General features: G+C 40.3%; 2 protein-coding genes and 2 long non-coding RNA genes across 14 annotated transcripts; 3 read left to right on the forward strand and 1 right to left on the reverse strand.

Moving 5' to 3' along the window:
- The first annotated feature begins 17,355 nt into the window (after nucleotides 1-17,355).
- Nucleotides 17,356-82,915, forward strand: LOC102412960. 7 transcript variants are annotated; one of them, XR_006543275.1, is made up of 10 exons: nucleotides 17,356-18,056; nucleotides 18,574-18,660; nucleotides 26,971-27,064; nucleotides 49,531-49,802; nucleotides 52,285-52,468; nucleotides 53,025-53,164; nucleotides 54,212-54,343; nucleotides 70,660-70,714; nucleotides 79,850-80,071; nucleotides 82,229-82,914. It is a non-coding gene; the product is annotated as an uncharacterized LOC102412960 (long non-coding RNA). The 7 variants fall into 7 exon arrangements; XR_006543273.1 differs by lacking the exon at nucleotides 17,356-18,056 and having other exon boundaries at nucleotides 18,066-18,660; nucleotides 52,285-52,480; nucleotides 82,229-82,915; XR_006543276.1 differs by lacking the exon at nucleotides 17,356-18,056 and having other exon boundaries at nucleotides 18,068-18,660; nucleotides 54,212-54,319; nucleotides 82,229-82,913.
- Nucleotides 82,916-85,971: 3,056 nt separating this feature from the next.
- Nucleotides 85,972-241,095, forward strand: EML4 (EMAP like 4). Of its 5 annotated transcripts, none has more exons than XM_044925853.2 (24): nucleotides 85,972-86,323; nucleotides 149,725-149,907; nucleotides 171,010-171,139; nucleotides 173,984-174,157; nucleotides 176,013-176,141; nucleotides 176,616-176,641; nucleotides 176,835-176,867; nucleotides 190,761-190,884; nucleotides 192,263-192,412; nucleotides 195,135-195,204; nucleotides 196,611-196,721; nucleotides 198,551-198,646; nucleotides 203,820-203,954; nucleotides 204,061-204,196; nucleotides 214,439-214,590; nucleotides 215,682-215,807; nucleotides 215,892-216,023; nucleotides 216,752-216,819; nucleotides 225,537-225,625; nucleotides 227,019-227,116; nucleotides 233,617-233,704; nucleotides 234,345-234,443; nucleotides 237,264-237,394; nucleotides 238,289-241,095. In XM_044925853.2, the coding sequence occupies exons 1-24, from the start codon at nucleotides 86,299-86,301 to the stop codon at nucleotides 238,760-238,762; spliced, it is 2,979 nt and encodes a 992-aa protein (XP_044781788.2). In that variant the 5' UTR covers nucleotides 85,972-86,298; the 3' UTR covers nucleotides 238,763-241,095. The 5 variants fall into 5 exon arrangements, with proteins under 5 accessions (XP_044781788.2, XP_025116707.3, XP_025116708.3 ...); XM_025260918.3 differs by lacking the exon at nucleotides 85,972-86,323 and adding an exon at nucleotides 139,700-140,047; XM_025260922.3 differs by lacking the exons at nucleotides 85,972-86,323; nucleotides 173,984-174,157 and adding an exon at nucleotides 139,697-140,047.
- Nucleotides 218,096-222,193, forward strand: LOC123328448. Its single transcript, XR_006543277.2, has 2 exons — nucleotides 218,096-218,396; nucleotides 218,904-222,193. It is a non-coding gene; the product is annotated as an uncharacterized LOC123328448 (long non-coding RNA).
- A 15,957-nt stretch (nucleotides 241,096-257,052) lies between the features above and the next one.
- On the reverse strand, nucleotides 257,053-269,272 carry LOC102404294 (cytochrome c oxidase subunit 7A-related protein, mitochondrial). Its single transcript, XM_006056791.4, has 3 exons — nucleotides 268,908-269,272; nucleotides 259,111-259,242; nucleotides 257,053-257,868 (listed from the first exon to the last, which is right to left on the reverse strand). Exons 1-3 carry the CDS (start codon nucleotides 268,977-268,979, stop codon nucleotides 257,728-257,730), a joined length of 345 nt encoding a protein of 114 aa, XP_006056853.1. The 5' UTR covers nucleotides 268,980-269,272; the 3' UTR covers nucleotides 257,053-257,727.
- Between the last annotated feature and the right edge of the window lie 19,086 nt (nucleotides 269,273-288,358).

Consider the following 288,358-nt stretch of genomic DNA (forward strand, 5'->3'; position numbering starts at 1 on the left):
TTCTGCCAATTTCTGCCTACGCAAATTCTCCTCATCTTTCAAGACCCGCCCCAAACCCCTCTTCTTCATAGTCTCAGCTGGTCCCCAACAGTCAGACGTGAGCTCTTCCTCCCTTTCACACTCGAAGCACCTTGTTTGTTCTTCTCCTGAGACACGCCTCTCAAGCTCCCTTAAACAAACCAAGAATCCTAGGAAAAATGTGAACTATTCTCATTCATCTCTGCCTAAGCCACAGTTCCTTAACCTTTAGTTGAAATAAATTGTAGACACAAGTAATCAGATTGATGGGGGCAGAAGGGCAGATTATGAGGGAGTTACTGTTCTCTGGCGAAACCAATGAGTCCAGACAGCTGGGCTGGAGGCTACAGGAGCTGCCTTGGCCAGTCAGCCTCTCCTGCTGTGTGAGAGGGGGGGTGCTACTTACCCTTCTTTCAGTTGGAAATGGAAGAATAGCAACCCTTAAACAAAATAGAAAGAACTTGTTGGGTGGAGAAGCAGCCCTCAGCCTCACTGCCTGCCTCCTGGCTCCATTGTCAGACAGGGATCATGTGACCCCTGTGGAGGCAAGATGGCGGCAACAATTTAGCGGTCAGCTGTACTCCCCAATCATCTCAAACGCAAGTCGAGAAAAAGGGCATCTGCCTCCCTTCTAGCAGCCCCAGCAAAGTTCCCACTACCTTCCTCTGTCTCTGAATGGGTTAGATGTCCACCTTTGAGCCAATCACTGTGACCACAGGAAAGCATTGCTTTAATAGGACCTGAGCACATATCTACTTTCAGATATGGATTGGGTGGATTCTATGAGTATCAAGACACAGCATACAGCTTAAAATACTTCCCCAGAAGGAAACTGACATACTGTGACCAAAAGAAGGAAGAATAGATGCTGTTGACCAAACCAACCAAATAATGACCGCACAGAATACAGGAACACGGCTGCCCTCCTAGAAGACAGGGGTGGGTCAGTGATATTTCTCTCCTGCCTACCACTCTCCCTGGCCCTGGAGGCAATGGTTCTAGCTTCCAAACACAACACAGTCCCCCAAGGTTTGTGGCTGAGCCACAGGACCAGTGCGAACAGATCCTAACCAAACCCCAGACCAGGCAATGGCTGGCGTGGTCCAGCCGGCTCCAAGTTATTAGAACCAGGAGTCCCAGCCCCAGTCCCAAGAGTTGTAGGATTGTTTATCTTTGTTGGGGAAAAACTGCAGCCAGAGCCATAAATCACTGCCCAGCTGGATGGCTTCGCTGAAATGTTTGTTTAAACAGTGAAATCTCCTGACGGACTGAAAATATAGGATGGATCACTCTGTCCTTCTTGGGCCTAGTTGTGCAGGCTGGAGCCTGAGGCCTGTGAGGGGGTCCCAAAATTGGCTCCCCACCCCCAACTCCTCATCCCTCCCACCCCCCAATATCAGCACTAAAGTATGAAGCCAGAGCATAGCTAATCTGAAACAGCAGATAATGCAAAAGCCGTGTCTATCAATCTTTGAAATGCAATCTCTAGAGTGGTTTGCATTGGACGTGCCTTCCTAATGGAAGTAGCATTTCTGGGCTAATGTGCACAAAGAGGGTGGTCTCTGGAAGGACACGTGCGCAGAGCTTAAGTGGTGAGGGCAAGTGAGCTCCGCTCTCTGGGCCTCGATTTCCTCACTTGTTATGTAAGGGAATTAGACTTGGTCTTTACATTTTCTTCCATCTCTTGCCTGCCAAGTAAGGCTGCCGAATGTTTACATTCCCCAGAGAAAGACTAGATAAACAGGACGAGAGGAGCAGGAGAAAGAAGGGCGCTGATAATTCCCTGAGGTCCCTTTCAACCCTGGGGTGCGCCCTCCAGGGCTCTCTGACCCTTCAGAGGAGAGAAGAGGCAGCCGCGGACTAAGGGTGTGGTCGGCAGACACAGAACCGGGAGTCGGATGCGCTCCAAGGAGGAGGGAAAAGGGTAGCCACTGATGGATGTGGGTGACATAAAGCAAGTCAGACTGCAAGACTGGGACCTGGGCCCAGGCGGGTCAAAGCTTGTGAAGGAAGGGAGGAAGGACACCCATCTGGGCTGAGGAGGCTTGGTTGGGGCTGGGCAGCAACCAGAGATGAGCAACCTTCTCAGTCCTTTTCTGAAGGAAGAAGGCAGCAGAGGCCTGAGTCTTTCCAGTCTGGGGGCTGTCTCCCCGTCTCTGTGATGGGAGCCATGACAAGCCTGTGATAGAGTATGTGACGTGGGGCATTGAGCCATCTTGTCATTGATTTGCCAAGTATTTTCAAGAATATATTGCCTGTCTGGTACTGTGGGAGGCTTTGGGAATGTAACGATGAATAAGACCAGGGTTCTTTAAGAGTTCGTGATGGGCTATCCCAAAAGGGTGAGCGATGGGATTTACAACAAGGATGTGGGAGGAGATTGGGAAAGAATTGCAAGGGGATTTGTTAATGGTTATGTGAGGAAGGTGTGGGGGGCTGGAATAGGGTCTGTTATTAAGGTCTGCAGTGGAGTCTGTGACGAATGGTCCAGAGGATGGGATGGGTTTTGTGGGGGCAGGATGGGATTCATTAGCTATAAAATGGGAATATAATGGGGTGTATGATGGTAGGTGTAACAGGGTATGTGAAGGGGTAAGAACTGTTGAGACCCATGATGGTTCATTAATAGAGCTGCCTTTCTTGACAGTCCAGAGGAAATCAATTCTTCCTTTTAATAGGGTCTCAATATGGCACCCCACTCCAGTACTCTTGCCTGGAAAATCCCATGGACGTAAGAGCCTGGTAGGCTGCAGTCCATGGGGTCGCTCAGAGTCGGACACGACTGAGTGACTTCACTTTCACTTTTCACTTTCATGCATTGGAGAAGGAAATGGCAACCCACTCCAGTGTTCTTGCCTGGAGAATCCCAGGGACGGTGGAGCCTGGTGGGCTGCTGTCTATGGGGTCGCACAGAGTCGGACACGACTGGAGCGACTTAGCAGCAGCAATAACATTTTATATCTATCACTGCTAATGCTTTTGAAATTAGTTCATTGGACAACTGAGATGAGTTCATTATTTTGTAATTATTTGTCTAATTTCTGTCTCCCTTACTAGGCTGTAAGAGCTGTGGAAAGAGTAGTCTTAGTGGATCTTGCAGGATCCTGTTCACAGCTGCACCCCCACTTTCCACCCACTCAACAGGGCTGGGCACATAGAAAGCGTTCAGTAAAGTCTGATTGAACAGATAGCTCCCTGGTAGCCAGGGCGCCAAGACCCTCCCCTAAATAATGCCAGCAACTGGATGTCTTCAAAATAAGTAAATTTCTGTCACGATGAGGCAGGGCTCTGGTTCTGTTTGAAGGGACATGGTGCCATCTGGTGGTGAAAGGGAAGAACTGCATTGAGAAGAAGCACTCATCCTGCCAGGTGTTAACAGCCTCCACTACCTTAGGGGGCCAGCAGCTACCCACCTTCCACCCTCCCAACCCCCCAGCCCCAGCTTTCAGCCCAGTCCCCAGCCTCAAAGAAATCAGCGCCAGCTTTCCTTGCTGTCTCAGGAGTGGAGCAAGAAGAGTAAGAAAATGGAGACCATGTGAGCCTTGTGCTGAACCGCCCTTTCCTCCATCTGCATTAGGGCCACCAGCCCCACCTGCCTCTGGCTGGGCTCAGCCTCCTTCTCCTTGACTTGGAATTCAGCCCCTCATCCTAGGAAGTGGCCAGTCCAGGGGAGGGGGCATGATACAAACAAAGCTTAGATTCAGTGTCTTCCATATGAAAATTTCTCATCATTTGAGGCTTCACTGTCCAGAGCGGATCAACCCAGTTTCACACACACAGACCCATGCACATGATATCTCTGTTCTACATAATGGTGAGTGCGTTCTGATTAAAACTGACCCCTCCCATCCCATTTCTGTACATGATGTGGTCAAGTAAGTGAAAGTCTCTCAGTCATGTCTGACTCTTGGCAACCCCATGGATTGGGGGACCTCTCAGGCTCCTCTGTCCATGGGATTCTCCAGGTGAGAATACTGGAGTGGGTTGCCATTCTCTTCTCCAGGGGATCTTCCCAATCCAGGGATTGATGGTATGGTCAAAGGTCCTGAACAAAACACTAGGCAAAAAGCCCCCTCCTAGGGAGAACAGGTGGAACATCTTTAATTACACAGCTTTCACTGTGGACCTCCTCATCCTCAGCTATAAAGTGGCCTATGGAATAGTAATGAGAGAATTGAACCCTGAAATGATTGGTTCACTGGAACACAGCTGCCCTGTACATTGAATTACCAGTAATACTTGTATGTGTTTTGTACTTGTTTTCTTTTATTCCCATGTAACATGTTTTATTTTCATTATTGCAATTGGATGAGGGACAGCGGCATTGCCCCCCAAAGCATGCCATATAAACACACACACGCCAGCTCAACACAAAGTGCATTCACAAAGCACACCCATTGCCACTCTGCACTCAGGCCCCTAATCCCTTCTGTATGGGGATTCTGAAGTTGTCCTGGCCAGCAGAGTTCCCCTAAGGACATAGGAACATCTCTGAATGTCCTCTGTCAAAATGCGGCTTTCCAGTGAACAGGCAGCATCCCAGGTAGCTCACAAGTAATGGAAGATTTCCTTCTGCTCCCACAGTACCACTTTCTGCTGGGACCCAGGCACCCACGTCAGCCTTGCTTCCAATGCTGCAGTTCTCACCGAGAAGGGAAAAAGTCTCCCCAGTATGAATGGCTCTTTTCATTACTTTTCCAAAAGGTGGCCTGATTCTTTCCATTTCATTGCAGCCTCCTCTTTTTCATAACTTTTTAAATGGTCCCTCAGGGCAAAGCTGAAGGACACAGAATACTATCCACTGATGCCACCTTACAGCATCCTTGGGGCAAAGCATCCCCAAAGCAGTATCCTGCACCTCAGGCCTTTCCTACCTCAGGGTGAGTCCCCACTCTACCGCAAGAGCAGTCAATCCCAAGTCCTCAGCATCGTCCTCCATCTTCTTCATACATTGTGGTCCTAACCATTGGTCCCAAATTTTCCTTCACTGTTCCTCGAAGGAGGCCCATAATATTCCATCCTTATGACCTACAATTCTTACCACAGGAGCCTCTCCAGGAGACACTCACTGTAAATAGGCTAGATACATGGAAAGGATCTTAAATTAATAAAGATAAAATAAACCAGAGTAAAAGAAAACAGCTCTGCCAGGTTGAAACATATACAGCCGTTTCTCCAGCAAAAAACACTGAAAACATCAAAGCTGATGTCCTGTTTATTTGAAGGTGACAAAGTTAGGATGGAGCAAGAACACACATGAAGGACTAAAGGAGAAGGTAAGAAAGCCATCGAGCAATCCTGGCTGGAGTGTGGTGGGCAGGCACCCCTCAGATCCCATCACGGGGTCCACCTGAGGCCGAGGCCACATTTTTCTGCACATGTGTGACAGAATGGAACACTCCAGAAGCTGCGTGAACAGGGGTAGCAGGAGTCAGACCACCAAGGGCAGCAACATATGCTCAAGTAACAAAGGATGGAGATCCAACTGCGCAGCTGTGCTCCAAGGAGGCAGGCTGTGGTTTAAGTGGCGGGATGTGTGCGATCACTCGGGACAGTCAAGAGGAGGCTGACACTGCCAGGAGAGGCCACTGAAGAGAGAGAGCTTTACAAACAGAGAAACAAAAGTGAGAACGATGGCAGCAGTCTCATCAGAGACCAGGCGAGCCAGAAGGTTTGTTTCAAATGCTGAAAGGAAAAAAAAAACAAACCCTCTCATTCCTCAAAATCTGTACACAGTGAAATAGTGTTCAAAAATGGAGAAATAAAAGCTTTTCAGACAAACAGAAGCTGAGAGAATCAAATATCAGTCGGTCTCTTTTATAAGAAATATAAAAGTAAGTTCTCCAAGGAGAGAGACACCGAACTGAAACTGGGGTCCACACAGAACATTAAGACCTCCAGGACAAGTCAAAATCAAAGTAAATATAAAAGGTTTCTTTTTAATTGTGAATCATTGTAAAAGATAATTGACTAAGTCAAAAATAGTAGTTTTGTGGGGTTTTAGCATAACGTAAAACAATTGCTAATAGCCTAAAAGTTGGAAGGGGGAAAAAATGGGGTGGTAACATTGTAAGGTTCTTTCATTCTGGATGAAGAAGTATAATATTACATGGAGATAGTTGTGATTAATTGCAATGTATATTTTAAATTCTGGACTGCAGCCTACCAGGCTCCTCTGTCCATGGGATTTTCCAGGCAAGAGTACTGGAGTGGGGTGCCATTGCCTTCTCCGAATCTAAAATTAAGATTAATTAAATACATACAATTTAAACCCAGTGGCAACATGAACATTTTTAAGATGTAAATAAAGATGCCACAGTGGATACAAGAAGAAAAAAGAAGAAGTTCTCAATCGAAAACCAGGCAGAAAAAGAGGAAAAATTGAACAAATAACAGATAAATAGAAACCATCTAGCTAAATGTCTGAGTTTGATCCATGTTAACGATCTAAATAATATTAAAAGACAGATCATACTGCATAACATAGCAAAATCTAATTATATGCTGTATACAAGAAATTTATTTTAAATAAAAAGATGTATATTGGTTAAAAGGAAAAGAATGGTAAATGATACACCATGCAAACACTAATCAACGAAATAGGTAGTGGTTACATTAATACCAGGCAAAATAAATTTCAATGCAATAAATATTACCAATATAGAGAAAGATGTATTTAATGATAAATGAATCAATTCACCAAGAAGATATAATAATCCTAAATTTTTAAGCCCTTAACAAATACATGACGAAAAAACGGATAGAACTGAAAGAAGTAGGTAAATTCACAATTATAGTTGGAGCCTATAAATAAGTTATTAAAAAGCAGGTAGAAAATCATTAAGAATATAAAAGACCTACGCATCACCATCAATGAACTTGACCTAATGGAACGTATAGAACACCCCACCCAACAAGGGCAGAATCCACATTTTTTCAGGTACTTATGAAACAGAAGTCAGACTATTTGTGGGGCACAGAAGCAAAGCTCAACAATTTTTAAAGACTTTAAATTATACAAAGGATGCTCTCTGACCAAAATGGTGTTAAATTGGAAATTAACAACAAAAAGATAACTGGAAAACCCTCAAATATTTGAAAATTTAATGTCTGATATGATTATGATTAGGTGGTTGCTGTTTGGTGTGAGATACATCCGTCTTCTCAACTGCTTCACAAAAACCCTTAGTAAAACCTTCACGGCTGACTCATGCTTTAGCCCAAGAGTACGTGCTCAGTCATGTCTGACTCTTTGTGACCCCATGGACTGTAGTCCGCCAGGTTTCTCTGTCCACGGGATTTCCCAGGCAAGAATCCTGGAACAGGTTGCCATTTCCTTCTCCAGGGGATCTTCTCGACTCAGTGATCAAACCCTCATCTCCTACATTCCTGGCAGATTCTTTACCACTGAGCCACCTGGGAGGACTAACGCTTTAGCTCTGTGGGTGGCAAACTAGGGCCTTTGGCCAGTTGTCTTTGGGCCTGCAAGCTAAGAATGGCTTTTCCAATTGGAAAGATTGTGAAGGTGGGGTTGGAGGAGAAGGAAAAGGAAGAGCAGCAGTAGCCACCTAAAACCGCCTAAAATACTTGCAAACCTCTCCTTTAATAAATGAGATAGTGTTTCCTCTTCTATTTTCCAAAAGTTTCGTGACATATTGTGTGTGTGTGTGTGTGTGTGTGTTTTAAATGTTCAACAGAGAAGCCTGGTGTTTTGGAGTTTCCTTTGGGGAATGGTTTCTAATTATATATACAATTTCTGTAATAGCTATAGAGCTACTCAGATTTTTTAATTTCCTCTTTTGTCAGCTTTGGTTGAGTCACTGCTTTGTGTTAATTAACTTTTCCTTCTGGTGTCATTCTTCATTTTGAAGGATTTTCTTCAGCATTCCATGTAGTGCATTTCACCGCTGTTAAGTTTCCTCATCCTTTGTCTTTGTTTTTAAGTACCTTTATTTCACTTTCATTTTGAAGGATATCTCCTGCAGGATACAGAATTCTAGGTTGACGTTTTTCTTCTAGAATTTTAAAAATACCATTATCCTATCTTCTGGGTTTTGTTGTTTCTGAGAAGAAAATTCAGTGTGGATTCTTACTTTCGTTTTCTGTTTGTAATGTACCCTTTTCTTCTGATGCTTTTACGATTTTTGTCTTCATTATTAAAGTTTAACAATTTGATAGACTTGGTGTGGTTTTCTTTGTATTTATCCAGTTTGGGGTTTGTTGAGATTCTTTGGTATTTGACTGTATACCTTTATCAAATTTGGAAAATTTCCAGACACTGTTTTTTTCCAAGTCTTCTATATTCAGTCTTTGCTCTCTTTTTGGAACTCTAATTACATGTTTATTGAACAGATGATATTGTCCCGTAGGTCACTGAGTCTAGGAGCTCCAGTTTGGATGGTTGCTATCTTTGCACATTCATAGGTATTTTCTTCTACAATTCCTAATTAGTGTTCTGTTGAGCCTATTCAGTGCATTTTTCACTCTAGATACTGTATTTTTCAATTCTAGAAAAAAATAATACTTTGGTTCTTTTTTTTTTTAATTTCTCTTCTCATTATTATCTTGTTTCCTCTAAATGCCTGAACATCTTTTTTTTTATTATTATTGGAGTATAGTTGCTTTTCTGAATATCTTTGTAATATATCTTATAAAGTTCTTGTATGCTAATTCAATAATCGCTGTCATTTATGGTTCTGGTTTTCAGATTTGATTTTATCCTGGTTATGGGTCATCTTTTTCTACTTCTTAGTATGTCTAATAATTTGGATGCTGCTGGACATTGTAAATGTTAAATTGTTGAGTGTCTGAATTTTGTTGTCTTTCTTTGAAGAATGTTGAGATGGGAGCTGGGGAGGTCAGGTAGTTGAGTTACTTATAGATACAATAAATGCTTTCAAGTCCTGTTCTGGTGCTTTTTTTAGGGTGAGTCTAAAGCAGTGGTTCTATATCAGCTTCCCTACTAGCTCAGATGGTAAAGAATCTGTCTGCAGTGCAGGAGACCTGAGTTCGATCCCTGGGTTGGGAAGATCCCCCAGAGAAGGAAATGGCAACCCACTCCAGTATTCTTGCCTGGAGAATTCCATGGACAGAGGAGCCTGGTCGGCTACATACAGTTCATGGGGTTGCAAGAATTGGACACAACCTAGCGATTAAACCACAAAGCAGTGGTTCTATATCAGATAGAGTTTTCCCTCAATTCCCAACCCCAGGATATTAGTATTGTCTGAAAACATTTTTAGTTGCTAAAACCAGGAAGGTGCCAGGGTCATCTAGTGATTAGAGGTCAGGAATGATGTTCAGTATCCTACAATGCACAGGAAAACTCCCCCAAAAGAAGAATTATTCTTCTCCCCAAATGTCATAGTATCAAGGTTGAAAACACCATTCTAGAGTACTTTTACAGTGGGGCCAGTTAGCCTACTACTGGGATATCTGCTGGATGCCTAGATATTCAAGAATGCTTGTCTCTTCTCCAGTTTGGCTAGTTGGAGTTCTAACATGTAGACCAGTGTAAGCTCTGGAAGTTGTTCAGCTTACAGCTTCCTGGTAGTTATAGGAAGAGCCTGGGGGGAGTCTTACCCTACATGTACACAGCTTAGTATTTAGCCAAAACTCAAGGGAATGCATGCAAATTGCTGAGGCTCTTATCTGCGTAGCTGCCTCCTCTCCAGTACTCTGTCTGTGCCACAAATTCCAGTTGCCTGAGTCTTCCGGATCTCTAACCTCTGACATTTCAACTAAATGAGACCTTCAGGCTCTGTTGGGGTTGCCCTTTCTCTGTGCTTGTCTGTAAAGAGCCTCCAGGCAGAAAGCCTGGGTGATGAAAGGCTTCTTCGTGTGTCTCTCCTATTTCTCCAGGTCTTGCAGGATAAGACACTAATTCCCTTTGCTTCTTACTTTCCTTTCAAGGATGCTGGCATAGTGAAGAGCCTTGAAAGAGAGAGATAGTGCTTCCCTTTAGAGCAAAGGGCAGGTTCCTGTACAGTGTTATCAAGGTGATATCTCTCTGCAAGGCAAAGGTGAAGAGGCTTACTCCTCATTGAAAATGATTCTGGTTTCCTAAGCTCAGGGTGCCTCTTCTGTAATGCAAACCAGGACATGTGCATGTGTCAGTGGGACCTCTCCACATTGCCCCTCGGGAACTGGGATGAGGAACCAATGCAAATGCTGATACTCTAGCTCCTGCTGTTGCTTTAAGTAATAACATCCTTTGTATCTGACCTGGGAGTCTTGTGTCCTCTGCCAGCACCTGTGAAACAGCATGAAGCTAACTTGTTAACTAGCAAGGAGGGTAAGTTCTCCTTCACATTTCATTTATCTATTTACTTAATCGCCTGCTCTAGGTCTTGGTTGCAGCACACGGGAGCTTCAATCTTCATTAAGACTTTTAGTTGTGGTATGCAAATTCTCAGTTTCTGCATGTGGGATCTAGTTCCCTGACCAGGGATGGAACCCAGGTCCCCTGCATTGGGAGCAAGGAGACCTAGGCAAGCCACTGGACCACCAAGGAAGTCCCTCTCCTGCATTTTTTTTTTTGACACACCTGTTACATATTAGGCACTGTGCTCAGCTCTGAATATAGGAAGTAAATGCAGTCTACAGTCCAGTGGGAGAGGCAAAGATTTTAAAAGACAAACACATAAAAATTTTAAATGGCAGCAATTAGTAAGAAAGAAACAAGAAAATTATAAGAGAATGACAAGGAGGACAATAGACTGGATTAGAGGAGGTCAGTAATGGGAGCAAGGAGATAACCCCACTCCAGTACTCTTGCCTGGCAAATCCCATGGACAGAGGAGCCTGGTAGGCTGCAGTCCATGGGGTCGCTAGGAGTGGGACACGACTGAGTGACTTTACTTTCACTTTTTACTTTCATGCACTGGAGAAGGAAATAACAACCCACTCCAGTACTCTTGCCTGGAGAATCCCAGGGACGGGGGAGCCTAGTGGGCTGCAGTCTATGGGGTCACACAAAGTCGGACACGACTGAAGCGACTTAGTAGCAGCAGCAGCAGCAGCAGCAGGCAAGAAATGATGGAGGCCTGGGCTAAGGTGTGGCCATGAAGAGAATATTGGGAACACTGGGAATAAAAGCTGGATGAGTAAAGTCTGGCCAGGCCATGAATGCTCTGCCACAGGACCTTTGTAAATGTTGCTTCATCTGCCTGGGAAACTCTTTCCCTTCCTTGTCCTGTGTCTGCTTTTTCTTGTCCTTCAGGTTCAATTTTTTAAATCCCAGGTCAAGAAAATTAGACTTTACCCAGTAGGTGTTGGAGGAAGAGTGATATTTGAGAATCTTGAGTTAGGATTATGTTCAGATGCACATAAAATAAAAGCATGACTTTCAGTGTCTTAAACAAATATAGGTTTGTTCTCCTCATATAAACAAGGAATCTAGAAGGAGTGGCATTTGCTCAGCTGCTCAGAGAGACCAGGAACAACATTTGATCTTTCCCTCATGGTTGCAAAATGGCTGTTGCAGCTCCTTTAACCACATGTAATGCAGTAAGGAAGGAGAACAGGTGGCACCATTCAGAACGGCCTATTTTAACAAGCCATGACAAACTTCCCCCAAAAGAAACCACTTCTACTTACTTCTCAGTGGTTATAACTATTTCCTTTCCCTTTAGAAAACAAAGCATTTAACTTTTTCCAGTTAAATCATGCAAGAACTTCTGGAATTCTTGAGCTAAGGAATAACATCATCAAAGAGGTGCTTTAGGAAGGGACAGGCTGAGGGCAATGTAGTGGTAGAATGGGAAGAACTAGGAACAGAGATGAGTTAAGAGGCTATTGCTGTCAGTCAGTGAGAAGAAGGTCTGAATTAGAATAAAAACAGAAAAAACAAACTGCTTAACTTAGGGGAGGTGTCTACTCACAGCTTTAGTCACAGATATGTGAGTTTCTATGCTGTCATGGAAATGTGTCCTTTTTGCAAGGAGAGAGAAATGTATGCAAGTAGATGTGCATTTCTGTGTATTAGCTTTTTCACTGTGTCTGTGACTGTATCATTTATTCATTCATTCAGCAAACACTTGCTAAGCCCCTATGTTGTGCAAAGCAATGTGGCAGGTACTATGGGGGAACTTGAACACGAATCAAATAGAAATCCGACCCATGAGGAGCTCACAGACTAGAAAGAGCAAGCACATTCCTCAAATAGCTAAAATGCAAATTAGTAAAGTGATAAACATCATAAAGTTATGAAAGTTCAGAAGAGGAAGTCATTACCTTCACGGGAGGGATAAGGGAGAATATGGCATTTGAATTTGGTTTTAAGGAATTAACAGGATGATGGAATCACCATACGATCTGGGCACATATCCAGAGAAAACTCAAAAAGACACACACACCCCAGTGTTCATAGCAGCACTATTCACAATCGCCAAGGCATGGAAGTAACCTAAATGTCCACTGACAGATGAATGAATAAAGAAGATGCGGCACACACATACCACAAATACCCACACATATAATGGAATGTTACTCAGCCATAAAAAGAATGAAATAATGCTGATTGCAACAACACGGATGGACCTAGAGATTGTCACACCAAGTGAGCTAAGTAGGACACAGAAAGACAAATGTCTCATGCTGTCACTGATATGTGGAATTTTTTTAATGATTACAAATAAACCTATTTACAAAACAGAAATAGACTCACAGACACAGAAAACAAATGTATGGCTATCAAAGTGGAAAGGGGGGAGGGATAAACTTGGAATTCAAAGTTAACAGATACATACTACTATCTGTAAGATGGATAAACAAAAAGGACCTACTGGAGACTTCCCTGGTGGTCCAGTGGCTAGAACTTCACACTCCCAATGCAGGGGACCCAGGTTCAATCCCACATGCCACTGCTAAATGTTCCACTTGCCACAACTAAGGCCCAGCATGGCCAAGTACATAAACATTAATAAACAAATAATTTCTTTTTATAAACAAGGACCTACTGTATAGCACCGGGAACTATTTTCAGTACCTTACAATAATCTATAACGGAAAAGAATAAGAATATAGATGATGTATAACTGAATCATTTTGCTGTACACCTTAAACATTGTAAATCAACTACAATAAAAATTTTACATTTAAAAACAAAAGAATAGGAGAAAGGGAAGGAATGTAGGCAGGGGACAAGTGACAGTGGAGCATTCTTAGCAAATAAGCTTGAAAAGGTGGTGAAAAATAAGCCTGAAAGAAAGCTGATCTAAAGAATTGGGACTTTATTTTGTAGACCAGCAAATACTTATTGGACTCCTACCAAGGACACGGTACTGTGCAAGATCTTGAATCTCCATATACGATTGTGTGTCTGTGTTTCCATGTATGGCTGCCTGTTTTCCAAAGTGTGTATGTTTCACAGTGTGTGTGTACTTCTGTTGTGTCTCCCTCTATGTTGTAATATCAGTAGTCAATTTCTTTGGGTGTACTCTTACACATAACCGTGTCCATGTGTTTATACATGGCCAGCAGATGGCGCCACAAAATCATAACTGGCAAGGACAATTCCGCCTGTTCCCAGCCGACTACTACAGCCATCTCAGGCTCGATGAGGCCATGGAGAGATCTTGAGGCCCTTGTAGGGGCTGGGGAGTCGTTTATTTCAATCACCAGCATTATTCACCACCGCATTCCCATGCCAAGCACAAAATCTGGCAAACCGAAATCCTCCATAATTGTGTATTGATGAAATGCTAACACGCCCTGTGGGAGAAGTGGGAGATGGAGACAGCCAGGGAAAGGAGAGAAGTACAGAGAAGGTGGCCCGCCAGTGAAGACCCCACAGGAAGTGGGCGGTCAGTCGCACTCACGGAAGTCACAGAGGGACACAGAGGGGGACAAACAGGAAACTCACCCATTGCTGTCACCCAGAGGACTTCCCCTCCTTATACTGTGGCGTCTGATCCTGATCCTTTTATTTCGTGCTTAGTAAGCAGTAGGACTTGTGGGAAATACCACCTCTGATCTCTCAGAGCTTACAATCTAGGAAGAGAAATACAGTTGTTGTTGTTGAATTTATTATACGTATGATCTTGGATTTGGATCCTGAACTAGAAGGGAAAAGGAGACGTTGGAGAGTGGAAGAAATGTGAGTGGATTTCAAATTTGTGAACTAGACAGTAGTTATTTTAATTTTTTAAAATAATAATAATTACAACCAATAAATCCTCTCTGCCTATTGCTAAGAAAGTTCCTTCCTGCCCAGAGTGAGAAGTGCTCTATTAGGGACAGGGGCTTCCTTGGTGGCCCACCTGCCAATGCAGGAGAGGAAAGAGATGCGGGTTCGATCTCTGAGTGGAGGAGATCCAATGGAGAAGGAAATGGCAACCCACTCCAGTATTCTTGCCTGGAAAATTCCATGGATAGAGGAGTCTGGTGGGCTACCATCCATGGGGTGGAAAAGAGTCAGACATGGCTGAGCGTACACCCACGCACACATGCGGGAACAGGGGCACAGATCTGGGAGAGGGTCCAACTGGGTGTGTTTAACAGACCCTCTGGCTCCTGGAACCTCCTCCCCAGCCCCTTCCCACCCCAGGAGACTGACTGATCAGGAGACTGGCTGCTCTCTCTCCCCTATGTGGGCTACCCCCAGGTCTCACCCTTCTCAGAGCCCACACCTGTGATCTCTCCCAACAGAGTGCAGGCGCCACCCCCTCCCGCAATCAGCCTGTTCGGAGAGGGAGGCTATGATTGCTTGCAGGAGCTACCGCTCTGGTCATTACACACAAGAACACAGGAAGGGATCACCTTCCATACCGCTTCTGCTCCCATACGGGCAGTGAGGCTCAGATTTTTGCAGCAAAAACCTTGAACAAACGAAGATCTACGCAGTGGGACCAATTTCAGGTCAGCTGCATATATCGGGGGCCGGAACTATAAAACACGTTAACGGCCTGGCTGAGCTAGCACGGCCGCGTCTGGCTGCTTCCCCGTGCCTGCGCCATCCTCCGCATTGCCTCACTCCTTTCTCTGAGCTGCCAGCAGCACGTGGCTGCGCGTGTCACGCCACTTGCCGGTCAAGGCCTCCGCGGGGCCCTCTGAGGAGTCCCACGTACCTCCGTCTGGCACTCAGAGTCCTCTGCAAAGTGGCCCCACTTCCTGCACCAGCTGTTTCTCCCATCACTCCTCTGTACCCACTTTTGCCCAACACTCTCGGCGTCCTGGCTATGCTCGCACTTTCCCTCTCCTGCACCTTTGTGGATGCAGTTCCTCCGCCGGAAGGGCCTCCCTCCCCATCTCCGCCTGGCAAGCGCCCATCTGCCTTTCAAGAAAGTTGCTCAGTCATGTCCGACTGTTTTCGACCCCATGGACTGGAGCCCACCAGGCTTTTCTGTCGATGGAATTCTCCAGGCTAGAATACTGTAGTGGGTTGCCATGTCCTCCTCCAGGGGATCTTCCTGACCCAGGGAACCTGGGTTTCCTGCATTGCTGGTGGCTCAGAGGGTAAAGCATCTGCCCACAATGTGGGAGACTCGGGTTTGATCCCTGAGTCAGGAAGATCCCCTGGAGAAGGAAACGGCAACCCGCTCCATTATTCTTGCCTGGAGAATCCCATGGATGGCGGAGCCTGGTAGGTGACAGTCCACAGGGTTGCAAAGAGTGATTTCACTTTCTTTTCCTTCATTGCAGGCAGATTCTTTACCATCTGACCCTTCAAACATGTGTCTTTCTATAGGCCTTTCATACTCCACCCCAGCCTGGTTTGGCCTCTTTCTCCTCTCTTGGCAATTATTTTCAGTTTCATTACCTTAATGCTTTATTTTTGGAATGCTAATTCCTTCTGTCCAACTCTAAGCTCTTCAAGGGAAAAGCCTGTCTCTTATTCATTCAGTACCTAGCAACTTGTTGGACATACAGTAGGTGCTCAATAAATGCACAGGAGGTAATATGGCTAAGAGTGTTTGCTATACTTCAATGCTATGAGACACAGGCTCACATAACCATGAGCTCTGAGGAACACAGAATGTGGGTGCTCTTTCCAGAAGGAGCTGGAAACAACAGCTACACTGAGCATCCGTTAGGTGCCCTCTGGCCCCAACCCCCTCCCCATCTGGCTCCCAGCTTCCTCAGTCCTCAAGAACACATTTTAAAAATAACTCTCTTCTTTCCCAATGCGGTGGGTCTGGAATCAATCCCTGGTCACAGACCTAGATATCACTTGCCACAACTAAGAATTCACATGCTGCAAGGGAAAACTGAAGATCCCACATGCAGCAATGAAGATCCAGTGCAGCCAAATAAATAAATATGTAACGTATCTATATATCTCCCCTCCTTGCCTCCTTCTTCTCTTCTATGCCTTTCTCCTTTCTCTTCCTTTCTCTCTGCTAAAGCCCTCAGGTTCCTGCCCACAGAACACTGGGGACAAAAATAGAAGGGCTGGGGGAACCCACCAGCTTCTGAGCACTGAGATGAGGAAGTGATTATCAGAGGTCACTGTCCTGGTCAGTTCCTGTTTCTGGAGCAAAGATGCCAAAATCTGTTCCTTTTTCTTTTGAAAAATGTAGGAGTTTTGATTTCCAAAATTCCCAGAACCAAGACTGTCACTGTGAGCTGTCTGTGTTTCTGTCTGCCTGCATCTGTATGAAGGGTCTGCCAAGGCCTCCTGGACGCGCTCCTCATGGGCAAGCATCCAGGGGCAGCCTTGGAAATGACACCTTATTCCCTGCCCCTTCTCAGTTCCACCACCCCCAACTGGGCCTGACTGAGGAGAGATAAGTGCCTGAGGACAGGCCTGCCTCTGGCCTAATGCCTCCTGGGGCATCCCCAGGATTAGGTCTGGCTACTGAGGAACCCTAGAGAGAGTAGAAATTTAAACTGATAACCTGGACTCAGAGGCGGACCAATTTGGGAAACCCTGTCCATGCTTTGCTCCCTTGCTTGAAACTATCCCATGGGGGTGGGGGGAGGAGGGGGATAGGGGGAGGAGGGGGATGGGAGGAGCAGACACAGCCACCACTGTCTCTGCCCCTAGGCTTGGCACAGCGCCCCACCTTCTGTGCCCCAGTCCAGACAGCCCACTTCATGTAGAATCAGACTCTCTTGAACCTTCTGCAGAGAAAAGAGGAGGTCCAGAAACGAAAAAAAAAAACAAGGATTTCCCCAGCAGTCCTCCAGGTTCCATCCCTGGGTTTAGGTTTGATCCCTGGTCTGGGAACTAAGATCCCACGTGTCATGGGGTATGCGCAAAAAAAGAAGAAAGGAGGAGAGCCAGCATGGGAAGTATTGTAGGTGGAGATGTGGAAAGGTGAGCTAGGAAAAGGAGGCACTTATCGCTAAACCAAGCTCAGAGCTTACAGCAAGGGGAAGAGAGTGAAAATGGGCCTTAGCGTTAAGACCAGGCTCAAGGTGTGAAGGTCAAAGCAGTCTTGGTGCCAGGCCCTCTGGGTTGGGTTTGCCTCGCAGTGGCAGGTTCTTTGCGTGTGCAGGAAGGAAAACTGAGCGCTTTCTAGCAGAATCTACATTTGGCCTGTTTTTCCTTTGGTCTTTGCTTTTGTTTGTACTGTGCCTGCCCAATTCTCATTCATTCACTCATTTAACAAACACTTCAATAGCCTAGAACATTTGCAAGATAGCAGTGGCCAGGGCTTTCCAAGAGGGTAGGCTGGGGCTTGCAGAGGCCTCCCTGCCTGGAGCTTCAGCATCACGCTCTGCTGAGGCCCTGGCGTGCAGTGCGCCCGGTTTGCACCATCCCAGAAGTGGGGCCCGAGGCCTGAACGGCAGGGAGGCCCGAGGGGACTGAGCAGGGGACGCAGAACCGCTTCCCAGATGGCCGGCCCAGAAAACCAGGGACAGGTTAAGGGGCCAGAAGACTGGGCAGGGCCGTGGAGTCTCTGTGGGGGCCGAGCCCGTGCCCGGGGAGCGCGGATGCTGGCAGTGAGAGACGGCAGCGCTCCCAGGAAAGGGGTCCCCCCTCGGTGCCGCGGGCTGGGAGCCGCGCAGCCCTCGCCAGCGCCCCGCCCGCCCCGAGGCCCGAGCGCGAGGCGCCGCGGGAGGAATTCCAGCCATTTCCTCTGCGCCGAGCGGTATGCGGCCTGCTCGCTGCCCGACCGCAGCGCGGCCGGGAGGTGGGGGCCGGCGGCGCAGGCCAGTCACCAGCCGTGTCTGGCAGCTGCCCGGGCCTCGCAGTCCCGCTCCGGATTCCCGGAGGGCCTCCTCTAGTCCCTGCGACCCCAGCGGCTCTCGAGCGGCCCCAGACCCGTGCGGCCCCCCCGGCCCCGGCTCCTCCCCGCGAGGCCGCCGCCTGCTGAACCGCCCCCGCCCCTCGCCTGCCCTCCCGCCTCCTCGGTCCCGCCGCGCCACCCCCCACACACCCCCCCGGCTGCCGCCGACCCCCGCAGGCCTCTGGAATCTGAGTTTGAAACAGAAGGTGGCCCTTGCTACGTCCCTTTTGGGGCCCGTCCCTTGGCCTTTCTAAGCCTCAGTTTCTCCACCTGTGAAATGGTCACCCTAACAACGGCGCTACCACGTTTGTGCCGCCCCGAGGTTCAGTGAGAAAAGGAACATGCCGGATCAACATCGACGATGTTCTCGTTTCTCTAGGTACCTCTGCTGTCCTTAACCTCCCGGGATCTTCCGCCCACCCTGCCCAGGGCCTCTTCTGATGGAGCAGACAGGGCGGCTTTACAGGTAGGCACTCTAGACGGCCGCCTTAGGGACTGGCGGAAGACGCGGAAGACTCTTCCTCGGGTTTATTTGCCCTCCAGGTTCTTTAAAAGCCTAAAGAGCAGTTATTTTCATTTTTTAAAATGATGTCATCGCAGTCTGAGAACAACCCGGCACGTAGTGATTAGGAGAAGTTGAGGGTGCAGACCCGGATGGCCTGGACTCTACAAATGGGTCTGAATAGAGAATGGCCACCCCGTGCCCTCTGGGCTCCTCTTTCCAAATGCAGATACCTTCCACCACCCCACCACCACCCCCATCCCCCTTCGGAGAGTGGACAGTCGTTCAGGCTTTAACCCTTTGGAGGAGAAAGAAAGGGAAAGCCAGAGCCCCCAGGCGACGAGGAAGGTGGGAGCCACTTCCCCCGCTGCCCACACCCGCCTCACCCACGCCCACGGCTGCGGTCAACAGAACACGAGGTGGGGTTGGAAAGCCCCGGGTTTCACCGGGCCTAACCGCCCAGTTCTTTGCAAACGCGGCACGGTAAGAGCCGCTCTGCCTCGAGGTTCCCCGATATGGCCCTTCGTTTGGATACTGGAACTCCCTTTCCAGCCAGAGCCCCGAGGCCGAGAATCAGCCGCAGGAGGTGCGCTCCTTCATCCCCACTACACACGCTGCAGCCACAGACCGCAGAAATCCAGGTGGAGATAGGTCGAGAAAAACAGGTGCTATAAACATCCCAGTCCAGCGAGTTGGGAGACGCGGCTCGCAGGCAGCCCCTCCCCGCGCACCCTCTTCGGAGCCGGGCACTTCCGGCCATCGTTGCGCTGCAGGCGGCTCTCGGAGTCGGGAGGGGCGGACTGCATCTGTTTCTGAGGCCTGGCTTCCCTTTCCTGTCCCCAGACCCCGTAACTGCCTAACCTGAGGGTTTTCTCTGTACTCAGGATACACCTCCCTAACGGCCATTCGCAGACGGCTCCCTTCCTGCGCTGATATTTTTTTAAAGGCTTCTCCCAGGGACCCCAGGCTGTGTGGCCAGTCTTCCGGAAATGCTGGCTCCTCTTACAAAGATGCATGAGGGGATGCTGCCCTAGGTTGGAAGGCAACCAACTAAATCTTAAAATGTAAAGTTTGATTCTGAATTTTTGATAGCACTTTTTGTTTTGGGGGAGGGGGTGATGGTGGGGAACAGGCTGGAGGCAGACTGTATTTAAAAGAGGAGGAAAAGGAAGGGGGGGAGTTAAGTATATGCAAAGAGTGGGTATTAGAAAAGAATTGCCGCATTAGAAAAGAGAATTGCTTTCCCAGCACTCTGGTTCCCAGTTTAGTGGGACTTTCTGAACCAGTCTCCTGAGCCTGGGACTTGTTGAGGTGCATGCAGCTCGTTGAGAAAGAGCCTGTTGGACAGAAAAAGACTCCACTGGGGAAAAGGCAAATGAAGTTCCACTGCCTGGGGCTAAGGGATTCAGACACAAAAATTGTCCCCAGAATCTCAGAGAATCTCATGGCTCCAGGAGAGAGTGGCAAAGAGCAAGGCAGGTTTGGAGATGATGAGTGAAACAGATCTGAACCACCAGTTTTCAAATGTGACTATAAAAATAAGCTCTCACTAAATACTAAATAGAGCCCTGGTTTAAAAATGAAGTCACACCCCTTTTCCAGTGTGGGTGCTTACTCTTCAGTGGCTGTGCAAGGGAAACACTTGCCCAGCTCATTACACGGAACCCTACTTAGAACCTACTGTTAATTCCCTGTTATTACACATGAGAAAACTGAGGTCAGAGAGACTAATTAACTAGCAGAGGAGAGCTTCAAGCCCAGGGATCTGACTCTGGCGGCTACCTGTGGAACCTCTGCGGTAGGGTAATTGACTCTGATGCTCTTTCTGACCAGAGATTGAAATGACTCCACTTCAGCCTTCAGTTGCCTTTCACAGTGAGGAAGAATTGCTGTAACACCCACCAGGCTCTAGCAGGCCCCAGTGATTGCAGCTTCATTGAAATTGATGGTTTTCCTGAGGGGGCCATGCAACGTATTCCAAGACTCCGGAGTACAGAGGAACAGACTGCCCATAGGAGGAGGACTCTGAGTGGCCTGGATACAGTCATCAAGGTCAGGCCTTCCTGTGTGATTTCAGGACTACAAGGAGCCCCAAGTGGCCTTCTAACTAAAAATCAACCATAAAAGAACCATTGTGCTCAACACAGAATCAGATGTGTGCTTAGAGGTCACTGCTGTCTCATCTTGGGCCATGCGCCAAGGCAACCCAAAGATATTTGTCTAGCTTTCCTAGTGTTTTTTAAAAGTTGAGTTAATTACCAAGCATTTAAAATTGGAAGATGGTACAAAAATATCTGGGTTTTCCTTCTTTTTCTTTTAGCTTCTCCCCCTAAATCTTAAGAGCTGGCCACACTGATGAGTTCTTCGTGGTCCACCCCAATCCCAGCCATCGCATCCTGGTTTTCACTCCCATCCTCCTGTTGGCCCATTAACATTTGAATTTGCTGACCCCCATCTCTCTCACTAAAATGCAGGTATTCACTGAAGAGGTAACTGTTGAGTCTAACTAGTCACATTCTGGTTTGGATATCTTTTCTGGAGAGCTGGTTATGATAGAACAGTTGAGGTAAGTTAAAGTGAGGGTAGGAGAGAAAGTAGGGCTCCCCTGGACAAGGTGCCCAGCCATACCAGAGCAGAGCAGATTGCTGAGATCCTGGAAGACCGCAAGATGAGAAATTAGTGTTTGAACAACTGACTTGGATGTCAGAACATCAGCTGCTTCCCAGAAGCTCGTCCTTTCATGTATCTTTGCAAACACCACACTTTCATTAGCATCTTGGGCTGCCTTTCCCAAACCTCCTTCTGGAAGTGCCTTGGGGAGCGTCCAGAAGCACACCCTGGAGGTGATTAGAGGGCTGCCGGCTCAGGCTATGAGCAAGCCCAAAGGAATAGGTCTGGCTTTCAGCCAGGACAGAACTGAGCCTGGAAGAGGAGCTGAATGAAGATGAGGACCAAGTGATTAACTGGGGTTTGAGCAGCCAGGAACTGAAGCACGGTCTCATTCACCAAGATGGTGAGCAGCTGTGCGCTCTAAAATGTGGACCACAGGAGGGAAAACCATCTTCCCCGAACTTGGAAGCTTTCCTGCCAAAGCAGTTTACTGTGCCAGCAGAGAGGAGAGAAGGTTTTGTGTGAAGGCGGATGAGATGGCCTTAGACAGACTACCTGATAGACCTTGGGACATCAGCCTCCCCCAGATGTCCATGGGGGAGAGTTTCAGCCCTGAATATTTGAACTTGGACCTTCTTGGCAGCAGTCCATAGGACAAGTGTGTCAACAGAGCCCCGGATGTGTACTCTGGGGTGTGGAGGGCGTGAATGTGATGAAGTACTTTTAGGGCTTTCAGAGAAACAGGAAATTCAGTTACCAGAGACAGGAAAGTCTGTCCACCTGCTTTCAAACCCAGTGGATAGCGTGGCTCTCAGACTTGTCACAACTGCCTTTGGAAAAGGCGACAAATTAAGAGAGCAGGAAAAGAGTAGGAAAGACCCCTTCAGGGAGTTGACTGGCTGGGTCAAGGCATGTTCTCTTCAGAGAGCCTCCTCTCACCTCCCACATTAGTGGGAGCCCCTGAAATCCCAGTGTTCAGCCTTGCCACCATCATCTGCTTTGTGTCTGATGGGACTAATCTCACGGTGAACTCGCTCCTGTTATGTCAGCCCTGAAATCCCCCTGGCTCCCAGGGGCCCTGTCTTTCTCCTATTCTGTGGCCTCTCCCACCCTCCTCACTCTTGAAACTCTTCATTCATGACATCTGGAGTTCATAATCCATGATTAGCAAACTTTCCTTTATCCTCATCTATTCTTTGAGCATCCTCTCCACTTCTTTCCCTATGGGACCCCCAGCTCTCCCCTGAGTGCATTGCTGACCCCACAGCCTTCTCCAGTGGGGCCTGAGTTTTTTCTCCCAGCCTTCCCTAGGCCTAGAGGGGAGATAGGTGTCCTCCTTAATCCTGATTGTCACCTTTACAAGTACTGTCTTGCATACCACATTCAGTTGCATCTTATCAGATTTTACCAATCACTGCTATCTTCTCCTGACCCCCGGCCATATTTTGTTTGCAGTTTTTCTAGATCTTGGTTCCCCATCACTCTTTCCAACACTGTCTTAACTCTTGGTGATTTGGTATACATGTCAGTGACCCTTCCAATACCCAAACCTTTCAATCTCTTGAATTTCTGTCCTGCAGTGATTTTTCCCTCCCCTCACACATGACTGCAGTCCCTCCATAATCTCAATTTTATGCATCCTCCTATCTTTCCAAGTTATCCCCTTGCTTGATCTCAGTTATCCTCTGACCCAACGAGAACCTTCAATCAATTGATCCCACCACCCTTCACTGTTGCCCACCCCTTTGATGTTCTTACTCCCCTCCTGACCCAGTGTAAAATTTCATGACCATATCAGCCGGAGAAATACACCCAGCCAGGCTGCTTGACCTCATTTGAAGTTCATACTGATGAAACTTAAGTGGGCCCTTAGTGCTTCCCAACTGTAATACTTAGGTTTCCCTGGTCCACTCACTCATCTAGGCTCCTGGATGACAGTTTCATACTTTCTTTTCTCTTCTCAAACCCTTCATATTCCCTCCACACTCTCTATCACCTGAATTCTAAAAGAATCTATTGGGATTCTTTTTCCCCTGGGAAAATGGAAGGAGCCAAAGGAGAAAGCTGCAGATCCCTACCATCACATTTATCCCCTGTCCAGCAGTTTCATCTTCCTACTTTGCCTTTCCACCTACTATTTCAGTGCTGACTCATCCATCAAAAGCAAATTCCTCCACTTGTGTAGGCAATCCAGTCCCTCTCACCTACTCATGGACATTACTCAGTAATTCTTTCTTTCCTCTCCTACACCAAGTTATTACTCTGCTGGATTTTTTCCATCGGCATACAAACATGCTATTATTTCCTGTATCTTTAAAAAAAAGAAAAGTCTTTTAATGACTGTACTTCCCTTGGCAGCCTCTGTCGCATTTGTATGCTCCAATTTAGAGCAGATCCCTCAGAAAACTCATCTGTACTTGCTATGCCCAGTTCCTCTCCTCTAGTCCTCTCTTACACCAACCCCACAATCAGGTCTGTGTCCCTCAGAGTTCCACAGAGATTATTCTGGTCCGAGTCACCATGACTTAACTAAATCCAGTGGTCAATTCTCCATTCTCATCTTATTAATAGCATCTGATATAATGGACCACATCTTCCTCCTCCATATATGTTTTTACCTAGGCTTCCAGAGCATCTCACTCTCTTGGTTTCTGTCCTCTCTCACTGCACCCACCTTCTTGGTCTCTTTCCATGGCTCCCCCTCTTTTCCCTGACCCCTAAATGTTGACTTGCCCAGGACTCAGACTTCAATCCTCTGCTCTTCTTTATCCACCTCTTTTGATGATCTCATCCAGATATTTGATTTTAAATATAATCAATACACCCATGACCCACATTTATATATCTAGTCCAAACCTCTGAGTTATCCTTGACTCTTGTCTTCTTCTCACATGCACATCAGATCTGGTAGGAATTAACTCTATCAACAGAATACACCCAGAATCCAAGCACTTCTCACCTCCTTCCTGGCTGCCATCCTAGTCAAAGACACCATCGTCTCTCTCCTGGATTACCACTGTGCCCACCTGTACAGTCTCCCCACTTCTACTCTGGCCTTCAGCAAAGAAGCCAGAGTGATCCTTTTAGAATGTACTTTAGACCATATCACTCTCTAATCAAAACTTCAAAAGCTCCCTGTCCTCTAATTCTTTTAGGGTTACACTTTAATAAGTTCCTATTCCTCTCAGTATAAAAACTAGTCTTTATAATGGCCAAAACAGGTCCTGCAGTAATTATCTACCCACCTCTCCCAGCACTCACCTCTTTCTTCTTTGCAGTATTTTATTTTATTCTTTTTTTTTTTTTTTTGGCCAAGCTCCATGACTTGCAGGATCTTAGTCCCCAACTAGGAATTGAACTCAGGTCTCTGGCAGTGGAAGCACAGAGTTCTAATCACTGGACCACCAAGGAATTCCCTGTCTTCCTCTCTGGATATTCTATTCCTCACTCATTCTGAGAGCCCAGCCTCCTTGATGTAGATGTACCCTCTACCGAAACACTCTTGCCCAGAGTCTACTTCCAACTTTCTCATTTCTGCAGTCTTTAGATTCTCAACTTTTCAGTAACACCCATTTGACCACCCTGTGTAATACCGAAACTTCCCTTTCCCTCTTGATCACCCTTAACCTGCACAACCTTGTTTTTCTTGTCCCCAAAGCATTTCTTATCTAACATACTATATGATTTATATATTTATGTTTATTGCTTATTGTTAGCTATCTTCCCCTCAACTCCACCCCCACAGGGATCTCTCTCTATATTGTTCACAAATATATCTGAGATGGCCAGAACAATGCCTGACACATGGTAGAGAAACCAATGCATGTTTTTTGGAATGAGTGAAAATAATCCAGATACAGAGGGACTTATTCCCTTGCCCATCCAAAATTTCTGTGCCAAGAGCAAAGGGGAAAATGGAACCAGAAAGAGCAGCTGGAGCTGACCATAAACACATGATTCATGGACAAAGTCAGGTCAAGTTGGAATGAGCAAACCTAGTGCTCATAATCACTAGATAGATAGATAGATAGGTGATAGATAGAATCCCCCACATTGACTGCAGAAATGAGAAAGTTGGAAGTAGAGTCTGGGCAAGAGTGTTCCGGTAGAGGGTACATCTACATCAAGGAGGCTGGGCTCCCAGAATGAGTGAGGAAGGGAATATCCAGAGAGGAAGACAGGTAGGTAATAAAGTGACCTTATTTACCACATCAGTTCAGTTCAGTCGTGCAGTTGTGTCCGACTCTTTGCGACCCCATGAATCGCAGCACGCCAGGCCTCCTGTTCATCACCAACTCCCGGAGTTCACTCAGACTCAGATCCATCAAGTCAGTGATGCCATCCAGCCATCTTCATCTGTTGTCCCCTTTTCCTCCTGCCCCCAATCCCTCCCAGCATCAGAGTCTTTTCCAATGAGTCAATTCTTCGCATGAGGTGGCCAAAGTACTGGAGTTTCAGCTTCAGCATCATTCCCTCCAAAGAAATCCCAGGGCTGATCTTCTTCAGAATGGACTAGTTGGATCTCCTTGCACATATAGAGTAATAAAAGCCTGGGCCAATGACACTGACTTACCCAAGTTCTCATCATTGTCAGTTGCTTCTTAGCTGTTCTCACAGCCCTAAGTGGGCCAGTTACAGTTGACACTTGAACAACGTGGGTGTGAACTGCCTGGGTCTACTTGTATGTGGGTGATTTTTAATAAATGTAAAATCAGTACTCCCTGTCTGCAGGTTTCTCATTAAGGGGTTCAATCAACCACAGATTGTTTAATCCATGGATATGGAGGGTCAACTGTATTCAGTAGACTATACCATCTTTCGTGAAGCATTTGAGCATCCACGGATTTTAGTATTTGCAGAGACTCCTGGAACCAGTGCCCTGTGGATACAGAGAGACAACTGTACAGGTTGACAGAGCCACCAGAGACAGTAAAGGCCAAAGGACAGGATCCTACAAGTGGAGACTTTGAAAAAGAAACTCCTGTCTCTTCACCTCTTCCTTTAAGTGCCTTCTCAGTGAAGGATGCTGTGGTACCAGATGTCTGGGGCAGTACCCAGGCCATTTCATCAGATTTCTGCCATTATTGGATGCAGATGGTTAATAGTTCTGCTTGCCTGGCCCCCACATGTCCACTGTCAGCTGCACCTTCATCTTAAGCAACATATGTGCATTGATGGAGCTTACCTGGTGCCAAGAGAGTGGTGAAAGGCATGGAAATAAGGTAAGCTGGTGTAAGAGGCCTTCTGGAGGCCTTGCCTTCCTTTCCCATAGGGATTACACCCTCCAGGTTGACTGCCAATGTATTCCTTCTTGAAAGATGCCAGTGTTATGCAAGGAGCCTCTACACTAAAGATAAACCAGTTAAATGAGGCTCCTGAGGCCCTCCATACATTTTAGATGGAGACTCTGTGGTGTCAGCCGTGTGGCTGCACCAGGAGTTTGAGGCCAGAATAAGGTCTGGGGCAGGAGGCTTTACAGGTCCTGAGGCGAAGTAGAATCTCAGAGCCTTTACAGAGTTGAGGCTTCAGCTCATGACAGGCCTAAATAACTGCAGGCAGAACTTCCAAAGAACTCTAGGCAGAAGATCCCCCTTGACTAGACATGAAGACAAGACCCCAGTTTAGAAGACAGACTCAAACCAACTTGCCTTTTTTCCAAAACAGGGGCCTCTTCAGCTGCACCTTCATCTTAAGCAACATATGTGCATTGATGGAGCTTACCTGGTGCCAAGAGAGTGGTGAAAGGCATGGAAATAAGGTAAGCTGGTGTCATCTTCTCCATAGGAAACGTTCATTCATAAGGAAGGCATTCGTCTTTGACATGAATAGGAATGCCCTCTGTGGTTCGGATTAGACACTAAACACAGCAGAAGAAACAGTACTCCTGTATAACAATGTAATTTAAATTAGTTAAAAATATTTACCCAGTCCCATGAGACAGGTCAAAGGGCTTAAAGTATATTCTCAACGCTCAATCTAACATCTCTTTCCTCCACTCACCATTGCCCCATTTTGGTCCTCTTCACTCTCCCCAAAGTCAGCTAACAATCCTCCCCCACCCTCTGTACCTCCATCACACACACACACACACACACACACACACACAGAGGTTCTTGATGCCCTTCCTCGATTCTGTCTCCTTGGACCTTTTCTTTTCTTCATTTCCAGTGTAACGATTCCTGGCCTCTCAGGCCCCTTTCAAGTCTTACTTCTTCCCCAATTCTTACTCTGATCAGCACAGTAGCAGATCAGCTGAGCCGGAATTTTTCTTAGGCAGTAGTTGGGTAAAGTTGCACATATTCATGGGGCGATATTGTATAATCCTATGCCTTTCCTCCATATCTCTTTTAAGGATGTGGTTTTAATATCCACATCCATTAGCATTTTCTTCCCGGCAGAAAGGAGAGTAAGGGAAGGAAAACAGTGAGGGGAGTCAGAGTGTGTCTGGGGAAGGGACAAGGCAGAGGTCCTTTTGATCTGCTCCTTACATTCAGCTCAGATGCCTACACTGGACAGTGCCCAGGTTATTGGTAGATTCTGGGACATCCCTATGTTAGCATAATCAAAAAGAAAACTGAACAAAACCAACAAGAGGTTAATGCACAAAGTCAAAGTAGAGAGGAATCTCTGGGCCTCTGAATTTGACTTGAAACATTCCGAATGAAGGCAGGAGCTGGGAGAAGAAAAAAAAAATAGAAAACTGTGTTTTTATTATTTTTTTTCTGATTACAAAAGTAATATATGTTCAATGTAGAAAACCAGAAAAATACAGAAAAGTATAAGAAGGGATTGGAAAAACAAAAGAAGTAACACTTGTGTTCCCGCCACCCAGATATAATCAATATGAACTTATTTGTTTACATTTACAATGCATGCATATTTTTAATCAAATTATAAACATAGTATATACGCTCTTTTAGAAATTTTTTCTCATTTAACAATGTATCATAATTTCCCCAAGTCATTAAATATTCTTACATACAATATGATTTGTTAAAGCTGTTTATGATTTTATGCTGTGGATTTACTGTCATGGATTTGGCCGGTTTTATATGGGAGAGTAGGTTGTTTCCAAGCATAGAATTTTAACTGTGGCAAGGTTGTCTGCACCACCTGTGTTTTTGGACAATCTAACCTTCTTCCCTTACCAGCAAGTAAGGATCCCTTCAAAGTTCTAGACCAAGAGAACCCTGCATTGGCAGAAGTAACTCCTCCCAAGCATTCAGCTATCTCTGTGTCCTTCAGAGAAAGCCTGGCATTAGGCTTACTCTGAGCATCAGAGTCGGAGAAGGCAATGGCAACCCACTCCAGTACTCTTGCCTGGAAAATCCCATGGACGGGGGAGCCTGGTGGGCTACAGCCCATGGGGTCACTGAGGGTCGGACACGACTGAGTGACTTCACTTTCACTTTTCACTTTCATGCACTGGAAAAGGAAATGGCAACCCACTCCAGTGTTCTTGCCTGGAGAATCCCAGGGACGGGGGAGCCTGGTGGGCTGCTGTCTATGGGGTCGCACAGAGTTGGACACGACTGAAGCGACTTAGCAGCAGCAGCAGCACCAGAGCATTAGAGTAAGGATACTTACTCTTATGGCCAGGCCATTCTTGAGCAGATAGAGGGAAAATATTTGTCATTCTAAATCAGGGAGTCCACCCAACTCATTCAGTGCAATCATCTTCAAAAATATTTTTTTGTGCTAGTCCTGAGCTAGATATTATAGAAGAAAAGATATGGTTTCCATGTGACATAAACCTGCACTCTTTGTGTGTCAACAAACATAGAGGTGTGAAAGAGTCAGATAGAAACAGATTATGTGTGAATGACTACGTGCTAACTCTGTGGTTCGAATCACAAGTGCTTTAGGAGGTGAGAAAACTATAAGCACAAGGTAGACTTGAGTGGTCTGGGAAGAGAAGGTGGAGCTTGGAGGCAGGGTGGGCAAGGAGCATTCCATGTGGAGGGGACATAGAGGCCAGAAAGCACAGGAGGCAAGAAGGAGGTGCATGTGGCTGCAGTCTGCGGTTGAGGGGGAAGTGGTCCGTCTAACTGGATAAGTCATATATGGGGCACACGCAGAGAGGGTCAAAAAGATGTTTGGCCCTAATTCTGTAGCCGTTTCCCCTTGTACCAGAACTGTCACATCAAGAGAGGAAATGTCTAGTCAAATTCAGGCTGAGTTGTTTTTGTTTTTTGGTGTGTGTAGGGTAGCAGGGTGGGGCCAGGGGAATGGTTTATAAATAGAACTTCTCGAAGCCTTTAATATTGTTTATGTATGTGGCAAGGTCAAGAGAGGAGGGAATCCAACTTCCCAAGAGTCTTTGACCACAGAACTCTTGTTACCATGGACCATCTCCTTGGGTGTTCCAGGAGACACAATTAGGGGCTAGTGAGGACTTCCCTGGTGGTGCAGTGGATAAGAATTTGCTTGCCAATGCAAGGGACACCAGCCTGATTCCTGGGCCAGGAAGATCCCACATACCACAGGGCAGCTAAGCCCATGCACCACAACTACTGAGCCTGCACTCCGCAAGAGAAGACACCACAGCGAGAAGCCTCTGCCGCACAACCAGAGAGCAGCCGTCACTCGCCACAACTGGAGAAAGCCGGTGCACAGTGACAGATTTTCCAACTGGAGAGTAACACGTGAGGGAAAACAAAGTTTTGGAAGGTTAATCTCATAGTTAGAATGTAAGGTGAACAAGGATCTAATTGCCTGGATTCAGGCAATACAATTAGATGATTGAATAAAGACTCCAGATAAGTGGGCAGGGTTGGAGCATACTGGAGCCGAGAATGAAGAACAAAGCATTGATTGAATGCCGAGTCTGCTATTGGGCTCTGGAGAGATTCAAAAGTGTCAGAGTTCCTAGGTCTTTTAGGAGTTTGAATCCATTCATTAGGATTTTCATTGCAACGCACAGAAATCAACTTGAAGCAACTTAATCAAAAAAGAGTGTTTTTAAGGAAATAGGGATACTTGAGGAGCTGAAGCCATGTACTGGAAAGTTGGCAAAAAGTCCCCTGTCCATCTGGTCTCAGCTACTCTGTGTCTGCTTCATCGTCCTCATATTATTTCTCTCTCCTCTTCTGTCCTCTAACAACCCCTCCCCTCTCCCCTCTCCCCTCTCCATCCCTCACCCGTCTCCCCTCTCCCTGCTCTCATTTGTGGAAGAAAATGGCTTCTCTACAGCTCCTGAGTTTGCATGTTACACTGTTTGCATGACAGAGTTCCAGGTATATCAGAGGCTAAATCTCCATCTCTTCTTCCCAATTTCAGATTTCCAGTGGAAAGAATCTCGTCGACCAGCTTGGGACACATCCTACTCTAACTAAGGGGACAGGTTTTAAAATTGAAACATGGCTTCAGGAGGCTTACCCTATGAATAGTGTGGGGGACCACTACCAGGAACAGGTGTCTGCTATTGAGTGATGCTGGGCTTCCCTGGTTGCACAGTGGTAGAAAACCCACCTGCCAATGCAGGAGACTTGAGTTCAATCCCCTAGAGAAGGAAATGACACCCCACTGCTGTATTCTTGCCTGGGAAATCCCATGGACAGAGGAGCCTGTCTCTGTCCAAGAGGGCTACAGTCCAGGGGTTGGCAAAGACTCGGACATGACTTAGTGACTAAATAACAACAACATAGAGTGATGCTATGACCTTTCATTGGAAGCATGCTTCTGTTAGAGTTGAGCATGAGCACACTATTGTTGAATGAACGGATAACTAGGAAGCTTTAAGGCAACTTCGTTAGAGCCCGTACTCTTGTCCCTTTCCCAAACTCCTTCAGTCTCCCAGTTCTATAAAAACCTGCAGATGAAGGAAGCAGGATACACAATGGTTATTAGCACACGTCTGGGTTAAATTGTCTTATTTTGGATCCTGTCCTGGAGGACTTGAGCAAGTGATGGAACCTACCTGAGCTTCAGGTTTCTCACCTCTAGAATGGGGATCATGAGGATTAACTAAGATAACATGAGTAAAGTGCTCAGCACAATGCACCTAATTATGTTGAAAAAGTGAAAGTGCAGTCACTCAGTTGTGTCCAACTCTTTTCAAACCCATGGACTGTAGCCATGTGTCTCCTGCATTGTAGGTGGTTTCTTTACTGCTAAACCATTGGGGAAGCCCTGCAGATTGGGTCAAAGGAAAGAGAAGCAGAAAGTGGAGTGGGTTCAGATATCAAACTCAAATACCAGGCTTCTCTGTCTATGGGATTCTGCAAGCAAGAATACTGGAGTGGGTTGCCATTCCCTTCTCCAGGAGATCTTCCCAATGCAGGGATTGAACCCAGGTCTCCCACATTACAGGCAGATTCTTTACCATCTGAGCCACCAAGGAAGTCCAGTTATGTTAAGAACGAAAGTTTTAAACAAAAATTAACCAATGGAGGGGGCTTCCTGGTGGCCCAGTGGCTAAGACTCTGTGTTCCTGATACAGGGGGCTCGGGGTCAATCCCTGTTCTGGGAACTAGATCCCGCATGCCACAACAAAGACCTGTTGCAGCCAAATAAATAAATAAAATAATTTTTTAAAAGAATTAGAAAAAGAAAGAAAATTAACTGATGGAGCTGAAGTTGACAGGAGTGGATCCAAATGTCTTTGATAAACAGGGCAAAAAAAAGATGAATTGTCAGATGGGCAAGTGGTCAGCTTGGTTCTCCAGATATCTCCAGGAACGTGGCCTTTGGAATAAGAGGTTTGGGGAGAAAAATAAGCCACGAAGATCTTATGGCGCCAACAGGGACTTTAGAGATCACAGGTCATATGTGCCAGTCACACTCCCTTTTGTTCCTAGAGATTTAATATCTACCAGCCTATTAAATGGTCATGATTTGGAGGAGAGAAGACAAGAAGAGGAATTACTTTCAGCTGGCCCCGGTCTTTAAATAACCCGGGGTACAGCATCTTTCAAACACAAAGGAGACCATGTGTAAAACATTAGTTAAATTCCGATATAAATCTAGTCTTTGACCAGTCCAAAGCTAATCAATATGCTTTTCTACTCTCTTTGAACTTTGAGTTTTCTGGCAACAACGAAAACCCCAAACCCTATCCAAAACCATCGTGCAGACAGCCCAACTCCTATGCTTCCCTCTCTCGTGTCACATATTGTTGACAGAACTCCTCTCATTACCACATTCATTCCAGTGGTGATTCAAATTCTTCTGCAGAAATGAACTTGAAAGACAGAAAATTGCTCTTGTAATCACTTAATAAGGAACCCTGGACAAGGAATACAGGACTATGAATATAGATTTACTCTTAGCTTTTATGGACGCATTTCCCTCGGTTATTTTCATTGAAAATCACGATGAACTAATTTAAATACCAAGGTAAACTGAGATGGAAAATGATCCATAATAAGAATTTCGATGGAAAATATAGATTGCCCTGGTCTTCAGCACATCAAGGATTCTCTTGGTTTCAATTGCAAATTCGGAGAGATTTGAAATGTGTTTGTTTGAATGTGTCAGTTTTAGGCAGAACTAAACTACGCTGTCCCTTTCCAAAAATCAAGAATCTGCCCTGGAAAAAAATCATGCAGTATGATGTGCAAAGCAGAGGGGGAGGAAAGAAAGTAGTGGGTGAGAAAGACCCACCCAAGGACTGCAGCCAGCTTCCCCAGGAAGATTCATGACCACGCTTCAATCCTGTCCTGTGATTCTTTCCAAGGGATTTTACTATAAATCACTAAAAGCAACCGCTGCTGTTACCAGAGCTATCTTTGCCTCAAAAAGAAGAAAATTCAGGACATGCAATATAATCCTCTCACTATCTAAGAGAGAAACCAGCCCATTTGTCATAAGAACTGAAAACACCAGCTATGTAGTATATTAAACATTAGTGTTTCATCTTTCATAAAAGGGGGGCACGCATAGGACGTGATTGGATGCAACCATGATAAAGGGACTTAAATTGGATTGACTAACTGTAACCTACAAAAACCATTCTAGTATAAATCCTTTTCAGTAAAAGGTAAGAAAATTCTATCAATACTTTTTTTTAACCACTCTGAGCTATTCACAACCAATAGATCCTTACTCTTAGCAGATGTATAAGCATTTATGTAATGCAGGGGTTTCATAACTTCAAGAGTGTCATCAAAGTCAGAGCTGATACAATGTTCCTCCCTTTGACTTGAATGCCTTCTTCCCTATATAGGGTGATTATTGCTTCACAGTGTCCCCGGTATGAAAAGACTTTGAAAGGTCATTTGCCTTGCAACCCAACTAGCAGCATTAGCATTACCAAGGAGAGGCTGGTTAGAAATGCACAGTCTTGGGGTCCACCCCAGTCTTACTGGCTCAGCTTCTGCATTTCGACAGGATCCCCAGGTGATTCATAGGCATAGTGAAGGTGAAACTGTGCCACCCTAAGCCATCCTGCTGCCTCTGAGCAAAGCGTGCACATCGGAATGGACAGACTGGTCTGCTTCAGCCAATTTCAGGTCCTTTATAGTTTATCCTGTGTGAGTCATTGAGAGGAAAGAGGAAATACACTCATTTAAGGAGGTCTTGCTTAGCCTAACAAAGCTAGCAACTTCTTCAATACATTCAGGTTCCTATTCTTGGAAGAACTGCTGCTCTGTGTCCTGTTGCTTGATCATGTTGACTCTTTACGACCCTTTGGACTGTAGCCCACCAGACTCCTCTGTCCATGGGATTTTTCAGGCAAGAATAATGGAGCGGGTTGCCATATCATTCTCCAAGGATCTTCCTGACTCAGAGATCGAACCTGAGTCTCCTGTGTCTCCTGCATTGCAGGCGGTTTCTTTACCGCTGAACCATTTGGGAAGCCCTGCAGGTTGGGTCAAAGGAAAGAGAAGCAGAAAGTGGAGTAGGTTCAAATACCAAACTCTAATAAAGTAAGGGTAGCACAGAAGCTGAGACTGTGAGGGATGGGGAGAACAGTTTCACCAAATTACCAGTTCCAAAATTGTCTCTGCACTGTGGGTGATTTATAGCCCTGGAAGCTTAAAGGCTTGAGTCTCTTGCTGTATTTTATTTCAGATTAGGAATTTTTATCTAGTACTTCCCTGCAGTTTAAAATGAAGGCCCTGGAACTACAAAAATGAATTTATCTGGTGGGCTGTGTTCATTTTGTAGTTATCCTGTAGGTTTCAGATTTGTTACAGAACTGGAATCTGGACAATAGAAAAACTCTCTGTTGGTTAATGGCAGCCAACTTCTAAACCAAAACTGAAGGACATAGGATAATTATGTATATGTTTCAGTGTCCTCAAATTTAGCTGCACATTAGAGTCCCCTAGATAAAAGGTTTTTACACAGCTTTCTTGAGATATAACTGACATATAATAAGCTGTATATATTTTAGGTGTATAGTAGGAAGAATTTTGATATGTTATACATCTGTGAAACTATCACCATGATCAAGCTAATCACCCCTAAAGTTTCCTTGTGCCCCTTGGCAACTCCTCCACCCATTCTGCAACAACTAATTGCTTTCTGCCACCATAGGTTAGTTTCCATTTTCTAGAATTTTAATTTAATGGAACCATACTCTTTTTTTTTTTTTTTTGAGGGGGGAGACCTGATTTCTCTTACTCAACATAATTATTCTGAGATTCATCCACATTGTTGTCTGTATTACTACTAGTTTGTCCTTTTTATTGCTGAGTAATATTCCATTGTATGAATATACCACAATTTATCTTAACCATTTACCAGTGAAAGACATTTGGGTTGTTTCCAGTTTTAAACAACTATGAATAGCACTGCTATAAACCTCCATGAACAAGTATGAGCATATGAGTTTTCATTTCTCTAGGTAAATACCTAAAAGTGGGTATGGTAAGTATACATTTAACTTTAAAAGAAACTGCCAAATTGTTACCCAAAGTGACTGTACAATACCATTTTGCTTGCTTGCCAGAAATATATGAGTTCCAGTTGCTCCACATCCTCTCTAGGAATTGGATTGGTATTGTCAGTATTTCTAACTTTAGCTGTTTTAATAGATGTATAATAGTATCTCCATTCTGGTATTAGTTTACATGTTCCTAGTGACTGCTGTGGAGAAGGAAATGGCAACCCACTCCAGTGTTCTTGCCTGGAGAATCCCAGGGACGGCGGAGCCTGGTGGGCTGCCGTCTATGCGGTCACACAGAGTCGGACACGACTGAAGCGACTTAGCAGCAGCAGCAATCATTATTTATTGAAATGACTGACCTTTCTCTATTGAATTGCCTTTGTATCTTTGTGCAAAAGCCAATTGACCATATATTTGTGGGTCTTTTCTAAAGTCTCCATTCTGTTGCATTGATCTATCTTTATACCAATATCACATTGCCTTGATTACTATAGCTTTATTATTAGTCTTGAAATCCAACTTTATTCTTTCTCTAAATAAGAATTTTAGAATTAACTTAAATTTTACAATATTTGTTAATTTCTGGGTTTAAAAAGTCTAATGGGATTTTGATTGGGATTTGATTTTATAGATCTATTTGGGGAGAACTTACAGCTTAACAATTTTAAATATCCCAATCCAAGAACACAGTATATCTCTCATATATGTGGTCATCTTTTAATCTCTTTTCAGCAATGTTTTTTCAGTGTACAGGTCTTATACTGCATTTTTGAGATTTAATTTTAAGTAGTTGATACTGTTATGCCCTTGTAAATGTTTATATAAGTTCAGTTTCCAACTGTTTGTTGTAACTATTTAGAAATACAGTTGATTTTTAAAAATACTGATCTTATGTCCTGCAGCCTCACTAAACTCATTTATTAGTCTTATAGCTTTTTTAGGTTCCATAGAATTTTCCACATAGATAATTATGTTTTCAAGAGTAAAGACAGCTTTACTTCTTCTTGTCCAGAGTGGCTTCCTTTTATATATTTTTTCTTGCCTTATTGTACTTGCTAGAAGCAGTAAATTGCTAAATAGAAATAGTGACAGTGGACAACCTTGCTTTGTACTTGGTCTTAGAGGAAAGAGAGCCAGTCTTTTCCATTAAGTATGATGTTATCATTAGGTTTTTCATAGATGCCCTTTCTCAAGTTGAGAAGTTCCCTACTTTGCTAAGAGTTGCTTTTTTAAAAAATCAGAAATGGATCTTGAATTTTGTCAAATCTGCATCTATTGAGCTATTCTTATGGTTTTTCTTTTAAGCCTGTTAACATGGTGAATTACATTGATTTTCAAATATCAAACTAACCTTGAAATCTTGAGGTAAATCTATTTGTTTACTATTTATTATCATATATATATATATAGTTAGATTCCATTTGCTAAAACTGACTTAAGAATTTTTACATCTATACTCATAAGAGATATCAGTCTCTGCTTTTCTTTTATTGTAATGTTTTTGTCTAGTTTTGGTATCAGAGTAATTCTGGTCTTATAGAATGAGTTGGGATATGTTCCATCCCCATCCCCTTCAAGTTACTTGAAGTGTTTGTATATAGAATTAATATTATTTCTTCCTTAAATATTGAGAATTCATCTTGGACTGAAATTTTCTTTGTGGGAAGATTTTTAACCACTAATTCAATTTATTTAACAGATGTAGAGCTATACTGGTTATCTATTTTTTTTGTTTGAATAATAAATTCTATCAAAAAATGTTATATTTCCTCTAAGTTGGTCATATTTATTGGCACAAAGCTATTCTTGATATTATCTTATAGTAATTTTAATATCTGTAGAATACATAGTGATATCACCTCTCTCAATCCTGATATTAGTAATTTGTGTCTTCTTTCTCTTTTTTTCTTGATCAGTCTGGCTAGAGGTCTATCAATTTTACTAATCTTCTCAAAGAACCAGCTTTTAATTTCATGTATTTTTCTCCATTGCTTTTGTTTTCTGTTTCACTAATATCTTCTCTAATCTTGATAATTTACATTTTTATGCTTAGTTGAGGTTTAATTTGCTCTTTTTCTAGTTGCTTATGGTGGTATCTAAAGTCATTGGTTTAAGGCCTTTCTTCTTCTGTACTATGTTTAGTGGTATAACTTGCCTATAAATATGTTTTGGCTAAACTTCAGAAATTTTGATATACTGTGTTTTCATTTAGTTCCAGATTATTTCTTAATTGCCCTTTTGATTTCTTCTTTGACCTATAGGTTATGTAGAAGTGTGCAAATTCATTCCCAAACAATTGGCTACTTTCCAGATATCTTTCTGTTATTAACATTTAGCTTAATTCCTCTGTAACAAAAAAACATTCTTCTGATTTGGATATTTTAAAATTTCTTAAGACTTATTTTGTAGTTAGACTATGGTCTATCTTGGAAATTTTTCTGTGTGCTCTTGAAAAGAATAAGTACACTGTTAAGTGGAATGTTCTTAAAAATGTTAAGTTAAATTAGTTGATAGCATTGCTCAAGTCCTCTATATCTTTACTGATTTTCTATTGTACATGTTCCATCAGTTAGTAAGAGAAAGGTTTTGAAATCTTCAACTATAATTATAGATTTGTTTTTTTCTCTTCTACAGTTCTAAATATCCCACCACCAAAGCCACACATGATAAAAATCAACTCAGAATCTCTGGGGGCATGACCCCAGCCATCATTATGTTTTTAACTCCCCAGAGTGATTTGGGCTTCCCTGGTGGCTCAAATGGTAAAGCGTCTGCCTGTAATGCAGGAGACCTGGGTTCGATTCCTGGGTCTGGAAGATCCCCTCGAGAAGGAAATGGCAACCCACTCCAGTACTCTTGCCTGGAAAATTCCATGGATGGAGGAGCCTGGTAGGCTACAGTCCATGGGGTCTCAAAGAGTGAGACACAACTGAGCGACTTCACTGGTAGAGTTTTTCTAGCGTGCAGCCAGGTTTGAGAAACATCGCCTCATGCAGTCACATTGTGGATTCAACAGATTCTCAAATGCATTATCTTATTTAATCCTCATGCCTGCCTTTGAGTTAGGCATTATTCATTTCTATTTTACCTAAAATGAAATTAAGTCCTAGACATTTGTCTAAGATCACACAGTTGACCAGAAAGCCTAGCTGGGGTTTGAACCCAAGTGACCTAATTCATAGTTTATTCCTTTGAGGTACTTACATTTTGTTCTGTGAGGTATGTTTATTGACTACAATTCTATCTGTATTTCTATTCTATCCCCCTAACACACTCTTTTGGGTTGTGGGCAGAAGTTGTGTCTAACCCAAAACTTATAATTTTCACTGGACCTACCACAGTGTCTGTCCCCTGGAGACGATTCTAAGGTTTTTCTTTTTCCTGTTGAGAGATCTAAGTATCTGGGTTCATGTCACCACATAGTCATCCATCTGCCTTTTTCATAGTCCATCCACAATCTAAGGTTTAAGTCAAGCTGTAATTAACACTGGCACACAAACTCTTCTCCAAAAACCTTCTCGGGCTGCAGACTGTCAGCCTGCTTCACTCCACTAATACACAACATTGGCAGCCTGGGCCCAGAATTAGCCCTGAGCTACCCATAAAAGTTTGGGGCAAGATTATGAGAGAAGAGCAGCCGGGGATGGATGTTTTGTTTGAGTGCTTCCAACAGGAGAAGTAATGATGAAAGAAGTCCTGCCCATGCCAACCCCTCGTTTGTACTTGGCTGTCAGGGGTTTCTGGCTGGTCTTTTTTGATTTGTCATTATTTTTCTCCAGAGGTTCTGGGTTTGCCTGCATGTGTCTGCTGCTATGTGGATGCTATGATTAATTAAGTTGGTCAAGGATTAATATTTAAAGATCAGGAGTGATTTGAATCATTCCTCCAGAGGAGTTGCTCAACTGCCTCCAGGGAAAGGGATTAGCCCCCCAAAGTGGATCATTAATGTTTTTGAGATAGTGTGCCTTTCAAAGAGACAGATACCTCATAATTTGTTTCACCATTCCTCTGCTACCGTCCATTGTTCATTCTTTCCAGTTTTCACAGCTATCAGTGATTCTCCCATAAATATCTATATTCATATAAAGATTTCCTTCCCCCTTCTTTTGAATTATTTTCTTTGTAGAAATTTCCAGGAGTGCTGTTACTATACAGAAGGGCTGGAATGATTTTAAGGGATTATGAGCTCTTAAAAAGGCAGTACCACAGAGTTCATAGCCCATGTCACATCTTGATTAGTTGAATTAATTATGACAAGGAAGAGCCAAGTTATTTCCTAAAGCATCACTCACTGTCCAGTCTTATCCCACAGACTGGTGTGAGCAGTACTAGATAAAGGCGTCTCCATCACCTCATTCTTTATTCCACCGAAACTCACCTAAAAAAAAAAAAATCTAGGTTGCTTCCATGTCCTGGCTATTATAAACAGTGCTGCGATGAACAATGGGGTACACGTGTCTCTTTCAATTCTGGTTTCCTCAGTGTGTATGCCCAGCAGTGGGATTGCTGGGTCATAAGGCAGTTCTATTTCCAGTTTTTTAAGGAATCTCCACACTGTTCTCCATAGTGGCTGTACCAGTTTGCATTCCCACCAACAGTGTAAGAGGGTTCCCTTTTCTCCACACCCTCTCCAGCATTTATTGCTTGTAGCCTTTTGGATCGCAGCCATTCTGACTGGCGTGAAATGGTACCTCATAGTGGTTTTGATTTGCATTTCTCTGATAATGAGTGATGTTGAGCATCTTGTCATGTGTTTGTTAGCCATCTGTATGTCTTCTTTGGAGAAATGTCTATTTAGTTCTTTGGCCCATTTTTTGATTGGGTCATTTGTTTTTCTGGAATTGAGCTGCAGGAGTTGCTTGTATATTTTTGAGATTAGTTGTTTGTCTGTTGCTTCATTTGCTATTATTTTCTCCCATTCTGAAGGCTGTCTTTTCACCTTGCTTATAGTTTCCTTTAGCATATATATGGAATTTAGAAAGATGGTAACAATAACCCTGTATACGAGACAGCAAAAGAGACACTGATGTATAGAACAGTCTTTTGGACTCTGTGGGAGAGGGAGAGGGTGGGATGATTTGGGAGAATGGCATTGAAATATGTATAATATCATATATGAAACGAGTCGCCAGTCCAGGTTCGATGCACGATACTGGATGCTTGGGGCTGATGCACTGGGACGACCCAGAGGGATGGTATGGGGAGGGAGGAGGGAGGAGGGTTCAGGATGGGGAACACATGTATACCTGTGGCAGATTCATTTTGATATTTGGCAAAACCAGTACAATATTGTCAAGTTAAATAAAATAAAATAAAAAAATCCTCACACATTTTAAGCGATGAGCTTTTGAAATAAATTTAAGAAACTCCAGAATGAAACCATGGGACAAATCAGTGATGCACCTCCTGAGATAAATCCTGTGTTAGAAATGAAAGGCGTGCATGCAGTGTGCGTGGCAGGGGGCACAGCAGGGCGAGGGTGCAGGTCACTTATGACTGGAACGTTGGTGTCACAGTTGTCCCCTGCAAACTGGTTTCTGGGAGCTGGGTGCAGACAGCCTGAGTTGAAAGCCAAACACAGACAGCAGCTGTTGAGGATGTAAAGTCTCTGGCCAGAGTGGATAGGGAGATGGGTGTGGTCACCCACAGACCAATTTCCACCCCACCCTATGAGCCCAGTGACAGAGGCTGAGAAGAAGGAACTTCCCGTGTTGCATTCCAGTGTTCCTTTCTGGGCTTAGTGGGAATCTTCGAGAATGCAAGAGACTGGTTGCCAGGCCTGATTGCCCTGCACACACTCCCTCAACTGGGTTCCCCTGACAGTCACCGAGACTCCGGAGAACACCACGACCAGCCACGCCGGCCCTGGATGGCTGCACTGCGTTGGCCATAGCCCCGGGTATAAAGTACAAGTAAAGCCTACAGCCATCCTCACGGAACTGCGGGGAAAGGGCAGGGAGCGTGAGGATCTTTCCTGCATTGCACAAGGAAGCGCTGATCCACCGGATCACCACCGGCCCCTTCTGCAATTTCTCAGAACCTCTGACAAGAGCCCTCAGGCTGCATCATTGAGCAAGGAATCTTCATTATTCATTTCAACATCACTCTTCTTGGAAACCCTGACTGCTCCACTCTCCAGAAATAATCCATCAGACTTCTCCCTTTGTTGAAGTCACACTGTGAAAACTCCCATAATCAAATTCCCCATGTTCGGATCTCTGCTGCTGTTATTATGTAACAGCGGAGTCCAGAGCAAAAAGAGTGGGGCAGACTGACATCTCTCTTTTTTTTTTTTCTTTCTCAGCCTTTTAACTTTTTATCATGAAATGTTTTAAACATACACAAAGTGAGACAGAATGGCATACTGAACCCCATGTCCCTCCAACCTAGTTGGAACAATCTCTACAGGCGCTGATCTTGTTTCAAGGAGCACCCCTATCCTACTTCCATCCCCTCCCCCACAAATATGCCCATTTTCTTAACTGGAAAATTTTTTTTTTTGATGTGGACTATTTTTAATGCCTTTCTGAATTAGTTACAATATAGCTTGTTTTATGTTTTGGTTTTTTGGCCTCCAATATCGGATCTTAGCTCCCTGAGCAGGGATTAAACCTGCACTTCCTTGCACTGGACAGCAAAGTCTTAACCATTGGACCTCCAGGGAAGTCCCTAACTGGAATTTTTAAAAGCAAGTCCCAGACACAATGTCATTTCATTTGTAAATACTCCGGTATGCCTCTGTATCTAAAAAGAACTTTCTTTTTTGATGTAACTTCTATAGGCACTAGTATTTATTTAGCAACTATTGGTATTTGTTTGGGATTGATATTTAGGTTAAGCATAGCATCACTGACTCAATGGACATGAATTTGATCAAACTCCAGGAGACAGTGAAGGGTAGGGAAGCCTGGCATACCACAGTCCTGGGGTCGCAAACAGTTGAACATGACTTATTGACTGAACAACAGATGACAATAAGACCCTTTACATAATTTAGTTAATGAAATCTCAGCCCAGCAGAGAAACACCTTAGAAATTCATAACCCCCCCAGTGGAAAGAAATGCTCTGGCCTTGAGAACTTTGCTGTTTGCATTTTACTCATGAAGAAAAACTGCTCAGCCAACTCAGGGTAAGCTGTGGAGAGGCTGCAATCCAAGAGACCGCAGAGCTTGGAACAAGAGGCAACGAGTCAGAGCCTGACTTGCTCCATCCCCCCTGGATATTCAGGTTATTAAAGGGACAAAGCTTCCTCATATGAAAAATTCCTTTTAAAAATGAAACAAAAAACCTTACTTATACCTTTAAATTACATTATCAAGATAGCAACACCCAGACTTCTTAAAAAGGTAGTGCCTTAAAAAAAAAAAACTATTCATAAAAAGAGTTTTGAAAAATCTGATTCCTATTTCTAGTCTCATCAGGTGTGTGTGCAGAGAGAGCCCTGGAGGAATGTTGCTTCAAGCCTAAGCAATCTCCGTGTATTTCTGTTTGCTCTGTGTTCTTCCTTGCAATCTCTGCACCTCATCTACATACCCGCACTCTGGAGATGGAAGCAGAGGAGCAGCACTGGACTGACCTGCCCGAAGAAATGTTGGACTGCACAAGCATAGCCTTGGGGGGAGTCTCTGCCTCAAGGACAGGCTGATAAACTCACTCTCAGTCACACAGGCTTTGGGCCTTCTAACTCCAGCCTCCGAGACTCAAAACCCCAGGTCAGCCCTGGAGACAGTCACAGCATACTGCTGATTCTCCCTTATGCTTGCCATTACTTCATGCAAGAGTGCCCAGTGTGAATGGATGCCCTCCTGAGGCCCAGTCCACCATGGCTGGAGATTGGGATGTGATACACAAAGGAGCTGCCACCCACTGTTGTGGGTGAGGACTGTGCATGAGGAAGGAGATACTGTCACCCTGGTTGGCAGTGTGCATAGCACTCATTGAAAACTGGGCTACTTTATTTAATTTTTGTCTGCGCTGGGCTTCACTGCTGTGCGCTGGGCTTCTCTGCTGTGCGCTGGCTTTCTCTAGTTGCGGTGAGGCAGGGCTTCTCTTTGTTGTAGTGCATGGGTTTCTTGTTGCGATGGCTTCTTTTGTTGTGAAACACAGGCTCCAGGGGCTTCCCTGGCTCACTGGTAAAAAGTCTGCCTGCAATGAAGGAGATGTGGGTTTGATCCCTGGGTCAGGAAGATCCCCTGGAGGAGGAAATGGTAACCCACTTCAGTATTCTTGCCTGGAGCATCCCATGGACAGAAGAGCCTGGCGGGCTCCAATCCATGGGGTCACAAAAGAGTCAGACACGACTTAGCCACTAAAGGACAATGGGCTCTAGAGCATGGGCTTCAGTACTGGTGGTGCACAGGCAGCCTGTGGAATCTTCCTGGGCCAGGGAAGGCAGACTCTCAACCACCGCAGCTCCAGGGAAGTCCCCGAGCTACTTCCACAGGCTTCGATAGGTGTTCCCTCCATCCGGGCCGACCCCTCCGATGTCTGTGTGACCTGCCATCTTGCCGCTTTCACTTCTTTCGCATCTCTGCACAAGTACCCCATTATCAGGGAGGCCTTCTCCCCCCACCCCAACACACACCCAGCCTTTTCTTCTCCTTGCTCGCTCTCTACCACTATCACAACCTGATACTGCTACTGCTGCTGCTGCTAAGTCGCTTCAGTCGTGTCCGACTCTGTGCGACCCCATAGACGGCAGCCCACCAGGCCCCGCCGTCCCTGGGATTCTCCAGGCAAGAACACTGGAGTGGGTTGCCATTTCCCTCTCCAATGCAGGAAAGTGAAAAGTGAAAGTGAAGTCACTCAGTTGTGTCCGACTCCCAGCGACCCCATGGACTGCAGCCTACCAGGCTCCTCTGTCCATGGGATTTTCCAGGCAAGAGCACTGGAGTGGGGTGCCATTGCCTTCTCCTATCACAACCTGATACATAGTTATAATTTGTCGTCTGTTTTGGTCCCTACCCTATGCCTTGAACCTGGATCAGTGCCTAGAACGTCCAGCAAGTGTTCATCACATTTGTCCGGGGTGAATGATCTCCTTAAGAACAAGGCCATGTCCCCTTTTCCTGCCATACCTGACTGATCAGAGCAGGCAGTAAAAACAGATGCTCTTTGCCAAGCAGGGGCTCTGTAGGAAATCCAAGGGGAAATACAAAGGAGCTTTCCAGATCCAACAATCACCCCAAAAACCTAGCTGTTCTAGTAGGAATGCCACTTTCTTAAAGCTATATCTTCCGTGACCACCTTTTGAGCTTGGGACCACCAGCTTGTCCTGTGTTCTTACCCTTCAGGGTATACATGAAGCTTCCCAGTGCCCCGACTAACAAACTTTCAGGCAATTACACTTTCATAATAATATATCCCTCTCAGAGCTATACCACTGAAAGGTGTTCCTTCAACAACAGAAAGATTTATTACTTTCTTCCCCTACAGAAAAACCACAAAAATATTTTCTTCTTGACTACAGCAGTGAGTTCCAAGTTTCATTAAAGAACTGGCCAGATGCTTCCTCCTAGCTTGTGTGGGAAGAAGTTAAGATAAAGGGCACTTGGAACTCTACCTCTGAACACCTGCCTCATACCTTATTCCCTCATGACAGGTCTTCTTCCTGTTTTCCTGGGGTTGGTGATATTGAGCTGTATGTGACCTGCTTCTCCCAGCAGCTGGGGCTCTGGAACACCCCTCCCCACCCTCTCCTTCTGGGTATTAATAATAGATGGCTTTTATTGAACTGTGCACCTGCCATAAACCAGACATGGCATTCACAAATTGTTTCAAATTCTTAATCTCCAAACTGGAAAAAGCTGTAACCTGAGTGTCTGCTGCTTGGACAGCCCCTCTCTCTGTAACAGCAGAGTCTGTCTTTCTGTCTCTGTCACTGAGAACTACTCTCCTCCAGTAGATTTGCAGAGAAGAATGGGTCTCTCATCTCCAAAGCCAGTCCAGGCTGTGGCCAGCTCCACTGCTTTCTCCTGCCCCCAGCTCCACCCTCAGCCAGGTTCCTGCTCGCCGGAGTGTGGGGCTGCCATCTTCCCCGGGCATGACACTCATGGTGGCCTTGGGGGTGACATTGACAGAATAACGGCCCCCAGAACGTCCACATTCTGGAACCTGTGAATATGTTACCTTACATGGTAAAAGGACTTTGCAGATGCAATTAAGTTAAGGACCTTGAGTTGGGGAGATTGTCCTGAAATATCCGGGTGAACACGATGTAATCACAAGGGTCCTTATAAGGGAAAGAGAGTAAAAGTCAGAGAGGGAGATATGACGATGGGAGCAGAGGTCAGAGGGATATGAGGAATAGGCCAAGGAATGCAGGCTGTCTTTAGAAGCTGAAAAGGGCAAGAAAACAGATTCTCGCTTGGTGGATTCAGAAGGAATGCAGCCCTGTAGACATCTTGATTTTAGGTCTTCTAACCTGCAGACAGTAAGACACTGCATTTGTGGTGTTGGTGACAGTTCGTTATACCAGCCATAGAAAACTAATACAAGGGACAGTGCAGGGAAGTCACATTCGCTATTGTTGTTTCTCTCTTAATTCTACACATCTAACATGAATGTGTAGGCCACTTCATTAAAAATTTGGGATATGTATAGGGGAAAAAATGAAAATTAAACATAATTGTTCCCAGAGCCCCAAGTGAAGAAGGAAAAGCCCTTAGCAGTGTGTCTTCATAGGCCTGGTCCATTTCCTAACCTTGCTGACCAGTCCCAAGGCCAAACCTATTTCTTCTTTTCCTCTGTGAGCCCACTGCTCTCCATGGTGCCATTCATTCATTCAACAAGTGTTTACTAATTGCATGTGGTGTCCAAGGCACCATTCTAGGTGCTGGGAGTAGAGCTCACAAAAGACAAAGAATACAAGCTATCACTATATTTACCATTTACTACAACACCCCCCACCAAGCCCCATAATATCCCCACTCAACAAAATCCATCCAACCCTTACCCTCTACCACAAATAGGATCATCTATAGTATAAGGATAGTCCACAGCCAAACATTTTTCAAAGTCTAAGTTACTCAGAAATCATACCGTTGTTAGATGACTCCCAGAATAATCTATGAGAGGTTTCATTTCTCCAGCTCTTGTTCTCTTTAGGGTCCCTCCGCCAGAGTGTAATCAAGGTACCCCTCTTCATTCTTCCTGTGGTCTTCTGATCACCAATGATTAATTCTTAGATATCACACACACACACACACACATACACATACACCAAAGAAAAACCATCAGTGTTAGTCCAAATCCATACTAAGGAAGTGAGGGGAGAATCATCCTACATGAATTTCATTCTTCCAACACATTCTGCCCAACTAAATGGGGACATGCCTCACTTTTGTTATGCAAAGCAGCTCCAATTCCCCCTTTCTCAGTTCCTACCTGTAGACTACGCCCAGGACCTGCCCTAGCAATACTGCCTATTACGATGCCCTTCCGAACAGAAAGACCTCTAGTCATTACATCATCCCTTTCCACCCAGAAGCTTGGTAGATGTGCATTTTAGATTCATTGAGCCGCATCACATTCCTATCCAGGGCTTCTTCGACTAACAGACTCCACGAGGGCATGAATCTGCACCCTCTTTCCCCAATCCCTACCAAGTGCTCCAGAGTTATGGGACTTTTCTAGCTATAGGAAGGAACTCCCAAGGGAAAATACCTCCTTTTCATCACTTGTAAATGATTCTCTCCTTCTTCTTCTCCTCCTCTCCTATGGTCTTTTTCTAACAAAGGATAAATGGGCACCATCCAGCAGATACTTCTTAAAAAAAAATTGTATTGGAGTATAGTTGATTTACAGTGTTGACAGGTGTCCATCAAAGTAATTCAGTTATACATATACATACATCTACTCTTTCTCAGATTCTTTTCCCAGATTCTTATCCCAATTACAGAATATTGAGTAGAGTTCCCGTCCTATATCATAGGTCCTTATTGATTATTTTATATAGAGTAGTTCCTATATCATAGGTCCTTGTTGATTATTTTATATAGAGTAGTTGCTGCTGCTGCTGCTAAGTCACTTCAGTCGTGTCCGACCTGTCCCCCATAGAGGGCAGCCCACTAGGCTTCCCCATCCCTGGGATTCTCCAGGCAAGAACACTGGAATGGGTTGCTATTTCCTTCTCCAATATAGAGTAGTGTGTATATGCTAATCCCAAACTCTTAATTTACCCCCTGCCCCACATCCTGGCCTTTCCCCTTTGATAACCATAAGTTTGTTTTCAAAGTCTGAGTCTGTTTCTGTTTTATACATAAGTTCATTTGTATCCTTTTTTTTTTTTTAGATCCCACAGATAAGTGCTATCACATGATATTTGTCTTTCTCAAGCAAGTACTTTTGATTAAAGCAAATATTAGCTCTCTGGGCACTGAGAAATTTCAGAAGGAAAAAAATGTTAGCAGTAGAATCCAATGAAGCTTACTACCATTAGCTACACAGTGCTGGTTGAAGGGTGGTTACTGTAATAGAAATAAAAATGCATTGATTATGTGTTTACTGAGTGCCGGGGCTTTACTAAATGTTTTTCTTGCCGTTAGCTCATTTAGTCCTCCTCAGTGAAGCTGCTGCTGCTGCTGAGTCACTTTAGTCGTTTCCGACTCTGTGTGACCCCCATAGACGGCAGCCCACCAGGCTCCCCCGTCCCTGGGATTCTCCAGGCAAGAACACTGGAGTGGGTTGCCATTTCCTTCTCCAATGCATGAAAGTGAAAAGTGAAAGTGAAGTCGCTCAGTCGTGTCCAACTCTTCGTGACCCCATGGACTGCAGCCCACCAGGCTCCTCCATCCATGGGATTTTCCAGGCAAGAGCACTGGAGTGGGGTGCCATTGCCTTCTCCGCCTCAATGAAGTTAGGATGATTTTTATCCACATTTCACAGATGAGGAATTTGAGGCTGTGAGGGGTTAAGAAAATTGCTCCAAGATTACATTGGGACTTGGTGGCAGAGTTGGGGTTCAACCAGCTTCACCTAATGATCAGACCTTAACCTCTGCTGCACTGTGCTTTAGTGACTGGGATCCTCTCCAGGCTGGTACCTCCCATCTCCAGTTCCATTCTTAACTGAAAATGATAAAGGCAGGAAAGAAGGAAAAGACAGGTTTCCTGAGCAAGTTTGAGCACCCTGAGAATTATAGATAGGTGAGAAGAAACCTGAAGCCAGGAATAAGAAATTTTAAATTACAACTAATTGAGCAATAATAAGGTTGGAAATTCATGGTTTAGAGTCAAGCATGGTGTCGGGACCAGTGGCAACATTTATTTTGAAAAGTGTCAAGGACTGCCACCTCCATTTAGATGCTTTTAATAAATGACAGTCTAAAATACTCTAAAGAGAATCCCAGCAGAGACTACAAGCCAAGAGTCTTTGGCTTACAAAATCATGGGGGCTGCTACTTCCTAAGTTACCATGCACGGAAGCAAAACTTGGCAGAATCAGAGACAAAGGATTTTGATCTTGTTCCCACCATTGCAAAACAAACCGCTGGGTTACCTCCGTTGCTGCTCCTGAGTACCAAGATCCTGCTAGGCACTGTTTGGAAGAGAATCCCATTTAGGTCTATGCCCCGGGAAGTCAGCCCCTCTAGAGGTAGTCCCCCAAAGACCTAAGTTCAGGGTCTTTTCGACACCTTTTTGTTTTCTGCGGAGTTCTATTTCTTAAGGAAATTTTCCACATGTAATTGAGCTGCTACTCTGACACCATTTTCATTGAGTAACTCATGGTGATGTCACACCAGCCAGGCACTAGGGGAAGCCCTGCTTTTATGGGTTGGCTCTTAATTTAGGAATTTTTATTTTCTGACTTCCCTCTCCCCCCCCCCCCTTTTTTTTTTTTTTTTTGCTGGACTCCACTGCATTTGAGCAAGATGCCTGAGTGGTGAAGTGTTGCCTGCTTTTGAGAAAAGGAATTCCTGCTCGTTGAGAGGCAAATGGTTGAGTGAAAGCAAGATGTGAGTCCTGTAATAGTACATCTTAATTGGAGAGTTGGCAAGAGAGGAAAGATGTGTAGGCTTGGTGTGGGCTCCATTGCCCCTAATGGGGTTCGTGGAGCTGAGCTGAAGAGGTAGGCCACAGACAGCAGGACTCACAATCCCTCCCGCTGCCAGTGTCCTGTGTACCTAGGGAGCCAACTGCCTCCTCCCTGGCACCTGGGCAACCACATCTAACCCATATCCCAGCTTCCTCCCTCGCCTCTCGGCTGCTCTGTGCAAGCTTGGCAAACCTCGCCTGTAAAAGCCTAATCCAAACAGCATGTCCGCTGAGCTCAGTGGGGTGACTCATGTGCAGTGATGCGTGAGGCCAGCAAGTGGAGATTAGGATCTGGCCCGCCCGCCAGCCTACCCTGCACTTCCTTTGATCAACTCTGATGGTTTTTAATTCTGCAGAAGCAGCTTCCTGCCAGGGACAAGTACCTCTTCTTGGTGGAGGCTGGAGCCATGTCGATGCTGACCTACTTGTCAGTCAAGGCCTGCATGTGCTGATGGCAGGCAGACTGACACTCTGGGCTCACAGCCCACACGGAGCCAAGAGGGGAGCCTCTTTCGCTGAGGTGCCCGTGGTAACATCAGAAGCTTGCTTCGAAGCCAACACCAGCAAGGCCATGCGTGTGAGCAGCCCGGTTTCTGAACCTGATCCTGGCATTGGTTAGACTCACTAGGTAATAAAGAAAAATGGGACTCTCTCTAGGGGACTTTTTTTGGTAAGCTGGAACACCCCTAAGGACAGTGTTTGGCACAAAATGAAACACTCACTGGGCTCTTCAGAAGTGCCTTTTCACATCTGTTTTGCTCAAAATGGAACACATTCGAAGTATATTACTTTCTTGAACTTTTTTTCCCCTGCTTGAGTGGAATGTGTTTGCCTCTTGCTTCTTCCAAATCCCCTCAATGACCAACACCAAGCAGAGCCCCTGAGACCAGGTCTTATTCTCTGTGTTTCTCTCTCATCCTTTATCATGCTCTCTCCTTTCTCTCACTTTTCTCAGGAAGTGAAGGAGTGATTCTCAACCTCAGTTGCAAGTTAGGGAGACCCTGGGGTCAGGCTCGGGCTTTAAAAAAATCCCCAGTTCCAGGCTCCACCCTAGCATAATTCATCAATAGTGCGTGCCTGTGTGTGTGCTAATCACTCAGTGGTGTCTGACTCTTTACGACTCCAGGCTCCTTTGTCCATGAGATTCTCCAGACCAGAATACTGGAGTAGGTTGCCATGTCCCCTTCCAGGGGGTCTTCCAGACCCAGGGATCAAACCCAAATCTCATGTCTGCTATATTGGCAGGCGGGTTCTTTACCATTAGCACCACCTGGGAAGCCCTCAACAGTGTGTGAAGTTCCCCATTGTGCAGGCAAAATTGAGACTCATTGAAATTTAGGGTCACATGGCATAAGCTGTCAGCCCTAGAAATGCTTCCTGTTTCCCTGTCTGTCCTTCCCACCACCATTTGATCTGAGAGCCTTCTAGAGACTGGTGTATATTGATACTTTAACCAGGTTAAGGTAAGATGTTACCTAGATAGGGTAATTAGACTACCTATTAAAAGAATTTGTTCCTCTGATTTCAAGTATTTACCCTCCCCTTGTGATTTAGCCGAGATTGAACATGAAGAACTGAAATACAGAATAGGTGGATCTCGCAGGGAAGAAGTAGAGGATAGCTCAGTACACAGCAGAGGGACCAACCCAAAGGGAATTTCTGGGAGACAGGTTTGTATATGGTGGTAATGAGCTGTGGGTAGGGCTTCCAGATCAAATAAGGACCACTAGCTTAATTTGAATTCCAATAAACAACAAGTAGTGCAATATTTGGAACATACTTATACTAAAAAATTATTCATTGTTTATTTGAAATTCAAATTTAATTGGATGTTCTATAGTTTGTTTGCTAAATCTGGAAATCCAGTTGTAGATGGCAGAACTGCGAGGAGAATTTTGGGCATCTGAGGTAGTGGTCGGTCTCACCTGCGTGCATCACTGTCCTCCAGGGTGTGTTGAGGACAACGGGTAGAATTTGGGGCCGTCCCAGTGACTAGGGATTGTTAAGAGCATCTAGTAGGTGTGAAGCAGGATGCCAAGGATACTGCAGTATGTAGAATAGTTCCAATGAAGAATTATCCCATCTAAAATGCCAATATAGTGCCCCGACCTGTCCCACCCACTTCACCATTTTACTGAGGACTCACCTGATTGCCTTCACATAATTGCTCCCTAGACAGTAATGCACTGGCTTCTCAGACTAAGTTCAGAAACTATCCCCAGAAAAGAGCCAGTTGGATAAATTCCAAGGTACATGCTTCATGTAGTCCAGCCAAACTATATAAATGATCCAATGAAATGAACCCTTGAAATTAACCCCAAGCCTTCAAAGTTTACAATAAGTACTGCCGCCTTCGGGAAGCCTTCCTTGACTGCTCCAGTCTTCACTGATACGTTTCCTCAATCCCTAGAATCTTTGTTCTTCTCATTTAATGCTTGAACATATTCTAATCGTTGCATGTGTCTAGCCTGTGAGTCTCACTAACCACCTGGGAGATATTGGGGAAGTGAGACCAAGTTCTGGGTGACCTTGGTCATGTTACTAATTTGATGGTTAGTTTTGTTGTTTGTTGCACTTTCCAGGTTTTTTAAAAACTCTGGTGTAGCTGAAATTAAATGTACAACTAGGTGAAGCAGTTAAAGTAAAGATGAAAGGGGGGGTTGAGAAACCACATAGAGGAAGGGGAAGATCAGGAACTGGAGATAAGATAATTTTGTAAATGGGTATTAAACTTAAGTTCAGGCTCCCTGACAGTCAAAGCAAAAAGGGAAACACAATTGGTTACTGTCTGGAAAAAAAGGAAGCAATATTAGCTCATGAGGAAACATAATCTTTTTCTTGTGAATTCTAAGTGAAATTTATCACATAGATCCTAAAAGACAAGAGGCTGAGAAACATAATGGAAAATGTCTTCCACTGTGTTTTCGGAAGATATCAAAATGTGGGTGGGCTTTTTTTTTCTTTTGGTTTTTGTTTTTCTATTTCTTCTGTTTACTTTCTAAGAAATATGGGACTGTAGTATTAACTTTGACTCAGTGAAGGCCGTCTTGTAAGGTGTTAAAAATATTCTTTTCTTTTTTTTTGTTTGTTTTGTTTTGTTTCATTTCTAGTGATCTGATTAATCAGGGGGAACTCAGAAGTTTTCACTGCCCGGAGCTTTCCCATGGACAGAGGAGCCTAGCGAGCTACAGCCCGTGGGGTTGAAGAGTCAGGACTGAGCGACTACACAACAACAGCTTTCATGAAGGCTTCATGTGTGGCTCTCCCAGGAGCTCTGACAGCCTTCAGGAAAAGGTAGGGATGCTTGTAAGTATCTAGGGTTGTGGTGAGAGGTAGCAGAAGGATGGCTGGAAACAGCCACATTCTACCTCGCACCCAGCCTCCCCGCCATCCTCTCCGCACCCCGCCTTTCCCCCCAAGTTAGAAGCAGATAGCTGGAGTTATCCAACTATCTTTCTAGCCACATCCTCAGGAAAGGGATAAAGGAAAACAGAGTGTCACCAAGGGCCCACCCCAGGGCAGGATCCTGAGAATGGCTTGAGGGACTGCCTAATCCCATGTATCATCCTTCAGTAAAGTGCTACAATTTGGGGTTATTTTGCCTCTCTTCTAAAGTCAGGGAACAAATAATCAGATGACTCAAAAAAAAAGAGTTTCCTTTTTTGGTTTTATTTGGGGCTTTTTTTGTTTTGTTTCTAGACCAACTTACTAAATGGGTGGGGGACTAAAACAAACGGAAAATAAGCCACAGATGAACCCCCCACCCTGGGCTGGGCAACATCCGTAAGAGAAAACTGTGGCCTGGGACTTTGAAGGGTGGCTGCTGAGCACACGTGTCCCTTCTCCCTAGCCACCCACCCCCATCTCGGAGGCCAACCCTTCTGCGTGGTGGCTAGCAGTGACAAAACCAAGATGAATCACCATATGTCAGGATCCATAAATTGTGAAAAGTCTAAGCAGCAGGTCTGGGATGAGAGATCAAGGCCAAAGGTAAATATTTCTGACATAGGCTTTTGTTTTCCGATGGTGGCAGCTTGGATTTCCTTCCTGTTGGTGAGAAAAGGATGGAGGGGCTAGGCGGGGCTGATCCAGCTGCAGAAGGAAAGGCTGCTAGAGCGGGCGGGGACTGCACTCCTCACTCCCAGGGAGCCTTCCCACAGCTCCCCCGCTTCTCCTTGCTGAGGCTGGAGGTAGGGGGCACCCAGGGAGAAGTCTCTACCTCCTTCTCTTAGGAAAATTCAACCTGGTTGTGCTGACCTTACTGGCCTAGGGGCCTTGCTTCTGGGTCAGAGGACACCAGCCTCAGTGCTGAAATGTGTCTCCTGGACTTATTTCTAATCCTCTGGCAGGTCAGTGTTGACTCACGCTCTCCCTTCACATGGGATTAGAGGAAGGGGGCTTAGGGTCATTTTTGGCTACTGAGCATCTGAACCCCCTTCCCATGTTTGGGATGCTATCACTTCATGAATTTCAATGCCCTAAAAAAGACTGTTCTAGTCTTCTAGAAGTCTCTAGAAAAGTCTAGTCCACTTTGCAGCTAGGACATGGACATACAACCAAGACTTGGCCAATCAGGTGCTCTTGCTCCGGAAGGAATCAGAAGTTATTAGCATCAACAAAGTGGGACATTGGAGAATCCTTTCTGGGGGAGGCTGCAGGGTGACAAAAATATCCAGGCTCCCACTGCCCATGGTGGTATCAAGTGTCGAGGGCTGAAGACAGTGATGGAGGAAGCGGTGGTGCAGCACTCAGCAGTGGCAGCAGGGGTACCCTCATCTCACTCTTTCTAGGCTGTGATTCTACCTGTGGCCTCACATATGATCCTGAGTTCTCAGTTCTTACGTTTTCTGATCCTGTTTTTCAGCCTTCTCAGGGATTATTCGATAGCTTTTTGAGAAATTCCTTTTCTTAAATCCGTCAGAGTTAGTTTCTGTTGCTTGCAGCTGAAAACCCTGATTCTGCCCAGCTACAACTGGTTTCAGTCAATCATTTACAGATGCTCCTTTTTTTTTTTCTTTCCTGCTTGCATTCTTCAAGCCTCTGTCCTCCTGGCAATTCCACAAGTAATCCAGAAAAGGAGGAACGAGCATGCAGAGAATTTGACCACAGCTGGGAAGTGCGCCAAGAGAACTCTGAAGAACTTGAGTATTAGCTCCTTCACTTTGTTAGGTGGGGTGGATGTGGGGCTGTGGGATGTTCCTCTTATGTTGTTCTTCTCATCTCTAATTTGGTTATACAGTGATTCCCTATGGCACTTACAGAGCCCATGAGGGCATGGACTGAGTCGCCTTGTTTTCCCCAGTATCCAGGCCATACAGGATGCTCAGTAAATAGTAGTAAATCGTGACAGAGAAAGTTTGAGAAAGAATTCAGGGGAAAGAAGGTACATATATCCTTAGTGTCTCTGTAAAAAAAGAACTGTCTCAACTACGTGGGCTGGTGAGTCGAGCCAACACTGCAGGCATTTGGTGGTGTTGATTAAAGAGCAGGAACCTGGAGCTTTAGCCATCAGACTGTCAAAGACAGAGACACACTCCCAGGCAGGCAGAGCCTAACCTGAGTCTAGTCCAGGGAGAATGTCAGTCCATTCTTTCTTGGAAGGGAACCCCAACAGTGCCTGCAAGTTCAACTGAGATGGCTCTCCAGAAAGCATTTTGAATCAATTTCAAATGCATTGACAGTACTTGGTTGAAACCCCAGACAGAGGTTGAGGGTGGGTGGAGTTAGTTTGAATCTAGAAGACCAAGAGCAGGTTACCTTAACCATAAAAGAACCTCAGTGCATCTATTGTATGGGCTTCCCAGGTGGTACAGTTTAGGTAAGGAATCTACCTGCTGATGCAGGAGACTCAGGTTACATCCCTGGGTTGGAAAGGATCCCTGGAGAAGGAATGGCAACCCACTCCAGTATTCTTGCCTGGAAAATTCCATAGGGTTGTAAAGAGTTGGACACGAGTGAGCATACACACACGCACACACGCATCTTGTTTTGAGTAACATTTATTCAGATTTGAGTCCACAAGGAAGTGTTTGCTACAAACTGACTCTGGTTCTAATAATTGTTTGTGGGATTAACCAAGGAAACATTTACCTTAGGCAGCTCTCTTAACTAACCTAAGTTTTCATTTCTTGATTTTAAAATCTCTAGTTATAGAGAGTTTGGGCTATCTTGCTCACTAATTTCCTAGCTAAAATTCGATGTTTCTGTTAATTTTCTTAAGGACAAGAATCATGTGTTGTTTTCCAAATACCCTTGCATCCAAGTACAAAGCTGGACCCAGGAGGCACAGACAGCCCATGGTGTGGCCATGTTCTGAAAAGACTAGGCTGCTGCTGCTGCTGCTAAGTCGCTTTAGTCATGTCCGACTCTGTGCGACCCCATAGACGGCAGCTCACCAGGCTCCCCCATCCCTGGGATTCTCCAGGCAAGAACACTGGAGTGGGTTGCCATTTCCTTCTCCAATGCATGAAAGTAAAAAGTGAAAGTGAAGTCGCTCAGTCGTGTCCTACTCGTAGCGACCCCATGGACTGCAGCCTACCAGGCTCCTCCATCCATGGGATTTTCCAAGCAAGAGTACTGGAGTGGGGTGCCATTGCCTTCTCCAAAGACTAGGCTAGACCCTTCTAAGACCTTTCTCAAGCCAGGACCTAAGGCTAGCAATGAGAACGTTAGAAGGGGGAAAACACTGTAACTAGGATCTGTAACCAGTTACAGGTCCTTCTGAACTGTTTGTGGTGCTTAGTTCGGCTAGTGAAGCTGAATTTCCAAGATATCTACTTCTAGCCTATGCTTGTCCCTTGGACTGCAAGGAGATCCAACCAGACCATGCTACAGGAAATCAGTCCTGAATATTCACTGGAAGGACTGATGCTGAAGCTGAAACGCCAATATTTTGGCCACCTGATGCAAAGAACTGACTCATTTGAAAAGACCCTGATGCTGGGAAAGATTGAGGGTGGGAGGAGAAGGGGACAACAGAGGATGAGGTGGTTGGATGGCATCACCAACTTGATGGACTTGAGTTTGAGTAGGCTCCAGGAGTTGGTGATAGACAGAGAGACCTGGTATGCTGCAGTCCGTGGGGTTGCAAAGAGTTGAACATGACTGAGAGATTGAACTGAGCCTATGCTTATCTTTAAATTCACATCGAACAGTAGAAGATAGTTAAAGCTGCTCATACATCCAATACTGTCTGGGGTTAGTGAAGGAGAGAATTGTGAAACATCATGTGTGTGTTAGTCACTCAGTTGTATCTGACTCTTTGCGACCCCATGGACTGTAGCCTGCCAGCCTCCTCCATCCATGGGCATTTCCAGGCAAGAATACTGGAGTGGATTGCCATTTCTTCTCCAGGGATCTTCCAGACCCAGGGATTGAACCCAGGTCTCCTGCATTGCCATCTGAGTCGTCATACACATGCACGTATATTTCAAACCTGTGCTGTGCATCTTGGTTTCAGCCCGTGAAATTCTGTGGTGACTGTTTTTGCTCCGAGAAGGTGCTGTGCCTCTTTCCGTCCTGGGCTTAGAATGATAAGCAGATTAGAAGGTCATGAGTGACAGCGGCCAGGATGGTCCTCTTACTTCCTCCGCTTCCTCTCTCGGGAGAGGCCGGAGGACTCTGGAGAAAACAGAGATGGGAAGGAAAACAAGTCAATCCCAGCGTGGGGAGCAGGGAGGGGAGAGAATGGTGACAGACTGTGGGAGCTGCCAGCAAACATCTGATTCCCTGCATTGCTCGGAGGAGAGGAGGCAAGTCTTCCCAAATCCGGGCGCCCCAACACGATTGCGAAAGCCACGCCCATCGGCCCACAGACGGCCAACACTGCTGCAGAACCAGTGAGACACCTTGGGAAACCGCCCGAGTTTCTGGAGACTCTGTAAAAGCTGCCTTTCGCCCTGGTGGATGCTGGAATCCCAGCACTGGGTGACCCAGAGCCGCCTTTTGTTCACGGCAAAGTTAATTTCAGAAATGTCGTTCTCGGTTGGATGCGGTCCCGGGGCCAAGAGTCAATGCCTTCTCCCACCGGCGGCACGGGGTGGGCTGAGCACGCGCGCAGAGGCGCTCCTCGAGCTTTGAAGTCAACAGAGGTAGGCAGGGCAGGCCACGGTGGAAAACTGTGAAGTCAGCAGAGTTATCGCGGGCACTCCTCCCTTCCCCCTTGCTTCCCCTTTCTCCACCCATTTCCCCCCTCTCAGCTTGCAGCTTCTCATTTCCCAGGGGATCGTGCAACAGAAGAAAAGCCGTCCAGAGATACGAGGGGCCAGCCCACGGCTCCAGCTATCGAAGTATGCTCCCCCCACCCCCCACCAAGTCTAAAACAAACACAGGAACGCATTCCATACATTTCCAAAGACTAGAGAGCGCACACAGAAATCCTGGCCTTTGTGCCTTCTCCCTTAAACCCCACGAGTTTGGGGCCTCAAGTTTGAAGCCGGCTTCCTGCCTCCCCGGGGTTTTTTGAAAGATTCAAAAGTGCCTCAGACCAAGACAGCTGCTTGGTTGATGGCTCACATTGAAACCACAAATTATAAAATGATAAATCGCTGCTCAAAGCTCTTCCAGGAAAGACTATGTTGTCAAGATTAAGTTACAACCTCATGGACCTATGAGTGAGTCGAGCTGCTGACTAACTCTCACACTTCTTTTCCTGCCGAAGATGTTTTTGCTTCGTGAACTTTCACTGTTTCTGAATACTTGAAACAAATGACTGAAGGCAGGAAAAACATCAGGGGACTTCTTAACCCATGGAGCTTTTTACAGGCTTTATTATGTAACGGCTGCTTTCGTTTTGTGAGACCCAAAGGAAGTTGAAGAAATCTCTTTCTTCTTGAGCACTTAACTGCCAGCGATCTGTGAGAAATGGCTTCGTGTGGGCAGCTCCACTCACTTGAAACTCTAGTTGGAACGTGTAGTGTGTGCTAAATCAAAGCTGGTTTTAAGGAATTTGGGTCTTAAAGTATCTGTTCAGTGATTTGGGCAGGATTGCAACATGAATTACTGTATTTGGTTCCCATGAAATGAATTCTTTGGACTACTCTTAACGGGTCTGGTCTAGTGATAGAGTGTGACAAATAATTAGGCCACATGCATTCTCTCATGTAATGATGCTCCTCTCTGCCAGGGTTTTGGCAGGCAGAAGGAGGTAAGATGAAATGCTTGTTTGACGCCCGTACATTGCCTTGCTGAGGGGTCTGGCACACTGACCTCATTGAGATCACCTGGGGCTGCAGGAAGAAAATCATCCATCCATTATGTGTCTCCAGCACAGGGCCTTGGTTACACAACTCTGATCCGGTTTCTCCAAGGCCACTCAAGTCTTGAGGACCATCAGACTGTGAGTCATAATCACTTTAGCATTGACTCCTAAGTTCCCTCTTGTTGACTTGACACCTCAAGCCCTTCAGTTTCCCTCTTTCTTGGAGGCCTTGGGTTGTGTGTGGCAGTTTTTGTTTTCTGATGTCATCTTGTGTTATCACCCACGCCAGCCACTGCAGGGCCTGCCGCAGCTACTCTTGTCTCTGCTTTTCTTGAAGGCAGGCCTGCTGTCATTACTGCTGCTTTTTCTGGGCTACTTCAAGTTGTGGAGAGAGTTCTTTTCCTGTGATTATAGCTCTTTCTTCCAATTTTGACTGGTCTGGCGTCTCTGTGATTATAGCTCATTAGGACTCCTGAGGCTAGGAGGCACTATTTTTTTATGCTACCTTGTTTTTATTTTTTTTTAAATAACATATACTGTAACTTACTTTTTGCAGGGAAGTATAAATATGAAAACAATAATAGTCATTAATCCCACAGTCCAGTAACGCTTCACAGTATTTTTTTAAAAATAAAAGTAATAAACCCAAGGGAAAAAAATTAAAGCAATAAAAATGGTATCAGAGAAAAATAAAAGCTCCTCTTCTGCCCCTAAATCCCTCCCCAAAATATAACTACGATTGCTAATTTTTGTGTATCCTTGTTACTGCACATATATGTACGTCCTTTAACAAAATTTTACATAAAAATAATCTTTCTGTACTCATCATCATTCTACATTTTGCTTTTTTCACCTAAAAGGCTATCTTAAGAGATTTTTCCATCTATGCACTGCAGGGATACTCCCTATTTTTAATGTCTGCATAGTCTTTGTTAGAAGAGAATGTGCCTTCCAAATGAAATGCATTCAAATAAAATAATTCCAGGTCATTTCTGTCCCTTACTTCCTCCACTCCCTGAATCCAAAGTGAATTATCTGACTTACAAGTTTGGAAGAATAACCTAGGCATATTAGTTTCAACCCTGGCCTCCCTGAGACTCTCATTTTCACAGTGGTGGAAAAACTAGTACCTTCCTTGTATAGAGATTAGATGAGTTAATATATGTAAAGCTCTGATGCATAGAAATTATTCAGTAAGTGCTAGTTCTCATAATTAATTTTGCATATGCTGTACTGGGACTTGCTCTCTCCCTTAACAATATATCTTAGGGATTATTCCACAGCAGTATATATGCACGCATGCTTAGTCACTCAGTCGTGTCCAGCTCTTTGTGACCCCATGGACTGTAGCCCGCCGGGCTCCTCTATCCATGGGATTTTTTCAGGTAAAAATGCTGGAGTGGGTTGCCATTACCTCCTCCAGGAGATCTTCCCTGCCCAGGAATTGAACCCATATCTCCTGTGTCTCCTACATTGACAGGCAGATTCTTTACCTGCTGAGCCATTGAGAAAACCCACTTATAGACATACTTCATTTTAAAAGTGGCTAGTATGGTGTTTCATAGTATAACCTCACTGTAGTATATTTAGATATGTTCCACTTTGGGTTGTTTCTAACATTCAACCCTTTCTTATCTGAGGATACAGAGTTCTGGAGTCAGTCATTGTAAGGTTCACCTGCCATAAGTATATTTCCCTTTATTTAACAAACATGTATATCATTTACTACCTGTCATACAATGTCCTAATCACCTTTAAAACTTTATTATTAACTCATTAATACTCATAATGATGCTTTTGAAATAGGAGCAGTTTAATCTCCATATTACACATTGGGAAACTGAGGCACAGAGAGGTTAAATAACTTACCTGAGATTACATGGCTGGGAAAAGGAGGACTGAAAAAGCCAGGCCAGGCAGTCTGGCTCCCAAATTCACACATTTGACCTCCCTGTCCACATTCTTCACCTCTCTTTATTCTAAACCCTGTGGCATCACTTCAATAAGACCCTGAGACTCATCTTGTCACATTTCACACCCCTATTGTGGATGGGAATTCAGCCTTTTTGGAATATACTTAGGGATGTATAGGTGATTTAAAAGAGAACATGATCGGGACTTTGCTGGTGGTCCAATGATTAGGACTGTGCTCGCCAACGCAAGGGGCACGAGTTCAATCTCTGGTCAGGGAACTAAGATCCCATGTACTATGTGGTGGGGCCAAAAGGAAAAAAAATAAGACAAAACATGTTTGCTGAATCAGTCTGACTCAAATTACCAAGAGCCAGCTTTTCTAAGGACTGTCCCGACTATAGCCAGCCAGCATGGAGAAAGCTTTTCAAGTGATGATACCAGCATTTGCCTTCAGAGGTCCCAGGTCTGGGCTCTCAACTCTGCCACAGTGGCCCGCTGAGCAAACTCACAATGCAGGTCAGCAGACAGCCTTAAAATAAACAAACATGTTTGTGCTGTGCCCGGTTATGAAACAGTGCGTATCCAATTTGGTAGTGCAAAACTCATGCAAATAATCTTTGCTTTTTCCTATTCCTGCTGTGTATGAGTCTTTGACTTGGCCAACTCAAATTCCTAAAATACTAAGGTTCAGAAAGTCTGGTCAAAGTTTACTAGTTAAATATGAAACCCTGCCTCCTCTATCCATCATCACTGCCCCCATCCCTACCCTCAAGCCACTTTAGCTTTTAGACATGTGTACACTAAATGCCTTTTTCTTTAAAGATATGAGTGAGATATTTCTTTTGGAGTATATCCAGATAATCTGGCAAATCCACACTTGATGTTAGCCACAGGGAAGAATATTTATCAAAAAAAAAAAAAAAGAAAGAGGAACAAAATATAAAATTAGGGCAGACCATGGACTCACCCTCTTAGAAATCAGAAAAATGGAAGACCTTACCAAACTGAAGGGCTTAATTTTTTTTTTTTGCTTTGTTAATGGAAAAATATGTACACATACATAATTTAATATTCTGGAAAATCTTAATGATTAGCATTTACATTTTCATTTCAAAAGTTATTGCTTATTCTAATGTACTAAAACCTGTACTTTTTCCTTTTGTACATAAACTTCTATCTCTGGGTTCTGTCTTTTAGGAAGAAAGTTACTTAAGGCCAGTTTTTTACCCATCCTGAAGCTTAAATTTTGGCTCAAGGAGCTTCCTGTCCTACTCCAGCTGTGACATGTTGAAAATAAACCTGGCAATTGAGACAATTTGTTATACTTTCTGAGCTTTTGCTGTGGCTGTAGCCCTTTATGTCTTAGGAAATAGGGTGGGAGATAGGGAGAGAAGTGGGGGAGAGGGAAGGAGAAGGGGAGGAGATCTGATGGGAACAGGAAATAGGGTCTTCCGGTTTTCCCAGGCCTTCTTTCTGCTCCTTTTACCTTTGCATCCTCCAAGGGGATGAACTGCCTCTGCACATACAGGCGCACCTCACTTTATTGTGCTTCACTTTTTTGTGCGCTTTGCAAATATTGTGCTTTTTACAAATGGAAGGTTTACGGCCATCCTGCATCAAGGAAGTCTATCAGCACCATTTTTCCAGTAACATTTGCTCATTTCATAACTCTGTGTCACACTTTGGTAATTCTAGCAATGAACGTGAAAAAAGAGTCACTCAATTGTGTCCGACTCTTTGTGACCCAATGGCCTGTAGCTCAGTATGCTTCTCTGTCCATGGAATTTTCCAGGCAAGAATACTGGAGTGGGTAGCCATGTCCTCCTCCAGGGGATCTTTGTGACCTAGGGATCAAACCCAGGTCTCCCGTTGTGCAGGCATATTCTATGCTATCTGAGCCACCAGAGAAGCCCTTTTTCAATATTGTACTTGCTACGGTGACATGATCAGTAATATTTCATTTTAGTACTACTACTCGCTGAAGGCTCAGATGACAGCCTTTTTTAGCAATAAATTGTATTTAAATTGGGCTTTTTCTATGGCTCAGTGGGTGAAGAATCTGCCTGCATAGGAGACATAGGAGACACGGGTCCCATTCCTTGGTCAGGAAGATCCCCTGGAGGAGGAAATGGCAACCCACTCCAGAATTCTTGCCTGGAAAATCCCATGGACAAAGGAGCCTGGTAGGCTACAGTCCATGGGGTCACAAAGGGTTGGACATGACTGAGTGACTGAGTACACATGCATGTATTTAAATTAAGGTATGTTGTTTTTTCAGACATAATGCCATTGCACACTTGATGGGCTACAGAATAGCCTAAGCATAAATTTTCTGTGCACTAGGAAACCAGAAACTTCATGTGACTTGCTTTACTGCAGTCTTCACTTTATTGCTGTGGTCTGGAACCAAACCCACAGTATCTCCGAGGTCTGCCTGTGCGTCTAATCCAACTCTTCTCACAGGGAGGTAGTTGAGCAAGAAGGGATTGTGTTGGGATGGGAGCAGGAATTTGTCTTACCCTTAATTATAATGCACAGTGCCGGAGATTGAACACAGGAAACTAGATTCTGGCAGAATTGCTAAGAACAAAGACAGAAATTGATTTAAAAAGGAGTGATCCATTTTTCATTAAAAATACCAACCACACACTCACAAAATTAATCACCATATCCTCCCACCCCAGTATCATCTACTGGAAACTGCTCTAAACCCTTGTCCCTACTGAAGAAGTAGGCCCAACAGCCATGTTTTGTAGCTTGTTATCCAGCTCTCCATTCTCATGGCTGATTGGACAAGAGGTGAATACCCGATTCAAGGGCAGTTAATCCGTAAATTCACTAGATTCCCATGACCTGTAGCCAGATATGAAAAGAGAAAGAGATCCTGGGCTAATCAGAGTCATTTTCAGAGGAGTGGCATGAAAGCAAAGAGAGAAGTTATTAGCAGTGCAGAAAGGAGGAAGGGCGAACTGTATTTATAATGATGAAATCCCACAGACACCGATGAATGTCTGTTAGTGAGGTCTGTCAGGCCACCTCAAATTGAGAACTAGCTTTTAGCACTAGTTTCTCTGAGGCCAGCCCGTTACAGTTTCTGTTCTTGCATTTCTGAAAGCTTCCATTATCTTATCTTGTATTTTTCTTAAAGTTCTTATACTCGAGCTAGCTGGAATGAGTGCCTGGTGGTTGTAGCCAAGAAAAAGCCAAACTAAAGCATTATTAAATAGGCAGGCAAAAATAGAGCCAAAATAAAGAGGACTGAGAAGTCAGGAGAGTCAAAGCCAAAAGCGATGGGAGTAGGTGACTTTTGTTAAGGTTCTTGAGGTTGCCGATAATGTTGTTGAAACTAGTTCAAATTGATTAAAGAAGAAAAAAGAAAAGGAATTCACATATTTATGTGAAGGATGCTTAAGTAGAGCAAGGGCAGCCAGGACTCTTAAGAACTAGTGACAGTTCCTCAAAATGTTAATCATAGTGTTATTACCATATGACCCAGTGATTCAACTCCTATGAAGACTTAAGTGCACACTAGAACTTGTGTGCCAGTGTTCATAGCAGCATTATTCAGAATAGACAAAGAGCGGAAACAACTCCAATGTCCACCAACTGACGAAGGATAAAGCAATTAGCATACCCCTATAATGGAATATTATTTTATCGTATAAAAGAAACGAAATGCTGATACATACTACAACATGAATGAACCTTGAATAAGTGAAAGAAACTAGACACAAAAGGTCACTTATTATGTGGTCCCAGTTGGCTACTGGGGGCTGGGCAGAGTGGGGAATGGAAAATGATTGCTAATGGGCCTGGAGTTTCTTCTGGGGGAGATAAAAATGGTCTGGAATTAGATAGTGATAGTTGCTGTACAATTCTGAATATAATTTAAAAAAAACCCAACTCAATTGCATACTTCATTTTTTGAAATATTTATTTTTATTTATTTGGTTACATCAGGTCTTAGTTGAGGCACATAGAGTCTTCGATCTCCGTTGTGGAATATGGGAGCTTTAGTTGCAGCATGTGGGACCCAGTTCTCTGACCAGGGATGGAACCCAGGTCCCCAGCATTGGAAGCTCAGAGTCTTAGCCACTGGACCACCGGGGAACTCCCTCACTTGTATACTTTTAAAAGAGTGAATTTTCTCAACATGTGAATTATATCTAAAGCTATTATTACAAAAATTATATACATATGAAAACAGAACAAAGCCAAACAAAACAACAATATTGTGTCTCAAAGTGGAAAGCCAGGAAGAGAAAACCACATGACTCTCTCTGTCTCTCTCCACCCTCTACCTCCCCAGGCTGTCATCTCTGCTTCCCTATGGACATCTACTTCATTCTTCCCTCTCTACAAATCAGCTTTCTTTGCTGCTTCATGCACAGAGCAGCCTATAAACCCCACGGTTCACACTTATGTGTTGTGACAGAGACTAACCAGGTGGTCACCTGTCCACTTGTTCTTCATTCTGAGCATATAATGAAATGACATTTTTCAGCATCCTTTGCAGTTCAGTTCAGTTCAGTCAGTCAGTCGTGTCCGACTCTTTGAGACCCCATGGACTGCAGCACACCAGGCTTTCCTGTCTATCACCAACTTCTGTAGCTTGCTCAAACTCACATCCATCGAGTCAGTGATGCCATCCAACCATCTCATCCTCTGTCGTCCCCTTCTCCTCCTGCCTTCAATCTTTCCAAGCATCAGGGTCTTTTCTAACAAGTCAGTTCTTCACATCAAGTGGCCAAAGTATTGAATATTCAGCTTCAGCATCAGTCATTCTGATGAATATTCAGGACTGATTTCCTTTAGGATGGACTGGTTTGATCTCCTTGCAGTCCAAGGGACTCTGCAGTCAAGTGCAGTCATATGATGAATTACGGCCAGGAAAATGTGGGCAGAAGTGATACATACTATTCTCAGGCCTGGTCAATTAAAAAACCTACTCTGTACCTCACCATCCTCTTCCTCTTCCTTTGACTGCTGTTGCTGCTGCTGTTCAGTCGCTTCAGTTGTGTCCGACTCTGTGCGACCCCATAGACGGCAGCCCACCAGGCTTCCACGTCCCTGGGATTCTCCAGGCAAGAACACTGGAGTGGGTTGCCATTTCCTTCTCCAATGCATGAAAGTGAAAAGTGAAAGTGAAGTCGCTCAGTCGTGTCCGACTCTTAGCGACCCCATGGACTGCAGCCTACCAGGCTCCTCCGTCCATGGGATTTTACAGGCAAAAGTACTGGAGTGGGGTGCCATTGCCTTCTCCGCTTCCTTTGACTAGGACCTTAGAAAATAGTTGAACTGCTAGATGAAAAACGAGCCTGGATATTTGATAAAATTTATTGGAGCACAGCATTTCCCCATTGACCTATTTGAACTGGATATGATTGAGAAATAAGCTACTGAAATTTGGGGGTTGGTTGTTGCAGTAGCTAACTTACTCTGACCATATATGTCCTCTGTACAAGAGACTAACCCAGATTGACTGGTTGGGCTCTCAGATCCAGTGTAAAATCTTCAGATAAGAAAATTGCATTGGTCCTAAGTGAGTCAGGAAGTCTCCTAGTTCACTTGTCTGAAGCTGAGGCATGAGGTCACAGGGCATAAACATAGTTCCCTGGGGGCTACTTACATAAGCAAGAGGCATTTCTTAGAGAAAAGATGTCCACTCTAATGGTTAAATAGGAGGGGTCACTGTGAATTAGGGAAATGAAGATGCAATGCCCAGAGCAACTCTATGTTTCTCCCCCTAATACATTCATAGATAGAAATATAGGTATGGGTATAGATATATTATAGATATGGATGTAATATATTCTGGTTCCTAATTTTAAAGGTAAAATGCTTTTTAGGAAATTTGAAAAAAGAAAAAAAGATTGAGTCACCATTTTGCTGTAACTCCTCCCCTCCTTTCCATTCCATTCCTTCTCCTCCCCCCATCCTAGGGGACAGTACAATGCAATGTGTGCCTGCTAAGTCGCTTCAGTCGTGTCCGACTCTGTGCAACCCCATAGACGGCAGCTCACCAGGCTCCCCTGTCCCTGGGATTCTCCAGGCAAGAACACTGGAGTGGGTTGCCATTTCCTTCTCCAATGCGTGAAAGTGAAAAGTGAAAGTGAAGTCGCTCAGTCGTGTCCGACTCCTAGCGACCCCATGGACTGCAGCCTACCAGGCTCCTCCGCCCATGGGATTTTCCAGGCAAGAGTACTGGAGTGGGGTGCCATCGCCTTTTCTGGTACAATGCAATGTGTGCCTGCTAAGTCACTTCAGTTGTGTCCGACTCTTTGCAACCCTATGGACTGTACCCCACCAGGCTCTTCTATCTATGGGGTTCTCTAGGCAAGAACACTGGAGTGGGTTGCCATGCCCTCCTCCAGGGACTCTTCCTGACCTGGGGATTGAGCCTCTGTCTCCTGCAGCTCTTGCATTGCAGGCAGATTCTTCACCACTGAGTCACCAGTGTAGCTAAGAGTAGTTAACTCTCTAGAATGAGATTACCTGGCAATAGCTTTGTTTCACTGTTTCCTGGCTCTGGGATGTTGGACAAATTATTTAACTTCTCTCTGTTCTAATTTCTCCATCCATATGGGAATATTAATAATAGCACTTACCATAAAAGAGTCTCATGAAGATCAATTAGTTAATTTGTTCAGGGTATAGGAATGTGCCTGGTTCATAGAATTTATTTGCTGTTTGTTGTTATTATGTATTTGAGACTGCATTGCAAATTTAAAAATTTTTTTCTAGAATCTTCTAAAGATTAAAGGTGGACTGTGTCTTTAGTGACAACTCTTTTTATCTTCTTGAAGATCCCAAAGAAGTGGCAATCAGTTGTTCTTGGGGATGCTCTGAACTGGTGGAGTTATCCAAATGCAGATATTTACATGGAGATTAAAAAGCAGAGACTTTACTTCATTGACAAAGGTCCCCATAGTCAAAACTATGGTTTTTCCAATAGTCATGTAGGGATGTGAGAGTTGGATCATAAAGGAAGCTGAGCATCAAAGAATTGACGTTTCTGAGCTGTGGCATTGGAGAAGACTCTTGAGAGTCCCTCAGACTGCAAGATCAAACCAGTCAGTCCCAAAGGAAGTCAGTCCTGAATACTAATTGGAAGGACTGAGGCTGAAGCTGAAGCTCCAATACTTTGGCCACCTGATGTGAAGAACTGACTCATTAGAAAAGACCCCGATGCTGGGAAAGATTGAAGGCTGGAGGAGAAGGGGCCTACAGAGGATGAGAGGGTTGGATGGCATCACCAACTCAATGGACATGAGTTTGAGCAAGCTCCAGGAGCTGGTGATGGACAGGGAAGCCTGGCATGCTGCAGTCCATGGGGTCTCAAAGAGTCGGACACGACTGAGCGACTGAACTGTACTGAGATGAAGATACTGAGGTTTTTGTTTAAAGAACACAAAGAGCCATTTTTATTGGCAGGAGGTGTACCTCTCCCAGATTATTGTAATGTCTCATTTCCTCTGTTAACGGTCTGAATCAAGAAGTTGGGGCCTCAGGACTTGGGTCAAGAGGATTAGAGGAGACTCCCCATCCAGGACATAGAAAGAGCTCCTGCACCACACTGGCAGCTGAAAGCAAAGGAGCAGGATGCTAGGCAGGAGCCCCTGGAAAGAGTCTAATGGGGGAAATTTAGGAGCAGTGATATCCAATATCCACTTTTACAGGTTTTTTTTCCTGCACTGTAATTCCCCTCTGTAATCATTAAGACTTCATGAAGTTTGTTAAAATTGTAGCCTTATGTTAGCAGCATCCTGGGAAATAGAAAGAAGGTTTTCACATTTCATGGTAAGGTAGATATTAGAGAGTGACAGCCAGCTGGAAAAGCTGTTATGAGATGACTAGAGGTGACTGGGGAAGAATTCTGGAACAGAGCTGCTCAGTGTAAGGTGACCAGTGGAAACCAGCATGGATTGGGGAATATGTAAATACCTGGAAAGAGGCAAGGAAGGTAATCCAATAAAGCTGGAAAAATCTGGATCATCTCTCTCTCCATATGTGTTTAAATGTGTGTTTGTGTGTCTGCATACATGTATAGAATTTATATCCACTTTGGATTTATGGCATATACTTTTCCCCATTATGTTGTGAGCTTTCTTAGTGTCTTTAAATATTGTTCAAGTACATAACAAGTATATAATGAATAATGATCTCTTAATACTCTATGATTTTATTCTCTTATTTATTTAACTACTTCCAATTATTAGACTTTTTTTCAGTTTTTCACTTTTGTAAGTAACACTGCAGTGGACATTCTTACATATTCTTCTGTGCATATTAAAAAATTATTTCTCAAGATAAGTTCTCAAAAGTCTGTTTTCTGTGCTAAATTGTATGACCAGTCTTAGGCTTTTAATATATATTGACAAATTGCCTGTTGGAAAGCTCATAGCCTAAAGGACTCCATAACCACTACACCACATCTTCATGTTAGATTAGCTGTGCTCATTTAAAGAGGCTGAACATGATAAATATGGGACAGTCTTGGCTTGTTACCATGAGATTTCACCAAGGAAATATGTCTCAATTTCCTTGTCAAAAACTTGGCTTTCATTACCTCCAGGATTGCTGGATAACATTGAGTTCCCTGTTCTATACAGTAGGACCCTGTTGGTTATCCATTTTAAATATAGCAATGCATACATGTCAATCCAAACTCCCTATCACTTCGCCCAATTCCCCCCCCACCCTATTGGAAACTGTAAGTTAGGTCTCTGAGTCTGTGAGTCTGTTTCTGTTTCCTAAATAAGTTCATTTGTATCATTTCTTTTTAGATCCCACATATAAGAAATGTCATATAATATTTCTCCTTCCCTATCTGATTTACTTCACTCGGCATGACAATCTCTAGGTCCATCCATGTTACTGCAAATGGCATTATTTCATTCTTTTTAATGGCTGAGTAGTATTCCATGCATATATGTACCACATCTTCTTTATCCATCCCCCTGCCAATGGACGTTTAGGTTGCTTCAATGCTTTAGCTATTGTAAACAGTGCTTCAGTGAACATTGGGGTGCATGTATCCTTTTGGGCCATGTTTTTCTCTGGGTATATGCCCAGGAGTAAGATTGCTGGATCATGTGGCAACTCTATTTTTAGTTTTATTAAGGAACCTCCTGGAGAAGGCGATGGCACCCCACTCCAGTACTCTTGCCTGGAAAATCCCATGGATGGAGGAGCCTGGTAGGCTGCAGTCCATGGGGTTGCTAAGAGTCAGACACAACTGAGTGACTTCACTTTCACTTTTCACTTCCATGCATTGGAGAAGGAAATGGCAACCCACTTCAGTGTTCTTGCCTGGAGAATCCCAGGGACGGGGGAGCCTGGTGGGCTGCCGTCTATGGGGTTGCACAGAGTTGGACACGACTGAAGCGGCTTAGCAGCAGCAGCAGCAGCAGCAAAGAACCTCCATACTATTCTCCATAGTGGCTGTACCAATTTACATTCCCCCTAACAGTGTAGGAGGATTCAAAGGGAGCTTATTCTTAATTCTCCTCCGTCTACTTTGAAAGCAAGGTGAAATAATCCATCTGCTGTGGCATGACTGAGGGAAAACCTTGTCTATGACTCTCAAGTTTACCCCCACAGCAGGTATTTTGACTCTAGATAAATGCCCACTAGTTCTTACACAACATACTTAGAGTGATTGTAACTTTACACATTACTATAGAGAATATTGATGGCAAAATATGATAGGGATGTAGAGACCATTTACAAGACCAGACTGACGTATGTAACATCGTGCACTACAACATGCCGGGTGTTAGGATGGAGTTAGTGGCATCAGCATGAGAGGAACAATACAAGTGATGTGCTCACACCAGCTGTCCTGGCTCTCTCTTAATTGCATACTTTAATCCAAAGATAACCATGGGCATCTCTGAGCCCTCAGCTCAGAGGGAGCAAGCCATTCAATTTCTTTGACTTTATTAATTCAAGGGAGGTAGTTCTTGAGAAGTCCCTAGAACTCTGTTCTACACTTTCAACACTTGACAGCACAAATCCTCCACTGAGAAGTTGTGGAAACTAAGCAAGAAGTTTAATTGCATTTCCTGAATCATAACTAAATAGTGCAAGAACCTGGACTAGCGCTGTGCATTTCCTTTTATTTATTTGTTCTTAACAGTACTGTTGCTGACTGCCAAAGTAATGCACGTGCATAGGAGGGAGAAATGGAAGTACAGAGAGTAGAATAAAAATCACCCACAATTCCAGAACAGTAGAGATTTCTGCTGTTAACATTTTGGTAGATTATTTTCCCACGTTTTATCCATAGATCTAGAAACATACTGTCATCTCTTTTGTAATTCTGAGATCATACAGTATTATTTTGTAATCTCCTTTTTTCTTATTGTAGGTTGTTTCTGATTTTGCACCATCAAAAGTAATTCCATGAGGGCATTTCTTGGTAGGTAAGTCTTTGTATGTAGCTCTGATTATTTTCTTTGGGCTGATTCCTCAAAGTGAAGTTGCTGAGTTAAAGGTAATCACAGTTTAGAGATTTTGATAAACAGAGCTAGCAGGCCCTCCAGAAATATGGGCCATTTTCCACACCTGTTAGTAGTATCTGAGGCTACCTGTTTGCCTGTCTCCTCATCTACAGCAAGGAGAATTTTTTTTTTTGAAAAATAAATTTTCCAAGTTGATTTCTGGCAAATGATGTCTCTTCATCTTAATTTGTACTTAAAAAAATAAAACTCTTCTCTGATACAGAGTTATTTATGCTCTGTATTTCTTCCTTGGTGAATGCCAGCTTCTGTCCTTCGCCGTGCTGACACTTCCTAACCTGCCTTGTGGCCAGCTTGGTGAGCCTCGTTTTGTGCAGGATCCTGGATGACTGAGAGTGACACCAGTGAGAAGATGCCTTGCTCATACCGTGTCCCCAAGGAATGGCTTCTCACTCTGGGGCAAGAATAGCCGATTTTACACCATGGCCTGTCTGTACCTCAGTCATGTCTCACTGCACAGGCTGGTGCCAAAATGCCACCGTTTTGGAAAGAAGGTTGCAGGTCTGAGGTGATCTCATATTTATTTTAGTTCATAGACTGACCGATTTATAGATCTTCTCCAAGCTACAGCTGTCACAGTTCCACTGAAGTGACAGCGGCCAGGGGGACCTTATCTGAAAAGGATCATTCAGTTGAGTGCAAGTCCCCAGGACCCGAGGATGAAAATCTCCTATTGTGAATGGAAGGACTTTGATGATGAGCACCACTGACCTGTGCCAACTGGAAATGTTCTGCATCACAGACCATTCCCACCTCCATCAGGCACTCAGTGTGGGCAAAACCAAGTTTTTGATTAGGAGGAGGGTGAGGAATGATACACAAATTTCTTGATCTGGCGACACATATACTTATGTGCTCACAAATGCATTCTGTTTGCACATACGCATACAATTACTAGGAAAACAATAAATGCTGGAAAGGGTGTGGAGAAAAGGGCAAAAAGTTTTTGTACTGTTGGTGGGAATGTAAATGGATGCAGCGTCTATGAAAGACAGTATGGAGATTCCTTAAAAAACTAGGACTAAAACCACCATATGACCCAGCAATCCCACTCCTAGGCATATACCCTGAGGAAACCAGGGTTGAAAAAGACACATGTAACCCATTGTTCATTGCAGCACTGTTTACAACAGCTAGAACATGAAAGCAACCTAGATGTCCATCGACAGATGAATGGCTAAAGAAGTTGTGGTACATATACACAATAGAATATTACTCAGCCATAAAAAGGAACACATTTATGTCAGCTCTGATGAGGTGGATGAACCTAGAACCTATTATACAGAGTGAAGTGAATCAGAAAGAGAAAGAGAAATACCATATTCTAACACATATATACGGGATCTAGAAAAATGGTACTGAAGAATTTATTTACAGGGCAACAGTGGAGAAACAGACATAGAGAATAGACTTATGGACATGGGGAGAGGGGAGGAGAGGGTGAGATGTATGGAAAGAGTAACATGGAAACTTACATTACCATATGTAAAATAGATAGCCAACGGGAATTTGCTGTATGGCTCAGGAACTCAAACAGGGGCTCTGTGTCAACCTTGAGGTATGGGTGGGGAGAGAAATGGGAGAGAGTTTCAAAAGGGAGGGCATATATGTATGCCTATGACTGATTCAGGGGTGGATGGAGAGGGAGATGGGATGGAGTTTCAAAAGGAAGGGGATATATGTATACCTATGATTGATTCATGCTGAGGTTTGACAGAAAACAGCAAAATTCTGTAAAGCAATTATCCTTCAATTAAAAAATAAATAAATTTTAAAAATTACTAGGAAAAGAAACTAAAGGAAATGATGTGATCAAAAGCAAATTATTCATTTTGTATTTCTTTTTGCAAAAATAATTTCAGACTGTCTAAAGGCAAAATAATACAGTAATATCCATACAACTTACTCCTCTGATGAACCTTTGATAGGCACTCAGACTGCCTCCCTAAAGTGTGCAGACAAAAAAGGAAACTCCTTCTTAAATTCACTGGAAAAGCTTTATGTGCTTTACTTACATTCATGAAGAACCATAAACCAGGGGTGGGAAATCTTTCCAGGTCTTTAATCTTATTATTATAATCCAAGTGTTTCATCACACTAAAGAACCACTTAGGACTTCTTACATTTCTAGTTACAGTTTATCTCTTAAATGCCTGTTCTTTACTCACAGACTTCTGACATTTGGAGAAAGACTGAAAATAAAATAAATCTTCTATCTTTTATTACTTAAAGGCCATTTTAACTTTATGCTCTTATAAGATTTTGTTACAAGGTTTTGATCCTGTGTTTGGTCATTTAGTTATTGGATTTAAAATTTGGCGTTTCAGTGGACCTCAGAGCAGTGAATTTCTAGAAATGTACAATCAAGCTATCACCTAATGGTTTACCTGAAAGTTTTTAGTTAATCAGACTTGGTTTTATCAGGTCATCCCACAGTAGTTTGCTGAGGTTTTACTGACATATGAGACAAAATAAATATGGATAAGGAATATTTGATTTAACTCTGTAGGGGATATGAATTAGTGGAAGAATGGATTTTCTGAGGAAAATAAGAAATTAGTAAGGACAAGAAATTGTGATCTAGACAATGGCTGCTGTATTAGCTTATAGTGCAGACTGAATAGTGGAGGAAGGACAGCAGTAGAGAATGGGGGAAAAGCATCTACTCAGTAACTAACGAGAGGCTAGGAAATCAGCTTCTACAGCCCAAGGAGGAAGTGGGAGAGAAGAATTGGTAACCCTGGCTGGCAAGCATACTTGGGTACCCTGAATACTAAAAATTTGTGCCTTTATCATACCCCAAGTCAAGTTAATTTTCTGCTTCTGCTCTTCTCCATTCATTCATTAAGCAAATATTTATTAAGCACTTGCCATATGCCAGGTGCTTGTCCAGGGACTGGGAATACAATAGTGAACAAAATAAAGTCCTGCCAAAGTTCTTTCAACTCTAGCCTATATTTTCTTCTTCAGCTCTCACGCTAGCCCCTCAGTCTTCACCTCCTTTCCCCCCACTGCAACCTGATTTCTTTTCCCACCATCATGATAAAAGAGCTCTCTAAAGACCAGTGACAACTTAATCGGTGTATCTAGTGCCCCTTTGTCATTCCCCATCTTCCTCAGACTCTGTAGCATTTAAGAGCATCTGATTTCCATCAGTTTTTAAAACTCTTGGCTTCTCTGGGTTTTGTGACGTGACACTAGCTTGACTCGCCTTCTATAACTGTTATGCTCTTTCTCTGACTTGTTCTCTTACCTCCTAAATTGTGGTGGTCTGTTCATTTCTACACATTGCTCACGTCAATTTTCTCTTTCTCAAATCTTTCTCCTTGATCCTTCTCATGACTTAAGTCATTGGCTCTATTTAGAAGTATCCTAAATCTATATCCCTGGACCCAGCTCACTCCTAAACTTGAATCTCACATTTTAGACTTTGTGCTGGAGGCTTCCATCTGGGCATCTGCTCGTGATGCCAGTGCAATCTGTTTAAAACTGAAGGCAGCATGTTTACCACCTAGGGTTCAAAACTGCAAACAACAGAAACCCACTCTGGCTAATTCAAGCAGAAAATGAATTCACTGGGAGGATATCAGGTGGCTCACTGGGTCGACAGGGAAGCCAGAGGACCAAGCATGGAAAATGGGCAGGAACCCAGGCAGTCTAGGGCACAGAGAGCACGGCCAAGTTCACTCCATAGGAGGAATCTGTTGAGGACGCTGCCCTGGAGCTGGCTTTCCCCGCACAATCAACGCTGGTCTTCAGTGTCTCAGTCACCTTCCAGTGTGGTCCTTGATGGCTAGATTTTTATATTATTCCCCCCAGAGTCAAAGACTTGGGTTGGGGCTTCCGATTGGTCTAGGTCATGTGGTGGGTCCCAGCTGCCCAGGATGACAGCTGATTCCCTTCAGCTTCCCACAAAAGGAAAGGGATCTGACACAGGCCAACCAGAAAATGGCAACTAACCACTATCTTTTCCCCTCCTCACCTCACTTCCTTATGTCCCCTTTGGCATTTAATGCTGCCATCCTTCTCTCCATTACTGGGAGTTGAATCTGGATGATTTCTTTTACTCCTTCCTCTCCCTCAGCTTCTGAGGCAGTCAGTCATCCAGGTTTGCAAGGATTTATTTGTCGTTCATTCATTTGTTGTTTTCCTTCACAGTATTTTCTTCTTGGACCTTTCTGTAGCTACTCCTCCAAATTGCATTCTCCACTTCCAGGGCCTCCTCCATTTTATCCACCCACAGGTTCATTGTTTTCTGTAGCAACACTTTGATCTTATCACTTGCATTGTAGATGTCTCAGCCTGGCATTCAAGAATCTCCACAATAGAATTCTAATGAGACTAAGAGGTAAACTGGTGCAGTGAGAAGGGCTTGGCCTTCAGATACAGATTAATGTGGGTTCAAACTCTGATTTTCCCACTTTCTAGTTGTAAGACTCTTGAGGTTCACTTTCCTGATCTGAAAAATGGGAATAATAAAACCTATCTCCTAGGGTGTTTATAAGTCAGCTCTTTGAAGGTTAGAATGGCGTTATGAGTTGTCTTTAGGTTACAACATCAACTCACAGATGCTTATATGAACAATATTCAATTACAGACCTGTCTGTTTCAAAACTTAAATAAGATTGTCATCAGTGTGGTTTTGACAAAGGCAGGTTAGGATCAGTATGCTACATGCTTTGAGAGCTAAGTGGAAATCTAACCACCATTTATAGCATTGTTCCTAATTTCAAACAGCTGACTTGCAAATGACCTTTTGGAAATATTTTATTTGCAAGTAGAGAACTTCCTGTGTTATTAATTTTGGGAGTTGAATTTCCCTGATTGGCTGCTTTCCACTATAACACTGCTATTTTAAAGTATTTCCCTGCAGAATTTCAATTTTGTGAGAGGCTGCTATGAATTCCTTATGGGGAAAAAAACATATAGTTATGGTGGACAGATGAAAATTATTAGCTATTATTTCTCAGGCTCACCCAGCATTCTGTAAACATGGTGAAGCTCTAGCACATAGAAAGAAAGCTCTAAAGTTTGTTCCACAGTCTCAACAAGCCCTGTTTCATGGCATAAGTTCTGGGTTGGCCCTGGGAAAACCGAGCTCTGCAGCCCAGGCTGGAGCTTCTCTGGGCTCGACATGAATGGCACCATCAGAGCTACCCTAATTAACCTCAGTCAGCATTCATTCACTTATTCGTGCATCCACGCAGCAAATCCCCCTCAGTCAGGCGCGTTTGGTGAACGTCACAGTATAGGTTTCAGTCTCATCAGCTCCTGCCAAGAATTTACAGCACTGCTGATTGCTTGATTTTTTTCCCCTGAGGTCAGTAAGACTTTAGGTGAAAGATGGTAATCATGCCAAGATTGGTAAAAGTTGTTTAATTAGCATGATATTTTAAACTAGTCTCTACACATATAGTTTGTGGGTGAATTAATATGCACTGCAATGTATTTTTTTGTCTCTCTAATGGTTTTTAAAGTGAACACATGTTAACAATATGATTAAAATAATACTTATGATTATTAAATATTATTTTTGATTAATAGTATGATATGATATACTTAAAAGTGAAATCACCTGTATTTCTCTCCACATATTTCTTCCCCCACTCAATATCACTTCCCGAAGGCAACTACTTTTTAACACATTGGGGGTACATGCTCCCACACTTCTTTTTATTTTGGTATAATTTTATTTTTTTTAATTTATTTATTTTAATTGGAGGCTAATTACTTTACAATATTGTAGTGGTTTTTGCCATACATTGACATGAATCAGCCATGGGTGTACATGTGTTCCCCATCCTGAACCCCTCTCCCACCACCCTCCTCATCCCATCCCTCTGGGTCATCCCAGTGCACCAGCCCTGAGCACCCTGTCCCATGCATCGAACCTGGACTGGCAATCTCTTTCACATATGATAATATACATGTTTCAATGCTATTCTCTCAAATCATCCCGCCCTCGCTTTCTCCCATAGAGTCCAAAAGACTGTTCTATACACCTGTGTCTCTTTTGCTGTCTCACATATAGGGTTATTGTTACTATCTTTTTAAATTCCATATATATGCATTAGTATACTGTATTGGTGTTTTTCTTTCTGACTTACTTCACTCTGTATAATAGGCTCCAGTTTCATCCACCTCATTAGAATTGATTCAAATGTATTCTTTTTAATGGCTGAGTAATTTTCCATTGTGTATATATACCACAGCTTTCTTATCCATTCATCTGCAGATGGACATCTAGGTTGCTTCCATGTCCTGGCTATTGTAAACAGTGCTGCGATGAACATTGGGGTACATGTATCTCTTTCAATTCTGGTTTCCTCGGTGTGTATGCCCAGCAGTGGGATTGCTGGGTCATATGGCAGTTCTGTTTCCAGTTTTTTAAGGAATCTCCACACTGTTCTCCATAGTGGCTGTACTAGTTTGCATTCCCACCAACAGTGTAAGAGGGTTCCCTTTTCTCCACACTCTCTCCAGCATTTATTGTTTGTAGACTTTTGGATAGCAGCCATTCTGACAGGCGTGCGATGATATCTCATTGTGATTTTGATTTGCATTTCTCTGATAATGAATGATGTTGAGCAGCTTTTCATGTGTTTGTTAGCCATCTGTATGTCTTCTTTGGAGAAATGTCTATTTAGTTCTTTGGCCCATTTTTTGATTGGGTCGTTTATTTTTCTGGAATTGAGCTGCAGGAGTTGCTTGTATATTTTTATGATTAATTCTTTGTCAGTTGCTTCATTTGCTATTATTTTCTCCCATTCTGAAGGCTGTCTTTTCACCTTGCTTATAGTTTCTGTCGTTGTGCAAAAGCTTTTAAGTTTAATTAGGTCCCATTTGTTTATTTTTGCTTTTATTTCCATTACTCTGGGAGGTGGGTCATAGAGGGTCCTGCTGTGATTTATGTCGGAGAGTGTTTTGCCTATGTTTTCCTTTAGGAGTTTTATAGTTTCTGGTCTTACAATTAGATCTTTAATCCATTTTGAGTTTATTTTTATGTGTGGTGTTAGAAAGTGTTCTAGTTTCATTCTTTTACAAGTGGTTGACCAGTTTTCCCAGCACCACTTGTTAAAGAGACTGTCTTTTCTCCATTGTATATTCTTGCCTCTTGTCAAAGATAAGGTGTCCATAGGTGTGTGGATTTATCTCTGGGCTTTCTATTTTGTTCTTTTGGAATAATTTTAAAGTTATCCCTAGGCATTCTTTATGGTTAGAAGCTAGAACAACATCGCCATTTAGCCTCTGACAGATCTTGGAACTCTTCCATACACTGCTTATGTTAAACATATTATAGAAACAAAGAACTAAAAGAACTCTTTTTCCCTCCACTCAGATATTGTTAATTTCTGATTCTGAAAGCCAAAGAAAAAAGCCCTGGTTTTTTTTGTACTTATGCTTATGTGGACTATAGATTTATATAATCTACACAATTCCATGACCATAGCATTTATTTAAAAAAAAAAAAACATTAAGACAATGAAATAAAAGGAGAGAAAAGCCCAGAAAACTTAAAAAGCAAACAAACAAACTTAATTGCTCTTGAGGTCACTTAAAAAATGTCTGAAGGAGACAATGTCAAGAAACCAAAGTTTCTAGTTGCCTTTCAAGGCCATCTAGCTAATGAGAGCATAACAAAGAAACCATTATAGGAATGTTTTATTTTTCTTCAAATCTTAGGTCAGGGCATTGACAATAGGTGTTGTGTGGCTTCACAAGTATTCAGAATCCCCTCCCACAGTAACCTCATTTTGATGGAGAAGGGAAGGTAATAAACAGAGTCAAGGTTCTGTGTATGAAGAAAATGTTTTTAATTTTTATTATTTGATAACTGTGTTTAGGCTTTTGCCATAATTGAGCTCCTGAAAAATGCTGCATATTTTTACTTCTGCTATTGAATTAAATTACACTTAAAGTGCTCAAAGTGAGGGGTCAGGGGAGCTCTGTATTGAAAATAATTGAAAGATAAATCTTTTGTTAGAGTTGTTTTTACCCACTCAGTTGTGTCCAACTCTTTTTTGACCCTGTGGACTGTAGACCGCCAGACTTCTCTGTCTACAGGAATTCCCAGGCAGGACTACTGGAGTGGGTTGCTATATCCTTTTCCAGGGGATCTTCCCAACCCAGGGATGGAACCCTAGTCTCTTGCATTGGCAAGCAGATTCTTTAACACTGAGCTACCTGGGAAGCCCTCTGTTAGAGTTCAGGGTCCAAATAACCACCCAATAATTGGTAACTGTTTAGTATATTTGAATTTTTATGTGTGTTGGATGATAATGTACAGCTATATTTTCATTTTGAGGAATTTACATTAAATCATCTATTTTATTATGGTAGTTTTAGACTGTTTGCAAGATCTAATTTGATAAATATAAAACAGACAAATTAATACTTGCTGCTTTAAAACAATTAGGCAGTGGTTGTTGAAACAATGTTTTCAGATTGACTAGTTTTCAGAGTTCTATGTTTGTTTAATATTCAGTAAATATTTATTGAACAGCTAGTCTGTAATAGGCACTCGATATATAATGGTGAGTAAAAGCAGACACAGTGCAAGCCCATTTTTAATAATAGCAGCAGCTAATGCTTACCAAGTTCTTGCAACATATGGGGCCCTGTTCTGAGGGTTCTTAATGTACTATCTCATTGCATCCCCTCAACAATTCCAGGAGTAGAAATAGTATTATCCTCACTTTACAGATGAAAAACCTGAGGGACAGAGAGGTTAAGTAATTTGTCCAATGTTATATAGCTAGTAAGTGGTGGAGCTGGGATTTCAATCTAGGCAGTGTCACTCCAGGGTCTGTACTCTTAAGCACTGGGATACACTCTCTCCTATTTTCTAAAAGCCTTTCTTGTAGTGTACAACCTAATGGGTAAGATACTGATTGAATAGTCATTTAAGGAAATGAAAACTTCTAACTCTGATAAGTGATATGAAAAGGAATATGGGAGAAACTATTTGGGTCATTGTTACCAAAATGTTTCTGTTTTCCTTCTGGTTACATGAACAATATTTCCTGGTCTTCCTTACAGTTAACTGTGGTCATGCAACTAATTCCGGACTATGGAGTGTGGATGAACGTGAGGTTCATACTTCCATGTCTGGACCGTAAATTTTCCTGATTGACTCTCCCTGTTCTTCCACCACTACCCCTATTTGGTGGCTGAAAAGATGGACTTAACATAGAAGAAACCTGGATCCTTGAATGGCTTCGTGGAGCAGAGTCCCTGATGATCTGTACTGGATAGTGATAAGTAAACAAAAAATATTATTTTAAGCCAACTGAAATTTTGGAATTGTTTTTAATAGCAGTCAGCCTATCTTGACTAATACCTTGAAGATGAAACCTTGAAGTTGCATGCTGCTATAAGGGAAAAAAAATCTAAAATATATGATTTTGAATTTGTAGCTGGGTAGGGATGGTGTGGAAACAGATATCAGAGGGCAGAATACTTGAGAGTTTATTATGTCATCACAAAAGATTTGCTACAACTGTTGCTTGTGACAACTTAAAAGGTGGCACATGACTTGCCTAGTCAGCCTATACAGCTCTACAAGAAGTTTTTGGAAAGAGAGTAGGTAGTGGGTATTGTCTACTATTTGCTGACTTTAGTAAAGCATTTGAACAAAGAGAAAAGCTCAAGCAAGAACTGGCCATTTTTTAAGCAGGAAAGTACTCTTGCCTGGAAAATCCCATGGATGGAGGAGCCTGGTGGGCTACAGTCCATGGGGTCACTAAGAGTCAGACACGACTGAGCGACTTCACTTTCACTTTTCACTTTCATGCATTGGAGAAGGAAATGGCAGCCCACTCCAGTGTTCTTGCCTGGAGAATCCCAGGGACGTGGAAGCCTGGTGGGCTGCCGTCTATGGGGTCACATAGAGTCCGACACGACTGAAGCAACTTAGCAGCAGCAGCAGCAAAGGAGTCAGAAGTCCAGAAATTTGGGGGATGAAAGATTATAAAGCTGACTACTTCTTGACACTAAAATAGGAAACAAAATATTAAAAACCTGTGAGTAACAAAGGCCCAGTTAGACCCAGACTTCAATGGCAAAGATCTGATTAAGAGTGTGGTCTTCCCATCCAAGTCTAATGGCCTAAAGATAGCCCCCATTAAACAGAGAGAGGAACCAAGGAAGGAAAACAAAGACAGAAATCATGCTTGAAAATTATGTATAGGAAAGAACTTTGGGTGTGGTTACTGGCACACATTGCTGACTGGAAGCAAACAGATCAAAAGCCTACCAAGTTTTTGAGGGAATCATGTTCTCAAAGAAATCCTTTGATTATTTGAGTTGAAAGTAACCTTTGGATTTCATACTAGAACCAGTAGGCAGTAAGCTGAGCAGACTCTAAGGAAGGTGTATTCCCCAGCACCCTTTTTCTGTAGAGTAGCAAAGCCAGGACCCATGGAGTAGATAAGGGAATTCCTTGGAAAGATGAGTAAGATTTAAACAAAGAACTTTCCTTACCCTTCATAGTAACTATCCCAGCAGAATTCTGGAATTGCTGTGGATAAGTGAACTATAAGTGACTACTGTATTTCTCCTATTTGTTCTTTTTCTGAATAAGCATTTATTTCATTTTTCTGTCCTTTTTGTTTGCTTTTAATAAACTTATGGTTGACTTTACTAATTAGGATGAGCATGAATTTCTTTTGTAAAAATGTAAGGAACTAAAACAGAAGCAGGGGAATTCCCTGCTTGTTCAGTGGTTAGGGTTCTGCACTCTCACTGCCAAGGGTTCGGGTTCAGTCCCTCCTTGGTAGGGGAATAACAACAACAACAACAGAACAAAAAGCAGAGACAGATTTATCAAGAAATTAATGAAACTTAAGCTCTAAGGGTCTCTGCCAAGGCTCCACAAAGTGTCTTTCCACTGCACCCTCCCCTTCATCACATTTCCCTTCATGTCAGTTTGTGTTGGAGTGACCCTGGATATTCTGGGTATCTGGCTAAGAGAAAGCTGAATTGGGGATACATTTAATTTTGGGCTTAATGAAACATACTTACATGCATTACAGTCCCATTTAATTCAGTTATTGCTGGCTTTCCTTGTTTAGCAACAGATTCCAGGATGGAATCTATGGCCCTTTGCACTGATTCACTTGGCATCCTGTCATGGAGGTTACAGGGCTAGAGGTCATAATGTGGTATTAACACATGGCTGGCACTGGCAGTATGTGGGTAGTGTGGCAGAAACAAGGTTTGAAACATAAAGAGCCAGAAGCTAGTCCAGGGGAAATTCTTCTAATCATCAGACATGTACAAACTGTAAGTGGAAAATCTGGTTCTCATTGATGTCAAACCAAAATGGAAGTTCTCTTCTGTTAGAAATACACTCAATAATGCAGTGTTTTATTTTTAATTCATCATACATTTTATTTCTTTTCTTGTTTTTTTTTAAAGGGTAATCACATGAAATGGGATCAATCAGAATTCCTTCAGCAGTATTACAGCCTGTTCAATATGTGTCAGATGGTTTTTTATGCATCCCAGCTGTCCATAATAAAGACTGATTGATGAACAATGATGCCAGAGGAAAAACTACATTTCTTTTGTCCTCTCTATTAAAAAGTTATTTAAAAATCACTGTCATATTCATAACACTGATCTTATAGGCTTACTGTGACATTGAAATGAGGTCAGGCATACAAATACAAAGTACTTGGGTACAAAACCTATATAGCAGGTTCCCATATAGCAGGATCATGTAACAGGCTCATATGACAGGATCCCAGTAAATAACACCTCTTAAGGAAAAAAAATAATTGTCATATGAAGATCAAAGAATATACAACCAAGAAATTTAGTAAACGTGCATTGGACATTTAATTAGATGTCACATTTCTCAATTTTATAATGTTTATGGTATTTGCAGTCTTCTTAACATGTATAATCTATTGTGATTACTTTTCTTAGTCTAAATAAATACTTGATTTAACCTAATTTTGTATCTGTATGGTTTGTATTAGCTTTTTTTTTTTTTAGCTCCATCACATGGCATGAGGGATCTTAGTTCTCCGATCAGGGACTGTACTTGCATCCCTTGTATTGGAAGTGCAGAGTCTTAACCACTGGACCACCAGGGAAGTCCCTATATTACTTTTTCTTAAAGGGGCCCCATAAACAGTAAATGTGTCAGGCCCCCACAAAACATGGATCCTTCTCTGAATTAAAAATATACATTTACTTGCTGTATATCAATTATATCTCAATAAAACTGGGAGAAAAAATGATTATTATTTTTTTAATTTAGCAGTTTGTTTTTTTTTAATGGAATGCACAGCTACCATTCAACCAAATAATCCAATTCCTGGGTATTTATCCCAGAGAAATGAAAAATATGTTCACAAAAAAATACGTGTACAAGAACATTAATAGCAACTCTCTATATATAACAGCCCCAAATTGGAAGCATCCCAAATGCCTTCAACGGATGAATGGTCAAACAGTGACAATCCCAACCATGGAATTCTCAGCAATAAAAACAGCAAACTCTTAATACTCACAACGACCTGGATAAATCCCCAGAGAATTATACTGAGTGAGAAAAGCCAATCCCAAATCATTACATATTACATGATTCCATTGAAATGACCTCTTTATAGAAATGGATTACAGATTAGTGGCTGCCAGGAGTGAAGGAGCAGATGGTATCAGGAGGAAAATGGGTATGTTTTTAGACAGTTTGGATCCTCATGCTCATGGAAATGATACAAATGTTTTGTATCTCCACTGTATCAGTATCAATATCTTGGTTGTAATATTGTACTATAGTTTTGTAAGATTCGGAGAAAACAATGGCACCCCACTCCAGTACTCTTGCCTGAAAAATCTCATGGACGGAGGAGCCTGGTGGGCTGCAGTCCATGGGGTCGCTAAGAGTCAGACACGACTGAGCGACTTCACTTTCACCTTTCACTTTCATGTATTGGAGAAGGAAATGGCAACCCACTCCAGCGTTCTTGCCTGGAGAATCCCAGAGACGGGGGAGCCTGGTGGGCTGCCATCTATGGGGTCACACAGAGTCGGACACGACTGAAGCAACTTAGCACAGCATAGCATTTGTAAGATTATCACTATTGCAAGGAACCTGGGTAAAGGATATTCTAACAAGTACATATGAATCTACAGTTATTTAAAAATAAAAAGTTTTTTTTAATGTGTATATATACCAGTATACAAGTTCTTATTCTTTTAATTGACTTAAAGCAGAAAGTTTTGCATACAGGCACAGAAGAGCAGCTGTCAGAGGCAAGCATGTCTCAAATATTAAGCAATTAAGACTTAACAGAATCATACAGATATGAAAATGCCCACAGCAAAGGAAACACTGGGTAAATAATTTCGAAGAAAGAGGAAACCTCAGACACCATTTTGTCTGTAACCTGAATTTATCTTGGCTGCTTTATGGCCCTTTCCCCCATAGCATTCAGAAGACACACAGGTCTGATATCCAAAAAAGAAATTTAAAGTAATTTAGACTTTCAGGGAAGAATTTTAAAGAGACATCAAAGGTGAAAAATATACTATAAGACTTTGGCAAAATGTTTAAACAGTCCTTTCAACCATCCAGGTCCTCCAAGTTCCTCTCCTTATGACAGTTGCTATTTTTCTCATCTTCTTATCTTCCTCTCTCCTGCAACTGACTAAAAGGACTGGTTGTTGTTTAGTCGTTAAGTCCCGTCTGACTCTTGCCATCCTGTGGACTGTAGCCCTTCATGCTCTTCTGTCCATGGTGTTTCCCAGGCAAGAATACTAGAGTGGGTTGCTATTTCCTTCTGCAGGGGATCTTCCAGACCCAGGGATGGAACCCGAGTCTCCTACATTGGCAAGCAGATTCTTTACCTCTGAGGCATCAGGAAGGGCTGTAAAATCACTCTTAATCTCTTCTGAGCCAGCTCTTTATTATTGTACAGATCAGTTTAGTTCCTGGATACCTTATATTTCTCCTCTGTAACTAGTCCCCTGATCCACACAACGTAGTCCCAAGAGGGACTTGGGAAACCACTGGAAGGTCTTTAGAAGGATGGAGAATACAGGTGTGTGGGAGTAAGGATGAAAAAGAAGGTTTAGATGTTTTGCTTACCTGTCCAGTCTTCCATTTACAATTGAATAAAATGAGGCCCAAGTGAGTTTAGTGACTTGATAACTCACCTCTTGAGTCACATGGAATTGGGGCTCCAACCCTTTGTTAAAGTTCCCTAGTAGGCAATCCTATGATTTGTCCTGTCAGGGGTGGCTTTGCATCCCTGGTGGAAAACAACAGGTGGGGGGAATTAATGCTAGTTCTGCTCTTACCAGGTTCCATGACCTCGCGCTGCTGCTGCTGCTGCTAAGTCGCTTCAGTCGTGTCTGACTCTGTGCGATCCCATAGACGGCAGCCCACCAGGCCCCTCTGTCCCTGGGATTCTCCAGGCAAGAATACTGGAGTGGGTTGCCATTTCCTTCTCCAGTGCATGCATGCATGCTAAGTCGCTTCAGTCGTGTCTGACTCTGTGCGACCCTATGGACAGCAGCCCACCAGGCTCGTCTGTCTACGGGATTCTCTAGGCAAGAATACTGGAATGGGTTGCCATTTCCTTCTCCTGACCTTGCACAGGTTATGTCTTTTCTAAGGCTCAGTGAAGCGGAGGCAAGATGAACGCTTGGGTCCTGTCCAGTACTAACATTCCTTGCTTCTGGAACATCCTGGGCCCTGCCCTGCTGTGGACCTTGGGCTGTGTAGTGATGGCCTTCAGCTAGTCAAGAAGACTCACACTCATCTCTGTCCCTCACCCTACTGGGGCAAAGGAAGAACCCGCGAAGACTGGATTCCTCCCCCCACTTGGTTGCCTCTTTAGTGTGCTAAGATACTCGGGGTGGCCATCTCCTGTCAGAGGAGCTCCAGACGTGAGCTCTGAAGGGTCTCTCCGGACTCCCTAGGAAGGAAGGAATCCTTGGAAGTTCCTGAGTATCCCAGGCTGGAGGTCTCCCTTTACCCCACTTCCTCGGAACCAGTTTCAAGACCCAAATCCTAGGCCCTTAGGAAGCCCACCGCGCAAGCGCAGACACACGTTCCCCGCGAGGGGGGCGGAATCCGAGGCTAAGGCAAGGTGAGAGGGAAGGGTCCGCGAGACCCCGCCTCCGGATCGTCACGTGGGAGGCGGGGTCGGAAGCGTGACAGCGTGCGCGGGGGCGGTGCTACCACTGCGCGCGGGCGCGGGGGCGGGACGCGGCGCGGCGCTCACGGCTGCTGTCTGGGACGGAGACAGGGCAGGCGGCGGAGCGGCGCGGCTCTCAACCTGACGGGGAAGTGGTCCCGGCGGCCGCGGCTGAGTGCCCCGGGGCGCACGGGCCGACGGACTACGGAGGCGGGAGCCGAGCAGCGCGTCCGAGAGAGCGAGCGGGTCAGCCTCAGCGTCGGCCACCCTAGTCGGTCCGCTGAATGAAGTGCCCGCCCCGCTGAGCCCGGAGCCCGGCGCTTTCCCCGCAAGATGGACGGTTTCGCCGGCAGCCTCGGTGAGTGCGGCTGGGAGCCCTTCCTCTCCTGCGCAGGGTGGGAACCTTGTTCCCTGCACACGCAGCCCGGGCCTGCTCTCCACCCTGCCCCTCGGGATGGCAGCAGTTCCACTGCACATGTTCCCCTCGAGCCTGCCGCCCCTCTCCGGGCTCTGGTGAACTCAGAACCCCTCCCCCATGCCAGCCCTCCTCAGCAAGACCCTCCTTTCCTCCCAGCGTTCCCGTCAGTGCGGGGCGCTTCTTCCCCGAAGTGGGAACCCCTTCTTTCATAGAGGCCGCCCTAAAGCTGCTGCGCCCCCCCCCGCCATACATTCATGGCTCCCCCCACCTTCAAGGTTAGGACACCTCTTTCTCAAACCTGAATCTCTTCTGGGTACAACGCTCCTCCCCCGTCTTACATACCGAGCTCTCTTTCAGGGTGGGGACATCCCTTATCCACGCACAGGCTCCCTTTTAGGGAAGGGACCCCCATTCCCTCCCTCCTCCTCAAGACTTCACTTTAAATTTGGAGTCGTCTTTTAAGTATCTTTCCGAGTAACTGACAACTTCCCCTCACTCCCTCCACTTCTCTGAACGTTTTGTAGTGGTGGAGAGATCCAGTAGCACTGAAGCATCATTTGCCTAATAGAGGAAAGGAAGAGGCGCATTTGTGTTGGGGGACCCTCTTTAAGAGAGGAGTGAAAGCAGAAGTCTGCGTGCTGGCTCTGCAGGCATGCTGGGGAGAAGTAGTCCTGCCCCATGAATCCATAGGAAAGGGGGCCTCTGTCAGGGAAAGAAAGGATTCTCCATTTTTGGAATATGTTGTCTTTGTGGAATGGAGAAAGGGAAGTAGGCTGAAGTATTGTTTCAGTGTTCCCTTTCACCCGAATAAAGGTAGTAAATTTTGTAACTGGGTAAGAGAATCAGAACTCGTGGCTGGTACTCAAAGCCATATAATCTGTGTCTGGAATTACTATTCTTTGAGGCTGTTGGAATTTGGTTACTGTAAAGATTGAGCTCAACTGTTATGATGGTGAGAGAAACAGTTTCTGCTTTGGCTGATACTGCAGTTATGTGATACCTGCTGCTGGGTTGGTATATTGAGTATTTGACGCCTTTCTTTGCATTTCTTGATAATAAATTCCTAGTTGGTTAATGTTCATGGATGAATGCATGATCTGGCCATAGGCCATAGTTTATTCATACATGTTGAGATCAACTTTTTTTTTTTAATGTAAAAAAGTATATTTAAGAACAGTGGACCCACTATAGGTATTAAATAGTAAAAACCGTAATTTTGGCTATGACTTTATTTGGGAAAAACACATACACTTTCTTTGGGAAACACACACTAGAGAGTGGAAATCCTAAAATAGGAGGCAACTGAGTGTTACTCTTTCCTCCCCAAAGGCACCTGTTGTCCATTATCTAACCTTTGATGTCTTATAATTCCTTTCATAGTGAAGTTGTTTCATTCTTGGGCTCCTTTTAAAGAGGTATCAGCTTTTCACTACCTTTTTTTTTTAAGCCATATGCCTGTGTCTGGATTTATTCCCTAATCATATTGGACTGAAAGACTTGTCCTTTATGTTCACAAAGAGGTGATCATATACTTGGGCAAGAAACTGAGTGTTGGGGGATGTTGTGCGGCTGAGGTGTCTGCACTGCTGGCTTCTCAGCTGTAGGAATGGTGGGATCACTGCTCAAATTAAAATCAGCTTTTACTTCTGGCTGTTGGTTTGTGGACTTCGAAGGCTTGCCAAAACTTCATCTTCTGTAAGCGTTTTGTGGGAGTCGTTCTCACTAATTGGGTGTACTTAAGTTTATTTTGAAAGTGGATATGCATTTTTAAACAACTGTTCCTTCTTACCCTGTTCATAAGGTAACTGGTAGTAGAGAATGAAAGAGAAATTTTAGTCGGGGCTCCCACTTTTCATAAAGAATGTTATAACTGACTGTGATGTTGAATTTTTGTATTGATTTAATAGTTATTTTTATTCATTTGGTACCACCGTTGGGTCTCACCTTGAGACTTTTCCATTCTTTAAGTATGATGTTGATCAGGAGCAGAAGAGATGCTTATATTTAAAGAGGGGAACCTGTGTCAGCTGGGAGGGAAAGAAATGGTTCCTGGCAGTATTTTTGGAGCTGCTCCTGATGAAGATACTTCTCAGCAGGAGATGTGTGCTTTCTCTTTCTGTCCCCCTTTGAAAGAGTAAAACTAGGCCCCATTTTAATTGAAACCTTAAAGGATTGGGAGTGGGGGAAGGGTAAAGCTGGTATATTTTACTGGTAGTCTTTAAACATAGTTTTGCCCAACTCTAGCCAAATTGCTTGTTTCTATTCCCTTCACTTAGAGTTACGTTGATCTTTATTTTACCTTCAAGAGAGCCATGAATGTAAAGGCAAGCTCTTGTATTCTAGTAGATGTTTAAAAACTTTTTTTAACCAAACAAGAATTCAAAACACGTGAAGTTCTTCTGGGGTCATGAGTATTAAAGTATTTATTCTCAAGGAAGTGTATGTGTGTCATTTTATGTACTGTATGGCTTCCTGAAAATAAAGAAAACTACGTTTTTATAAGCAGAAAAACTGAGTGCTTTGTAAACAGTGATTCTAGAGAAGCTGATTATTTAAGGGAATGTTATGATGCATCATTTTGTTAAGTGAAAAACTTTAAAAATTCAGACTGTACCATTGATGAGTGTTTACATAAGGAAAACACTTAAGTGCATTTTCTGAGATGTCTAATGGCAATTAAAACTGTGTAATGATTTTGAAATCTTGAGAGGAATATTAGGTGCTGGTCTGTGTTATATTTGCCATTTTGAAATTGTATACCTGTTATATTTCTTTTGTTTTGTCCATACGTTTAAAACAATGAAAGGATGCTTTTATTCTCTGCAGCTGATGAATTTCCGGCAGTTGGACTGGCAGGTGTTTGTACTTTTTCCTTTAAGCATAGTATCTTTTAGTTCACAAATTATTGTAATACAAAAAAGCAGCACTTTAGAAGCAGTTTTTTTTTTTTAATTAGTGAGGGGGAAATACTCACTCATTAATTGTCTTAATGTCCTGCCTCCAAATCAGTATATATGAATATACACACATACCTGTACAAAACATGTATATAGTAAAACATTTTAAATTTCAGGTCTATGTGCAGAAGTGGAAAACTGTTGACAGAGCTTTTCTTGTTGATTTTCATAAGGCATAGGTTAGGTGCGTTTCATGCCTAGTTTCTTTAGCATCTCTTTTTCACAGTAAAGGTTTTAATTTTAAAACTTGTCTTGGAAATAGCCTCAGGTTTAGTCAGTGTTTATGCCTTAAAGAAAGCATATTGTTAACCACGTCAGTTTTAACTTTTTCTGCTCCAAAGATTAAAAACAAAACTCCCAAACTTCTTTTTAAAGAAAAATTGTAATGAATTAAATTATAGGGTTAGTATAAGAAATGTAACATTCTTCAGTGCAGTAATAATATGCTTCAGTTTATCAGATACATGAAAAAAATGATTTTTTAACATAATATTAGAACTTATCATTTCTCATCTCATATATACTCTTGCTTTCTTAAAGGAACAGTGTAGTGTAAGATTTTTAAATAAATTTTTAATCAAGTAAAAATTTTTTCTTGAATTTAAAAGTAAATTTAATCAAGTAAAATTTTTAATCAAGTATTCTTTATTCATATAAAAGTGTTTCTCATGTAGTAACATTACTTGTGGAATTTTTCCTTAGCTTTTAATTTCTTAATGGCTGTCTTTTGAAGGGCTCGAGGCAGGTTTACATTATAATATGACATGAGTGGGTAACTCTTAAATGGTTACTACAGCATCTGTAACATGAGTTAGAGTATTTCTTAACATGTACCCCTTTTATGACATTCTTCTTGCCCTTCAGGAGCTTACTATCTGGTTTTAAATAGGTATCTAGAGGTGTTTAATCCTAAGTAAAGGACCAGAAGTGGGAGTTGAAGGGGAAGGCATCATTTAGAAGGCAGTGCTGTGTATCAAGCACATAACTTCTAAGAGATGACATTTGGAGATTACTGAAATTATCCTCAATAGACTGTGGCTTTTTAAAACCGTGAAATAACTTACTTAGAAGTCCAAATATTAGGGAATGATAACTACTAGCTCTTTTTTTGCTTTGTATTTAAGTTTGAATAGCATGTAGGACAAGTACTGTATTAATTATATATGTATGATATTTATATATATATATATTGCATGTAAAACCTCAGTGTCTGTTTATAAGAAATATTACAGTAACCTTTTGATTTAAAAATAGATGGATTCTAAAACTTTTTAAAAGTGAAAGGAGATAATCTGCTTCCCAAATCTGTAGTATATTTTTATGTCTGCGTGATATCTTGTCCTATAGTTGTAGCTGTCATAGACGGTTAAAATGCTTTACTTTTGCATATTGCTGTATAGTTTACAAAACTTTATCTCATTTAATCTGCACACTGACCTTGAGAGAGAAGAAATTATTTCCCCATTTTTAGATGAAGAAACTAAAGTTCAAGGAGTTTGCAGTTTTTTGACAAGACTTCAAATCCAGGTTTTTCTTTTCCCTTTCTTCTTTTTCTGGGGTGGGGGTGCGGAGCCTGATTTGTAAGGTTTGTATCCAATGAGAACACAATACAAAAGAAGGGAAAAAAATCTTTTATTCCTAGTTTATTTGTAGTCAGCTGACGTTAACATGTTGATGTACACGTTTTTAGTCTTTTCCTGTGCTTTTTATACACAGTTAAAATTATACTATAGATATAATTTTGCGTTCTGGTTTTCTCATTAGAGCCTAACCATTTTTTTCACTTGAACTCAGATTTTTCTGATGGGACCCAGTGTTCTTTTCCTTATCCTATTACTGACTCTTCATAACCCACTTGCATGTCGATTCTAATGTACTTGGATGTGAACTGTTCTTCCTCTAAATCAACTTCTTGATTTTTCACTGTAAGTATCACCCAGCCTTAAAATGTTTGACTCTTGGCCATTTTTGCCTACCACGTTAAAATCTCTTCTGAGACTTATCAATTCTTGTCACCTTTTCACATTCCTTACTTTCCTTTTCTGACACCACAGTTGAAGGCCTTATTTTTCTGTGTTTGCATTATTGCATAGCCTCAAGAATCTCTACTTGTCCATAATTTGTTTTGTAAGGGGTGGGAGAGGGGGGGCCTTTTCCAGATTGCTGCATTGCCTTAATGACTAAATTTAAGCACCTTAGCCTTGCTGTCAAGATCCTCCATAATCTGTTTCTACTGTCTTAACATGATCTGGCCTAAATGACCTATTTCTTTTTTCCCATATTTGATTGGCAGTTTTTCATCCCTGTGTCTCTTCTGTCTTGAAGTACCCTTCAAGGCCCAACTCAGATATTGTTTCTTTTCTGAACACTCTCTTTGTTCTCTTTCATTCCCAACTCATAGTATCCATCCACCCTTGAACTTTTAACACAGGAACGTTTTTAGGGCACTTACCACAGAATATTTCTTCTCAAAAGGTAGAAGTGATTATTACAAGTCCTAAAATTACTGTCAGTCTTATTTCTACAGCCAGATTATAAACCCGCTGAAAGGCTGACACTCATGTGTGTTTGAAATCTCATAGCAGAGCAGGGGCGGTTTCATGATCCTGTGAAATTGGGGGGAAATTACTAGGGAACCAGTATATAACTGGCAACGTACAACCTTTGCTCCTACCATCATTTCTTAAAAAAATGATAACTTGAAGACGAAAAAATTACCATACACAATGTCAGAGTAGAATCCTTAAAAAAATTAAATAACTCTTTATGTTCTTGTTTTTTTCTGTTCTTATTTCACCTGAAATAAATGAAAATTGTCTCCCAACTTTGTTGAAAATTTAATAAAGAACTCTATCTCAGGTTCTAGGGTAGTTTATCAAGTGGAGGTTTTGTGAATCACTTACTAAGAATTTAGAAGTCAGTTTATTGAGGGTCAAAATGAATTTTTTAAAAAAATGAGAGAGACGGAAAGGAAAAAAAAAGATGATAAAATATTTGTGCTTTGCATGATGTTGCTTCAAGAAACTCTCAATTTCATGTAAATATGTTTGCCTTAGATTGCAGAATAAAATTTATTTTACGGGGGGGTCACAATTCAGATGAAAGATACGTTTTTAATGGCTGTTACTCCCTATCTTTGAAAGACTAGGCGGGATGGCTGACATATATGAAAATGTGGATGAACAATCAGAAGTAGGAGTTATAATGAATTGTGCTGTTTTTGAAAAGTTTTTCAATTCAGTCACTCAGTCGCGTCCAACTTTTGATTCTAAATATAATGATTATACCATAGTTATCATCAGTAGCAGCAGAAGTGTATCTGTAGTTCTAGAATCAGTTCAGGCAAACTCCATATGTAGAAATGTGGTTTTATAAAACTGATAAGCTAGGGTATTATACTTACTTTGCAGAAGGATTCACCATATTGGTTTTTTTTCAGCTTTCCTGATGGATTTCTTTGTGTCTTGACTATCTCTCCATTTTATTAGCTTTTCAGAATCTATCCAATCTTTAAGGCGTGGCTCAGGTACACTTGTGGAGAAGGAAATGGCAACCCACTACAGTGTTCTTGCCTGGAGAATGCCATGGACAGAGAAGCCTGGTAGGCTACAGTCCATGGGGTCGCACAGAGTCGGACACGACTGAAGCAACTTGGCAGGCAGCAGGTATACTTGTCTTTTTCTGGAAGCTGTACCTGATTATTCTAGTCTTGCACTCAAACCATTGCCCTGTAGAGCTCCTAAGGTCAAGGAGACCAAGTGCGTATACCTTAGGGATCTAGGAGTATAGCCAGAAGTTATCTACTTAAACATTCATGTGATTATTTTGCAACCATTTTAATAAAGATTAGTTGAGACAAGAATCATTGATACATGCTAAATCTATGGGATATTTTTGATGAGGAGCAGAATGTTTCCGTTCAATTCAGTTGCTCAGTCATGTCTGACTCTTTGTGACCCCATGGACTGCAGCACACCAGGCTTCCCTGTCCATCACCAACTCCCAGAGCTTACTCAAACTCATGTCCATAGAGTCGGTGATGCCATCCAACCATCTCATCCTCTGTCGTCCCCTTCTCCTTCCAGCTTCAATCTTTCCCAGCATTAGGGTCTTTTCCAATGAGTCAGTCCTTCGCATCATGTGGCCAAAGTATTGAAGTTTCAGCTTCAGCATCAGCCCTTCCAATGAATATTCAGGACTGATTGCCTTTAGGATGGACTGGTTTGGTCTCTTTGCAGTCCAAGGGACTCAAGAGTCTTCTCCAACACCACAGTTCAAAAGCATCAATTCTTCGGCGCTTAGCTTTCTTTGTAGTCCAACTCTCACATCCATACATGACTACTGGAAAAACCATAGTTTTAATTAGACAGATCTTTGTTGGCAGAGTAGTCTCTGCTTTTTAATATGCTGTCTAGGCTGGTCATGGCTTTTCTTCCAAGCAGCAAGTGTTTTTTAATTTGTGGCTGCAGTCACCATCTGCAGTGATTTTGGAGCCCCCCAAAATAAAGTCTCTCACTGTTTCCATTGTTTTCCCATCTATTTGCCATGAAGTGATGGGACTGGATGCCATGATCTTAGTTTTCTGAATGTTGAGTTTTAAGAGTACTTTTTCACTCTCCTTTCACTTTCATCAAGAGGCTTTTTAGTTCTTCTTCACTTTCTGCCATAAGGGTAGTGTCATCTGCATATCTGAGGTTATTGATATTTCTCCTGGCAATCTTGATTCCAGCTTGTGCTTCATCCAGCCCAGCATTTTGCATGATGTACTCTGCATATAAGTTAAATAAACAGGGTGATGTGTACAGCCTTGATGTACTCCTTTCCGTATTTGGAACCAGTCTGTTGTTCCATGTCCAGTTCTAACTGTTGCTTCTTGACCTGCATACAGATTTCTCAAGTGGCAGGTAAGGTGGTCTGGTATTCACATCTCTTTAAGAATTTTCCACAGAATGTTTGCTTGGTCTTAAATATCTCCCCTTACATTGCATATTAGTTAGAAGGGGAAAAAATAGTAACTTTATACAGTGATGAAATCAGACAGCACCTTGAGTGCATGATCAAAATAAATAGCATCAGTGGACGTTGTGTGCCTCTGAATATGATGCCCTGCAAAGAGCACATCACTTAGGTAGTTCTCCAGCGAGGAATGCATAACCTGGATGTAATCATGAGGCCATATTGGACTTCAATTGGGGAACATCCTATTTTATAAAAGGGTAGGGGGGAGACTGTACTCTTTAATGTTAATGTTACAAAGACAAAGAAAGACTGTGGAAGTGTTTCAGATTAAAGGATACTGAAGAGACATGACATCTCTTCATGGTACCTGATCCTAGAATAGATCTTGTATTAGAGAGGAAGATGCAGTAAAGGATATTATTGGGTCACTTGGCAAAATTGGAATATAGATGGTAGATAACATAAAGGTATGGCATCAGTGTTGAACTTTCTAAAGTTGGTAACCTAAGGTTATATAAAATAATATTTTTATTCTTAGGAAATACACGCTGAACTTTTAGGAATAAAAGGCCATGATACATAACTACTCTCAAATGGTTCAGGAAAAATTATGTATATATGTTTTATATATATATACACACACACATACACATATACAGCTGTATTTGTGTGTGTATGTATTTGTGTTTGTACTAGAGAGGAGGAGGGAGGGTGGAAGGATGCTCCTGTGCAATAATGCAAATGAGTAAAATGTTAACAGTAGATGAACTTGGTTAAAACTGTACAGGGGTTTTGTACTGTTCTTGTTCTTACAGCTTTTCTGTAAGCTTGAAATTATTTTTAAATGAAAAGTTTTTTAAAAAAATCATACGACTTTGCATTAAACTCCATAATGTAGGATTTTAAAAGTAAAGAAATATCTCCTCTCCCAGAAAATTCCAGGCTAACTCTTGGGATAAAACTGTGGCTCCAAGAATGTATTCATGTATATCATGTGGTTTCCCTTTATCCCTCGGCCTCGGTTTGAGAAGCATGCCTCTGGGCCAGAGGCAGCTGCGGTTCAAATTTAGTCAGCAGACATGTTTTGTTTGGCCTTTTTGAGTGTGTTAAAAATTGGGAAATTTCACATAAAAATCTGTATCTTTGGTTTCTCTTGAAAAAATGGGATGATGTTGCCGCTGTCGACTTGCATTCCAGATGCTCTGTATACTCACTGAGTGATGTGTCAGGTAACTAGCCTCAGCCCTGCCTTACGCCTAGGCTTGTTTCAAGTGTTTACCTCATCGCCTGGCCCCTGTAGGCTGTGTTCACAGCCTTTCTCTCAGGGATCCCCAAGCTCTGGGCCACTCACTGGTACCTTCTGTCACATCAGCGACAACATTTGACTAGAAATAAAGTGCAAGGACTTCCCTGGCGGTCCATGGGTAACACTCTGCACGCCCAGTGCAGTGGGAACTAGATCCCGCGTGCCGCAGCTGAGACCTGGTGTGGCCAAATAAGTAATTTAAAAAAATGTAATAAAGTGCACAGTAAATGTAAGTATGCTTGAATCATCCCCAAATCATCTCTCGCACCCCAGGTCCATGGAAAAATTGTCTTCCAGAAAATTGGTCCCCCCAGAAAGTTGGGGACTGCTGCAGCTTGCCCAGGAGATGCTGGGGTATCTTCTATGTGCTTGTAGTAATTTGAGAATTAAGTTGTTAAAATGATGCCCTGAGACTTGCTAACATTCAGGTGTGTGTCTCCTATAAACAAGGCCATTCTCCTACATAACTGTACTACAGTGAGGAGAATCAGGAAATGAATATTGATACGTTACTACTGTGTCACCCTCAAACCCATTCATGTTTTGCTAATTGTTTCAATAATGTCTTTTTTAGTAAATAACCAATTCAGAATCAAATGTTGTATTTACCGATAGTTGTCATGTCTCTTTAGTCTTTTTGAATCCGGAGCAGTTAGTCTTTCCTTGGCTTTCATGAACTGGATGCTCTGCAAGATAATAGGCCATTTGTTTTGTAGAATGTCCTTAAATTTGATGTTTCCTCCTGATTGGATTCAAGTTATGTATCGTTGGTACAGAAGTCCCAGAGGTGAGCTGTGTTTTGTCTCATTTCACCCTATCAGGTGGCACACACTTGATTTGTCCCATAACTGATGATGTCCATTTTGACCCTTTGATTAGGGTGGGGTCTGCCAGGCCTTTCCATTGTAAAATTAATTTTTCTAAAAACTTTGTAATTAGTATTCAGTAGGTTCTTTGAAATTTTGTAAATATTCTGTTTCTCATCAAACCTTCACATTACTGGTTTACTTAATATATCTGTATGGAATCAGCTGTCTTATTTTTTTTCCAATGGGTTATAATCCATTATTGTTTATATATTGATAAACGTTCTTTATTGTTCTTGTAATTTTGTAACCGTGTAGTAGTATATCTTACACTTAAAATTATGTTGAACACATGGACTAGACCATTCATATAAGTTAGTTTGAAGGAATTTGCTGTAAGTGGGAAGCCATACAGGGTGTTTGTTACTGTTATGTTTCTGTATTTAAATAATCAGCAATTATTGAGAGCGAGATACTGTTATGTGGTGTGTGTGTTCGGGGTAAAAGAGAATATAGTTAAGCAGCAAAGTCAACCATTTTTTTCCCCTTTAAATATTGTGGTCATCTTTCCTTTTCAGAGAGTATAAATATAAACTTTAATGGATCATATTCCATTATTTGGGCATCTGATCTGCTTAGGCTGTGTATATAGAACATAATTTAACATATTCTAGATGACTGATGCTGTGCTGTGGTACGGTGGTGCTTCTGAGAGCTGTTTGTGTAGAACTGTTTCCTCCATACACTAAATGACGCTAAACAGTTATATCTGCCCTCCTTGCTGTTGTCATTCAGTGTCAGGGTGCTTTACCCTTTCCTCTGTTTTTATATATTATTTAAAGAGTCTCACCCATAATATTTGAGTTTATATATCTTGAAAGATGACTCTTCTCTTATTATTAGACCTACAGTTTGACAGTAATTTCTTCTGGGGATGGGAATTGCACTGTGAGGCGTATGGGATCTTAGTTCCCCAACCAGGGATCCAACCTGTGCCCCCTGCGTTGGAAGCTCAGAGTCTTGACACCAGGAAAGTCCTAACAATAGTATCTTAATGTCAAATATCCCTGATGGTCTCTTTAAGTGTCATTTTTCAGTGGTTTGTTTAAACAGGATCATACATTGCATTTGGTTGCTTTGTCTCTTTTAATCTATAATGTATATTTTCCTTTCCTTTTTTCTCCCCTAGTTTACTAAAGAACTAGACCTTTCTTCCTGTAAAGTTAAATTAACATGAGTACTGATTGTTTTTTTTTGTTTTTTTAAAGCATGTTTCTTTGTTTTGTCTGTCCTTTAAATAGAAACTTACAGATTTTTATTTATTTGATGTATTTTGATCTGCTGCCATTACTCTTCTAAATTTGGGCACTTAGATTTTCTGTTTTGACCTGTCAGAGCATCCTCACATTGCTCCTTGAGTCCCGATCCTGGTGCTTTGTCAGCTTCATTGCTTTCTGATAAGATGTTCAGACTTTACACTTACACTTCCTGCTCCATTTTTACAGTCAACTGTTCTTCTAAGAAGTTGTGGTTCCTTTTGGTAGAAAATGGTACTCTAGGCTCTAGAGGTGCTTGTTGTTACTAGATTGGTTATTGTTTCTAATCCAGCCTTTCTTCTGATTTCCAATTTTAAATTTGCTGTAGACTAGGAAGCCAGATAACAAAGCTGTTTTGACTTATATAAGGGTTGTTTCGGGTCTCAAAAAAGAACCCGGGAATCACGACCTATGCCTTTTGAAGTTATATGGTATAGCACTTACAGGGACAGAATCATACCTAATAAATATTACTAATATTGGTAATGTGTGACTAACATTATGTCAGATGTTCCTCAGGATAAAATGATAAACTTCATTTTCTCACCCTAAGGATCCATCTTTTATTTTTCCCCTAATAATTTTATTTATTTATTTATTAATTTTTGGTTGTGCTGAATCCTTATTGCTGCACAGGCTTTTCTCTAGTTGCAGTGTGTGGGCTACTCACTGTTGTGGCTTCTCTCGTTGCGGAGCATGGGCTCTAGGCGTGTGGGCTTCAGTTGTGGCTTCCCGGCTCTGGAGCACAGGCTTAATAGTTGCGGCTTGCGAGTTTAGTTGCCTCGGCATGTGGGATCTCTGGATCTCAGATCAAACCTGTGTCTCCTGCATTGGCAGGCTGATTCTTTACCACTGAGCCACCAGTGAAGCCTTCTGAATGAGGCCTTTAATAAAATACCTGAGCTTTTAGTTTATAAACTTGATGATATGTACATGTTTTAAATTATAGACCACTTATGTTTCCTATATCTTCATTTTTAAGGTTATCTTTTGTTTCTTTTGTTTTTCTTTTAGGATAAATCTCTGAATTAATGAGCTGTTAGTATCTTGAGAGTCAAGTTATGCTATATTAATATTTGTCATATTCCATAATAAGAATGTACTTCTTTTCCTTTTCAAAAATTTTTTCCAGAGAATGTACCTTTTCTGACTTTTCAAAATGGATGAGTTCCTAAAGTTGAGATGACTTGCTGTTGTAAAGCAAAACTGTTTAGTTTTGATACCTGACATTTTTTTTCCTTAAGTCATTTTTCACTCTTGTATGTAACTTCTTAGGCTGATTTTTAAGTGACATGTCAGAGAAAATGACAAAATTTGTTTGTGTTTTTCTTTGAGGCATTTGTTCCAGAAAAGTGCCATAACTGACTTCTGTTGATGAGTGGGAGATTTTTTTTTTTTTTTTAAACTTTGGAGGATATCCTGTTTTCAGTTTAGTTGGGGCATAGCCTTTGACTTTCTTTGACTGCTTTGAGTACCTCTTGGCATTCATCTTATTTTTTTAATCCTCTCCAATTATAATTAGTGAGGTTTTTTTTTTTGGCACAAACAATATTTTCTTGATTTTTAGGATCTATTATTGTGGATCATATAAGATGTAACATATTGGGGAACAAAGTTTAGAATAAAGAGAATGGCCAGGAAAGTAATCAGTTTTTGACTTCTTTTCTTGAAATCTTTGTTAGTACTTGTGAGTGAAATTTAATGATTATACACACACTGAAACATGCGCACTGTGAAACTCCGTATCTTGGTCCATTAGTGCATACTGTAATTGGGCGAAGGTTATAGGTTTGAGTCTCATATAGGCCACTTATTTGCGTGTGTTTCCTGGTCATAAACACAGTCATTAAGTAAATAGCTTTTGATTAGCTTCTTTGGATCACACTCTGTGCTAAGTGCAGTGGGAAATTGGTGAATGAGACTCTCGAAATCCCTGCTCTCATGAAGCTTATAATTCTGTGGGGGATTCAGGCAGTATTTATTCAGGAAATATTTATTGAATGCTTGGTATGTGCTCAGCACTCTTCCAGCTATAAACATAGTTCTTATGGAGCTTATGATGTTGGCTTTTAAAATACAGAGTAATAAGAATTGTGATGGTGAAGTATGGGAAGCTTTGGAAACAAAGGAGGGCTACCTTAAACTTCCGCCATCCAGACTTTTCTCTTTTATTCAAATGTGTGTCTTAGTTTTGGGTGTAAGCAGAAAAGTAGAGATCCGGTCACAGTAGCCTTCCCAGCTCGTGAAGATGGCTTAAAGGGATGACATTTACTTTTTTCTTCTTCCTGCTCCCATATACCTGAGAAGATGATGAACTACCAGTAGCGCTCACTTTGGTTGCAGTTTTCACCCCACGCAGAGACCGTTGTCAGCTTTGCTCTCCTGGTGTCGTCCTAACTTAAGTCAGTGAATTCAGTAACTTCCATCCTCTCTGTTACCTGTGTAAGTGGTGCTTTTCTGAGATATTTGCTTTTTCTATGTCTTTGTTGGAGTATGAGTCCTGTGATTAAGTCTGTGGTCTTTGATATACTTGCTTTAGGAAATAATCATTGAGGCAGTAGTTTATGGACTACATCTCAAGAAATTTGGTTCACGTGGCTAACTGTTTGAAAGGGAGCAGCAGAGCAGAGGCACTAGCATTTATTCAGCTGTGAATCCAGGAAGCATGTCAGATGCTTTCCATAAACTGTAATAACTAAATGGCAAAGAAGGTTGTTAAAGTCAGTAAAAAAAAAAAATACCCTCGGGTAACTTTTTAACTAGATTGGGTAAAACTGAACTTGTTATTACAACCCTACATATGAGGGCGATGATTCTAATAGTATCTGTGTTAGACTTTTGGTCACTGAAATGAACTATTGCTGCTAGTATGAGAATCTAATAATTGAGCAAATATTTATTCACTAAGTGCCATGTGCCAGGAATTGTTTTCATACTGGGAATATATCAGTCAAGAAAAGAAACAAAAATTCCTACTAAAGCATATACTATAGTGAAGGGAGATAGTGAACAGTTTTCATTTAATTATTCACTCTTAGGATGTGATTCCTGCATTATCTATTATAAACATACTGTCCTTTTTTTTCATATAATAGATGGTGATACAGCCTGTGTGGTCTTTGGTTTTGTGAGATAAGCTTAGAGAAAAGTAATCTTGGGGAATGCAAAAACAGATAGGTAAAATATTGACTGTGCTGTGGCTACTATCACTGAGCATCTTAGTCACTGTATCTGATCATATGACAGTTTTGAAATAGTATATGTACTTCTTAGATGTCCATACTCAGACTTTTAAAAGTCTTTTTGTTTCATATTTAAAGTTTTATTGTTTACTATAGTACTTTTATATGTTTGAATATATATTCCCTTGAATTGTAGTACTTTTTTCTTGTGGAAAAATTTGATCATATTTCTCTAAAATCTCTTGTTTCCTCTAGGTCAGTTACTGTAGATTTGTCAACCTGGATTCGGGACCCCTATTCAATTACTAAGGAGAATTCCCAGGATGCTGTGGAGCTCTCCAGACAGCTGTCTGTGGGTGGTGGTGAGAGTGGAGGCGAACAGTGGGTTGTGTGACCAGGGTGAGGTCACCTCTTTCACCTTCTGGCCGTCCTTCTTTCCGGACTTTTAACGCCTGCTTGGGTACTTTAAGCAGTTTGGGTCCTATGCTGTGTTCTGAACAGTTGTGTAGTGGTAGTACCCATAAGGTGATGCGAGATGTGTTTTGGATGGAGCTCACGGGGTGTGACTGTGTCACAGCAACAACAAAGAAGTTGTTCCAGTAGTTTGAAAACCATGGTATAGTTTTAAGTGTTCTGACCCACTATAGGCAGTTGTTTTCATGTCTGGAAATTAGTGACTTCACATTTGATCTTTCCTGCTCTCATTTAACTTGCATGTGGCCACCAGAATGTTTTATTGTCACTTTCTGGCCTAAAAGCTTTTTATCATTTTCAGCTTCTATGAGATGAACTCTTGGCTTGGGCCACCTGGCTCCAACTTACTTTGCCATTCTTAGCTCTTTTTGGGGAATCTTAGGTGGATTCATTCTCTCACTATCCCTTTTCTTGCCTCATTTCTTGCTACCTTGTTTCTTATGCCATAATTTATTATATATTACATATATAATATGTTGATGGGGTTGGCATATACCCTTGGGAAAATTAGGGAATTTGAAAAGCAACAGATAATGACACATTCCTAAGAGTTGCATGAGAAAGTGTCTTTAGAGTAAGGTTTTATTAATTGTTTTCTTTTCCTACTTATTAACTTGTTCCTGCTTCTCAGCATTGGTATTTTGTGTAACCCTGGATAAGCCAATCTTCTTTTTTGCCAGACTTCATTGGACTTCTTTAAAACTGAGTGTATTCTGTTCCTTTAGGAATTTGTCTGGTATTTTTGCTATCAAATACAATGCATTCTTGATAGCAAATTCTAAGTCATTTGTTTTAAAAACATCACCAAACACCTCATTATCATATCTTGATTTTAGTGAAAAAGAGTAGAACTACAGAGTAGTTTTGAGAATTCAAATTTTTAAAATCAGCTTTATTCAGCTGTGTGCACGCTAAATTGTTTCAGTCATGTCTGAATCTTTGCAGCCCTATGGACTGTGGCCTCCTAGGCTCCTCTGTCCATGGGATTCCCCAGGCAGGAATAGTGGAGAGGGTTTCCATGCCCTCCTCCGGGGATCTTCCTGACCTTGGGATCAAACCTGGTCTCTTATGTCTCCTGCATTGGCAGGCAGGTTCTTTAGCACTAGCGCCACCTGGGAGCTGTGCTTTACCTGTGATAAATTATGCCAATTTCAAGTGTATAGTGGGTCTTCCAAAATTCATATAGTTGTGTATCCACTACCACGATCAAGGTATAAACCATCTCTGTTACACCAAAAAGTTCCCCCCAAAGTTCCTATACCACCTTTCAGTCAGTCCTTTCCCTCCACCCTGTTTCTGGCAACCACTGATTTGCTTTCTTTCCCTATATTCTGCCTTTCCTAAAATGTCATATAACTGGGATCTTAAAATCTGTGGTCTTTTGTGCTTTTCACGTAGTGTACTTTTGAGATTCATTTGTGTTGCATGTTTCAGTAATTTATTCCTTTTTATTGCTGAAGAGCATTTCATTGTATGAATATACCACAGGTAGTTTATCCATTCACCAGATGATGGACGTTTCAGTTGTTACCAGTTTTTGGCTATTATGAATACAGACAGCTGCTGTGAACATTGGAACTTTGGCTCCTCATAGCCCTGCAGCCACTAATCTGCCTTCTGACTATAGATTTGCCTGTCTGGTGCTCATTTTTTAAAAAAATGGGTTGATTGTCTTATTAGATTTTGAGAGTTCTCTGTATACTATGGATGCAAGTCCTTTATCAGTTATGTGTTTTGCAAATGTTTTCTTCCACTTTGTGACTTAACTTTTCATTTTCTTAACAGTGCCTTTTGAAGAGTGGAAGTTTATTTTGATGAAATCCAATTTATCAATTTACTAGGATAAAGTTTGTCTTTTATAGTACATTTTGTGTCCCATTAAGAAATCTTTACCTAACCCAAGATCACAGATTCTAAAAGAAAACTTTGCTCACGACACACCAAATGTGTGGGTGGGTTTTCCACACCACTAACTTCCTGAAATTAGTGCAGATCCTATAGATTAAGGTTTCAGTCCCCCATGACTGCTTTCCTTCTCCAGGTATCAACTACAAGTTCAGACCTCAGATACTTCTGACTGACCACTTATAAATGGGAGATTCCTATGCCCCTTCTTGGATCTGATAATATGTTAGAATGCCTTATAGAACTCAGGAAAGCACTTTACTTCCTGTTACTGGTTTATTATAAAGGATACAATGCAGAAGTACCCAGATGGAAGAGATGCATTGGACAAGGTTCTTAGGAAGGAGTGTGGAGCTTCAGTGCCCTCTCTGGGCATGTCACTCTCCCAGCAACCACCTTGAAGTGTTCATGTACCTGGAAGCTCTCTGAACCCCATCATTTAGGGTTTTAATGAAGGCTCCGGTATATAGGCGTGATTGATTAAATCATTGACCAGTGTGGCTGAGCTCAAATTTTCAGTCCTTACCTCCCCGGAGGTCAAGGGGTGGAGCTGAAAGTTCAAACTGTCTAATCAAGAAGTTGGTTCCTCTGGCAACCAGCCTCCATCTTCCAAAAGTTACCTCTTTAACATAAACTCAGATATGGTTGAAAGGGGCTCTTCACATCTCTATTACTCAGAAAATTCCAAGGATTTTAGAAATTCTATGCCAGGAACTGGGGGCAAAAATCAGTTATATATATTGCATGTTATGTCACAATTTCTCTCCTATTTTCTTGAATAAGTTCATAGTTTTTACTTTTATTTTAGGTTTGTGATCCTTTTAGAATTAGTTTTTACATATGGTATGAGGTACGAATCAAGGTTCATTTATTTGCACACTGATACCCCTTTGTTCCAGCAACATTTGTTGAAAAGATTAGCCCTTTTCCTTTGAATTGCCTTGGCACCTTTGCTGAAAATCAATAGACTGCATATGTGTCAGTCTATTTTTGGACTCTGTATTCTGTTCCATAGATGGCTATGTTTATCATTAAGTAAATACCACACTGTCTGATTACTATAGCTGTAAAGGCTTCAATTAAATTTTTTATATTTGAAAAATAATTTAGAGGAAATAAATTTAACTTTAAAACTTTGTAGACTGACATAAAATTACATAATTCAATGATTGTTAACATTTTATATTTATATTTCAGAGTTTACTTTTTAAAATTACTTTTAAGAACACAATCTCTTGATTCACTAATGATTTTAAGAATTAGAGCAGGGATTGATATTCATATTTTATAAATGAGGAAGCTGTACTATTTAAGAGGGATAGTTTAAGATCAAGCTGTAATATTTAAGAGGGATCGTTTGAGTGTGATAAAGGAAGAACTAAAGCCCAAATGTTATGCCTTCAAAAACTCCAGTGTGCTTTCCCCTATAGCACATGGCTTTCATTTGCTACTTCTTTTTTTTTGAATATCGGAGAATGAGTATTTTATGGAAAATTGAATCACTAGATTTTATTTAAAGTATAGAGCTATAGGAGAACAGTTAATCTGTTTTTTTGGTCACCAACATCACAAGACACATTAAGAAGTCAAAATTGGACTTCATTCCCCCACCCCCACCCCCCACCCAGTGATGTGTTTTACAACCAGAATAGGTATTTACAGTTTCATTTTAAATTTAGAAGTGCAGGAAAGAAGCAGCAAGATTTGTTAAATGAAAGCTGAAAGATTCCTTCTAAACGAACTGTTTTAAGAAATGAGGATATACTTGCCATAGTGAGAATAAGAACAATAAAACTTAAACTTTAGACTGTTTGAAGTTTGAAATTATCTATAGTATTCTCTTATGTGGCCACCACATTAAGTCTTTCGTCTCCAAATCCCCACACCCTCAGATCATACTTAAGAGATTCTTGCAGGAATACTGGTAAAAGATGATGACACCTGGGGCTTTGTGTGGTAGAGGTGGAAGAAGTGGTAGCTTTGGGAATGTGTTTTGGAGAGGCTGTCAATGTGCCGATGGATGGGTGTAAGGGATAAAGAAAAGGAATGAATCATGATCCCATGGTTATCCACTTAGAGGTTTTTTCTCCTCATCAACTTGATGGTGCTATGCACTTGGTGTGGAGAATACTTAGATGAATTGGAAGAGCTACACAATGGAGGAAAGGAAATCAGAGAAGCTGCTAAAGTTCTTTTTTTAAGTTAATTTTTATTGGCGTATAGTTGCTTTATAGTGTTGTTGGTTTCTTCTGTACAGCAAAGTGAATCATTTATACCCCCTCTTTTTTAGATTTCCTTCCCATTTAGGTCCCCAGAGAACATTGAATAGAGTTCCCTGTCCTATACAACAGGCTCTCATTAATCTGTTTTATACATAGTAGTGTATATATGTTAGTCCCAATCTCTCAGTTCATCCCATTCTCCCTCTTCCCCCTTATCCATTAGTTTGTTCTCTACATCTTTATCTCTTTTTCTGATTTTCCATTATCTATACCATTTTCCTAGATGCTACATATAAGCAATATTATATACTTGTTTTTCTCTTTCTTACTTACTTCACTCTGTATGACAATCTCTAGATCTGTCCACATCCCTGCAAATGGCACTGTTTTTTCCCTTTCTATGGCTGAGCAATATTTCATTGTATTTATGTACCACACCTCCTTTATGCATTCCTCGGTTGATGGGCACATTTAGTTTGCTTCCTTGTCCTGGCTTTTGTAGTAGTGCTGCAGTGAACATTAGGGTGCATGTATCGTTTTGTATTGGTCATTTTGCTGGCTTATATGGTAGTTCTGTTTCTAAAATTTTGTTCTTATTGAAAGCAATATCACATCTCAGACTGAGAAGATAGAAACAAGATGAAATTCCTAATGATCTTACCTTCCTAACAGTCATTTAAAGTGTTTTGGTGTATGTGTTTACTGTTTTGTATAGAAATTGGCGAACTTTCTGTAAAGGCAACTACTCAATTCTGTTGTGGCATGAAGGCACCCATAGATAGTATCATAGTTGGGTGTGCTTGTATTCCAATAAAGCTTTATTACGGCCACTGAAACATGAACTTCAGTTAATTTTCTCATATTGCAAAATATTCTGGTATTGATATTCCCCCCCAAACATTTAAAAATGTGAAAATTGTTCTTAGCTCACAGGCCCTACAAAAATCACTGGCAGACCAGATTTGTCTTATGCATTTGCTTTGTGGTTGTAGTAATAGCTTACATTGAATTTCGTTACCTGCTTTTTGTATTTAATATATGTATAAATGTGTACAGTTCTAGTTGAAAACCAAAGTGATCACAACTGCTAAATAATCTGAATAAGCTCTGATAAACTTAGAGTTTACGAAGTACCTTTATGTTATTTCTGTTAATTCTTAAAATAACAATGGGAAATATTTACTGAGCTTAAGGTGGCTCAGAATCACTGCAGATGGTGACTGCAGCCATGAAATTAAAACATGCTTACTCCTTGGAAGAAAAGTTATGACCAACCTAGATAAGCATATTGAAAAGCAGAGACATTACTTTGCCTACAAAGGTCCGTCTAGTCAAGGCTATGGTTTTTCCAGTGGTCACGTATGGATGTGAGAGTTGGACTGTGAAGAAGGCTGAGCGCTGAAGAATTGATGCTTTTGAACTGTGGTGTTGGAGAAGACTCCTGAAAGACTTGGACTGCAAGGAGATCCAACCAGTCCATTCTAAAGGAGATCAACCCTGGGTGTTCCTTGGAAGGAATGATGCTAAAGCTAAAACTCCAGTACTTTGACCACCTCATGCAAAGCGTTGACTCATTGGAAAAGACTCTGATGCTGGGAGGGATTGGGGGCAAGAGGAAAAGGGGACGACAGAGGATGAGACGGCTGGATGGCATCACCGACTTGATGGACGTGAGTTTGAGTGAACTCTGGGAGTTGGTGATGGACAGGGAGGCCTGGCGTCCTGCGATTCATGGGGTCACAAAGAGTCAGACATGACTGAGCGACTGAACTGAACTGAAGGTGGCTCAGATGGTAAAGAATCCACCTGCAATGCAGGAGACATGAGTTTGATGCCTCGGTTGTGAAGATCCCCTGGAGAAGGAAATGGCTACCCACTCCAGTATTCTGGCTTGGAGAATTCCACTGGACAGAGGGGCCTGGCAGGCTGCAGTCCATGGGGTCTCAAAGAGTTGGACATGATTGAGCAACTTTTCACTTCACTTCACTTAAAATACATGTTATATATATAGTTGAGGGTAAGGATTGTGCATTATCATTGGAATTATTAGTCTCTCACCTCCACTTCTCCATACATAACTTGTTTTGTTCTTTGAAATAAGTTTTCTTCAGCAGCAGGGCTTATCCCAGTAGCTCTGCAAATGTGTCCTCAAGGTTTCCTTCCCTTAATTCTAATTTGAAAAATCCAAAGACAGGACTTTGGTCTTGCTTACATCAAATTTTTATCCCACTGCTAATCATTATGTTTACGAAGGGCAAATTCATCATTTAGGAAGATAGCAATTCTCTTTTGGAACCAAAGTCTAGAATAATAGGAGAAAAGATTGAGTAGTCTCTCAAATGAAGGTCTAAAGGGTAGCGCACAGCCACTTGGGGGAGTTATGAATTGGATAGCCCTACCAAATCATGTCTATTTACAATCCTTGGTTAATTCACTGATTTAATTTTGTGTTCTTTTCTTTTACTTGTTTGTATCACACTGAGTTCTCTTTCCTTCACTCTAGTTTTCATTGCTACTTAATTGTTTTAACACCATCTCAAATTTAATTTTAAAAATCTCTAGTTTTGAAAGTCTCTTTCTCAAGAGTCTAGGTCTTACACCTCAGTGAAAATTACTGTCTCCTTTTAAAAAGTCTGTATTTTTTCTGTTGTTTCCTGACCACTCCAATCCCTTAAATACTAATATGCTTTTAGAGCAAAATCTTGGTCCAGTCTCTTGTCTCTTCTATAACAACATAAAAGGTTGGATGAGAAATAAGTGAGGCTCATTTGGAAACCCAGACACTAAGATAGGAGTATATTTTGCTAGAATAATTGGCTTCCACTAGGGCTGCAGTCCATGGGGTTGCTAAGAGTTGGACACGACTGAGCGACTTCACTTTGACTTTTCACTTTCATGCAGTGGAGAAGGAAATGGCAACCCACTCCAGTGTTCTTGCCTGGAGAATCCCAGAGTCGGGGGAGCCTGGTGGGCTGCCATTTCTGGGGTCGCACAGAGTCGGACATGACTGAAGCGACTTAGCAGCAGCAGCAGAATTCAAAAGCCACTGAAGCAGTTGCTGCTGTCTCAGGGTTTTTAGGGTAGTTGATTCCACTGTCATTTTCGGTTTTCTCCATACCTTATGTAGAGAACGTGAGATTCTTGGTTCATCTGTATAGGGTGTCCAGGTTTTTGCTAATGAGAGAAATGATAGGTGAAACCCAACAGTAGTAAGATTGTTTTGCAGGTTCTGAGATGATAGAGTATGGTGGGGAGGCCATGGAAATAGACGTTTCAGCTGATTGGATCCCTCAGCCAAGCAGTGGTCTTCAGCTGCATCACAGCATGCTTCATAGTGCAATACTACATAATGTGCAGACAGTTTATCCTACTGAAGAAAAAATTAATAAAAGGTGGTTTGGGGATGAAGAATTAGAAGAAAAGCATTTAGAATTTTGTCTGTTGTGTAATTGTTTAGACTGATGGTAGAAAATTTTCTCAGGATAGAAATTACTGTGGAAATTTTATTTCTTAGGGCCAAACCCAATCTAATGCTGTAATGAGGACTAAAATGATTTCAATTCTTTTAAGTTTTGGCCATTTGTCATCTCAGATTTCTTAATATCCCCATCTCAAATTCTTTTAACTTAATCACACTATAAAGTTTGGGGTTTTCTTTTTTTTTCTTGCCATATAAAGTGACATTCACGGGTTCCAGGGATTAGGACATACATAAAGGGCCATTCTTATATAGCTTTTCATTTGTTATTTATTGAGAGTAATATGCATTCTTATTTTTAAATGTGTTGATCTTACTTTATTGTCAGCTGGTTTTAAGATTTCCCTTTTAGCATTTTTAGGGCCATTCATGTTTTGCTTATTTTAGTTCATATTTGCAATATATTATTTTTATAGCCTGTAAATAAAAATGTACACAAAGAGATGGCTACTGTAAACTCTTCACTTCTAATGTTAAGTGTTAATTAGAATAAGCTACAGTATGTGGTTAAGAAAATTGTCTTTTAAAATGAGATTAGATAAAATATATTTGTATTTCATTTACTTTTCACTTCACAGGTTTTCTATTCAATTGTTTAAATTTTTATTCTGGATTTGTTGTAGTTATGTACTCTGAATGCAAATCCTTTGTCAACTATATGTGCTGTTAATATTTCTCTTCACAACTGTGAAGTTATTTCCTTAACAGTGTCCTTTGATGGATAGGAATTTTAAAACTTTAGGTGAAATCTAATTTGTCATTTGTTCTCTGTGACTCATGCTTTTACTTTAGGTCAATGATTAATTATACTTCAGATTGATTTCTGTATGTGGTATGAGATAAGGAATAAAGATCATTTTTTCCTTATGCTCCATAATAAACAGCACTTTTTGTTAAAGACCTTGCTTTACTTTCCTATTAGGTTTGAATATTACCTTAGTAAAATAATTCTTCAAGTAGTTACATAGTTAGATAGATAGCTCATTGGTTATAGAAACTGTGCTTCAAAGTTCAGTATTACAGGTTCATTCTTTCAGGATCAGTTAACTTGGTCTAGTTTTGTGGCCATAGATATATTTCTAATCTGCTTTAGCCAATTGGTAGACCTGTATAGCCTAACTCCATTGTGCTACCAGATAAAACATTAGAGCATAACCCCTCCATGATAATTCACTAATTTAATTTAGTGTGAAAGACAGTACATTATTACATTTTTAAGGGTACAGTATGCATAGTAATACAGTGCTTAATGTGGCATACTCAGTTTTTGTGCCTTACTAAAATAATCAGAAGTACATTAATTCTTGTAAACATTAGGAAATAATTTTCTAGAATTTTGTATAGAGTGGAAAATGGAGACATGACACTATAAAGTCTATTTGTTGTTAGGTTTTGTGGGTAAATGATAATTATTAAAATTTAGGACAGGAAATTTTAAATGTAGTTCTTCATATACTTGTGTCAATATATAGATACATTACATAGACCCAGTCATTGGCTTCCATTTCTGAGAAATCCGCATTAAACACAAGTCATCTTTTAAGAGGCAGAATTTCAGTTATATTACTGTGGTAGGATTTGTGCCAACCTTTGGTTAATCATTATCGTGTTGATTATGTTTGGTTCAAGATGACTCATTTTTCAAGGAGCTTTATTGCAACATTGCATATTTACTACAGGAAGCCTGGACGGAAGTGGAGCATCAGGTCATTCGAGATTTTTTTTCTCTAAACTTGATTGTACCAAGTGTTATTAAAGTTAATTATTTTTCAGTAATTGAATTCTCTGTAGAGCCTAGTATTTCATTAACCAGATGTTATAGGATCAGTTATTCCTTTTTCATGACAGACAGGTATATATACACAGTTTGATGATTGTTTAAATATTGATCATACTTCATATCATACTTTTGGTTGCATTTGGATAAAAGACTGTATCTTCATTAGGTTGAGTATTATAATTAACTGAGAATTTTGGAAACATAGAGATTTCAGTTGATGAAGATGTGAATGTATTTATATGCTGAGGGCAAATGACCAGTAGATAGATCAGAGGTGAGGGGAGGGGGCCATGCATGATGGACATAACTTTTCTACAGATAGTATTTAATATTAGGAATGCTCTGTAGTACATTTGGTTTTTAACCAGAGACAAACTGTTTCATTGCTGAGAGAAAAGGAGGTAAGGATACTGATTTGGGGAGGGTTATTTCTACCTGAAGTCTGCTATTTTCTCTTTAAAAGAAGAGGCGAGGATACTCAGTAAGTATGAGGTAGAAATGGTGGAGTTGAAAGCTGAAACTGACTTCTGAGAATTTGAAGTACTGAGGCTAACGCGATTGGCGTTTCCTTCATAAGTGTAGACTCAGATGAGTTTGATGGCCTTGGACTTTCTGGTCACGTGGGCAGTGTGCATCATTTCCCCCATCCTGCCCCCACAGTACTCTGGTAAATGTGGAGGACAAAATTTGAGAAAGAGAGAGAATGGCATAAGAAGAGCCATTCTAAGAGTGGTAGAAAGGATATATCTTGGATGTCTGGACTGGATAGGGAAAGAAAGAAGTGAAGCCAAAACAAAACTGATGGGAGAAAATGGAGGAATGTAGCACCAAAAGTTTCCCTGAAGCTGAAGTGTGATGATGGGTGGGTTGGCTGGCAGCAGGGGCAGGGGGTGGGGGGGGGGGTGGGCAGTGCAGAGTGTGAAAGAGCCAAAGGATAAGAGGTGTTAGTTATAGGTCAAAACTATGAATTTTAAGGTTTCAGATGAATAATTGTTCTGGGTTATAAGGTCCAGAGTGATCATAGAGGTAGATTGTTCAGTTGAGTGTTTGATGTAAAGATCATTGTAGTTGGATATCTCCTTACTCCTTAAGGAGGAGAACAGCTAGGATGTTCACAAGGATTTGGAAGTTACCTGGTTGATGGTGCCTAAAAAGGCAAGTGAGGCAGTAAGACAGGCATTAAAACTTCTCTGTTAAGTTGAGGAGTAATGGGGAAGTTGATTGATGACAGTGATAAAAATTAAGTAGCGCCTGATTACAAATAAGGAAGAAAAGTTGTAACAGTAGACTTTTGGAGTAGTCATATGGTCATATGTGTGCCACAATAGGAAAATGATAAGAAAATGCTGGTATCTCCCAGTCTGTTGTTGGAGAGGGGTACAGAGAAAGATAGGTGGAATGAGGTTCTGTTAAGGGTCTAGGAAAAGTTTATTCATATAAGAAGCAGCATTGCAAACAGTGTAGTAAAAAGCTTTGGAAAGGAGGGCAACCTATCAGGAGAGAGGATGGGTAGGAAAGAGCAGGAGCCAAGCCTTACAGAAATCAGAGGTCTGTCGTTTACTGGTCAGATGGTAAGTATTTTAGGGAAACAAAAGTGGTTTGTATTATTATGGTAGCATGGATGGAGGAGGCCATTTGTTACGAGATGGTAATTCATGGTACATCATTTATACCAGTTTCAAAAAACAATTTTGTGTGGTACCATTCCTTAATGAGATGAACAGTGGTTGGGTAAGTAAAGTTGTGAAGATTTAGAATAGAAATACCAGTACTGTGTACACGAGTAAAGAAGAATTTCAGCGGTAATTACTTATGACCTTTGCTATACAAACAGCTACAGACAGCAATTTTTTGTGAATTCTTTGTAAATGCTTATGTGGGTAAGTGTTAATTTGTGGTCGTCAAGCAAATTAATCAGTTCATTTAACAAATATGTATTGAGTTCTTATTTTGGTCATTGGGATCAAAAGCTGTCTTTTTTGCTTTAGCACACTTTAGTTGAGAAGATAGTTTCAGAAATTATGGCACTAATTCAGACTCATAAGCCTTCTTTGTAAAGATAGTAATTCTCAAGTTTAGCAGTTTGGCTCCAAACATCGTAACAATTCTAAATTCATACACAGAGGAATGTTTTAAATCTTTTTTAGAGTTTTTACAGATACTAGTCTGATAATGTTGGCATGCCTTTTATTGAATCTTTGGTGGGAAAAATAGTGCATGAAGCAAAGCACAGTGCTTTGCCAGGGGAGAGTAGAGGAAGCCATGGGAAATAAGGGCACACCCACAAGCAGCAGCAGCACGGTTTATTCCAGGTCTTTGCCACTTCTTCCCCTAGTCTCCATGGATTGCCTACTCTATTCTCCTAGGGATGCCCAAGGTAAGTGAAGTGAATTGCACCCTCTAATTGTTCACTACAGCAGCAACCTGGCAGAGTACAGTACTTGGCAAAGTTCCCAAGTTTGGAAAATGACAAACTTTAGCTTTATGACTTAATTTTAAGTTTGAAATCCATATAAGTAAAATTTAAGTGAAGGGTCAGTTCAGTTCAGTCGCCTGTATTCTAATTCCCATCAATAGAATTGAATTTCTGAAGGTTTTGTGACCTGTGCTGATGTTCAGAATGTTTTTTTTGGCTGCATGCCAACTTCCTAGTTAAAACTGTGAAAGCATTCCTGTCAAAATCTAGCTATTTAATTAAATTAATATGTAATTATAATAACTTTTATTGAGCATCACTCTGTAGCAGGTTGTGTTCCAAGTTCTTTATATGTATTGACTCATTTAATCCTCACAATAACCTTGTGAAAGAGTAGTATTATCTCTGTTTTATAGATGAGGAAACTAAGGCTTGGGTTAAATAAGTTACTCAAGGTCACACAGCTAGACTCAGTGTATGTCAATTTTAAACTTGGTTTATGAAGTTAAAGTTAAGACTATTAAACCTTTAAAAACTTAAAATGCAAGTTGTAAATATAACACTTTCCATAAATATGTAATGATGTCAGTGTTTTTTTTTTTTTTTTTTTTTTTTTTCATTGTTTAATGGACATAGTTTATCTTTCCATCTGTGGTAACCCTTTTTTGTTTATCATAGAATCTGAGATAAAAATATTTTGAATCCGTATTATGTATGGTATAGTTTTTCTGAATTTGAATAAATTTGGTTTGTCATTATTAAGCATACTAAATGACTTGACATAGCTGTAATTAAAGTTAATGTAACAAAGTTCACTTGAATGTTACATAGATTTTATTTGTAGTACAATGGATGGTACCATTGCCTATGGAAGCAATTGTACAGGGTGGCTATAAAGTCTGGTTTCACTGATTAATGTTACAAACCCTTTTTCTGTATACTTACCTGTGTTTCCAAATTTTATAATCACCCTGTATTTTATAAAGGCCTTTTCTGCATGTTTTGGTGTGGGTTTTAGTTGCCTGGAAGTAAAGAGGAAAAAAATTAGAAAAGAGAGAGGTACTATACTTTTGTGGCATATATATCATAAGAAGAAGGCCTGGACTCCAACAGTTTGATTCCCTGTAACTGTATGATGATGGTACTAATAATTAAAATATAGTAACACTGCATGCGTGCTCAGTTGCTCAGTCATGTCCAATTCTTTGCGACCCCGTGGACTGTGGCCCACCAGGCTCCTTTGTCCATGGGATTTTCCCGGCGAGAATACTGGAGTGGGTTGCCATTTCCTCTGGGGATCTTCCCGACTATCCCAGGGATCAAACCTGAGTCTCCTGCTTGGCAGGAGGATTCTTCACCCCTGAGCCACTGTATTTAGTGCTTACTGTGTATTAGGTATAGTGCTAAACACTTTATATGTATTTATCCTTTTAATCCCCTCAACAGTCCTATTAGGTACTATTTTCTGTCCTTAAAAAAAATTTAGAATTCTGAGTTTTAGAGTATTAAACAGTGAGACAGGCTTCATAACTAGTGGCATAGACAGATTTTGAAGCTGGGTTGATCTGATTTCAATGCCTAAAGCATAATAATCTCTTGTCTGTTCTGCTATATGATAGGGGTTGGCTTTTCCCTTAAGTGGTCATATGGTAAATATTTTAGGCTTTGTGGGACACACGGTCTCGCAGAATTACTCAACTCTGCCGTTTTTTAAAACAGCCATAGACAGTACTTAAAAGAATGGATGAGACTGTAATAAAACTTTACTTACAGTCACTGAATTGCATATCATTTTGTGGGTCCTTTAATACTGTTCTCTTTTGAATTCAGTTTTCAGGTGTTCAAAAAGTGAAAAATCATTCTTAGTTAGCTGGCCCTATGAAAGTGGGTGGTGGAATCAGATTTGTCTTGTGGGCAGTAGTTTGTTGACCCCTGCAGAATGATATAATTGTTCTTTCCCTCACCAAGGATAACAGAAATGGAGAATTATAAACATTTCTTTAGAATAAACTGATATTTTTAGGTACAGTTACAATTTAGAAATGAATCTAGGTAAATATTCTTTTGGGCAGATATTCATGAAATGCTAAGATGATGAGACTCTTTAATATTATAATTCTTACTACCCTACCATATACTTTTAGAAATCATAAATATGCAACTTAGTTATTTCTGTTAAATTGCCAGTTTGTTCTATAACTATCAAAATTTTTTTATTTGAGGCCTTTTTGTATGTTAGATGCTGAGGTAATTTGATTCTTCTGTTAAGAAAAAAGAGTGTTGGAAATACAATGAAGAGTTCTCAAAAAAGATGATTCATGCAGAGTTTACAAAATGGTGTCTTAGATTACAATTTGTCGCTTATAAACTTGACCTTTTAGAATGGATTTACTGTAAATTCGGCTTGTATGCAACAAAAATACTTCCAGATGTGATCACTGATATATGATTCTGATTTAAAATGCTTAATGAAAACTTAGTGTTGACACATCGATACTAATAAAAATCTGTCCCTACAGGTAGTGAGGTTTATCAGCAACTGTTTACTTTTTTATATTTGGTAAGGGAAAGAGATACACAAAGACTAAATTAATCTCAGTTTGATCAATAACGATTATAGGTATTGATGGAATTAAATGGCCATTTATAGGGATTATATGGTTCGTGCTGAGTCACCTTCCCTGACTTGCCTAATCCACAATAAGCAGTCAATATAAGTGATATTAAATTCTGTGTCAGCAGGTACACAAATGGAGGAATCAAAACATATGTTAGTACAAAAGGAAATATTCTTTTTAGGAATTGTCAAGTTGAGTAAATCAGTCAGATTCTAGACGGAAATGGGGGAAATTACTTGTATTAATAATGCTATGTCAGAATCATTTAGTGGTTGGCTATTACCTGTAGTACAGTGTCCAGTTTTCTTTGGGGTAGGATTCAGAGTGCTCCATAATTTGGCCCTAGCCTTTCTTTCCAGCCTTGATTTTCATTCCCCAGTGTTAACAGACTGTGTAGTCAATCTTTGTTACTCAGTTGTCCACAAATACTCTCTCACTGTGGAATTTTCTCTTTTTTTTGCCTAGCCAGATTTTGCTTAGAGCTCAAGACCTGAATCCAATCTCTCTTCTTTCATTTGAACCACTTTATTCATCATGATCTTTTTTTCCCTCTAAATTTCTAGCACTCATTACTTCTGTCACACATTTGACAGTTACTGCTTTGTAATATTCCTTATAAAAATGTTACATATTTGTTTTGTCAGCCCAGCCAGATGGAAAACTCCTTGAGAACAGAGAACATATCTTGTACTTGTTTTGAAGTATTGTAGAACTTAGGAGAAAAGTAAAAATCTCATAAATTCCATGTTGATGTGTGTGATTTTTTTTTTCTAATGTGCATTATTTCTCCTTTTTCTTCAACTGTTATTTTGAAGTAGCTTCAAATATAAGGAAAAGTTATAAGAATAATTCAAAGAACTTCATGTTCTTCACTCAGATTCACAGTTACTAACATTTTGCTGTATATGCTTGTTATTTCTCTAAACCTTTTTTTTTCCTACTGAGCCATTTGAGAGTAAGTTGTAAATATTACTGCCCTTTGTGCCTAAATACCACAATGTACATTTTCTAAGAATAAGGGCATTATACAACCATAGTATAGTGGTCAAAATCAGGAAATAAACATTTGTACAATACTAGTTTTAAATCTGTAGACATAATTTATATTTCACTGATTGGTTCCATGTAGCATTACCCCCCCCCCCCCCCCTCCCCCCAGCACACCCAGTTCTAGTCCAGGATCATGCATTGCATTTAGTTTTTTTGTTTTGTTTCTTTAGTCTTCTTGCTTTCTTTAATCTGGGACTGAACCATTCCTGAGTCTTTTTTTTAAATGACATTAGCATTTTGAAGATTACCAGCCATTTATTTTGTAGGATGCCTGCCAGTTTGAGTTTGTCTTATGTTTCATCATGACTAGATACAGGATATGAATTTTAGCACATGAATAGTCTATAAGTGATGTTGTATCTTTAGAGTGCATCATACCAGGGACACGTGATAGTTGTTTGTCTGGTTATTTTTGATGTTTTGTTTGATCACTTGGTTAAAGTGGTTCTTTTTCTTCTTAAGAGGACCTAAGAAGAGGACCACCTCCTGTGGTGGAGCTAATAAATGTAAGAAATAGTTGAGGGCATTACCTGCATTAACTTAAGGGATATCAACTTCTGTTAATTTGGTAAATAATAAAAGTTGAATCATTGGAGAATTGTAATAGTCACTAGTGAATTTGGATAGCACAGTGATCAAGAAAGACCTGGACATTTATCCAGACGCATAGTAAGTAAGTAAGGTTGCTCAGTCGTGCCCGACTCTTTGTGACCCCATAGACTGTAGCCCACCAGGCTCCTCTGTCCATGGGATTCTTCGGGTGAGAATACTGGAGTGGGTTGCCATTTCCTTCTCCAGGGGAACTTCCCGACCCAGGGATGGAACCCAGGTCTCCCGCATTGCAGGCAGACACTTTAACCTCTGAGCCACCGCCATAGTAATCAAAAAATGTGGTGTTGGTAGTTGCATAAACAGGAAAAATATTTTAAAAGCAGACTTATAAAGCATTAAACATATGATAAAGGTTACATTTCAAATTAGTGAGGAAGAGAAGGGGTTCATCAATGAATTATAGTTGGGGAAAATAGAACTATTACACAACTATCAGTTGTAAAAACTCAAGAGATAAAGTCATTCCCATCGTATCAAGATGCATAGCAGCAACATGATTTATGACTCTTGGCTGAAATGTTTTTCAGACTTCTCCACTGTAAAGTTACTACCCCACTTTTCTATAACTACTCTTTCGAAGGTACAACCCATACCTAAGGAATAAGGAATTAATGCTCTTATCTCCTTGAAGGCCGTCTACTTTCATGTAATAGTTTATTTGGAATTCTTCTACATGGGAGATTTCTCTCTTCTCCCCCATTAGTTAATTCATTCAGTTATTCCTATCAGTTTGGACTCATGGATATTTACTTTATACTTTGGGTTATAATCCAATACTACTTCATTTGGTACTTAGATTGTTCAACTTTTTTTTATTTTGAGAACTTACTTTCTACTACTATAAAAGGACTTAGTTTTTAGATGAGTTTATTTAAAAATAAAATTTGAGGCAATTCTCTTATGGTCCAGTGGTTAGGACTCTGCTTTCACCAAGGGCCTGGGTTGAATCGCTGGTTGGAAAACTAAGATCCCTCAAGCCTCACAGCCCATCTAAAATAAAATAAAATTTTATATCACTCAAAATTATATCCGTAAAATTATAGAATATTCTTATGCTTATCTTAGAAATCAGTTGTGTTTAAATATTAGGAATGTGTTATAGTTATTAAAAACTGAGACTTTCTTGAAGAAATCTGGAAGAAGCCTGTGTAAACTTCTGTCTCTCATGTTCTATTGTATACTTCATTGGAGAGGCCTTTCTTTGCAGTTACAACTTTTTTTTTTTTTAGTATTTTCCTCAACATTTATTGAAATGCCTCTAATGTCACGAGTATTGTGGGAGGTATATGAAAGATGGTCTTCTATTGTGAAGGGGCTTGCAGTTGAATCTGGTTAACAGTCTATAAGCACAGTTGAGAAAAATCAGTCACATACTGCTCAGTTCAGTTCAGTTCAGTCGCTCAGTCGTGTCCGACTCTTTGTGACCCCATGAATCGCAGTACGCCAGGCCTCCCTGTCCATCACCAACTCCCGGAGTTCACTCAGACTCACGTCCATCGAGTCAGTGATGCCATCCAGCCATCTCATCCTCTGTCGTCCCCCTCTCCTCCTGCCCCCAATCCCTCCCAGCATCAGAGTCTTTTCCAATGAGTCAACTCTTCTCATGAGGTGGCCAAAGTACTGGAGTTTCAGTAGAAAGTACTAAATGATAGAGGTGAGGTTTATGAGAGTTTAGGAAAGAAAAGATTTCAGTGTTGAATAGAATGAAAGAAATAACTTCTTGGGGGTGAGAAAGGAGTGAGTGAGTCCTGAAGGTAAATAGAACATGGGAGATGGGCAAAGTTGTTTTAGACCAGAAAGTGAATTGAGTGAATGTTGTTATCTGTAGAACAATGAGGAAATTCTCTTGGGTGGGTATATGTAAAACTGAAAGGGTTAGTTGCTCAGTCATGCCCAACCCTTTGTGACCCAATGGACTGTACTCACCAGACTTCTCTGTCCATGGAATTCTCCAGGCAAGAATACTGGAGTGGGTTGCCATGCCCTCCTCCAGGGGATCTTCCCAACCCAGGAGTCAAACCCAGGTCTCCTGCAAATATATACTTGGGATATATATTGGAGTAGTTTAAAATTATCTGAGCCAATGGATTCCCTCTATCTTTTGTAATGAAGTTTAAAATCACGGCTTTAAAGTATGACCATGCCTGAAGGGGGTCTAAGAAATGCTGGTCTGGATGAAAGACAAGCTGGAATCAGGATTGCTGGGAGAAATATTAATAACCTCAAATATGCAGATGATACCACCCTTATGGCAGAAAGTGAAGAAGAACTAAAGAGCCTCTTGATGAAAGTGGAAGAGGAAAGTGAAAAAGTTAGCGTAAAACTCAACATTCAGAAAACTAAGATCATGGAATCTGGTCGCATCACTTCATGGCAAATAGATGGGGAAACAGTGGAAACAGTGACAGACTTTATTTTGGGGGGCTCCAGAATCACTGCACATGGTGACTGCAGGCATGAAATTAAAAGATGCTTGCTCTGTGGAAGAAAAGTTATGACCAACCTAGACAGCATATTAAAAAGCAGAGATATTACTCTGCCAGCAAAGGTCTGTCTAGTCAAGGCTACGGTTTTTCCAGTATTCATGTATGAATGTGAGAGTTGGACAATTAAAGAAAGCTGAAGGCCAAAGAATTGATGCTTTTGAACTGTGGTGTTGGAGAAGACTCTTGAGAGTCCCTTGGACTGCAAGGAAATCCAACCAGTCCATCCTAAAGGCAATCAGTCCTGAATATTCATTGGAAGGACTGATGCTGAAGCTGAAACCCCCATACTTTGGTCACCTGATGCGAAGAACTGACTCATGTGAAAAGACCCTGATGTTGGGAAAGATTGAAGGCGGGAGGAAGAAGGGGTTGACAGAGGATGAGATGGTTGGATGGCATCACCAACTCAATGGACATGAGTTTGAGTAAACTCTGGGAGTTGGTGATGGACAGGGAGGCCTGGTGTGCTGCAGTCCATGGGGTCGCAAAGAGTCGGACATGACTGAGAGACTGAACTGAACTGAAAGGGGATCTGTCCTAATTATTAAAGGACTTAGATATTTAAAATTTGCGAATATTTCTCCATCTTCAAGTTTTGTGGATTATATTCCACTTTCATAGTAGTTTGTAGGTGCTAGTCTACTTTTTAGCTGCCAGTATTACAAAGAATTCCAATATTTTACTGCAAATAAAATGTTATTAGAGCCATTGAAATTTATCTTCCCAGGAAGGTTATATTACTTTCTCATTGAAATAATTGAATTTAAATTGTATAACTTTGCTCTTGTTACTGCATAGTGTGTTGTCAATGTTCTGACAAGAGTAGGATTTATTATCTTTTGTGTGGTGGGTAATATAAGCTTAGGCTGGCAGCGAACAGTAATATTTTCTTCCCAGACACACAATAAGCCACTTAAAAATAGTATGTAAGCATGTATAACGGCATTCTTTAACCATTGTGGTACTTGACTACCTTGGGCCTTTGGATCATCTGTTAAGGATTTTAATGTTTTTGTTGGTTTTAATTTCTTAATAAAAATTTTCTAATTGTATTTTTTTTCACTTATAGTTGATGGTGTTTGAAATTTGAACTAATGTGTATTTAAAGTCATCTTTAATAAAATGTTAGGCTTCCAAGTCTACCTGTCAATATCCATTGAAATTTTTTATTTAACTATATTTTAAAGAGAAGGAAGAAAAATATATTAAAACATTGACAATGCAGTAAATGTGTTTTTCTGCATAAGTTTTATTTTCTATTATTTCTAATTGGAGGATACTTATTTTACAATATTGTGATGGTTTCTGCCATACATCAACATTTAGCTACATGAGTTTTATCACAAGAAATCAGAATGTTTTATAAATGTTTGAGACTATTGGGGGGGGCGTCATTGTTAGAAGCTTCCCTTCCCCAGCAAGTTGCTGCTAAAGTTCTATCTTGATTTTCTTCTCTTTAGAACTTTTTTTTTTTCCTATCCAGATTAACAGATATGTTGACATGACATTGACATAACATTGACAGATACACTTACTCTATGTATATTATTTGGTAAGGTAGTAAGGCAGATTATGATCCCTTTCTTGCATTTATGTATCTACATCACTTTGCCAGTGTTTCTTCTAGGGCAGCATGTACCATTCATCAGGGCTTGGAAATAGGAAAATGCATCCGCAGACATTGTAAAAGTAGCTAGTAGAGAAAGAGGGTTTGACAGTATTGTGTGGTGGTAAAGCACTGGAATAGGAGTGTGGAGGCCTGTGTTCTAGTCCTGGTTCTGCCCTGTATTATGTAATCTTGGAAGTCAGTTTCTGCATTCTCATTTGGCTTATGTGATCTCCAAGTCACCTTCTATAATTGTATCATTTTATGCCATGGTTCTGCAGACAAATGAGCAAACTAGTTTAAAGTAACAAGAATAAAGTGTTGGAAAACCTCTGCTTCAGGTGTAAAAAAATTAAAATCTTAGAATTTTCCCCACCCTCCACCCAAGTACACTTATTTTTTTCATTTATTGATTCATTTTTCAAAATTTATTTTTAATTGGAGGATAATTGCTTTACAATGTTTTATCAGTTTCTGCCATAAGGTGTGAATCAGCCATAAGTATACATATATCCCCTCTTCTTTGAGTCCTCCCCACACCCCAGTCCCACCCCTCTAAGTCGTCACAGAGCTTGGCGTTGAACTCCCTGTGTTATGCAGCTTCCCACAAGCTGTCCATTTTACACATGGTAATGTGTATGTTTCGGTGCTACTCTTTTCAATCCAGGTAAGCTTTTAATTGAAGTATAGTATACATACAGAAAAACCACACAGATTATAACAACACAGAACATGAATCACAAAACATTACCAGAATCCCAGAAACCCTTTGGTGATTCATAGTCACTCCTTTTCCTCTCCTTTCTAAGGATAACTGCTGTCTTGACTTCTAACATCATAGATTAATTTTGACTATTTTTGAAATTACTTAGTATGGCTTTTTGTGTCTGGCTTCTTTCCCTCAACATTATATTTGTATTGTAGTTTGTTCACCTTTTTTTTTAATTTAAAATTGAGCTCTAGTTGATTTACAGTACTATGTAAGTTTCAGGTGTCTAACACAGTACCTTGTTCATTTTCATTGTGAGGAGTTCTTAGTATAAATATACATTGATTTATCTAGTCCTCTGTTGGAAAAATCAAAAGGGAAAGAAATTGAACTACCTTAAAGTTAAACATGTCTGATAGTTTTTTAATCTTCAGGGATTGAGTATTTCCAGTTTATACTTTAACATACTGATTAAATAAGCCTTTAAGTTACAAATGGATTCTTCAACTTAAAGTAGCCTAATGTTTCCCTTTTTTTCTCTTTGCCAGCAGCCGTTTGAATCTTGTTCTGCTGCCTTTACTGGAAGAAAGGGATAGTTTAATTATTATTTTAATAGCATGAAAAAAACTCCAGAAGCATACATATTAAAGAAGTAAAAGATTAATAAGGGCAGCAATTTAATATCTTCTAAATTTTCAGTTCTAGGGTAGATATAAGAATTAGAGTCTTAATTTCATATTTTATAGCTATTTAGAAGGTACTTTTGTGTTTTCTTAAAATAAGTATAAAATTAAGGGTACTGATGACTGTGTTATTATTTAAATACATCAACTTATGGTTCTCTCACATAATTTATAAGCTGAATATGTAGAATTTTTATATTCATTCCATCAGCATTTGTCAAGCACCTATTACACATATAGTCATAAACTTTGTTTTACTTCCTATGTCAAGTATTGTGTCAGTTGGTGAATAACATATACAAGTTTGCAATCCTTAAAATTTTTCCCAACAAGTCACTGAAAACTGAAACTGTAGAGGCTTAAAAGACATTTTATTATTTTAGATGCAGTTAATTCTTTTAACTCTTTATAAGATAGCAACTTGGATGGGAGTCACAGATAACTGACAGTGTCAGATGATGGATTCATTATGGATTTAAAGAGCAAAAAATACATCAACACATTTGCTTTTCTGTAAATATCACCCAATATATAAAAAATGAATGGTTTAAGAAATAACTTGCTATTTGTTGCTTAGCTGAGTTTTTATTATACAGTGAGTGGGATCTATATATTTAAATAGACTAGGAAGTGATATAGCCCTTTTCTCTCTCTCTCTTTTTTTTTTTTTTTTTTAATTTTTACCTGTTTAGCCTAGATGTTATAGGGTCCTTTTTTATTTTTCAGTACATTGAGAATGGATCAGTTCATAAAAATGAAGGATTTGGACTAAATATTTACTATTTAAGGTATTTTATTTATGTATTCTGGTTTTTAAAAAGCACCGCCAAAATTTAGAAGCTTTAAAGAACAAGTGCATTGTTATAAATCATATTATTTTGAGTCAGAAACTTGGGCAGAGCTTAACTAGGCAGTTCTACATTAAGGTCACTCAGTTATATTCGACTAGAAGGTCAGACAGCTTCATTTACATGTCTGGTACACATCTGAGTGGCTCTTAGGCTGGATTTAGCTGAAACTGTCAAACTGAGCATGGGTATGTGGCCTCTCTGGCATAGTATCTCAGACTAGTTAGATTTATAAATGGCAGGTCAGTACTCCTGAAGAAAGAAACCAGAATCTTAGAATACGCAAGGCATATTAATATATAGTCTTGAAAGTTATACAACTTCTATTAATCAAAAAGCAAGTCACAGGGCCACCCTAGATTCAAAGAAGAGGACTTTGAAAGTAGAAAGTCATGAATACTTTATTCATGTGTTCATGTATTCAGGTGTGGTTTATTGGGGCATCATCTTTAGGGACTAGATACATTACAGGATCTAAAGATCTATAACTGCATAGTAGATATAGAAAACATTTTTTAAACAGAATGGCATTCAAATACTGTAACCCAATTATCTTAATATTTTTCTCTATTAAATCTTCCAGAGTATTCTGTAATTTGTTTGTATTTTTCCTAGAACTGTATGTACCTCAGATATTTTTTTCTCTTTTGTTAGGAAAACTGCTTAATATACCAAAAAAAGATGAAGTAATTTACAATGAACACCTAGATAACCACCATTTAGATTCTGTAATTAGCATTTTGCTGTTCTTGGGTTATCACATGTTTATCTGTCATCAGTCTGTCTTATTTTCTGATGACTTTAAGAGATGTAGGTACTCAGAAGTAGATATGTTACTTTTTCCTTTTGATTCTTTTACCTTGGAGAACAGTCCGAATATACAAAGAATCTCTCTTTAAGAACTTATATGTTTGGAACTTTTCAACCTGCCTTATTCATCACATATCCAGCCAAACTTTGGTGTAGTTTTTCACAACTCTTAAGCTTCACAGTCTCAATAAGATCTTTGGAGGAAAAGAAATCATTTTTTAAATTATAAAAATAATCACTCACAATCCCAGCATAAGCACAGCTGTTCTCATTAATGTGTTCTTGTTCTTTTTCCATTGCTAGTATTTTTATAGTTATTTCTGATGTATTGCGCAGTGGGCCCTTAAAACAACTCAGGGATGAGGAGCACTGACCCTCCAGGGAGTAAAAAAATCTGTGTGTAACTTTATGGTCAGCCCTCTGTATCCCTGTTTTCTCTGTGTCTGGGTTCCACGTACATGGATTATGCCATGGATAATAGTCCTTGGACTATGTATTACTGTAGTACCTATTGAAAAAGAAATATGTATATAAGTGGACCCATGCTGTTCAAGCCTCAACTATATGTAGGTTTTAAATCTTTTATTGAATTTTGGAAAGTTTTTAGATTATTATAGCCTGATAATGAATGAGTGATATTTTATTGAATATCTGGATCACTGTTTTTAACCCTGCCACTTTTGAACAGTTGCTTTTCAATTGAGAAAAGCTGTTGAACCCAATGAAATATTACACTTATTGTGTGAAATTGGTTATATGCAAAGTTTATCCCACACCTCTGATTTACACAGCCTTAACTGTTGAAACAGATGAAATGGCAGAGAAACAAAAAAGTTAGAAGGAACAAAGATGAACTTCAGTTCTGATTAACTTTGCAACTGCCTCAGAAGCAAATAAGGAAGTTAGAAAAAAATTTTATTTTCAACTTTGATGGAATGTTTTTGTCAATTAAGTAAATTTTCATTTTCACCAGTATTCTCAGAGCTGGGCTGAGTAAATTTCCTAAAGTCTACGTACAATTTTAAGCATACTAGAATTTTTTGGTGTCGAAGTATAAGGACTAGATACGTATATTACATTTTCAATGAATTTTATTCCTGTTTGGTGTGAAACTCCTCTATGAATTATGAGAAGCAGTAACCAGTTCACTACACTTTCATAAGTGGTAGTTTCAAAATTTTCTCCCAGTTTAAGCATAATCGGCTAATCAGAGAGATTCAAAAAAATTAGATCTGGTAATCTTAGGGATAAGAGTCTTGTAGGAGATAATTTATGAGTTCTACTATAGTGATATGGGCTTCCCAGATGGCTGTGGTGGTAAAGAACTTGCTGCCAATGCAGGAGACGTAAGAGACGCAGGTTTGATTCCTGGGTTGGGAAGGTCCCCTGGAGAAGGGCATGGCAACCCTCTCCAGTATTCCTGGCTGGAGAATCTCATCGACAAAGGAGCCTGGTGGGCTAAAGTCCTTAGGATCACAAAGAGTCAGACATGACTGACTTGGCACAGTGATATAGGATTACACTTAACCCGTCAAAGCAGTTAAATCTTGTTCTATTTAAAGATTTTTCAGACAAAACAGATCTTGTTAAAAGTTATTCTTCCTGGAATTAACTTTTACCAGTGAAATAAAAATTTTAAGACCTGTTTTTCATGTTATATATTGAGTATATTTCATCTTGTTTGACCCTCTGTGGAAACAGATGATTACTGTTTTTTGTAGAGTAACTTTAGATACTTGAAACCTAACATTTGTCTTCTAGGCTTCACTGTGCCTGAATTAAGTTATTTACATAATACAGACCTGAACAGAGCTTTCTGTTAGGAAAAAAAGATGCTCTCTGGGGATTCTTAAAATATGCTCTGAACTACATTTGATCTTGTTTGTATGTGCATATATTCATAGTCTTAATGAGTAGTTAGGTAATTCAATCTATCGATACATTGATTGCTGGGACTCTTAGAACATATGCCTGAGTATCAGATCTGTCAACAAATATTATAGGTAACTGCTTAACTAGAGAAAATGGATTTGATCTGAATTTTGAATTAACTTTGGAGAAGACATGAGGAATTTGATCTAGGTTCTGATCATCCCACTTGTGGAAAATTCCTCTAATGGATGATTGATCCTGGGATTAATTTATGGATCTGAGTCAGATCTGGGGTGATCCCATAAGATTGCATCATCCTCTACAAAGTGGGCTCTAGAACATCCAATTTGTTCCGCAATTGAAAATTACTACATGGATCTCTTGTTTATGTGTATCCTCCAGAACATGTCTGAAGAGAATAGATGGTGGAGGAAAGAAGAATTAAATTTGTCTCATCATATTTACTTTGGTGTCAGCCTTTCACACTTGGTTCCTATCTGGACAACACAATACAATTTCATATGAGGAGTAAATGGATATTCCTTTAAATTTTGAGGGAGCTTTACTTTGACAATAAAAATATTTGAGCTTTGGGGATTTCATCCAGTAGGATGGTAGTGGCTTCTCCTTTGCTTTTTTCAAAATCAGAGAAAACTTTTAGTATAGGTATAATACAATTGAGTAACTTGTTATACATTTTCCTAAAAATGTAACTGAGATACATTTACCTTGTTCATCAGTGACATCATTTAAACAATTATGAATCTCGGCAGTGCGGAACTAACAGTGAACACAGAAACAAGTGAATTCTGAAGCCAGTAATAAGTTTAGTTTTAGACCTTAAATTGATTAATTATTGCAAAAACAATTGGAGAAAAGCCCCTTTTCATAAGGAAATATCAGATGTCTTTGAAAAGGACTACCTTATAAATTTCCAAGTTCTGCAAATCTTAGATTGCTCTAGTTTTTACATTGATGTTTGTTTTGCTTTTCACAAATTAAAAAATGACAGATTACATTTAACATAAGCTTCAAAAAATTAAGTTTATTTTGTGTTTTTGGGTTTGTTTTGGTGCACGAGCATTTCAAACTCTTCCGCAGCCAAGAGTACCTTCTTTGAAATTTCTGTTGTATACAAGAACAGTTTAAGAGTGTCAGTTTGTGTGTTTGTGAGGGGGGAGGATTTGTTCTTAATCTGCTATTTAATAAGTGCATTATTTTCACTCATACTGTTATAGATGATTCAAAGCAGCAAAGTTCTCTAAAATGATGTTATTTACATATAATGCACACATAATACTTGTGATTTAAAAATACTAATTATCCATATCAATTATATGTATGTATATATATTTAGTATAGTTGAAGAAAGTTGCTCTTTGGGCATTTTTGAGAGAGAAGCTAGTAGTAGAGGTAAAGGGAAGGGGGAGGGTAAAACTACCCATCAGCTCCGTCACTGACAGTAATCTATTTTGCCCCATTATTTAGGTTGCCACTGCTTTATTTAGACTATCATTACCTCTAGCCTTCATGGTCCTAGCAGCTCCTTATCTGTTGCCTGGATTCTAGTCTCAACTCTCAAACCTATCCTTGGCCTTAAATTCATTCTCCATTTAGCTGGCAGGGGCGATGAGCTACTTAAATTGCGATTTTGATCTGGTCACTCTCCTGCTGTCCTTTAATAAGACAGTGGTTTTCAGAGTGACTTGTAGATGATTTCTTGGTGGTAAAAGAAAAAATTTTAGAATTTTAAAATTTACCTTTTAAACCTGAAGTAGAATAAAGGAAAGAAACTCTGCTTTACCAATATTAAAAAAAACAATTAACATGCTCCCTCAGTCTGTCACATTGGATGGCCCACTATCATGAAAGGAGGAGTGGGAATTCCACATTGCACAGGGATTGACAGTAGAACCCTCCTTCACGTACTCGCTGTGTGTTGCACCATATTGCCATTTACCCGTACTCTGTTAAGTGCGTCTGGCTTCCCTGTGGCCCAGACAGTAAAGAATCTGCCTGCAAGGCAGGAGACCTGGGTTTGATCCCTGGGTCAGGTATATCCCCTGGAGAAGGAAACAGCAACCCATTCCAGCATTCTTGCCTGGAGAATTCCATGGACAGAGGAGCTTGGCGTGCTACTGTCCAGGACATGATTGGAATAACACTTGAGTCGAAGAGTCAGACACAACTGAGTGACTAACATTTGTCATATTATCTAATGCTCACAAAATAAATAAGTGGCTTTGAGAAATTTCTTTGAAGAAACCATAGTTAATAATAATAATGTTAGTAAATCAAGCACAGGAAAAAAAGAAAATGGTACAGCCGATCCTTCTGCTCTTAGTTCAAGCTCTTTGTCAGCCACATAACAGTCTTAACATCAGTGATCTAATCAGATCTGTAAATCATCTTGCTAAAGTGAATATTATTGAGAAGACTTGTGTGACTCTTTCCCTAAGTACATGTATTGTCTTAAACTATTAACTAATGATTGAAAAGCCAAAAAAGTAGTTTTTTTGGTCATGTCTTGATACTATTCACCACTCCAGGTCTGCATAAAATGTAAATATTATAAACACCTTGGGGATTAAGTCCTATTGGGAAAATAAGGCAATGTATTGGGAGTGTGTGAAAGTAATTTAAAAAAAATGGCAACCACAAGATTAAAATATTTGCTTCACTTGGAATAAATAAGTGTGCCATTTTTCAGAATACACACAGAAACTAAGCTATTACTATTAACAAGATATTTAAGATATCATTTATCTTTATTCCATAATTTTCATGTTTTTATTTTTTACATGTTTTGTAGTATTCATAACATATTAGCACAGTTAATACGTGTATAAAAATACACATATATTGGGAATGTGAACTCAGTATTTTAAAATTTTTAAATTGTATAACATATGTAAGTGAGGACTTCCCTGGTGGCTCAGACTGGTTAAGCGTCTGTCTACAATGTGGGAGACCCAGGTTCAATCCCTGGGTCGGGAAGATCCCCTGGAGAAGAAAATGGCAATCCACTCCATTACTATTGCCTGGAAAATCCCATGGACCAAGAAGCCTGGTAGGCTACAGTCAACAGTCCATGGGGTTGCAAAGAGTCGGACACAACTGAGATGTAATCACAATCCAGATCCATAAAGAGAATATACCTCAAACTCCAAAAGACCCCACCTTCTTACGCTTCTATCGCTTACTATCACCTCTCACATCTCTAGTAATAGCCTCTGTTTTGTTTTCTGACAATATGTATAGTTTTGCCTGGTTTTATACTTTTAAGTGGAATCATAAAGCATATATTCTTTTATGTCTGGTTTCCTTTGCTCAGTATTATGCTTGTGAGATTCATTTGTGTTGTTGTATGTAGCTGTAGTTCATTCAGTGTCATGGTTATAGGGATATGCCACAGTTTATTTGTCCATTCTGAAATTGGTGGATATTGTTTGTTCCCAGTATCTTCTTATGAATAATGCTGCTCTGATTCATATACATATTTCTTGGTACACATGTATACACATTTCTCTTGGGTGTAATCATAGAACTGGAAGTGTTTGGTCATGGGAAATGTATTTATTCCACTTTAATTGATCACGCCAGATAGTTTTCGATAGTGGTTGTACCAGTACATAATCCTACCAGCAGTTCCCCGAGTTTCTGTCATCCCACATCTTCAGCAGCACTAAATACTGTTAGTCTTTTAAGCCATTTAGTGAGTGTACAGTGGTAGTTTCATGTGGTTTCAACTTGTACTTTCTTAGTTACTAATAAGATTTAACACCTTTTTGTGTATTTATTATTGACCATCTGGCTGAAAAGTTCCTGTTCAGGTCTCTTGCCCAGTTTTCTGTCAGACTGTCTTTCTAATTGATACGTGGGTATTCTTTGTATATTGAGGATATGAACCCTTTGTTAGTTGTATATTCCAACCACTTTCACCTATGCTGGCTTGTCTTTTTACTCTTTTTTTTTTTTTTTTTTTTTTTTTTAAATATTTATTTGGCTGCATTGAGTTTTAGCTGCAGCACATGGGATCTTTGTTGTGTCATGCGGGATCTTTCCTTGCGGTGCATGAATTCTCTAGTTGTGGTCCATGGACTCAGTAGTTGTAGCCTGTGGGCTCAGTTGCCCCACAGCATGTGGGAGTCTTAGTTCCCCAACCAGGGATTGACCCTATATCCCCCTGCAGCGCAAGGCAGATCTTAACCACTGGACCAGTCAGGAAGTCCCCCACTTTTTACTCTTAATGATATTTTTTTATGACTAAACATTCTCAATTTTAAGACTAATCTCACTATCAACCTTTTAACTTATCAATGGTGATTTTCATGTCTTATTTAAGTATCTTCTAAAAGGTTTATTGTTTCGTCTTTCACATTTAAATCAACAATCTACCTGAAATTTCTATTTTGAATATGTTTTGAGATGAGGGTAAGGTTTCATTTCTTTTTTCCCACATACGGAGATTCGTGTTACCCTGTATTATTTATTGGCATGATTCTTGTTTCCTCTGATCTCTAAAGTGCTGCCATTGGTCTGCATGAGTGTGCGTATTTTTGGATTGTCTTTTCAGTCCTGTTTGCATGGATCTATTTGTCTATGTCTTAATTACTATAGTTTCATAGTAAGTCTTGATATCTAATTTAAAACAAGTGCTCCTACCTTTTTCCTTTTTTTCAAGAGGATGTTAGTAATTCTTGACCCTTTGCTTTTCCATATAAAGTTTAGAGTAAGCTTATCAAATTTCATGTGCATGAGCACACGCAGGGTGTTCACACACAGATTATTGGTGTTTTTCTGTATTGCATTACATTTCTGGTTCAGCTTCGTTAAAGGTGGCATATTTTCATTGAGTCTTCAATCCATGAACATGGTATATTTATCTTATTACTCAGGTCTTTAACTTCTCTCTACAGTATTTACTAGTTTTTTATGTAGAGCTCTTGAATGTCATTTATTAATTTTTATTCCTAGGTATTGTTTTTTAGTACTACTGTAAATAATGTCTTAAAACTTTTTTTTTCTTTTTCTGTTTCTTGCTAGGATGTACTAATACAGTTGGCTTTGTATATTGATCTGTATCCAATGTTGCTAAGCTTGCTATTAATTATAATAAATTATTAGGATTTTTTTATGCCTAATTGTGAATGATAATTTTATTTCTTTTCTAATCTTTATTTCTTTTGTCTTATTACTTGAGTAGAATTGAAATACAGAATAGAAGTAATGAAAGTAGGTATCCTTGGTTTTTTTTTTTCCTTTGTTCTCTATCTCAAAGGGAAGGCTTAAAGTATTTCAACATTAAATATGATGTTGTAGTTTTTTGGGTTTTGGTGTATGCATTTTCTGGTATATGCATGTTTGGTATACGTATGTTCTGCCAACAAAGGTCTGTCTAGTCAAAGCTATGGTTATTCCAGTAGTCATGTATAGATGTGAGAGTTGGACTATAAAGAAAGCTGAGCACCGAAGAATTGATGCTTTTGAACTGTGGTGTTGGAGAAGACTCTTGAGAGTCCCTTGGACTGAAAGGAGATCCATCCTAAAGGAAATCAGTCCTGGGTGTTCATTGGAAGAACTGATGCTGAAGCTGAAACTCCCATACTTTGGCCACCTGATGCGAAGAACTGACTCATTAGGAAAGACCCTGATGCTGGGAAAGATTAAAGGCGGGAAGAGAAGGGGATGACAGAGGATGAGATGGTTGGATGGCATCACCGACTCAAAGGACATGAGTTTGAGTAAACTCTGGGAGTTGGTGATGGACAGGGGGGCCTGGCATGCTGCAGTCCATGGGGTCGCAGAGTCGGACACAACTGAGCAACTGAAGTGAACTGGTTACTATGGCTGCATAACCAATTAAAAACATAGAGGCATAAAGCAGACATTTATTTCAAACATGGGTTTGGATTAGGAATTTAGAATTAGGGCTTACCATGGAAGGCTGTCTCCACTCTGGATTGTCTCATGCCTTGGCTGCAAGATACAAAGTAGTGGGAAGGAGTCATCTGAAGGCCAATCTATTTGTATATCCGGTTGTTTATGCTGACCCTTGGCTCCCACCTGAGTTCTTTCATGTGGTCTCTCCCAGAGGGTTAGTGTGAGCTTCCCCACTGCATGGTGGCGAACATTTCCAGAGAGAGAAGGCTAGGAAGAAGCTGTATCTTTTTTACAGCCTCATCTCAAAAGTCATGTAAGCATCACTTTTTCATTCTCTGATTAAGCAGTCACAGGCCCCTAGCCAGATACAAGAAGAAGAAATATAAACCCTGCTTTTTGGTTAAAGGAGTATCTGTCAGTCACATTGTTAGATGAGCACTGGGATGCCATATGTACATACTTTTAATACATAAATGTATTTATGTATGTGTGTGTCTAACTAGGGAGAAACGTAGAAAATATGATCTCCCACAATGCCTTTTCATCAGATTAAGAATGTTCTTTTCTATTCATAGTTAATCAGCTTAAGAATGTTCCCTTCTATTCATAGTATTTTTACATTTTTGTTTTGAATTGTTGTTAAATTTTATGAAATGTGTTTGTTGAACATGATCTTATTTTCTGTTAATGTGATAAATCTCATTGATTGCAATAAATTAAACTTGACTGTGATTTATTATTCTTTTAATATATTATTGCATTTGGTTTGTTAATATTTTCTTTAGGATTTTTGCATCTTTGAAAATTCCCTGGGGGTAAGGACTATCTCTTACATCACTTCAGTATCCTGCTGCTGCTGCTGCTAAGACTGCTTCAGTCGTGTCCAACTCTGTGCGACCCCATAGAGTTAATATGGGCTTCTCTGGTGGCTCAGATGGTAAGGAATCCGCCTGCAAGGAGACCTGGGTGGTATCCCTGAGTTGGGAAGATCCCCTGGAGGCGGGCGTGGCAACCTGCTCCAGTATTGTTGCCTGGAGAATCCCCATGGACAGAGGAGCCTGGTGGGCTACTGTCCATGGGGTTGCAGAGTTGGACATGACTGAGCGACCAAGCACAGCACAGACCTAATATAATATAGCATTGAGCATAAGACATAGAAGCTTGGAAAATAACTTTTTCTGTTGTCACTTCCTTATTCACAATACCAAATCCTTTGAATACTGTGTGTTGGTGATTTTTTAAGAAATGTGCTCTATTGTGGGAAGCCTAGGAAAGTTTTTCTGAAAATGTGAACATATTTATCCTGTCACAGAACTGATGACTGAGTAGTCTCCTGTTTTTCCTCAGATACTGTGTTTCTGTTCTTTATGGTAGAACTTCATCATTTCTGCCAGCTTGAGAACACTCTCTTTGAATAAGCAAGAATTTAATTCTTTGAAGCAGGAAGTACTACCATGAAATGCCAAATTCTCTACTTTGGGCTAAAAAAATTTTGAAGTTACCTTATTTTCTCCTTATTCTCCTCTCTCTGTAGCCATGGAGAAAGAGTCATAAAATCAGTATGCCATCTACTTTGATTATGAAGGTGTTTCTTAGTCTTATTAATAAAAATTACTTTGTCAATAAAATTGATTACCATCCTTTAAGAAGAGGTGCTTTTAAAAGTACTTTATATTTTTTAAAATTATAAATACATACTTGCTCATTTAGTTTGATTCTACATCAGAAATTGACAAACTGTGGCTCTTGCACAGAATCTGCAGTTTAACTCTTTGCAACCCCGTGGACTGTAGCCCTCCAGGCTTCTGTATACATGGAATTTTCCAGACAAGAATACTGGAGTGGTTGCCATTCCCTTCACCGGGGGATCTTCCCGACCCAGGGATCAAACCTGGGTCTTCAGCATTGCAAGCAGATTCTTTACCGTTTGAGCCACCAGGGAAGCCTAGCCAGGAATAAGTTTTATATCTTTAAACAGTTAAAAAAAATCAAAAAATAATATTTCATGACACATGAAAGTTACAGGAAATTCTAGTAGTAATTTCAGTGTTCATAAATGTAGTTTTATTGGAACATATTCCATTTGTAAAGATACTGTCTATCGCTGCTTGTTCTGCAAAAGCAGTGTGTGATGACTGGAATAGAGATCTTCTGACCTGCAAAACCTAACGTATTTACTTTCTGGTCCTTCACAGTAAAAGTTAGCCGACCCTTCTTCTGTATAAATGGATTTCGTTATTTTTTTTTTTCCTTCCAAAAAACAGAACATAAAATACACTGTTTATACAGTGGATATGCATCATCTTATTGGTGACTTTTTCCATTTATCTGCCGATCATTGATAGCATACTGATACCACACTGATATATAGTGTGTAATATTCCATATTTAGATACTATATTTCATTCACCTGATCTCATTTTTATAGACCTTTAGGTCTGTTTATACATACTACAGACATTGTTGCATCAGAGTACATATGTGTAATTTTAATTATTTAAGTAGCAATTACTAGATTGCTTTTCAGAATATTTGTAGCAGTTCACAAGTACACCAGTATAACTGCCTGTGTTCTAACACTATTTGCTGTCATTTTTAAAAAATTTTGCCTGTAAGAGCAGTAAGACTTATTTTAGTTTTCAATCTCCTGCTGACTAAAGAGGCGAAGCCATTTGTACTTGTAAAGATGTGCTTTAAAGGAGCTGAAGTTTCATCATCTCAACATTTCATTTTTCTGTTTTTTTAAGATCTTAAGTGTCAGCAGTCACAAATTGCAGAATTTTACGCTAGCCAGTCATCTTTCCTCTCCTTGCTTACAAGAAGTCTGTCCCTTTTACAAGAGTACTGTGTGAGAGATTTTGACCTACTTAGCCCAGATCTCTCTCAGTATATGAAAAACATCCTCACTAAACCCATCTAGATACAATGAGTAACATGTTTATTTACAAACGCCGTTATATTTTTCTTAATCTTTGGATAGCTTAGTAAACAGACATAATAGTCTTTTAAGCAACGCCGGCTGTAACCTACATTATGAAAAAGTTGTAGTTGTTCTTACAATTCCAGCTTCTTTCTCTGCCCCCCCGCCCCACCCCGGCCCATTGTACTCTTATTTAGGAGATTCCTATGTGCTTTTCACATTCTCAGTAATGCCCCAGGAAGCTCTAGTCAAGTCAGTTGGGGAAAATGGAAACTCTACTTACACTTTAAAGGGAATTTACCGTTTAAATTATGAAATGTAAGTTTTAGTTGCTTACTGAATGGTTTGTTGTTGTTTGGGTAATAGCTTTTTTGCTCTATAATTCATATACCATACATTTAAAGTATATAATGCAGTGGTTTTTAGTATACTCCCAAGGTTGTATAACCTTCACTACAATGAATTCTAGACCATTTTCATCACCCTAAGAGAAGATTCTGTGTTTTTCAGCAGTCACTCCCATTTCCCCCACCTTCTATAGTCTATAGGCAACCACTAGTCCACTTTGCCTGTTCTGAACGTTTAATGTAAATAGAATCCCACAGCATGTGACTGACTTCTTTTAACTTAGCATGTTTTCAGGATTCATCTGTGTTATAGCGTATATCGGTACTTCATATCTTTTCATGGCTGAATAATATTCCATTGCGTGGTTATACCATGTGAATGAATATCTTTATAATTCAGTGGGTGTTTGGGTGATGTTTACTTTTTGGCTCTTATGAGTAGTGCTGCTGTGAACATTCGTGTGCAAGTTTTTGTGTGGAGATACCTTTTCATTTCTCTTGTGTATATACCCAGGAGGGAATTGCTGGGTCATGTAGTAACTCTGTGTTTAACTTTTTGAGGAACTACCAGACTATTTTCCAAAGTGGCTGCACCATTTTCGTTCCCAGCAGCCCAGTGTATGAGGTTTCAGTTTTATCCACACTCTAACCAACAGTAATTGTCATTTTGACTATAGCCATCCTAATAGATGTGAAGTGATATCACATTGTGATATTTTTTGGTATGATAAAATATGCATAACATAAAATTAACTATTTTAACCATTTTTAGGTATAAAATTTACAGTGTCGAATAACCATTATCACTGTCCATTTTCAGAACATTTTTGTCATTCTAAACAGAACTTTGTACTCATTAAATACTAACTCCACATTCCCCTCTTTTCCCAGCCCTGGTAACCTCTGTTCTGTTTTCGGTCTTTCTGAATTGGCTACTCTGTATACCTCATTTAAATGCAATCATATGCTATTTGTCCTTTTGTGTCTGACTTATTTTACTTTGCATAATAATTACATGCCATGGTGTTGCTTGTGTCACAGTTTTATGCCTTTTTAATGTTGAATAATATTCCATTATTTGTATATACCACATTTTGTTTATCCATTCATCTGTGGCTAATCATTTCTGTGGCTTCACCTTTTGGCTATTGTGAATAATCTGATATGAATATTAGTACTGACATTAGCTGTTTGAGTCCCTGCTTTCAATTCTTTTGGGTACATATCCTTAGAAGTGGAATTGCTGGATCTCTGTTTAACTTTCTGAGGGATCACCAGGGTGTTTTGCACAACAGTTACATGATTTTTTATTTCCATTTACAGTGCACTGGGTTTTAATTTCTCCACATTCTTTCATGTACTTATTAGCAATTTATATATCTTCTTCAGAGAAATGTCTATTCCACACCTTGGCATATTTTTGAGTGTGGGATTGCTGGCTTGTAGAGTAAGCGTACTTCAAATTTAGTAAACCTGGCTAGCTTATTCTCCCAAGTAGTTTGTTAATGTACATTTTCCCTCCAAAGTGTATAAAAGTTCTGATGCCAATATTTGGTGTTGCCAGAATTTACAGCTTTTGTTTACTTAATAGCTATGAAATAGAAGCTTATGATTTTAATTGTATGTCCCTAATCAGGGAGGTTGATCTATTTTCCTTTCTTCCCTACAAACAGAAGTTTGCAAACTCCTATCTTTTTCATGTTTTTTTCTTAGTTTGGGTTCTTATTATAGTATCTGTTTTTAATTTTTGCCTTTAAAAGTCTTTACTTTTCAAAGTGGAAAGAGCTGAATTTGAATTTGTGTTCCTGGGATTTAATATGGTGCCTTACAAATTAGTCACTCAGTAAAATGTAGAATGAATAAGTATTTTATAGAAATCTAAAAATTTGTTCTGTGTTTAAAGAAATAATGCTACCCAAATTAAGACACAAATGAGTACTAACAACTTGCACAGCTGTGTAAATTGTATCTTTGTTGTTGTTGTTTAGTTGCTAGGTTGGGTCTGACTCTTCTGCAACCACATGGATGGTAGCCCGCCAAGCATCTCTGTCCATAGGATTTCCCAGGCAGAACTGGAATGGGTTGCCCTTTCCTTCTATGGGTTATCTTCCCAACACAGGGATCGAACCCACATCACTTGCATTATAGGTGAATTCTTTGCCACTTAGCCATGTGGGAAGCCCAAATTAAAAGCAATTTTACTAGCAAAATTTTACCTGCTAGAAATTAAAGGACAGACTTTAAGAGATGCTACTCAAGACACAGGGCATTTGGCAATGAAAGCTTGGAGTCCTAACCACTGGGCCAAAGGGAATTCCCCACCTCAGCATCTTGAATAATTTCTGTACCTCATAGTACTCAGATACTTGAAGGTATGAATAGGCCTTTTAGAAAGACTGACTGTAATAGTAAAGAGGGAAGAGGTGCCTAAGCAAAGAAACTAAACTATTTAGGAACCAAATACTTTCTGGTCTGAAATCAGATTTTTATTTGAGAAGAAAGAAATGCCCAAGGTATATAATCTACAGATTAGTAGCAGTCTGCAAATGGGAGGTGGTGAAAAGAACCCCAGGTGCTGTCCTGTATGAAGAGCCTTTTGGTTATGAATTGGTTACAAAGCACTAGGCTGCAGAACTTCTTGACAGTTGTATAATCTTAGGAGTTTGTGAGCAGTCGTTTAATAGGGCTACATTTGTTATAAAGAAGAGTAGTTAAGACCTAAATTATAAAACTGCAGTCTTACATTTGTCTGTTGACTGAAGAGAGACATAATAAAGTACAGTCTGCGTCAGAGCTTCTCACCAATCAATAGCAAGAATTTGAACTCTGTCCTAGTCTGCGCCTGGCACTACATTTCCTTTGTGTCATTCTGTTTCCCTTTGGTCTGCTTTTATTCATTCTTGCCTAAATGTCCTTTGTTTCAAACACATTGCACACCTCCCAGCCCACTTAATTCCTGTTAATCTTCCAAGGAGCTCCTCCTGTATTTTGATGAATCTATACCAGGTATTAATCTATAGAGAAGTATTTTCCCAAGTCTCACTTGAGGAAACACTCGTGGTGGTTCCTACTCTTCTGTAAAGGCTTCTGTAAATACTAATCTAGATCGTTTTGCTTCATTCCTCTTTTATCAGCTTTGCTTTTAGTTTATCCTTACTTCAATCTCTGTAGCATAGCTCTTAATATTCCGTTTAGGTTTTATCTGTTTCACAGTATTTTGTGTGTGTGTTGATAGTAGTCCTGTTATTTCTGTTTTTCTTTGGCTTGGTTTAAATTCACTTCTCTCAATTATAAATAAAAGTTTAAAAGCGACAAATTGAAGAGATAATCCATCAGTAGTTTTGTTTTGACACTTAACTCCATGAATTTGTTCTTTAACTAGCTTTAAAAGTAGTTATCAAAAGAATAAATACATACTGTATTCATTAACTTTCACCTGCTTTTACATACTTTCGTGAGACTAAAGACACTTGTATTATTGTAAGCATATGTAGTTTAAAATTGGAATGTCTGACCAGAAGTAAATTATTATAGGTTACGTATACAATTGTATTATTTTAAAATAATTTGGAAAATTAGTGAATTAAGAAAAATGACTGTTCTCGTTGTTAATCGTATTCATTATCTTACTCTAGTGAAATGCTTGTAATAAATCAGCCAACTTAGTCTTAACACTTAAGCTTTTTAAATTAATGAAGTGACCATTCTTTCAGTTTCTTTACAGTTCATGTGGATTTCATTTTATTTTAAACAAAGGCAAAAGGAAATGTGGCTTGCCACTTTGCACACACATTGTTTATTTCCTAGTAGAGAAAAATATTCATTTGAAGGGCTTTAATTCTGTTAATTATAGAAACTAATGTTTAATGTTTCAGTTTCAGAAGGCAGAGTTTTGTCTTCATTACTCTTAACCAACTGAAAGATGATCAGAGAAGTAGTGCCTGAGGACAACCAAATAACTGTAGTGAATATTCATGGGTTCATTAATTCATGTGTTTCTGCGTGTGCCTGGAATTTAGCCACTCCCGAAAGCAGCTTTAGTTTTCTGTCTTTACCCTCCTTTTGCCTGCGTGCTGTTTGCTCTCCTTCAGTTCTTTGTCTCTATAAATAAGTAGAAGACTTTTCTTTAGATAAGAGAGCAAAGGGGCAAGAGAAGAACTATCTTAAGAAGTTTTTATTTGTGCCAACATAGAAGTGCTTTGTGGTAGGCCATCTGGACCGGGAGGATTTCCTCAGAATGTGAAGTATGTCGTGAGATTTAGAGAGCTGGGATTTGCTCTGGAACTATCTGGGAAGGCAGCAGGAAACGTGGACAGAACTGGTTTATATTGCTTGTAACGTAGGTGGCAAGAATGGAAGACAGCCTGCCTAGTCTCGCTTCAGTATGTGCTTCCTCTACACTTTCAAACTTCTGTACTGGTAACGTATCTTTCCTTTTCTGGGAGACATGTGTCACAAACTTTACTACTTGTGACAAAAGAAATCTGAGGATGTGGGAATGAATTTAGGCCCCTTCCTTCCCCCCTTCCCCCTCCCCCCAGCTTCCTTTAAATATATGTGTCAGTAATAGCATAAATATTTGGTTACCTACTTTTATAAATGACTAAGATTGTACCCCCTTGAAGGAAATATTTTCCTGTTGTGAGGGCAGAATAGGCTTTGTTTTCCCTATCCCCACAAAAGGTGGTCATTACATTGTTTGTGAGGGAAAAAATAAAAACAGCTTTTACTGGAAAGTAGTTTTTAAAAAAAAAAAAAAAAAAAAAAGCATGTCTCTTAAAAATAGGAAATGAGAATTGTGTAATTAAGCTTGACTTTTGCTTCTATGAAGTCTAACCAAAAAAACATCCAAAGCAGAATTATCTGATTGTGAATGAATCCTAGTGATAGAAGGAAGTAAAGTCCTTTCCTGGGACTAGCCTTCATGCTCAGAGTGTGATGGCAAAAATGGTTTTATATTTTCTTTTATTTTAACACAATTCCTTTTATAATTTATACTACTAGGGGGATTTTTTAGTAAGAATATCTTATAAGAAAAACAAATGAGTTCTTTAAAATAGAAAATATAAGTCAGTATTATTTGTGTTACTCAGTTGAAGACAGATACTCTTTATTTTCATATATTATTACTAGCTGGACACGACTGAGCAACTGAACTGGAGGTAATTAATATTGTCATTTACTAAAGAAATAAAATATCCAAACTTTAACAGTGGCTTGTTTAATTAAAAGTTCTTTGAGAGGAAAATTTTGACTTCTAGCAGTAAAATATTAAGATAAATAAGAAACATTAATTCCTACATAAATATATGTTCATGTGAGCTCTGTTTTTATTAGTGTATTTTCTTATGGTTTATTTCCAAAGTAAATTGTGGCTGTTGTAGAATTGATAGTGCATAACTTTTTGATAAAATACTTAAATATTGTCTTTAAAAGACAATATTTGAAGACAACCATTTCCATTTTAGAACAAAAAACCATTTATTTTGCTAAATGCCTTCTGATGGGAATTGATTAATGTGACAAATCAGTTGTGATTTTGTTTTGTTTTTTGAAGAAATGAAATTTAAAGGCATCCAGTTTTCCTTTGGATGTATTATATTGATTTTTGTGTCTTTCATTAACCTGAGAATATTTCTTTTAAACATCATAGGACATACTTTTACAAAAATGTTTTTATTTACTGTGCATAAAAATCCACACATTAACCAAATTTGTATTTAAAATTTGGGTGCATTACTAATTAGGTTTACATCACAGCCTAAATTAGCTTTGCTTTTCTTTACCGAGAAAATAGTTTTATGTTTTGTTCATGAAGAATATTTCACAGAAAATTCATATAAAATAAGAATATAAGGAAGCAGAATCTTCTAAAATCCCACTTGCCAGACACATACCTCCAGCCTCTATACAACTGTATGTGTATGTATGCTTGTGGATATACGGTTCTATATGGATATAACTACACTATAAATGTTGCCTGCAATTTTTTCCCTCTTTTATAGTATGTTGTTATACCTACTAAACTTTCTAGTTTGTGGTTTTAAATATATAACATCCTTTTTAAGAGCTCCATGAGGTACCCTAGTACAGACGTTTATTTAATCAGTTCACCATTAGTAGTGATTTAGGCTAGTGCCTTCACTATTTTTTTTTTTGAACTATAAACAGTGCATGGTGGAATATGATTTCTTGTGGTTTTTCACCATATTAGCTCTTCTGATCTTCATCACTACCATTCTGCTCATTAAGGTCTGATCTGTGTCTTAACCTAAGTGTTGTAGGAAGGGGAGATCAGAAATGGTTTAAAAATTTTTTTTTTTTAGTATTTGTTCTTTAGATGGTATTGTATCTCATATCATATACCTTTTTGAAACAGACTTTTTTTTCCCCCCCAAATTCATAGGTAACAACTAATCTTAGGTCATACCATTAGGCCTCAAAACAATCATTAAACCCACAGGTTTAGTTGCTTTTATGACACAAAACTTCAGGGTTTTGGAAGTGAAACTCCATTTTTATCTGTTTGGGGATTTAATTTGAAAAACTGGTTTCATTGTTCTAAAACAAAATGAGTAAATTAATTATGTAGTCTAGTCATTTGCATTCCCCTTCCTCTCTCAGAAAAGTCACTAACCTCCACGTCAAAAAAGTATAACACAATATGTTTTAATTGTCTTTATGACACAGATATTCTATTGTCTGTGGACACCTTCCTTACTGTCCCCTGCTCTACACTATCAGAAGTAACTATTGTCATAAATGTTGTATATATCATTCCCTTGCTTTATGGGTTTATTCTAAACAATAGATCACTTTTGTATTTTTTGAACTTCCTAAGATTTATACATGATGTTTCATGTAGCCATAGTTTATTTTTACCACTTACTAGTATTCTGTTGGATGTTTGTATCACAGTTTGTTTATACATTTTACAGCTAATGATTGTTTCCAGTTTGTTTCTGTTGTGGACATTATTGAACATTTCTATTGGTGTGCGTATGCACAAGCAGAGATTGGCCTGGCAGGCCACCTGTTTTAGTTAAATAGAAAAGAAAAGAAAAGTTTTATTGGAACATAGCCACACCCAATCATTTACGTATTTATGGCTGTTTTTGTGTTACAAAGGTAGGTTTGAGTAGTCATTATAGAGATTATGTGGTCTGAAAGCCTAGGATATTTATAGTATCTGGCCCTCACAGAAAAAGATTGCCAACCCTGCTGTAGGTCAGGGTCTATACACCAGGAGTCTAATTGCTGGGTCGTGGGATGTGTGCATCTTCAGTTTTACCAGATGAGGCCAATGTTGTATTTTGTTGTTGTTTGTTTTTTAGCTCAAAGTCTTGAAACAGTTCACTGCCTACCGGTAATATATGAGAATTCATATTGCTCTTTATTCTAGGGAATACTTGATATACTTCATATTGTCATGCTTTAAATTTTTTGCCCGTTTGGTGAGCATAAAATAGTAATTCACATGGTTTTAATTTTCCTTTTCAAGATTATAAATGAGGTGCTCGAGCCTCATTTCATGCATCCATTGGCCATTTATGTTTCCGTTACCATGAGGTATTTAGTCAAGGGTTTTGCAAACAGTTTTTCTATAGGATTATTTGTCTTATCAATTTGTAGGAATTCTTTCTTCAGGATCCTAATCCTTTATCACTTATAAATGTTAGAACTATCTTTTCCTCATTTGTGAATACCTTTTTCTCTTTATTGTGTCTTTTAGTGAACATGCGTTCTGAAAGCTGATGTAGTTTCAGTATGTACTTTAATGGATAGCGCTTACTCTGTCTTGTTTAGGAAGCTCCTTTCTACTTGCAGGATATGAAGATATTCTCTGTTATTTTTGTAAAGATTTTTATGATTTTTGCCTTTAATTCTTTAACCTGCTTGGATTTGATTTTCATGTGTGGCGAGGAGAGGGACTTCAATATACTGAATTTTAATGAATTTGTGAATTTTCATTTAACTTGGGAAGTTCCGCCATTATTTCTTCACGTGTTTTTTTTTTTTTTTTTTAATCTAGAATCTTTTTCTCCTTTTCCTGTGGGACTCCAGTGATACAAACATTAGGTCTGAAGCTGTGTCCATTTTCTTCCTCTATGTTAAAATTGTAAGCATCATATATATATATATATATATATATATATATATAATGTATGTGCTTATATATACATTATAGGTAACACTAAGTGCAAAGAAAGAAGCAGAAAAGGTATGAAGAAAGATTACAAGTTTGAAAATGTAGTACTTTAAATTATTTAATTAGAAACATAATAGCTTCTAGGGCATCATTTTATCACAGTGCTTGCAGCACAAAGTAATTAATATTTTAAGTGAAAACTGAGTCATCTAGAAATGGCTACATTATAAGTATATGCCCTTATTAGGAAAACAGGAAAGTTGAGTGTACCATTTTAGAAAGATTTACATAAAATCATTAACATTCAAAAGATGCTAGAATGTATAGGCATGCCTGGTTCTGGTATGAGGCTGGCTTGCCAACTTTCAGATACTTAGAATAGAATACCATATATTTGTCTTGGCAAAGGTAACACGTATTTCTTGACAATTCCGAAGACAGGTTAACTATGATTCACCGTAGTAAAAGCATAATAAGCAGTTAACCATTGTAGTTTTAAAACTGAAATATTGGATATTAACATTTACCTTGCACTTCTAATAAAAAAGACTAACTTATGCCAATAAATACATTAGACTGATGGAAAAAAGGCTTATGGACCTTCTTTCTCTTTTCTTTCTTTCCTTAATGAGTTTATGAACCCTTGGGAATTTATTTGTAGTTCATATTTTAACCGTCAAGGCTAGAAACTATTAATACTTTGAAAGGAGCAAAGAAATGGGAGACTACTGAAGGAAAAGGAATTAGTGTACTTGGATTAAGAAGGGTGAGTGGAATATACCTCTGGAAATGGATATATTCTGTTTACTGAACAGATGTATTCTTTAAAAATTCATTGTGAATTCGCATGTGGTACATTAGAGATTGAAAGAAAAAATAAGAACAAACTTTTGAAAATGTAAAGAGGAAGAGTGATGGGTTTTTTGGAGTCATCTGAGGAAGAAGCTCTAACCCCAGTTTGCCGTGTGCCCAGGAGTAACTCTCCTAATTTCATAGTCTTAGTGCGTGTGCGTGTGTGTGTGTGTGCGCGCGAGCGTGCTCAGTCACTCAGTTGTGTCCGTTACTTATCTATAAAATGGCAAGAGGGATGGTTGATCTTTAAGATAGTCTCATTTCTAGCTTTTGTAATCAGTGAGCACAAATTTAAGTTCATTGCCTTATGCTCTAATATGTTTCTTTATAAATTGGAATACTGTGCCTAGAGGAAACTTGCTTTAAAAAATCAAACTTCAGAAGCAGCATATTTTAGCTTAAATATAAGTTTAAATAACATTGTTACTGTGGAATTCAAATAATGTAGAAATACTAAAAAGCAAAAATTTCCCTTTATCCTGTCCTTACTTCATTCTCCTAGTCAGAAGTAACCCAATTACCAGTTTGATGTGTATGTGTCTAGATTTTTCTTGTTGTGCATTATATACATATGTAGATATGAAGTTTTTTGTTTAGTTTTTAGAAATATGTTTTGGTGCATGTGTGTGTGTTTCAATAAATTATTCAGTACATGTTATTCCCCGATCTGTTTACTCCACTTGAGTTGTCTTGTGGGGCTTTCAAATTTCTAGTTTATATCCTGTCTTATTATTTTTATGTTGTTTATTTATTTGAAAAATCATTTTATTCATTTTTGGATGCACTGTCTTCGTTGCTGTGTGCGGGCTTTCTCTGGTTGCAGCAAGCAGGGGCTTCTCCTCGTTGCAGTGCACAGGCTTCTCATTGCAGGGGCTTCTCTTGTTGCGGAGCACAGGCTCTAGGTGCGTGATCTTCAGTAATTGCAGCGTGTGGGCTCAGCAGTTGTGGCACACGGGCTTCTTTGCTCTGTGGCATGTGGAATCTTCCTGGATCAGGGATCGAACCCATCTGCATTGGCAGATGGATTCTTATCCACTGTGCTACTAGAGAAGTCCACCTGTTTTACTATTTTTAATTGCATGGCTTTCTATGATGTGAATATATTATCATAGCCTATTAACCCCATCCAGGGATTTTAGATCATTCCAGCTTTGTAGCAATAATAAAAACAGTGTAGTAAAGAACATGCCCATACAGAATAGTAACTTATTGAACCCTTGGTGTACGGCAGTGCTGTACATTATTTCATTTAATAATCTCAAACTAGAGATAAGTTCTATCATGAAAAAAATTGCATGAAGAAGCCAGTCAGAGCTGGTAAGTCAAAAACAAATTTATTCAGGCAGTGTAACACCAGAATTTATGCACAGTTCAACCACAGCTTTTATTGCTCTTGAAAAGGTGAAAAAGGCAAAATATTAGGAAGATGTTACAGGATTTTAGGGCTATAAGGAACCATAGAGATCAATCCTATGCAGCTTTGTATCTCTGTTGCTGCTGCTGCCTTGTCTTGAGTGACCGTATAATTGATCATTCAAACTGGGAAACTTTAGAGAGAAAGAAGGACTGTTATGATAATATTTTTACTGAGATAGCAGACATGTTTGTCCTGGGAAAATCGAGATGCACGAACACCTTACCCCTAGCCTAGACCACCTTCACCTTTCACATGGGTTACTGCATTAGCCTCATGCTTGGTCTCCATATGTTTACCCTTATCCTTTTCCAGTCCATTCTCTCACAGCAGCCAGAATAACCTTTTTAGAACAGAAATCGGTTTATATCACTTCATAGTTTAAACCCTGTTTGGCTTTGTGAAAGAACGTATTTATTCGATCCTCCTGTGATTATTAAAATGCAACATGAAAGTAAAGTGCACTTAAAACTATGAGTCAGGTCCTCTGTTTGAATCTCATATATCAAGACTACTTTGGTGACCTTGGGCAAGCTATTTCTCAAGCTGTTTCCTCAAGTATAAAATACAGATAGACCGAGGAGGGAGAGGAGGTAATAAATATGAAAGGTCCTGTATAAATCCAGGATGTTGTTAATAGTTAACATTATGCTTGTAATGCCCTTTGAAAAATTGTCCTGTGTCTTATCACAGTATCTAGCAGGTCGTGGTAGGATTTTTACAAGCTGAACCACCATTCATGTGACTGTCCAAGTTTCACAAAATAAAAACCTTAGTCATTTTTTTTTTAATCAAAGTCTATAAAAGTTAAGTAATTTACCAAAAGTAAAAGCTAGTTAACCATGTCGGTACTAAAACCCAAGACTGTACCTTTGGCATTATAGTCTGGTAATCTTTCCACTAGGCTTTGCTGCCTTCCCAAAAGAATTAAGAAGATTATGTGTTTACAAAAATCACATAAATATTTTACCTGTGATTATAACTTTGATACATAACCCATCTTCTGTAATTTGAGAAAAGTTTAGAAAGGCGTATCTGTATCATTTCTGACTTAATTAGGACTTTTGGCTTATAGGTGGTGGCTTGTTGAAAGAGACTTTGTCGGGTTAGATAGGTAGCTGAAAGAAATATTAGAGTAACTCTCAGAATTGATGGTCCAGGCTTCAGAGACTAGAACTGGAACTTAAGGCAGACAAGACTCTATCATAGACAGCCCTAGATCTGTATGTCCTTACAGTTAACAAACCAAGAACGATGGGCTATACCTACCTCCATCCCTCCCTCCCTCTCTCCGCTCTCTCTCTCTTTCAAATTTGGGAGGGCTCCTTTTGGCCTAACCCATACCCATAACCATTTCTATGGTAGTATTTGAACCTTATGAAATTACCAATAGACATATTTTAACCATCAAAAAAACCCACTTCATATACATTACCTTAGTAGTAGCGCAGGGTGTTAGAGGAGAAAATGAGGCATCGTAGACCAACAGCCCTAATGGAACCTCAAAACCAGTAGAGTTCTGCAAAAGAGCTGTTTTTCTCCTACCAGAAGAAGGAAAATAGGAAAGTGTTCTAGACAGACGAATGTTAATATAATACTAACCATAGTGTGACACATAGAGGATGGATCAGTTAGAATACAGCTAGTGTGTAGCGTGCATGCTCAGTCATGTCTGACTCTTTGCAACCCCATGGACTGTACCCGGCCAGACTCCTCTGTCCATGGAATTTTCCAGGCAAGAATACTGGAGTAGATTGCCATTTCCTACTCCAGGGGAATCCTCCTGACCCGGAGATCAAACCCATGTCTCCTGTATTAGCAGGCGGAGTCTTTACCACTGAGCCACCTGAGAAGCCCAGAATTCATCTATACCACTCTGGAAATGAAAAAGACTTCAAATATAAAAATTTCTAAAATGAGAAGCTGAATTTTTCTTTCCTTAAGCCTCTCAAAGTTTGACAGATCTGCCTTTTATGTAATACATGGGCCTAAAGCTCTCAAATTTTACCTTTTGTACTCTGCTGTTGTATGTTAAACATTTATTGAATGTCAGACACGTCCTGGATACCTTCCGCAAAACAATCATTTGAAGACAAACTGAGACTCAAAGAGATAAAATAACTTGCCTAAGATTACACAATTTATTAATTATGGAACTAGAATTCAAAGTCTAAATTGAAGATAAAACCCAACTTTTCCTTTCATTGCAGTACTTCTCAAAGATTGTCATTGAAATACCTCTAAAGACAGAAGAGAGTACATATGTATGCCTGAGATGTCTGTAGGCACATATGATCTTAAATGAGTGTGTTTGCTACTCTGTAATAAATGGTGATAACTTTGGTTTTTAAATGCTGACGGTTTTGTTGTTGCTGCTGTTTTTTTACTTAATATATGGCTGGGCTGGGTCTTTGTTGCTGCACGGGCTTTTCTCTAGTTGTGGCGAGTGAGGGCTGTTCTCTGGTTGTGTGCAGGCTTCTCATTGTGGTGGCTTCTCTTGTTGCAGAGCACAGGCTGTAGGGCACACGGCCTTCAGTAGTTGTGGCTCATGGGCTCTAGACCACAGGCTCAGTAGTTGTGGCACAAAGGCTTAGTTCCTCCATGGCATGTGGGGTCTTCCTGGATCAGGAATTGAACCAGTGTCTCCTACACTGGTAGGTGGATTCTTTGTCACTGAGCCACCAGGGAAGCCCCCGTTGTTACTGTTTTTAACTCAGACTTTGAGTTAAATTGTCTGCCTAAGATGTCTGGCACATTATCTCAGTATGAGAAAAATGGCACACTGTGACTTAGCATGTGCTGCAACTAGAGAATGGCCCACCCAGTATATATCACTCAGGTCACACCAGTCAGCTGTGAGAACCTCATTTCTTCCATGAATTTTTCTGGTTATAGTGAATTAGCCATTAGCAATTGATCTTTTATACATTTGGATTCAGATTGAACCAACAAGTAGTGTACTCTAAAGGTACACAGCTCTGGAAGTAGTTTGTAATTGTTGTATTACACCTGAACATTATTTTTGTTGTTGTTGTTGTTGTTACATACCTAAGGGAGATATTAGCTATGTGCCTTATAGAAACTATACCTTTTTTTTTTTTAAGAGACTTTGAGGCATTGGAAAGAGCAGCAAAAAGTATGTTACTAATTATGTAGCAGTTCTTGGGGGAGGAGGTTGGGAGTATAATAATAAAGACAGAATTAAAGAATGCTTTCTGGTCATTGATGCTGAAGGTGAGAGGTTCCCAGTTTGATACAAAAAGCAAAACTGAAGTGATTTGAACTCCTTATTTTCATAGATAATTATGATAATGATATAATAAGTAAGAAGGATGCTTTGAATAGTTTGCAGTTATGCAAGTTTCCAGATGTCTACAAAGTGGTATATTTAGGGAACATTTTGGTGGAAAAGGTATTAAGGTCGATGGTATAATAAACAAAAAACTTGACCATGAGAAAATTTTCATAGTTTTAATTACATGTCAGCTACATTAGCTTTTTTGTTTTAAATTAGTTCAAGTAGCTATGAAAATCTTTACAGAAGTTAATCTGTGTAAAAATGATTTTCAGTTTTTCTCATCTTTTATAAGAATTATCTGGTATACATTTTCTTATATGTCATTAAATTGTTTCATAAGCAGTTTACTTTAACAAATATTCCATTTTTTCTTATTTTTATAGATGATAGTATTTCCGCTGCAAGTACTTCTGATGTTCAGGATCGCCTCTCAGCCCTTGAGTTACGAGTTCAACAGCAAGAAGATGAAATCACAGTGCTAAAGGCAGCTTTGGCTGATGTTTTGAGGCGTCTTGCCATCTCTGAAGATCATGTGGCCTCGGTGAAAAAATCAGTCCCAAGTAAAGGTAATTTAAGTGTGTTGTAAAGTAGGGAGAATTTTGCTTTTCACACCATTTTTTTTGAAATAATGTATTAAATGTATTTTATCAATGACATTAAGATTGGGAATATAAAACTATAGTTTCTCTTTGGGGTTACATATGACTAGAGTTTTTTTTCCATTTCCTTTTTCTTTATTCTCAAGAAATTCTGAAAGTGTATTATTTTAAATTGGGAATTTTTGTGTAATGCCACTAATTGTACTTACTGGCTTTTGTATCATAGTGTTTGTGTGAATTTAGTGTCTTTCAACTGCATAACAAATTTACTTAGAGCACAAACAGAATCATCTGTTTCCCATAGACTTCACATTGTATGTTGAATATAGCAGATAGGCACTCATCCTGTTAAAATGAACCCTCTTATCATTACAGAAATGATTTACACCATTATAGTTGATATAGCTTCATGCTAAGCCTTCTGTGGTCATTAGTCAGCAAAGTCTTGAAGAATTTAATTTAAACTCGGAAATTTATTGCCAACCCCAGTTCAATGGAAATTTCAACTTCCAGACTTTGGGAATTTTCAGAGGTTGAAATAAACAGTTATCAGGACCTTGTTGCTCTGAGTTTGGAGCAGATGTCGTATGCCCTTTCTTTCTCTTCTTCCAGCCACCCAGAAGGAATTTTAAATTATTTCACATAATCAAACAATCAAACACATCATTTCATATGTCTCACTGACTTCTTGGTAGAGTAGATGGACATGTTGCAAGAAGGGGGAGCCCTTCCAGGGCCCGAAAGTGGGCTCTTGTCTAACATTCAGAAATGAATTGTCTGAGGAGAGCCACATGCTGACAAAGCAAGAGATTTTATTGGGAAAGGGCACTCTGGCCGAGAACAGTAGTGTAAGGGAACCCAGAAGAACTGCTCTACCACATGGCTCACAGTCTTGGGTTTTATGGTGATGGGATTAGTTCCGGGTTGTCTTTAGCCGGTCATTTGACTCAGAGTCCTTCCTGGTGGTGCATGCCTTGTTCAGCCAAGATGGATGCCGCAGAGAAGGATTCTGGGAGGTAGTTGGACATGCGGTGTCACTTTTTAACCTTTCCTGAATTCTCCCTGTTGGTGGTGGCTTATTAGTTCCGTGTTCCTTACCAGGACCACCTGTGGTAAAACAACTCATGCAAATGGTGTGCCTGGCCAGGGTGGGCGGTTTCAGTCAGTGTGCTTCCCCTAACAGACATAGGCATAATTATCCCCATTTGGCAACAGAAAAAGAAAAGATCCATCACCTTATCTCTACTGTAGTATGTCAATGCAAATGATTAATCAGAGAGTCTTACATAACTCCTAGATCTTTAGTAAGTGATTAGATAGTTAACTAGAATGTGAGGAGCAGATTTGGAAGGAAGATTATGAATTCAGTTTCTGAATGTTGAATTTGAGGTACACATGGTGTATGCTGCTGCTAAGGCGCTTCAGTCGTGTCCGACTCTGTGCGACCCCATAGATGGCAGCCCACCAGGCTCCCCTGTCCCTAGGATTCTCCAGGCAAGAACACTGGAGTGGGTTGCCATTTCCTTCTCCAATGCATGAAAGTGAAAAGTGAAAGTGAAATCGCTCAGTCCTGTCCAACTCTAGCGACCCCATGGACTGCAGCCTACCAGGCTCCTCTATCCACCGGATTTTCTAGGCAAAAGTACTGGAGTAGGGTGCCATTGCATTCTCCGACACATGGTATATAGATAGATATATATTGATAGTGTCCATGCTAGTCTTGGCTAGCAATAAAAATTTGGGAATGTTCAGCTTATGGATGAACATTTCTATGTTGAAGTCATAGAAAGAGGATGTAAAAAAGAAAGTAGCTCAGGGTATTTTTTTGGGGAGCTCCAGTATTTTCAGCATAGCAAAGAAAGAGTGATTCATGTTGCCAGCTGCTACAAAGAGATCAAGTAAAACAAGGACTGAGAGGTGACCATTGGATTTGATATTTCTGAGAATGTTAGAAAACCTCTCCAAAAGAAATTGTAATAGAGTGATAGTATTACAAATCTAATTGCACTATTTGAAAAACAAGAATTGAATTGTGGAATCAAGAGCTGCAGCTATAGCCAGCTACTCTTTTCAAAAAAATTTGCCTGAGAAGGGAAGATGGTGGTCACTAGAAGGATGCTAAATCAAAGGCCAGTTTTAATTTTAATTTTTTAAGGTGTTATAGACTTGAGCAGAAAAATATGTTGAGACCAGAAAGGCAGCAGAGAGGAAGATGATATTGGTGGGGGAGGGGTAGTGGTAATTGTGGCAGGTTTCCTGGGAGTTTGAGAAGGGATGTTAAAGGCAGATTAAGCTGTTAGTGTTAGATGGAGTAGAGACTACTGCTGAGATAAGCTGGGAAGAGATAAAATTCAGTGGAGATTGATGTATGTTCACAGTTGTCAGTGCTGGAAGTTTCATCCCTTATCACTTTCTCCTCAGGAGATAGTTGCTCAGCTGTGGACTGGAACCCACCAGGCTCCTCTGTCCATGGGGTTTTCCAGGCAAGAATATTGGAGTGGGTTGCCATTTCCTTCTCGTGAAGTCCTTTAAGAAACTAAGACAGCTTCTGGGTGATGGACTGAAAAAAGGGAGTAAATGTTAGGAATGGTTAAAGAGTAGAGAATGGAAGGCTACAGAAAGAAGTGCTCAGGGACCCTGGTGTGAAACTTCAAGGGAGAGGCATTCATTCTGCCTGGTTTTCTGATTTACATTCTTATACATCCCACCCTCCAGCACTCCGGGGCTTGGTGTTAATAGTAGAGAGTTAGATAGCATGCCATTAATACATTTGTCTTACTAACCACCATTAGATAAATATGTCAGTGGTATGGGATAAGGGGCCCATGTTTGTCAAAAGACTTGATTGAAGCCACTCTGGTTGTTAGAAGTGGGTTTTTTATTTTTTGAGAACCAAGTTTGAGGACTGTCTAGATCATGCCAGGGGGAAAAATTTATTTGGTTATAAATTGATTTTTGTAAGAGGCATTCTGGAGTATTAATTTACAGGAAAGGTAAAACTGTGCATAATGACAGAAGAACAAGTTTCTCTGCTATACTGGATATGTGTATCCTCAGCTTCTGGCTCTATATTAAATCCTGTAAGAGGAAGTGACATAGTATTTGGTCATTACCCACAGCATTTTTAAAAACTTATTTTATATAGTTTGTATTAGCCTACAATCTTTAAAAAATTTTATTATGCTAAAACAATAATAGATTTTAATCTTGTTTTGAGGAAAAATTAAAAGTGTTTTCTCCCATTGTTGATTTACTAAGGTATTTTAGTAAAGAAAAATTTATAGAGAAATTTAAAGACTGTTCTTTTTTTAATTTGGCGTGTAGATGATACTTTATATGATACATAAGTTACTTAGCATCTACTTATTTCAGTTTCATGAAATGCAAATACAATAGCTGTAGTCCCTATCCCCAGGAATATATTTTTGTAAACTGTCTTTTTTTAACTGTCCTTCATTATTTCTTTGTATCTAAAGTGAGTTTAGGATCAGCTTTGTTACAGGCTCTTCAGTGGAGATTTATCCAGTTCTGGAACCATCTGCAGTTTCTACATTGGAACTTTTCCTTCCACATAGTACTGATTATTAATTCTTATTAATAACTATTAGTTAGATAATAAGTTCCTTTCCATTAATTCTACGTCTTAAGTTTACTTTGACTGCCATTCTTATAATATGCTGATACGGTTCACTTTTTGAAATGGGGTCCACTAGTGAATATTCTTTAAGTTACTTTGTTACCTTAGACACAGACTTTGAATTGCTGGCTATAAAATGGATTGATGGGGGAGGATTGATTTTATAATAACTTGGGGAAATACTAATTAAGAAATGAGCATAATTAAGAATTTATTACTGTTTCCCATTAGTGAAAAAATTTGCCTCACCATTTGTTTTCTAATATTGATACTAAAACATCAAGAGAAATACATAAAGTTTTGTTAATTTTATTTGCAATTCTGAGCAACTTTATCTTGAAATTTATATATATTATAGTATAGAAAGTAATTGACAAATGTTAAGTGAATTTTGCTGTTGTCATTTGTATATAACCTTAAAAAGATCAACTATCAGTTTTGACATAAAACAATTAATATATTAATGCTATAAATATTTGGAATAAACACTTAAAGTGTTTTCTAACAAATGCAAAAAAGTTTTAGAAAAAATTTTGAAAAAGCAGTGAAATTATTTTGCAGGGATTTCGTATTTTTTCTTTCAATTAAAAAGTAAATGATTTGAAATTAATATTATATGTCAGTTATACCTCAATTTAAAAAAAATAGTGAAATCATTCCTGATACTATAGTACAGCTTTACATGTGAAATTTTTTAGTCCCTTGCAAAATGAGGATTTGTAGTATTCACTTTCACACAAATTACTGCAGGAAAGTAATCATTACCATCTTCTTAAGATATTTAGAACTTCTAGAGGACTTTTCTTTAGAGGTAAGAGTAAACTGCAAGAGATAAGTAGGTAATAAGATTTTATGAAGTTATGATCAGAAGTATAGGTCAACTTCCTTATTGTTGAACACAACTATTACATGCTTTTGCTAGATGGTGGTGATATGAAAACATGACTTGGCTGCAGGTATGGCTAAAACTAAATGTGTATGCTAATGGTTTAATGACATTCTCTGCCACTTCATAGTAGTATTGCCATTCAGTTAATGCCAGAATCAGAAACACACCTAACTGGTCATTTCAGTCTTTTTAGTCCTGTTCTTTTAGTTTGTCCTCTCCACTATGCCAGCAGTATTAAAAGCTAAACCTCATTTTTTCTTTAACATATTATGTCAGACACTTAACTGAGGTAGAAAGTTTTCCCAATAGTTTTTAAAGTGGCCAGTCATTTAAATTTCTCATATACCTTCTCTTCTGTTGGAGCATTCTTTCCTTTTGACGACATATGTTCATAATATATACACCAGTTGCAACTGAATCCTTGCCAAAAAAAAAAAAAAAAAATTACCTGTACTTTGGAGCAAAAGGGAAGGCCCAGGGAACACTCTGGCAGTTTTAACTGCCAGGAAGACAAATTATGTCACAGCTGGTGCCTGGGAAACCCATTAAGACCTCTTGGGGTGACCAAATGAATGTAATTTGAGAATATAGCCCAGTGGCAATATGTGAAGACAAGCTGTTAGTACACAATGGTATAGAAGCTCATGAGTCAAATTATCTAAAGGTGGGAAACCGTCATTTTAAACCAGGAAACTGCTGGTAAATCAGAAAAATTAAGGATTATGACTGCTGCTTGAGAAATGAGAGAACACAGAGGCAAAATTGAAATTTAGAGGATGTCAGTTTTCTAAAAAAAGCATTCCTAATTATGCAGAATCTAGGATAGTATACAGGCACAGATCTGTATCATTTGGCTTTTACTGTAAATAACATTTGGAAGAAGACAGAGATGGTCATGAGTTTGCTGAAAATGTTGTTAATAAGTAAATTCCTTTAATCGGGTTAGGAGGAGTGAATTTCCTTGGTGGGGCCCTTGAGCTAAAATGATTCATAATTGTGGTAGGGGATGGGAGAGTATCTTATTATTTTGACAACACATCAAAGACTTCTAAGCTGCTCTTTGTATGTGAAAATAAATGGGTGGATATTGCCTCAGACAAGGCAGCAATTACCATTTACAGAACTCCGTTTCTCCATGAGAGTCAAATACTCTTTGGTCATTTCTACTCAGAACACCCTTTAAAAAATTAATGGCCAAGACTTAAAACTAAAGTACACCTTCCTGTGAGACAAGAGAAAAGGAGAAAAGTACAGATAAAATTCCAAATGGAAGAGATAAAATTTGTTAAAGTACATGTAGTCCTCAGTCTTTTTAAAGAATGAAGCAAAGTTTAATTAACCAATTGAAAAAGGTGGCAGGGAGCTTGAAAATGTGAAGACAGTGGAAGAGGTGAGTGTGAACTAAAAGTTTCATCATAGACCATCTTTACCCTTCTCCTGATCAAAAATTTTCTCATCCTTTAGGGCCTCAAATGAATTCCTGAAAATGATCTATTTTTGGTCTCTTTTTGGAGTTGTTTTAAAATTTTATTATGTGGTTCTGTTGGTGTGTATATATATATATATTTGTTGCTCCTGCGAGATTATGAACTATTTGGAGGCAGGGACAGTTTCTTACATAACTAGCCTTGGGGTGACTCAATAAATGCTTGTTAAAATAAATGCAGGAAGAAGAAAGCTATAGAATAGGAATTATTTTATAAGTTAGTCTTTGGATGGAAGGATTGGGATAGATGCAAGAATAAGAGGATGTTACAGATGAGGGTAGCAAGATGCATTTCAGATTTGCAACACTTACAACAGTCCCTAGTGATAAGTTTACTGTGTGAGTGTAGCGTTCAGTGAAATTCATTAGTATTTAGGAACTGTTAGGCTAAAACCTCAGAAAGATCATCTGCTTAGGTTTGTATCAAGAAATATAAACAATGATGATTAGCATCCTTATGTCACAATAAAGTAAAATAAAATATAAAATTTATTCATTGTCCTTCAACCCTGGCCTTATGATGGTTAAAACTGAAATTGTAATTAAAACTGAATTAGTACCTTCTTGGTTTATAGGATTTTAGCCTAATTGCTCTTATTTGAAATGAATTTCTGCTCAGAAATAGGACTACTTTTGTACCTTTGGTTACTAGAGGTCACTGTTGCTTCCAGTCTTCCAGTCTTGCAGGCTAATCTTTGAGAGGCTTGTGGCTCAGACTTTATAATGTCCAAGCCTTGGGGGAAGGAGGGTGTGTGTGTGTGTGTGTGTGTGTATATATATATATATATTTTTTTTTTTTAAACATACGTGTGTGTGTGTGTAGCTAATGATGCATTTTAGTCATACATTTGTGTAACTGAAATCATTTTTATACTCCTTTCTTCCAGTTAGGTTCCTAATATTCTAAATTTCAAAGAATACATTTTAGACTTCTCAGGCAAAAAACAAGCCTCCACCCACAGTTCTTTTTGTTTTTTGCCTCTGCTTTACATAACTCATTGCCTCTACTATGGGAGATCATTCACTCTTTTATCCAAATACTAAGGATTCCTGGCATTAAGAGTTACTTGGAATTAAACTGTAGGATGGACAGTGACCACGAAAATCTTTTGGTCTCTTCTTGCTACTTAATGTAAGTATCTGGAGACCTTGATGATTTAGTACTGTTCTCTGCTTAGAATTTTCTTTTCCCCTACTCCCGTCTGGTGAATTCCTATCTGTTATCCTGACATAGCTCAAAATGTCACTCTCCATAAAATAGAGTTACTTCTTTCCACTTATTACCTAACCATTACTTCTCCCTGGACTCATATCTTGATTTCATTCTCTAATATAATCTTGAGCAAGTTAATAATGTCTCTAGGCCTCGGTTATTTCATCAGCAAAACTTGAATGATAATAGTATATCCTTTTTAGGATTATAGTGAAGATTAAAGGACATAATAATTATAAAACACTTAGGATAACAATATTTAGCAAGTGCTTGATAATTAATATTAATACACTTCTATACCATTTACTGTATTGTATCTCTTTCCTTCATCTATTCAATGCACCAATCACTATTTTAGGTGCTGGAGACTGAAGAAATAAAAAAGGCACTGACCTTGCCTCCACGGGGCCTTAGGTAAAGTGAGAAGATAGCTAAGTCAATAATTATGAAAACTATACAATAATTGATATTAAAAAGGTAAATATAGGGTATTGTGGGAGCACCTGATGCTGAGGCTGAAACTCCTTTGGCCACCTCATGTGAAGAGTTGACTCACTGGAAAAGACCCTAATGCTGGGAGGGATTGGGGGCAGGAGGAGAAGGGGACGACAGAGGATGAGATGGCTGGATGGCATCACTGACTCGATGGACGTGAGTCTGAGTGAACTCCGGGAGTTGGTGATGGAGAGGGAGGCCTGGCGTGCTGCGATTCATGGGGTGGCAAAGAGTCAGACACGACTGAGCAGACACAACTGAGCTGACTGAACTGGGAGCACCTAACTGAAACTGGAGTCGAAGATTCCTTGCAGAAGGTGACATCAGCATTCATCTTCCTTTATGATCTTAACATCCACCTACTGGTACCAGTTCCCAAATTGTTAATCTGTATTCTAGACTTGAGCAGTTAAGAATTACCTACTTACTAGATTGTTCTGCTTCTATGTCCCTCAGAATTCATAAATGTAAAATGTCCCCAAGCTGAAATCATTATCTTTTAAGACCTAACTATTTCTTACAACTTCCTTTTCCTTTCCATTTATGCCGCTGCTGCTCCGTCGCTTCAGTCGTGTCCGACTCTGTGCGACCCCATAGACGGCAGCCAACCAGGCTTCCCCTCCCTGGCATTCTCCAGGCAAGAACACTGGAGTGGGTTGCCGTTTCCTTCTCCAATGCATGAAAGTGAAAAGTGAAAGTGAAGTCGCTCAGTCGTGTCCAACTCGAGCGACCCCATGGACTGCAGCCTACCAGGCTCCTCCATCCATGGGATTTTCTAGGCAAAAATACTGGAGTGGGGTGCCATTGCCTGCTCCCCATTTATGTTGCCTAGCTCTTATTTCAGGTCCCCATCATGCTACGCTTAGACCACTGCCCTGAAATCTACTCTTCATACAGCCAGCTAGGATGAACTAAGCATTTTTTTCAGCTTAATAGAGATCTTTGGTGGTCTCTATTTCCTACAGATAAAATCTCCATAATCTAGCTTCTCCTTACCTCTACCATCTGGGCCTTACCATCTGAACTCTGCTTTTCCTTGTCCTACATTCTCACCTCATAAAGAGCCTTTTTTCTATCCCACCCCCATGCTATGCCCACTTACATACCCCACTTTACCTTCTTTCTGTTACTTTACACACACTGGAAAAAGATCCGTGTATCTTATCACCTTGCATTTACCTGGCTTCTGCTGCTAAGTCGCTTCAGTCGTGTCCAACTCTGTGCTACCCCATAGATGGAAGCCCACCAGGCTCCCTGTCCCTGGGATTCTCCAGGCAAGAACACTGGAGTGGGTTGCCATTTCCTTCTCCAATGCATGAAAGTGAAAAGTGAAAGTGAAGTCGCTCAGTCGTGTCCGACTCTCAGCGACCCCATGGACTGCAGCCTACCAGGCTCCTGCATCCATGGGATTTTCCAGGCAAGAGTACTGGAGTGGGGTGCCATTGCCTTCTCCATTTACCTGGCTACCTCTTACTTATTCTTTAAGGCTGTTCTGCATTTTTTCTAGGAAGCCTTTCTTGGGCTCTGTGTCTCTAATCATCCTTACAGAATTGTGTGTCTTTTCTCTGTACTTGTATGATACTCTCTTCATTTCATTTTGTTGCTGTACTTACTTTATGTTTTCAGTGCTAGTGTGATTTTCTTGCAAGATTTTAATTCCCTGATGCTCGTGGCTCCCTTATATATTCTCTTGTAAACACAGGCTAGGATAATAATAGTCCTTGAGTAAATATTTGATGGGTAAATGGATAATGAATATATGTTAATGTAGGCAAGCAGAGGTGACTAGTGTATTACAGAGAGAAGGACCATCCAGGAGCAAAGTGCAGAGGAGTAAAAAGTACTTAGTTTGGAAGTTTAAAATAAACAGAAGTATGAGGTGTGAAGTTGGGAGTGTCAAAAATGAGCTTCAACTGGTGAAGAGAGCCCATAGTGAAAGATTTTCTTATGCCTTGCTAAGGAATTTAGTTTTTATCCTGAGGACACTGGAGAGCCATTAAAGGATTTTAAATTAAGTAACGACAGGTAGATTTACACTAATCCATTAATTCTAAGATGGCTGTGTTTCTTGCATTTTAACATCTCTGGAATTGCAGTGTATCTTACTGTTGATTGCGTCTTACAGTTCTTATAAGCAGCACTTCTTTCTGGTGCTGTTCATGATAATGGTATATATTACAGTTGATGGCATGTTCAATTCAAAGACACATAGCATGTTTTAGAAAGATTTCTGACCCAGTGTACAGGATGTTTTAAGAACAAGGTCATAACAGTGCCAGAAGGGAGAATAGAGATAAACTAATCATAATCCAGAAGAGAAATTTGAGGCAGTAGTAGTGAAGAATGCATTCGTTTAGTCGCTTAGATATTAAGTGTTCTCTAGGATTCAAGCAGAATGCTAAGCATGGTGATACAGACAAGAATCATACCACAAGTAAGAGTTCCAGCTAGAGTTACAGGTTGTTATAAATGGTTTAAGTAAAAATGGATCATAGACCTCAGTGTGAGGACTAAAGCCATTAAGACTTCCATTAAAAAAATACATAGTAGGAGCAAATCTTAGTGTCCTTGGTTTGGCAAAGATGTCTTTTTGTTTGGCAAAGATATCTTAAATAGGACACAGTGAGTGCAAATAATAGAAAACTCAGTTATTTGAACTTCATTAGAGTTTTTAATGTTTTTAGACTGTGGCTCAGACCTTGAACTCCTTATTGCCAAATTCAGACTTAAATTGAAGAAAGTAGGGAAAACCACTAGACCATTCAGGTATGACCTAAATCAAATCCTTTATGATTATACAGTGGAAGTGAGAAATAGATTTAAGGGCCTAGATCTGATAGATAGAGTGCCTGATGAACTATGGAATGAGGTTCGTGGCATTGTACAGGGGACAGGGATCAAGACCATCCCCATGGAAAAGAAATGCAAAACAGCAAAATGGCTGTCTGGGGAGGCCTTACAAATAGTTGTGAAAAGAAGAGAAGTGAAAAGCAAAGGAGAAAAGGAAAGATATAAACATCTGAATGCAGAGTTCCAAAGAATAGCAAGAAGAGATAAGAAAGCCTTCTTCAGCGATCAATGCAAAGAAATAGAGGAAAACAACAGAATGGGAAAGACTAGGGATCTCTTCAAGAAAATCAGAGATCCCAAAGGAACATTTCATGCAAAGATGGGCTCGATAAGAAATAGTATGGACCTAACAGAAGCAGAAGATATTAAGAAGAGATGGCAAGAATACACAGAAGAACTGTACAAAAAAGATCTTCACGACCCAGATAATCACGATGGTGTGATCACTGACCTAGAGCCAGACATCCTGGAATATGAAGTCAAGTGGGCCTTAGAAAACAACGCTATGAACAAAGCTAGTGGAGGTGATAGAATTCCAGTTGAGCTATTCCAAATCCTGGAAGATGATGCTGCGAAAGTGCTGCACTCAATATGCCAGCAAATTTGGAAAACTCAGCAGTGGCCACAGGACTGGAAAAGGTCACTTTTCATTCCAATCCCAAAGAAAGGCAATGCCAAAGAACGCTCAAACTACCGCACAATTGCACTCATCTCACATGCTAGTAAAGTAATGCTCAAAATTCTCCAAGCCAGGCTTCAGCAATACGTGAACCGTGAACTTCCAGATGTTCAAGCTGGTTTTAGAAAAGGCAGAGGAACCAGAGATCAAATTGCCAACATCTGCTGGATCATGGAAAAAGCAAGAGAGTTCCAGAAAAACATCTATTTCTGCTTTATTGACTATGCCAAAGCCTTTGACTGTGTGGATCACAATAAACTGTGGGAAATTCTGAAAGAGATGGGAATACCAGACCACCTGATCTGCCTCTTGAGAAATCTGTATGCAGGTCAGGAAGCAACAGTTAGAACTGGACATGGAACAACAGACTGGTTCCAAATAGGAAAAGGAGTACATCAAGGCTGTATATTGTCACCCTGTTTGTTTAACTTATATGCAGAGTACATCATGAGAAACGCTGGACTGGAAGAAACACAAGCTGGAATCAAGATTGCTGGGAGAAATATGAATAACCTCAGATATGCAGATGACACCACCCTTATGGCAGAAAGTGAAGAGGAACTACAAAGCCTCTGGATGAAAGTGAAAGTGGAAAGTGAAAAAGCGGGCTTAAAGCTCAACATTCAGGAAACGAAGATCATGGCATCCAGTCCCATCACTTCATGGGAAATAGATGGGGAAACAGTGTCAGACTTTATTTTTCTGGGCTCCAAAAATCACTGCAGATGGTGAGTGCAGCCATGAAATTAAAAGACGCTTACTCCTTGGAAGGAAAGTTATGACTAACCTAGATAGCATATTCAAAAGCAGAGACATTAGTTAGCCAACAAAGGTTCGTTTAGTCAGGGCTATGGTTTTTCCTGTGGTCATGTATGGATGTGAGAGTTGGACTGTGAGGAAGGCTGAGCGCCGAAGAACTGATGCTTTTGAACTGTGGTGTTGGAGAAGACTCTTGAGAGTCCCTTGGACTGCAAGGAGATCCAACCGGTCCATTCTGAAGGAGATCAGCCCTGGGATTTCTTTGGAAGGACTGATGCTGAAGCTGAAACTCCAATACTTTGGCCACCTCATGCGAAGAGTTGACTCACTGGAAAAGACTCTGATGCTGGGAGGGATTGGGGGCAAGAGGAGAAGGGGACGACAGAGGATGAGATGGCTGGATGGCATCATTGACTCGATGGATGTGAGTCTGAGTGAACTCCGGGAGTTGGTGATGGAGAGGGAGGCCTGGCGTGCTGCGATTCATGGGGTCGCAAGGAGTTGGACATGACTGAGCGACTGATCTGAGAGTTTTTAAGTCTCTTCTTCCAAAGACTGTCTTGAAAATAAAGGTATCTACCTTTGAGAAATGAAAGCATGTGTCCACTCAAAGACTTGTACAGTTTTGTTCATTGTAGCTTTATTTGTAATATAGAAAACTGGAAACAATCCAAATGCCAACAAGTAAATGAATAAGTGAATTAAAACCTTGTGATATCCTTATGATGGGATAGTATTGAACTATAGAAAAGACTAATCTGCTGATATACTTACCAACTCAGATGAACCTCAAAATAATAATGCTGAATTTTAAAAGGCAGGCAAAAGAGATATACACTGTATTATTCCATTTATATAAAATTCTAGAAAATGCAAACTATAGTGATAGGAAGTAGATCAGTGGTTGCCTGTGGACAAGAGTGAGGGAGAGAGCAATGAATCACAGAGGGACAGAAGGACACTTTAGAGAATGATGGCCACATTCATTATCCTGATTGTTATGATTGTTTCACAGGGACATAGGTATGAAAAACATAGTATTAATAAATTGTACCCTTTATGTGGGCTTCCCTCGTAGCTCAGTTAGTAAAGAATCTGCCTGCAATGCAGGAGATCTGGGTTTGATTCCTGGGTTGGAAAGATGCCCTGTAGAAGGAAATGGCAATCCACTCCAGTATTCTTGCCTAGAAGATCCCATGGACAGAGGAGCCTGACAGGCTACAGTCCATGGGGTTGCAAGAGTTGGACATGACTTAGAGACTAAACCACCACCACACTTTATGTATAACTTATTGTATGCCAATTTTCTCTGAACAGAACTGGAGGGAAATTTTTTTTTTTTTTTTTTTTTTTTTTTTTAAGAATGATAGATGCAACAGAGCTCTTAGTCACCCATTCATTGCCATTGAATGTTGGCAGTAAGGATGTGGAGGAATCAAAACTGATGTCTTATTTTCTGGTTTGTATAGTGAATGGCTGTTAATGTCTTTCACCATGAATAAGATGTATCACAGAGTCCTGGTTTTTAATTGTTTTTTGTTTGGTGCACATAAGTTCATGAGGAGGTATTCAATAGCAGTTAGATGTAAAAAATTGTAAAAAGGGTATGATGGTGTCAAGATAACTGAACGCCAAAATATAAAATCTGAGCAAGAAAAGAATATCCAGCAAATGAGAGTGAGAAGTCAGAGCTAAGAAGAAATTCAGGCAAGGGCAGTGTCCTAGAAGCTAAGGACGTGTCATTGCCTAAATACTGTTCTTTCCTGAAAGATTAACAGTAGTATTAGATGCTGAAGAAAAGTTAAGCAAGATAATGACTGAAAAATATTCATTGAATTTAGTGAAAAAGAAGTCACTGGTGATCTTCTCAAGAAAAGTTTCTGTAAACTGGTTAGATGATAACTAGGTTGTAGAGGCTGAGGTGAAGATTGTAAAGTGTAGACTACTGGCTGTTTTCCAAATATTAAACTTGGAATGGAGGTGGGTGGGTGCATGTGTCAGGGTTGGGATAATTAGGGGAAATGCAGAATCAAGAGTTGTTTTGAGTATACAGTCATCCATTAGTATTCTTAGGAGATTCGTTCCAGGACACCTGAGGGGAATGCTCAAAATGCAAAGATACTTAAGTCCCTAATAAAATGGCATAGTACAGTTGGCCCACGGACTTGAGTGCCTGTGGATTTTCATATCTGTGGGAGAGGGAGGATGTCCCAGAACCAGTCTCCCATGGATGCCAAAGGACAGCTGGATGTATTTATGAATTATACATACTGAGTTATATATGTATACTTTGGACAATGCCAATAAAGTTGTGGGTGTTTAGCAAGTAGAATACATACAGTTATTAAATTCTAAATGAGTTACAGAGGACTTACTACTCTTCATGCAAATTGTGACCATAATCAGACTAAAACTAAAGAGAGTATCCCATTTATACTAACTGGGAGAATGTGTGTGTGTTTCTTTTGGAGATAATTGCTAGCTTGGTGTGTATGAAATACTAAGTCTTCTTTCTCCTTGAGGTAAAAGAACATGAAGTAGCTTTTCTCTGTTTACATATTTGTATGAGAAGTTGTAAAATAATTTAAAACAAAATTCAGGGGGCTTCCCTGGCGGTCCAGTGGTTAAGACTTATGACACAGGGGATATGGGTTCAATCTCTGGTTGAGGTGATAAAATCTCACATGCCTTGGGGTCAAAAAAAAACCCAAAAAACATAAAACAGAAGCAATATTTAACAAATTCAATAGACTTAAAGACAAAATTTAAAAATAAGTGTTGATTAGTGGCCTATCTCACTGCTGCACTCCAGTTTTTCAGAAAGAGAACATAAATGTATAATTCCTTCCTGAAAGGCTTAATATCATGTGTATATTGGCAGGATTCTGATAAAGATATTAAAAATATAATAAAATGATTTGTACTTCTGTCTGTGGTGTAGCTCCAAAACTTCTCCAGTGTTTTAAATTTTGTTCTTGTTTACTCATGCTTATACAATCAACCAGATTCAATGAGAGTTCCGGTTAGGCCAAAGATTTTTCATTTTCAACGTAGAGTACTTGATAATTTTCAGTCATATAGTATGTTTTTTGAGACCTACCATTCATATCAGCATCTTCATTTTTCTATTTTTCATTTATTTTACATAATTAAGATAATAACTAGATAATTACAAAGATATTTCAATTTTTAAAATTGTTATTACTCTGTATACTGTATAACTGACTTAGTACTTGGATACCTTTATAGTGAATAATAAAAAGGAAGCCATTGTATTAACATATATACCTCAAAGTGGCCAATACATCATAATAAATCTTGTCTTTTTGAAGTAAGTATCTAGGATGCGACAAGAGAGCCTTCTGATACTGATGAAAACTGTAAGGTATAACACTGCCATCTAATCATGTGGAGATGAATGGTAATTTCACGAGATACCTTGAAGTATTTGAAGAATTAAACAGTAAACTGGAGGACTTCAGAACATTGATGATATGTTGATTTTTTTTTAACATTTTTTTTATTGTAAAATACATAGCATAAAATTCACTACTTGTGTACAGTTCAGTGGCATTAATTACATTCACATTGGTTGTGTAACCACCACCACCATCCATCTCTGCTGCTGCTAAGTCACTTCAGTTGTGTCCGACTCTGTGCGACCCCATAGATCTCTAGAACTCTCTTATCTTCCCAAACTGAAGCTGTGCATCCATCTACTCCTTTCCTTGTCTCCCACCCCCATTTTTTTTTAAGAAACTACCATTTTATTTTCTGTTTATGTGAATTTAACTCCTCCAGGTATCTACTATAATTGAAATATGACAGTTGCCCTTCTCTTCTTATCTGGCCTATTTCACTGAATAATGTCTTCAAGGTTCATCCATGTTATAACATGTTTTACAATTTCATTTCTTTATTAGGCTAACTAATATCCCATTGTGTGTGTGTATATATATATATATATATATACACACACCATTCATTTGTCAATGGACATTTGGGTCAGTTCAGTTCAGTCACTCAGTCCTGTCTGACTCTCTGCGAACCCATGGCCTCCCTGTCCATCACCAACTCCCATAGTTTACTCAAACTCATGTCCATTGAGTCGGTGATGCCATCCAACCCTCTCATTCTCTGTCATCCCCTTCTCCTCCTGCCGGGGTCCAACCCCGGCTGATCCAGGGTATTCGAAGCGGGGACGGCGTCGGTGACCTATTTATTTATAAATATTTATCAAAGATATAGAGTAATAGAATGAGGATAGCTCAGTAGGAAAATTCAGTGGAGAAAAGAGGCTGAGTAGCTTGGTTTACGCGGGAGACCAATAAAACTTCGAGACAAGAAGTTTGCACCACTTACTTAGGCCGCAGGCATCCTTCCATTCTCCCGAAGGAGAGGAGACACTGAGGCCTCCCCGGTCGGATCTTAGAAGCCTAGGCATAATTAGCAAGCATGGCGGGTTCCGCGCTCCAGATGGAGACTCAGCCAGAATTTGAGAGAGAGCGCGACATGGGGAGACCAAGTTTCAGTGAACAAGTCCCGCACTTTATTTTCCAAAGTACTTAAGTTGTGCATAGAGGATAGTGGGGGAAGGGGTGGAGTCATGCAAGGACAGCAGTTCCTGGTCCTAATCGAAGCCAGGCTTTCAAACTTATCATATGCAAAAGTTCAGGTGAATTACATCATCTTCTGGCCAGGAGGCCTGTTAACATTTTAAGAAACTTATCTTTCGCTAAAGGTGATTATTCCAAAGTCAGGCACCAGCCTCCAAAAAAGCATTGGACAAAGCTGCATTCCTATAGGGCAAAGGTGAGGTGGGCTCAATCAAGAAAAGAATTAACTCAAGGGTCCAAGATTACAAACATTGAGGCTACTACTTACATTTCTATACACCCATTATATCAATCAATACACTGCCAAGGACACAGTAGGTACGGAGTATGGAGACTTAGCAGCAAACATTGGCTCAATAAGTGAAAAACCTTCACCAATACAATTTGTAATCAATCTTTTAACTACTCAAAAGAATCTGTGTTTAGACAGTTTAGAACATCTCCTGCCTCTCACAGTTGGGAGGCTCTGAACAATCACATGTGGCCGGAAAAACCTATTCAGGCAGGCTAGAGGATTTCCAAAGGAGTTTGTAGGTTAAACACTGTCACACCCAGGAATTATTAACTGGAGCTGTAAGCTAAGTCTTTTTTCAGAGAGAGGTAGTGGGGGACTGCCCCCGTAAAGTCAGAGGTGTAGGTGAAAGCACAAAGCAGAAAGTAGGCAGACTCTGGTTTGGGGGTAGATGCTCAAGAATTTCCAGGGGGACTCCTGAGGCTCGATCCCACCTTTGTGTGTGCCGAGCCTCCTTCCTCATGACCTTTGCCATGGGCGGAGCTCCTGCTCCCGGCAGTGATAGAATTCCAGTTGAGCTATTCCAGATCCTGAAAGATGATGCTGTGGAAAGTGCTGCACGCAATATGCAATATGCACTCAATATGCAATATGCCAGCTCCCGGCATCCTCCTGCCTTCAATCTTTCCCAGCATCAGGGTCTTTTCAAATGAGTCAGTTCTGCGCCTCAGGTGGCCAGAGTGTTGGAGTTTCAGCTTCAGCATCAGTCCTTCCAATGAACACCCAGGACTGATTTCCTTTAGGATGGATTGGTTGGATCATGCAGTCCAAGGGACTCTCAAGAGTCTTCTCCAGCACCACAGTTCAAAAGCATTAATTCTTCGGCACTCAGCTTTCTTTATAGTCCAACTCTCACATCCATACATGACTACTGGAAAAACCATAGCCTTGACTAGATGGACCTTAGTGGACAAAGTAATGTCTCTCCTTTTTAATATGCTGTCTAGGTTGGTCATAGCTCTTCTTCAAAGGAGCAAGCACCTTTTAATTTCATGGCTGAAGTCACCATCTGCAGTGATTTTGGAGCCCAAAAAAATAAAGTCTGCCACTGTTTCCACTGTTTCCCCATCTATTTCCCATGAAGTGACAGGACCAGATGCCATAATCTTAGTTTTCAAGTGTTGAGTTTTAAGCCAACTTTTTCACTCTCCTCTTGCACTTTCATTAAGAGTCTCTTTACTTCTTCACTTTCTACCATAAGGGTGGTGTCATCTGCATATCTGAGGTTATTCATATTTCTCCCAGCAATCTTGATTCCAGCTTGTGCTTCTTCCAGCCCAGCATTTCTCATGATGTACTCTGCATATAAGTTAAATAAGCAGGGTGACAATATACAGCCTTGACATACTCCTTTCCCGAATTGGAACCAGTCTGTTGTTCCATGTCCAGTTCTAACTGTTGCTTCCTGACCTGCATACAGATTTCTCAAGAGGCAGATCAGGTGATCTGGTATTCCCATCTCTTTCAGAATTTTCCACAGTTTGTTGTGGTCCACACAGTCAAAGGCTTTGCATAGTCAATAAAGCAGAAGATGTTTTTCTGGAATTCTCTTGCTTCTTCCATGATCCAGCAGATGTTGGCAATTTGACCTCTGGTTCCTCTGCCTTTTCTAAATACAGCTTGAACATCAGGAAGTTCACGGTTGACATACTATTGACGCCTGGCTTGGAGAATTTTGAGCATTACCTTTTGGCTATGTGGATAATGCCCCTGTGAATATGGATATACAGATATCTGCCTGACTTCCTGCTTTCAATTTTTGGGATTGTATATACCTGGAATTGGAATTGCCAGATCATTTGGTCCTTTCATGTTTAATTTTTTGAGAAACAGCCAGTAATGTTTTGTATACCAGGGGTGTGTGTGTGTGTGTGTGCATGGGTGTGCATGGTGTGCTGTCTGACATTTCTACATGTAATATAGAGGAATATGTAATATAGGAGGAATACCTTGGGGTTTCAGTTTCTAAGTGTATGTAGAGAGCACTGTGGGCAATTTGCATCATATATTCTTACTGAAAAATAGTCAAAGATCTTGAATAGATAGTTCTCCAAAGATATACAGAGGGCCAGCAAACCCAGTAAAAGATTCTCAGTATTAGGGAAATGCAAATCAAAACCATGATGAGATAGCACTGAATTCCCAGAGATGGCTACAGTTGGAAAAAAAAAAAAAAAAAAAACCCTGAAAATAACAAGTGTTGGCAAGGATGTGAAATTGGAACCCTCATACATTGTTGGTAACATGAAGTGGTGCAGCTGCTGGGTTTGGGGGTTCCTCAATAAGTTAAACGTAATGCTGTGACCCGGCAATCCAACTCCTAGCTATCTACCTGAAATAATTAAAAACATGTTCAAATGAAAACTTGTTTACAGATGTTTAAGGCAGCACTATTTACAGTAGCAAAGAGAGAAAACAACCCAGATGTCCATCAGCAAATGAATGGATAAACAAAATATGGCATAGTTGTAAAATTGAATATTATTCAGCCATAAAAAGAATAAAGAATAAAATACTCTTACATTGCTGCCATGTGGATGAACCTTGAAAACATTGTTCTGAGTGCGAGAAACCACACACAAAAAGTACATATTGTATGATTCCATGTATATGAAATACTCAGAATAGCCAAAACTATGGAGGAAATGAAGATTAATGGTTGGCAAGGGCTGGGAGGATGGGTAGGAGGGAATGGGGGGGTGAATGAGTACAGGGTTTCTGTTTGGGGTGATAAAAAGTTCTGGACCTGAGTAGTGGTGATGGTTGCACAACAATGTGAATATACCAAATGCCACTAAATTGCACATGTTGAAATTGTTCAAATGGTACTTTTTATGAGTGTTTTACTACAGTAAAAAAAAAAAAAAAAAAGGTAACAAGAAGTCACTATTTGAGCAGACCATCACTAGATCTGATGATCAGTGATATTAGCATAGTTTGGGGGTTACTTTACCTTATATGTGAAAATTTTCCTGGAAAGTTTGAAAAATAAATTGTAGTAGGTCTTTTCCTTCCTCTTTTCTGATTCATTCTGTCTGAGGTAGAGAATAGGAATCTCAAAATTAAGGAAGCACTTTATATGATTGACACAAGTGGCTCCCAACAGTGTATTATTGTCAGAAATTCGGTGCTTTACTATCGTACATGTAACATTCTAGGGTGCCAAATATTGTAGGCTCTGTACATAAAAGTTTTTGCTCTCTGTGCTTCTGTGAAGGAAAAGAAATGAGATTGGCCAAATAGAAAAGATTTTCTTGTGTTCATGTGAGAAAACTGAGTCCAAAAATTCAAAATTATTCTCTACTTCCAAATTTTTAAATAAATTTGACCCTTAATAGATGTGTCTCGTATCTTGTGACTTTGTCTTCCTTACCATGCCAGCATATTCATCACACATGTATTCCAGTCCTCCTCCTGTTTGAATGAAGATAACAGAGGTTATTTCATATATTTATGCTTTATTTATAGGGAACAATATTCTAAAATTCAAGATTTATGATATCTAGGATTTCTAATGAATTAAATTTTGACAGAACCTGAGCTCTTTCTGAAAATTGCTGATATGTGGGGACTTGTGGTTTACTTAAGGCACAGCTTTGAATCGTGTCCTTTAAAACTACTATGTGTGGAAAACAAGCCATTTAGTTAGAGAATGACTCTAGCTGCAATTTAGCAAATTAGCGTGTCTTTTTTTATAGGTCTATTTTAATGAGATTAAATCTTCAGACAATAATATTATGTGCTACATAATGGATTTCTCTGAGACCTTCAGATCTTATTCATTTCCTTTTGAACTTTAGACAATACTGGAGATGTATCTAATTAAAGTTGGGTGTACAAGCTAGCAAAGTTCATTATTCTGTGGCGGAAATAACTATTTCATTGTGTTTTTATATAATTTTTCCAAATAATTTATAACTTTATATATCACATAGAGTTGTCTCAGTTTACAGGTATTTATCTTTTTGTACTCATTCCTTTCTTATTTGTATACTTGATGCTTACTGAAAAAGAATAATTTTGTATGTTGCCTATGGCAGGGTGGGCAGTCTGCTTATTAGATCTAAACACTAATGGACTGACTTTTAAAGCTCTAATCTTTGAGGAATATTTTGAAATTTGATTTTAAAACTTTTTTCTTAACCGTATCTAGGCCAGCCAGGCCTTCGAGAAGCTATTTCTATGTCCTGTATAACCAACGGGAGTGGTACAAACAGAAAACCAAGTCACACCAGCTCTGTCTCAATCGCAAGAAAAGAAACTCTTTCATCTGCTGCTAAAAGGTATGCATTTGTAAAAAGCTAACATTGCAAAACTATCTGAATGTGATAACTCAGTCTCCTTTTGAAAAGAATATGAAATAAGAGCTGTATGAAATTCAAGTGAGCATGTCTTTTGAATTCTTTGTCTGAATGTAATGATATCCTGCTTGTACTCGCTGAGTTTACATTCATCATACCTATGGAGTTGTGTGGGAAGTTTTTGGTTTTTACTAAAGAAAGCAAGCAGTTTCATTTCCTGGTTTGGTTTTGTTTCTTTTTAATAAGCATCTGTTGTTGAGATAAGCATGACTATATTTAATGTAATTATATAAGTGAATTTTGCATAGCAAGTGATACATTTGATACAGCATTTTTAAAGGAGAAATACTCTTTGGTATGTATGTACATTGGTGGGAGATTAGATGCTATAACTTTTATTCTCAATCATAACTATAAAATTGAGGTTTAATTTAAAAGTGTGTGTGTGTGTGTTAGGGAGTGGTGGACAGGAAGGCAGTGGAAATATTGCAATATAAAAATTTCAGTGGATATTACAGGTTTACATTCTCTATGTTCTTTTCATGAATTAATTAATTTAGTCTATTCTAATAAAATTGCTTACAGGATCTTAAAACTGTTTTCTTCAAAGAATGATTGAAGAAAAACTTTAAGTAATAGAATAATATTTAAAATATGCTGATGGAAAATGGTTGCCTCAATAAGCTAATGCTGAGTTTTTTGTCAGTGTGTTTTCACAGATGTTAACCAGACATTTGACTACAGGAATGGTGAAGAAATGACAGAATCTTTAGGCCTTTTAAAAATCCTGTTCTGTAATTGAGTCATAAAGTCGTTGTTACAGCATCTAGACTTTATCCTCCAAAGCGTGCCAAAATTAATTACCTGTGTTCCAGTTTCAGGAGAAAAGGACAAATGACGAAAAAATAAGCATGTGGTGGAAATTTTTAATACAATTTTTAATAATAAACTTCCTTGTTGTATCCAGTGATAGTTTGTATTCAGCCCGTTTTCTTACATAGCTATAGTTATGTGCAGTGGTATTATGTACAGTAGTGACTTAGTTTAAACCAGATGAGTTTGTTAATTTATGATGCAGGGGCTTTGTGTTTTGTTTTGAAATAGCCCAGAAGGAAAATCTACTGCGTCCATATAAGACTACTGGCCCAATGCTGTGAATTCAGAATAATTTGAAGACCAGTAAGAAAGAAGTAGTTTCTAATTCAGTTTTAAATTTCAAAGTTAGTCTGATATTTTTGAGGTAGAATTAAATTTCTCAGCACATACTGTAAAAATTGAGTATGAACAAGACAATCAAAAGCCAGTCTGAAGTCAGAAGGTATCAGAATGAACTAGATTAAGAAATGTTACTGTCAAAATTATATTTGAACATTATTCATTATTATCATGTGATTACATTGTACTATTTACATTTGTTTAGCATGTTCTTAAACATGCTTTCTTTGTAGATTATGCACCTTATAGTAAATTTTAAAATGTCCTTTGGTTAAAATAGTTGCAATTTTATACCTTTTCAACTCTGGAATCATTGTTTCCATCTGTTTTATAATATTGTCAAAAGTGTTTGTGCAGTATAAGGACGCTTATCCAAGTGTGATTAGGGATAGCGATGCTTCATTAACCAAGAGTCAGTGTGGAATCATGTGAATTTATAAATAAATATCTGAAATATTTTATTTTAGCTTAAAATATGTTCACATGGGCTTCTCTGGCGGCTCAGATGGTAAAGAATTTGTGTGCAATGCAGGAGACCCAGGTTCAATCCCTGAGTTGGGAAGATCCCCTGGAGAAGAGAATGGCTACCCAGGGCTCCAGTATTCTTCCCTGGAGAATTCCATGGACAGAGGAGCCTGGTGGACTACAGTCCATGTGGTCACAAAGAGTCGGACGCAACTGAGCGACTTTCACTATGGTCATTTGTCAATTTTTTAATGAAAGACTGAGTCTCCCCCTTTTTCCTCTCAAATATGCATATCTCATTAGACTACTTACTGTCTTGCGTAAAATACACCCATAAATTGTTTTTTACAATTTTTAGTTTCACTTTTTAAGATTAGATAGAATAAGAAACTTAAAATTCTTGCAAAATGGTATTACATAGAAACCATCTTTTTTCTGTGATTTTTTTCCTTAATCTTTTGTAATTGTTTCACCTACACAAAATTTAGCAGCAGTTCTTTTAGTAATTCATTTTTATTTGGTCTTTGCAAAGCATTCAGCTTAGTTTACATAGAAATTATTCTCTTTTCTATGTACATTTTGTCAGTTTTCTTTGTATTTTATTAACTTAATCATTAAAATAACAAATACAACTGGCATAAAGAAGTTCAGGGGAAGAAACACAGTTGACTCTTGGTAAGTGTAAAACTCAACTGGTGAGAGCAGAAGTGTACAAAAGAAATAGGAATTAGAGCATAGCCTACAGAATGTGAGCATTTAGAGTTCCTTGGGTGTCAGTGTGCCTAACCAGAGGTAATGGATAGTGTCACTAATGCTCTGATTTGGGTAAACTGAAGTCAGTTAAGAGAGCTTTTACTGTCCCCCCAAATTTGCTAGGATGGCATAAGGCATTAGAGGCCAGTTTGGTCCAAGGGGGCAATCTTCATAGGATATGTTGTCTTAGAATTATAACAAATTCTTTACGGAAGATTTTAATAGCTTCCAGAATTCTTAAAGAAATATTTTCATTATTGAATGAAAGCAGTGTAAATTGTATTAGCTGTATGATTTAGGATTTTGAATTATATAATAGTAGTAACTTTTTCTATCATTTGCTATCTTTTTTGTTTAAATATGTGTTGTTCCATGTTATACTTTATTTTACAGTGGTACAGAAAAAAAGAAAGAAAAACCACAAGGACAGAGAGAGAAAAAAGAGGACTCTCACTCTAATGATCAAAGTCCACAAATTCGAGCATCACCTTCTCCCCAGCCCTCTTCACAGCCTCTCCAAATACACAGGCAAACTCAAGAAAGCAAGAATTCTACTCCCACCAAAAGGTTTTAACTGACCCCAAGTACAGAGTTAGGGAATGGTTGTAATGATCCCTAAATTCTGTGACTGGAGAAAAAGTTGGCTATCCATGGATTCTAAGAGAAAAACTTGTTGACTTTTTCCCCTTCACTTCTTTATGGCAGTAATCTGTATTTTAACACATTGGGGAATGATATTTTAAAATTATCATTCAAAATCTATAAGTTAAAACTTGAGGAAAAAGCTAAGTTATAAAGATGAAAGGAAGGCAAAGGTAACGTACTCTAAAACCAAAACATTTTAAAATTACAGAATATTAAAAATATATATATAACTGCATAAATTTATAGCCATGAATAAAAAATTGCATGTGTTCTTATGCTCACCATATTTTGGCATCATTACAACCTTCAGCTTGTCAGGGTCCTTCACAACATACGGCTCTTGACTGGGACTGCATCTCAGTTTCAGTTTTGGGTTTTGGGAGGATAAGTTCTTGCTTGAGTAGAGAATTGAATTCATTTCTCCTAATCTTTTCTATGCTAAAGGCTTGCTTGAGGGCTTCTCTCTGTGTCTTAATAATTAATATTTTAAAGTTATGAGAAGGGGAGAAGGGAGAAACCACCTAACAATATGTGTGAGCCTAAATTGGGGGTCCAAACTTGCATGCTGGGAGTTCAGCACTACAGCTACCTTGTAATCAAATATTTAGACCAACTTATTGAAATTTGCCTGCTTTAGGGATGTTGATTCAAGCTTTATAATTAGGTATAGATATATTTTATCATCATACTTCCACTTGGAAATCTTAGGAAAATATTAAACCATTCCCAGAACTGGCTAGGATTTTAATAAAAACAAATGACATCCATTCCTAAAAGATTTTTTAATATATTTTTGTTTGATTAGCTTACTATTTTGCCTCAAATCTCTAATGGAAAATTTGGGAAAACACAACACCCTTCACTTGATTGATGCATGTTTAACATTTTTAAAATGCTTTGTGTGTCTCACGCAGATTCTTATCCTATCTTAATGGTTTGTAATTCTTCTGCCTGATCTAATGTGGAGTTTTTCTTGGATATAGCTTATTAATGTTTTGCAGCCTTGGATTGTGTGTGATTAAAGGTGGCTTTTTTGTAATCAGTCTCTTTAAGGTTCTGATTTGACTTGGCATCTTTGTCCCAGATCTCTTTTTTCAGCTTCTTAAGGTCTCCTGGAAATGTGCTTGCCATTCTAAATTTCTCTTTGAATGTACTATTACAAGATGCATTGAAGACTGGATGAGTTGTAGGGCAGTTAACAGTGCAGCAAAAGATTCATTTATAAATCAAAATATTTCAGTTACAAATATATGGGATTAGTTTTGATAATATCAAAACATTCCTGTATTAAAATGTGTTTATTTCTGATCATGGGTAAAGTTGAGAGATACAAAGAAGAGTTTTGCTTTTAGTCCCACAATTATTTAGAAATTGTCATTTGTACCATATATAATTTAATTACATGAGGACATAAAAAAATGAAAATAGCCTTGTCATGATTTTGAATAAGTTTTTTCACAAGTTCACACAATTTCATAAATTATGAGAGAGAGTAATTATTCAGATTTAAGCACATGAGTGTTCTAAAAATCGAGTACTATTTATTCTAGCGAATCTTTTGAAAAATAGTGATAATTAAAAAACAGACTAGATAATTGCCTTGTTTAACTCCTTCACTCATCCAAGCACCGAACCTTTCAACTAATCATTCTTTGTCTTTTCTGGATTAGCTTTAAGAAAATGTTAATTGCTGCTTATATGTTCTATTCAAACTGTCAATTACATTTCATTGCTATGCATAGAATTTTTCTCTAATAAATTAATATGTTTCTTCCAGCATAAAACGACCATCGACAGCTGAAAAGTCACATAATTCATGGGAAAATTCAGACGATAGCCGTAATAAATTGTTGAAGGCAGTTTCCACATCAAAATTAATATCGAAAGTTATAAAAAATACAGACAAGTAAGTATTATACTTCTATCTGAAAATTACTAGTTCTTTTACTATCAGGTTTGCATGTACAGTTATATGCCTTGTTTGAATTGTTTTTAAAAATCTGTATTTATAATTTATATCTTTTTTCTTCTAAGTACATTTTTTCTTTCGTGTTCTTTAAAAAAGGCTATGTCTTCCTGTTAATGCTTCTCAACTCATAATAAATCTCAATAATGTCATAAAATTTGAGTATTTTTTCATAAATTCTTTCTATGTTTTACTATTTAAGTGATCCTAATGGAATATTCCTTGTTTTATGACACAGTGTATATTAGTAGTTGAGACCAGAGAGAAACTTTAAAGATACTGATGCCTGCATTTCACATCTGCAGATTTATTTGGGATGTAGCCTAGACATTAAAGCTTTTGCAGTTTTCAGGTGATTTATAATGGTGAGCCAAATAAGGTTATGAAATAAATATCTTTGAATTCCTTTTGTAGGCATAAAGATGTCATCATCAACCAAGGTAAATTAAAAATCCTTTTTAAAAAATATTTTTTCTAAATCATAAGTTTTCCCTCTTGACAAGAATATTGACTTATTTTCATTCAGTGTATTTTATTTATTAGCTCACAATAATAAAAAGAAGCATATTTTATAGTCATCTAAGAAAATCTCTTAATTTTTATTGTAAGATGTGTCATTTTTGTCTCAACCAGCAAAAATGTCAACCCGTGAAAAAAACAGCCAAGGTAAGAATAAGCTACGCAGTTGGTCGCCTTCTTAGTTAATTTCTTTCTGGATCTCTTATTTGGCTTTTCATTATTTATACTACCTCACTTTCCTCTTAATGAAGAAAATACGGTAATTTGAACTAGTAAATCCAAACACTTTTCCACTTCTGTGAGCTCTGAAGAGTCAAAGTCAACAGTAGAAATAAATATATCATCACAAAGCAGTATAAAATACCAAGGGGAATTTCCCCCCTTTAAAAAAAAGAAAAGTACTTAGAAAAGCCATTTAAAAGATTGATAAATTTTAACTCAGTTTCCTGTCTTGCCAACTTCATTGCAAATAATCACTCATTTCTTGAAGCTAAGACTTAAAATGTAATGAGTCTAGCAAATCCATTTCCTCTTAAATTTTTCTTTTATATTAATTGTAATTTCTGGCTACTTGCTGTTGTTGGCTTGTTCTGACCCAAAAAAAGAGAGCAGACTTTCTGTAAATGTGTATTTAATTTAATTGCGAAGTAGGTAAGATTTATATATCAGTTTTACGTTCCCCTTCAATTGCCTGCAAATTGAATTAAAGCATGCTATTCTAAGGAAAAGCATGTCCTCCCTGTGCATGCTTTTTACAGCTAATTTCTGTGTGTCGTAGTTATCTTTATTTTTCTATGCTATTATATTAACCATATACCATGTGGTTAAAATTTTTGTTAGACATTTAACTTGATTTCTACAGATTTTTACTTTCTTTGATTCTACTAAGAAAGTATTTGTGATCTTCTTTGGGTCATTTGTTTTTACATAGAAATTCTAAATAAAGTTGATTTTTGCTACTGTTTTCCTTCAGTTAGGTCTTATTTTCTCTTTCTTAATTAAGTACAGATTAATGGTTGAAATACCTTAAGGAAAAGTGAAAATTTATTTACAAAGCCAATTCTTTCTATGTGCCAAAACATTAAAAAAAAAATAGAGATAATGATAGTGAAAGGAGCAGTGAATGGAGACTGTCTGTGCTTAATATTTGGCTATATTGTATAGCAATCTTGTGACATAGGCAAAATGGCAACATCTTTGGGTGTTTTTCTAATCTGAGAATAGTAACTATAAAGCTTATTTCACAATACTGCTGAATATGTATGGAAGTACTTTAAAAACAGAAAACACTGTACCTATAAAAAGGTGCTACTATTATTACATGTTTTGCTAAAGAACTTACATTTTATAAAAATCCTTATAGCTATGGTAAATGAGAAAGGGCTGCCTCTCTGTCATGCTGTGGTATGCCCTTTGGAAGGAAAAGGGAACTAACTTATGCGTAGTTGGTCATAAGTGAGTGGTTTGTGTTGGTGACAGTTTTCAAAACCACCCAAATAGGCAGATAAGTGAATGTATTTAAAAGGGAACAGTTTTGCTAGAGAAGGATCACCAAAGTGGGGAAGAAAGGATGGAATGAAAAACTGAAAAAGGATATAGAAAAATCAGTTAAATTCTATGACAGGAATTGTATGTGGCTCTAGTGCTAAAGAATCTACCTGCCAGTGCAGGAGACATGAGATGAGATTTTGATCCCTGGGTCAGGAAGATCCCCTGGAAAAGGAAATTGCAAACCACTCCAGTACTCTTGCTTGGAAAATTCCATGGATGGAATTGTTCCAGACGTTGGAATTTAATAATGTCAAATGTTGCTTGCATTAAGCCTTATTTTTGAAATTTGAGTTTGTTCTTTTGCCACTTTAATCAGCTATATATATCATTAGAGTGTATTTTGAAGAAGTCTTACTTCAGCCTGCTACATAATTCAGGTCTGACTGAAGCAGACCTGTGCAAAGTAGATGGTTCTAGAGATTGCAGGTAGGGTATGAGAGGTAAGGAACAGAGGGAATCTATGAAGGCAAGCTTGAAAGTGGGTAAGAGGCATCTACTGAAATAAGGGACATTTGAGGAGGAATAGATGTGGAGAAAAGAATAGTTTGGTTTTGGACAGTTATGCTTGAATTGCCTGTAAATCTTAATTTACTTGTAGAGATGTGTAACAAACAACGTACTGCAGATCTTTAACACCTGTAGTTGAAGTCAAGACTGGTTTCAGATTTACTTAACCTGTGATCAAAAGCAGATTAATCAATCTTGTCTTTGTTTTCTTATCTATAGTTGAGACAACAATAAAAACCCTTGAAGGATTATTATAAAAATTAAAGATAACGAAGTGTCATAGCACATGGCACATAGTACCAAATAAATTTTCGTTATTATAAATGTAACAGTAAAACTTTGCACTTAAATATGTGGAGTTAAGATGAAAAGATGACCATTAAATAGATGGTCTTCACTTGATGTAAGTTGTAGATTTAGTATTCATTTTGCATAATATATTTCACAGCACATTTTCTTATACTTTAGCTATTTAAAGTATCTCATTTTTGGATAGTCCTTTTAAATGTGATTTATTAGTTCTCTAGCTCTTTTTTGACAGTGACAAGTGTGACTTGTTCTAAGCCATCTGCTTTGATTTGGGAACAAGCTGATTTACATTTGGTATACATAAATGAGTGGTAGCAGAGAAAGCTTGACCTGAAAGGACTGTGTTCTTTAAGCCCAGCAAAGTAAAAGAGCAGTAAATCTGCATATTCTGATCAGCACTTTGAAGAAAGGAAACCATGGTTGAAAGGAGGAGGAGGTGAAATAGGGTGTACACAGGGCAATCGCTTGTCTAGGTGCACTATACCATGTTGTCTGAACTCCGTGGAACTTATATGCTCCCTATAAGAAACAAGTGATAACTATTTAACATATCAGGAAGTAATACACATTGAGGAAGAACAGGAGAGGGGAGAAGTGCAATTTTATATAGAGTGATTAGGGGAGACATAGAGTGACATGGAGTCACCTGAAAGGAAGTAAGTGAACAATTGGGTATCCAAAGAAAAGAATTTCATGAGCAGAGAAAATTAGAAATACATAAGCTCTGAGTTAAGAGCCTTCTTGCTGTGTTAGGAGCAGCAAGGAGGTCCTTGATCATAGTGTGCATACAATTCTGTATTTGCTAACCACTCCACTTATACAATATAGATTCATTCTAAGCAAGAGAGGCGTCATTAGACACCTCACTTAGGAAAGGAAAGCAATGTTATTTAGTGGAAAGAGCATAATAATAAGCATGAGACCTAGTTAGGGGTGAATCACAGAAGTTTAAAGAATCAGAATCTTACAGTGACTACAGTTATGAGTGTTGGTTAGGAAGAAAGTAAAATTTCATTAGCCAGAGGAAATTATGAAAAAAGATAAAACATCCTTCATCTGTTAATAAATTTTTCACTGCCTCTTGGGACCTTGGACCTCGGTTTCCTGATATATACTTTAGCTTAGACTGCATATTGCCAAGAATCTCTTTAATCACTTTATGAAAGCTCTTTCTTCACAACAAATAGAAAATGGAAGACAGCCCTTCATACCTTCTCTAACTCAGGTTTAATCTACCTCTGAAGAGTTTGACTGCAGGTGCTTTTGCTTAGTGCTTAGTATTGTTTTCTGACCTGTTGGCTCCAGGCATGTTCTGTCCTAAAACCTGATCACATCTGTGTAAAGTGAGCATTGTATCTGAAAACATAGCTAAAATTTACTGCAAGAATATAGAGTAGCAGTGTCCTACTGACACTGTCACCTGCTGAGAGGGTGTGCAGTTTGAAACAAACCAAAGAAATCAAAAGCCCTTGAGCTACAGATAGACTCTTCCCTTGTTGTTTCCAAGATAATATCCAGAACTTTGCAATTCCAGAAGTTAGAAAGAAGGATGCTAACCTTAAATCTATGGTGGCTCAGATGGGTAAAGCATCTGCCTGCAATGTGGGAGACCCGGGTTTGATTCCTGGGTCGGGAAGATCCCCTGGAGAAGGAAATGTCAACCCACTCCAGCACTGTTGCCTGGAAAATCCCATGGATGGAGGAGCCTGATAGGCTACAGTCCATGGAGTCGCAACGAGTCGGACACGACTGAGCGACTTCACTTTCCTTTCGAGCAGAAGGGAAGGAAACCAATATCGCACTTCCAAAAAATATACTTAGTACTAAAATTTACCTATTGGCATATGTTAAATAGAATATATAAATATTACTTAGATATCTAGGTCTTGGCTTTGTCCAAGTATATTCTCTGTATTTAAAGAGACCAAAAAGGAGGGGACTTCTCTGTTGGAAATTTTTTTTTTAAGCAGAGATCTGATTTCTTGTTGTTAGTGACAGTTGTCTAGATTAAAATATATTTCAGGGCTGTCCAATTTTTAAAAATACAAACCACCCCAACTTCTAGAATATGTGTTTTTGACATCCTCTTTGCTTATTTTCAGCTGAGAAAAAAGCCCCGACTGCCCCCGTTTGATGATTCTAGTGGTAAAGAACTCACCTGCTGATGCATGAGACATAAGAGATGCAGGTTCAGTCCCTGGGTTGGAAAGATCTCCTGGAGAAGGGCCTGGCAACCCACTCCAGTATATTCCATGGACAGAGGAGCCTGGCAGGCTACAGTCCATGCTGCTGCTGCTGCTGCTAAGTCGCTTCAGTCGTGTCTGACCCTGTGCGACCCCATAGACGGCAGCCCATCAGGCTTCCCCATCCCTGGGATTCTCCAGGCAAGAACACTGGAGTGGGTTGCCATTTCCTTCTCCAATGCATGAAAGTGAAAAGTGAAAGTGAAGTCGCTCAGTCGTGTCCGACTCTTAGCTACCTCATGGACCGCAGCCTACCAGGCTCCTCTGTCCATGGGATTTTCCAGGCAAGAGTACTGGAGCAGGGTGCCATTGCCTTCTCCGCTACAGTTCATAGGGTCGCAAAGAATTGGACACAACTGAAGTGATTTAGCATGCCCCCTTTGAACATGGAGAATATGAGTTTTCATGAGAGTTTCTAGTCTTGTACATATGTATTTTGTTGTGTTTGAAGACGTTTCACCCATACTGAATTTTCACAACTGTAGGTAGAAGTTTTTTGTTTTGTTTTTTTAATTTAAACTAGGAAATACAATTAACTGGAATATATTCATTCCTTAGCCATGCCGGTTAACTGAGCTAGTACAGTTAGAAATCCATTCTATCTGGAAATGACAATCAGACTCCATGTTGTGTTGCTCATTCTATCAGTTGTTACTGTTTTCCTGAAGTGCTTTGAAAAGAATTCTGAAACTTGTGATTAGCGTAGCAGAAAAGAGGTACAGATCATCAGGACATATGAGAGTGCAGGAAAAGACTCAGTGAATTACATACCACATTTCTAAGCCACACTCACGGTTGATTCTCCAAGGAACAATTTCACCAAAAATATTCTATTGATTATTTCCTTTAATAATGCTTTTTAAACTTTTTAAAGATTTTAATCTTTCTAAAAATAATATGCAAATAATACAACAAGCACCCATCTACTGACCGCCCCAAATTTATTCAGATCAGATCAGTCGCTCAGTCATGTCCAACTCTTTGCGACCCCATGAATCACAGCATGCCAGGCCTCCCTGTCCATCACCAACTCCCGGAGTTCACTGAGACTCAACGTCCATCGAGTCAGTGATGCCATCCAGCCATCTCATCCTCTGTCGTCCCCTTCTCCTCCTGCCCCCAATCCCTCCCAGCATCAGAGTCTTTTCCAGTGAGTTAACTCTTCACATTAGGTGGCCAAAGTACTGGCGTTTCCGCTTTAGCATCATTCCTTCCAAAGAAATCCCAGGGCTGATCTCCTTCAGAATGGACCGGTTGGATCTCCTTGCAGTCCAAGGGACTCTCAAGAGTCTTCTCCAACACCACAGTTCAAAAGCATCAATTCTTCAGCGCTCAGCCTTCTTCACAGTCCAACTCTCACATCCATACATGACCACAGGAAAAACCATAGCCCTGACTGGACGAACCTTTGTTGGCAAAGTAATGTCTCTGCTTTTGAATATGCTATCTAGGTTGGTCATAACTTTCCTTCCAAGGAGTAAGCGTCTTTTAATTTCATGGCTGCAGTCAGCATCTGCAGTGATTTTGGAGCCCAGAAAAATAAAGTCTGACACTGTTTCCACTGTTTCCCCATCTATTTCCCATGAAGTGATGGGACTGGATGCCATGATCTTTGTTTTCTGAATGTTGAGCTTTAAGCCCACTTTTTGACTCTCCACTTTCACTTTCATCAAGAGGCTTTTGAGTTCCTCTTCACTTTCTGCCATAAGGGTGGTGTCATCTGCATATCTGAGGTTATTCATATTTCTCCCAGCAATCTTGATTCCAGCTTGTGTTTCTTCCAGTCCAGCGTTTCTCATGATGTACTCTGCATATAAGTTAAACAAACAGGGTGACAATATACAACCTTGACATACTCCTTTTCCTATTTGGAACCAGTCTGTTGTCCCATGTCCAGTTCTAACTGTTGCTTCCTGACCTGCATACAGATTTCTCAAGAGGCAGATCAGGTGGTCTGGTATTCCCATCTCTTTCAGAATTTCCCACAGTTTATTGTGATCCACACAGTCAAAGGCTTTGGCATAGTCAATAAAGCAGAAATAGATGTTTTTCTGGAACTCTCTTGCTTTTTCCATGATCCAACGGATGTTGGCAATTTGATCTCTGGTTCCTCTGCCTTTTCTAAAACCAGCTTCAACATTAGGAAGTTCACGGTTCACGTATTGCTGAAGCCTGGCTTGGAGAATTTTGAGCATTACTTTACTAGCATGTGAGATGAGTGCAATTGTGTGTTAGTTTGAGCATTCTTTGGCATTGCCTTTCTTTGGGATTGGAATGAAAAGTGACCTTTTCCAGTCCTGTGGCCACTGCTGAGTTTTCCAAATTTGCTGGCATATTGAGTGCAGCACTTTCACAGCATCATCTTTCAGGATTTGAAAGAGCTCAACTGGAATTCCATCACCTCCACTAGCTTTGTTTGTAGTGATGCTTTCTAAGGCCCACTTGACTTCATATTCCAGGATGTCTGGCTCTAGGTCAGTGATCACACCATCGTGATTATCTGGGTCGTGAAGATCTTTTTTTGTACAGTTCTTCTGTGTATTCTTGCCATCTCTTCTTAATATTTTCTGACATTTTGCTTTATTTAACTCAGATTTTTTTTTTTTTGATTCATCCCGCCTCCCCCCCCCCCCACCCCCCCAGCTATACCATGTGATATATCTTAGTTCCCCAACCAGGGATCTTAGTTCCCCAACCAGGGATCAAAATCATGCCCCCTGCAATAGGAGCTCAAAGTCCTAACCACTGGACCACTGGGGAAGTACCTTTTTTTTAAAAAAAAAAAAAGAAAACATTAAAGATAAGTTGAAATCTCTCAATCCTGTTTAATAAAAGTTTTGTAGATAAGTTTTTATCTTTCTCTTTGGGCCTCTTGATTCTCTTTCTACTGTAGTTAATTGGGAAAGAGCTAGAGGGATAAATATTTTGGTATCTGAAATTTCTTTTTTTAAAAAAATTAAATCCAACTTGGTATATTCAGATAAAGTAAAGAATTTTTTTCATATATTTAGTGTTTAAGATAACTTTTCCTGGACATATAAGTGAGTGATTTGAGGGACTTTTTTAAAAACCATATTTTGCCTAGTTTAGAAATGTTTTAAGCAATATAGCAAATCTTTTAGAAGTTCTGTGTGCCTTATGTTGTTGAATAGATTCATTTCCCTTCTTTTTACCAAAGAAACCCTTGTTCACACAATAAAAATAGTCTGAAATGCTTAAGCAAACTCCCATATCCGGTATTTTCAAGTAATTCTATTACAGTCACAGTTGTAAAAAAAAAAAATGCAAAGAGAAATCTGACTAAAGGAAGTTTAGATTTAAGAAAGCAGTCAACTACAGATTGACTTACTACTGTAATCAGTATGTGTTGGCCAACAGATACATAAGATTCGGTTATGTTTCTCTGTTGTAGGCTCCTAAGAGTCTAGGTTCACATCTTTTACATCTTCATTGTGTACCCTCACCCCACCCCCATGTATCAATAATTAAGAATTTAATAAAATTTACCAGCTAGTAGAACTCTACCTATAAAACAAGGGAAATTAAGGTTTTAGCATTTTGTCAAGTTTTTCAGATCTGTGTTCTTGCCCAAGCCATTAAAACTAACTGTATAGTATTTGACAAGCACCGCAACTAGGAATTTTTTTTGATGTGCAAAATAAGGTTAGATCATATATCCTAAATTTATGACTCTTCTTTTTATTTTGAAGTCTGCATTTTGTGATTTTTACAGCTAGCCCTTTGAAAAGGAGTGAAATTAAGATTTTATTATAGCATATATCAACTTTCTTATTCAAAATCCAAAGATCCTTTTATAAACTATGTAGTTTCATTGGAATTTTTTTAAAAAATTACTGTAGTGTAAAACTTGAAATATTTTGTTTAAAAATAAATTTGTTTTAAGAAAAGATTTTAGCTTTCCTTAAATGGGTTTTTGCCACTTTGTACCATAAGATTGTGGACAGTACTTCTAGCATCTTGTTTACTGGCCTGTTCTGCAGCTCTGTGCTTTGGGGGAGTAGAACTGGTAGTATCTGAGGAAAAGCTCACGTTAAAGATCCTGCAATTTTCTGTTTGCTGAAATTGGGTAGAATCACACTGCCACATTTTAGTGAAATATAAAACCCAAATTCAGTTGTAGAGGGGGAGCCTTTTAGTTCTAAAGATCATGAAATACAAATAAAAATGAATTTCTAAAGTGAAAACTTTGAGATAAAGATGCTTTAAACTGTAAGCATTCTAGAAGGTCAGAAGGCTTTCTACGGGCAGTGCCCATTACATAAATAAGTACAAATCATAGTCCCAACCCTTGAAGCTCTGCTGCTGTTGTCTTTGAAAGGCTTTTTTTTTTTTTTTTTTTTTTCCCTTTAATATCTCTAGGTGCAGAAATAGGGAAAGCTATTAAAAAAAAAAAGACACAGAAGAAAACAGTCTTGGATAAGAGTACAATTTTCTTCTACACTTTTCCTGAATTTTTCCTTTTGTTATAATCTGTGAAAGATTAATAAATTTTGCTGAGCATCTTTTAAGCATATAATAATGATAACCAGTTGTTTATATCAATATGAGTCAGTTTAAGCAATACTTTTCTTAGAACACCTGAGAGTAACTATCCCAGAAAGTTTGGATTAGGGAATATAAAGATTATTTGGCAATTTGGAGCACTTTGGAAGATAAGATAGCCCAGGGGGGATGCTAAAGTAGAAGAGTTAACAGCACGTGAGGAGACTGAAGGGCGAGGACTAAGAGGTGTGCATGAAGGACATAGAAATACAGTATTTCATATTTTTATCTAACATTCATTGTTCCAAAAGATAATAGAGCAGAAACATCTTTTTGTTCTCTTGTACTCTGATTTCCTAGTGTTGGGAATTCAGGGCTTAAGCTAATACTATTTGCATTATAAGTAAGCTACATTATCAGGTAATTGGACGTATGTAGCCTAAGGACCTCACCACTGTCTGAACAGTACTGTCCAATGGAAATATATAAAGCACATATAATTTTAAATGTTCTAATAGCAACATTTTTAAAAAAGAAAATTTCACAGGTAAGATCAGTTTGGGCTTCCCCAGTGGCTTAGTGGTAAAGAAACCACCTGCCAATGCAGGAAACCAGGATTCAATCCTTGGGTCGGGAAGATCCCCCTGGAGTAGGAAACGGCAGCCCCCTTCAGTATTCTTGCCTGGAAAGTCTCATGGTCAGAGGAGCCTGGCAGGCTGCAGTCTGTGGAATCACAGAGTCAGACACAACTCAGTGACTAAACAACAACAACAAGATTAATGTATTTAATCCAGTATATTCAGAATATCAGTGGGTGATCAATATACAAAACCATTAATGAGTAGCCCAGTGGTTAAGATGCTGTGCGTTCAGTGCAGAGGGTATGGGTTTACTTCCTGGGCAGGACACTAAGATTCCACATATCATGAAGCTGGGGGTGGAAGGCGTGGGGGTGGGCGGAGGAACATTAAGGAAACCTTTTACTTTTTTTTCCATACAAACATCATCAGACTCTCCTGCCTATTTTATACTTAGAGCATGCCTCAGTTCACACTGCCTGCCTGCTAAGTGTTCTGCCAGTGGCTCTTGTTCCGAATTGTGCAGATCTAGAACAATAGTTTAGAAAGAAAATATTTCATAAGTTCTAAGTAATAGACATTTTGGGACACAGTCTAAGAACTCATTTGAACTTTCTGAGCCTTGGTTTCTCCTTCTGTAAAAATAGGTGTTTGGACTAGGTGAGCTGTAAGATTTCTTCCAGTTCCAACATTATATGTATCTAGAGAAATGAACTGATAAAATTTATTAACAATATCCCACACAGTTTCTTGTGTTTTTGTTTATTTATTTTTCCTTACACAATGTGGCTTGGAGGATCTTAGTTCCCTGATCAAGGATTGAACCTGGGGCCTGGCAGTAAAAGCACCGAGTTCTAACCACTAGATCAACAGGGAATTCCCTGAATTTCTTCTTTTATAATTAAGCTATCAATCATTGATCAGATTCAATTAAGAATATTTATTTTATTTGGGCATAAGCTAGTAAGTGGTAAAGCTTAGATTCAGAAAAGGATGGCCTTTATCACAATGCTTGCATTCTCTCCACTATACTGTATACCCATCCTCTCAGTATCAGGAATTTTCACAGTGTCAAAATAGATAAAATGTTGAGATGAATTACATTTCAGGAAGCAGCAGCTTCATTATTGAATACAGATAGCCCTATGCTGTGTTTACTAATTATCAAGAGATAATCATTTATTTTTCTCACATTTCTGGACCACACACTTTATTAATATATTAATTAATATTACTGACCTCATATTCTTTTTTGACCAGTCCCATGGCCCCTCTCTTCCCCTTGACTTTCATGCTGGTGTCCAGTGAGGACAGCCAGAAAGTAGCAGTTGGGTAAAACAACTGAGTTGTTTAGCTATAAGGTCAAGAAACCTGACACACTCAAAATGTTTGCAGTGAGAATTTGACCACTAGTGATTGAGGAGGAAAGAGGTTCTTCATCTATATATTCTGTCTAACTCCCAAGGTAAAGACTCTCTTCTTAGTTTGCAAACTAGTGAGCTCTGTGTAAGCCAAAGGTGTGTTTTCACATGGTATTCTCCCTCTTTGGCAAAGGAGTAAACATTTAAAAATTAGGAGACTTCACAATAAATTATAGATTTTTTGTTTCTCTTAAAATATGAGAAGCTCTAGCAGCACTGGGCCCACATTTTTCCCGAGGTTGATTAACTGCTGCCTCCCTAAGATGGGACTGGTGGATACCAGTGCCCCCACCCTAACTGGTCATCCCATATGCTCCCAGGGCTCTCAGTTTGCATTTCCTGCCTGGCCTATAGACACTTGAACTTGTGACCCCTGTATTAGTGGCCCAGATAGGACCCTCAGAATTCTAGCTTATTTGCCTGCAGTTGCTGTTCTGTGGTTACTCTAAAGCTTTTGAAAAGAGATTGTAGAGTGTTGAATCATATATTATAAGCAGTTCCTAGACAGTGTTTAGAACGCTTAAAAATCTAAAGGGAAGGAAAGAAATAGTTGTCAAGACCTCATACTTTACAGTGTAATATCTTATTTGTCCAATCAGAATTTCAAATGGTAAGTAGTAGTATCATTTTATTTATTAGGAATATGAGGCCAGAGTCTTATGGTTAGGAAGAGGATAAAGCTGGCATTCAAATCCCAGACAGTATTTCTCTAAAGCTCAGGCTCTTTTCCACTATAATGTGTTCCCCCCCTCAGTTACCAGAATTGTTCCAGGTGTCTAGACATACACTCAGCCTCCAACATGTATACCGCCAATTTATAGACAGGAAAAGGATTTTCATCCTAACATGCAGTGCCATTTTTATATTGTATTAGAAAAGTTCGCAAGCATAGATACAGCTACTTTGCTTATACTTGGTTGCTTGTGCTGCTTTACAGTTGCTGAAGGAATCAGTGCAGTATTCTGAGCTGTCTCTATTAGCAGAAGTGAAGTTGCTCAGTCGTGTACAACTCTTTGTGATCCCATTGACTGTAGCCTACCAGGTTCCTCTGTCCCTGGCATTTTCCAGGCAAGAATACTAGAGTGGGTTGCCATTTCCTTCTCCAGGGGATCTTCCCGACCCAGGGATCGAACCCAGGTCTCCCACATTGCGGTCAGATGCTTTACTCTCTGAGCCACCAGGGAAGCCCCTATTAGCAGAGGAGGGCACTTTCTTTTCTTTGATGCTGTCCTAACCCATTCCCTTTGCTGGATATACAGTCTCTTTTAACTGGCAATAGAAACATCTATGAAATATTTTTTTTCCATTCAGAAAGCATTTATGCTATACACCTCTGACCAGTGAATGACCTTGGAAGAAATTCCACAAGACAGGATATTTCCCTTTAAGGATTTATTTTCTTTAAAAAAAAAAAAAAAAAAACAACTAGAGGGAAAATTATGTAACAAATTGACACCTAGAAGAAAGTGGACTTTACAAAAAATGACAAGGAGATACAGATAAAGATGATTGCTGAAGGGAAATAGTTACAGCTGATAACTAAATCATTTAGTTATCATCAAAGTCCAGGAAACAGAGCCCACTCTTAGATTCAGAAGTAACAGAGACATACATCATGTGGTGTTAAAAAATTGTGGCGTGGGAGGTCTCAGCCTGTTCTTAGATCAAACCCTGAGGCCGAGCACACTGTAATAATAATAAAAATAACTTGAACTTCTCACCCATAGCAAGTACAGTTTAAAAGTCTGAAGAAATACTTACAAACATTCAGCAAATGGTTTTTTTCCTCCTGCTTTCATGGTTTGTGTTACATAAGCTATTGAATTATCTACACGTCTTCTTAGTGGCTTACATCATTCATTATTAGACGTCCTAAGGTTGATTCAGCCTCTGATTGATAATCACACTTTGTTTCTAACATGATTTTCCTATCGTAGCAGACAAGTTAGCAAGTTCTAGACAGTGCCTATGCATGTGTACACAGTCCCTTATTTTCTCCTTCCCTTTTAGGTTCTTTTCTAAACATTTCACAGCCACCATCAACATTTATTAAACCTGTCTGTATGTAGGTCAGCCAAGGATGGGTGTTTTTGTTTTGTTTCTTAAGACTTGCAAACAGTCTGATCTGATCACTTAAGTATTGTTTTCATTTGTAAAAGGTGTACCATAAATGTTGATTTGATTCTGGAGTTGTCTTTTTAACATTTTTAGTTTTAGACTATTGCAGATCTTACAAGCAGCTATTGGTTTATGTAAATAAAAGATGTTTGTGCTATTATGCTAATATTACCTATGCTACAAGCTAGAAAACTATTTCCTAGCACGGTCTTTTAAGATTTTAGTGTATTATAATTGAATTTAATTGCTTAAACTCGAGGCTGATTGTAGGCACAGTTGTGAAATGAAGGACATTGGTCATCTTTCCTCCATCTCTGACCACTGCTCTATGTTAGAGAGTGCTTAGTCCCTCTTTCTGTCCTTGACTTATGGGGCTGTCTGACTCCACTCCTGGTGTGTTCTGTGGCCATGGTTTTTTGTCTGTCATTAAATGTCAGTAGGTTGATCAGGTAGTGTGGCAGACATGGTTGTCATCGGAGTACTCTAATAATCTTTTTTTCAATTGTCAGAGAACCTTCCATCACAAAATTATTTTCCTCTTGCATTTTTATACCTCAACTTTCCTGACTTTCTTGTTGAAATGTGTCAACTTATAGATAAATTATATTTTAATTATGAAAAGTTATTCTCACTTAAGGAATGACCAGTGATTTTTTTCCTTTGATGTTTTAAACTAAGTTTTTATACAAAAGCAGTTATATAAAGTAGCTGTTTTCTATCTTGTTTTTATTATAGCATATTAATAATCCATTTTTCTATGAATATTCAGCAAATACATCTGTCTTAATGTTTTTTCTTGTGTTTCAACAGAAGGAGAATACATTAAAATGTTTATGCGAGGTCGACCAATTACAATGTTCATTCCTTCTGATGTTGACAACTATGATGACATCAGAACAGAACTGCCTCCTGAGAAGCTCAAACTGGAGTGGGTGTATCCTTTTCTATTGTGACAGCAAATTTGTTTGCTCTCTTTTTAAGAAAAATTACTTTACCTGACGTCTGTCAGAATTGTCTTTATGTCAAGTAAACGTGGTAAACAGTGACCACTTGAGAAAGTAAAGAGATGTCATCTCTAATCCTTTCACATATTCTGTGTATATTGTTGTTAGCAACTTAAAAGCACCAAAATTAATATCTTCAGATAGGGTAAGCAGTATTCCATGGACATCAAGGCAGGTGCTTGTGGTGTAGTGAAAGAGGCATCAGACTAGAATTGGAAGGCTGGTGTTTTGAGTCTTGGCTCTGCCACTTACCCTCCATGAACCTTACTTCTTCCAATATAAAAAGAGATCAGTAATCCCTACCTCACAGGTCCATTTTAAGAATTAAATAAGGAAACATCAGTTAAGCATTTTGTAACCTTTGAAATAATATGAATTATCTTATTAAGAGCTGAAATTAGCAAGGTGGATTCTAATTTGAGAATTAACTTCTTCATGACCATTTTCTTTAAAATGAGTATATGAAACAGTGCTCCTTATTTCACTTAGGAAGCCTTATTTCTCTTAGACATTCTTAAGAAATTCTCAGTGAAGCAGAAGAAACTTAATATTTGAACTTTGCTTTTTGCCTCCATTCTCTTATATCCCCTTTCCCACTCTTTGAATCAGTCCCTCCTTTTGGCAGAAATTAGCTTGAGAAGACTCACCAATCCTGTGATTCTGCATAGTTTTTTAGCAGGCACTCTGCTTACGCAAAACTGTGCCTGGCTATCTTTTATTCATCAGTTAGGGTAAGTATAAGTGTCAGGTAGCTCTTCTTTTTTTTTTAGTTTTGGGCTGCACCATGCGGTTTGTGGGATCTTAGGTTCCAACTAGGGATCAAACCTGGTTAAGCAGTGAAAACAGAGTCCAGCGGGTAGATCAACAGGAGATTCCCTCCGGTAGCCCTTCTTTTGATCTCTCTCTTTTTCTCTCTCCATTTAAGTTAGATCCTCCTTCTGTTTTCTCCTAGCATCCTGTTGTTTTTCCTTCCACAATTTCTAATGATATACTTGGTGTAAATTTTTGTTACCTTTGAAAAGCAAGAACTCCAGGGACACAGGCCCACATATTTTTGTTCAGAAGTGCATGTTCTACTCTATGCCTGATACACATTAGGAGCTCAATATGTATTTCTTGGTTGAATGAGGAAACTAAGATTTAAGTGTATTAAGTCTTGGAACTGCACAAGGGCTAATGGCAAGACATGAGTTTTAAAGTTCCAGTCCAGTCCTCTTTTCTTATACTGATTCCCTTACATATCCATTAATAAATTATTTAACATTTTGAAAGTTGTGTTTGTTCGAAACCTTGACTCTTTATTTTAAGATATGGTTATCGAGGAAAGGATTGTCGAGCTAATGTTTACCTTCTTCCTACCGGGGAAATTGTTTATTTCATAGCATCAGTAGTAGTACTATTTAATTATGAAGAGAGAACTCAACGGCACTACCTGGGTCATACAGACTGTGTAAAATGGTTGGTATCATTTTATATATATATATATTTATATATATATATATTTCATGCTCTTTTTTTGTATTTTATTAAGCTAGGTTTTTATTGGAAATGATTTCTTGTGGAAAAATGAGAATTTAAGGATATTATGGACATCCTGTAGGTAGATTTCAAAAATAAAAAAGACTTTTAGGCCTCCAAAATAGTTGGTGTGATACCTGCATCAGTAGGTACCTGCAATAGATACCTGCAACATATCATCTGTAAATTTTGGGGCTTCTTTGGCTTTCCCAGAGCTTTTATACTTTTTCCTCTGGCCTGAAACATCAGATATATGTGGCAGACTATATTTTTACATACTTCTGAGAGTGATTATTGGTTACTTAATATTTATTGAGAATTTGTTTTATGTAGGTAAGTTTTGAACTTGAGACTTTGAGGAGAAATGGGAAATCATAGCTGAATAAGGATCAAACTGTAAAACAGAATGAGAACCATAAAAATGTGAGAACTCCTTTTCTATGCTTGGCGTATTTTTGAAGTACTCAATTTTACTAATTTGAAGTTAACTTTAATTACCTATTGCTTAAATTCATTATTTTCCAATATTTAAAATCTATTCTGGCAGCTATATCTATACCTAGAAAAAAATTAATATACATTAGACTTAAAATATAGATATTGTTAAACTTTTAGAGATGATTAAAATTTTGTCTTTTTCACTAGAAGAATACATGTACAAGATTACTTATTACAACATCATTTTTTATGGTAAAGATTGGAAAGAACCTGAATATCTTTTAGCTGGAGACTAGTAACGTGTGGTATCCATGCAGCCATAAAGAAAGAATGAGGTTAGGTGGACTTAGAGATTACCCTACTTAAGTGAAGTAAGTCAGAAAGAAAAAGACAATTACGATATGCTATCACATATTTAGAATCTAAAATCTCAGTAAGAAACAGACTTACTGAGTAGAGAATAGATTCATTGAGATTGGGGAGAAAAGAATTGGGAGTTTGGAATTAGCAGATGCAATCTATTATATATAGGATGGATATACAACACAATCCTATTGTATAGCACAGGGAATTATATTCAGTACCCTGTGATAAACCATAATGGAAATGAATGTAAAAAAGAAAAAAAAAATACATATATATATATATAACTGAATCACTTTGCTGTGCAACATAAATTAATACAACATTGTAAATCAACTCTGCTTCAATAAAATTAAGAAAGAATGAGGAGAGTGTTTGTGTATTAAGTGGAAAGATTCCTAAGATACATTTGTAAGTATAAAAGAACAAGAAAATGTGTAGTATTTTACCATTTGTGTAAAAAAGGAGGTGGAAGATAAATATTTATCTTGACTTTCACATAGGTAAAATTTTTCCAGAATTAGTAATAAAAAGAAACTGATTACAGCGATTACCTGGTTGGTGTTACAGGGAGTAGGGATAATAACCAGATAGATGAGATTTTAGCAGAATTTCATAGGTGTTTTTATAGTTTTTGATATTTGAACCATGCACATATATTACCTAATCCAGTAATTTTGCTTTTTTAAATGTTTAAGATTTGAATTAAATATGGCAAAATGTTAGTTAGATTTTTAATTAACTCTTAATGTAATTGATCTATATTAAAGTAAAATTGCTGGATTAGGTAATATATGTGTCTGGTTCAGCTACTAACTGTCAATGTAATTGATCTCAATAAAGTATATATGGGCTTCCCTGATAGTTCAGTTGGTAAAGAATCTGCCTGCAATAGAGGAGACCCCAGTTCAATTCCTAAGTCAGGAAGATCCACTGGAAAAGGGATAGGCTACCCACTCCAGTGTTCTTAGGTTCCCTTGTGGCTTAGCTGGCAAAGAATCTGCATGCAATGCAGGAGACCTGGGTTTGATCCCTGGGTTGGGAAGATCCCCTGGAAAACGGAAAGGCTACCGACTCTAGTGTTCTGGCCTAGAGAATTCCATGGACTCTATATTCCATGGGGTTGCAAAGAGTTGGACACAACTGAGTGACTTTCACTTTTCATTTTTCTTTCAAAGGATATGAACTATTTGAGAGGTAATAACATTAGTTAAAGCAACATATTGATAAACTCTAGCCTCTTTAATAATAAAAGAAATTAAACTGATGATCTTTTATACCAATCAAATTATCAAGGCATGTTAAAAGGTATAATTCTTAGTATGAGGAAGTTGTAGTGAAATTTTTAAAACGTTTTTATTTATTTATAACAATTTAAATTGATAACTGTTCTGGAAAGTAATGAGCAATACATACCAAAAACAAAAAATGTATATTCTCTATTTATTGCTTAAATTCATTATTCTCCAACATTTAAAATCTTCACAAGATGTAATATTACATCTTCATGGTAATAAAACTATGTGAATATGTCTAGGTGTAAGACTAGAAAGAAACAAGTTCCTTTATCATGAACACGTGATAAATTTATCATGCCACAATTATGAGTAGATATTTTCTTCAAATTTAGTGTTCTAATAATTCAGTTTAACAAAGAAGGCAGAAATACGGCAGAAAACTTAGAAAAGAAGTCCTGTAGGTAATTGATGTTTATTTGATTAGCCAAAGAAAATAAAACAAATGGGTCACATTGAGTTTTTTTAATGATTAAAAACTGTTTGAAAAATGTTGATACTGAGGCATGTTTCTGCTGTTTTACATCTTTCCTGTATTTAAAATTGTTGTTAACACTGCTTTTTAGCCTTGCTATACATCCTGACAAAATTAGGATTGCAACTGGACAGATAGCTGGAGTGGATAAGGATGGAAGGGTGAGTGGCACAGTTTTATGCATTCTGTACCAGGTGATACTGATATTAGGATGGAATTGATTGTATTTAACCCTAACTCATTTATTTCATTCTCTTAAAATTTAACTATTAAGGAATTTTTAGTGTAAGCAGAGAAACAAATAATAGAATGTAATAACATTAAAAAAAAAAAGAGTCACACTAAAATATTCCTTTTCAAAAAATAAGTGTTCTCCCTAAGGAAGCTATTTATTTATAAGAATGGGAGAACTGATAAGCTTATTAAAGTTCTTTTTTTAAGTATAGAATAATTTATCAGTCTGCTGGAAGGTATTATAATCATCCTAAATTGATGGATCCCTTAATTTTATATTTTACATATGATTTTATATGTAATTTATATATGACTAGAAATAACACTTAAAATTTTTCAGGTATTATTCAACAGTATTGACTTACATGACAAATTCCTTATTAATAAGGATCAGCAGTGAATATTAATGATGACTGATTAGCATGTATATGACTATACTTAATAACATTTTCTGCCTGGTTTCTTTAAAGAAAAGTAGTTGGAGGGGTTATGTTGGATGACTTTTAATACTCCTTCCAGTTCTAAATTCTGTTTAAGGGCTGTTTGCTTAGCAATTTTTTGGACACTGATTTTTTTTTTTTTAATATTATTTTCTCAGGAATGAAAGTAATGCAAAAAGCAGGATTTCCAGTGCAGATTTGCTGGTATTAGAATCCTGACTCTACCTTTTAATAGCTGGATAACTATGGACAAGTTATTTAAATCTCTTTTTCAAAATAGCATTGAAACTTGTATATTGCCATATGTAAAATAGATGACCAGTGCAAGTTCGATGCAGGGCACTCAAAACAGTGCTCTAGGACAACCCAGAGGGATGGGATAGGGAGGGAGGTAGGAGGGGGATTCAGGAAGAGGGGAACAGATGCACCCTTGGCAGATTCATGTCAATATATGGCAAAAATCACCACAATATATATTGTAAAGTAATTAGCCTCCAATTAAAATAAAATAATTAATTTTAAAAACTATCTCAATTTCCTCATTTGTTAAATGGTGATTATAATAGCACCTAACCCCCAGGGTCTGTGAGAATTAAATGAATTAATGGGGATGTGACGTATTAGAATAGTATACTGCACATACTAGATACTCAGATCATTTGCTGCTTCTATTATCACTTTGTCATTTCCTTATTTTTGTAGTATGAGAAGAAAATACCTACTCAAGATTCTTTGGGGGCATGTGTAAATGTACTGGCTATTTTTTATTAGATATTTATCCATCCATCATTATTTTTTAAAGATGGCAAGCAGTTCTTGTAGGAGTGGTATTTTCATCTATGTAAATACTAGTTAAGTCCTGCTATCTTGTATTTTTCCCCTTGTTTTTGCAGCCCCTGCAACCCCATGTCAGAGTGTGGGATTCAGTTAGTCTTTCTACACTGCAAATTATTGGCCTTGGAACTTTTGAACGTGGAGTAGGATGCCTGGATTTTTCAAAAGCAGTAAGTAACAATTTTTAAGGGAGTAAGCCAGCCGCACAAAGATACAGAAAAGACCTTAAGCTCAGGTTTGTGTGTGTGTTCATAGAAAGTGATCACTGAATTGAAAAATTAGATGTTAGCTGTTGCTTGTCAGTGGCCAGCATTTTAACTGAAATACTAAAGGACTTTGGTTTAGATAAGATCCAGGATATTACACTTAATTATACTTATTTTGTTCTGCCTGAAATAGAAGTGCAGTGTAATAGCAGGAAATGGTTAAAGGAATGCATACATAGCATAGTAAAATTGAAGTAAGTAATAAGATATGTTTTTGATTCAGCTTGAGTCATAGAAGTCTATTTTATTTAGAAAATTTACGGACATGAAACTTGGCCAATTCTGCCCCAAGTATTGTCTTTTCTTAATGTCATGTTGCAGCAAAGAAAACAGCCAGATCTTTGTGCTCACTAAAGTCATGAATTGTTTTGGTTCTGAATTGTTGATTGCATGGTTTTATATTGAAGTTTATAATTCAGCATCTAGCAGCCTTAACCTAAGTCTTGATGCTTTATTCTGGGGAGAATGAAATAAGATGTTGCTCATTTAAACATTGTTTATTCTGGAACTATATGTAATTGTTACAGACCATACAGGAAAACATCTATATTTTTAGGATGCATAGTTTTTACTTTCAAACACAAATATCCCTCCAGATTTTCTTGGGCCTTGTTCTTACTTTAGAATATATTTATGTATTCACATTTATCTCTTTAATTCCTAACTATCAGCAGCTGTATTCTGGATTATGGCTGTTTTGTGGGATGTGGAGGAGGAAGGGACATTTTTAGAGCAGAAGTATAAATTTGGGTGGATACAGGAACTTTACTAGCTTACAAGTACTGAATGTCAAGGGTTCTCATGAATCAGGAATTAGAAGAAAGGAGATGAGAAAAGGAGATGAGCAGAGAGAAGGGAAATACTTTTACTACCTTTTTTACCCCCTAAAATCTCTGTAGCAGTAACTGTTGTCTTCTTGTTGATACCTTTGTTACAATGTTAGGATTATCTTGAATTGCCTCATACACTGACTTTTCCTAGTTTAGGTAATCATTCCAATACAGGGTAAAAGAAGGCAGAAGAGAAGAGAGTAAGCTCTGCCCTTCCTCAGTACTCTCACTTGTCACCACAGTATTTCTTTGTTCCATATACATCATAAGGTATATATTACAAATGCTACTAGAAAAAAATAATCTTTTAATATCATCCACAGTTCTTTTTCTGGGAGGCATCAATTAGTGAATGAAAATAGTTTCAGGAAAATAGAAAGGGATTTATGTTTTTATTTATCTTGTTTATTCATTTTAATATAAATCAAGAATATCATGGAAAACTAAAATTGGCAAACTTTCACGTAACTTATTCCAACAGATTTACCGAAATTTAGGACCAAAGTTATAAAATTATATACATTTCACATCTACTGCAAAGGAGAATACTTCAAAAGCAGTCAGAACACTTTAAAGCAGAAAATACTTTAAGATGCAGAATGGACTATCCTCAAAATTGATTATTTGCTATTTTTGAATAGTGGAAGTGGCTAGATAGAAAATGGAGATCAACCTAGAGGGAAAAATCAGAAATATGAAAAAAAATTAAGAATCCTTATTATATTTCTTAAGAAAATACACTCTTAGTAAATAGTATATTCATTGTATTTCAAGGAACCATGAGTTTAAAGGATTTTGGATTTATCTTAATGTTGGTGGTTTTCATAATATGGTATTTCTTTCTAAAAAGTAAGCCTTATCTGAAGATTTTTAAATGCCTTATTTAAACTGACTTTTCTTTAGGATTCAGGTGTTCATTTATGTGTTATTGATGACTCCAATGAGCATATGCTTACTGTGTGGGATTGGCAGAAAAAATCAAAAGGAGCAGAAATAAAGGTAAAAAAATTTTGAACAGGATATTTGTCTTTTAGAATACATTTTTTGTTTTACACGTCCTTGGAGGTATGTTGCATATTCTTAGGTTTCAGGAGAGTACCAGCTGCCAAATTCATCAGATTTGCTGATCTGTCATCATTCTTACGATGGTGGTGGTTTAGTCACTAAGTCATGTCTGACTCTTGCGACCCCATGGACTGTAGCTAGCCAGGCTCCTCTGCCCGTGGGATTCTCCAGGCAAGAATACTGGAGTGGGTTGCCATTTCCTTTTCCAAGCATTCTTATAGTACCTTTAAGATAAAATAGTCAAGCAGCTTCAGCCACTTTCAATGATGTTTCAGTTACATTGTACTACTGAAATGCTGAAGTAGTTGAATATCTAATCTCAAAGTAGAACAAGTAGAACTACATGTTCTACTTGGCTTCTTCTTTAACAAAATGTTATTTTGTTCAATCTATAAAGATTAAAAAATCTAAAGGAAAAATTCAACCTCGGGAATATGACTGACATAACTGAAAAAACATAACAGTAATAAGTTTTTTGGTCTTAATTATATTTGTGGGATTATTACATAAAATGCTACAGCGTTTATAGTTGCTGTGGAATAGTGTTAATACTTTTGTGTGGAGCAGGCTGTAACTTGTAAGAAAGGAATGAGGTTAGCATTGCAGCTGCATTCATACGGCTCAGAAAATGGCCTCCCTCTGACAGGCTTTCAGAGGGATCCAGAGGTACAGGATGGCTTTTAAAAGCCTATGACATATTTGCTTTACTCTTAAATAACATCACATTCCTCCTCAGTTGCTCTCCAAGTTTTGTTTTGTAAAATCTTCAAGCATTCAACTTGTTGGATGAAAAGAGGTTATTTCTTTTGGATAGTTTTAATCTTTTGAAAGAAGTAGGGTAGATTTTATTTTACTTGAATATAAGGTGTCAGGAAACCTCAGATTTTAAAAAAACATAAATGAAGATAGATTGTCTTTCAGCCATTGTTCAGAGTAATTTTACGTTGAAACATAGGGAAGTTATACCACAGTGAAACACATAAATTTTGGTCCTTTGTATTAAAGGCTGCCAGATGAAGTCTTATGGTTTTCCTCCTACTGGCCTGTCCTCGATCTCCTTTTTAGAACCTTCAGCGTATATGTTGCTGAGAGTTACATCCCATGTCTTGTACAAACACCATATGCTGCTCCGTTTGCTCCCATGGCCTTGATGTGTCCCATACCAGCTAACTCCAGCCCAGAGCAACAAGGGCAACTCTTGTTGCCTGTTGGACATCTTCATATGAATACCCCAGCCCGCAATGCATACAGATACGTACTAATCATATTTATTAGCCCCCAGTCAGTTTTGCCTCTCAGTGAGTAGCATCACATTCCACTTAATTGCCCAAGCTGAAAATTCAGGCATCATTCATGACTCCTTTTCCCTCACTTTCACACTCAGCCAGTCAACAGGTGCTTTCAGTTCTGTGTCCTTAATGTCTGTCTCTTTCTCCCTTTCTCTCTCTCTCTCTCTTTTTTTTTTTTGTAATTTTTAATTAATTTGTTTTTTTGGCCACACTGCACAGCTTGTGGGATCTTAGTTCTCTGACCATGGATTGAACCCAGGGCCATGGCAGTAAAGTGCCTAATCCTAACCACTGGACCATCAGGGAAATCCCTATGATAGAAGTCTTTCATTGCAAATGAAAGTTGTATAAACCCTAAAGAAGATAATACATGTGTTGACCAAAAGACAAGTAATCAAAAATAACAGAAGCAAAAAGAAAGTTACTCAAATGTCCATCAGTAAGAGAATGGATAAGTCAGTGCTGTGGTCTTTCCCTGTAAAGGAATACTATAAAGCAGTTTGCATGATCAAATTGCAATGTATATACCAACATTAAATGTATCTTACAAATGTAATGATAAAATAAGCTAGACACAAAAGAATACCCTCTATATAAACAGACAAAGCTAATCTTTGCTGCTGCAAATCAGGATCATGGTTATTTCAGTGGAGGGAGAGGATGGTAACTAGAAGAGGGATCTGGGATGTTAGTAATGTTCTGTTTCTTGCTTTAGATGCTATACACAGGTGTGTTCAGTTTGTGAGAATTTATCAAACTGTGTACTTAGGATTTGTGAACTTTTCTGATCATATAGTATGAGCGAGTGAGTGAAGTCGCTCAGTCGCGTCCAACTCTTTGCGACCCCGTGGACTGTAGCCTACCAGGCTTCTCCGTCCATGGGATTCTCCAGGCAAGAATACTGGAGTGGGGTGCCATTGCCTTCTCCAGGGGATCTTCCTGACCCAGGGATCGAACCTGGGTCTCCTCCATTGGAGGCAGATGCTTTAACCTCTGAGCCACCAGGGATTATATAGTATACATTAATAAAAAGTTAAAATATCCTATAAAGCTACACTAAAACCCAAGTGATTTATTTTCATAGATTACTTCAGTTTATATCTTGAGCATCTTATCACTAGAACTGTGGGTGTGTATACTTGGAAGTATTTATACCAGTGTGTGTTAGTCGCTCAGTTGTGTCCAACTCCTTGTGACCCCATGGACTGTAGCCTTCCAGGTTCTTCTGTCCATGGGCTTTCCCAGACAAGAATACTGGAGTGGGTTGCCATTATCTTCTCCAGGGGATCTTCCTGACCCAGGGATCGAACCCGGGTCTCCTGCATTGCTGGCAGATTCTTTACTGTCTGAGCCAACAGGGAAGCCCGGGGAGTGTTTATAGTTAGCTTTATAATCCTTGATTAATCAGTTTCATGTAGGATCTGGTGAGTAGTTTTGTTCATGTGAAGCTAAGGACTCTTCAATCAGTCTTTTAAAGATTCTGAGTCTGGAAGAGAGATCACTAATTTTGCTTTGTTGTTAATGTATTATCTTTTTCTTCCTTTTTTCCTTCCAGTTTTGTTGAAATATAATTGACATACAGGCCTGTTTAAGATGTACAGCATAATGATTTGACTTAAATTTGTCATGAAATGATTATCACAATAAATTTTGTGAACATCCATCATCTCATATAGATAGAAAATAAAAGGAATAGGAAAAAAATCCTTTTCCTTGTAATGAGAATTCTCTTTACAAGTTTTGTATGTAGCATTCAGCAATGTTAATAATATTTTTTACATTACATCCTTAGTGGTGTACTTTTTATATATTTATTTTTTTATTGAAATATACTTGATTTCCAGTGTATTAGTTCTAGTATATAGCAGAGTGATTCAGTGTATATATATACACACACACACACATATACACAAACACATATGTATACACACATATATATACACACACAGGTATATATTCTTTTTCAGATTCTTTTTCCAATATAGTTATTACTAAATATTGAATATAGTTGCCTGTGCTATGTAGTAGGTCCTTATTGTTTTATCTATTTAATATATAGTAGTGTATATATGTTACTCCCAAATTCCTAATTTATCCCTTTCCACTTTGGTAACTGTAAGTTTGTTTACTATTAGTCTGTTTATGTTTTGTAAATAAAATTCATTAGTATCATTTTTTTAGATTACACTTTTAAGTGATATCACATGATACTTGTCTTTCTCTGTCTGACTGTTGTTTTTGTTGGTTAGTCACTAAATTGTGTGCGACTCTTGCAACCCCATGGACTGTAGCTCCTCTGTCCGTGGGATTTCCCAGGCAAAAATACTGAAGTGGGTTGCCATTTCCTTCTCCATGGGATCTTCCCACCCAGGGATTGAACCTGCATCTCCTGCTTGGCAGTTGGATTCTTTACCACTGAGCCACCCGGGAAGGCCCCCATCACTGACTTAGTATGATAATCTCTAAGCCCATCCGTGTTGCTATAAATGGTATTATTTCATTTCTTTTTATGGCTGAGTAATATTCCATCATATTTATGTACCACATCTTCTTTATCCACTCAGCTGTCAGTGAACATTTAGGTTGCCTCCATGTCTTGGCTATTGTAAATAATGCTGCAGTGAATATTAGGTGCATATATTTTTTCGAATTATGGTTTTTTCTGGATATAGGCCCAGGAGTGGGATTATATAAGATCATATGGTAGTTCTGTTTTTAGGTTTTTAAGAATCTCCATACTGTTCTCCATAGTGACTTTACCAATTTACATTCCCACTAACAGTATAGGAGGGTTCCCTTTTCTCCACCTCTTCTCCAGCATTTATTATTTATAGACTTTTTGATGATGGCCATTCTGACTGGTGTGAAGTGATACCACATTATAGTTTTGATCTGCATTTCTCTAATAATTAGCAGTATCTAACATCTTTTCTTGTGCCTTTTGGCCATCTGTATGTTTTCTTTGGCGAAAGGTCTATTTAGATCTTTTGCCCATTTTTTCATTTGTTTGTTGGATACTGAGCTATATATATATTTTGGAGATTTGTCTCTTGTTGGTTGATTTTCTCCCTTTCTGTGGGTAGTCTTTTCATTTTGTTTATAGTTTCCTTTGCTGTACAAAAGCCTCTTACGTTTAACTAGGTCCCTTTCTTAGGTATTTTTGGTGGAAAGCGCATAAAAGCTCTCTGTGGTTTTTTGTTTGATTTTTCATTCTATAGGAATCCATAGTGACCATTCAGCCTTCAGTCTGAGGATGAATCTCTAAATCAGTAATATTTTCTTGAATTAACGATCAATAGTAATAGTAAAAAAAAAACTGGGGGTTTTTTAAGACCAAAATGGCAGTGTCTTTAAGACAGAATTTATATTGCTCTTTCATTTGCTAGTTTTAGTGTTCTTTTCCCTGAATATGCAAGAAATTAAAACTGTAATTTGCGTAAATGTCTTTTTAGTGCAATTATTATATATAGATGGCATAAAAGATAATATAATAAGATAAGGACATCAAATTTAAACCATTTTATTCTAAAAATGTATTACTTAAGTTTTTCAGGAAAACAGACTTTGGAAGAAAAGGCATTTCCTTAAAAATTTTCCCTATCTTTGGGACTTCCCTGATGGTCCAGTGGTTAAGATTCTGTGTTTCCACTGCCAGGGTCACAGGTTTGATTACCTGGTCAGTGAACTGAGATCCCACATGCTACATGTGGTGTGGCCAAAAAATAAAATTCCATGTCTTTGATTATTGGGACCTATAATTGGTATTTAATGAAGATAAGGATATACATGCATCTAAAGCTATATTTCTCTTTTCACAGACAACAAATGAAGTTGTTTTGGCTGTGGGATTCCATCCAACAGATGCAAATATCATAATAACATGTGGTAAATCACATATTTTTTTCTGGACCTGGAGTGGCAATTCACTAACAAAAAAACAAGGAGTTTTTGGGGTAAGGATCAGAATGTTACACCTTCATTATAGAACTTTAATTTTGAGTAAGGATAAAGTCATCATGCCAAAGGGGAAAACTGAAAATTCTCATTGTTTCATTGTAGAAATACGAAAAACCAAAATTTGTGCAGTGTTTAGCTTTCTTGGGAAATGGAGATGTTCTTGCTGGAGACTCAGGTGGAGTCATACTCATATGGAGCAAAACTACTGTAGAGCCCACACCTGGGAAAGGGCCTAAAGGTATAGTATTCTCATGTTGAAATCATTCTTTTTAGTTTGCAGTATCACTGTTGCAGTCCCATCTGTTACCCAGACCAGGAGAGAGGGAGCTGTAAGGAGACAGTATGAGAGTCACTAACATACATTTCATTTTTTATGGTTCTTCATAACAGCCTTTTTTTAAAATCAAATTATTTACTCATTTATTAAGCATATATAGCCTACATTTGGCTACCTTTCCTTCCAGGAGATTAATACAAAATAATTAGAAAAGATGATACAAATACCATGTTAAAAACTATAGAGATTGAGAGAGAAGTCACCCCAGTCTTCAGTATTTTGTAAAGCCCTCATAGAAGAAATGGTATTTAAGCTAAACCATAATGAATGTAGAACACTACAGAAGATAGGGAACCTTAATCCCAGTTACGGATCAGTGTACATTAAGGGAGGAAAATGGTTATGCCTGTGACGCAGCCAGAATGTGTGAATAACTTTGTCATGTGTTAACAGAAACAAGAAATAGCCAGCATGAAGGAATGACACTTGCAGGATAGTGTGAATGAATTTGTCATGTGTGAACAAACAAGAGATAGCCAGCATGAAGGAAATACTGTTTTAAAAAATAGCAGTGTTTTGCAGTTGCTCTTATCAATTTAAACTTATATACACTGAGCCCTTGAAAATTCAAATAGAGATTAAAGATACAGATTTTTTTGAGTTACCCACAATAATCCTTAAACCTGATTGAGTTCACCATGGAAGCTAGAAGAGCAATGAGGCCAGGGATACTTTGTCCCACAGTTAGATGACCAGAAAAGAGCCTGCAAGGATTGCAGATTTTTTAAAAAGAAGTTAGTAAGATAGAACTTCTTATTTAGTGCTCCTGAACAAAGAAAAGGAGAAAGTTCCCAGGAGTATCAGGAAGGAGGTCTATAGGAAGGTCAAGAAGAATAAGAACCAAGAAAAGACCATTAGAAGTTCACAATTTCAATAGAAAAATTAAGGCTGTAGAACAGCTGAGTGTAGAATAGCCAGTTTTTAAATGGAGACTTTTGAGAATCCCAGTTGAAAATGGAATGAAAAGTAGAGCTACTCGAATCAATAGTCTTTTTAAGGTTGACTAAACCTGAAAGTAAAATGAGTATTGTGGTGGAAAAAAGATGAAAACTCTTAAGAGAGATGGGAATAACTGGATTGGACATCAGAAGAAAGATTATCCTTCAAAAAGAGTGATACTGTACATTTATTCTGAAACTGGAGCTTTGGAAAACTAGTATCTTACATGGCTAAATGATAGAGGTCATGCAGAATTAACATTGATCTCTGTTAAAAGCTTGAAGTTATTTTTAAATGGGCAATATAAGAAGAGTATACATCATGTAATATAGTTTACAGTAGTGTACATATACTACTAGAACTAGCAAACAGTAGTATACATCATGTAATCAGACTCCATCACTTCAGAATTCTACTTGTTGGAGTTGGGATCCAGCTGAAACCTTAGACCTGCCTGTGGATATTAGATTTATTAAAATACTAAAACTGAAGACCCACAAAATTTAGAGGTATCATTTTCTAAATAGTCATTAAAATTGTCCTTATCCACTTAAAAAAGGATGGGCCCAAGGACCTTTTCCTTTCTTTTTTTTTTTTTTAATTTTTGAAAATTTTTATTGAAGTATAGTTGCTTTACAATGTTGTATTGGTTTCAGGTGGATTGCAAAGTAAATCAGTTATAGGTATACTTATATACACTCTTTTTTAGATTCTTTCCTTATAGAGGCCATTACAGAGTACTGAGTGGAGTTCCCTGTGCTATACAGTACGTGCTTTTTAGTTACCTGTTTTATATATAGTAGTATGTATGTATTAGTCCCAGTCTCCCAATTTATCCCTTCTCCTTCTTACCCCCTCAAATCAGGTCAGTTGCTCAGTTGTGTCCTACTCTTTGCGACCCCATGGACCACAGCACACCAAACCTTCCTGTTCATCACTAACTCTCGGAGTTGACCCAAACTCGTGTCTATTGAGTCGGTGATGCCATCCAACCATCTCATCCTATGTCATCCCCTTCTTCTCCTGCCCTCAATCTTTGCCAGCATCAGGGTCTTTTCAAATGAGTCAGCTCTTCGTATCAGGTGGCCAAAGTATTGGAGTTTGAGCTTCAACATCAGTCCTTCCAATGAACATTCAGGACTGATTTCCTTTAGGATGGACTGGTTGGATCTCCTTGCAGTCCAGGGGACTCTCGAGAGTCTTCTCCAATACCACAGTTCAAAAGCATCAGTTCTTCAGCAGTCAGCTTTCTTTATAGTCCAACTCTCACACCCATACATGACTACTGGAAAAACCATAGCTTTGACTAGATGGACCTTTGTTGGCCAAGTAATGTCTCTGTTTTTTAATACGCTATCTAGGTTGGTCATAACTTTCCTTCCAAGGAGTAAGTGTCTTTTAACTTCATGGCTGCAGTCACCATCTGCAGTGATTTTGGAGCCCAAAAAAATAAAGTCTGATGCTGTTTCCACTGTTTCCCATCTATTTCCCATGAAGTGATGGGACCAGATGCCATGATCTTAGTTTTCTGAATGTTGAGCTTTAAGCCAACTTTTTCACTCTCCTCCTTCACTTTTATCAAGAGACTCTTTAGTTCCTCTTCACTTTCTGCCATAAGGGTGGTGTCATCTGCATATCTGAGGTTATTCATATTTCTCCCAGCAATCTTGATTCCAGCTTGTGCTTCCTCCAGCCCAGCGTTTCTCATGATGTACTCTGCATATAAGTTAAATAAGCAGGGTGACAATATACAGCCTTGACACACTACTTTCCCAATTTGGAACCAGTCTGTTGTTCCATGTCCAGTTCTAACCGTTGCTTCCTGACCTGCATACAGGTTTCTCAAGAGGCAGGTCAGGTGTTCTGGTATTCCCATCTCTTTCAGAATTTTCCACAGTTTATTGTGATCCACACAGTCAAAGGCTTCGGCATAGTCAGTAAAGCAGAAATAGATGTTTTTCTGGAATTCTCTTGCTTTTCCAATGATCCAGCGGATGTTAGCAATTTGAACTCTGGTTCCTCTGCCTTTTCTAAAACCAGCTTGAGCATCTGTAAGTTCACTATTCATGTATTGCTAAAGCCTGGCTTGGAGAATTTTGAGCATTACTTTACTAGCGTGTGAGATGAGTGCAGTTATGTGGTAGTTGGAGCATTCTTTGGCATTGCATTTCTTTGGGATTGGAATGAAAACTGCCCTTTTCCAGTCCTGTGGCCACTGCTGAGTTTTCCAAATTTGCTGGCATGTTGAGGGCAGCACTTTCACAGCATCATCTTTCAGGATTTGGAATAGCTCAACTGGAATTCCATCACCTCCACTAGCTTTGTTCGTAGTGATGCTTTCTAAGGCCCACTTGACTTCACATTCCAGGATGTCTGGCTCTAGATGAGTGATCACACCATCGTGATTATCTGGGTTGTGGAGATCTTTTTTGTACAGTTCTGTGTATTCTTGCCACCTCTTCTTAGTATCTTCTGCTTCTGTTAGATCCATACCATTTCTGTCCTTTATTGAGCCCATCTTTGCATGAAATGTTCCCTTGGTATCTCTAATTTTCTTGAAGATATCTCTCGTCTTTCCCATTCTGTTGTTTTCCTCTATATGCAGTAATCAGTGAGGAAGGCGTTCTTATCGCTCCTTGCTATTCTTACCCCTTAACAGCCGTCAGTTTGTTTTCTGCATCTATAACTCTATTTCTGTGTGTAGATAAGTTATTTTATACCTTTTTGTAGATCAACATATAAGCGATGCAATATGATATTTGTGAAGTACCTTAACAGCTGTTGGATAACATAGTTATTTGTAATATAGAAAGATAGTCCCAATTACTACATTTGTGGTACATTTTCTCCCTTTCTCATCTCCTTTTCCCAACATAGCAACAGACTACAGGATTCATTCTCCCCTGGACTGAGTCTGGAGGTGTCTGTGAGAGCAGTGTGCATGGCCATATGGTAAAATGGGAGCAGAAAGAAAAAAAGAATAAATTCATAGCTAGTCCCTTTCTTCTTTTTCTTTTTCTCACTACACCTCCTGTTCCCACCCCCAGTAGTGGGCCTTGGAATTCATTCAGCATTACCTCAAATTAATTTTCCTCAAAAGTACAGATATATTTTATTCTCAAGTCTCATTTGTGCTCAAATATAAGGTCCACTTTGCCCTTTTCTGTGGTACATGAAGAAATCAGAGGAAAGGCATTGAAAATAGCCTTTTTTCACATACACACTAATATATATATAAAATAGATAATCAACAACACCCTATTGTATAGCACAGGGAACTCTATTCAGTATTCTGTAATAACCTTTACAGGAAAAGAATCTGTAAAAGAATGGATATTGTATAACTGAATCACTTTGCTTTACACCTGAAACTAACACAACATTTTCTATCAACTATACTCCAAAATAAAAATTAAATTGAAAGAAATAGCATTTATTCAACCCTATTTATCCTTACTGTTTAAGGACAATAAAACTGAAACAGTATCCAGAGAACCATATAGAATACTTCCTTCAAGGTAGAAGGTTATGAGAGAAAAATTAGAGAACTTGTTCTAAAGTCAGTGGATTGGAAGTAGAGAGAGATTCTTTATTAGTAACAGTAGGTCTATGGGGTGGCACAGAGTCAGACACAACTGAAGCGACTTAGCAGCAGCAGCAGCAGGAGAGAAAAAAAAAAAAATAAGCCTGTCAGTTTCTGAGTTCCACAAACAAAAAGGAGAGGGAGAAAGAAAAAGGAGATTATGCGGAACCAGCCTGAGGTTCCTGAGACATTTCCCCCGAGGATTTGTTTTTTTATATTTGTGACATTACTGTCTTCCATTTCACACCCCTTTTCCATGTGTGAAAGTGAAAGTTGCTCAGTCATGTCCAACTCTTTGCAACCCCATGGACATTCTCCAGACCAGAATACTGTGGTGGATAGCCATTCCCTTCTCCAAGGGATCTTTCCAACCCAGGGATCAAACCCAGGTCTCCCGCATTGCAGGCGGATTCTTTACCAGCTGAGCCATAAGGGAAGCCCTTTCCATACATAAAAACCAACAATTGAAGACATCTATTAATTAGCTGAGAGCCTTCAGAGCTAGCAATTGAAATGAGTTCTCTCATTTCAATTTGATGATCTTCCACCATCATCCTTAGTGCGAGTAAGTGACCATATGTGCAGTTGAGGCATCATGGCAGATAGACAGTAAATTCGTTCCAGTACTGGAACCTGGCGAGCGCTGTAGCCATTGCTACAAAGTAGATCACCAGTTATTATGAAAGGAGCTAACTCAAGAACAGTCAGATGGAAAAGGTGATTAGGACAAGGCCTGGGGAAAGGACCTGTCCAGAACCTCCATGCCCTCTCCGGGAATAACACTCTCTCCAAGTCTCCATGTGTTCACTGACCCAGAAGCTCTGGATTGAAGATCCTTAAGAAAAAAGAGAGAAGAGCAGTATTATCAGTAATCCTCCCCACTCTCTTTTCTTTTTCTTCCTACTCTCTTCTCTTTCCTAGGCATTCATTTTCAGTATTGGAAATGTCAGGAACAGTATTATATTATCAAAATATTATCAAAACCATGACTTAAATTGTTGACATATATCATCCTACCTCTCTGAGTAGTTTTGATATAAATGCACCCTTCATTGGCCTTAGTGTGCAAGGCCTGGTAAAGGTTCCAAATTGTTTTTATTTATTTTCGTTTTTGTCTGAAAAACTGGTGCCTTACCCTTTGTGCAGAGAAAATCTATGTAAGCACAAACAGAAAACAAAAAATCTAATCTTGTAAACTGCTGGACACATGAAATTTGCTATGTGACTGACCCTATTATGGGTGAACTTGCTGAGAATTTGGTTTCTTCCTTTATATATGGAGTTTTCCATTATGTAAGTAAGGCTGGAAAGGATTTGGTGAGTTTAGTAAAATAAATGTGTAAGAGTGGATTGGAACAGACATTCATAGTTTCCATTTCTAAATTCTTGCCCCAAATTTTAATAGATTGATCCAGTTTACATATTCCCTGATAAGATATTTCTGTACCCATGGCAGTCTTTATCAACCAAAATTTCAATATACTGTCATAATTGCATCTAATAAAGGGACATTTGGGAATTGCAGAAGTATAATTTCACAGCTAATTCTTTTATTTTAGTGAATAGGAGACAAACGAAAACTGTGTTTTATGCCTCATAAGGAGCTCTCTTGCTTCTAAACCACTTTTTCCTTATCTTAAATGTAAATTAAGGGGAATCTTCAAAGTAATTAGGATTTTCTGCTTCCTGTTTTTCCAGTTTTATAATATTTTCATATATAACCTTGTCTAGCTTAATATATATAGTTTTTAATATGTAACCTTGTCTATAATGACTTGATACTTGTATGTACTGCAGAATGATTACCGAAATAAGTTTACATGCATCACCTCACAGTTACAATTTTTTTTTCTTGGGATGAGAACTTCTAAGGTCTGCTCCCTTCAGTTCAGTTCAGTCGCTCAGTCGTGTCCGACTCTTTGCCACCCCATGAATTGCAGCACGCCAGGCCTCCCTGTCCATCACCAACTCCCAGAATTCACTCAAACTCACGTCCATCGGGTCAGTGATGCCATCCAGCCATCTCATCCTCTGTCGTCCCCTTCTCCTCCTGCCCCCAATCCCTCCCATCATCAGAGTCTTCCAATGAGTCAACTCTTCGCATGAGGTGGCCAAAGTACTGGAGTTTCAGCTTTAGCATCATTCCTTCCAAAGAACACCCAGGACTGATCTCCTTCAGAATGGACTGGTTGGATCTCCTTGCAGTCCAAGGGACTCTCAAGAATCTTCTCCAACACCACAGTTCAAAAGCATCAATTCTTCGGCGCTCAGCTTTCTTCACAGTCCAACTTTCACTTCCGTACATGACTACTGGAAAAACCATAGCCTTGACTAGACGGACCTTGGTTGGCAAAGTAATGTCTCTGCTATGACCTTCTCCAGTTGAGTTCTCCTATGAGTTCTCCAACCCAACTCCAATATTCTTGCCTGGGAAGTCCCATGGACCAGAGGAGGCTGGCGGTCTACAGTCCATGGGGTCACAAAGAGTCGGACATGACTTAGTACACACACAAGAATATAACATAAATTTCAAAGTCTCCCTGACATTTGATTCTGTACTTAAACAGGCACAGAAAGCCCTCCAAACAGTCTTTATTTGGCAGTCAAGATAAACTTGCTTTTTATGGAAACCTTGTTTCTGTTAGAGTTGAGAATAAAGGGGGGATTTGCAGTTAAGCTTGGATAGACTTGGCCATGATTATGCCTGGAGGTACAGTAGGTTTTTAAATACAAGGATAATTATTTTTCTTGGCAGGTATTTCAAACATTATTTGGCTTAAATTAGAATGTCAGAAATATAGGCCCATGAGAAGGAAATCTTAGGCTATAAATTACTTTGTAGGTAAATACTATCTAAAGTAGAGTATTTTTATTCTTGATGAAGCATTTGTTCTTCAGTTTCTCCATTTTCTAAGATTCTGTCTTTCTAGGAAGATCTTAAGTGTTTAACAAGGTATTTGTTATGTTTAGAAGTAGGGAAGACTGAATTAAAAATAGAAAAGCTGTATTTCACTTCCCTGCTTTCTGATGGAGAGTTGTAAAACACCACACCCCTGTATTTTATAATTTCTTACATGGTACTCTCAGACTACTTTTGTTAATTTGACCATGCGTGAGAAAAATAAGCTCACGCTCCCTCTCGCCCCTCACCCCCCACTTTTAACTGCCCAAATAAAGCCAGCAATACTCTCAGAAAGTTCACATCTCTCAGATGTTCTTTCTCTCTTGATCACATCAGGGCCATGATAGATAATTGGCTAGGTTAGATAGCTGGACACAGTTGTGTTGTTCAGTGTTTAAAGTATTTTTAGGTGATGAATGTTGATGTGAGCCGAGGCAGTTGACCTGAATAACAAGTTTGTTGGAGCTCTGCTCCCAGCTCTGCTGAATCAGGAAAGGTCTACTGCAAAGCATGAAGGCCCTTTCCTTTCTCCTTGCCAGAGATACCTATCTATTAAGTTATTTATGCCACTAGCTGCCTCACACTGAGAAATACTGAGAGTCAACTAGAGCATAATTTTTTTTAAGACACCAAAGCCCTACACATTTTAGTTAATATTAACAATATAATGACAGCTCAAATGGTAAATGAGCAATCTCAGTTAACATCTTCTCTGAGATGATACTTCACATACCATAAAATTTTATCATTTTAAAATGTACAATTCAGTGATTTTTAATATATTCAGAGTTGTGTAATTATCACCGCTGTTTAACTTCAAAATATTTTTATCACCCCAAAATGAAACACTGTGCCCGTTAGCAGTCCCTTCCCATTCCTCTCTCTCCTCAGTCACTAGCAACCGCTTGCCTTCTTTGGATTTGCCTGTCGGACAGTTCATGTAAATGGAATCATAAAATATGTCGTCTTTTGTGAACAGCTTCTTTGAGTGGCATCTTAATGTTTTTAGGTTCATCCATGTTATTTCACATATTAGTACCTTATTCCTTTTTGTCACTGAATAATAACACATTTTGTTTTTCCGTTTGTCAGCTGATGAGCAATTTTATTAGAAAATGAACAGTTTTTTTCCAGTTTGTTGAGGTATAATTGACACATAACTTTGTATAAGGTATACAATAAGTTGATTTGCTATATGTTTATCTTGCAAAATGATTGCCACAATAAGTTAACATCCATCACTTCACATAGTTAGAGATTTTTCTCTTGTGCTGAGAACTTTTAAGATGTACTGTCTTAGCATCTTCAAATATATGATACTCTATTGTTAACTGTAGTCACCATGTTATACATTAAATTCTCAGAACTTATAGCTGGAACTTTGTACCTTTAACCACCTTCATCCATTTCCCCCACTGAATAGTTTTTAAACTTAATCAATCCCCCCCTCCCCCGAGGGGAATCTAAGGTGTATTTTATTGACTGACTGGTCATGTTTAAACCAGGCTCTACCTGGTCATTATGAACCTAGTAATTAGTCTGCAAGATACCATCTTCCAAAAAGCTTTTACTGTGTTTTTTTTTTTTTTTAAACAGAGTATTTAAAATAAATTTTGTTTTGCACATTGCATACAAGCTGCCCCTGCTTTCTATTTATTCATTTATTTTAATTTTTTTTAATTGGAGGATACTTGCTTTACAGTGTTGTGTTGGCTTCTGCCGTACAATATCATGAGTCAGCAATAAGGATACATTTATCTCCTCCCTCTTGAGCCTCCCTCCCAGCCCATGCCCCTTCTTACGCCTCTAGGTCATCACAGAGCAGCAGGCTGAGCTCCTTTAACTCTGGGAAGAGCTTCTCTGAGTAAGGCATCATGAATACCAAGGAAAAGGGCTTGAGTACCAAACTCTGTTATCTTCACTCTTAAGAAAGAGGCTTTGATTATATTTTGATGCCTGCCTTGTTCCTTCCTGGGTACTTGTGAAAGTGCTGAGAGCATACCAGAAACCTGGGCCATCGTTCAGCTTTCACACTGGTATAGCTGTCAGTTTTTAAAATACTTCTCTGCTTGGTCAAAAGCCACTGCTCCAAGCCGCCAGTGCCTCTTCTGCCCCACACCTTCCCCAGTATCTCAGCAAATAAAAGGGGTTATCCTTGGCAGAGCAGAAGGCCTGCGGGTCAGCAGTGGTTAAATGTTAAACATAATGCCTGTTGCCCCAGGAGGAAGTGAAGGCTCTTTTGCAAACTTAAAGGAACACTGAATATAAGAGACTTGAGTTCCTGTCACAGCTTTGTCACTAGCTAACCATGTGGTATTGGTTAAGCCAGTTCTATTCCTATGTGCTTAGTTATAAAATTAGAGGAGTAATATCTACCTTAACTGTTGAATGAGATGATTGTAAGAGATAGTAAAGTTCTGAGGCTAATATATCCCCTCTTGTCTGTGGAATTGTCACTACTTTAGCCTACCTTTTTGTAAGAATATATTTTGAAGTATTTTCAGAGTAACTAAATATTGGCATGAATGCCAAATATTGTATTAAGCTTTGATATCTGCCTTGCAGAAAAATTGGCTGGAAATAGATTTTTGATTGTTGAGTCATGAGAACTTTTGATTATTTACTCTGTAGTTCTGCTGAAGTTTTTTCCCAAAAAGACACTAAAATCTGATGGAAAATGTTAAGACTAGTGTTTCTGTTTTACCCCTCATTATGTTAGGTGTTTATCAGATCAGCAAACAAATCAAAGCTCATGATGGCAGTGTGTTCACACTTTGTCAGATGAGAAATGGAATGTTATTAACTGGAGGTGGGAAAGACAGAAAAATAATTCTATGGGATCATGATCTGAATCCTGAAAGAGAAATAGAGGTAAGGATGAAAACAGAACATAAACATTTTAAAATGTTAAACCCTATAAACTCATGTCTTTTGTCCCACATTAAGATAACTTACACTTTTCTGGAAAATTTGGAATACATTCTTGTCGTTTCATTCCCTTGAAATAACCCAGGAAAAAAAGGACTATTCACTAAGCCAAATAATTTGAAAGAATAAGAAAAATGGGCAGAATAGTTAACTTGCTTACTTATTTCTGACATTATATTTTAGTGACCCAAAAATAACCACATAACCATATAAACTTAAAATTTGCCAGACATTTATCAAATATTATATTCTACTCCATGGTATACAAGATGACCAGCTTAATTTTAAAACTCAAAAATAATCTTTTAAATGATGGGCTTAATAATAATTGCTGATTATATCTCTGTATATGTCAGCTTCATGGTATAAATGAAGTATATGCATAAAACCTAACAGGTTTTATGTGTTCAGTGAAAGTTGAATTGAGATCTCAAGAAATGAAATGGTTTAGTTTAGAATAGTGTTTTAGATCACTGATTGTCAGAGCAAAGGCAAATCTCACAGTTCAATAATGCTTCTATTTGTTGGTGACTTTAACTTTGAATTTACTCTCAGCTTTTTCCACTTATAACATGCTTTGCAGACAAAATCTCTTAAAAAGAGAATTCTGACGTACTGCTCTTGGATTTTATTTCCAAGACGATATATCCCCATATTATAGATAAAGAAATTTGTCTCAGCCTAAATGGCTTACCCAAAATAATATAACCAATAAGTAACAAAATCAAGCCACAGTCTTCATGTAGTCTCTCAGAACTTAGTCCTTTATCCCTTACTCATAATCCTTAACTCTTGAAATCATATAAAATGTGAATTTAAAATTGAAGCAAAGAATGTTGATAATCCATTATAACTTCTGTGTATAAAACGTAAATGTCTGAATAAATAATTTATTAACATAAAATTACCTTGTACTTTCAAATTTGAAATTCTGTCATTTATTACCACATAATTGTGTACAGCTATAACTTCAGTCTTCAGGTTGATTAATGCATTGTATTATGTGTATGGTGACTTTATAAATTATTTTTTAGGTTCCTGATCAGTATGGAACAATCAGAGCTGTAGCAGAAGGAAAGGCAGATCAATTTTTGGTCGGCACATCACGAAACTTTATTTTACGAGGAACATTTAATGATGGCTTCCAAATAGAAGTACAGGTAAGCTGTATGATTTTAACCATTAACTGAATATTTTGATGATACCCTTTATTTCTTATAACAATGGGTATGTTTCTTTTTCAGGGTCATACAGATGAGCTTTGGGGTCTTGCCACACATCCCTTCAAAGACTTGCTCTTGACTTGTGCTCAGGACAGACAGGTGTGCATGTGGAACTCAGTAGAACACAGGCTGGAATGGACCAGGCTTCTAGATGTGAGTAAAGCAAAATGTGATTATAATTTTCCCACAGAAACTCCCAAAACTGGCAGTTGGTAGCAGCAAAGCAAAAAGGACTCAGTATTGGTTAAAACCAAGTTTATTGCTATAGTTCAGTAAAGAGGAAGGGATAAGGGGGAGAGTGTTTAGTTACAAAGTACATCATGAACCCACTCCAAAGAAGCAAGTTAACAGGATAGAAGCTCAACTTTTCTGTCAGGTTCAATAGTAAAAATCAAGAATATTTCACATCTTTATGGAGCGTTAATTGTTACAGAAATGTTTGGGCTGCTGGTGGTGGGGCAGTTGGGTTCAGTAAGTACTGCTCACTAACAGATTCTACTGTCTTCTTTTTGAGTTGGTCTCTTACTGTATTTTCTCCCTCCCCCACCCAGATATTCACCTTTTCTAGCCTAAAAGGTGTATACACGTTCTTTGCAGACTAAAGAACTGTACAAATGTTTGTTGTTACCCTTATTATTGTTCCACTGCCTAGCTGCAAGCTGGTGGTCCTTTCCCCCTACTACTCTGCCAGCATGTCCCCTTCCTGCTCTGAAATTCTTTTTCCTCTTATGTCCATGTGGTATTCCCATTGGCTATAGTAAAGTTGATTGAGATTCCATGTTTATGTGAAACAAGTTATTTTCAAATGTTTTGCCACTCTTCCCATAGATCTAGGGAGACTTTCTCATGTACTCCCCAACAGCTGTCTGTCTCTCTTCTAGGAACCAGGACACTGTGCAGATTTTCATCCAAGTGGCACAGTGGTGGCCATAGGAACGCACTCAGGCAGGTAGGGTCTTTAAGGGAAATGTGAGCTGAGTAATCTTAAGTGGTGGGATGTTTAACCATTATTCAGGAATGTTCTCTATCTGATCTGGAGAATTGATCTTTTAAGTGGCACAGTTTTATACTTTTTGCTCTTTTCTGTTATGTATACTCATTTAATCACTCAGTAATTTTTTGTTAAGGACCTACCATTTGTTAGACCCAATTGTGAGGGTTCAGGCTACATCACAGTACAAAGCAAAAATCCCTGCCCCCATGGAGTTCACACTTTAATGTGTGTCAGGGGTGGCGGCAGAATAAAAAAAAAAGCCTTAACTAATTACGTTAGTTATTAACTAAGTGAGTTAGAAAAATGAAGAGCTATGATTGCGGAGGGTTGAACATAGTAAGAGGGATCTGGAAGGGTACAGTTACAAAATGATATCCTGATAAGGGAGGTCAGGACAGGCTTCACTAAGGAAGGAGGCAGTTCAGCAAACTTGACCCTCTCTTGTGACATTTTCTGTGGTATCAGAAAACTTCTTTCCTCGTTATCTTTAAAAAGGGAAGGAAATCAAATCTGAAATAACCCAGTTGAGCTTTTGTTTGAGCTATAGCTTTTTCCCTTCTTGAATGCTGCACAGGTAAATAATAAAGGTATGTTTCTTGAAATTGTTATTAATTATTTATCTTTGCAGACCTTATATAGTACCTTTCCAAGACTATTAAGTAATATATATTTATTATCTGTATTTTTTAATTGTCCTTTTTATTGCCTCTGCTAGTAAGTAGCCCTCATCACAAATAGCTTATTTTTTAAAGAGGCAGAGGAAAAATTTAAAGTCAGTTTTCAAAAGTTAAACCCATTAAAAATGTGGCATGCTGATTTCTAATAAGGTGAAAGTATTATGAACACACATAAATATTTTTATGACTGTAACAAGTATTTCAAATCATCCAGTTTATTTCAGTACAGTCACTCAGTCGTGTCCAACTCTTTGTGTCCCCATGGACTGCAGCACGCAGGCTTCCCTGTCCATCACCAACTCTCAGAGCTTATTCAAAGTCATGTCCATCGAGTCAGTGATGCCATCCAACCATCTCATCCTCTGTCATCCCCTTTTCCTCCCGCCTTCAATCTTTGCCAGGATCAGGGTCTTTTCTAATGAGTCAGTTCTTCCTATCAGGTGGCCAAAGTATTGGAGCATCAGCTTCAGCATCAGTCCTTCCAATGAATATTCAGGACTGATTTCCTTTAGGATGGACTGGTTGGATCTCCTTGCAGTCCAAGAGATGGACTCTCAAGAGTCTTTTCCAACACCACTGTTCAAAAGTATCAATTCTTCGGCACTCAGCTTTCTTTATAGTCCAACTCTCACATCCATACATGACTACTGGAAAAACCATAGCTTTGACTAGATGGTTTATTTAATTCCACTTTACTTAATTCTAACTAAATTTATCCATTTAGAGGTTTTTGTTTTTTTTAATCAAGTTTTCCCCTTTGGCTGTTAGATACAAACCTAATACCTCTGGAAAATCAAAACATTTTCAAAATCCTCATTTATAGTGCTCAGAATCATGGAAGAACAGGTCTTTAAGGTAAAGATAAACTTTGAAATGTGGGTATGTAATTAGAGATGTTATTTGAGTCGTTCTGAAATAGTGGAGTTTTAGAATTAGGCTGCTTGGGAGCGTAATTGGTGATAACTTGCAAATATAGATGGCTTTCCTATCTCAGATTTCCTCAAAATACATGTCAGTAATAGATTGTTGCTTGGACTAAACAGGCATATGGCAGGCCACTTTGTAGAATCTGAAGGAAATTTATTTTCTGTTTTACAAAAAATGTATATCTTGAGCATATAAGAATCTCCTAAACTATAGTGGTGAACTGGTTTTCAGGAAACCACAAAAGAGTTTACTTCAGATTTATTTTGGGGGCAGCTGAACAGATATTACAAATGCTAATATCAATGAAACAGGAATAAGAGCTACGATTTTTTCACAGTCTGATGACACACCTTGTACTAAATTATTTTCATATTTGACTTTAAATTTTAACAAGAATACAGCAAATGTTCATTACTATCTTCTTTGCACAAACAGGAAACCCAAGACCCAAGTCACATGAGTCACTTGAGCTTGAGCTGGGATTTAACTCAGGTTCTATATGATTCAAGTTCTATATGGTTTTAAAGCTTGTCTCTTTCCAGGACTCCACCAGTACTCTTTTGAGATGTGCTTATAGTGTTTGTAGTATTACTTAGAAATGTTACAAGGAAAGTTTATCTTTGAAGGTTGAATCACTGTCTGACATAGTGTTTTAAAAGCATTTACTGTGTATAATAAGGAGTTCAACACTGAGTGAAGTAGTAAGTGCTAGAAGGACTTGTATCATTAAGACTCAACCCCTTATTGGATGCATGTACATACAGAGCCCCAGTTTTTCATGACAAGCAGATCTGATGAAACTTACTGAAGTTACTTGCTAACATTTAGTATAACTGTGAAGTCATCATTAACAAATTTAAAAGGAAAAGTTACTTAATGTAAGTGACTTAGCTAAGCCAGTTGTTTCGTCTTGGAATTGTGAGTAGGAAAAACCTTATGAATGAGAGTGATATAACTCAAAAGTGCTGTCAGTTAATTCTTTCTAGTGTAGAGTTGGGGATTATTTAAAATCTAGAGGAGATTTTATACTGTAGTTATCATTATTCATTTTCCTGCCTTTGATTCTTAGAGAACTTTTCTTATTTATTATTATTTTTTTTGCATGGGTCTGTGAACACCTGACTCTATTGTCTAAAACAATATTCCACCATGTAACCATTCAGATTATTATCACTGACCCTAAGCCTGCAAAAAATCACACTGAGGGCAAGAATTTTTTTTTTAAGTTGAATACAGCACGTTATCCAAATTGTTCATGATCCAGAAAAGGTGACTCGCAACATGTTTAAAGATGTGTTCATGTCTGTATCTAGAAATCTACTTGTAATCAAAAAGTAACCACAAGTATGAATAAATTATCACAATGATAAATAAAATTTATCATTTTAAAAGATTATATTATGAATACAATTTCTAAGGGAAAAAATGAAATGCATGGCCCTACATGGACATACAGCTTCCATAACATTGCTATTCCTTATATGTTAATAGTAAAGAGTCTTTTTAACAGCTTTATTGAGATATCATTCATATACCTTAAAATTCACCCTTTTAAAGTATACAGTGCAGTAGTTTTCAAGAAGTTCACAGTATTGTGGAACTTTCATCACAAGCTACTTGCAGAACATTTTCATTAACCCTGAAAGAAGGTACGCGATAGCAGTCATTCCTCATTACCCCCACCCACTTCCAGCCCTGAGTAACTGGTCTACCTTCTATTTCTATAGGTTTGCCTATTCTGGACATTTCATATAAATACAATCATATAATTGTGATTTCTGACTAGTTTCTTTCACGTAACATGTTTTGAAGGTTCATGCACGTTGTACAGCATGTATCAGCATTTCATTCCCTTTAGTCACCAAACATCCCATTGTATGGCTGTACCTCAAATAACCATTTGAATTAATATTTCCGTTTTATGACTGCTGTGAATAGTGCTGCTGTAAGCAGTCATACACAAGCTTTCGTGTGGACAAATGTTTTCTCTTCTCTTGGGTATACACCAAGGAGTAGAGTGAACTATGTTTAAAGCATTTTAAGGAGCTTCCAAATTGTTTTCCACAACAGCTATACCATTTTACAATTCTGCCAATAAAATATAAGGGTTCCAACTTCTCTACATCCTTGCCAACAGTTGTCATTGCCTGTGTGTTGATTATAGCTGTCCTAATGGCTGTGAAGTGCTTTTTCATTGTTTTAATTTGTGTTTCTCTGATGGCTAATGATGTTGAGTATCTTTTTCATGTGTTTATTAGTTATTTATGTATAGACTCTTTAGAGATATGTTTGTTCATGTCCTGTGCCTATCTTTGAATTGATTTGTCTTTTTATTTTTATTTGTAAGGGCTCTTTATATATTCTGGATATAGTACCTCATCAGATGTATGACTTGCAAGTATTTTCTGTCATTCCAGTGCTGTCTTTTCACTTTCTTTCTTTCTTTCTTTTTCTAATATTTATTTGCCTGTGTTGGGTCTTAGTTGTGGCACCCAGGACCTTTCATTACAGCGAGTGGTCTCCCTAGTTGTTGGCATGGTATGCAGGCTTAGTTGCCCCACAGCATGTGAGATCTTATTTCCCCAACCAGGGCTCAAAAACAGGTCCCCTGCATTGCAAGGCGGAGTCTTAACCACTGAACTTCTAGTGGAAGTCCCTCTTTTAACTTTCCTAATGGTAAAGTTTATTGCATTAAAGTTTAAAATTTTCATATTGTCCCATTTATCTGTTCTTTCTCTTGGTCTTAAACATTTACTACAACATTTTCTTCTAAGAATTTTATAGTTTTAGCTCTTACCTTGAGATCTTGATTTATTTTGAGTTAATCTTTGTATAGATATCCAGCCTCATTCTTTGCATGTGGATATCCAGTGTTGCAGCACTGTTTTGTTTTGTTTTGTTTAGCACTGTTTCTTGAAAAGACTTTTCTTCCTGCAATGAAGACTTGAAACCCTTGTTGAAAATCAGTTGACCGTAACTGGGTTTCAGTCTGGATTCTCACTTATATTTCATTGATCTCTATGTTCATATTATGCAATACTGGTCTTGATTATTATAGCTTTGCATTATGTTTTGAATTGAGAAATGTGAGTCCTCCAACTTTGTTCTTTTTCAGGGTGGTTTTAGCTATTGAGGATTCCTTGAACTCTATGCGAATTTTAAGATCAGCTTGTCAGTTTCTGCAAAGAAGCCTTGATAAGGATTGTTTTCTTCTTTATAGATCAATTTGAATATGTCACTGTTTTAACAATATTAAGGCTTCCAATTTATGAACAGGTGTTTTTCCATTTATTTAGGTCTTCAGTTTTCTTCAAAGATGTTTTTAGGGTACAAATTTGTACATTTGTTAAATTGTACCAAAGTGTTTCATTTTCTTGATGCCATTTTGAATGAAATTGTTTTCTCAATTTCATTTTTAGAATATTCATTGCTGGTATATATAAATACAACTGCTTTTTGCATATTGATCTTGTATTACTTGAATAAACAAGCAGTAATACTTGAAGATCAACAGAGAAATTACTGTGAACCTGAGTGGTCAGAGAGCACCTCCCAAAGGAAGTGGAGCTGGTCCTGCCTTGTAGGAGTTCTGAGATCTTAAGAAGGCAGTGAAGAGTTAGGAGCTCATATCAGGCAGGGGAAGTGGATTGAGCCAACACAAGAAACTATGAGCTAACTGAAATAGAACATTCCTTAAAGGCCTCTTGATAGTTTAACAGTGGAATCCAAACTTCTTAGCCTGGCCTTTAAAGCCCATTAAAAATCTTTCCTTCACCATTCCAGCCAGAGTGGTTAAGTTGTTATCCTTCAGATACACCTCAACCCTTTCTGTCCTTTCTTACCTATATTCCTCTCCACCTAATTCTTATCACATTTGATACGATGAAATCCTAAACTACCCCCACATCCTCAGTGATTACTCCCTGCTCTGCAACTTCATGATCATAAAAGCAGTTGGAAAAAAGTTACAAACCTGCCACGCAGAGGATACACTTTATATGATGATGAATAATTTTTAATGCATTTTATGAACAGATATAGATTCATTTTGAGACTTTAACATGTGATACTTTCCAGCTCTGAAATCTTATGATTCTCCTTTTGCCACTAAAGAAATCAATGTATGTTTTTTTTTTTAAGTCATCAAATTATGGTGGTAGTGTGTGTGGTTATTTGACTCACAATCAGATTAGTTTAAATATATGGCCAAAGATTTCCCACCTCTGATGCTGAGCAGTTCCATTTAGAAAGATCCGTTAGGCCACATAGAGCCCCATAATGATTCTTTGAAGCAGAAGCTTGGTTCCAGTGTATATACTCTAGATTAGAATGAGAGTCCAATTCAGCACAGTGAAAACTTAAATTATTTATTTGTAGAAAATTTCCTTTACTTCTCCATACTCTCGTTAAGGATAGAGGTCCTGAGCTAGAAAGTCTTTTCTGAAGGTAGAATGTAAATTCATGCACTGAAAAGGGTGGGAGCCTTAAAATTATTGCTGTATAGTTTTCACAACAAAGTTATTTTAATTATTACTGAAAATTACTCGCCACAAGTGAAAGAATTAATCTCTGATAGCTTCCCACGTAGCTCAGCTGGTAAAGAATCTGCCTGCAGTGCAGAAGATCCCAGTTTGATTACTGGGTCTGGAAGTTCCCCTGGAGAAAGGCATAGCAACCCACTGTAGTATTCTTGCCTGGAGAATACTCATGGACTGAGGAGCCTGACGGGCTACAGTCCAGGGGGTTGCAAAGAGTCAGATATAACTGAGCGACTAGGCACGCACGTGTGCACTTAAAGAAATAGAAAAAGTAAGCAGAGGACTTTCTGAGGTTTTGTTTTGTTTTGTTTTATTGTTGTTTGTTTCTTTTTTGAGAGCTACTATCTCTCACCAGTAAATAACTCAGTTTTAGGTTCTACATATTGTATACCAACAGACATTCTGGAGGTTTTTTTATTACTTTTTTTTTTTTTTTTTTTCCTATGTGGGATCATAGTTCCCTGACCAGGAATGAGACCCATCCCCCCCCTGCAGTGGAAGTAGAGTCCTAACCACTGGACCACCAGGAAATTCCCTTTTAAAAAAAAAAAAAAATTACTTTTAAAGAGAGTTTTTAGAGCAGTAAAATTGTTTTCTGTTTTCCTAGGAAGATTGAACTGGAAACAGTATCAGTCAAGGCTTCTTCAAAATAAAAATTGGTAATTTTAAATGCCTAAGTATAGTGAAGTGTTTACGTCAACTCATTACAAACTTAAAGCCCACAGAGCAGTGTTGTGTCTCATTGTTCTTCAGGCATGTCTGTTCACTCTTAAGTTGGAATATTTTGTTCCCTTACTCTGAAAAGGAATTATAATTTGTTCCTTCACTTGGCATCAGCTTTGGCATTTCTTGGCTAAAGAGTAGTTTCATGGTGGCAGCCATAAAAATTGATGAATGAATTACACTCTCAGAAGAAACCTGTAATCTCTGCGTACTGTCCAATTGCAGTAAAGTATGTTCCTTATGCACCTTTGAAGTAAAAATGATCAAACCATGAGCCCAGGGCTTCAACGTGCCAGTTTCCTGCTGATTGGCTTTTCATAAACTTGGATATTTACAAATAGAAGCTATTTCTCTTACCTGAGTAAAAGGCAGAATTATTAGTTTAGTACCTAGAAATTTCAACCCATAACTCACAAGTTATTTGAAGGAATAGTGGTCTCTTTTCAGATATTTATTATAATGCTTCAAGATTAAAAGGAACTGTCATTATGACTCCTGCTATTGAATTTAGTGGAACTTTTCCCATCTGAGTAATTAAGAACAAAACTTGCTGCTCATTTGTCCCATTCAGTTCCATGAAATTAAGATAGTGATTTTATTTTTCTAATTTTGTCCCATTCTTCCCACTCCAACCATTTCTTCCTGCACTGCATTTCAGTTACATAATTCTTACTAAAACAGCATCTGTCATGTTTGAGACATTTTATATTTGTTCATTTGTCCATTCTGTAAATATTTATTTAGTGCCTGATCTGAGCCAGGCAGTCTCAACTCTGAGCTCCTCCAACTAACTGTGCCTGCTGTCTAACCTGCTCCTGTCCTCTGTCTGTCCTTTAGTTGTCCTTCCTTAGTTCCCAGCCTTTGCTTTGTACCCCGTATCTCACCCTGCTCTTAGAAGAGGGTCTGATGAGAGTCACTTAGTATGTAGTTGGATATAAATCATTGTTTTACCTATCAAGAGGCCTTTTACATTTTGACTTTTCCTATAAATGTGATTGAAAAACTGCTTTTCAGAGAACTTAAGCGGTTGCCTGTGCTGGTGTTGGGGTTATTGGAGAGGTACAGTGCCCCCTGCTGGTCCCTTTGAAATCTCACCAAATGAATGGCGTGCCTTTCCCTCCCGCCGTCACACTCTCCATGCTGCTTCTGCCTCCATGGCAGTGCAGCTGTCACTCCTCCTGCATGAACTGCCTGTAATTCACCCTCAAGGTGCAGCTCAACCCACATTCTACTGATACATCCTCCCTAAAGGTTTTTCTATGCCTGTTCATTTTTATGCTGTTCAATTTCTGTGCTATTCATTTTCCTTGAGTTCCTCCTACTATACGTAGTCACCGTCGATGAGATTAGCACTTAATTGTGCTTTGTTTTATTTTTTTAATATAAATTTGTTTTAATTGGACGCTGATTACTTTACAATATTGTATTGGTTTTGCCATACATCAACATGAGTCCTGTGCTTTGTTTTAATTAGCTCATTTCCTTTTCCCTGGCTCTAGTGTAATTTTCAAAAACACTGATCATCTTGTCATTTTCTATTTGGACAGTGCCTCTCAAAGAGACACCCTTGGTGTTCAGTGAATACCTAAATAGAAATGCGAACATGCCTAGGCCCATACATATAAGTATATTGCATCTAGTAACATTTTGCAAAATGAATTCATCCTTCACTAGAAAAGGGTAACATGTCCAGCTTTAGGGCATTATTTAAAATTTCTTTTTAAAAGGAGAAAAAAGTCAGCAACCATTTTTTTTTTCTATAAATGCTAATGTCTGAGGAAATTTTTGATTTTTTACTTCTTAACAGGTGGTTTGTTCTGGATGCAGAAACCAGAGATCTAGTTTCTATCCACACAGACGGAAATGAGCAGCTCTCGGTGATGCGATACTCAATAGGTAGGCAGATTTACTCCCACTCCCGGGGGCATTTATTTACGGCTTTTCTCAGTAATTGCATATTTTCACGTCCAATAATGCTGACTACTTTTTTCTCTGCTCTCTAAAGTTGCTAAGTATTGAATATGTTACCCCAACAGGAGGTTTAATTCTACTGTAAGAAACTGCAAAAGATCTGCTAAAGTTAAACAGTATTCTAAATCATCAAGCAAACATAAATTTAGAACAAACTGTTAAAACTGCATTTGCAGTTGAAAGCAGAATACAGAGCAATCAAATACCTTTTTTTTTTTTGAACTACACCTACTTAGAATTTTGAATAGGTATTAGGCTGAATGTTAATAAATTTAGCAATCTTTTCTTTGTATATAAGAGGATATAAAACAAATTATAATAATATTCAAAGAATACAAATTTTATAGGCCCTTCATGTTCTTTAAAAAATCTCTCTAGTTTGCTTTTCACTGTTTACATAGGAATGATTGGTTTGTTAATTAGATAAAATACCCAGCAACTCGTTATAAGAATGTGATCAATTCATTTAGCTACTTTGAATAATTCTTTTCTATTTTATTCAGAATATTTATTAAGTTTCCAAGACCTTTTTCCCTGTATTAATATGGTTTTAATCCACACAGTTCAAGTGACATTTTCTTATATTCGGAAATATATTCCAGTAGTTGTTGGATCAGTGTGAAATCGAAATGATCTTTTTGATGGCTTCTAAGTCATTTCAAAGGAAGCTGAGAATGCTCTTCTCTCTGTTGAACAAGGAAGGAAAAGTGTTTGCTTTGAGGTGTAAGCTTGGCAAGAGTTATTCTGAAGAAGAAAAGGTTACCTTTTCTGTTTTAGTTTGGCTTTTTTCAGTGCTATAATAGCAAATAACTGCTCAAATGTAGCATTTAAAACCCCAAGATCAAATGAACTTTATTGACCGTCTGTTATGTGATTACAGTGGAGGAGACGATAGAAGAGAACACGGTCCCTTCCCAAGAGAGCCTACCCCATAACTGGAGAGATCACATGTCCTCAGTTGAAATGAACAGTTGTACACTCAGCTTGCTATATGAATCCTGTATACTTAAACGTATAAAACCAGGTTAAGCTCCTTGGGCCTAGTCTGTAGCTAACTAGAAGGAGGTGAAGCTAAGGTCCGAGTCCAAGGCCCATGGAGCATTTCCCAGAAGGGATTGTGCACTTGACTAGATGACCATTTGGTTTCAAGTATGTTTAGTGATGGAAGAAGTCATTCATTAAATACCAAATAATAATTAATTTGATGAGATTTAACAACATTTGTAAAATGTCATTTGGTATCAGTCCAGTAAAGTGATGGTAAATAAACCTGTCAGTGTATTTCTCTGTTCCACATTTTTTTCCTGTTGCATTCTAGATGGCACCCTCCTGGCTGTAGGATCTCATGACAACTTCATTTACCTCTATGCAGTCTCAGAAAATGGAAGAAAGTATAGCAGACATGGAAAGTGCACTGTAAGTAGTGAAGGGAAATAAATTGACCTATAAAATTGTTGGAAAATTTCACTTCGTAAAAAGAGTTAAATGTTTGCATTGATGTATCACCTTTAAACTTAGCAGATTGAAACTTCGGTCTCTATCTTTGAAAATTGACATTACCTGACAGCAGAATTTTGCAGTGCCCTTGAAGTTCTAGAAAGATTTCTTCTTTGATGAAAGTTTAATACTTGTCTCTCTCTGCTAGTTTTAATGCAGTTTCTGATATCAAAGCTATATCCTTAGGAAATCCTTAGAAAATAATGCTTCTTTAAGATGAAGTGAGTCAGGAATGGAAGGGTATCTCTCAGGTTTTAAGCTCAGTGTCCCATGATCCTACCCATCCTCGACACTGCAGTTTCATTTTCATGTGACCTCTGTAGCACTAAACAGAACATAATTTATATGAAGAATAGAAGCACACTTTCTTTAGTTTATTGCATTTCTGATTGATTAGTTTTATCATTGTAAGATGAAATTTAGGTTCAGTTACAGACATACTGAGTATGTGTCTCATCGCAGGCAGTTTGCTAACTCTGGAAGCGTTCCAGGCACTGGGAACACGCCTGAGATTTGTTCATTGTCCTCTAAAAGTACATATTCAAACTGAGGACAGAACGAAAAAGGCAGGAGATATAGCATAGTGGTTATGGGGATAAACTTTGGATTAAACTACCTGGATTTTAACTCTCATTTCACTACTCAAGTGTGACCTTGGGCAAGTTATTTAAAACCTTCTACTTCAGTTTTCTCATTTATAAAGTGAATTTAGTAGTGCTTTCTACTTCACTGGATTGAAACAAGGCATATAAATACTTGTAATAGTGTTTGGCAAATAAATGTACTCAATATATGTTAACTATGGTTTTTATAGAAAATGAGGTGGTTTGGTATCATGTTAGCAATCAATTTAGGATTAGCAAATTACTTGATGAGTTAGTAGGACAGATTCTTCAACAGTCTTTACCACAGAAGAGTTTTAGGGTAATGAATAAAAGAACGAGTTTTTAAAAGCAAATACATAAGTAAAACCCAGGCCATTTACTATTCAGAGAAGAGACTTACTGCCTTTTTTGGTTTATTTTCTTTTTTCTTGAGGAGGGAGCATATTTTGTACCATGTGCCAAAACCAGGCAATAAACTGATCTATAAGCAATCTTGTAATTTTATAATTTACCCAAAATATTTTTATTGACTTTGACAAAAATTATGAATCGGTATCCATTAATTTATTTAAATTACATCTTTTAATCAATTTATTATCTTAATAATTGGGATATGGAATAGTAGAGTAATAGTGTATCATTGTATATAGCATGATCAAATGTTCCACTGAAAGGGATTTGCAGATTACTTAAGTTTACCCTACCGGGCACCAGAATTTTCTTAATTATTTTTTACCCCAGCCTGTTTTTAAAAGTCCATGTCTTAATAAGTAGAGTATTATCAAATATAATGTAATCTTGTGGAATCATAAAATTATACAGTAGAACGTTAGCTCAGACCTCATTTTACAGACCAAGAGCCTGAGTTTCAGTCTTCAGAGAAGGTAAGTGGCTTGTCCTGATCGCATCTTGACATAGTGGCTGATCTGGGGCCTGAACCCTGTTCTCCTGACTCTTAGTAGAGCAGACTTCTCGAGGTACAAAAATGCCTCAGATCTGTTTATATGTGTGTTAGTGTGCTCTGCTCTTACAGCTCAGCACCTGATGCAGAAAGAACAGCGTGTGACCCTGGCAGTGAGATGACCTTGGAAGGGTTGAGAAGAGGCAGGTTTATCAATTGCATGACCCTGATTTAGCCTTCTCCAGTTAGACAGCTTGTATCTTTAGAGCATATGAAAGTATTATGTTGAAATATCTTTAAGAACTGTGGAATTTTATGATACTTTTTGAGGCTATAATGAAAGGCTCAACTACTCTGCTTTTCTAATTATCTTCTGTTCTGTGCTTTGCTTCCAGCTCTCACTTCTCCTTGCTGTCTGCTTCCACCAGCTGGTCTTATAACCTCATGTCTGCTTTTATCTGTTGTCTGCTATGATATAGGACAGAGAAAAGGTTGGGCTAATGCTGCCTGGCCACTTTCTAGGTTGCAACTTTAGGCAAGTTAATTTCTGAATCTTAATTCTTAAAATTGGAGATTATAATAGTTCCTACTTTTATAGGATTACTGTAAAGGTTTTAAATGTGGCAACTGGACCTACTCTCGAAGTTCCAAACACAAATGCTGTTTTCTATTTTGTTTCCAGTATTTCCTGTTGTTACTAGTTAACATTTAAGTGACCCTATAGCTTCAGAAACATACTGGGCTTAGAACTTTAGGAAGTGTCCCTCTACTAAATTATAAGCAAGCAGCTGAAACTGTCCCTGAGTGCCAACATAGTAGCTTTCTGTTTGACTCAAATTCCTGCATGCCTTTTAACACCGCTACTCCAAGATTTGAGCCCAGGAGAGAGAGTGTGTATTCAAGTTGCAGTGATGTACTAAAAAAAGCATTACAAATAGGTAAGAATTGCTGGTAAATGTTTCTTTTTTGGTCAGGATTCTGGTAAATGAAAATATATATACAAAGAGAAGAGTAAAAGACTTTTAAACTGTCTACCTGGAAATCACCAAGAAAATTACCCATAACACTAATGCTGTATATATTTCAATATTACTGTAACAGGAATTCTATTGTAATCATTTGTGGCTTAAACAAATGGGGGTTATGTTCTCATTTAAAAGAAGTCACCAGGGACTCAGGATTCTTCTTTCTATTCCCATCATCCTCAGTATGGTGCTGCTGGAATTCCAGTCATCATGTCCTGGTTCCAGGAAGAATCAGAGCAAGGGGAAAAAAGACATTCTTTCTCCTAAGTCAGTTCTAAAGTTTCCCTAGTAGCCCCACGCAGTGACTTATGCCACCCATAACTGCAGAAGAGGTTAGCAAATACAGGGTTTTAGCTGGGCACTGAAAAGGAGAGATAGTGGAATGGATAAATATACTTTACATATCTACCCTCTGAAGATTGAGTTAGAAAGGCTGATCCTCTGGAAATTCACTTTCTCTCAAACCAGCAAAGCACATCAAAAATGTAATGGGGAAAAAAATCCTAATTGCAATAATAACAAAAACTGTAGATGCTTTGAGAATAGACTTAGCAAGAAAAGCACAGGAAGCTATGTGAAACATGGCTGAAATACAAACTAAGAACTGAAAAATAGACATAACGTATTTCTGGAAGAAAAGACTTGACAAATACTGTTCTCTACAAATTAGTCTCTAAATTTGATGCGCTCTTCCTTAAATTTTCATGATATTTATGAGCTTGATAAAATGGTTCTAAAGTTCATCTGAGATTTTCCACATTATAAAACTATCACAGTTGGCTGAGAATAGGTAGATAGACTGATGGAACAGAGAAGGGAGTCCAAAAACAGATCTCCGTTTATATGGAAATTTACTAGATAATACAAGAGGTATTTCAAATCAGTAGAGAAACAGTGGGCACGGCTACCAGCCACAACTTTATGACATTAACTACAGTTCAGTTCCTTGGGAGCACTGGCCACATTTTGAGTACTCAGGAGCCTCAGGTGCTGGCTGCTGCTGCATTGGACTGCACAGATACACACGTTCCCATCACTGCAAGAAGAAAGGTCCGTTGGATGTCACTGCCCTAGATAGTGAGGGGACACCTGCTAAGTTGCTTCAGTCGTGTCTTGACCCTTTGCGACCCTGTGGACTGTAGCCTGCCAAGTTCCTCTGTCTGTGGAATTGTCCAGGCAAGAATACTGGAATGGGTTGCCTCCAGGGGATCTTCCCCACCCAGGGGAACCTGTGTCTCTTATGTCTCCTGAATTGGTAGGAAAGTTCTTTACCACCAGTCAGGATCTGTTAAATAATAGAAAATTGATTCTTTGGGGAGTGTCATTGGGCTCGCTGATTAATCAGATCCCTCAACACTTGGCACCTGTTGAAAAACTGCCACGAGCTTTTCGAATATCCAAACCAAGAAAGCCCCCTGTTACAAATCTGCTTCATTGTCAGACTTGCCGTGGCACCCTACCCCCCAGCATCCACCTGGACACCTACTTAGGAAAAATTTAGTGCCCTATGAACTCAAGGCCTCGGTACTTTTTTGAAAACTCGTCAGGTGATATTAATCTACAGCCAGGGTTGCAAAGCACTGATGCAGGTGATGACATTCTGTGTGATTAACAAACGATTTAGCTGAAATATTTCAGACTTTTCCAGAGTGTATTCTCAGGCACCATCGCTTGCGGTGGTTACTGCGGTTACACCATCAGCTGCTGAAAGGCACTAATGAACATAGCAGCTTAGAGGACTCGTGTTTCTCTTCTGGGAGGCATACTTATTTGCTCCCAACCATGTCTTGCCTATGGGGGGACATTTGAGGGGGTCTTCCCCCAATGTATGTATGCATGTATCTTTAATGGCCTGTGAATTAGATGAGACGAGGACACTCTGAAGTGGAATCTGGGAAGGCAGCATCATAGATTCCTAGCTGAAAGTCGCATCTCATCTTTGCTTCTTTATTGGACTCCATATCGGGAAAAAAAATACTTTGTTTTCTAGTATGAATTGATAGCTTTCTAAATTTGGGGGCTTTTCCTACTAAAGTTCTTTCTGAAAATACTTGATACTTAGATTTTTTTTACCATCTAAATACATCGTGTCCAACACAGATGTGAATTAAATGAATGTTATTATCCATACAGTGCTTTTGATTCTTTTCTAAGTAATACTATTAAAGTCTCTTCAGAGAGATTCAAACAGTATTTTTAAGCACTGTGTTAGGAGGAATGCTTCCTGGAGGACAGTACTTTGCCGTGATTAGTTAAATCCTTCATTCACATAGTGCCAGTGTTCTTATCTTAGAAGCTTGGCTTCTCTGGATGCCAGCCAGGCACCAGATTGATGAACCCTGTGAAAAAGATCTGTGTGACCCCGTCCTCCTGGGCCATATTCAGAAAATATCCACAAACCGTATATATCTTACTGGCATTGATTTCTTGTAAAGTTGGGAGGTCTTCCCACATGCCTAGCAAGTAATTCCTAACCTGTTTGCTGACATACCACCTAACCTCCAGTGACTTCAGGAAGCTTCATGGTTCTCAAATTCACGTAAATTCATTTAGATGTATAAATTTGGGTATTTTCCATGCAGCACTGTGGTGGATTATAGTGCCAGGGAGGTTTTAAGACATGTCACTGAACTGCTGAAGGCTCCTGGAATAATTAAAATACTTTGTGTAAGTCATTAAAAAGTATTTTGAATTTATTAACTTTTTTAAAAAAATTTCTTTTCGGCTGTGCTGGGTCTTCGTTGCTGCACGGGCTTTCTTCTAATTGTGGCTGCCGGCTGCTGTTCTTTGTTGCAGTGCTCGGGCTTCTCGCTGCAGTGGCTTCTCTTGTGGATGGAGCACAGGGTCTAGGCCTCGTAGGCTTCAGTAATTGCGATTCCCGGGTTCTAGAGCACAGGCTCAGTAGTTGCGGCACATGGGTTTAGTTGCTCCGAGGCATGTGGGTCTTCCAAGATCAGGGATCGAACCCATGACTCCTGCATTGCCAGGTGGATTCTTTACCACGGTGCCACCAGGGGAGCCCCTGAATTTATTAACTTTAAAAATAAAAACCATGTGAGCAGAAAGCTAGTAATGCAAAAAGTACAATCAAAATTATTAATAAGTGTTTTAATACAGAGCATAGGAGATAAGTGATTTTGAGTCTCTGTTGGCTTTAGTGTAAACTGTAAGACCTGTGTGATTTATCTGCAATAGTTTATTGAAAATCATCAAATGCTTACATGTGAAGCCAGCGTAATATGGCACTTCAGTAATTTTTTTATTTGAATTCCCAGTGTTAGTAAAACCTAAGCAGAAAAAGATCTGTCTTTTTGTATAGTCAGATGATTAATTATTGGATCTAGTTGATCAGAGGGAGTGTGCTATTGGGGAACTTTTTCCCCAGCATCTTCTTTGGAGATAGGGGTTTTTTTAGATCTCCACATGCCATGGGTACTCAAGAAACAGACCAGGAAAATTGTACTCTTCTTGTATACAACCTGGAACCAAGATTTCATTCTCAAAAATGAAGTCACTCTAATTAGGGCCACTAGTGACTTGAAATAAGGCCCGAGGTTGTAGTGTCTGTTTCAGCGCCTTCCGAGACTGTCTTCCCTGGTGTAGCACCGGTAGTGCTCGGGGATGGCATCCAGGTGGAGGCACCAGCAGGATACTCCCAGGTTGCGAGTGCTTACCCTTCCCACTGTGGTCAGTTCTCTTCAGTCCCACAGTTCTGGCTCCCAACCAAAGACCTGTTCCAAACCATAAGCCTCATTTAGTTCCAGAGGCCGTGATACTGCTCTACTCCAGGAACTCCCAGTGAATGGCTACCGAGAAGACAGTCTTGATTAACTGTTTGACTACTTATCATTCATTCAGAACTCTAATGATTGATGTGTTACTTTCTAGGGACATTCCAGCTATATCACACACCTTGACTGGTCCCCAGATAACAAGTATATAATGTCTAACTCGGGAGACTATGAGATCCTGTACTGTAAGTATGAATGCTCACATACAGCTGAGGTGTGTCTGTCGGGGTCGTAAAGAGCGGGCTCCATGAAGTCTGAAATGTGCAACGCTGCACAGTGGCCCCTCTAACCTGACAAAGCACATGCTACTCGAAGCTGGCCAAGGACTGAGAATCTCAAAGAAAGTAATCAGTTCATTCAAATGTCATGAGAATTACTCAGGGAGACTGATCCCTGGTCTGGATGGTTCTGTATTTAACAGCTCTTCCTGGAGACAGGAAGGAGTATAATGGATGGGCATTTATGCTTTTTAAAGAAAAAAGAATAACTTTGGTGGGAAAGTTTACAGTTCTGTGTCTGCGTGCATGTTCATTGCATTCAACTCTCTGCAACCCCATGAACTGTAGCCTGCCAGGCTCCTCTGTTCCTGGAGTTTTCCAGGCAAGAATACTGGAGTGGTTTGCCATTTCCTACTCCAGGGGATCTTACTGACCCAGGGATCTAAAACCATGGTAAACACTTTCTCTTCCTTTCAGCTGTGTCTTAATATGTTTGAGTGTATGGATTATAAATACAAGTAAACATGGCTAGTTTGAATCAAGATGCATTTTCAAATCCATTTGTACACAAGCACTATGAATATACTTCCTGTTTCTAAATTTAAAGGGGACATTGAACATGGCTGCAAACTAATGAGGAATCGATCAGAATGTAAGGACATCAATTGGACGACATACACCTGTGTGCTAGGCTTCCAAGTCTTTGGTAAGGACGTTGCACTTGATGGGAAAAGTCGGTCTTGTGCGGTTTTTATGTGTAATACTTACATTTCTAAATGAAAGATAGTCTGCATGTATTCTTTTATTTCTTACTGAAGTACAGTTGAATTGCAATGTTAATTTCGGCTGTCTAGCAGAGTGACTCAGTTATTCATACACGTACATTCTCTTTCATATTCTTTTCCACTGTGGTTTGTTCCAGGATATTAGTAGAGTTCCCCACGCTGCACAGTAGGGCCTTGTTGTTTATCCATTCTGTACGCGCCAGTTTGCATCGGCTAACCCCATGCTGCCAGTCCCGCCCTCTCACACCCCGTCCCCTTGGCAACCACGACTGTTTTGTGTGTCTCTGATTCTGTTTCATAGATAGGTTCAATTTGTCATATTTTAGATTCCACATATAAGGTATCATAATAGTGTATGTCTCTCTCTGACTTCCTTCATTTAGTACATGTGTTCTTTCGTGTTAACTGCTATTAATGTCCAATTCAGAGATGTTAAATACGTTAGGACTGAACCAATACAAGGTTTGTTCTCTACAGAATCCATTGGTCCCTAGTAAATATAAGACAATTAAAAAGGAAAGGCATTTACATAATATTATAGATTGCCTTTCACGTTTTTTCCTCCAGGTGAAAATTGAAGCTTTCAAATTAGTAAAAAGCATTTTCAAAATAACAGCTTAATCATCACATACCATATACCACGTGTACAATTTGGTTATTTCAGCATATTCACCAGATTGTGCAGCCATCATCACTGTTGAATTTTAGACCATTTTCATCACCCAGAAAGAAATTCTCTGCCCATGAGCACTCACTCCCCTACCTCACCCTTCCACAACCTCCCAGCAACCACTGATCTCCTTTTTTTAATGATTCTCATACTCAGGACAGTTCATATAAATGGAATCATACAATATGTGATTCATAAAACTGGCTTTTTCCTTCAGCACAAGGTGCTCGGGGTTCGTGTGGTAGTGTGCATCAGTACTTCGCTGTGGCTGAACACCCCCGTGTGCAGCTGTGCCACACTTTATCTCCAGTTGAGGGACGCTTAGGTTGATTATAAATAATGCTGGCATGAACAGTAACATACAAGCTGTAGTGTAGACGTGTTTTCAGTCTCTTGGGTGTATACCTACGAGTGGATTTGCAGGGTCGGATGGTAATTCTGTGTTAACCTTTTGAGGAACTGCTGGACTGCTTCCCACAGTGGCCGCACCATTTTCACTCCTGCCAGCAGCGCACCAGGGTTCTTTCTCTGCATGGCTGTCAGGAGCTGGTTGTTCCTTTGCATGTGGGTGTCCAGCTTTCCCACTACCATTGGCTGACATATGAAGGCATTCTCAGTGGATGTTATTTAAAGATAAAACGTGGAGATCATTCCTAATACAATATTTTGAACATTTCTAGAAATCTGTCCTTTGACAATTTTCTCAGTCTTTGCAAGACTGTAGGATTCCTTCTGAGAAAGTTAGGATTAAAAAGAGATGGTATCCTCTGTAATTAGAATACTTTATATGGATATGGCACCAGTACCTAAAGCAGTACCCAAAATAGGAGGGTTTTTTCCCTTATCAGTGTATCTCTGCCTTCTGAGAGCTGGACTCTCTCCACCCTGGTGGTAGATCTGAATGTTTCTTTATGCAGTGTGCATTAGAAAAAATAATCCATTATAGGTACTTGTTCTAAACTAACTGCTATAGAGATGTAGAAGCCAACTAAGTAATCTTGGAAGAAATTAAAATAATCCTGACTAGTCCGTAAACAAATTCATTATTCTGGGTGAAGCTGAAGCAGTGGCCAATAGGTAGTAACTTACCTAGTTATTTTAATGAAACAATATTTAATTTACTTATTAAGAGATGTCAATTACCAATTAACATATTGACTAGAGACATATTAATATATCTTTTGTTACTCAAATGTTATTGACCAGAGATGTTTCAGTATTCACTTACCTAACAAATCATTGGCCACAGGCATTAGTTTCTGCAAAAATTACCTGGTCAATAATGTGTTAAGTGTTTTGTCTTTACCAAAATTAACCCCCCTCCAAAAAAAAACTGTTCTCTAGAGCAGTATTGAACTAGAGGAGGCCAGCTTCTCAACTCTTACATATTATTTTTAGTCTAGTAGGGATTTGTGCTAATCATGTTGAACATCACCAGGGCCTCAGGATGATTCAGAACAGTTAAATTTGCTGTGTCGACTTTTGGACGTAAATAATAGTTCCAGGAAAATTCTGTGGATAGCGTGATAGACTAGTGGATTATGACCTATGCATTTCCATTAAGAAAGAAAAAGTTTTGTTTGTTTGTTTGTTTGTTTTTTAAGTGCCTGCCTGAAAAGGAGCAGTGAAAAAGTATGTAAATTTTCAACTGCCCAGAGTCCACTTTGCAGAATTAGTGCCCACGTTGTTTCTGCACTCTGGTACAGAAGTAACTAAGAATTTCCCCTCCAGCTAGAAACTTTGAGGAGATTATTGTCCAGTTGAGACAAGCTATATTTATTAGCCCCACCTGCTGGTTACTAGTGAGTACTTTGAGTCTTAAAGTCTTAAATTTTCAATCTTGAGTTTATTTCAGTTTAATTATTATTAGTTAGATTTCAGAAAAAATTTCATTTGAATGAAGTATTGAGGCACTAAGAATCTATAAGGGAAATTTAGCAGCTAAGAGTCTGAACACAGATGAAAATTAATAAGTTTCTAAAATAAACATATGTAGCGTGGCACTTGTATTTTTCAGACTAATTTTTCTAACACTGCACCCCCCGCCCCCCGCCATGTTTCCATATCAAAGGTGTCTGGCCAGAAGGATCTGATGGGACAGATATCAATGCGCTGGTACGATCCCACAACAGAAAGGTGATCGCTGTTGCTGATGACTTTTGCAAAGTCCATCTGTTTCAGTATCCCTGCTCCAAAGCAAAGGTAAAACCAACGTAATAAAGACTAGTGTTACATTTAGGGCCCTTTGTTTGGGGGATAATGTTGTGTCGATGGTGGGAAAGTATTTGTAGGGCTGCTAATTACGCTCCATAATGCTAGAGTGCACAGGGAGCGCGAACAGGGCCATCTGTGGGCGTCCATGCAGGCAGCGCTCGTCCTCTCCCTCATTATGGTGAAAGAGAAGACACTTGATGACATGTCACTCGTTTGTGTTTTTTTTCATTTTTATATCTTAGCAGTTTTATATTTCTTCTAAACATATTAAAATATTTTATTTTTGATACACGATCAACATTATAAGACTCCTAAACCATCTATAATCCTACCAACCTAGTAAATGCTCCCCTTGCCATCTCAGTAGAATAGTCACTAAACTCTTAACAAGTATACCAACCTGACATCCAGAAGAGACGCTTTTGAAACACAGTCTAAAAGTACAACTGTCCAGTTACTTTGTTTCCCACATGCTCTGCTGCTGCTAAGTCGCTTCAGTCATGTCCGACTCTGTGTGACCCCATAGGCAGCAGCCCACCAGGCTCCTCTGTCCCCGGGATTCTCCAGGCAAGAACACTGGAGTGGGTTGCCATTTCCTTCTCCAATGCATGAAAGTGAAAAGTGAAAGTCGCTCAGTTGTGTCTGACTGTGTGACCCCATAGATCACAGCCCACCAGGCTTCTCCGTCCATGGGATTCTCCAGGCACACATAAATAGGTATTTAAAGGAAATTGCTGCTAGCTTTATTCTTCAGTCAATGATTTGTGGTTTTTTAGCTTGTTTCACAAGCTGAATTGACCTTCCTAACCTAGTCTCCCCCATTACTGTAAGTAGGCATGTAGGGAATGAATTTAATTTTGCTGTCTGATTTATTTCCCGTAGGCTCCCAGTCACAAGTACAGTGCCCACAGCAGCCATGTCACCAATGTCAGTTTTACTCATAATGACAGTCACCTGATTTCAACTGGTGGAAAAGACATGAGCATCATTCAATGGAAACTTGTGGAAAAGTTACCTTTGCCTCAAAATGAGACTCTAGCGGATCCTACACTCACCAAAGCCCCTCCCTCTTCCATCGAGAGTGTGGTGCAGTCTGATACCCCCACTCCGCCTCCTTCCCAGCCCTTAAACGAGACAGCTGAAGAAGAAAGTCGGATAAGCAGTTCTCCCACACTTCTGGAGAACAGCTTGGAACAGACCGTGGAGCCCAGCGAAGACCACAGTGAGGAGCAGAGTGAGGGGGGCAGCGAAGACCTCGGTGAGCCTGTTTATGAAGAGCTAGCCAGTGAGCTAAGTGAGGAGCAGAGCAAAGCCACCCTTCCCGGGGACCAGCAAGACCCCTCATCCCTGTCCTAACACCAGGACTTCAGTGCAATTCACTTTTTCCTTCAACTGCATGTGGTCTTGTGATAGCAGAGTTCAGATAACATGCCGAGAAGTGATGAAGAATCACTATTGATGGAGTTTTGGTTTCCACGTAATCTGTTTTCAACAATCTCATCTTCTGTCTCTTAAATGCAGTCAACCTAAAGGTTCGGTTTGACGTGTGTTGAAAATTAACCAAACTTAATAGTAGGAAAAGACTGAAACATTGATTATGTCTCAGAAATTACTGTGTATGTGAGTAGTATGATGTAAATACTGGAAACAAAAACAGCAGTTGTATAGATTTAAAAATAAACCCCTCGTTATCTGAACAGGTTTTCTTCAGGAACAGCCAGAGGCATCACAAACACTGTCACTCATCTGTTCATCTACTGGCTCAGACTGTTCTTTTTTTTTTCCTGATGCTGAAAATCAGAAAAACAAAAACCAAAAAAAACTCTCACTGAGACCCTCCCACCCCAGATAGCTAGTGGAAATTTTTTAGTTAACGAAAACTTCAGTATCGCTCTGAGCAGTGGTATGGCCTTCCTGAATAATAACACCGTTTTCTCATGCTGCCAGCAGACGTCCAGACGTGCTTGTTAGTCTACTATGTAGGTGCTGCCTTTTCTAAGTCAGACTGAGGAACAGTCCCTGAATTTCCTGTGTGCAGATCTATTTTATCTTAGAATTAAGAAAGCAGTGGTTTGTTAAAGAGCTTTTAATGTATATTAAACCATTGATGCTCAGAAATAATGGATTCCGCCAAGGATCCCTTTACTGGCCTAAACATTTTCAAGTGAATGGAAGAAAAAAAACCACATGCCTATAAAACGAAACTTGGCTAATTTTAGCTTAGCCTTCATCATAATTTGTTCCCTCAATAACAGAAATATTAATACAGTAAGTTTAAATGATTAAATTGGTGCTTGAAATTCATTGGTTTAGTTGTAATTTTTATACAGATTGAGGGATAAAATAACAAATTGCAAATTCTTTTTTACAGAAGTGTGACAATAGTCACAGTGATTTTTTATAAATTGCATACTTAATAGACTTCCTATATATATGGTGATTTTATCTGGTGGAGTTGCTTTACGCCTTGCAGTTCTGAGTGACTATCCTCTGCTACTGGGGGCAGTGCATGTATTTTTATGCAGTGGATAGTTTTGGTTTTTTGTTGTTTTTTTTTTTAAGTTTTGTCAGACGATTGTTTTTCTTAAGTATGTGTTTCCTATTTTCAAAATAATTACTGACAAATATGCATTTCCTATATATTTGTTTATACTTTGATTATAAAAAGACTTATTTTTTAACTTGCTGCATTGTTTTGATATCTTTTTGTTGTTGTTAGATCATGTTTAGAAACTTCAGATGAGTTCAGAAGTCTTAAGTATGCAAGTGTTTACGTGATTGTGCCATTCCAAAGTGCTTCAGAACTGTCATTCCCTTCTATCTTCTCAGGAGTAATACAAGTCAGGTATTTCATCATCTGGTAACATACAGACTCCCGTGAACGCCCAAGGACACTCACCACATTTGTATTCAGATGCTGTATGTAAGGGTGTGGGTATGTGTGAAGGGGTGAGTGAGTGTAGACACTTCCTCTGTGTGTCTCTCTATATAAGAAGATATGTGCCACATTGAAAATACTCAGTGTGTATCTCTGTGTATAGATATATGTTGTGTATATCTCTTTCCTTTTGTTTACAACTGTTCAGAAAAAAAACCTCAAAGCGGTTCTCTTCACAAGAGAGACTCCAAGCAACCCATCATTTTTCAGTATGTTTATACATAATTATCAGAGGGCAGCAGCAGTATCAGGCATATATTTTTGCCTATTAGCTGTGGTGATTGAATCATCAGGTCAGCATGTGCTAGACCCTGCAAAATAATAGGAGATGAAAAAGTAATTCTAGAAGAAGAAAAAAGCATTTTGTAAAGTACCTGGGGGATACCGCTCTCCATGATAAGCAGGGAGTGTATCTGGGGATATCAGTCACCTTTGGGGTTGCTGTGTACAATGAAATTTATATTCGTGATATTTGTGATATCTTGGGTGGTAGTTTCAAAAAGACACTACTAATACGCAGAAAGCGTTCCAGCTCTCTATTGCTGGCAACTACTGTTTAACAGTCAATTAAATCTGTGATTATGGTTGGAAGTGGGTGGGATTATGAAACTGTAGATGTTTTTAGAAAAACTTGTGAATGAAAATGAATCCAAGTGTTTTATGTGAAGATGTTGAGCCATTTCTATCATGCATTCCTGTCTTATGACAGAAAAATTTGAAGATTAAAAAATAAAACAATCAGAATGTTTCATTTGTCTCTCTAAATGTGTCTTGAGTCTCTCTTCCTTTATGCTGCCAGTTTCATCCAGTTATCAGGAGACACGACAGACAGTTCAGAAGGACACATTTATCAGTTGACCACCGCCGCTATGGATACAGCCATTCTGGTGGGGACAGACTCCATCTCATAAAGCTAGAGGAAATTACTTGTGATTTACGCTTCCATTTAATAGGCAATAGCTTCGTTTTAATTTATTTCATGTCTGCACTCACTCAGATGTTTACACTGGGTGATCCTAGCTACCTGCCTCCCCCGTGTCCGCCTGCGGGAAGCCCTTGAACTCAGCATCGCACTTTCTCCGTCTCTCCTGGGTTGCTTAGTGGCACGTCCTCTGCACACCGCAACCATAAAGTAGCTGCTGCACATTTTTCTTTACGAAGAATTAAGTATTCCATACATTTCCCAGTTTTACAGTCATGGAAATGATGGGGTTTCCATTATCACCTTACTCATCCGTGGTGACTCTGAATGTATGTTCATAGCCACACACACACACACACACACTAACCTGTGAGAGGCGTCCTGGGCCAGCAGTTCCTCTCCACCAGTTCTGAGACACAGTGGCTGGCAGGCAGCAGAACAGACGCACTAAACAATGTGATATTTCTGACAAGGACAGGTTTCTAGGACAAAGGAGACAGGCTGAAGAGCAGGTATGCTGGCCATGAGCGGAGCGGAGCTGCTGCCTGAGGAGTCTCTGTGCAGCCAGAGCCCCCGACGCCCCAGCCTCATACAGCGCACGGGGTGGGCTGGGGTTCAGGAACAGGCCCACGTTCACTCACCAATGACCTCACGCCAGGATGCCATGTGCTGTGACTCCAAAGCTGGAGCCTCTTCCACTTAAACTGGGAGAAAGACATTCTTTAGAAACAGGGAGGAAGAAGCAAAGGATGAGGGTGAAGATTCACAGATTTTGGAAAGGAGATGGGGCAACGTCAGAGGCCCTGTGTCATCTCAGTCCGCAGTCCAGGCGAGGATGCTACACGCCTGTCACCATCACAGAAACAGGCTCTGCTGAAGAAGCTGCCTTCGTCCAGGATGCCCAGGACTGGCATCAAGGACCTTAGAAAAAGTTTACAGGCATTTTTCCCTGAAAAGTAGATGCAATCCTTTGTAAAGGGCAACTGCTGCTCTCAGGGACTACAGTCATCTTTTCCAGAGGAAACCTGGATTTCTACAATAACCTCTGATACAAAAAAGGCAAGGGAACTAAAAGAGAAGTAATCCCAAATGGAAGAAGAAAGTTTGGTTCCTATAGACATGTCAGCGTGTTTCATTTCTGAATCCGTGAGTGACGTCCTCAGCAGACCATAACTTACTGAACTGAACACGTGTGATTTTTAATTTTACCAATCCAGAAATATGGAAGAAAAAGATACCACTTATATAGCTCAGAGGACAAAAATTCAAGAAATGTGGGAAACAAAACCTGAGTGCTCATGGATTATGACACATCCATATAGAACTAAATGTTATTCAACCATCATAGCTGACACTGTTGTAACATTTTAGAGCTTTCCACCAATTCTTTCAACCATCCTACATTCGATCACCATTTTCCAGGTGAGTAAACTTACAGATGAAAAGCGAGGTCACCCTAATAGTACCAAGTGACTGAACCAAGATTTGAAGGCAGGTCCTCCTGCCTCAGAGTCCCTGGGGTAGCTGCAGCTGGGCACTATAGGAGATGCTTACTACAGAAGAGTAATATAGTGATTATTAATAACGAGAGTGAAATGGGCTAAGCTTCTGATAGGAAGGATTTGAGACCAGTATATCGAAAAATCACAGAAAGCAGTTAGGCTTTGGAACGGTCGACTCTCGGCTCTGACAGGGACCCCTCCCTGGCACAAGACCCCTCCTGCCACCTACAACCTCTCCTGCCACCCACTCCTACAACTGGAGTGGGGGCCAAGCTTCCAGGCCACCCCACAGCACCTCCCGCCAGCGCCTCTCTGCACTGCCTGCCCGCCTTGGCGCCCGAGTCCTCAGTCCCTGAGGTTCCATTTTAAACCTATTTGTGTGGAGATGCTGCTCCCTTATTTTCCAACCTCTGAGCAATTTCTGTTTCACTGAAAAAGAAGCACAGCAGCTTGTTTCTTCACTGGTCAAGTGCTTCTTCCCTTAATCTCCGGCCTCTCCTCTCCCTCAGCAATGTAAACACGCAGTCCTGAAAGCAGATTTCCCTAGGGAGTCACCCAGGGACAGGTGAATATGCGTAGCCAGTGGTGCTGACGACTCGGTGTCAGCGGGATGACGCCCATGCACTTTGCCAGAGCACTGAGGGAGCTGGAGACAGCGTGCTAGAAGGGGACTTAGGAAAAATAACTATAATAAGGAGCAAAAGCCCACGTGCCTGGTCATCCGTTTCATTCCTGATGTTCCTGTAGCTACCAAGCCAGAGTGCGCCCTAGGCAAGGTCAAGGGGTACTCGAGCCCACCCCTCCACAGTGATGCCCGTTCAGCCAGCACGGGGTTGGGCTGACTTGGTGACCTGGTGGAAGCAGGGAAGCCGCATTCTCTTAGCGCATCAGCCATAGAACTTTCTCAATTAACACAACTGTGTAAGTGATGTCCAGGCAGGGCAGGGCCTCTTCCTTCTGCAGACTTTCAGTCTCTGCAATAAAAATGTTGTGCTGCTACACAAAGAGGGAGCAGGTCTGCACCCAGCAAGCTTGTGTGGGACTCGGATCCACAGGCGCACATCAGGTGTACGTACAAACCTCCTCGTACAAAGAACTCGACCGGGCCCAGCGGGGAACCTGGTGACAAGAAAGACACAGGCCCTGCCCTCATGGAGCATGGATCCTGGGAAGCCAATCTGGGAAGTTTACCATCTGTATGCTTCCATTAATAACACTACTGAAGTGACAATACTCTAAAGAACAGACTAGCGGCTGCCAGGGGACCGCGAGGGGGGGGATGTCACCTAGAGGGGCGGCACGGGGGCCCTCTGTGATGATGAACAGGCTCCATCTCGGTTGTGGGGGTGATGAACCTACATGTAGCACTAAATCGCACTGGTGGAAGCCAATTCAGACCTGTAGTCGGCACGACTGCTGTGCAAGCGAACCCTTCCTGGACTTAACAACACGATACACTATACATGATGCCACCACTGGGGGGAAGCTAAGGGAAGGGTTCCCTGGACTCTTTACACTTCCTCTAAGTCTACAGTTACTCCAAAATAAAAAGTTTTTCTGAAGTAGTGATATAGAAACTCCCTTCTCTTTATGCTTTTGAAGGAAATATGGAAACAAAAATGGGCTTTAATACAACACGGATTTTTTTTTAAATAAAATTTCTATCCTGGTGCACCTGAGGTATTCCACCTGTGATCACATAAAACACTGCCGATGTGGAACACGCTCTCTGCAGCTTTTCCCACCTCTGCTTGGCCCCCACAGGGCCTGGGGGAGCCCCTGGCAAGGTGGGGCTCACTGGTCAGAGGGTGTGCCTGGGAGCACCGAGGCTTTACCTGCTCGTGGCTGAGAAACAGTGCATCATCCTGCCGCTAGCAGTCCTCCCCGTCCCCAGGCATTCACTGCTCCTGGGTCCGCTCTGGCTTCCCCTTCTGCCTGGTTTGAGTGTCGCTGATGCTCACTTCCTTTCTTGGAAATGCTTGCATGGCAAGTCCCCCACAGCTGCCTTCCCTCAGGTGGTTGGGCTGAATCACCTTCCCTTACTCAAACTTAATAAAATGACAAGAAAAAAGAATTCTACTATTTATGGGTCCCCAGTGAAACTGCTGCAAAATTGAGATTAGGTGACCAGGCTTTCTCCTTGGAGAGTGATGGCCCCATGGTTTCATTGGCAAAATCCATTTTCATGTGGCCTACTGTTTGCTGCCCATGAATATCTCCGCACCGGAATCATTAGCAGGAGTGTTTGCCAGGCTTTGACATTTCCATTTAGAAGATGAATGAATTCTGAGCTGAGCCACAAGTCCCTTCTCTCTTGGAAGAACGTGTTAAGATTCATGCTCTCAGAGGCCCCCAGAGCACCAGTGAGATCTCACAGCAGTCCCACCTGATGGTGGGCACGGAAGGAATCTGACATAAAAAACTCAAGGCTGCAGGGAAGGGGCATTTTTCATTGTGAGTTTGGGTAAGTTTGGGCCCCTCCTCCTTGGTCTCTGTGCAAAAGAAAGAGTAAGGGTTTACCCTCCAGGAACACCTGATCCTCAGGGCAGAGACTTCCCGGGGAGCTCATGGGCTCCGCCCCCACTGCCCCGTGTAGGCCCAGCATCCAAGAGGCTTGAGAAAAGCAGGGGAACTGTTCTCACCTCAGAGCGCAGGGAAGGTATCCCCTCCGGGTCAAGGGTGACCGGCTGGGGCTCCATCACAATAAACAATGTTTGCACTGGAAGCGATGAGCGGGTGACAGATTGTGTGGACAGCTAGGAGAGCCTGCAGATGGCCCCACTAATAACGCTGCCATTCACAGCCGCCCAGGCTCAAGTGGTTTCTATGGAAAACCCTCCCACTGAAACAGAAGGAAGTTCTTTTAAATTACAGCAGTTGATAACTTTTTTGATCAAACATGGTCAAATGTGAACAGCAGGATTTGCTGGGAGGGCACCCTGGAAGCCAGACTGGCCATCTGCAGCGCTGGGAGCTATGACCCAGGCACGGGCCATCTCAGCTACGCCCTGCGTGCGAGGATCTTCGCTCTCCCCTCTTCTCACTCAGCATTAGGGTTTGTCCTATGCGCCGGGGACGCACTGCAGTGACCATGGGAGGACAGGGAGGGCGGCCTCCGGCTCGCTCTGCGGAGCCAGCCCCAGGCTTGACTCTGGGCGTGTGAGTGACACTGGTCATCCTCTTTCTGGAAAACGCAAACCTCTCCTGCCAGGCACCACAGACTCCAGGTTTCTTTTCTTCTTCCCTCTGTCCACTTTTCCTCCTTCCTTATTTCCCCTTCCTCCCATCTTCCTTCTGAAGGGCACCAGAATATGCCAGCCCCAAATTTGCCACTTTGGGAGGTTGACTGTTCTGAGCTGTCGGCATCTGAAAAACAGCCAATCCAATGAGAGGCTTTCTCTGAACGCTCCCATCTGCCTAAAGACAGATGCTCCAAAAGGAACTCAGTTGTTATAGATCCCTCCTGGGAGCTCCATCAACCAGGGGAGGCTGACTCTCATCACAGAGGAGGCTGAGCCCACCCCACACCCAGACACACTTGTCACAAACCATCACACTTCCCAATCACCCTTCTAAGGGCCTTGCGACATCCCTAAAAATCACTCTCCCTCAGAAGTTCTACCCCCCCGCCCCCATCTTCCCTACTAAGACGGTGCTGAAGCCTGAATTCTAAGCCCCTTCGGGGAGCTGCTTGTTTTTCTCTGAGTATCTCCCATGTACACGTGAGGTCTACATGTTCATAAACTTACATTCTTTTCTATTTTCAAGACAGATTAAAAAAATTTTTTTTCTTCTAGTATAAAGTATCTATTACTTTGAAATAAGATACACATGGGTTTATGAAGCTGGATGTGTGGCCATAATCCAACTTTATTCTGGGCACGCCTGACACCGAATGTATGCAAGAACTTTGAATCGGGTGTGCTCCTCATGGGGGTTGGGGGCGGTGCAGGGGATTTTTCTTTTAATTCTTATTAGCGTATAGTTTGGAGAAGGCAATGGCACCCCACTCCAGTACTCTTGCCTGGAAAATCCCATGGACAGAGGAGCCTGGTAGGCTCCAGTCCATGGGGTCATGAAGAGTCAGACACGACTGAGTGACTTCACTTTCCCTTTTCACTTTCCTGCATTGGAGAAGGAAATGGCAACCCACTCCAGTGTTCTTGCCTGGAGAATCCCATGGATGGAGGAGCCTGGAAGGCTGCAGTCCATGGGGTCGCTACTAGTCGGATACGACTGAGCGACTTCACTTTCACTTTTCACTTTCACGCATTGGAGAAGGAAATGGCAACCCACTCCAGTGTTCTTGCCTGGAGAATCCCAGGGACGGGGGAGCCTGGTGGGCTGCTGTCTATGGTGTCACACAGAGTCGGACACGACTGATGCGACTTAGCAGCAGCAGCAGCAGCAGCAGCAGCATATAGTTACTTCTGTCTGCCTCTTATTAATCTGTCTTTCAATACAGACGTCTCAGCCATGGCCTCTGAGGAATGGAAGGCAAACTCTTTTTCCTCCCCTGCACTTCCATCTTCCTTCCTAAGTTTTTAAAGATTTTATTTTTAGGTATAACTTACAGCAAAGTGCAGAAGTCTCAGGGTATCTGCGTGTATCTGCCTACACGTGTACACGCCCGCCCAGATGAAGAGCTGCCCTGTTTTGGGGACACAAGCCTCCCTGGGAAGCCTCCTCCTGTCAGTACTCCCCAACGGGGGTCAGCTCTGTTCTGACCTCTGTCACCAGCGAGTGGTTCTGCCCAGCTTTGATTTTCATCTAAATGCAGTTACATCACGGGCTACGCTCTCTTTTGTGTCCGATTCATTCACGCAACATGACGTCTGCATTCCTTCTGCTCTTACACCCTAGGGGCCATCACAAGCTCTTGTCTTCTCCACTGCTCCTGTGTACTGGTATTTTCCCCATTCTATTTCCTCACCTTCATACACTCCCTAACAAAGTAGCAGACACCAGGCTTCCACTGGCCCTATATCCTGTACCCTCTCGAAATTCCTACCTCTAGTCCAAACCCTGGGCTTATCTCCAGACTCCACTGCAGACTCAAATTCTTTGCGTAGAGGGCCCACAGGCAATCCATTTTTTTCCATCAACACATGCCCTGCCCTGCTGACCCCCAGTCCTGCACCTCCACTCACCCAGGAGCCAGGCTGAGCCATCCTGGGAGCACCCAGAAGCCTGCCTCACCCTGACCCCTAATTGTCAGGTGCATTCACCATTGCCTTCTTGACATCCCTGGGCTTCGCGCCTGTCTCTCCATGCCCACTGCCACTGGTCCCCAGGCCCCCATCATCTCTCAACTGAACTCTCACAGTCCAATGCCACAAGTCTTTTCCCTGCTCCAGTGTGCATCAACACCATGGATTCAAAAGCAGCAGCAGAACACCGGATTCTGTGGCCATTCCCCCCACACACACCCTGCGTGCCCGCCCACCAGAGCCCAGCCCTCTCGCGGCCCCTGGCCTGAGCCTCCCTCTCCCGCCCCCCTCACACTTCAGCAGGTGCTCTTCCCTCAGGCCAAATGCCCTTCCCTGCTGTGCGCAGCAGGGAACCCCAACGCATCCCTATGCAATTTACACAGTGCCCCCTCTGCGGGCATCCCTGCTGCTCCTCCTCATTCCTGGGCCCCAGCCCTGACCTGGACGCTTCTGTTGCACTTTGGTTGGGCCCATCCTTCTCTGAGCTTGGGGACCAGCAACAGCATCACCTCCATCTGGCCTCTACTGCCCAGCACAGAGCCCAGCACGCAGCGATTCCAGAATGAACAGTGTGTGCCATAAGGCTTCCTGATGGTGAAGGTAGGCCAGGTCCCCAGTCTGCTAGGGAGACAGGGCGCCAATCCTCAGGTAACCCCAGATCTGCTCACAGAAAAGCCCTGCAGGAAATGACAACAGGGCACCTGATGGCCCATTAAGGGAATGCCAGAAAACTCGCGGGGAGCCAGAGACAGCCCAGGGAGCCGGGCCAACTCCGGGAAAGACAAGAGCCAACAAGACTTCAAGCCCCAGCTCAGAAGTAAACTGGCTGCCTGGCACCACTAGGAAATCCCAAGCCTGAGCCCTCCTGGGTCTGACGCACCATCGTTTTCGCAAGTAGAGTCAGGCTGTCCCTTCTGTTTTTAACGGTATCTGGGCCAGATCCCAGACCACAGTGAGCTTCTTCTAAGCCCGGAACACAGTATGAGCTCAGGAAAGACCAGCAAGTACCCACCCCCCAACACTCCCACTCCCAAGACATTCAAATAAGGGTACAGTCAGCATTTCTGACCTCTGTCCAGAGGTGAGGCTAAAGGAAGCAGACCTCCCCGCCTCCTGAGTTCTGAGGGCCTAGAGTGATCCACCTGGAGGAATCCTGGCTTACAGATCCTCGGTCGTAACACCTCTCATCCACAGTCATGCAGGAAAATAAACAGAAAAGATATGCTGGGTGACAAGGCACAGGAAGTCCCGGAGCAGGCATGCAGAGCTTCTGTCTCACTCCCTGCTCCAGGCGTGCCGGCTCCTCCAGGACGCTGAGCCTGCAGACAGGCCGGATGAGGACTCTGACCATCACTCAGCGGGAATGGAGCCCCCACACCCAAAGCATAAATGCTCAGGGAGAGTGAGGCCACAGAATGACAGACAGCAGGACTCTCCCAAATCAAAAGGCCCTCCTGGGAAGACCAGGCCTCACCTCAGCCGCCCGAGGCTTGCCCCTGCCCAGGCTTACGACTTGAACTAGCCCTTCACTTTCCGTCCCATGGTCACGGGACATGTTTTTGCAAATTATACACCTCAGTTCAAGCCCCAGCTGCAAGTAGCCTTCCGGCAGTCTACAACCCCCGGTGCAATTCCTTCTGATGCTCAGTAAACAGGACCCAAATAAGGGAGGGATGATCAGACACACGAAGTTATGAACCGATTTTCCAAATGGCCGTTTATTCAAGGACATAACTCCAGAGGAGAAGAGGGAACAGACACCCCAAGTATAAACAACAGCTCTTCTGTGTGACTCTAACTAGAATGACAACTAATTAAAAGCAATTTAATGTTGGTTCATGAAAGGTTAATGGAATTCATGTTTTGGAGATGCTGAATTCAACACAGACTTAGCCAGAAACACAAATCTAACCTTTATTCTCTTTAATTATTCGGTCAGAATAATTTCCTGAGAGTGGGTTTAGTCTCTGGATGGCTTTAATTAAACACCATTGAACTTTGAAGTTGACATCAACTCAACCAGCTGCAACTCAATTTTCAAATTAATCTGCTGTCTAACACAAGGTTTTGCGGCCCAGACAGAGGAGTTGGAAGATGAGCTTGGAGCATAAGATGGGCTTGGAGCCTGACAAGGACCCCATGGACTATATAGTCCATGGAATTCTCCAGGCCAGAATACTGGAGTGGGTAGCCTTTCCCTTCTCCAGGGGATCTTTCCAACCCCAGAGATCAAACCAGGTCTCCTGCAATGCAGGTGGATTCTTTATCAGCTGAGTTACAAGGGAAGCCCAAGAATACTGGAATGGGTAGCCTACCCCTTCTCCAACAGATCTTCCTGACCCAGGAATTGAACTGGGGTCTCCTGCATTGCAGGGGGATTCTTTACCAACTGAGCTATCCGGGAAGCCCAGTGGAGCCTGACAGGTATTAACCAATTCTGGAGGATCTTACATCTTTCCCCCACTCTCTCCAGTGGAAAGACATTTCCATAACTCATGTCAGGACCTCCCTAAGGAGAGGGGCCTGGGCTGAGCTGCACAACCAAGCTGCCTCTCTCTTGGCACTTCCCACAGTCCTAAGCTGTATAATCCTGGTACAGCCACACCCTGAAGTGGACTCTGGGGCCAGCAGTGACCTACCCAAGCACCTCCACTCCACCCTTGCCTACCTGCCACCTGCCTCCATCTCCCCCTCTCCTTCAGAGTGTGGGAATGTGTGAAGAGCCACAGCATGGCCTTCCTACCTGGCAAGGTACCCACAGGAAACACTCCTATTTCTGAGCTGACTTATTTCCAGCACTCCACCCAGCTCCCTTTTCTGAGAACCCCAGTCCCTAATTTTGTCAGCTGAAGTTTGCAGCCATATCAAGGCCCTTTTGCACTAAGCTCCTGCTTCTTTTCCTTGCTGACTTAAGAGGCAACCCCACCATTTCCTACAGCCTGGGGCAGTTCAGCTGACTTCCTCAGGAATGATCTTTGGAACAGCAGGGCACTCCAATCAGGCTAGTACATATGGGACAGTGTGAAGGACCCGTGCTTAGGCCACGAGGTACTGCCATGTGACCATGGCAAAGCTGAGTTTCATGGACAAGGTCAGGGCATGACGTCCTAGGAGGGTTGTGACAGAACTGGAGGGGGGAAAAAAAATTATCTAAAGAGTGCGTTTCCAGTCACCCTGCTTGCCCATTACTATTTTGCAGCAGCCTCCTTAGAAATCAGATTCCGGGCCCTGAGCCAACAGCATCCAGTCTCCATCAGCCATCCCAACAGCTCCTGCAGCAGCACAGCACCCCTCGCGCCCTGGAGCCGCGCAAAGGTCAGGATTCTTAATCCAACTTTACGCAAGTGTAACTGACCCACCAGCAGGCGGCTGAGCCACCCCAGTGTCTCTCTCCGCGTAATGAGGGTCAGGGTCAGCTGATGCCCCTGATACATATGGGGCTGACCCCCTAAGCCAAGGTGTAACCTGGGTCTTGGAATGGAAGCGACAGCCAGGCTTCCGCAGCCACACCCAGCCAGGGGCAACCTATCCTCCCAGACCAGGACAGCTGAGGGGTAACAGTGGAATTCCTCCCTCAGAGGGAATTTCTTTTTTTATCTTTTTATTTTGTATGGGGAGACAGCTGATTAACCATGTTGTGACGGTTTCAGGTACATGTGTCCACTCTCCCCTCGACTCTAACAGAGGATTTCCTGACTATACGGTTTACCAATCCTAAGAGACAGAGAGAGAATCTGAAAGGACCTACACGTAATTCTTAAATCAGTCTCCCTAAATCTAATTGCAGCACCTGCTTGCAAAGGCAAAAGCATTGGGTCCAATTTGGGGTGCCTGGCTTCTGCACACTCATCAACCACCTGGAAGAAGCAGAGCACAGTGGAACCTCTTAATGAGCGGCCGCGGGTCAGAGGCAGCTCTGGGTGACCAATGACGACACGCGATGAGCCTGACAAGAGGGGCACTAGGGACAGGCCCCTCCTCTCAATCCTGACACGGGCAGTCTTTGGTGCTAAAGAGTGTGTGCTCCAATCCAGGATATGTGCAGTCAAAATCTCAAACAAATGTATTAAACCACTGGAACCAGAGAGTATCGGAATTTCTAAGCGGTCAACCGTTACTGTCCCTGGATAACCTCTAGCTGCTGCATATCATCAGGTCAGAAAGTAAAAGGTCCGCACAGTTCAAAAGCAGCCCTGGGTATCAGAAACCTCAACACTTGACAAGGCCGAGAAGCCTGCCCAGGGCCACACACATGAAGGAGAGAAAAAGTATATGAATCCAAGAAAGCCAGCCAGTGTTATAAAAGCCAATTCCATCCTCAGTAGGCCTCTGACAGCTTCACAGCGGAGTCACCATGGATGAGGGCCCAGGAAGGAGAGGGAAGGCCGAGTGGACCTGGAAAAGGACCCTGGCTGACATAGAAAACAGAGGAGGCACAAATGGGCACGTCACTGAAAGAAGCAGCAGCTAGTCGCCACTTCAACCTTTCCTGCTCATTTACCCTGAAACAATTTTGAAAATCTGTGAATTCCCCTTTGTATTATGTAAGCTTAATGCTTAACATCTGAAGTTTTCCATTATAAGTTTAAACAGTTGCAAAGAATACAGTTTCTGGTGCATTTAAATAACAGCTTAAACTATTAAGTCACTCTTATAAATGTAGCCAGTGGACTGTAAATACCATCGCAACTAGACACCTACCTTCATCCAGTTAAAAATACAAATGTCGGGCTTCTCTGGTGGTCCAGTGGTTAAGAATCTGCCTTGCAATGCAAGGGACACCGGTTTGATCCCTGGTCCAGGAAGCGCCCCACACCACAGGGCAACCGAGCCCCTGTGCCGCCGCAACCGCTGAAGCCCTCAATCCCTGGAGGCCGTGCTCTGCAACAAGAGAAGCCATGGCAACTGGAGAAAGCCCACACACAGCAATGAAGACCGAGCACAGCCAAAAATAATAAATAAATAATGTTTAAGAATACAAATCCCTATATAAGTCAGAAATTTCTCGAATTTGTAGCTCCATCACTCTACTCCATCTAGAATTCTACCCCCAAATTTTAGCCTTTGCTATGCTAAGTTGCTTTGGTCGTGTCCAACTCTTCACAACCCCATGGTCTAAAGCCTTCCAGGATCCTCTGTCCATGGAATTCTGCAGGCAAGAATTCCAGGCATGGAATTCTGCCACGCCCTCCCCCAGGGGATTTCCCCAAGCCAGGGACTGAACCCGCTTCTCTTATGTCTCCTGCAGGAGCACAGGCTCTTTACCACCACGTGCCACCTGGGAGGCTAATGTGACATATTTTCAGGCTTGAAAGTCTCTTATTGACTACACTTATAATTCCCTATAAAATACTAAATTTCCTGGTTTTCATTTTTACATATATTAAGCCCTGAGAAACCTTGTTCTCACAAGTAGATGGTGATGGAAGTTTGGTAATAGCAACATCTCTGAATTCCGTGAACTCCTGAGTGATACACCAAAGTCATGCAGTGATCTATTATCAAAATTATTTTTAATGACCAACCAACAACTCAATTGGTTCCTCCTTCAGTTTTATTAAAAACAGACTCGAAAAACTTGTAACCTGTAAAAGGATTTGCTCCTTTACAAAGGACTCATATTCTCAACATTTGACTCATATTCTCAACATTTATATTTAGAATTATCTCCACGGCACCCTGGGGCTTCCCTGATAGCTCAGTTCGTAAAGAATCTACCTGCAATGCAGGAAACCCCAGTTCAATTCCTGAGTCGGGAAGGTTACCCTCTCCAGTATTCTTGGGCTTCCTTTATGGCTCAGCTGGTAAAGAATCCACCTGCATTGCAGGAGACCTGGCCTGGGTTCCATGCCTGGGTTGGGAAGGTAGGAAAGGCTACCCAGTCCAGTATTCTGGCCTAGAGAATTCCATGGACTGTATAATCCATGGGGTCACAAAGAGTCAGACACGACTGAGCGACTCACTCACTCACTCACTCACTCACGGCACCCCAGAGAGCAGGGCAATACACCATGGTCCTGTCCAGAATGGGTAATAGTTTGCTGCCCTTTTGCAGAATGGAAATGATTATAAGGGACCTCTTATGCTAGGCATGCAACTTTAAAAGTATATGGAAGTTGACCTAAAACGCTGATTCCCTTAGAACTATCCTTGCCTGGGTACCCCATGGCATCTTCCTACCCCCAGGGCTATGTGAGTTCAGACCCCTGTTGCGAACACTAACCACATAGCCTGGAAGAAGTCAGGAGTGACCGTCCCTCTGCCAAAAGCATCTCATCCAGACAACAAGGACAAGGAGGATGGTCCCCCTCTGAGTAAAGAGTCCAACCTGGCCAGGGTTCAAAGCACTGGGCTCAGAAGGAATAATCCTGAGAATACAGTGAAAGGCTCAGGGCCTTCAGTTAAGACCCACGAACAGGCCACCCCGAGCTCCTTCACTGCATCTCCCCCAGTGGGCTGGTACCAAACAGTGGACTGCTCGAGTGGGGGACATCTGAATTTGGGGCTAGACAACCATTTCCTACCATGTGCAACGAGAAACAGAGATAAAGCTGATCCACAGAAACAGAGTTAAACAGCTGCACAGCCAAAAGAACAACAGAAAAGATAACCACCATGGTCCCAAAGATAGGTCTTGTGGCCCAGATCCACTCTAGTTCTGGAAAATCCCCTTCTGCCCTGGCTGATTTTAATGAATCTCAGGTTCTTGCAATTAGAAGAAGTATGGCTCAGACAAAAGTCAGCAGAGTCCGTTTCTGAGGAATTCAGTCTGATGGACCAATAATATTTACAGCATTATCACAAAGCACCTGGATATAAGCAGGCCAATGATTAGATAGTTCACACAAAAAAAGGAAATATAACTTACCTTTGTAAATGAAAAAATCTTAAATGTTTTAAATATAAGTTTTAAATTAAAGAAAGATATTCAGTATGACTAATTACAATGGAAAAACAATTTAAACCAAAGAAATTGTATCACTTACCAGATTGGCAAAGATGAAAAAGTCTGATAATGCACACAGCTAACAACAGGGAGGAGGAATAGGCGCCCCTGGCTGAACAGGATTGGACGTCAGCACTACCTCTTGTTGTGACAAATAGCTATCAAAGTCAGAGATGCACATTCTTTGCCTGAAAAGTCTCACTTATAGAAACTATACTACAAATACATTCAGCAATGTGTAAAATGACATGAAAAGATTGTATATTTAAGGCAACGTTTGTAAAAGCAAAACATTTAAGACTAAATAGCCATCAAAAGGAAACTAGTTAAAAGTATGGCATACGCATAAAATGGAATACAATGCAGAAAAATGAGACAGAGAACAATTTCCAAACTATGAGTAATAAATAGGAATGTACAGTACCTACCACTATAGGTTAGGCAAAAATAAAACCGGCAGAGAAGGAAAATGCACCAATATACATGAATAGAACATACCTGAAAGTAAACAAAAGAAACGGGGGTAGAAAAAAATACCAACACAAGATAGACAGTACCCTGTGTGTCAGAAAGAAGCTGCTCAAAGACTGATGGGGGCATGTCAGGGGACAGAAAAGCCAAATATGGGCCAAAGCTGAGCACTGGCATAAATAATGGCATACTTGGTTATTACACTAAATGAGAAAATTACACTAAAACCTCTTAAAAGAGGAGCACTCCTCATCACTGAAATACATCAACAATGACACTTAGAAAATCACAACCACCTTAGTAACACATGATTCAGTCAAGAAATCATCATGGAACACCAACCCTGGGTGTAAAACCATTGACCTCGTGATATTCCTGGCCTCAAGTATCACCCCACAGATTACTTATCAATTAAAAAGGATAAAGGGTATCTGCAACATCTTAATTAAGACTTTTTGCATCCCCATGGACAGAGGAGCCTTGCAGGCCAGAGTCCATGGGGACTCTCTAGGCAAGAATACTGGGGTGGGTTGCCATGCCCTAGTCCAGGGGATCTTCCCAACCCAGGGATGGAAACCAGTTCTCCCGCATTGCAGGCAGAGTCTTTACCATCTGAGCCACCAGGGAAGCCCTGATTAAGTTAGCCAACTTCAAATCTCCAATAATGGGATAAACTGGTATCGAGTACCACTGGACACAATGACCTCACACCATATATGAAAAGTTCCTGACAGAACTGCTCAGCCTGAATCCAATCATGAGGAGACAGTAAGACAAATCCGAATGGAAGGATGCTGTATACAAAATACTGCCCTGAACTCTTCAAAGTGGTCAAGATCAGGAAGGACAGTGAGGACTGTTCTGCATAAAAGGAGACTAAAGGGACATGATAACGCAATGTCCTCATTTGTAGGAGATACTGCCTCAAGTATTTATGGCTGAATTACAACTCCATAGCTTTATCTTAAATGATTCAGCAAAAACCAAATATGTGTGCGCCTGTGTTTGAGAGAGCAAGAAAAAGCAAAGGGGACAATATATTGATAACTGTTGATCTAAGTGAAGATGTGCATGGACAGGTGTATACTGCACCATTCTTACAATCTTTCTGTAGTCTGAAATATTTCAAAACAGAAACTTCGAGGAAATACCAGGGAAGTTTAGACTCGTATAGACAAATAAGAGGTTCCTAGCCTGTGAGAATATTGACTGTTTTCATAAGCCGCATTTTATCTTCGGTAAGAGGTCACTGTTCTTTGCTATGGCAAAAGACAGACCATGACTTTATAATAATAAAATTCCACCTTTTCCAGCATTAATAGAGAGCATGTGAAGTCTACCCATTGTGACAGCACAGGAAATTACTGTCTAAATGGACTGTGTGTTACACGCACATTTCAGAAGAGTCAGGCAGCTTCTTATAAGGAACCATATGGTAATCATCAATGTGCCATTTGCCTCCTGTTACTTGACTTTGAGGAACCATTTTGTAAAGATTATCTGGTGTCTAATTAAAAAGAAAGAAATTAGACTCGGGTATAAGATGCCTCTGATGTTTTTCTGAAAGTACTTTGAAAATTTATTTAGAAGGACTTCAAACTTGAGATTTTTTCATTCATGTATTTATTCCACAATTAAAATAAATCACAATTCAAAGGCATAACATTTTTAAGGTAAAGGAGAATCTGTGTCACAGCCGTATTAATAAAACAGACATTGGTCTAAAGTGCAACACTAAACAGGTGTTCTCTGTTCCCATGGTGGAATAAATACATAACAACTACACATAAAATTTCACTGAAGATCTGAGATGACGCAAATAACCCTTTGAAACAAACTGCCCAACAAACGGAGGCAGGCTGCAAATAATTTCTATTAACATTGAACTGCAAGACAGAAAAATCCCCAAGGTGGCTAACATTTTGATGTGCCTGGCCTGAGCTTCTGTCTTCCTTCCTCAGTCACATCCTAATCCAGAAAGGCTGCCCCTCCCCTGTTCAATAGCCACCATAAGTCCCCAAAGACCTCAGCACAGATGGCCGCTAATGAGCCTGTGTGCGACCTCCATTCAGAAGCTCCAGGGAAATTAGGAGCCCAAGTGCAGAGAGCAACATCATTTCTTTAAACAATAGTTTTAACTGCTGAATGAGCTCTGGCAGGCCATGTGCATTTTCATAACAAACCAAAATATTGTCTTAATATCTTTCTGCTTTTCTTTAAGAATGTTAAGTGGGATATTCAAGTAAAAAACAAAAAAAAATTACAGAAATAATGAAAAATGAAAATTCAAAGGATTTATGCTGACAAGCAAACCAGTCCTCTGCAGCCTAACTCATTTGTTTCTGGGCTGTGATGCCATGTAGAGGGCGATCAGGCAGTAGATGGTCCCTCCCACTGTCAGCGCCATGGTGGTCCGGTAAAGCATTTGGTCAGGCAGGCCTCGTTTCAGGTGGATGGGCACACCGTCAGATTTCTAGAGAGAGAGAATTATCAAGGACATAGCTGATAAGAAAAAGATTTTCACAATTTAGGCTCATATAGAACAAAGGCCTCTAGTTTATAATTAACCCACCAACCCGCTGCAGTGGGAAAAGCCCAGATCTACTAGAATGTGAACTAAAACGCTTGGTATATTTTCTTACAAATGCAGCTGAAGTCTGTAAGACAAAAATCATTCTCCAAAATGCAGTCTCAGAAATATGCATGCAACAAATTCCAAATTTCTAAGGAATTTATCACATATTGCTAAATTACAAAAGGAGCACTGGTGACTTTTTTTTTAAGGCAAAGGTAATCAGCAGCTAATTAAAGACTTGTAAGCATAAGAAATGTTTTACATTTAATCTGACTTCTGATCATTAGTGGATGCAGTCTGAGCACACCAGGTCAATTAATTGGTTCAAGGCCATTTTGTATTCAACTGCCTTCCTCCTGTAAAACTGCTAAACCCCTATTTAATAACAAAACTCCATAAAATATTTAACCCATTGTTTTGCACAGTCTCAAAAATCCCTCCCCACCCCAACTCAAGACCCCAAATGCCCAAGTCTTCTCAGATAAAAAAAGAGTCAACTGATCAAAAGTTCTCAAGCCGGTCCTAAATCTGGACATATTTTTGAGGAAGAGGAAGCTCCCTTCCAGCGACAGCAACAGCTACTGCCACTGCCACAATGCCTGAAATACAGCCGAGTCACTGACCTCTCAACTATCTGTATGTAGATTAACATTAATAATATTTTAAAATCCAATCCGAGCTTCTCTCTGCTAATCAGCAAACCCAAGAGAGACTTCTCCACTTCTACCAACAGTCCGGTGGATTTTAGTATCAAGCACGCAAAAAACAATTAAAGGAAAACATTGCCTAAAGTCGCTGCATGTGTCACAAAGCCAAAGACACACTGGGTAAATCACGATGCTATTATACCTTGTATATGCTATTGCTTCCTCCACCCACTGGATGATCAACAGCTACATATGCAATTTAAAAATCTGTACGCCCTTAAATAGAGGAGGAAATGACTCATCCTCCCTTCTTTTATCAGTTTCTTTCTACACGAAATTCTACCAGTTAATGGCTCAAACTAAAATACAGAGGATTTTATTCAAGGAAAAACAGGCGAGTGAGTAGCAAATTAGACTAACACTCAGTTTCAAAGGGTGTTTTAAGCCTATTCATTTCACAGCCTCCACTGTTCTTAAGAGTGTCTTCTCTGACCTGGAAAAACTTCTGCAGCTCTGGAACTGTGTTTTTCCCAGCATAGTCATATGCAATGGAACTGGAACTCAGTTTAGTTGGTGTGGCAAATATGATAGGCGGTGCTTCTGTGGAAACAACAGGTCTTAATCCCTGTAGGAAAAAAGGAAATCGGTCAAGTTTAAAGTGTATCTGGGCCTGTGAACAAACCTTTCCAGGAACAGGCTGTCTGGAGCAGGGCAGGCAGTGATTCCACCACACTGAGAGCAGGAAAAGTATCTCCATCTCCACATCATATAGCACTTGAAGTTCTTAAACTTTGAACACAACACCCTGGCCCGCTTTCCCAGAGCAAATACAGTCAAGAACTCTCTTGTCTGTGAAGGTGGAGGAGGGGGATGGTAAGGAAGCAAACCACAGCAAAGACCCAATCTGGGGATCCAGATACACCCATCGTGTCCGTCTTCTCATCCAACCAGTAAAACAGTTACAATCTGTATGAACTTTGAGTTAAATTTCAAAGGAAACCTCACTGTTCCTTTTCTCCTCTGAGAGAGTAGGTGTACCAATATCTTGATCCTTGAAGTGGACTTCAGAAACTTTGCAGACACACGGTAAAGAAATACTCAATTTGGAAGAGCTTGTAATGGGAAGAGAGCCATCTTTCAGGACCAGGAAACAAAACAATTAGAGTTAACTGAACTTTCTGGCATTAATAAATCCATAAGTTATAAAACATATCTCAGGGCTTCCCTGGTGATCCAGCGGTTAAGAAACTGCCTTTCAATGCAAGGGACACGGGTTCGATCCCTGGCCTGGGAAGATTCCACACACCATGGAGCAACTAAGCTGGCGCACAACCGCTGAGCCTGCCCTCTAGGGTCCCGGAGCCACAACTACTGAAGCCCGTGTGCTTAGAGCCTGCGCTCCGCGAGGGAAGCCATCACAGTAAATCCACACACTGCAACGAAGAGTAGCCCCACTTGCCACACCAGAGAAAGCCCACGCAGCAAGGAAGACCCAGCGTAGCCAAAAGTAAATAAATAAATCTTTAAATACACACACACACACACATAGACAGAGAGAGAAATAAAAAAGGAAACCTGAGTGTCCTCATGTGTGACATGTGGATGACAAATGCAGAGTGGACTGCGTGAAGTAGTATGCGCCCAAGCTGGTGTCTGGTACACAGCAGCAGTCAATAAACGTAAGCTGAATGAGACGTGAGGAGACAACCGCTCCCCCGGCCACATGAATGGATAAAGGGAGAACACACAGTCTTGCTGATAAAAAGAACCTGGGAGGGGGAGACAAATGAAGCACTGGTGCATGCTGCAATACGGATAAACCTCAAAAACATACACTGAGGAGAAGCAATCAGTCCCAAAAGATCACAAAGCTTATGATCCCATTCATATCAAAGTCCTGAATAGGGATATTTACAGAAAGTAAGTTAGTGGTTACTGAGGGATGGGAGGGAAGGTGCTAAGGAAGGCGAGTGATGGCTGATAACAGCTTTCTTTCTGGGGTGATAAAAGTGCTCTGAAATTAACATGGTAATGATTGCATGTTCTCTGTGAATACACTAAAACCATTCAATTGTACACTTTAAAATGAATGAATGTATGATATGTGGATTATATCTCAAGAAAACTGTTTTTGTAAAAAGGAACCTAAGGGTAACTCTGGGTTTCTACCTGATGGAATAAACCTACAGTGGCAGATAAATGATTCTCCAAAATAACCTGCAGATGATATTAAGGAACTTAAGGGTCACATTAAGGAACTCCTTTTTCTAACCCTTTCTTATTAAATTCTAACTTAGAAAAATAAAATCTTAAAGTTAGAAAGCAAAGTTCAAGTTCAGCCCTTCCATTTTACAGATGAAAAAGGAAACCTTTTGCTCAAATTAACAGAGTTGTCAGACTTTTCTTAACCTCTTCAAAAAAAAAAAAAATTCTAACTTTATCTATAATTAACAAGAGACTTAAAGATCACAGTGCTACTTTCACCAGGCAAGCACTGGGATCAACAGAGCAACAGAAAGGTATTAAAGTAAACTTGGCTTCTATTTCTTCTGACAGGATCCCATAAATGGGAATGAATCATGGCCTTTTTTCTGTCCTGTTTTCACTCATTTAACTTATTTTACTGAGGACTTACTCTATAATGAAAATACATAATGAATAAGACACAATCTCTGCCATTACGGATATTAATGTTACGGAATAATAACAGCTAATATCTACTAAGCTCCTGTTATGTGCCCAGCATCATGTTAAGAATTTCATATGCATAATTCCATTTAATCCCGATGGCAATCTCAGTACGGTGTTACCTTTCCCTTTTTACAGAGGAGAAAACTGGATCAGAAAGGGTAACTTGACTGAGAACACATAACAAAAACACAGATCTAGGGCTTCCCTGGTGACTCAGTGGTAAAGAATCTGCCTGCCAGTGCAGGAGACATGGGTTTGACCCCTGATCTGGGAAGATCCCTCCTGCCTTGGAGCAACTAGCCCGAGCCACAGCTACTGAAGCCTGTGCTCCAGACCCAGGAGCCACGGCCACTGAAGCCCACACTCCCTAGAGCCTGTGCTCCACAAGAGAAGCCACCACGATGAGAAGCCGGCACAGCGCAACCAGAGAGCAGCCTACTCACCGCAACTAGAGAAGAGCCCGAGCAACAGTGAAGAGCCAGCCCAGCCAAAATACATAAATTAAAAAAAAAAAAAGACCCAAGTGTGGCCCTGGCATTCAAGTACTACCTGCCTGTGCTACCTCCCGCCAACTACTGCTCAAAAACAACGCTTAAAGAGAAAGTTTGCTTGCTGTTAGTCTACATCTGGACTATAACACACTCAGAGACTCAGGAGCCACAGATAGGAACAGGGGTTCCAACTACTGAGATAACAAGGCCATATAAAAGATCTCTCTTTAAGCTAGAGATTAGACATTCCCTTACCGTTCTGTGAACTCTTTGTATTTTCTCCTAATGATCACTTCCCCTCGAACTGCACAAATTTAAAAACACTTCATACCAAGCAACTTCCAAAATGGCTTGAAATTAAATTCATGTTTTGACAGGACTAATGTGAGAGCACTTTTAGATAGGATTACACCTAATTTCTTGGTGTCTGCTCACCAGTAAAGTGATCCAAAACTACAGCAAAGTTTTTGAACAAGATCATCTGAAAAGAGGAATATCAACCACCTAAACAGTTTTAAATAATTCTGTATTTCCATTTATAACATTGTAAAAGTTTAGAATATCAAATATTTAAATAACCTATAATCCCATTATCTTATCCGATCAATTACTGTGAACTGTATATTCTCCTCCAATCTGTTTTTCATAAGCATATTTTAATCTTTATAGTCACAGTGCAAAACCCCACATTCTGCTTTTCTCACTTGTAATAAGCATCTTTTCAGGTTCTTATACAATCTTTACAACTAAATTTACTCTTCACATCAACCCCATAAATTAAGTATTATCAGCCCAAATAACAGATGATTAAAACAAAGCTCAGAAATGCTGTAGTTAGATGAGGTTCAAATCCACATGTTTATTAAATCATACTATCAATAATAAGCTGTCTTGGCCCCAAAGGTAAAATGAATGGATAAGGTGTTAAGTACTTCAACCTGCTGCTAAGTCGCTTCAGTCGTGTCCGACTCTGTGCGACCCCGTAGACAGCAGTCCACCAGGCTCCACCGTCCCTGGGATTCTCCAGGCAAGAACACTGGAGTGGGTTGCCATTTCCTTCTCCAATGCATGAAAGTGAAAAAATAAAGTGAAGTCCCCCCACCATCATTAAACCTCCCAACAATTGAAGAGCAGTCATGTTTCCAGTGTTTTAAGGCAGCTAGGTAAGACTAGCACTAGGGTTCTCAAGAGCAGACCAGGAAGCTGTATTTACAGGAAGGGATCTACAGCAAATCCCTTCACCTATGCAAGGAGATCCAACCAGTCCTTTCTAAAGGAGATCAGCCCTGGGTGTTCTTTGGAAGGACTGACGCTAAAGCTGAAACTCCAGTACTTTGGCCACCTCATGCGAAGAGTTGACTCATTGGAAAAGACTCTGATGCTGGGAGGGATTGGGGGCAGGAGGAGAAGGGGACCAAAGAGGATGAGATGGCTGGATGGCATCACCAACTGGATGGACATGAGTTTGAGTGAACTCCGGGAACTGGTGATGGACAGGGAGGCCTGGAATGCTGTGATTCATGGGGTCGCAAAGTCAGACACGACTGAGCAACTGAACTGAACTGAACTGAATGTCTCTTCCAGACCTATGGCTGCCCCAGCCTATAATTATGAGCCTCAAATATGTCCCTCCACATCTCAATAAATGACAATGCCATCCTTCCAGGTACTTGGGCCAAAAACCTTGCAATTGTTCTTCATACCATTCACTCACGTGTTTGAAAATACTTTTGGTTCTGCACTCAAATTATATTTAGAATCTGACCACTTCTCACCTATCTTCACCAATCCACATCCTGGTCCAAACTCCTACATTTTTACAACAGCCTCCTAAGTGCTCACCCTGCCTCCATTCCATCCTTCCTGCCTTGCAGTCTACTCTTTAGGCAGCAACCAGTAATTGTGTTAAAACAGAGGTTGTCACTACTTAACTCAAACCCTCCCAAAGGCCTCCAATCCCCCTGAGCAAAGATCAAGGTACTTGAAAGGACACTCAGAACCCCACGAGATGCACCCCTCACCAGCCCCCACTTTACACCATCCTCGTTCTCCTCCCCAGAATTCTAGAAAAGCCCTTTACGCCTCCCAAGCCTGGCATGTTCCCTCTGCCTAGAACGCTCTCTGGAGGTGTTTACATGGCATGCACCCTCACCTCATGTCACCTCAGTGAGACCTCCCCTTACCACCACCACCGTTTTTAAACACTGCATGTCCCGCTCCATACATTGCTAACCATCTCTCCCCTTCCCTGCCTTATTTTTCTCCATGGCACCATGACCATCTAACACACTCTCTCCCTCCCTACCGCAATGGAAGCCCCACGAGGGCAGAATTTAGGCATATTCTGTTCACTTTTCTTACTTCCCAAGACTTAGAAAAGCAACTGGCACAGAGCACATTTAGTAAATATTTGCTGAATGTACTAATAAACTAAGGAAGCCTACAGTTTCAATGCTGTGTAGACTTGCAGGTTTCAGAACCAAAGTCATGAAAATTAGCACTTGATGGTAGAGCCTCCCACACATCCCAGAGCAACAAGCAAAGATAAGCGGACTGGAGACCAAGTAGAAATCACAGGTTTTGCTCAGTATAGAATCTCTTAGCTATTTACACAATCACTACCTATAAAACTGATGAAGAGCCATTCACCTGTTACCACGTTTCGTAGCTGAGTTCTTCCTAGTCTATTTTAGCTGCTCCAAATTTTTACTTTTAAAAACTCAAAACTGACTGGCCCAAAGTTTTCCCTTTATAACTTTTAGGTTTGAGGAGGAGGACTGGCCCAAAGTTTTCCCTTTCTTTTATCTTTTAGGTTTGAGGAGGAGGAAGAGGGTGGAGAAATAAGAGAAGTATTCCAAAAATGTTTTAATTTTTAAATGATAGAAACTTAGGAGTGCTTTCATTCTGATTTAGGACCACAAAGAAGTTTCAATCCGCAGTGATCGAGTCCTTCATTTCTAATTGCCAGCTAGGTATCACCACCAATATTTCCTGGATACTCCACACTCAGAGTGTTCAAAATTCACCCAGCTGTTTCTCACAGAAACATCCCTGTTTCTGCGGAAAGCACCGCCATTCTTCCATTACCCAGTCATCCTGAAGTCCTCCTTCCTCATTTCCAAAATCTCCTTCAGCAGGTGCTAAGTACGCACCCTCCAGACCTCTGATTCTCCCTCTACTCTTACTGAGAAGACCCCGAACTCTTCTGTGAGTACAAGGCATCCCTGGCACTGGTCTCTCCCAGTCAGAGTATCTTTTCAAACACAGTTTTGATCATGATACACACTCCGTCATCATCAACCTGTCATGAAACTAAAGGAAAGACGCATATGCCCTTGTTTCAACCTCTGGACAAGATTCAACCACAACTTTCTGCATCCAGTTGCTTTGTAAATTCCTATTCCTGTCTCACAAAAGTCCTTCCATCATGTTCTACCTCCATCCAGCACAGCCAAAGTGACCTACCCAATGATTCCCTTGCAGCCCCACTCTTCCCCTTCATTCTCGCAATTCCCTTAACCTAGAATATCCTACCATCTTAACGAGAAGAACTGCGGGATCATATGGTAAAACTAAGCTTCACTGCTTTAGAAAATGCCAAACTGTGTTCCAAAGAGGCTGTCCGATTGTACATTCCCACCACAATGCAGCAGAGTCCAGTTTCTTCCATTCTCACATTCTGCTGTCTTTTTTTTTTTCCTTTTAAAGCAGGTTTGAAGAGGTATCTCCTTGCGGTTTTGATTTTTATGTCCCTAATGACTTATGATGTTGAAAGCATATCTTTCCAAATGCTTACTGGCCTCTATTTTTGACACAGGACACAGAAAAGTAGGGAAAATGCTTTTCACTCAACCACTGGAAAATACCCTCCCAATCACTGTCATCCGGTTGACTTATAAATCTACCTGTACTTTTGTTAGAGAACTAGCTTTTCCATTAATAGGTTACTCAATGCATATTGGAATATTCACTTAACATAATACTGAAAATTACAAACATCAACATTTTACATTTACAAAATTTTACACCTTAAGTGTTTCCAAGAAAGGAAAAATTGAAGTACTCCTAATAACCAAAGTCAGAATACTTGGTTTTGGGATATCAGTAACAATCACTCTGAAGTCTACAATTCATATAAAGCCTAGACAATATTGTTTCTTTCAAGATAACTTAAATCCTTAAGTAACTAAGAAGTTCAAATTCTCAAGAGAAACACCAATTTAAGTAATGCTAGAACTCTGAAGTCCTTATCTGTACCAAATGCATCTTGGGGTAATGTCTGCTCAAAGTGCTAATTTAAGTTCAGGATTGTCAGTTTTAGTTTAAAATTTCACTTTGTCTTACTACGTAAGAGAGTCCCGTGGACCGCAAGGAAATCAAACCTGTCAATCCTAAAGGACACCAACCCTGAGTGTTCACTGGAAGGACTGGTGGTGAAGCTGAAGCTCCAATACTCTGGCCACCTGATGCAAAGAACTGACTCATTGGAAAAGACCCTGATGCTAGGAAAGACTGAGGGCAGGAGAAGAGGGCGAGAGGATGAGATTGTTGGATGGCATAACTCAATGGACATGAGTTTAAGCACACTCTGAGAGATAGTAAAGGACAGAGAAGCCTGGTGTGCTGCAGTTCATGAGGTCGCAGAGAGTCAGACACGACTTAGCAATTAAAAAACCAAAAAAAATCTAAATTATGCTAAAACTCTATTAAAAGAAATTCTACAACCAATGGAAAAGATCAACTGATACATTCATACAATGAAATGCTGCACTGCAATAAAAGGAATACATGTAACATGAATGAACCTCAAAAATACTGATAAATTAGAGGCTTATACAAAACAGCACTGTGTGGTTCCATTTATATGAAATTCAAAAACAGGCAAAACTATCTCTATCTAGTGATATAAAAAAGAACAGGAAGATGGACAGGAACTGATAGGGCAAGAATAAAAAGGAACTTCCTAGGAGTGATGTAATGTTATATAAGTTTTGTAAGTGTGGGTTACACAGTGTGTTTGTCAAAACTCAAATTGCAACATTTTAAGATCCATGTGCTGAAAAATACACATCTCTATAGTAGAAGAGTATTTGCTTTACAGCAGAAGCCAATATGAATACAAATGGTTATTTCTTATACTCTGCAAAGCCAGTCACTGTTGTCAATTCCTTCTAATCCTCAATTGTTTTTTTGATAAACTTTCCTCCTCCACTCTCCTTTCTCTTGAGAGTCCCTTGGACTGCAAGGAGATCCAACCAGTTCATTCTAAAGGAGATCAGTCCTGTATGTTCTCTGGAAGGACTGATGCTAAAGCTGAAACTCCAGTACTTTGGCCACCTCATGCGAAGAGTTGACTCATTGGAAAAGACCCTGATGCTGGGAGGGTTTGGGAGCAGGAGGAGAAGGGGACGACAGAGAATGAGATGGCTGGATGGCATCACCGACTCGATGGACGTGAGTTTGAATGAACTCCAGAAGTTGGTGATGGACAGGGATGCCTGGCGTGCTCCCTGCGATTCATGGAGTCGCATTGAGTCGGCCACGACTGAGCGACTGAACTGAAGTGAACTCTCCTTTCATGTTTCTGCAATCTGATCAAAACTCCATCGTTCTTTCCTAATGTGGTCCCTGGGTGATCTTCTCCCACCACAGCTTCTACTACCACCTATGGGCTGAAGACACCTAGATCTATTAAACTTCATATTCATAAACTCAGCTGCAAACAGACAAGATATATTACCATGAGCTCAATCTGGACCCTTACTCCCCAACCCCACACCCCAAAAAAACTTGCTCTTTTTCTTGCCTTCCTTATCCTGTGGTTTAGTCGCTAATTGGTGTCCGACTCTTGCACTGCATGGACTGCAGGCCGCCTGGCTCCTGTCTATGGAATTTTCCAGGCAAGAATACTGGAGCAGGTTGCCATTTCGTTCTCCAGGGGATCTTCCTGACCCAGGGATCCAACCGGGGCCTCCTATATTGCAGACAGATTCTTTAGGTCTGAGCCACCAGCGAAGCCCCATTAACAGCATATCTATTCTTAGACTGAAATCATTCTTAAACATCTCCCCCTTGAGCATGTTGCAGTGTTTCACAGAATGAGGAGGAGGTAACAATGGAGCATTCTTTACATCCCACCTGGGGCCCTTACTATTCTATCCAGTTCTCCAACTGCATATCTCATCACCCCTTTCCTACCTACTCTGAGGATGAGGAATGAAAATGATGGTATCTCAGACCTAGTTTCTAGAGAACAGCTTATCCAGTAACAGCCACCTGCCAACGATTGCTGGTCACCTGACACACACCTCATTTAATCTGTTTTACAGCTGCTCTAGAGAAAACTGAGCTCACAATGAATTAACTTGGTCAAGGTCATAAAATGAAAGCAGCTAAACCAAGATCTGAGCCTAAATTAAGAATCCGGGACTCTAAAAGCCCTTCACCATAACACTCTAAGCTGGAGACTGATCCTTCAATTCGCTCAGGCATAATCTGAACGAACTCGCCATACTTTTCAAACCATTCAAAAGCAACCGTCAACCACTTTACAGATGGGAAAATGTCTGCTCTTTGCACGTTAACTACGAAGACTCACCCAAACATTTGAATTAATTCATTAAGTCTCCTAATTCTGATCACGCAGCCCCTCCTGTCCTTATGGCTTCCGTTGTTGCCGTCACCCCAGCTCCCAAATCTGGTGAATGGATGAAACTGTGTTTTAGGCTGCAGCAGTAGAGTGACAATGGCGCATGAGGCGCCTGAAAGGCTGGTTCTCCTCTAAACGGCAGGGCCAAACTTCGGACTCTGTCGGGTCCCATTCTGGCCCCACGAGCCACCCCCACGACCTATAAGCAACGACCTCGGGAGTCACCTTGACTCCTAGAGTGCCAGGCACAACTTCCACACCAGACACCAGCTAGCCAGGGGAGCAGCTACAGAATTAGGAGCTCCAGGGCTGCAGCAAGTGGGTGAGAAGAGATGAGCGGCCAAGAAAACAGAAGCGCGGGCAGAAGCTTCGCCTGGCTCGGGTGCCGAGACTGCCAGGCGCACCATGAGACCCGGGGCGCTACTTCCCCTGTCCGAACCCGCGCCGCACTACCCTTACCTGAGGGCTATAAGCGTCGGACGCCCATGCTCCGGCCAACTTCTGCGTGAAGCCACTGAACTTATAATACATGACTCCCCGCGTGGACTTCCCGCAGCCACTGCCCGCGCGACTGCCCCAGTGAAGGACCCCGCCTTCCCCGGTGTGGGCCGAAGTCTCAGCCTAAGGACCCTGCGTCAAAAGGCGGGCTGCCCGGGAACCGCCTAACTTAAACATGTCCTCTCAAGCCACGTAAGGGAACAAAAAGCCGGGTTCTCAGGGCCAAAAAGGCAAAACCCAGCTCTACGGCGGAAAGCCGCTGTTGCACGGTGTGCAGAAACTACGAGCGTCCTTCTTTCCCTCACGTTTAAACAGAGTCTGGCAGTGCCAGGACGCCCTAAGAATTGCGCAAGCGCCCCGCAGATCTAGCCGGAGGCTGAGGGACTTGTCAGGGTTGAGGGGACGGGCTCGGGGCGGGGAGTGGGCGGGGCCTAGGGCGGCAGGGGCGGGGCAAGAAGAGTACCCTCCTTCCCTCCCCGAGAGCCCGTGCTTCCGGGCAGCCTCCGGGTAGTTTTTTGAAAGCTCCACCTTTACCAATCTTAACTCCTCCCCTACCTAGGTCACCTCATGAAGCGTCCAGCTCTCACTCGGTTGGCCCAGGAGTATTCACCCGTAGCTAGGCTTCTCTGGCAATCTAGGAGCAGTGTGGAACAAATAAGAAAAATTGGAAACACCTCCTGCAAGCTGTTGGGGTTTCACCCCAATAATATCAATGCATAAAGATAGTCTCCTGAGCTCTATGTAGAGGAAATACATCTACATTTCCTATGAACTTCAGGCACAGGGACATAAATTTTGCACAGTTCTCAGAACTGATTTTTACTCTTGCCTAAGCTTTATGGGAACTGATTATTCATCCTTTTCGTGGGCTCTGCGCTTGGAGATAAATGAAGTGGGGAGTAGAGGGGAGGTGGCCCAAATATTTGAAAAATCTGAAGCTTGAGCCTGAAAGAACAGGACTACCCCTGTTCTGGTAGTATCCTTCAGTTCAGTTTTAAAATGTCTTTAGAATCTCCACTACATACAATGTACTGTATAAAAGAAGTATACAATTCATAGTTTCCTGCCTCCTGGAATAAAACAAAGCCTGTCTTTGCTTTATCGTCTAACCAGAGGTTTTCACAAGTGTGTTATAAGTGCATTTATAGTGCATTCATGAAAGCATGTGGCAAACGGATGGGTGATACTAACCTGTATATAGCATTTTCCATAAATAAACTCATTTAATCTTTACAACAATCCAATGTTATATAGGTGCTATTATTGTTAGGGGAAGCACGCTGACAAGCTGCCCACCCTGGCCAGGCACCATAGTAACAATTTGCATGAGTTGTTTTAGGACAGGAAGTCCTGGTAAGGAATAAGCCACCACCAACTGGAAGAGTTCAGGAAAGGTCAAAAGGAGACACCGCATGTCCGACCACCTCCCAGAATCCTTCTCTCTGGCATCCATCTTGGCTGAACAAGGCGTGCACCACCAGGAAGGACTCTGAGTCAGAATGACTGGCTAAAGACAACCCAGAAACTAGACTGCAAGCCACGTGGCAGAGCTGTTCTGGGTTCTCTTTCCCTACTGCTCTCTACCCGGGTGCCCTTTCCCAATAAAATCTCTTGCTTTCTCAGCACATGTGTCTCCTCGGACAATTCACTTCCGAGTGTTAGGCAAGAGTCCAATTTCGGGCCCTGGAAGGGGTCCCCCTTCCTGCAACATTATCATCTCCATCTTACTAGACAGGAAAATGAGGCCCAGAAAAGTAACTTGCCCAGGTCAGCTATTAGTGAGTGGCAGAGTCAGTCATCTGGCTCAAGAATCTGTACTCTTAAGCACTGTGTGTGCTCAGTTGCTCAGTCGTGTCCAACTCTTTGCGACCTCATGGACTGTAGCCCACCAGGCCCCTCTGTCCACGGGATTTCCTAGGCAAGAATACCAGAGCAGGTTGTCATTTCCCTCTCCAGGGAATCTTCCCAATCCAGGGATTGAACCTGCATCTTCTGCATTGGCAGGCAGATTCTTTACCACTGATACACCTGGGCAGCCACTCTTAAACACTACATAACAGATAAAGTAGGGGGCATTCCCGGTGGCTCAGTAGTAAAGAACCTGCCTGCAATGCAGGAGATACAGGAGACTCAGGTTCGATCCATGGATTAGGAAGAGTCCCTGGACAACGGCATGGCAACCCACTACAGTATTCTTGCCTTTTGAAGAATCCCATGGACAAAGGGGCCTCACAGGCTTACAGTCCATGGGGTCACAAAGACTTAGATGCAACTGGACATGCACACACAGTAGATAAGTAGATATAACTGCACTCTGAGAAGAGGCAGATGCAGGGTGAATACTCCAGAGCTAGGATGTACACGAGCATCCCAGCTTTGGCAGGTGTAAGCCCAAGAGCCCCAAGTGTTCAGCATTGCTGAGACTCTAAAGAGCAAAGGTTTTAGAATACTCATGTGATCAACCAATCCAAAGTCAATTACTTTGATGGAGGAGCATTGTGATATAACAGAAAGACATGTGATTTGGTTTTGAGTCACAGTTTCTTTAAGGCTGAGTGGTTGCAACTAGTTATTTACATTTTCTGAGCCTTGCTTTCTCTTCTATAGAGTAGGAATCATCATCATTAGACTATCTTCCCTACTAGTGTTCTGAGAATCAACAGTTATTGCTGATCTTACCTTTGAGTTACTTTTCCGTGGTTCTTGGCTACATATGAGAATTCTGCACCACCAGGCAAGCCCAGCAGCATCTCCATATCCAAATTTCCCCAAAATCTAAGGATTGGTACAGAATAGACTAAGTCAGACAGCTTCAGATATACTGGACTGTACCTAATGGGAGTTCTTGGCTTAATTCTTATGATTTTACTAATACTGCTGGCTAGGTTACTTGTATTTCACCTGTTTTACAAAACTGATGTTTCTTACATTATCAAATGTATGACTGAGCCTCTGATAAAGTGATAGTATATAAAAATTTAAAAAAGAATCTCAGTTAATTTTTCTTATTTAAGTTAATTAATTTATTAAATGCTGGAGTCACTCATACCACAAAAGGAGAATGAGCTTGTTAGCTAATACTGGGTGGAAAAAAAGGTCTTTCATAGAGTTTAGACTGAGAAGAGAAATTTAATGATTTGGGACAGCTCCCTAGCTCTAACCTAACTGTCTTCTAGACATATTTTGGAAGAAAAAGGTAGAGAACATCCCCCAGCTTTTAGCAGCACCAAGGTGTACCAGCTTCTTGAAGTATAAAGGTGCCTGTCAACACTGATTATTTTCTTAAAGTTCCTGCCATCTGATTTTAGATTCTGCAAGACATAAATTAAGACTCCTGAAAATGTTACAACAGCCGGGCTGTTCAGTGGGAGATAAAATGTCAGTAGCAGAGTGTGGGTTGGGATGTCACATGGAGTGGCTGATCATAGGAAGATTTTGTCTCATTTCCCAAATAAAACGCAGCACACTCTGACAGCACTAAGGCACCCTATTCTCATTCTTATTTGCATAATCCCACCCAACATCAAAGCATGATCTTTCTTTAGATCATGATCCCTTCAGGTTGTTTCCTAAATCCTATTCTGAAGGGAAGTGACCACAATTCCTAGTGCAGAGAAGCTTGTTAATTGTCAAATGATCTGAGTGAGTGCAAATGCCAGTCTGGCTCCCAGTGAGTCAGAATGCTGCTGCCTCTCCATTTGTGAAGGCTGCGTGCTAATGGCCTCTGGCAGGTCGCTCTGTCAAAGCCCTCAGGAATGCATGGAAGACCAATATAAATTTTAAATTGGTTGTACTGAATGTTAGATGGAAATGCACCCTTGTGAAATAGTTCTTAATTTTTTCAATTTTCTCAGAATTGTTTTCTTTCTTTCTGTTGTGTTTTTTTTCCCCCTTCAGTTTTTGGCTGCATTCCAAGACATGTGGAATCTTAGTTCCCTGACCAGGGATCAAACCCATGCCCCCTGCATTGGGAAGCGGAGTCTTTAACCACTGGACTGCCAGGGAAGTCCCCAATTTTTTCAGAACTGACTTGTAAAAATTTGACACTGAGTGGGTCTGCCAGAGTTAAAGTATGTAAGCCCTGTAGTTGTTGAGGTCACTGTGGCCTCCACTTGCTGATTCTTTCATTCCTTCCTTGTCTTTAGAAGGGTTCATATATCACCTGGCTCTGGTGTCACCAGTTGGGAGCAGAAATATGGCTAATGAGCATCTGTTCCAGGATGATTTATCATGGAGAGGGTCTCTCTCAAATAAGGACCTGCAGAAGGCCCTGCTTTCCCCCACTTCACTGTTTCTTTGCTGCCAAACCTGCAAACTGTAGAACCTTTCTAACCTGGGGAAGCACGTTTGTGGACGCAGATTTCGCCCATTCTAAGGAGGTTTCCCTGGTGGAAAACAGACTATAATAGTCCACCCTCTCTTTGGCAAAAAAGAAGGTAGAGGGAAAACATTTTCCTAGTATTTAAAACCACTAGTGATATCCCCAAGGAAAACATCCCCAGTAAAATACTGGAAAACAAAATGGAAAGCTACATGTACTTTATGATTTTCAAAACGATAACACCATTCGTGCAATTATTCAGTACTTTTCATGTGGCAGAATTAGAAATCTCAGCTGTCATCTCTTAGTCTTTTTGTCAAGTAAAGCCCTATCTGGTATGGCAATTTTATGTTTGTCTTTGAAACGTGAAATCTAGATTATATCAGTATGGTTGAGAAACAATTAAACCTTTGTTAAATCATGGTATTTTCATAGCAAAGGAGCTGAAGGTATGAATAGTGCATTTCTTACCCAAAAGCGGGGAGCAGCAGCTGGGATTACAGATGCTGAGACAGCTTTATTGCAGTTTGGGATGAGCATACTAACATCCACTCCTGCTCTGACCTTCTCCTTGTTGAATGTCAATATGGTGTGTGAAGCAGCCTCACTTTTGCCTGCATGATTTTCCTTATGTGCAAGTCAAAAGCACATCCACAGAGATTATGGATTTAACTCAATTTTGACACATCACATTTCATTTCGCTGGTGAAGAAAGGCTGAGATATGACTCATAATTTATTTTAAATCATCTTAAATACACTTAATTATGCATAGAAAAAAGTTGAGATCCAGAACAAGATTCATGCAAATTTACATGAACATCATCTATAAAAATATAGAATATGTAATGTTGTCTTATACATAAAATGAAAAGGTTAGCAGTGGCCTTCTCCAGGTTGAGGTTGGAGGGTGGTCCCTAATGACTGGAGATTCTCACTGTCTACCTGAAATGTGTCTACAGTATTGGAATATTTTACAGTGGGCATGTGTGATTCTTTTAAGTCCATATGTACACTGATAAAGAATACAAAATTACCAAACGGTGAAAAAACTAGAATTTTTAAATGTTTCCATGTACTTCTACCATAAGCTACCAATTCATTAAGAATATTCTTTAATCATCCCTTATGTAGATGTGAGGAACCTATCGAGCGACAGTCCCCAAAAGTATTAAGCCCCAAGAACCGTCACTCAAGGGCCATTCTGATCATTAGAGTTAATAGTATAGTGCTTCTTCTCCACAAAGTTTTTGGGGAAGAGAATGAATGAGTGAATAAACAAAATAAGAGTTAACACTATAGTAGTTCTTCACACAGCTGCTGGAGAAAAGAAGGAAAGGGAAGAAGGAAGGAAGGAGGAAGGAAGGAAGAGGGACATCATCTCCACACACTGTCTTGAGAAACAAGCAACCATGCCAGATTGTTAACTTAAGTGCCCTGATTACATGAAAGCTGGTGACCAAGCAGAAAAGGAGATTAGGAACCATACACCTTGGTCTCAAGAAGGTGAATGTTGATGGGTTATTTTCTTTTGAAATAGTGGAACTTTTTGTCTTCAGAGAAATCTGACTCTATCCAGTATCAAAACATGGGATGCTCCATAGCCACTGAAACCAATATATCCAGTTCCCAGCCCTGCACTAGATTTGCAACCTCAGGCTAATTCCTTAACCTCTCCTGGCCAGAGAATGAAAATTTCAGATTAACAGGGTGTATACAAGGATTCCAGGTGGCTCAGTGGTAAAGAATCCACCTGCCAGGCACGAGACACAGGTTCAAGCCCTGGGTCAGGAAGATGCCCTGGAGAAAGAAATGGCAACCCACTCCAGTATTCTTGCCTGGGAAATCCCACGGACAGAGGAGCATGGCAGGCTACAGTCCATAGGGTCACAAAAAGTTGGACATAACTGAGCAATTCAACCAACCAACCAACAATGCAGGGATTAAATAAGATGGTATGTGATGAATGAGAAGCCCGTGCATGGCAATGAAGAGCAGCCCCCACTTAACTAGAGAAAGCCCACACACAGCAGTGAAGACCCAGCACAACCAATAATAAATAAACGGATTTTTTAAAAAGATGATATGTGCTTAAAAAGTTAAAAGAAACTTTATAAATATATGAAAGCCTATGTAGGAAATAATATTGAGTAAAAATACTAAAAGTGGATCTGTAATCACCAATCAATACAAGCCAAAAAAATTTATTTTGCATGATATAAAGCATTCGAATTTTAAGTGTACTGGATTTAGTGTTTGGTAAAGTTACTTGGTTATAATAAAAACTAAGCTAAAAATCTTTCCCAGTCTTTAGCCGCCACTCCCTTCTCTCTTTTGTTTTCCCCTCTTCCTTTCTCCTTTCCCCAAGAATAGCAAAGGCCATGGGAAATCAGACTAGAGCTGTCAGGTGGAACCCAGTATGAAAACAGCCCCCAAAGACACAGGATTTATCTTTAAAGTTTGAAGGCCAAAGAGAGGAGTCAGGTGTCCCATGAAAATATAGCCAACTTTTCAGCATCTGCATTAAAATAAAATGCCAAATCCATAATTTTACTTGCCTCCCCTTCCACCTCAGATTCTCACATAGTGGAGATGTGTATGAAACTCAAAATCGTGACCCTGACTTCAGGTCACCTTCTGAGGAGGATGATGAGTACATGGGCTATAATACCAGTCTTAGTCGTTCCATCATGTCTGACTCTTTGTGACCCCATGGACTGTACGCTACCAGGTTCCTCTGTCCATGGGATTCTCCAGGCAAGAACACTGGAGTGTGTTGCCATGCCTTCCTCCAGGGATCTTCCAAACCCAGGGACTGAACCTGGGTCTCATGCATTGGCAGGCAGATTCTTTACCACCTGAGCTACCAGGGAAGCCCACATAGGTTTAAATCTCAGCTCTTTCTCCAGATAAGCTCAGTTACCTTGGGAAGGCTACTTCCTCACTCTGAGTCTCAGAGGTGAAACGAAGGTTCTAAATCACAGGAGTATCAGTGTGTTATTAAGTAGCAAAAATACCAACCTGTGTTCACTGCTACCTGGGACAGCATGCCAGGTGATTCCAGGATTCCAGATAGACTTGGGGAGGAGGGCCGGGAAGGAAATGGATAGGCCTCTGACTGTCACCATGATAGTCTGGGAAGCAAGGCCACAGGTGGGAAAAGTAGGAGAAAGTTACAAATCTGAGGAAAATATCTAATGAAAAACCAGTGCTCAGTGGCTCAGTCATGTCCAACTCTTTGCTACCCCATGGACTATAGCCCACCAGGCTCCTCTCTGTCCATGGAATTTTCCCAGCAGGAATACTGGAGTGGGTTGCCATTTCCTTCTCCAAGGTATCTTCCCAACCCAGGGATCAAACCTGTGTCTCCGGCATCGGCAGGTGGATTCTTTACCACTGAGCCACCTGGGAAGCCCAAGGAAAGCCAATTTCCCCCTTAAAAGAAGAGGAGCCAGAAACAGCATAACATTCCGCAAACTCCAGTTGAGAAACTCAGAAAGCCTGAGTCAAGAGGCCCAGGGCCCTGAGCCTGGGACTCCCAGCCACACCCCTGCCTTCCGACCCAGTAGATGAATTTGCCAAAGCACCAATCCAAAAACCCAAAGGTTTCCAGCTGAAGTCGTCTTTCTAACAGCGGGGTGAACCGGAAGAAGACATGATTGTTGGCGTACAGTTGTGTGATCTTCACGTTTCATTCAATCCCTCCTTCAAGGCTATCTTGTCCTTTCTTGATACCTATTCCTGCCCCCACAGCCCACGGATGCAAACTAACCGCATCGACTTTCATTTAAATCATAATAAAGGGAAAAATTGAATCAAGGTGTTTGTGTTTTCTCCCAAAGCAGAAGCAAGCACTCTGCAAACAGACACAGCCTTGTTTCAGGCACGGATGTCAGAAACGTAGAGCCTGTAAATCTGCCCAGGCAGTTCTGTTCTTGAATCATTAAGAACAACCGAGTGGGTGGAATGAGAACATGAAATTGCTGTGTGCACTCATGTTTTGTTTATGGAGCAATCATCTCTAGACGTGTTTTCTTTTTTTATGGAGAATCTTTTCTATGTTTGATTTTGAATTCCCCACCTTCCTCCCGGTCCCCAGCTCTCCCACACTCACTAAAAAGAAACGTTGAGAGTATTACGAAAATCTCCGCAAATTTAAAGAATAGGTTCCATTCAATGTCTCTCTCAACCAATTCCATTTACTCAGTCAAAATAAGTGATTTAGCATTATGAATAACACAGATAACAACTGAATTTGAATATTGCATGTTATTTCCCAAGCTCATAACAACTGTCCCAAATCATAAAAATCACTTTTCATTTCTCCGTCATTGCGCAAGGAGGATCTCCTTAGCCCAGTGAACTGCAAGTCCTGTGATGCTAATTATCAGCAGGGTTTAATTGAAGGTTTAATTCCCCTGCCACAAGATTCTTCACTCAACTTCACTGTGCCTCTGTCTGTCTATAAAATGGGCATTATATCTAACTTGTGAGGACTGCATGCCTAGAACACAGTGGTGGTGGTGGTTTATTCACTCAGTCGTGTCCGACTCTTTGCGACCCCATGGCTCCTCTGTCCATGGGATTCTCCAGGCAAGAACACTGGAGTGGGTTGCCATTTCCTTCTCTAAGAACACAGTAAGCACTCATTAAACTGTAGCAGTTACGGTTGTTACTGGGCAGACAGGATGGAGCAAGCTTTTGCCAGATCCTAAGAATCTTTTTCTCTGACACACCCCTTCCCCAACCCTGGCACCCAGCATACAACAAAGGGTACCTCTCAGACTTAGCATGGTGATAACAATCCCAGTGAGTGCCCTGTCTTCCTAGCCCCCTTGAAGTTTCTATCCATCTCTGGAGAGACCTGCCAGCAGCTCCCCCCTACACCCCCACCCTCAAGGGAGTGCGTGTGTTTGCTGAACTCTGGTGCTGTGTTTACCATCTGGGTGGATCTCATTTCATTGTCTCTTCTCTTGTTGTTTTTGGCGTCTCGGCCATTGTCCTGCCTGGGGCCTGCCCCAGTCCTGTGCTCTGTGGCCCATCACTGTGAGGTCCCTTGTTTTGGGTAGCAGGCTTGCTGCTAGAGGCAGAGAATGGTGGCATCAGGTGCGTAAAGCAATCGCATTACGTTTTCTCTTAGGAAAACTATCTTGGGCTTTAAAAAATGTTTTGTGGAATGGATCTAATAACTTAGTTCAGTAATAATTTCTCCTTTGCTGGCTCTCACTGCAAGGATTCTTTCAGAAACAATAGAGCATTAATGCTTTGCAATAGGCTAATGGGGCTGAATTTCCAGAAGACTCTCATCTAGAGGAGGAGAGCTTTTCAGATTATCCACAACACAAACCGATAGGGGCAACCCTCCCCTGGCCCGGAAATGGATACAGATGGGGCAGCAAGGCCAAGGCAGGTCCTGCAGAAAACCCAAAGAGCTCTCTAGGTTCCAGGGCTCTCTAATCAGTCTCTCCCTGAGGCTCCGCAGAGGTTTGTCTCTTGAGCTGAGACCCCGTCCAGCCAACGTTCAGTGTCCCAGACAACATCTTAGCCACAGGAATGCTAACCAGGCCAGCAGGCCTGGAAATGCTGGGGGCTGTCCATCCCCAGCCGGCCCCTCTCCAGGAACTGATCAAATTAGAGATGGAGAGCAGTGGCCACAGACTTTTCCCAGAAAGCTGTAGAGCTGTCAGTCAACTAGCACTTAATTTCCGGTGGGTTGTAAAAGTGCCATTTATCCTGCAAGCTTCAGGGTGAACAGGCGGCTAGGATTCTAAGTTAATGATGCAAGAACAGCTACTCTTGGTGATGATTTTGTGCTTCAGAATTAAAAACAAAGCCAAAAAGATCAAACCTGCTTTTACAGTGATTGCAGTGAAGAAATCACTTTCTGGTCAATTCCCTTGGTGAAGCCACGTGTAACCCGCGTGGACAACTGGAGGTCCATAGCCATTCAGCAGGACCTCATGGGCACAAGTGGAGTTCTGCCTGAACTCCCGCCTGAGGTCAAGTTTTCACAAACGCTTTTGACACAGTCCCACCGATTAAGGGACGGCCCCCAGGGAAAATCGGTATAATCAGGCTGATTAGGATCTTGGGGTCTGCGGGTGCATTCGAAAGTGGGACAGCAACAGTGGCCCTGACACTGTGGGGCAATTGACTAAGGGATGAACAGATGCTGGTCTGAGGCCATTGGACAGGACAGCTCTCCTGGGCTTGCAGACCTAGGATTTAGAAAATCATGGAGATGTTTTCATTTCTAAGCAGGGCTACATGGGATGTCCCTGGAGGTCCAGTGGTGAAGACACCAAGCTTCTACTGCAGGGGACACGGGTTCAATCTCTGGTGGGGGAATCAAGACCCCACATACCACAAGGCATGGCCCAAAAATAGGGGGAAAAAAGGGCCAGGTGAAAAAGAAACAACTTCATGGAGCCATGAAGCCAGCATATTAGGGTGGTGGGATCTGTGCATGTGGTGGGGCTTGGAAAGGAGGAGATTTATGGGGGGAAAATGAGTATTTCACTGACTTATTATTTAAATTACGTATAGGGTACAAAAATGCTATCTTTAATAATGAAGATAGATTAGCAGCCCAATAGAACATTGGGTAGTGATAGTAATGTTCTTTGTCTGGGCTGGCCAGGAATGGCTATCGAGCACTTAAGAGGTGGCTAATGCACCTGAAGAACTTCATTTGTACTTTTACAACCTTTTGATTTTAATTTGGATAGACACACACCGCTAGTGGCTGTGGTGTAGGACAGCACAGGCTTAGGGGTTCAAGTTGGGGAGCAGAAAGAAGACAGAAGAACAGCCTCCCTGTCAACTATATTTCAATTGAAAAAAAAAAAACTTCCTTGTTTGTCCAAGGCCCCAAAGAAGGAAATCTAACTCATTTGCTAATGAATTTAGGCCACGGGAGTAAAAACATAATTTCAACTTGTATTGAAAGTGTGCTTTAATGCCTGTCTAAATGTTGAACCGTAATAGCTTCTCGTTCACAGTTTCGGTGGGAAAAAAATACCATTTGATGCTTCTGGAAAATAGAAGTGTCCTCAGCATGCGCCCACCATTAATACCTCCATCTCCCAGCCCCACAGAGCTTTGTCTCTAAGTTTCTAACGTCATGTTATGAATTTTAGTCAGAAGCACAAGCAAGGTCTATTGCTAATGACAGGTCAGATTCCCCACTCTGAATTAGAAAACCACTCCATGCAGGAATTCACTGCCTTTCGGCATTTCCACTAGTGAAGTGACAACTTATTCCTCCAAGGAATGTTTACCTATACTGATTGTTGTTCAGCAGCCAGCTCACATCAGTGGGTTTGAGTGGTACCCCTGGGCCTGGGCAAATCCCAAGAGGGGATGTGGCCTCTGCACACAGACAGCAGGCACCAGGGAAGAGGCAGGACAGCTGCTATCCAAGCCCCTAGCAATCCTTTGGGAGCAGACCCAGAAGCCCAGGCTTTGCCCCTTGCAAGGGACATAGGTCAAGCGTGAGTGAGGTGCAACAAAGACATCTCAAGCAAGGCACGGGCTTGGCAGAAGGGGTGTGGGGGGGTGGGCGTTGGGGTGGAGGCTCTTCTGGTTCAAAACAAACAACTGAAAGAAAACAGTCAGCCCACAGCTTGGAGCCTCGTATCTGAGCCAGACAGTAAGCTTTTAAAATTCCATAAAGTGCAAGCACCGCATGACAGCCCTGCCTGATGTCAGAGCCCTGCCCTGGTCTTGTGAAAAGCACCAAGGCCCCTTAGTGGCGGGAGTCCCGTCTGGCCAAGAGCGGGATGTCCCAGCCAGCTGTCAGGTGGGAAGAGCCCAGATGGGCCAGCCCCAGAGATGCAGACCTGAGTGGCAGCTCAGCCAGGCCTGCTTAATTGATCCAAGCTCCTAATGAGCAGGATAAACACCATTTGGGGCCATTTGCTGTGAAATGGACTGGGGTGTATGAGAAATCGGACTTATATGGGCAGAAAACACACACGTCGGCAGAAAATAATGTGCTGGAAAAGTTTTAAATTGAAGACGTACTGTTCTGGGTGTGCAGAGGTGTTAATGCTTATGTAATTAATCATTTCATATTTGAAGATTGGGATTTTTTCCCTTTTAATTAATTAGCCAGTAGACTCATTATAGTACATTTTTCATGTCATAAAGGCAGTGGGTTCTAAGGAAAGTGGGGGGGTGGAGTGCAGGGGAGAAGTGGGACAGCAGTAGTGATACTGTGTCCTGTGAAAAGGTCAGGGAACCAGAGTCATCGCTTCCCGATAATTCCCTGCGAGGGGACCAGGAACCCTCAACTGGTCCAGATGCATGGGATTTATCCACTTCCCATGAATGTAAGACTCCACTGTGCTCAACTGAGTACACACACACACACACACACACGAGTGCAAGACTCCACTGTGCTCACTTTTTTATAACCTGCATTCAAAATCTGCATTTATCAAGAGTTAAGCCATGAAATTAAAAGACACTTACTCCTTGGAAGGAAAGTTATGACCAACCTAGATAGCATATTCAAAAGCAGAGACATTACTTTGCCAACAAAGGTCCATCTAGTCAAGGCTATGGTTTTTCCTGTGGTCATGTATGGATGTGACAGTGGGACTGTGAAGAAGGCTGAGCACCGAAGAATTGATGCTTTTGAACTGTGGTGTTGGAAAAGACTCTTGAGAGTCCCTCGGACTGCAAGGAGATCCAACCAGTCCATTCTAAAGAAGATCAGTCCTGGGATTTCTTTGGAAGGAATGATGCTAAAGCTGAAACTCCAGTACTTTGGCCACCTCATGCGAAGAGTTGACTCATTGGAAAAGACTCTGATGCTGGGAGGGATTAGGGGCAGGAGGAGAAGGGGACGACAGAGGATGAGATGGCTGGATGGCATCACTGACTGGATGGACGTGTTTGAGTGAACTCCGGGAGCTGATGGACAGGGAGGCCTGGCGTGCTGTGATTCATGGGGTCGCAAAGAGTCGGACACGATTGAGCAACTGAACTGAACTGAACTGAACTGAACTGAACTGATGGCCTATTTGGGAGATAGATTTGTCTTTTACTAGAAAGAGGGTGTGGGCTTCCCAAGAGGTGCAGGAGTAAAGAACCAGCTTGCCAATACAGGAGACGCAGGCTGGATCCCTGGGTCAGGAAGATCCTCTGAAGTAGGGAAACTCACTCCTGTATTCTTACCTGGAAAATCCCACTGGACAGAGAAACCTGACAGGCTACAGTCCATGAGGCCGCAAAGAGTCAGACATGACTGAGCAACTGAGCACGCAGGCAGGCAGGCAGGAAGCAGAAAGAGGGTGTATTGTGATCAGACTCTGCAGCCAATCACCCTCGGTTTCAGTCCTGACTGTACCTTCTTAGCTGGAGACTTGGCACTAGTCACTTAGACCTTTTCATGCCTCAGTTTCCTGCTCTGTACAATGAAGATAATAGTAGTACCTACCTCGGGGTTATTGAGAGAAGAAAATAAAAGAGTGCATGTAAACTGTATACTTAAGTACCTGGCACAAACTGATGGCTGAAAAGTGGTAGGTTTTATTACTAGAACAGTTGCACATCTTTGTGGAACAGACCACCCTTGACTTCTTCACAAAGCTTTGTGTGTGGCCATGGGGGTGCAGGAGAGAAAACAGAGAGGGTAAAATATACTCAACATAAATTTTAGTGTTTTAACCATTTTTAAGTGTACAGTTCTATGGCATTAAATATACATTCACATCATTGGACAACCATCACCACTGTCCTCTGAAACTTGTTCACCTTCCCCAACTGAAACTGTGTAGTTATTAAACAATAATTTCCCATTCCACTTGGCAGCTGCCTTTCTACTTTCTGTCACTAAGAGCTTGACTACTCTAAGAACCTCGTATGAGAGGAATTGTACCATATTTGTACTTTGTGACTGGTTTATTTTACTTAGAATAATGTCTTCAAGGCTCATCCATGCTGTAGCCTGTATCAAAATGTCCTTTCTTTTTAAGGCCGAATAATAATTCCATTGTATGTATATATCACATTTAACCCATCCATTCATCCGTAAGTGGACACTCCTGTCTTTTGGTTATTATGAATAATGCTGCTGTGAACAAGGGTGTACAAACGTCTCTTCAACACTTGGCTTCCAATTTTTTTGAGTATATACCCAGAAGTGGAATTACTGGATCATGTGCTAATTCCATTTAATTTCTTGAGGCATCATCATATTGTTTTCCACTGCGACTGCACCTTCTTATAATCCCACCAGCAATGCACAGGGTTGCAATTACTCCACGTCCTCAGCAACGCTCATTTTCTGGTGTTTTCTTCTTAATAGCCATCCTAATTAGCATGAAGTTGTATTCCGTTGTGGTTTTGATTTGCATTAAATCAAAATGACTAGTGATGTTGAGCATGCTTTCATGTTCCACAGAGCTTTTTGATAGCAAATACAAAGGAAAGAGCATAGCAGAAACTCCCCGGGTTCTGGGCACCAAACAAGCTTGTATTTCTTTTTTTTTTTTTTTTTTCAAGCTTGTATTTCTATCAAGATGATAGATAGGTAGATGGACAGGTGAATATGGAGAGATATTACATTTAGTATAAACATACAAACAAAATGCGTCTGCTTTGCGTCAAATCATTAACTCACAGGGTTGAGCTCTGGGACAGTGGGAAGAACTTTTCTAATTTACTTTATATGTTCCATGAGAAGGGAGGATGGAGGTGTGTGTATGTGAAATTACAGGTGTCTTACTTTTGTGTTTTTCTGTGTTTCTCAATATTTCTATAATGTGTGGCTTTTGTAAAAAAGAAAAATATTTTTAAAAAACAACCTTGGTAACATTTGCATTTATGTTGAATTTCATAAGTTATTTGTTTCAAGGAACACAGACCAAGAGTTACAATCCATAAACATTTGAACTGAAACCCTTCTAGAGCTCTGTTGCATCCTACTTGGCAAAGGCATGACAGAAAGAGCTCTATGGCTCCTCCTGCCCTAGGGTCAGCTAGGAGACCAAAGCTCAGACCACAGAGGAGGAAGATCTACGCCTGTTTTCCTGAACTTTACAGTCTTGTTGCCGCTCACACCAGACACAGTGAGGATACCACAGTGGGCTTAACAATTGTGTGAAAGTGTGTGTGTGTGGATGTGATCTAGGTACTTTTTGAGATTGCCCAGAGTCTGCCATAGTTTGGAAGTCTCCCCTGGAGGTATCACAGAAGTGATGAGTGGGTCCTGAGCTGACCTCGAAGGATGAAGAGAGTTAAATGGGTGTGTTGACAAAGGAGTCAGCACTCCAGGCCCTGGTGACAGCATGGTGCGAGGCTTAAGATGAAACGAGCCAGGGCTGTGCGGGCACTAGAGGATGCTGCCTGGCAGGAAATGAGGCACAAGTTCAGGGAAACTCAAATGATTAGACAGGAAATACAGTAACGTTTTTGCCTTGACTTCAAAAGTAATACATGTTCATTAAAGAATTTGATGAGATATAGATGAGAAGATACTTATTTTTACCAAAATATTAAAATATTAATATAATGATGTTACGGCCTTCCCTGGGGGCTCAGTGGTAAACAATTTGCTTGCAATGCAGGCAATGCAGGTTCAATCCCTGGGTCAGGAAGATCCCCTGGAGAAGGAAATGGCAACCCACTCCAGCATTCTTGCCTGGAAAATCCCATGGAAAGAGGAGCCTGGCAGGCTACAGTCCTTAAGGTCACAAAGAGTCAGACACGACTTAGTGACTAAATCACCACCAGCGCTGACCCAGGAAGGACCTGCGTTTGCCACAGCTGTGCCTCTGGGGGCCATTGCTCACCATCCAGACCTCCCTTTTCTCACCCTCAGGGCCGCTCTGTGGCTGGGCTTAGAGGACCAGGACACGCCGTAATGGAGGATCAGAAGGGCTCCATTTCCAAGTGACTGGGAACCTAAGAAGGGTCTTAGGAGGCCTGGGACTCAGGGTCACCCTTGATGGGGCCATTGCCCAATTCAGCTACTGGTAGGGTCGCCAGGTTTAACAAATGGTAATATGAAACACTCTGTTAAATTTGAAGTTCAGAAATAAAAAATAATTTTTCCATATAAATATGTTCCAAGTATTGCATGGGACATTATTCATGGTTTATCTGAAATTCAAATTGAACTAGGTATGCTATGTTTTTGAGGGCTTCCCCAGGGCTCAGGAGTAAAGAAACTGCCTGCAGTATGGGAGCGGCAGGAGACGTGAGTTCGATCCCTGGATCTGGAAGATCCCTTGGAGGAAGGTATGGGAACATGGAGAATCCCATGAACAGAGGAGCCTTGCGGTCCATGGGGTTGAGAAGAGTCAGACATGACTGAAGTGACTTAGCATGCATGCAGACATGCTGTATTTTTATCTAGTAACAGATTTTTATTAACCTGATGTATTCGTTTCCTATTGCTGCTGTAGAAAATGACCACAACTTCAGTGTTTTCAAACTATACAGATTTACTTTCTTATAATTCTGGAGGCCAGAAGCCCAAAATTAGTTTCAGTGAACTGAAGACATTGTTGGTGGCAGGACTGATTCCTTTTCCAGATTCTCAAGGATGACTTCATTCCTGTGTTCATGGTCCCTTCCTTTCTCTTTAAAGCTAACAGCAAGGCATCTTTAAACCCCTCTCTAACTCTGACTTTTCTTTTTCTCTTTATTATTAAACTTTTTATTTTGTATTGGTGTATAGCCAATTTAGGGGATTCCCTCATAGGTCAGTTGGCAAAGAATTTGCCTGCAATGCAGGAGATCCTGGTTCAATTCCTGGGTCAGGAAGATCTGCTGGAGAAGGGATAGGCTACCCATTCCAATATTCTTGGGCTTCCCTTGTAGCTCAGCTGGTAAAGAATCCACCCACAATGCGGGAGACCAGGGTTTGATCCCTGGGTTGGGAAGATCCCTTGGAGAAGGGAAAGGCTACCCACTCCAGTATTCTGGCCTGGAGAATTTCATCGTCCATGGAGTCACAAAGAGTTGACACAACTGAGCAACTTTCACTTTCATAGCCAATTAACAATGTTACGATAGTTTCCGGTGGACAGCAAAGGGACTCAGCCGTACATATACATAGTATCCACTCTCCTCCAAACTCTCCCTCCATCCAGGTTGCCACATAACATTGAGCAGAGTTCCTTGTGCTATACAATAGGTCCTTTTTGGTTATCTCTTTTAAATATAGCAGTGTGTACATGTCCATCCCAAACTCCCTGATTAACCTTTCCTCCCATCCTTCCCCACTGAAGTCTGTGAGACTAAGTCTAAGTCTCTGAGACTGACATTTCTGCCTCTTGCTTACGAGTTACATGGGGCCCACTTGGCCAATCCAGGATAAATCTCCCCACCTCAAGAGTGATAATCTAATCACATCTGCAGTCTCATTTACCATATGAAGTAACATATTCACAGGTTCTAGGGATTAGGATATGGACATCTTCAGGGAGCCATTATTCAACCTGTTACACCTGCCTGACAACCATCAAACATTACATTGTTTTTATGGCAAAAGGCATTCTGAGTTCCTAACTCCAAAACCAACTTCCTTCCCCCATCTGCATTCTATATTGTAACTATTTCACAAAGGTCTGTCTCTGTCTCCCTACTCCCCTGCTCCGAGAATACAGGCAACAGCTATTCATCTCAAGTCTGCCCTGTGCTTGACACAGTGATGATTGACTCACAGTGCTTGAGCAAATGCTGATTGAATACGTATTGAATTGTAAATTAAGGTGTTCCTTTAACAACGTATTTATATTATGGAAATAAACAACAAGAGGTGTATTAGGTGAGAATGTGACTCGCTGGGAAGAGAGATGGGCTCTGGGCCAGATTTCTGAGCAGCAACAGGAGCAGAGCAGAGAGGCTCAAGAGAAAAGAGTGAGGTGGAAGGGCAGGAGCACCCCAAATCATAGCCCCTCCCTGGGTCCTGGGTGCAGGTAGTGTAAATCTGAGAGATGCGTGTGAGTGTGGTAGGGCTCCCCAAGCACACCCTGAAGCAAGGACTTGGGTGCAAGCACTTGATTGAGAAGCACTGAGAAGGAGCGGCGCAGTAAGACTGCAAAGGATTAAAGCCGTGTGAGAGTGTGTTGATGGGTGCCGTGGGCGTCGAGGGCCGACCTCCTGGGGGCCCCTCAGAATTGCCCCCACAGAAATGCATCCACAGGAGCATTCACTGCCCTTGCTGGGGATATGCATGAGAACTGCTTAGAGGTGACCTGAAGGGGGCCCTGAAGGGATATGGCAGAACAAATGTCTGTTGAACGTGATTATTACTATAAGGTGAGATTATATGGATGTTCACCTTTGATTTTATTTACTTTTGTAATATTTTTAAAGTTTATGAAACTTTATCTAAAAGAGGAATATTTCCACACCACTCAGAATAGCCATCATTAAAAAGACTACAATATAAAAAAAAAGGTTTTTTTTTTAAGTCTACAAATAGGAAGAGGAAGAGGGAGTAGAGAAAACAGAACCCACTGTTGGTGGGACGCATTAATCAGTTGGTACAGCCACTAGGGAAAACTGTATAGAGGTTCCACAGAAAACTAAAAACAGGATTACCATAGGATCCAGCAATTCCACTCCTGTGCATATATCCAGATGAAACTATAACTCAAAAAGATACATGCACCCTATGTTCATAGCAGCACCATTCACAACAGCCACGACACGGAAATCAACCTAAATGTCCATTGACAGATGAACGGATAAAGAAGATGTGGTGCATGTATACAATGGAATACTACTCAGCCATAAAAAGGAACAAAATAATGCCATTTGTAGCAGCATGGATGGAACTAGAGATTGTCTTACTAAATGAAGTAAGTCCTAAAGAGAAAGACAAATACCGTATGATATCACTTATATGTGGGACCTAAATATGACACAAATGAACCTACCTATGAAACAGAACCACAGACATAGAGAACCGATTGGGGGTTGCCAAACAGAAGAGGGTTCAGGGAGAAATGGAGTGGAAGGTTGGAGTGAGCAGGTGAAAGCAATCATATATAGAACAGGTTAACAACAAGGTCATACCGTATAGCACAAAGAAATATATTCAACATCCTCTGATAACCCACACTGGGAAA

This window comes from Bubalus bubalis, chromosome 12, assembly GCF_019923935.1.
Source record: "Bubalus bubalis isolate 160015118507 breed Murrah chromosome 12, NDDB_SH_1, whole genome shotgun sequence".
Lineage (NCBI taxonomy): Eukaryota > Metazoa > Chordata > Mammalia > Artiodactyla > Bovidae > Bubalus > Bubalus bubalis.

Coding starts and splice junctions, on each gene's coding strand:
- EML4 (XM_025260918.3), top strand. CDS start 139,981: ATGGAAGACAGCCTGCCTAGTCTCGCTTCAGTATGTGCTTCCTCTACA. Junction 174,158..176,012: donor AATTCTACTCCCACCAAAAG/GTTTTAACTGAC, acceptor TGTTTCTTCCAG/CATAAAACGACCATCGACAG. Junction 237,395..238,288: donor ATCCCTGCTCCAAAGCAAAG/GTAAAACCAACG, acceptor TATTTCCCGTAG/GCTCCCAGTCACAAGTACAG.
- LOC102404294 (XM_006056791.4), bottom strand. CDS start 268,979: ATGTATTATAAGTTCAGTGGCTTCACGCAGAAGTTGGCCGGAGCATGG. Junction 259,243..268,907: donor CCGACGCTTATAGCCCTCAG/GTAAGGGTAGTG, acceptor TTTTTCCTACAG/GGATTAAGACCTGTTGTTTC. Junction 257,869..259,110: donor AGCTGCAGAAGTTTTTCCAG/GTCAGAGAAGAC, acceptor CTCTCTCTCTAG/AAATCTGACGGTGTGCCCAT.